The 288358-nt window shown below is 42.5% G+C and overlaps 4 protein-coding genes across 8 annotated transcripts; 1 reads left to right on the forward strand and 3 right to left on the reverse strand.

Moving 5' to 3' along the window:
• Window positions 1-17495: 17495 nt before the first annotated feature.
• Window positions 17496-107441, reverse strand: LOC115194105 (stromal interaction molecule 2-like). 2 transcript variants are annotated; one of them, XM_029753483.1, is made up of 12 exons: window positions 106000-107441; window positions 63505-63635; window positions 48435-48546; window positions 47587-47698; window positions 43999-44114; window positions 33080-33257; window positions 32639-32816; window positions 31104-31265; window positions 28168-28268; window positions 25816-26054; window positions 18836-19019; window positions 17496-18593 (listed from the first exon to the last, which is right to left on the reverse strand). In XM_029753483.1, exons 1-12 carry the CDS (start codon window positions 106130-106132, stop codon window positions 17990-17992), a joined length of 2250 nt encoding a protein of 749 aa, XP_029609343.1. In that variant the 5' UTR covers window positions 106133-107441; the 3' UTR covers window positions 17496-17989. The 2 variants fall into 2 exon arrangements, with proteins under 2 accessions (XP_029609343.1, XP_029609342.1); XM_029753482.1 differs by having other exon boundaries at window positions 18836-19022.
• Window positions 107442-109132: 1691 nt separating this feature from the next.
• tbc1d19 (TBC1 domain family, member 19) lies at window positions 109133-137343 on the reverse strand. The gene is made up of 21 exons (XM_029753484.1): window positions 137088-137343; window positions 136780-136852; window positions 136611-136656; window positions 133840-133915; window positions 133162-133236; window positions 132929-132992; window positions 132153-132199; window positions 131962-132072; window positions 131367-131439; window positions 130868-130906; window positions 127369-127481; window positions 121400-121474; window positions 121144-121206; window positions 113777-113861; window positions 113614-113658; window positions 113473-113505; window positions 112987-113096; window positions 112685-112776; window positions 111777-111892; window positions 111528-111598; window positions 109133-110586 (listed from the first exon to the last, which is right to left on the reverse strand). Exons 1-21 carry the CDS (start codon window positions 137184-137186, stop codon window positions 110512-110514), a joined length of 1581 nt encoding a protein of 526 aa, XP_029609344.1. The 5' UTR covers window positions 137187-137343; the 3' UTR covers window positions 109133-110511.
• A 500-nt stretch (window positions 137344-137843) lies between these two features.
• On the forward strand, window positions 137844-147367 carry LOC115194107 (cholecystokinin receptor type A). Its single transcript, XM_029753485.1, has 5 exons — window positions 137844-138670; window positions 142113-142364; window positions 145407-145668; window positions 146016-146140; window positions 146421-147367. Exons 1-5 carry the CDS (start codon window positions 138544-138546, stop codon window positions 147044-147046), a joined length of 1392 nt encoding a protein of 463 aa, XP_029609345.1. The 5' UTR covers window positions 137844-138543; the 3' UTR covers window positions 147047-147367.
• A 4373-nt stretch (window positions 147368-151740) lies between these two features.
• Window positions 151741-238131, reverse strand: LOC115194108 (recombining binding protein suppressor of hairless). 4 transcript variants are annotated; one of them, XM_029753488.1, is made up of 11 exons: window positions 237967-238131; window positions 184750-184788; window positions 165954-166049; window positions 163460-163625; window positions 162862-163036; window positions 161041-161181; window positions 160737-160849; window positions 160353-160493; window positions 159595-159750; window positions 159267-159370; window positions 151741-154441 (listed from the first exon to the last, which is right to left on the reverse strand). In XM_029753488.1, the coding sequence occupies exons 1-11, from the start codon at window positions 237984-237986 to the stop codon at window positions 154111-154113; spliced, it is 1482 nt and encodes a 493-aa protein (XP_029609348.1). In that variant the 5' UTR covers window positions 237987-238131; the 3' UTR covers window positions 151741-154110. The 4 variants fall into 4 exon arrangements, with proteins under 4 accessions (XP_029609348.1, XP_029609347.1, XP_029609346.1 ...); XM_029753487.1 differs by lacking the exons at window positions 184750-184788; window positions 237967-238131 and adding an exon at window positions 168650-168817 and having other exon boundaries at window positions 161041-161178; XM_029753486.1 differs by lacking the exons at window positions 184750-184788; window positions 237967-238131 and adding an exon at window positions 168650-168817.
• Window positions 238132-288358: the final 50227 nt, after the last annotated feature.

A 288358-nucleotide genomic window follows, 5' to 3' on the forward strand; every position in this document is an offset into this window, starting at 1 on the left:
CTCTATTAACTCTCAATCAACAGATAACCCCTCACTCCTTTGGGAAACCTGTAAGGCGTACGCCAGGGGTCTGATTATGTCATACGCAGCCACTAAGAGGCGGAAAAAGCGTGAAAAGCATTAAAACTCCCACTCCTGCCCTATTAAAGGAAATAGCAGTCATTAGATCAACGCTGGACTCCCTCCTAACACAGGACGCTGAAAAGAAAATGAGATTTGTCAAGCAAAAGCTATATGAACATGGCGATAAGCCAGGAAAGTACTTGGCGTACCTAGCTAAAAAGAGAGCTGACTCACAGTCAATTGCGGCTATTACTGATTCTGATGGCAATCATTTATATGAAAATAAATTGATAAATGACTCATTTAAGACATTTTATGCAAATCTTTACGCCTCAGAACTGCCAAATGACGCACCCAAGTTAATGGAGAACTTATTTTCTAAGATTGAGCTCCCTACTATCTCCGAAGAACAGAAGTCTCTCCTTAATGCCCCTATTACTGAGGAAGAGATAATGTCCGCAATTAAGAATCTGCAAAATGGTAAGGCCCCAGGACCGGACGGGTTTTGTAGTGAGTTCTATAAAGAGTTCCATGGCCTGATCCTTGAGCCATTGCGTGATATGTTTAACCACTCATTTTCAAATGACCAGCTCCCCCAAACGCTGCGAGAAGCCAACATATCACTTATTCTCAAAAAGGGAAAATGTCCGGAGTCTTGTTCCTCGTACAGACCAATTTCCCTTCTGAATGTGGATAGAAAATTGCTTTCTAAAATTCTAGCCACAAGATTAGAGGACTCACTGCCACTGATTGTGAAAGGAGACCAAACTGGCTTCATTAAGGGACGTAGGTCATGTAACAATGTCAGACGGCTCCTTAATGTAATTGAAGTCTACCAACAAAGTGCTATAGATGGTCTTGTGCTCTCCCTAGATGCTGAGAAAGCATTTGATCGTGTGGAGTGGTCTTACCTATTCTTTGCTCTAAATAAATTTGGTCTGGGGGACAACTTTATAAAATGGGTGAAAGTTTTATATGATGATCCTCAGGCTGCTGTCCTTACTAATGGACTACGGTCAAATAGCTTCTCTATACACAGAGGTACCAGACAGGGCTGTCCTCTGTCCCCCCTCCTATTTGCACTTGTTATGGAACCACTGGCCGAGGCCATCAGGGTAACACCTGCTATACAGGGGCTGCTCATTGGTGATGTTCACCATAAAATAAGCTTGTATGCTGATGATGTCCTGATATTTATTTCTAATCCCGAGACTTCAATCACATCTCTGATTAACACTATTGAGTTATTCAGCGAATTCTCAGGCTACAAGATTAACCTAACTAAATCAGAGGCTATGCCACTTGGTAACCTTCACTCTGTACCTAACACTTCTCCCCCCTTCCCTTTTAAATGGTCTCCCTCAGGTTTTACGTATCTGGGTATATTTGTAACTCCTAAATTCCAACAAATGTACAAAGCCAATTTTGTTCCCTTGTTTGACACAATAAGACAGGATCTGGAGCGCTGGAACTCGCTTCCGATTTCATGGTTGGGTAGAATATCCCTCTTGAAAATGAACATTTTACCTAGGCTACTTTACCCAATCCAAATGATCCCAGTATTACTCTCCAATAAGGTAATAAAGGATGTAAATGGATGGCTAAGTTCCTTTATATGGAGTAAACGCAAGCCAAGACTTAAGATGGCAATATTGCAGCTGCCAAATTCTATGGGTGGCTTGGATCTACCCAATATCAGGCTCTATCAGTGGTGTGCCCACCTATGTTATATCTCAGACTGGATCACAAACGATGACTCCTCTATTTGGTTAGACATTGAGACTTCTCTTTCAAAATACCCTTTACAGGACCTTTTGTTTCTCACAAGTTTCAAGTCTGTAAAAGATCGCTGTAACAACCCCATTACACTTAACACACTCAAAGTATGGAGGTCAGTTCAACGTTTCCTGGGAAGGTCCAAACTAACCTCTGCTCTTACCCCAATTCTTAACAACCCAGATTTTGTCCCAGGATTGCTGGATGCTGGCTTTAACGTTTGGCTTAATAAGGGCATACGCAGACTAAATGACTTATTTGCGGATAAGATTTTATTGTCATTTGAGCAGATGGTCGAGAAATATCAACTCCCAAAGCAGGACTTTTTCCGTTTCCTACAAGTAAGACACTATATTCTGAAGAGCACCACCTTAATTGGTAACCCTGATATGTCTGTCATTGAAAGAATGCTTTTTTTCCCCACAAAGGAAAATGTCTGTAAGTCTGTTTTATGATGCTTTAAGGTCCTTTTCCGCTGTCGACACACAGAGAGTGAAACAAGTGTGGGAGAAAGAACTGTCTGTTACCATTGACGAAGAGATGTGGGAGGACATTTGGAAATATGCAAAAACAATATCTATATGTAATCGTACTAGAGCAATTCAATTAAGAATAATACACAGATTGCATATATCCCCAAATCGCAGACATGCATTTAGCCCCGCTTCCTCCTCTCCTCAGTGTCTCAAATGTAAAACTGATACAGGCACCCTAACACATTGTTTATGGTCATGTCCCAAAATACAAAGATATTGGTCTGGTGTTCTGCAAGAGATTGAAAAGATCCTAGGGGTCGATCTAGAATTGGACCCAGTTTCTCTACTGTTAGGTCTCCCTAGTAGGCATGTAACTTCTGTGGGTAAGAGGAGGCTTTACAACATCCTCACCTTCGCAGCGAGAAAAAACATACTTTTACAGTGGATTAGTGATAAGGTTCCCTCTATTAAAGATTGGCATAAGATACTATTTGAATAGGTCCCGCTGGAATATCTGACATGTACATTGCACTCTAAGACAGATCAGTTCTACAAAGTATGGGAACCTTACCTAAATTACCTAGAACCTGAAGTATCAGCTATTATGCTGCAAGGATTCTCTTAGAATGGTGATCTATGTATTCCAGAATTACACTGTACGGTCCGTGTGAGGAACTCAACTTCTTGGTTTAAACTGAGCATTTTATTTTATTTATTTATTATGTCTTTATTGTTATTTTTTTTCTGTTTATGTTTGTTTAAAATGTATGTATTGAGGGATGCAATGAGGGGGATGGGGTGAGAGAAGCGGGGAGAGGGAAACGGTGGGTGTGTGTGTACGTGTGTGCATACATACGGATATCTATAAGCGAGTGCTGTTTTTTTTGCCTTGTCTTTGTTGTTGTATCTCTTAATATGGGTGAAAATTGTGAAACTCCAATAAAAAATACTGTTACAAAAAAAAAAAAAAAAACTAGGTTTCCCATTTTAACTTTTTTTTGTAGTTAGTTTTCTTTGATTTATCTCTCCTCATTCATTCTTCTTCTGTGGATTTTAAATGGCGGCTGGCAACCAACTTTAAAGGTGCATTACCACCACCACCTGGACTGGAATGTGGACCTCGTTTATCTTTCAATCACTCACGTGGGTATAAGTTCGTAAAAAACCAATGAGTAGTTTGGAGAGGCAAGACTTGCAGAGCATCAAGCGAACCATACTCGGCCCAAAATATAGAATGCGCCTGGCTACGCAGATGCCCATTGACGCGTGAGCAGTTTGGAGGAAATAATTGAATAACATGTATGTGTATATTTATTTTTGCAACGGGACCGCAAGGCCGGCAGTCTGGTCATCATGTAAATGGGCAGCCAATCCAAAAGGGTGTCCATATTGTAAGCGAAGTGAGGGCAGCCTACATGGGTCCAATGTTTTAACCTGCATTGGGCCCACATCATGCCAATGTGGGCATGTTTGCTGGGAAAAGATGCAAAGTGAGGGCTGCCTTCACCAGATATGGAGCTGCACACACTAGGTCAATGCTTTGGGGGCCAATGTGGAGCCGATGAGCAAAGGCGCATTGGACCAATGTGGGCAGCCTATGTGAGGGACAATATTTTTGCCCACTGTCGTGACGTGACTATTATTAATGCGATGACAGCTATTCATCGAATAATTACATACCACGTTCAATTATTACGCAATTAAAGTAATCATATAACAATTAATGAAGTCAGGGCCTTCCCTGTGGCTCAGTTGGTAGAGCATAGTGTTTGCAATGCCAGCATGGTGTGTGCAATGCCAGGGTTGTGGGTTCGATTCCCACGGGGGGCCAGTACAAAAAAGAAATGCATGAAATGAAAATGAAATGTATGTATTCACTACTGTAAGTCGCTCTGGATAAGAGTGTCTGCTAAATGACTAAAATGTAAATGTAATGAAGTAGTAATCTGGGGCACCACAGGAAAAATTTATTTAATGAGTTACCGTTTCCTGAATTAACTCAAATATCGATCAGAATATATAGCTGTCATCAAATCATTTGCTATATGTTACCTTATCAGTCTCATTCTGAATGTCTCAAAATTCTTGGATATCTGCACGAACCGAAGCATAAAGGATCAATCAGCGATATACAAATTGGCTTAATTATTTATTTACTAACTAACTAATCACACAGAAAGACAAACACACACACATAGTATAGTTATTGGTTATTAACACAATGAAATGTCCCTAGTGGACTAAACCGATATGATGGCTTGTTACACAATGAAAAGGGAGGGTCATGTAAGAAAGAGCGGGAGAAGAAGAGACAAAGGAATTCACCTATTGTACAGACAGTTGAATAATACGCTCATCGTAAATATGGATAGTTATCACCCCAACAACCATTTTATTCGGATTTAGAAATGCAATGTACATATTTACGATTGTACATCTTTGTCGTCTCGCCGTGTTGAAATCACTCGATCAGTCTGTGGAGAGTAGTTCATCAGAAAGTCTGTGGTTGTCCACCAGAGGTCACCATGTCCTTTGTAGTCGTAGATTCTTTGTTTTCGGAGTGTCTGCAAGCGTTCGTAAAAAAATGGATCCTTCAAAATACCACACAGTGGTCCTCGGTTGAGTTTACTAGACTAAAGTACTTAAACAGCTGCAGACTGACTGTTCCTGTGTAGTCTTCTTCTTCTTGAGAGAGAGAGAGAGAGAGAGAGAGAGAGAGAGAGAGAGAGAGAGAGATCCTGATTACACAGATTTACTCAGTTACTAAACACATGTTGGGATGAGAGGGCAGAGGCATTTTATCCAAGTGGCTTTCCCTCCTTGGCAATAGACACACTCCTTAACGTTGGAGGCAGGCTCAGTCCCAAACCCATTGTAAATAGTCTGGAACAGCCAAGGCCGATTAGTGGCGATGTCTACCCACGCAAGACAAAGTCAGCTTTGGCAGAGGAAGACCTGGTGCAAACAGAGCGACACTACTGTATTGTAGTATGTCTCATGACTGGTCTGACTCTATGCCCGAGAGGCACAGTAGGAGACTGAATACTGTAGGGTTGGCTGGGATATTCAAATCAAAGTATCTATTTTGACATTATAAGAACCAGATAATACACTTCTCATGACATCTAGGTGTGGAGTATTGCTGCTGGTGATTGATTGATTAACATCATTGATTGGTCGGAGTGTCCACTCCACTCACCTGGTGTCCCAGGTCTGGTTCAGTCCCTGATTCGAGGTAGAGGATGAACTCTAGAGATGCTGTGATCCTTAAGGGCTTGATTTGAATACTGATGATTTGAGTGTAGCCTCTATCAGCTTTAGGGTTAGCCTCTGTCTTCCTGATTCCTCAACAGCATCATTAGCAAGCTGTGTCCTGAATGGAAGTCGAATGACAGGGCTTTGAATGACACTGCTTTTGAACGACACGTTAATGATTGTGTTTTGAGATGACAGTTAAATGATGGTCTTTGAAATGAGATGAGTGACGGTCTTTCTGAATGACAGCCTTAGGATTGACAGTTAGTTGGCTGATGTTATAATGCGATGCTGGACCACTGGGGTCAACCTTTTCACTTGTAATAATAATGTCTCATCTTCCCCACATATGTACATTTGTAGAAAAGCATTTCTCGTTGAATTGGTGTAGCATCCCAACAAACATGTCCGCATGGGCACAATATGAGCCCAATGTGGTGTCATGACAGTCCTGACAATGGATCAAAGGACCCTCTCTATCTTCCACAGGAGAGGGAGGGGAAGAAGATGGACAGTTTTTATGATTTAACAACAGGTCGTAAATTCCTTGCAGAAACTTTCTCTACACTGCCATGGAGTTTTGAGGGAGAGAACCTCTTAGGAACAAAGACATTCTTCCCGCCAAAAGTGGAGAATGAAACAATATTTCTAATATAAAGAATTTAAGAAATGGGGGGGACTATAAGAATAATCATGTTGAATTCATTAATAATTTGTAATGTAAGTAAGGACAGTAGAACAACAACTGTATCTCTGAATGTGTATATTTCCAAGTTATCAGATTTACATCTAAATGTTGTGGAACTTCGATTAAATACGAAACTATTTGTGAGAAGATGAAACGTGGCTCTTAGCCCACGTGATTACAGACATTATGCCAAACGTAATGGAACCGTCCTTTTGCCGGAGTGTATGAAAGGACTCCTAACGAAATGTACATTAGACCAGAGTATGTGAGACCATCCACATGTTGAAATGGTTGAACTCTCTGCAGACCAGTATACGGACGGTAAGCCAGACGTGTAAAATGGTTAGACTCTACATTAGACCAGCGTGACCGACGGCGTGAGCTGAAAGGTACAAAATGGTTAGTCTCTCTCTCTCTCTCTCTCTCTCTCTCTCTCTCCTCTCTCTCTCTCTCTCTCTCTCTCTCTCTCTCTCTCTCTCTCTCTCTCTCTCTCTCTCTCTCTCTCTCTCTCTCTCTCTCTCTCTCTCTCTCTCTCTCTCTCTTTCTCTCTCTCTTTCTCTCCCCTTCTCTCCCCTTCTCTCCCCTTCTCTCCCTCCCTCGCATGTGAGGAGCAGAGAAAGGTCGCAGTGCATCAGGGTCACAGTGCATTAAACACACTAATAAACCCATTACACTGAGATATATGGTAGCAATAGGCATGGTAAAATTAGATTCCAATGGGAGAGAGCTAGAGACCAGAACACCCACTCTCTCCATCTACACACATACACCTGGTGCTAACATGTGTTCTTTGTCCTGATCTCGTCCACATTCTGATTGTGCCCATATTTGTAGATAGGTGTAAACGATTAAAATACAAAAGTATGTGGACACCCCTTGAAATTAGTGGATTCTGCTATTTCAGCCACATGTATAAAATCAAGCACACAGCCATGCAACCTCCATAGACAAACATTGCCAGTAGAATGGCACATACTGAAGAGCTCAGTGACTTTCAACGTGGCACCATCACAGCACGCAACCTTTCCAACAAGTCAGTTCATCAAATTTCTGCCCTGTTAGAGCTGTCCCTGTCAGCTGTAAGTGCTGTTTTGTGAAGTGGAAATGTCTAAGAACAACAACGGCTCAGCCGCAAAGTGGTAGGCCACACAAGCTCACAGAAGGGGACCGTCAAGTGCTTTAGCACGTAGTGTGTAAAAATCGTCTGTCCTCGCTTCCAACACTCACTACCGAGTTCCAAACTGCCTCTAGAAGCAATGTCAGCACAATAACTGTTCGTTGGGAGCTTTATGAAATGGGTTTCCATGGCCGAGCAGCCGCACGCAAGCCTAAGATCACCATATGCGATGCCAAGCATTGGCTGGAGTGGTGCAAAGCTCGTCGCCATTGGACTCTGGAGCACTGTAAACACGTTCTCTGGAGTCATGAATCACGCTTCACCATCTAGCAGTCCGACGGACGAATATGGGTTTGGTGGATGCCAGGAGAACGCTACCTGCCCGAATGCATAGAGCCCACTGTAAAGTTTGGTGGTGGAGGAATAATGGTCTGGGGCTGTTTTTCATGGTTCGGGCTAGGCCCCTTAGTTCCAGTGAAGGGAAATCTTAACGCTACAGCATACAATGACCTTCTAGACCGGGCCTGGGCAACTCCAGTCCTCTGGGACGTGATTGGTGTCACACTTTTGCCCCAGCCCCAGCTAATACGCCTGACACCAATTTTCAACTATCATGATCTTCAGTTAAAAATTCAATTAGATTAAATCAGGTGTGTTTGCTAGGGATGGGGGAAAAGTGTGACACCAATCAGGCCCTCGAGGACTGGAATTGCACAGGCCTGTTCTAGATGATTCTGTGGAAGAACTTAACTGGCCTTCCCAGAAGAGTGGAGGCTGTTATAGCAGCAAAAGGGGAACCAACTCCATATTAATGGTCATGATTTTGGAATGAGATGTTCGACGAGCAGGTGTCCACATACTTTCGGCCATGTAGTGTGAAAACATTCATACTATATTAAAAGAACGTCTGCCAAATAATTTGCATAGAGCGAGGCACCAGGAAATCTGGTCACAATGGGGACACAGTGGACGGATGAAACACATTTTAACACCATGTGTAGTAGACACAACAAACGTTGAGCAGATAGTGATGGGAACATATTGATCAGATCACGAAACCCACATGTTAGCGCAAGGTGTAAGGAGGCTACACACACACACCAGCAGCAAAGTCTCAGCTATACAGCATACATTTGGGGCGTATAATCATTACCTTCACCCCATTCATTAAAGAATGAATATGCCATCCTCACAGCATAGCAATCCTGTTTCTCCTGTATGTTCATAGCTAAGGTCCTTTTTGGGTTATTACGGCACCATAATGCTCCCAATTAGAGTACCAGGTTCTTCTCACAGCTATACATATCCTAAACAGGTTCTTAACCTATTGCCACCACAAGAAGAGAGGGAAGAATGATAGTAGTGCTATGTGAGCGCACCCCCCCCCCAATTTTGTCCCTGAATTATCTGTCCCAAACAGGTTTTTGAGATTGAACCAAAATCCCCATGTCGTTGCCTACTCGGCCACGCACGCGTAACCGATGCTCGTTAATGTGAGCGATTCAGAGACGCAGTCTGAGGGCAACCGATCTCGTCTTTGAAAATATCGGGACGTCTGTGACTGCACAAACATGTTTGATTTAATCGGCACAAAATCTGCAACGCTCTCGTAGTGTGAGGTGCAACGACAAGTTTTGAGAACGGTGATCAGCTATAGCCAATGAGAGTTCACCAGAGAAGGATCCAGTGAGATGACATTGTTTCGCATCACCCAGATTGTGTGTAGACTCTCGAGCAGGAGCGTTGACTACTACTAGTACGCGTTTGTACCTGCGTTTAAAAAAAAAAGAAAAACGTTATTTAACATTTATTTAACTAGGCAAGTCAGTTAAGAACAAATTCTTATTTACAATGACGGCCTACACCGGCCAAACCCGAACGACGCAGGGCCAATGTGCGCAGCACTACGAGACTCCCAATCACGGTCGGTTGTGATACAGCCTGGATCATTTAACCAAAGCGTCAAATCGTTACAGGTCTGAAGTGCACAAGCAATGTTATTCAATTCAACATGTTGGCTAGACATTTCAACTATGTATGGCAAGCGTGAATGTCTGACTGAAAATGTTTAGGTTGTTTTGAGCCACAGCTTGTAGCTACGTCAAATCTAGTCACATCATTGTTTTCAAAGTGGTATCGACAACCTCACAACCAAGTGAAGCATTAAGTAGTGTGTGACCCTCGTCTGTCACATCATTTAGTGTGTGCACCACTACAGTACGTTGGAAAGACAAACAAAAAAACTACAGGAAAGATGGTCGTTTAATGTGAGAGGCTCAGTGATTTTAGTATTTTGAAAGTCATGTAGTGCTTTACACGCCAGCTAGGATGTAATGGTTCAGCTTTAGCTAATGTTGGCTTGAGAACTGATGTGTAGTTTACAGTCCGTTGTTTACAGGGTGTTTACTTTAAGGGAGCATTTTATAGTGGTAACTACTACATACTAATAATTTGATTATATGCTGGCTTCCTTGGAATTGAACATATTGTTACCATATAATTTTATAAAGGTAATTTTTGTTCAGTGATAAAAAGCTAATCATTTTAGATTAAATTATTGTCCTGTATTGAAAATGTTCACAACTATGCATAGAAGAGGGGTGAATAAGCTCGTATGTCAAAGTGCATTTTGAAGCCTACCTTTGTTCGTTCTGAGGATCTCATACATATAACATATTACTATACATAATTTATCCTATACACTACTGCAACTTAGTAGCCATCTTTGGAACTGCGCCCTGAGAGGGATGAATCAATAGGGTTTGTGTGTTTATGTGTGGAAGGCTGGGATCTGTTGTTGTTGTACAGTGGCAGTCAAACAACACATTCATCACCAACCCAGATGTCACCGGCCCCATTGCTGCTATGTGTGGAATTGATCAACCATCAGTGGAATTTATCACATACACATCATATTGACAAAGCAATCATGCATGCATTTTTCTGTGTATCACTGTTCCTCCACTCTCTCAAGACAAACGGGCGTGTCAAAATGACAAGGATTTTTTTCAGCAGTTCCTACACTCCTTCAAAGAAAAAAGGGAATTCAAATAGAGAATCATAATTGTTTCTTCCCTGTGGGGAGTGAGTCATCAATGCTGGGTAAGCTTTAGTTCTGAACACCGAATGAGTCAAAGACGAGTCCCACCATACATATCCTCAACGCTTTCGTTTTAAAGCATGTGTCTTTGGGTTACAAATACTGGGGGGAAAAGCAAAAGTCACTCACTGAAGACAGCATTGTTATGCTTTATTAATTTGTCTATGGTATACAAATATTCACACACCAAATGTTCAAAGAAATCTGCTAACATCTCGTAAACATTCCTATGTCCTGCTCATCTATAACTATTTTTTTGTGGATGTAGGAATACACTATGATAGCAAATATGTCACTTGTCATATCTCTAGAATTCTGATATTACAAATGCATATCATAAAACAGAACACATTAACTTTACTCTTCAGCTTAGCTTGTCTCCTACTATGTACATTGCTAGTGACCTTTCCCTTTCATAGGGTATAAGTAAACAGTGGAGAAAGAAGTTGAAAGAGATAACAGGTTAGAGTAATGGTAAAATGTCCAGGAATAGCTCAGGGATGTTTACGACAGGTAAGTTAAGAGTATGGGTAAAATCTGCATATTCTTTATCACTCTTCAGTAAAAAACGTAGTCAGTCCTTGTGAACCCCCACCACTAGAAATCACATTTCTATTTAAAAAATGTCTATAAGAACATAATGTAAAAACAAAGTCCAGATACTATATACAGTTGAGATCGGAAGTTTACATACACTTAGGTTGGGGTCATTAACCTCTCTTGGGTAGGGGGCAGTTTTTTGACGTCCGGATGAAAAGCGTGCCTGTAGTAAACTGCCTGCTACTCAGGCCCAGAAGGTAGGATATGCATATTATTAGTAGATTTGGATAGAAAACACTGACGTTTCTAGAACTGTTTGAATGATGTCTGTGAGTATAACAGAACTCATATGGCAGGCAAAAACCTGAGAAAAAATCCAACCAAGAAGTGTGGAAATATGAGGTTTGTAGTTTTTCAAGTGATTCCCTATCCAATATACAGTGTCTGTGGGGTCATTTTACACTTCCTAAGGCTTCCACTAGATGTCAACAGTATTTAGAACGTTGTTACATGCTTCTACTGTAAATGGGAAGAGAATAAGAGGTCTTGGAATCAGATGACTGAGAAAATGACGAGCTCAGTGGCGCGCACTCCCGTGGGAGTTAGCTGTGTTCCTTTTCCTTTTTGAAGACAAAGGAATCGTCCAGTTGGAATATTATGAAAGATTTATGATAAAAACATCCTAAAGATTGATTCTATACATCATTTGACAGGTTTCTACGAACTGTAATATAACTTTTTTGACTTTTCGTCTGAATTTACTGCGCGAGCACAGTGGATTTGGATTACTCAACTGAACGTGCGAACATAATGGAGGTATTTGGACATAAAGGATGGACTTTATCGAAACACATTAACATTTATTGTGGAACTGGGATTCTGGGAGTGCATTCCGATGAAGATCAAAGGTAAGTGAATATTTATAATGCTATTTCTGAGTTTTGTTGACTCCACAAAACGGCAGGTTTGGTTTTGATGTCTGAGCGCTGTACTCAGATTATTGCAAAGTGTGCTTTCGCTGTAAAGCTTTTTTGAAATCTGACACAGCGGTTGCATTAAGGAGAAGTGTATCTATAATTCTTTGAATAACAGTTGTATATTTTATCAACGTTTATGATGAGTATTTCTGTAAATTGATGTGCTCATTCACAGGAAGTTTTGGAGGCAAAACATTTCTGAACATTACACGCCAATGTAAAATGGGGTTTTTGGATATAAATATGAACTTTATCGAGCAAAACATACATGTATTGTGTAACATGAAGTCCTATGAGTGCCATCTGATGAAGATCATCAAAGGTTAGTGATTCATTTTAGCTGTCTTTCTGGTTTTTGTGATGCCTCTCCTTGCTTGGAAAATGGCTGTGTGGTTTTTCTTGTCTAGGTGCTGTCCTAACATAATCTAATGCTATGCTTTCGCCGTAAAGCCTTTTTGAAAACGGACAGTGTGGTTGGATTAACGAGAAGATTATCTTTAAAATGGTGTATAATACTTGTATGTGTGAGAAATTTTAATTATGAGATTTTAGTTGTTTTGCTATTTCACTGGCTGTTGGCGAGGTGGGACGCTACCGTCCCACATACCCCAGAGAAGTTAAAACTCATTTTTCAACCACTCCACAAATTTCTTGTTAACAAACTAGTTTTGGCAAGTCGGTCAGGACATGTACTTTGTGCATGACAAGTAATTTTTCCAACAACTGTTTACAGACAGATTATTTCACTGTATCATAATTCCAGTGAATCAGAGGTTTACAAACACTAAGCTGACTGTGCCTTTAAACAGCTTGGAAAATTCCAGAAAATTATGTCATTGCTTTAGAAGCCTCTGATAGGCTAATTGACATAATTTGAGTCAATGTGTACCTGTGGATGTATTTGGATGTGTACCTGTGGATGTATTTCAAGGCCTACCTTCAAACTCAGTGCCTCTTTGCTTGACATCATGGGAAAAACAAAATAAATTAGCCTCAGAAAGAAATGTGTAGACCTCCACAAGTCTGGTTCATCCTTGGGAGCAATTTCCAAACGCCTGAAGGTACCACGTTCATCTGTACAAACAATGGTACGCAAGTATAAACACCTTGGGACCACGCAGCCGTCATACCGCTCAGGAAGGAGACGTGTTGTCTCCTAGAGATGAACGTACTTTGGTGCGAAAAGTGCAAATCAATCCCAGAACGACAGCAAAGGACCTTGTGAAGATGCTGGAGGAAACAGGTACAAAAGTATCTATATCCACAGTAAAACGAGTCCTATATCGACATACCCCGAAAGGCCGCTCAGCAAGGAAGAAGCCACTGCTCCAAAACCGCCATAACAAAGCCAGACTACGGTTTGCAACTGCACATGGGGACAAAGATAGTACTTTTTGGAGAAATGTCCTCTGGTCTGATGAAACTAAAATAGAACTGGTTTGGCCATAATGACCATTGTAATGTTTGTAGGAAAAAGGGGGAGGCCTGCAAGCTGAAGAACACCCTCCCAACCGTGAAGCAGGAGGGACTGGTGCACTTCACAAAATAGATGGCATCATGAGGGAGGAAAATTATGTGGATATATTGAAGCAACATCAGTCAGGAAGTTAAAGCTTGGTCGCAAATGGGTCTTCCAAAAGGACAATGACCCCAACCATACTTCCAAAGTTGTGGCAAAATGGCATAAGGACAACAAAGTCAAGGTATTGGAGTGGCCATCACAAAGCCCTGACCTCAATCCTATAGAAAATGTGTGGGCAGAACTGAAATAGTGTGTGCGAGCAAGGAGGCCTACAAACCTGACTCAGTTACACTAGCTCTGTAAGGAGGAATTGGCCAAAATTCACCCAACTTATTGTGGGAAGCTTGTGGAAGGCTACCCGAAACGTTTGACCCAAGTTAAACAATTTAAAGGCAATGCTACCAAATACTAATTGAGTGTATGTAAACTTCTGACCCACTGGGAATGTGATGAAAGAAATAAAAGCTGAAATATATAATTCTCTCTACTATTATTCTGACATTTCACATTCTTAAAATAAAAGTGATGATCCTAACTGACCTAAGACAGGGAATTTTTACTAGGATTAAATGTCAGGAATTGTGAAAAACTGAGTTTAAATGTAATTTGCTAAGGTGTATGTAAACTTCCCACTTCAACTGTGTGTGTTTCTCTCTCTGTGTGTGTGTGTGTGTGTGTGTGTGTGTGTGTGTGTGTGTGTGTGTGTACGTACGTACGTACGTACATACGTACGTACATACATACATACATACATACATACATACATACACCTTCTCATTCCATGTTTTTTCTTTATTTTTACTTTGTTCTACACTGTAGAATAATAGTGAAGATTTCAAAACTATGAAATAACACATGGAATCATGCAAACAAAAAAAGTCAAACTATACGTTATTTGAGATTCTTCAAAGTAGCCACCCTTTGCCTTGATGACAGCTTTGCACACTCTTGGCATTCTATCAACCAGCTTCATGAGGTAGTCACCTGGAATGCATTTCAATTAACAGGTGAGCCATTCCACAAACTTAATTTGGGGAATTTCTTTCCTTCTTAATGCATTTGAGCCAATCAGTTGTGACAAGGTAGGGGTGGTATACAGAAGATAGCCCTATTTGGTAAAATACCAATCCCATATTATGGCAAGAATAGCTCAAATAAGAAAAGAGAAATGACAGTCCATCATTACTTCAAGACATGAAGGTCAGTCAATACGAAACATGTCAAGAACTTTTAAAGTTGTTACAAGTGCAGTTGCAAAAACCATCAAGCACTACGATGAAACTGGCTCTCATGAGGACTGCCACAGGTAAGGAAGACACAGAGTTACCTCTGCTGCAGAGGATAAGTTCAATAGTTACCAGCCTCAGAAATACCAGCCCAAATAAATGTTTCACAGAGTTCAAGTAACAGACACATCTCAACATCAACTGTTTAGACAAGACTGTTTGAGTCAGGCCTTTATGGTCAATTTGCTGCAAAGAAACCACTACTAAAGGACACCAATAAGAAGAAGAGACTTGCTTGGGCCAAGAAACACGAGCAATGGACATACGACCGGTGGAAATCTGTCCTTTGGTCTGATGAGTCCAAATGTTTGATTTTTGGTTCCAACCGCTCTGTCTTTGTGAGACGCAGAGTAGGTGAACGGATGATCTCTGCATGTGTGGTTCCCACCGTGAAGCATGGAGGAGGAGGTGTGATGGTGTGGGGGTGCTTTGCTGGTGACACTGATTTTTTTAGAATTTAAGGCACACTTAACCAGCATGGCTACCACACAGCATTCTGCAGTGATACGCCATCCCATCTGGTTTGCGCTTAGTGGGACTATCATTTGTTTTTCAACAGGACAATGACCCAACACACCTCCTGGTTGTGTAAGGGCTAATTGACCAAGAAGGAGAGTGATGGAGTGCTGCATCAGATGACCTGGCCTCCACAATCACCCGACCTCAACCCAATTGAGATGGTTTGGGATGAGGTGGACAACGCAGAATGAAGGAAAAGCAGCCAACAAGTGCTCAGCATATGTGGAAACTCCTTCAAGACTGTTGGAAAAGCATCCTAGGTGACGCTGGTTGATAGAATGCCAAGAGTGTGCAAAGCTGTCATCAAGGCAAAGGGTGGCTTTGAAGAATCTCAAATATAAAATATATTTTGATTTGTTTAACACTTTTTTGGTTACTACATAATTCCATGTGTTATGTCATTGTTTTGATGTCTTCACTATTATTCTACAATGTAGAAAATAGTCAAAATAAAGAAAAACCCTTGAATGAGTAGGTGTGTCAAAACTTTGACTGGTACTGTATACATACACACTACATGACCAAAAGGATGTGAAACCCCTGCTCATCGAACATCTCATTCCCAAATCATGGGCATTAATATGGAGTCGGTCCCCCCTTTGCAGCTATAACAGCCTCCACTCTTCTAGGAAGGCTTTCCACTAGATGTTGGAACATTGCTGCGGGGAGAGCATTAGTGAGGTCGAGCAATGATGTTGGGCGATTAGGCCTGGCTTGCAGTCGGCGTTCCAATACATCCCAAAGTTGTTCGATGGGGTTGAGGTCAGGGCTCTGTACAGGCCAGTCCAGTTCTTCCACATCGACAAACCATTTCTGTATCGACCTCGCTTTTGTGCATGGGGGCATTGTCATGCTGAAACAGGAAAGGGTCTTCCCCAAACTGTTGCCATAAAGTTAGAAGCACAGAATTGTCTAGAACGTCATTGTATGCTGTAGTGTTAAGATTTCCCGTCACTGGAACTAAGGGGCCTAGCCCAAACCATGAAAAACAGCCCCAGACCATTATTCCTTCTCCACCAAACTTGTGTTTCCACTGCTCCAGAGTCCAATGGCAGCAAGCTTAACACCTCTCCAGCCTACTCTTGGCATTGCTCCCAGTTTGGAACTCTGTAGTCAGTGTTGCAAGCGCAAACAGACAATTTTTACGTGTTACGCTCTTCAGCACTCGGCGATCATGTTCTGTGAACTTATGTCGCCTACTCCTTCATGACTGAGCCGTTGTCGCTCCTAGACGTTGCCACTTCACAGCACTTAAAGTTGACTTGGGGCAGCTCTAGCAGGGCAGAAATTTGACCAACTGACTTGTTGGAAAGGTGGCATCCTATGACGATGCCACGTTGAAAGCTCTTCAGTAAGGCCATTCTACTGACAATGTTTGTCTATGGATATTGCATGGCTGTGTGCTCGATTGTATACACCTGTCAGCAATGGATATGGCTGAAATAGCCGAATCCACTGATTTGAAGGGGTATCCACATACTTTTCTATATGTAGTGTGTTTTATATATATATATATATATATATATATATATATATATATATATATATACACACACATATATACACACACACACACCATTAAGAACACCTGCTCTTTCCATGATTGACCAGGTCAATCCAGATGAAAGCTATGATCGCTTATTGATGTCACTTCTTAATAAATCCACTTCAATCAGTGTTGATGAAGGGGAGGAGACAGGTTAAATAAGGATTTCTAAGCCTTGAGACAACCGAGTCATGGATTGTGTATGTGTCCCATTCAGAGGGTGAATAGGTAAGATAAAAGATTTAAGTGCCTTCGAACAGGGTACGGTCGTAGGTGCCAGGCACACCGGTTTGTGTCAAGAACGGCAACACTACAAGGTTTTTCTCGCTCAACAGTTTCCCGTGCGTATCAAGAATGGTCCACCACCCAAAGTACATCCAGATAACTTGACACAACTATGGGAAGCATTGGAGTCAACATGGGCCGACATCCCTGTGGAACACTTTCTACACCTTGTCGAGTCCATGCCCCGACGATTGAGGCTGTTCTGAGGGCAAAAAGGGTGGGTGCTACTCAATATTAGGAAGCTTTTCCTAATGTTTGCTATACTCAGTGTGTGTGTGTGTGTGTGTGTGTGTGTGTGTGTATATATAAATAAAATCCATTGCAAAAAACATTGGAAACACCAAGCGATTTTGGCATCAATAGCCTACCATGTGTTGCATCTCCAATGCCTCTCCCCATACATCATTCTCATCATACATTAATATTTACTCTGCGAGCAGCGGCGGTCCTTTCCCAGAAAACAGGAAAGCAGTAGTGCAACAAACTTTAGTAGTATTTTTTTCTTTCTGAAAATAAGTGTGTCAAGTACAAGCCCCTCAACCCCCAGAAATGTATTGTTTGTTTCTTTAACTGAAAAAGAACCAGAAGACATTGAGTGAGCAGGCTCATGCTTTTCACGGTTGCCTGGGCAATGACAGCTGGCATGACCCTTTACCTTTCTGTGACCTTTGAAGGCTTAACTTTGAGACTATGAGTGAGCAAAAACAATTAATTAAAAGGCATTATTGAGGTGCCCAGACAGAACTACATTCCATCTTTGAAGAAAAAAAAGGAAGAAAAAAAATGACTTCATCTTGATCCTTTTTTGTCCCGTCCCCTCTCGCGCTCTCTGAGTAGTACTACTTTTTCTTCTTGAACAAGCTCTTGATCTTGGACGAGGACTTCTTGGTCTTGTCTCCGTTGTCACAGGAGTCCTGAGAGGAGGTACGCTGTAGCTTCTTCTCCTTGCCCCCTGCCCCCCTGCCCTCATTGTCCAGTGAGGTGAGGGATGGGTTGCGCCCCACCACCACCACCCCTGCCCCCGTCATGCCCGCGGGCAGCTGGCCCATGCTATAGGACTTCTCCAGGATGCCGTTGAATACGGCCTTATTGCCTGCCGTCGGGGTGGTGAAGGACATGCTGTGGGACTCTGGGATGGAGCCACGGGTGAGGTCGGGTGAGCCCTTGTGTTTGTGCGAGTGCGTGTGGGAGTGTGAGTGGTGCTCCAGGGCAGGGGGGGGATTGGCCGAGGAGGAAGTCGAGAGGGACGCAACACCCCCTTGAGGAGGGGGTGAGTCCCGGATGTAAGTCTGAGGCTCCTGCTGGCTCAGCATCATCAGCTCCTCGCGGGAGATCTTGCGGTAGGGGGGCTCTGGGCCTGGCGTGCATGGGTTGGCATAGGACTGTTTCCGTCCCATGGAGGAGTTGAGAGAGTCTGTGTCTGAGGACGTATCCTGAGTGTCCCTGTGACAGAGAGAGACAGAGAAGCAGGCAGAGACGAGAGAGGCAGACAGACAGAGCCAGACAAACACACACAGAGCAGACAAAGCAGACAGAGACAGAGCAGACAGAGACCGAGTGTAAGATAAATAAAAATAATTACAACGCAACTAATATCAGCACACATTCAATATCTTATACTCTAAATAAATTACCCTAAACTGATCCGGTATAAAAGAGGGCAGAGGTGGTGAAAGGTAACATACCCCTTTCTCTCGATGAAGAGGATGTGTTCTTCTTCACCCTCTGGGTGGTAGGAGAGGGGTGGGCTGGCCATAGAGAGCAGGTCAGGGTCGGCAGACATCATTGAAGGCTGCGGGGTGCTGTACAGACTCCGGCGGGACCGACACAGGCTGCTGCTGCGTGTCAGAGGAGGCCGCATTATAGAGGCTGCTGGGAAAATACCAGAGAGAGTAGGGATGTAGGTTACACAGCCAGATGTGGGCATAACCATAGTCATACATACAGTACTCGGACATAACACACACAATTTAAAAACACACATTTTAAATCTATTTTCGCGTTGTTGATGTAAAAATCAGACAAAGTACACTCACATGCTGTACTGACCATCATCACTTTTGTAACGCGTTACGTAATCAATTACTTACTGTATATGAGTAACGGAGTAAAGTAACGCATAACTTTGTCAACTTTTTTTATTACAGTTACTTTGTCAAACAATGATGAATACTTTGCAAATCATATCTCTACCGGTCATGTGTTTCCATGATCCGATCTCAACTTGTTTCTTCATTTAGTTCTCGAGCGAGCAGAGAAAGGCTGTTTGAGGGAAATGTCTATAACCAGGACTGGTCTGACCAAATCAGAATCCATGCTTCAAGATTGTTTTGTCACGCGAACTGGGATATGTTCCGGGTAGCCTCTGAAAATAACATTGAAGTATACACTGACACAGTGACTGAGTTCATCAGGAAGTGTATAGCGAATGTTGTTCCCACTGTGAATATTAAAACATACCCAAATCAGAATCCGTGGATAGATGGACGCATTCGAGCAAAACTGAAAGTGTGAATCACCGCATTTAACCATGCAAGATGACTGGGAATATGGTTGAATACAAACAGTGTAGTTATTCTCTCTGTAAGGCAATCAAACAGGCAAAATGTCAGTACAGAGAAAGTGGAGTCGCAATTCAACGGCTCAGACACGAGACGTATGTGGGAGGGTCTACAGACAATGATGGATTACAAAGGGAAAACTAGCCACATCGTGGACACCGACGTCTTGCTCCCGGACAAGCTAAACACCGTCTTCACCCACTTTGAGGCCCGCTCCCAAGGACTGTTGGCTCTCGTTCTTCGTGGCCGACGTGAGTAAGACATTTAAACACGTTAACCCTCGCAAGGCTGCCGGCCCAGACGTCCTCAGAGCATGCACGGACCAGCTGGCTGGAGTGTTTACGGACATATTCAATATAACCTTATCCCAGTCTGCTGTCCCCACTTGCTTCAAGATGTCCACCATTGTTCCTTTACCCAAGAAAGCAAAGGTTACTGAACTAAATGACTATCGCCCCGTAGCACTCACTTCTGTCATCATGAAGTGCTTTGAGAGGCTAGTTGAGGATCATATCACCTCTACCTTACCTGACACCCTAGACCAACTTCAATTTGCATACCGTCCCAATAGATCCACAGACGACGCAATCGCCATCGCACTGCACACTGCCCTATCCCATCTGGACAAGAGGAATACCTATGTAAGAATGCTGTTCATTGACTACAGCTCAGCCTTCAAAACCATACTACCCTCCAACCCCACCCTGTGCAACTGGGTCCTGGACATTCTGGCGGGCCGCCCCCAGGTGGTAAAGGTAGGAAACAACACCTACACTTTGCTGATCCTCAACACAGGGGCCCCACAAGGGTGCGTGCTCAGCCCCCTCCTGTACTCCCCGTTTACCCATGACTGCGTGGCCATGCATGCCTCCAACTCAATCATCAAGCTTTCAGACGACACAACAGTTGTAGGCCTGATTACCAACAATGACGAGACAGCCTACAGGGAGGAGGTGAGGGCCCTAGTGGAGTGGTGCCAGGAAAATAACCTCTCCCTCAACAAAACGAAGGAGCTGATCATGGATTTCAGGAAACAGCAGAGAGCACGCCCCTATCCACATCGACGGGACCGCAGTGGAGAAGGTGAAAAGCTTGAAGTTCTTCAGCGTAGACGATTTGAAATGGTCCAGCCACACAGATAGTGTGGTGAAGAAGGCGACACAGTGTCTTTTCAACCTCAGAAGGCTGAAGAAACAAACCCTTTACAGATGCACCATTGAGAACATCCTGTTGGGCTGTATCACCTTCTGGCACGGCAACTGCACTGCCCACAACTGCAGGGTGGTACGGTCTGCCCAACGCATCACCGGGGGCACACTGCCTGCCCTCCAGGACACCTACTGCACCCGATGTCACAGGAAGGCCAAAAAGATAATCAAGGACATCAACCACCCGAGCCATGGCCTGTTCACCCCGCTACCATCCAGAAGGCAAGATCAGTACAAGTGCATCAAAGCTGGGACCGAGAGACAGAAAAACAGCTTCTATCTTAAGGCCATCAGACTGTGAAATAGCCATCACTAGCCAGCTACCAACCAGTTACTCAACCCTGCAACTTAGAGGCAGCTGCAATATATACAGTTGAAGTCGGAAGTTTACATACACTTAGGTTGGAGTTATTAAAACTCGTTTTTCAACCACTCCACAAATTTCTTGTTAACAAAACTACAGTTTTGGCAAGTCGGTTAGGACATCTACTTTGTGCATGACACGTAATTTTTCCAACAATTGTTTACACAGATTATTTCACTTATTCACTGTATCACAATTCCAGTGGGTCAGAAGTTTACATACACTAAGTTGACTGTGCCTTTAAACAGCTTGAAAAACTCCAGAAAATGATGTCATGGCTTTAGAAGCTTCTGATAGTGTAATTGACATCATTTGAGTCAATTGGAGGTGTACTCAGTGCCTCTTTGCTTGCCATCATGGGAAAAACAAAAGAAATCAACCAAGACCTCAGAAACTTGTAGACCTCCACAAGTCTGGTTCATCCTTGGGAGCAATTTCCAAATGCCTGAAGATACCACATTCATCTGCACAAACAATAGTGCGCAAGTATAAACACCATGGGACCACGAAGCCGTCATACCGCTCAGGAAGGAGATGCGTTCTGTCTCCTAGAGCTGAACGTACTTTGGTGTGAAAAGTGCAAATCAATCCCAGAACAGCAAAGGACCTTGTGAAGATGCTGGAGGAAACAGGTACAAAAGTATCCACAGTAAAAATGAGTCCTATATCGACATAACCTGAAAGGCCGCTCAGCAAGAAAGAAGTTACTGCTCCAAAACCGCCATATAAAAGCTACGGTTTGCAACTGCACACGGGGACAAAGATCATACTTTTTGGAGAAATGTCCTCTGGTCTGATGAAACAAAAATAGAACTGTTTGGCCATAATGACCATTGTGATGTTTGGAGGAAAAGGGGGAGGCTGGCAAGCCGAAGAACGCCATCCCAACCGTGAAGCACGGGGGTGGCAGCATCATGTTGTGGGGGTGCTTTGATGCAGAAGGGACTGGTGCACTTCACAAAATAGATGGCACCATGAGGAAGCAAAATTATGTGGATATATTGAAGCAACATCTCAAGACATCAGTCAGGAAGTTAAAGCTTGGTCGCAAATGGGTCTTCCAAATGGACAATGACCCCAAGCATACTTCCAAAGTTGTGGCAAAATGGCTTAAGGACAACAAAGTCAAGGTATTGTAGTGGCCATCACAAAGCCCTGACCTCAATCCTATAGAACATTTCTGGGCAGAACTGAAAAAGTGTGTGCAAGCAAGGAGACCTTACAAACCTGACTCAGTTACACCAGCTCTGCAAGGAGGAATGGGCCAAAATTCACCCAACTTATTGTGGGAAGCTTGTGGAAGGCTACCCGAAACGTTTGACCCAAGTTAAACAATTTAAAGGCAATGCTACCAAATACTAATTGAGTGTATGCAAACTTCTTACCCACTTGGAATGTGATGAAAGAAATAAAAGCTGAACTAAATAATTCTCTCTACTATTATTCTGACATTTCACATTCTTAAAATAAAGTGGTATCCTAACTGACCTAAGACAGGGAATGTTTACTAGGATTAAATGTCAGGAATTGTGAAAAACTGAGTTTAAATGTATTTGGCTAAGGTGTATGTAAACTTCCGACTTCAACTGTACATAGACATGGAATCACCGGCTACTTTAATAAATATTTACATACTGCGTTATTCAATTCATATGTATTTACTGTATTCTATTTTACTATATTTCAACCAATGCCACTCTGACATTGCACATCCTAATATTTATATAATTTCTTAACGCCATTCTTTTACTTTAGATGTGTGTGTATTGTTACATATTGTCACCTCCTGACCATAGAAAGATGTTATTGTCTATGGTAGAGTAGGTCAGGGCGTGACAGGTTTTTTTTCTCTATGTGTAAATGGGTTTTGTTTCACCTCTGTGTCACGGTTTGTTGTTTTTGTCTTTCAGTTTATTTATGTAGTGCATAGTTTCACAGTGTAAATAAAAATGTGGAACGACACACACGCTGCACCTTGGTCCTCTCATTCCTACGACAACCGTGACAGAATCACCCACCAACAAAGGACCAAGCAGTGTGAACAGGAATGGACTTGGGAGGAAATTCTGGACGGGAAAGGACCCTGGAGTCAGGCTGGGGAGCATCGCCGTCCGAAAGAAATCGAGGCAGCAAGAGCGGAGCGGCGATACTACGAGGCACTATATCAACCACAAATCAAGTGCGAGAGGCAGCCCCCCATTTTTTTTTGGGGGGGGCACACGGGGAGATTGGCAGAGGCAGGTTGGAGACCTGAGCCAACTCCCCGTGCTTACCGTGGGGAGCGAGGGAAGAAGCAAGCACCGTGTTATGCGGTGATGCGCACTGTGTTGCCAGTGCGCATTCACAGTCCGGTGCGATCTGTGCCCGCGCCCTGCATTTGCCGAGCTAGGTTGAGCATTCAGCCAGGAAGGGCGGTGCCAGCTCAGTGCTCCTGGTCTCCAGTTCGCCTTCTCGGTCCAGGATATCCTGCGCCGGCGCTGCGCACTGTGTCGCCAGTGCGTGTTCACAGCCCAGTTCGTCCTGTGCCAGCTCCTCGCGTTTGCCGGACAAAAGTAAGCATCCAGCCAGGACAGGTTGTGCCAGCTATACGCTTGAGACCTCCGGTGCGCCTCCACGGCCCAGTATATCCTGTGCCTGCCCCACGTACCCGGCCTCCAGTGAGTCTATCCAGCCTGGTACGTCCTGTGCCTGCTCTTCGCACTTGCCCTGAGGTGCGTGTTACCAGTCTGGCGCCACCTATGCCAGCCCCACGCATCAGGCCTCCAGTGCGCCTGCGCAGTCCGGGGTGTCCTGTTCCTACTCCCCTCACTCGCCCTGAGGTGCGTATTACTAGTCTGGCGACACCTATGCCAGCCCCACGCATCAGGCCTCCGGCGGCGGCGGTTCCCTGCAGCCCGGAACCCCCGCCATAGACAAGTTACCCACCCTGCCCTCCCTTTTTTTTGGGGGGGGGGTTGTGGTTGTTTTGGGGGGGTACTGTCACGTACTGACCATAGAAAGATGTTATTTTCGATGGTAGAGTCGGTCAGGGCTGGACAGGTTTTTTTTTCTATTTCTATGTTTAGGTTCTAGTTTTGTATTTCTATGTTGGGGTTTTGCTTGGGATGATCTCCAATTAGAGGCAGCTGGTCCTCGTTGTCTCTAATGGGAGATCATACTTAAGTAGGGGTTTTTCCACCTGGGTTTTGTGGGTGATTAATTTTGAGTTGTGTATGTTTCACCTCTGTGTCACAGTTTGTTGTTTTTGTCTTCCAGTTTATTTATGTATTGCATAGTTTCACAGTGTAAATAAAAATGTGGAACGACACACACGCTGCACCTTGGTCCTCTCATTCCTACGACAACCGTGACACATATTACTGCACTGTTGGAGCTAGGAACACAAGCATTTCGCTACACCCGCAATTGCATCTACTAAATATGTGTATGTGACCAATAAAATTTGATTTGGAGAAATGTCATGATAGCTGCTGTCCATAGAAATGTATAGAGAGCATACCTCTGATCGTTGCTATTGATCACTTCTGTGATAGCAAAGCCCATTGTGGCCTTTCCCATCTAGTTGCAAGTGAGCCCTCTATACATCTCTATGGGTCCGTGTGCCTGCGGTCTATAACCAGAACTGGAGGCTCGAGAAAAGATTTTTAATGCAAAGATAGGAAATCTCGACAGATGTTTGGTTTACAGTATATATGGCTAATGAAGCAGCCCATATATAGCGCAGCTTTTGAAGACTAGCACATACCCCCGGCCCTGTCCGGGGGTATCATCGGATGGGGCCACAGTGTCTTCTGATCCCTCCTGTCTCAGCCTCCAGTATTTATGCTGCAGTAGTTTATGTGCCGGGGGGCTAGGGTCAGTCTGTTTCATCTGGAGTATTCTCTTGTCTTATCCGGTGTCCTGTGTGAATTTAAATATGCTCTCTCTAATTCTCTCTTTCTCTCTTTCTTTCTTTCTCTCGGAGGACCTGAGCCCTAGGACCATGCCTCGGGACTACCTGGCATGATGACTCCTTGCTGTCCCCAGTCCACCTGGCCATGCTGCTGCTCCAGTTTCAACTGTTCTGCCTGCGGCTACGGAACCCTGACCTGTTCACCATGCTGGTCATTTATGAACATTTTAACATCTTGACCATGTTCTGTTATAATATCCACCCGGCACAGCCAGAAGAGGACTGGCCACCCCTCATAGCCTGGTTCCTCTCTAGGTTTCTTCCTGTGTTTTTGGCCTTTCTAGGGGGTTTTTCCTAGCCACCGTGCCTCTTTCACATGCATTGCTTGCTGTTTGGGGTTTTAGGCTGGGTTTCTGTACAGCACTTTGAGATTTCAGCTGATATACGAAGGGCTATATAAATAAATTTGATTTGAAAGTAGCACCACAGATGAAAAGAGAAACTAGTGATGGTATTGCAACTACTAATATAACGTGTTACTTTCTACATAAAGTAAAATGAGTAACACGTGATCATACACTCACACACTTTACAACTCTAACTGGAGTATTTGCATTTCTGTGACAACCTCCATACTTACAGGTGAATTGTGGAATGATTGGAGGCGTGTCCTCGTCGAGGTCGTCCACCCCGCCGGCGATGGGGTAGGGGGGCACGGAGACGCGGGGCATGACCACCCAGCTGTGGTCAGAGTAAAGGGTGGCAGTCAGGCTGGGCAGCCCAGAGTTGTGCACCAGGGGGAAGCCACACAGTTTCTCAATCTGCTGCCAGCGGTGGAGACGCTCCCTCAGGCAGGCCGTCACCTCCGACAGGGACTTCCTGGAACAATTAATCAAATTAAATGTGTTTATAACGCCCGCTTTATATCAGTAGTTATCACAACGTGCAAAAGAAGCAGCACATTGTTAAGGAAAAACTCCCTAGAAGGAAGAAACCTAAAAAGGCACCCAGCTCAGATGGGAGGCCCATCCTCTTCTCGCTGTACCAGGTAAACTGTCTTTTTCCAGACATTACACTTTGGTTTCTGTGCCTATACCACTAATTCATGAACAACTTATTGTAATAGGTACAGTGGGGGGAAAAAGTATTTGATCCCCTGCTGATTTTGTACGTTTGCCCACTTACAAAGAAATGATCAGTCTATAATTTTAATGGTAGGTTTATTTGAACAGTGAGAGACAGAATAACAACAAAGAAATCCAGAAAAACGCATGTCAAAAATGTAAAAATTTTGATGAGGGAAATAAGTATTTGACCCCTCTGCAAAACATGACTTAGTACTCGGTGGCAAAACCCTTGTTGGCAATCACAGAGGTCAGACGTTTCTTGTAGTTGGCCACCAGGTTTGCACACATCTCAGGAGGGATTTTGTCCCACTCCTCTTTGCAGATCTTCTCCAAGTCATTAAGGTTTCGAGGCTGACGTTTGGCAACTCGAACCTTCAGCTCCCTCCAGATTAAGGTCTGGAGACTGGCTAGGCCACTCCAGGACCTTAATGTGCTTCTTCTTGAGCCACTCCTTTGTTGCCTTGGCCGTGTGTTTTGGGTCATTGTCATGCTGGAATACCCATCCACGACCCATTTTCAATGCCCTGGCTGAGGGAAGGAGGTTCTCACCCAAGGTTCTCACCCATGACAGTACATGGCCCCGTCAAATGATGCGGTGAAGTTGTCCTGTCCCCTTAGCAGAAAAACACCCCCAAAGCATAATGTTTTCACCTCCATGTTTGACGGTGGAGATGGTGTTCTTGGGGTCATAGGCAGCATTCCTCCTCCTCCAAACACGGTGAGTTGAGTTGATGCCAAAGAGCTCCATTTTGGTCTCATCTGACCACAACACTTTCACCCAGTTGTCCTCTGAATCATTCAGATGTTCATTGGCAAACTTCAGATGGGCATGTATATGTATTCTTGAGCAGGGGGACCTTGCGTGCGCTGCAGGATTTCAGTCCTTCACGGCGTAGTGTGTTACCAATTGTTTTCTTGGTGACTATGGTCCCAGCTGCCTTGAGATCATTGACAAGATCCTCCTGTGTAGTTCTGGGCTGATTCCTCACCGTTCTCATGATCGTTTCAACCCCACGAGGTGAGATCTTGCATGGAGCCCCAGGCCGAGGGATATTGACAGTTATTTTGTGTTTCTTCCATTTGCGAATAATCGCACCAACTGTTGTCACCTTCTCACCAAGCTGCTTGGCGATGGTCTTGTAGCCCATTCCAGCCTAGTGTAGGTCTACAGTCTTGTCCCTGACATCCTTGGAGAGCTCTTTGGTCTTGGCCATGGTGGAGAGTTTGTAATCTGATTGATTGCTTCTGTGGACAGGTGTCTTTTTTACAGGTAACAAGCTGCGGTTAGGAGCACTCCCTTTAAGAGTGTGCTCCTAATCTCAGCTCGTTACCTGTATAAAAGACACCTGGGAGCCAGAAGTCTTTCTGATTGAGAGGGGTCAAATACTTATTTCCCTCATTAAAATGCAAATCAATTTCTAACATTTTTGACATGCTTTTTTCTGGATATTTTTGTTGTTATTCTGTCTGTTCACTGTTCAAATAAACCTACCATTAAAATTATAGACTGATCCTTTCTTTATCAGTGGGCAAACGTACAAAATCAGCAGGGGATCAAATACTTTTTCCCCCCACTGTATTGACACCCTAGGTAGACTGACATATGTGGGGATCCTGATTTACAAGCATTTTGCTACACCCGCAATAACATCTTCTAAACACGTGTATGTGACCAATAAAATTGTATTTAATTGATTACTCGATCAGTAATCAATAGCTAGTAAATCCCCAAGTCTTTCACATCAATTCAGCTCATGGACAAAGACATATGGATGAGGGTGACAAAAAACAATGTGGGTGAGTGTGCGAATTTGTCTATGCGTGTGTGTCTGTTGTGTGAATGCTTGCGTGCGTGTGTATCCTACTTGGCCTCTAGGATCTTGTGGTCCACTTCATCCAGTGATGAACCGTGGGCGACGTGAAGTGTTCCAAACACAGAACTCCTCTTCTTTTTGATTTTCTCTGCCTGAAACCCATTTGAAAAATTACTATAATATACTATGCTCTAAATACTGTAGTATTACTATATTTATATACTATAGTATGCATTGTAGTGTTCTTGCAGAAGTACACTATAGTATTCACTGTAGTGTTTTTGTAGTATTTACTGTATTGTTTTTGCATAAGCACACTGCAGTATTTACTGTAGTGTTTTTGGATATGACTGTAGTATACTATAGTATGCACTGTATTCACTGTAGTGTTTTTGTGGGCATGTATGTAGTAAAGTTTATTATAGTGTAAATACTGTAGTATTACTATAGTAAAAATGATAGTGTACTGTATACTATAGTAACTATTGCAGTGTTTTTATTACTGTAGTATTTACTATATAGTGTTTTTTGTTTTATTTGACATAGAAGTGTGGGCAAATACTAAGAGAAAATGTTCCATAACCTGTAAGACCGGAGACTGAATGGATAGTTCAGAGCTTCTGCTCTTTTCTATAACCTGTAGGGAATACAATATGTGGTCTATACTTGGCATATCGGTTTCTCACTCATGGGTGCCACAAATTGGGATATGGGGGATGAGAATGGGTGGAGCATATTCAAATTCAATAATGTAGTATGACCATAGTTAAAAAACAGTGTTTTAGCGGATATTACTGTAGTATTTAGTACAGTTTTTTTTGCGGATAATACTGTAGTATTTAATATAGTATAATACAGTGTACTACAAAATTCAATAGTAAGCACTACACATGATCGAGGGATACTAAAGTGTAGTATAGTATTCTACATGATAACCCGGGTAGTTTGGCTCCTGGATGCTGAAAGCCGTGGTATATTGCCCATATACCACACCCCCTCGGCTTTATTGCTTAAGTATATTACAGTTTATTACAGAATACTGTTTATGTGGGAACAAAGACATACACACTATATGACTATTATATTGTAACACCATCATCACTGAATACATAGCATTCAATATTTGCTCTGTATACTACAATAAAACATCAGTGCCTTATCTTTTCAAATATCTGCCCAGTTTAGCTGTTGTTCATGAATAAAGTAAACCGTGAAACATCTCGTCAAGACCACAATCTGTTGGCTGGAGCAATAACAGACTGATATGCAGGCAATCCTACATGCACTGATATACACTACATGGCCAAAGGCATGTGGACAACCCTTCAAATGAGTGGATTTGGCTATTTCAGCCACACCCGTTGCTGACAGGTGTATAAAATTAAGCATGCAGCCATGTAATATCCATAGAAAACCATTGTCAGTAGAATGACCCTTCTGAAGAGCTCAGTGACTTTCAACGTGGCACCGTCATAGGATGCCACCTTACCAACAAGTTTGTCAAATTTCGGCCTTGCTAGAGCTGCCCCAGTCAACTATAAATGCTGTTATTGTGAAGTGGAAACGTCTAGGAGCAACAATGGCTCAGCTGCGAAGTTGTAGGCCACACAAGCTCACAGAACAGGACCGCTGAGTGCTGAAGTGCATAGCGCATAAAAATCATCTGTCCACAGTTGCAACACTCACTACCGAGTTCCAAACTGCCTCTGTAAGCAATGTCAGCACAAGAACTGTTTGTCGGGAAGTTCATGAAATGGCTTTCCATGGACGAGCAGTCGCACACAAGCCTAAGATTACCATGCGCAATGCCAAGCATTGGTTGGAATGGTGTAAAGCTTGCGGTATTGAACTCTGGAGCAGTGAAAACATGTTCTCTGGAGTGATGAATCATGCTTCACAATCTGGCAGTCTGACGGATGAATCTGGGTTTGGCGGATGCCAGGAGAACACTACCTGCCCGAATGCATAGTGCCAACTGTAAAGTTTAGTGGAGGAGAAATAATGGTCTGGGGCGATTTTTCATGGTTCAGGCTAGGCCCTTAGTTCCAGTGAAGGGAAATCGTAATGCTACAGTATTCAATGACATTCTAGACAATTCTGTGCTTCCAACTTTGTGGCAACAGTTTGGGGAAGGCCCTTTCCTGTTTCAGTATGACAATGCCCCCGTGCACAAGGCAAGGTCCATACAGAAATGATTTGTCGAGATCGGTGTGGAAGAACTTGACTGGCCTGCACAGAGCCCTGACCTCAACACCACTGAACACCTTTGGAATGAATTGGAACGCCGACTGCGAGCCAGACCTAATCGCCCAACATCAGTGCCCGACCACACTAATGCTCGTGGCTGAATGGATGCAAGTCCCCGCAGCAGTGCTCCAACATCTAGTGGAAAGCCTTCCCAGAAGTGGCTGTTATAGGCTGTTATAGCAGCAAAGGGGGTACCAACTCCATATTAATGCCTATGATTTTGGAATGAGATATTTGACAAGCAGGTGTTCACATACCTTATACCATGTAGTGTACAATACAGAGTCCTACAGAGACTAGTTGTATCAATAAGTCTTCAAATTGGGCCAAGATGTCAAATGTGACCACATCTACTTTAATGAGAGCAACATATTGCTGTGTCTCAATGTTTGTGCTTCCACAGCTCCACAGTTAATTGACTTCTGGAATTGTCTGATGAGTCATTCTCACTGCAAGTTATAAAAGGCAAAACAAACAATGCAATTAAAAAGTAATTTAGCTGTGTTTTTGTGTGTGTGTGAACTCTGCCTCTATGTGCATATTTTCAGACATTTTCAAATGAAACAGGTGCAAAATGCTTATTTTCCATACTGCACTTCAAAATTTAACTCAACTCACTTACAAATTCACAACCCAATGAACCAACCCGTTACATCCCCAAAATCACCCTAAAACCTGCTCCTACTTAAACTTGACACTGTCTCCTAGGAAGTGATGTCATTTGGTCTCCAGGAAGTTACCTCTTCCTTAGCGACAGTGAGCTGTAGCTCTGCGCTATGTTTCTTGATGTTGTAGTATTGGACCTCCACCTCGTGGGTGAGTTGTAGCCACATCTGTAGGGCCTCTGGGATCGACCACTCTGTCTGCATCTCCTTCTCCGCCCGCTTCAGGGCCATACGCACCTGGAGACAGGAGGGAGGGGACACATTTAGGCGTCGCACACGCATGGGATAATATGAAATCTTGGCATAAAAGTGTATTGTACTGTATTATAAGTAGTCTCTCTCGACAGATGGGTTGCCTCCCACAATGTTGCAATGTTCCGGCTTACACGTTTGTTCAGAAACAATGTTAGTTTGGCATTGAGGAACTATGTCACTGCCCTATCTGCTTGTTGCCCACGTAGCTAGCAAGATGGAGATCACAGATGTTATTTTTAATGAGTGCATTTTGCAAGTGGCTAGTTTGCATCAACTACCTTTGTTAAAAACTCTGTTTCGAATCATGACGTTCTGGCATGTCCGCCTCGTGATTTGTTGATACAGCTATCTGTTTGAAGACGACGCTCCCCGGGAAAAGTATTTTTTATTTTTCAAAGTTACTAAGAGGTTCCGTCATTAATCCCAGACCCTAGTCACTGCTGTTGCCCAGTGTCTGGGTTTCTGAGACTAGTACATAAGGAGATGTTATTATGCGATGCGCAGGGGAACATTGACAAATGCTTCACTGTAGAATATTATGTTATACACAGAGGAATAGTATTATATGTGTGGTATGCATTTGACCTGAATTCTACACGGCATTCATCTTACTGTGAATGGAGACTGCATTGAACTGTATGCTACACAAGGGGGCAGTATTTCACATGACACAGGGAGATGGGATTTGATGCTCAACAACGGGACAGTATTCTTTGTAGAGTAGCAATGGGAGGGAATGTTACCAGTAACGAAATGTACCAGTAAACGACCAGATTTTTTTTTTTACTTTCAAGGATTTTTGGTAATTTTCATAACAAATGACAAAATAAGATGTTATAAATTTGAAAAATAGAACATTATCCTAAATATAACCCATCAACTTGGTGAATACAGTTGGCGTTTAATATGAGGGTTTCAGCATGGAATATACTTTATATTCGTACACGCATTTATTTAATTTACTATGTCAATATGTCTTTGTTGTAAATGTTTTGTGGCCAAACTGGTGGCAGTTGTGAAGAAGTCAATAGTTGGAGGAGTTGCAGAGTTAATTGCAAATGATGTCATTGTTGATTCAAGTGTTTTTTCATGAATTATTCTATTTGCTCTTGAACCATATGGTCTATCCACTAGACACTCATGGAAAATATGGACACAGATATAATGATTAAGAAAAAAAACATTTTATGATGATGAAAATAAAATCAACTCAAAATAATTAATATAATAAATTACCAAAGTTTCCATAAATTACATGTTACTTACCAAAATTGCTGACAATTCCAGTAACTTTGGTAAATTACTGGTAGTTTTGCAACCTAAATTATGTGCAACGCACTCTCCATGGTTCCTACCTGCACCAGCTCCTCCTCAGCATATTTGAGGCGGCTGAGCTCACACTCTGCCCCCTGGCGAAGCTCACGGAGGCGGTACGACTCCTTCTTGGCCCCACTGATCTCATCCCTCATCTTCTGCTCCAGGTTCTGTTTCTCGACCGCCACCGTGCGGTTCTCCTCCTGGGCCTTTTCGAGGCTGGAGGAGGGTGAGAGAAAGAGAGACAGGGTTAGAACCTTTTAGATAACGTGATCACTTTAAGCTAAATTAATTGAACTTAATTCTGCATACCACACACCAAACATACAACATCAGAGCCATTTGAGCCAATAGACAACTAAACCTGTGTATGCCATTTGTAAATAAATCTTTAAAAAAATGGTAAACCATTTGTAAATCAACTATAAACCATCTTTAACAACCTTTTACAAACAATTCATAAACAGCATCAGGCTACATACCGTCCCTGAAGGTCCATGAGGCTCTGCTCAGCACTCTGCAGGCTCTCCAAGTCCTTCATCATCTGACTCATGTGCACCTTGGAAGACTTGTTCTGTATGTAGGCGAACCAGCAGCCCCCCATCCCGATCACTATAGATACCATCAACACAAAGTCCTTCATCCAGTTGTGTTGTGGACCTGAGAGGGAAGGGGGAGAGTAAGTGAGTGAGGAAACACCCTGGGCAATTTACGTCATCCTACGTCATACTTCCAGGGTCATGTCCTGGGTTTCTGAATTAACTTCAAGATTACCATCAAATTCGTGTAAATTGCTAAATGTTTTATTTATTTTTACTAATTATGTATAATATATATCCATGATTCTTGCAGAATATAACTGAGCTTAGTTCAACTGTCATACCCCATCAGAACCCAAAACATAAGCTTGTTTTACTCCAATGTTTGTAAACAATGTTAATGCAAACAGCCTCAAAACATGGATAAAACTGTATTTTTTTATATCATGGATGGTCAGTCCTTGCATCCATAGCCCTGTCTATAAATTTGAGGTTACATTTCTCCAGACCCATCCCTCAGTTAATTTGTTATTTTTTACCCATCCACCACCACCCTTCTTCTGAGGACACAAATAGTTGGTTTTGCAGATATTTTGATATACACACCCCAACTCATTCAAGGGTTTTTCTTTATTTGGACTATTTTCTACATTGTAGAATAATAGTGAAGACATCAAAACTATGAAATAACACATACGGAAACATGTAGTAACCAAAAAATCTAAATATATGTTATTTGTGATTCTTGATAGTAGCCACCCTTTGCCTTGATGACAGCTTTGCACACTCTGGGCTTTCTATCAACCAGCGTCATGAGGTAGTCACCTAGAATGCTTTTCCAACAGCCTTGAAGGAGTTTCCACATATGCTGAGCACTTGTTGGCTGCTTTTCCTTCACTCTGCGCGGTCCAACTCATCCCAAACCATCTCAATTGGGTTGAGGTCGGGTGATTGTGGAGGCCAGGTCATCTGATGCAGCACCCCATCACTCTCCTTCTTGGTCAAATAGCCCTTACACTGCCAGGAAGTGTGATTTGGGTCATTGTCCTGTTGAAAAACAAATGATAGTCCCACTAAGCGTAAACCAGATGGGATGGCGTATTGCTGAAGAATGCTGTGGTAGCCATGTTGGTTAAGTGTGCCTTGAATAAAAATTTAAAAAAAATCACTGACAGTGTCACCAGCAAAGCACACCCACACCATCACACCTCCTCCTCTATGCTTCACAGTGGGAACCACACATGCGGAGATCATCCGTTCACCTACTCTGCGTCTCACAAAGACACGGTGGTTGGGAACAAAAATCTCCAATTTGGATTCATCAGACCAAAGGACAGATTTCCATCGGTCGTATGTCCATTGCTCATATTTCTCAGCCCAAGCAAGTCTCTTCTTCTTATTGGTGTCCTTTAGTAGTGGTTTCTTTGCAGCAATTCAACCATGAAGGCCTGATTCATGCAGTCTCCTCTGAACAGTTGACGTTGAGATGTGTCTGTTACTTGAACTCTGTGAGGCATTTATTTGAGCTGCAATTTCTGAGGCTGGTAACTTATGCTCTACAGCAGAGCTAACTCTGGGTCTTCCTTTCCTGTGACGGTCCTCATGAGTGCCAGTTTCATCATAGAGCTTGATGGTTTTTCCGACTGCACTTGAAGAAACTTTCAAAGTTCCAATTGACTGACCTTCATGTCTTTCGGTAATGATGTACTGCCGTTTCTCTTTGCTTATTTGATCTGTGCTTGCCATAATATGGTCTTGGTCTTTGACCAAATAGGGCTATTTCTGTGTACCACCCCTACCTTGTCACAGCTGAGTGTCTCAAACGCATTAAGGAAAGACATTCCACAAATTAACAAGGCACACCTGTTAATTGAAAAGCTTTCCATATGACTACCTCAATAAGCTGGTTGAGAGAATGCCAAGAGTGTGCAAAGCTGTCATAATGGCAAAGGGTGGCTACTTTCAAGAATCACAAATAACATATACTTTGATTTTTTTAAACACTTTTTTGGTTACTACATGTTTCCATGTGTGTTATTTCATAGTTTATGTCTTCACTATTATTCTACAATGTAGAAAACTGTAAACTACAGAAAACTCAGCAAAAAAAAGAAACGTCCTCTCACTGTCAACTGCGTTTATTTTCAGCAAACATAACGTGTAAATATTTGTATTAACATAACAAGATTCAACAACTAAGACATAAACTGAACAAGTTCCACAGACATGTGACTAACAGAAATGGAATGTGTCCATGAACAAAGGGGGAGGTCAAAATTAAAAGTAACAGTCAGTATCTGGTGTGGCCACCAGCTGCATTAAGTACTGCAGTGCATCACCTCCTCATGGACTGCACCAGATTTGCCAGTTCTTGCTGTGAGATGTTACCCCACACTTCCACCAAGGCACCTGCAAGTTCCCAGACATTTCTGGGGGGAATGGCCCTAGCCCTCACCCTCTGATCCAACAGGTCCCAGATGTGCTCAATGGGTTTGAGATCCGGGCTCTTCGCTGGCCATAGCAGAACACTAACATTCCTGTCTTGCACAGAACGATCTGTATGGCTGGTGGCATTGTCACGCTGGAGGGTCATGTCAGGATGAGGCTGCAGGAAGGGTACCACATGAGGGAGGAGGATGTCTTCCCTGTAACGCACAACACTGAGATTGCCTGCAACGACAACAAGCTCCGTCTGATGATGCTGTGAAACACCGCCCCAGACCATGACGGACCCTCCACCTCTAAATAGATCCCTCTCCTGAGTACAGGCCTCGGTGTAAGGCTCATTCCTTCGACAATAAACGCAAATCCGACCATCACTCCTGGTGAGACTAAACCGTGACTCGTCAGTGAAGAGCACTTTTTGCCAGTCCTGTCTGGTCCAGCGATGGTGGGTTTGTACCCATAGACGACGTTGTTGCCGGTGATGTCTGATGAGGACCTGCCTTACAAAAGGCCTACAAGCCCTCAGCCCAGCCTCTCTCAGCCTATTGCGGACAGTCTGAGCACTGATGGAGGGATTGTGCATTCCTGGTGTGACTCGGACAGTTGTTGTTGCCATCCTGTACCTGTCCCGCAGGAGTGATGTTCGGATGTACCGATCCCGTGCAGGTGTTGTTATACATGGTCTGCCACTGCGAGGACGATCAGCTGTACGTCCTGTCTCCCTGTAGCGCTGTCTTAGGCGTCTCACAGTACGGACATTGCAATCTATTGCCCTGGCCACATCTGCAGTCCTCATGCCTCCTTGTAGCATGCCTAAGGCACATTCACACAGATGAGCAGGGACCCTGGGCATCTTTCTTTCGGTGTTTTTCAGTCAGTAGAAAGGCCACTTTAGTGTCCTAAGTTTTCATAACTGTGACCTTAATTGCCTACCGTCTATAAGCTGTTACTGTCTTAACGACCGTTCCACAGGTGCATGTTCATTAATTGTTTATGCTTCATTGAACAAGCTTGGGAAACAATGTTAAACCCTATACAATGAAGATCTGTGAAGTTATTTGGCTTTTTAAGATTTATCTTTGAAAGACAGGGTCCTGAAAAAGGGACATTTATTTTTTTGCTGAGATTAACATACATACGCACACACACTTGAAGTCGGAAGTTTACATACACCATAGCCAAATACATTTAAACTCAGTTTTACAATTCCTGACATTTAATCCTAGTAAAAATTCTGTCTTAGGTCAGTTAGGATCACCACTTTATTTTAAGAATGAAATGTCAGAATAACAGTAGAGAGAATGATTTATTTCAGCTTTTATTTCTTTCATCACATTCCCAGCGGGTCAGAACTTTACATACACTCAATTAGTAATTGGTAGCAATGCCTTTAAAATGTTTAACTTGGGTCAAATGTTTCAGGTAGCCTTCCACAAGCTCCCACAATAAGTTGGGTGAATTTTGGCCCATTCCTCCTGACAGAGCTGGTGTAACTGAGTCAGGTTTGTAGGCCTCCTTGCTCACACACGCTTTTTCAGTTCTGCCCACACATTTTCTATAGGATTGAGGTCAGGGCTTTGTGAAGGCCACTCCAATACCTTGACTTTGTTGTCTTTAAGCAATTTTGCCACAACTTTGGAAGTATGCTTGGGGTCATTGTCCATATGGAAGACCCATTTGCGACCAAGCTTTAACTTCCTGACTGATGTCTTGAGATGTTGCTTCAATATATCCACATAACTTCCCTTCCTCATGATACCATTTATTTTGTGAAGTGCACCAGTCCCTCCTGCAGCAAAGCACCCCCACAACATGATGCTGCGTCCCCCGTGCCTCACGGTTGGGATGGTGTTCTTTGGCTTGCCAGCCTCCCCCTTTTTCCTCCAAACATAACTATAGTCATTATGGCCAAACAGTTCTATTTTTGTTTCATCAGACCAGAGGACATTTCTCCAAAAAGTACTATCTTTGTCCCCATGCGCAGTTGCAAACCGTAGTCTGGATTTTTATGGCGGTTTTATAGCAGTGGCTTCTTCCTTGCTGAGCGGCCTTTCAGGTTATGTCGATATAGGACTCATTTTACTGTGAAATAGATACTTTTGTACCTGTTTCTTCCAGCATCTTCACAAGGTCCTTTGCTGTAGTTCTGGGATTGATTTGCACTTTTTGCACCAAAGTACGTTCATCTCTAGGTGACAGAGCGCGTCTCCTTCCTGAGTGGTATGGCGGCTGCGTGGTCCCATGGTGCTTATACTTGTGTACTATTGTTTGTACAGATGAACGTGGTACCTTCTAGAGGTCGACCGATTATGATTTTTCAGCGCCGATACCGATACCGATTATTGGAGGGCCAAAACCCGATACCGATTATTCGGCCGATTATTATTCTGATTTTTTTGTTATGTATATATACACACACACACACACACACACACACACACACACACACACACACACACAGCTCTGAAGTGACAACGATACTGAAGAGTCTGCTTAGGAGACAAATACTCTCAACTGTTTGAATAATAAAAATTGAGTTTAAGTTACCTGTGATGAATGCTGAAAACAAAAACTGTAATTTCTATATGCAGGAAATCCTATTTTAATAATGGGCATGATAAGAATTGACTACCAAAGTGCGAGTCATAATTCCCATGACACCTTCTAGCAAAATCTGAAAAGCAGTTCCTTCATTTATTCCATAGGATATTTTTAGATTAACTTAAAATAAGGTCTGTGTTTGGTTTAGGCTTACACCACCTTGACAATTTTATAACTATGTAGATATCCATAGGATATAACTCTGATCAATATAAGCGAAGATCATTTTTTTTATAGAGTGGATTTATGAAAATATGTTGACAAACGTTACCTAGTGAGATTTACACGGGTATCAAAACACCAAGGCGGTTTAAGCACAAAACACAGACCTTATTTGAAGTAGATCAAGACATTCTCTATGGAAGACATGAACGGTAAAATAACGAAGGAACCCCTTTCAAGTTCAGCCGCAAGTTATTACAGGAATTATGACGCGTCGACTATTTCTCTCTAAACCATATACCTTTGACTATTACGAGCCTGCTGCTGCCTACCACCGCTCAGTCAGACTGCTCTATCAAATATCAAATCATAGACTTAACTATAATATAATAAACCTTAGGTCATTAATATGGTCAAATCTGGAAACTATCATCTCGAAAACTTTATTCTTTCAGTGACATACGGAACCGTTACGTATTTTATCTAACGGGTGGCATCCATAAGTCTAAATATTCCTGTTACATCGCACAACCTACAATGTTATTTCATAGTTCAGTAAAATTCTGGCAAATTAGTTCGCAACGAGCCAGATCCTGTATACCCTGATTCTGCGTGCAACGAACGCAAGAGAACTGATACAATTTCACCTGGTTAATATTGCCTGCTAACCTGGATTTCTTTTAGCTAAATATGCAGGTTTAAAAATCTATACTTCTGTGTATTGATTTTAAGAAAGGCATTGATGTTTATGGTTAGGTACAGTCGTGCAACGATTGTGCTTTTTTCCCCAATGCGCTTTTGTTAAATCATCCCCGTTTGGCGAAGTCTGCTGTCTTTGTTAGGAAGAAATAGTCTTCACAGTTCGCAACAAGCCAGGCGGCCCAAACTGCTGCATATACCATGACTCTGTTTGCAAGAGAAGTGACACATTTTCCCTAGTTAAAAGAAATTCATGTTAGCAGGCAATATTAACTAAATATGCAGGTTTAAAAATATATACTTGTGTATTGATTTTAAGAAAGACATTGATGTTTATGGTTAGGTACACGTCGGAGCAAAGACAGTCCTTTTTCGTGAATGCGCACCACATCGATTATATGCAAAGCAGGACAGGCTAGATAAACTAGTAATATCATCAACCATGTGTAGTTAACTAGTGTTTATGATTGATTGATTGTTTTTTATAAGATAAGTTTAATGCTAGCTAGCAACTTACCTTGGCAACGTAAAGCAGGTGGTTAGAGCGTTGGGCTAGTTAACGTAAGGTTGCATCCCCAAGCTGACAAGGTAAAAATCTGTCGTTCTGCCCCTGAACAAGGCAGTTAACCCACCGTTCCTAGGATTTCATTGAAAATAAGAATGTGTTGTTTAACTGACTTGCCTAGTTAAATAAAGGTTTAAAAAAAAAATAGGCAAATCGGTGGCCAAAAATACCGATTACCGATTGTTATGAAAACTTGAAATCGGCCCTAATTAATCGGCCATTCCGATTAATCGGTCGACCTCTAGTACCTTCAGGCATTTGGAAATTGCTCCCAAGGATCAACCAGACTTGTGGAGGTCAATTTGTTTTCTGAGGTCTTGGCTGATTTCTTTGAAGGTAGGCCTTGAAATACCTCCACAGGTACACCTCCAATTGACTCAAATTATATCAATTAGCCTATCAGAAGCTTCTAAAGACATGACATTTTCTGGAAGCTGTTTAAAGGCATTGTCAACTTAGTGTATGTAAACTTCTGACCCACTGGAATTGTGACACAGTGAATTATAAGTGAAATAATCTGTCTGTAAACAATTGTTGGAAAAAGTCCTTGTGTCATGCACAAAGTAGATGTCCAAACCAACGTGCCAAAACTATAGCTGGTTAACAAGAAATGTGTGGAGTGGTTCTAAAACAAGTTAATGACCCCAACCTAAGTGCATGTTAACTTCCGACTTCAACTGTGTGTGTGTGTGTGTATATTATATATATATAAAATACACACACACACACACACACACACACACACACACACACACACACACACACACACACACACACACACACACATACATATATATATATATATATATACACTGCTCAAAAAAATAAAGGGAACACTAAAATAACACATCCTAGATCTGAATGAATGAAATAATCTTATTAAATACTTTTTTCTTTACATAGTTGAATGTGCTGACAACAAAATCACACAAAAATAATCAATGGAAATCCAATTTATCAACACATGGAGGTCTGGATTTGGAGTCACACTCAAAATTAAAGTGGAAAACCACACTACAGGCTGATCCAACTTTGATGTAATGTCCTTAAAACAAGTCAAAATTTGGCTCAGTAGTGTGTGTGGCCTCCACGTGCCTGTATGACCTCCCTACAACGCCTGGGCATGCTCCTGATGAGGTGGCGGATGGTCTCCTGAGGGATCTCCTTCCAGACCTGGACTAAAGCATCTGCCAACTCCTGGACAGTCTGTGGTGCAACGTGGCGTTGGTGGATGGAGCGAGACATGATGTCCCAGATGTGCTCAATTGGATTCAGGTCTGGGGAACGGGCGGGCCAGTCCACAGCATCAATGCCTTCCTCTTGCAGGAACTGCTGACACACTCCAGCCACATGAGGTCTAGCGTTGTCTTGCATTAGGAGGAACCCAGGGCCAACCGCATCAGCATATGGTCTCACAAGGGGTCTGAGGATCTCATCTCGGTACCTAATGGCAGTCAGGCTACCTCTGGCGAGCACATGGAGGGCTGTGCGGCCCCCCAAAGAAATGCCACCCCACACCATGACTGACCCACCGCCAAACCAGTCATGCTGGAGGATGTTGCAGGCAGCAGAACGTTCTCCACGGCGTCTCCAGACTCTGTCACGTCTGTCACGTGCTCAGTGTGAAACTGCTTTCATCTGTGAAGAGCACAGGGCGCCAGTGGCGAATTTGCCAAACTTGGTGTTCTCTGGCAAATGCCAAACGTCCTGCACGGTGTTGGGCTGTAAGCACAACCCCCACCTGTGGACGTCGGGCCCTCATACCACCCTCATGGAGTCTGTTTCTGACCGTTTGAGCAGACACATGCACATTTGTGGCCTGCTGGAGGTCATTTTGCAGGGCTCTGGCAGTGCTTCTCCTGCTCCTCCTTGCACAAAGGCGGAGGTAGCGGTCCTGCTGCTGGGTTGTTGCCCTCCTACGGCCTCCTCCACGTCTCCTGATGTACTGGCCTGTCTCCTGGTAGCACCTCCATGCTCTGGACACTACGCTGACAGACACAGCAAACCTTCTTGCCACAGCTAGCATTGATGTGCCATCCTGGATGAGCTGCACTACCTGAGCCACTTGTGTGGGTTGTAGACTCCGTCTCATGCTACCACTAGAGTGAAAGCACCGCCAGCATTAAAAAATGACCAAAACATCAGCCAGGAAGCATAGGAACTGAGAAGTGGTCTGTGGTCCCCACCTGCAGAACCACTCCTTTATTGGGGGTGTCTTGCTAATTGCCTATAATTTCCACCTGTTGTCTATTCCATTTGCACAACAGCATGTGAAATTTATTGTCAATCAGTGTTGCTTCCTAAGTGGACAGTTTGATTTCACAGAAGTGTGATTGACTTGGAGTTATATTGCGTTGTTTAAGTGTTCCCTTTATTTTTTTGAGCAGTATATTTTACACACACATGAAGGTACCCATAAGCAATCATTTCCGATGAAAAAACAAATGTGAAAATTGGTGGATATAGCGCTTTGGAAATAATTCACTTTTTCATAATTTCCTTGATGTTTGATAAATACTGGCACCAAACAGTCACACATACTTCAGAGCGCGACGTATGTTTGTTGTTGTTGAACGCTGAAACCTGAACTAAAGACCTCGGTTTAAAAGCTGACAGTGTTTTATATACTTTTATTTTGAATCCTGCTGCTCTGTATCCAACGTTGCAGGAGCTGCGTTTACTTTGCTTTGTTCCGGGACAATGTGGACCGTGTTGACTTTCAATGTAGCAACTGCTTGCTTGCGGAGGACTACAGGAGTGAAGTAGCTACTCTTAGCAAGCAAGTAGCTAACCTACTGGGGAACCCACGCCCAACTACTTTTTATTTTTCTTTCACCCCAGTAGCCGGACGCCGCTCTGGTGTGGTGGAAGTTTTGTCGAGATGTTGAGCCCTGTTGAAACCTGACACAGACCAGAAACAGCTTTGCCGTCCTGGATCCAGAGGTTCCGGCGCCTTCATCCGTGGTGGCTTCCCAATCAAGATCGGATCCGGAGGAACCTGTGTCTTCATCCTTGGCTCTGTCTCTCTCTCCGGTGGCTTCTACCTCGGGTTCAGCTCATCGGAGCTCACCAGACCGCGAGGCTGCCTGAAAGACCGGCACATTCAACATCACCAGCTGTCATCATAGGCAGCTCTATGGTGAGAAACATCTCGGTCCCCAAGGCAAAATCCCTGTGCTACCCAGGAGCACAGGACATAACAAGGCTGCTTCCGACTGTTTTACCACAGATGCCGGGAGCTGACACTGTCGTAGTCCATGTGGGGTCAAACGACATCAGGACGGCCAGCTCGGAACATTTGAAAATTGATTTTAAAATAACTGATTTTAGCATAAAAAAGACAACAACAACAAACAAAAAATTCAGGTCCAGTACCATCGTTAGGGCGCGGGTGTGAAAGATTAAGCAGACTGCTGGCATTATACATCTGGCTAAAAGACTACTGTAGCTCTGCTGGAGTCACTTTTATTGACAACTTTGACACCTTCTGGAAACAGAAGATACTCCACAGGAATGACGGAGTCCATCCAAATCCTCTTTGCTCCTGGACTCTGTCAAGGCTGCGTTGAAACAATGACTGGTAAATGATCCAAGACCAGCTCAGTTAAGCATTATGAGTCGTCATAATGCTGCATCAAATGTGCATGATCTTAGGGACAGTGGCAAACACAACGTAAGTCATTTAATTTATGTACCCCTAATTGCACCGAATACATCTGTTTATCCTACAGCTATTGTAAGCAGTAATCATGAGCCTATAAACCAGAGTTGCACTGTTAGCATTGAGGCAGTGTTCAATAGTAGGAAGACCGCTTTATGCAGCTCACCCTGCACTATCAGCTCCAATGTAAATAACACGAGTAAGTCTACCTCTGATAAGCTTCCCAGTAAAGTATTAAAACCAATCAAGCAACCCAGAAAAGTGCTAAAAATAGCCCATATTAACATATGTAGCCTAAGAAACAAGGTCCATGAAGTCAATAACTTGCTTGTAACAGATGACATCATTATTCTGACCATCTGTGAAACTCACTTAGATAATACCTTTGATGATACAGTGGTAGTAATACATGGTTATAACATTATAACATCTCAAGCAGTAAAATTTGGTTTAAAACAACTGATTCAAAAACACCTTATAGAACAGCGGGGACTGTGAAGCATAGACACATGCATACACACACACACTATACATACACGGATTTAGTACTGTATATATGTGGTAGTGGTGGAGTAGGGGCCTGAGGGTACACAGTGTGTTGTGAAATCTGTGAATGTATTGTAATGTTTTAAAATTGTATAAACTGCCTTAATTTTGCTGGACCCCAGGGAGAGTAGCTGCTGCTTTGGCAGCAGCCAATGGGGATCCATAATAAATACAAATACTTACGTAAGGGAGGGCCGAAGAGCACAGCATCTAGTGCTTTTAGATTTAGTTTCTGTTTGTGCCGCTGGTCTAATATCTTTAGCTGACCAGACATAAACGACGGTTCGTTTGCCGCTAATCTGAAATAGAGAGAGAAAGAATGGATTGGTGAGAGTTGGGAATGTTTTCACAATAACTATACTCTTTGTTTGAGAACTTGTTCAACCATGCATACATGGCCAAGTAAGCAAACGTGTGTGTTTCTGTATCTCGTCTCATGTGTTAAATGGGCGTTGGTGTGTCTGTGTGTGAGTGTGTGTCTGAACGTGCCTGTGTACTCGTGCCACCACCACCACCACCATCTTAAACTGGATCAGACAACATGGCAGTCAGCGACACCTGATCCACTGCTGTGACATCGTTTCATGAGTCAGTGCCCACGGGTACAGGTGGGGGGGAACACAACACCCCTGACCCCCCTATACACCCCCACAATCCCCCTCAACTCCCTTCCACCCTCCTCTATCCCCCTCCCACTCTATTCTTTCCATGTACTCATTCTATACATACGTCCCACTAGCAGTAAATCTCAATCCTATAGAGCTTCTAATATAACCGCTCTAACTCTTATTGATGACATCTAAACAGGTGGTTTCAAGTTAAAGTCAATAGGTGACACCTTATATAACAAAATCTCCTGCTGACTTCAGGGTCATGATAAAAACTGGGGTGTAAGTACACTAAATTGCACTAATGTGACTACATGGGTAGGGAGAGTTTGTGTCAGTTGAAGTGGGTATGTTGTGTGTGTGTGTCTGAATGTGCCTGTGTACTCGTGCCACCACCACCACCACCATCTTAAACTGGATCAGACAACATGGCAGCCAGCGACACCTGATCCACTGCTGTGACATCGTTTCATGAGTCAGCACCCGTGGGTAAGGGGGGAAACACAAAACCCCTGACACCCTAGAGATCCCGCCACTCCCTCCCACCCTCCTCTATCCCCCTTCCCACTCTATTCTTTCCATGTACTCATTCCACACATACACTACCATTCAAAAGTTTGGGGTCACTTAGAAATGTCCTTGTTTTTGAAAGAAAAGCAATGTTTTTGTCCATTAAAATACCATCAAATTGATCAGAAAATACAGTGTAGACATTGTTAATGTTGTAAATGAGTATTGTAGCTGGAAAAGCCAGATTTTTTAATGGAATAGCTACATAGGCGTACAGAGACCCATTATCAACAACCCCTGTGTTCCAATGGCACGCGTTGTGTTAGCTAATCCAAGTTTCTCATTTTAAATGGCTAATTGATCATTAGAAACCCCTTTTGCAATTATGTTTGCACAGCTGAAAACTGTTGTCCTGATTAAAGAAGCAATAAAACTGGCCTTCTTTAGACTAGTTGAGTATCTGGAGCATCAGCATTTTGTGGGTTCAATTACAGGCTCAAAATGGCCAGAAACAAAGAACTTTCTTCTGAAACTTGTCAGTCTATTCTTGTTCTGAGAAATGAAGGCTATTCCATGCAAGAAATTGCCAAGAAACTGAAGATCTCGCACATCACTGTGTACTACTCTCTTCACAGAACAGCACAAACTGGCTCTAACCAGAATGGAAAGAGGAGTGGGAGGCCCCGGTGCACAATTGAGCAAGAGGACAAGTACATTAGTGTCTAGTTTGAGAAACAGACGCCTCACAAGTCCTCAACTGGCAGCTACATTAAATAGTACCTGCAAAACACCAGTCTCAACGTCAACAGTGAAGAGGCGACTCCGGGATGCTGGCCTTCTAGGCAGAGTTGCAAAGAAAAAGCCCTATCTCAGACTGGCCAATAAAACTAAAAGAGTAATATGGGCGACAAAACACAGACACTGGACAGAGGAAGATTGGAAAAAAAGTTATGGACAGTCAAATCTAAGTTTGAGGTGTTCGGATCACAAAGAAGAACATTCGTGAGAAACAGATTTTTTTTTTTAAAGCTGGAGGAGTGCTTGACGCCATCTGTCAAGCATGGTGGGGGCAATGTGATGGTCTGGACGTTATTTGGTGGCGGTAAAGTGGGAGATTTGTACAGGGTAAAAGGGATCTTGAAGAAGGAAGGCTATCACTCCATTTTGCAACACCATGTCATCCCCTGTGGACGGTGCTTAATTGGAGCTAATTTCCTCCTACAACAGGACAATGACCCAAAGCACAGCTCCAAACTATGCAATAACTATTTAGGGAAGAAGCAGTCAGCTGGTATTCTGTCTATAATGAAGGGGCCAGCACAGTCACCGTATCTCAACCATATTGAGCTGTTGTGGGAGCAGCTTGAACGTATGGCACGTAAGAAGTGCCCATCAAGACAATCCAACTTGTGGGAGGTGCTTCAGGAAGCATGGGGTGAAATCTCTTCAGATTACCTCAACAAATTGACAACTAGAATACCAAAAGGTCTGCAAGGCTGTAATTGCTGCAAATGGAGGATTTTTTGACGAAAGCAAAGTTTGAAGGACACAATTATTTTTTCTATTATAAATAATTATTTATAACCTTGTCAACGTCTTGACTATATTTCCTTTTGCAACTAATTTCATGTATGTTTTCATGGAAAACAAGGACATTTCTAAGTGACCCCAAACTTTTGAACGGTAGTGTATGTCCGGCTATCAGTGAATCACAATCCTACAGAGTTTCTAATATAACCGCTCTAACTCTTATTGATGACATCTAAACAGGTGGTTTCAAGTTAGTCAATAGGTGACACCTTGATATAACATAATTGCCTGCGGATTTCGGGGTCATGATAAAAACTGGGGTGTAAGTACACCAAATTGCACTAATGTGACTACATGGGTAGGGAGATTTTGTGTCAGTCGAAGTGGGTACGTGTGTGTGTGCGTGTGTTTGAGCGTGCCTTTGTGCGTATGTGTGTGTCTGTCACGTTTGGTAGTTTCTTTCCCATTCCACCTGCACTACCTCACATATCCAGCAGTGCGCAGCATTGGTCTGAGTAGCATTGTGCACGCAATTTTTTTTGTGGTTCTAATCATAGAATTCCTTTTAATTTAGTATGATCTCCATGGGCCTAGTAAACATAGTAAATATTTGTCATATAACTTTTATCATGTATTACCTTTTCATGTGACATAAACACAACCAGTCGATGTTTTCAAAAATCACTTTGAAAATCACTTTGAAAAGGCGCTCCTGTTGGCTACCCACTCACATTTGTACACTCACAAAATAACAGTACACCCACAATTTGATTAACGTAAAGAGACATCTGTTAAACGCTAAAAGTGTTAGGCCCACTACTGTACACGTTTCACGTTTTATTATTATGTAAGGGATACACATGGTATACATCGGCCAACTAAATGCTTACCTGCAGGTTCCTTCTCGACAACGCAACAACAATAAGAAATAAGAAAATATAAGAATATGAACATAAAGTAAATGGCTCAATAGAATAGGTAGCCTGAATTGATGCGTCCACTGCTGTACCCATGCGTCTCAATCTGGGCCACTTGTCTCTGCCTTGGTAAAATGTTAGTGTTGTCCTCGACCCACAACTCAATTTGGAGGGTATACTGAGATGTAGTGTGATAATGTACTCACCGAGGCAGAGTGTTTCCGTTGAACCGGAAGTCTCTGAAGTTCCTCTCATACTGAGGCAGCTCCACCGACTCCTTAAGCCACTGGACTATGTCATCCGTCGTCCAGTTGTGAACTACAGAGAAAGCGAGAGCGAGATGAATTTCCTGACAAAATGTCAAAAATATAAAACAACTCGAGAGAGTGTCATTTCCCCAAATTTGAAACCCTTATTCAAAGTTTCAGAGACCTCTCTGATGAGAATAGGCTACCCGTCCTGTTGGGGGAGGACGCAGAGAGCTGTCGGTTGGCAAGGCACTATATTTCTGCCTTCCATACCAACCTGCACACGTGCTCTATGCCATTGTTATTGTTCAATGTATGGTTATTTTGACCCTTGGTTATTGTTGTTACTGTTGTCCCTTTGACAATATTAATTATTATTTTAATTACAGTACCAGTCAAAGTTTGGACACATACTCATCCAGGGTTTTTCTTTATTTTAACTATTTTCTACATTGTAGAATAATACTGAAGATTTGTTTTTAATCTGCAATGTAGAAATTAGTAAAAATAAAGAAAAACCATTGAATGAGTAGCTGTGTCCAAACTTTTGATTGGCACTGTATGTTGATATTGTAAATCTCAAGTACGCTTTGGCAATATGTACATTGTTAAGTCATGCCAATAAAGCAAATTGAATTGAGAGACAGGGAGAAAATGTTAGTTACACAATGTCCTTCCATTTACCATTTCTCTACCCTACCTCCCTCCAGTATCCTAATCCCTACAGTACTTCCCTCCATTTCTTGCTCTCTCCCTTCCCCCTTCCTCTTTCTCACCCTCCCTCCATCCTTCCATCTATCTCCTACCTTCAGAGGTTTTCCATCCCTTCCACAGCTCCTCTACAGTGATGTGTTGGTCTTCTCTGTGCAGGTTACTGTGTTTGTTGGTTTGCTGTTGCTTCATATCTTCTCTAATAAACTGCAAGAAGAAAACACATTTCGGTATTATTACTGGTTATCCCATGCATTATATATAGCATTGTATCGTTATAGACTTCAATCAAATTGAAGCAGTTAACATTAACTAAATACAGGATGGAAGTTATGACGTTGCAGAGAACCCTGAACAACACCCGACATGACTTTCACTGTGATGTGAGATCTAGTCATTGTCTTTCTATGGTCAGGCTACAGGTGTTGTTGTGACAATGATGTTTGAGAAGTCTGGACCCAGAGATCCAGTCTCAGCCCCAGGGGCGCCGCCAGAGATTTTAGGCCCCATGAAAAGATATCACATTGGGCCCCACCAACACAGGCCACACCAACCCTGCGCAATTGCTGTAACCACACACCTCTAGAACCCAATCGACCCATTCAAAGCTTTAAATAACTCTACCTTTGCAGGCTTGCAACTCTCTTGTAGTCCAATATTTACTGTACGATAGTGAGCTGTGTGTGTGTGTGAGCTGTGATAATAGAACATTTACATTTTAGTCATTTAGCAGACGCTCTTATCCAGAGCGATTTACAGTAGTGAATGCATACATTTCATACATTTTATTTTTCCGTACTGGTCCCCTGTGAGAATCGAACCCACAACCCTGGCATTGCAAACACCATGCTCTACCAACTGAGCCACACGGGACCAGAACACTGTGCAGACATGCATGCAACATTCTGCATACAGTGGAATTCACTATTTGATGCAAGACTGATACCCTCTATAAGAAATGTGCTAAAGGCCATCTTTTACAGTCTAAATGTAATTTTAATGGTCAAATTCTTGAATGGAAATTTCTCTTATTCATTAATGTTAACTTAAAATAAATATAATTTAAATATACATTAACCTCTTCAATTAAAATAAAGTAACATTATCATCTGTAGAATGATATAACAAACAAAATAATAAAATCAGTAGCAGATTTTTGGACTAAGTATACATTCAACTAGAAAATAAGCAGCTGGAAAAGTGGAAATGGAAAACAAAATGGAAATGAAAAGGCCCGATGGTGGCACTAGAGGAAAGGTCAAGAGGTCACCAAATCAATAGGTTTCTTCCACTTGGGGTCTTGATTGTGCACAACAAATGTTATGGTCAATCCAGCCATTACTTTGAGATATGTCTTGTTCTCAGCCTGTGGTCATCATGTGTGTAGTGATCCAATATCCATAGCCATGCCATTTAACAGTTATCACTGGCAATTGCTCAGCCTTACTCACCAAGAGCCCAGCGCCGAGCCTTCTTGCTAGAAAGTCACTGATCAAGTCTTTGAAGTCCAGCTTTCCAGCTAACTGACTTTCAATGGACAGCATGGCAAGACTGCAAAGCCTGTCCTGGGACATAGTGGACCTTTTTTTTTTATATATCAGTTTTAGCTTACTGGAAGCTCTCTCGCCACCAGCAACTGCCACAGGCAGTGTGCAAAATATACGTAAAGCAACGCACACTTCTCCAAAAATGCTTTGCAGCTGCATCTTAGAATTTGCATTCAGAAAACCAAGAGGGGACAAGTTAGGGGGGAAAGTGGTAGCATATACAGTGTTCAGGTGTCTTACTTCATTTTGAAACTCAGGTGTAAGATCTTTGGAATACTTCATGATCAGTGATCGCCACACAGAAGGGACTTTATCCCCATCTGCCGAACTTTCAGAACAGCAGAAAATGATTCTACAATTTTTGCAGTGGTGTGGAACCTAGTGTCCAAGTCACTTATGATGTTGTCCATAGCAGGAAAACACCATTGCTGCACTGTCCTGAGCTGTCTCCTCTTGAGAGTTCTCATCATGGGATCTCTTCCTTTTCCTCTGGCAGCTGTGTTCCTTGCTAAATTGAGGTGCAACATCCTGTTGCCTCAGACAGGAGAGACTCCCATCCATCTCTAAGAACCTGCATATCTCTTCCTTTAAGGGTCTGAAATTGGCTGCCTCTGTGTCAAGTGAGATTTTTCCTGACTGGAGAATCACATTCCTGTCCTCAATGCATTGCAGTACCTGCAATTATGCCAACTGACATGTCATTCAACACAATGCTGCTCACCTCCTTCTTCAGTTGGGATTAAGGCTGATTCAGGGTTATGGGGATAGGGCTCCTGAGCCTGAAGCTGCATCTGTTGGGCCTGGCACCAGGCAGGGGCAGGGACAACTGATTTAGTATGAATAGCTTGCTAAAAGTTTGCCTGCATTGATTAAATGTCGGCTAAAAGAGAAGCGAAATGTAAACACTCAATTTTCTGTGAAGATATTAAGTAACTAATGTTAGGGGAGCAAAAGTAGCCTATTTCACTATGGACTAGGCTAACAGGTTAATTTCCACCACTCACGGACCCCGCCCACCTTCCTTTGTGAAAAATTGGGAACATACTGTCACCCTTTCTTTTCTCTCTCCTGTCATTCTTTTCTTTCTTTCCGTTTTTGGAAGCCAGATTTTTCTTTAGGAAGCTGAGACATGATGCTCCACCGGCACTCCTCACTCACATTTCACTGCTAGCAAGTACCGTTCGCGCCTGGTTAGGGGGCAGGACCGAACCATTTCATTGAAATAGAGGGGGGGCAATACAGAGGCTCTCTGGATGTTCACTTTTTGCCAAAAACAAGACAAATAAACCGTTAGTTTTATTAGTACATTGTAAATAAAATATTAATGGTTATAGGTTAATCCTTTAATATTTAAAAAAAATTACCTAACATTCAAATACTTTCTTAGGGCCGCTGTCAGTCACAGGCCCTTAGAATCGTCCTACCCCCCCCCCCCCATACATACAGTACGGAGCCCCTGCTCAGCCCACAGGGCAAGCTCCACAACACACATCCATTCACTATTTTCTTCCTTTTTAGGGGTTTTGTACATACACAGGGAGAGAGAGAAGGGGAGACAGAAGGGGAGAGTCAGAGAGAGTCAGAGAGAGAGAGAGAGAGAGAGAGAGAGAGAGATGGAGCAGAGAAGCAGAGAGAGAGATGGAGCAGAGGCAGAGAGATATGGTTTGAATGACTTTAAGACAGGTATATTGCTGCAAGAGACAGCTGATCTAAAATCAGTTCACAGAGAGACCGGTCTGGTATGAACGATTAGAGACAGGCCTGCTACAAGTGATCAAAGCATAGTCATAGTAGCAACTATGAAACTAATTTAATGCAGTAAGGCAGTGGGGAATTGCATATAGTGATAATCACCACCAACACAACATTTGACACACACATATAAAATAAACAGAAATGTGGACATACGTCTTTGCATTGGCCAGTTATAGGCCAATCAACCATAAAAAAAAGGCTAGAGATAGGCTAAATAATGTGGTTATAAACCATAAATGTTATCTTGGAAGAATAGCTCAATGTGGTTCTCTGTGTGGGTTATGTGGGTTGGACTGTCTATGTAATTAATTGCTGTTATATCTTGTGGTCTTGCTGTGTGTTGAGATAAGTTACTGGAAGGCAATATTTAATGTGCTAAGAAAGAAAGAACATATTCATGTTTCCACAGAGGGTTCTACATGGAATCCAAAGGGGTTCTACAAACTTTGGTTCCTACTCTGTTATATCCTGCCTGTTTGGCCCTGTCCGGGGGTATCATCGGATGGGGCCACAGTGTCTTCTGATCCCTCCTGTCTCAGCCTCCAGTATTTATGCTGCAGTAGTTTATGTGTCGGGGGGCTAGGGTCAGTCTGTTACATCTGGAGTATTCTCTTGTCTTATCCGGTGTCCTGTGTGAATGTAAATATGCTCTCTCTAATTCTCTCTTTCTCTCTTTCTTTCTTTCTCTCGGAGGACCTGAGCCCTAGGACCATGCCTCAGGACTACCTGGCATGATGACTCCTTGCTGTCCCCAGTCCACCTGGCCATGCTGCTGCTCCAGTTTCAACTGTTCTGCCTGCGGCTACGGAACCCTGACCTGTTCACCGGACGTGCTTGTTGCACCCTCGACAATTACTATGATTATTATTATTTGACCATGCTGGTCATTTACGAACATTTTAACATCTTGACCATGTTCTGTTATAATATCCACCCGGCACAGCCAGAAGAGGACTGGCCACCCCTCATAGCCTGGTTCCTCTCTAGGTTTCTTCCTAGGTTTTTGGCCTTTCTCAGGAGTTTTTCCTAGGGAGTTTTTCCCAGCCACCGTGCTTCTTTCACATGCATTGCTTGCTGTTTGGGGTTTTAGGCTGGGTTTCTGTACAGCACTTTGAGATTTCAGCTGATGTACGAAGGGCTATATAAATAAATTTTGATTTGATTTGATTTACTCTGTCACAACCATCTCCTCCATTACTTTTTCGTTCGTTGTCATGCCAAACAAAACTGCATTCCAAATGCCCACTGTATTCCAACCATAGAAATATAATGATCATTCTAATTTTATGATTCCAACAGTTTACCCAAGTTTTGATATATAATCATAAGTAAAATCACAATATTTGGTACAAAAAAATATATATATATAAATCACAATTAGATTTTTTGCCCATAATACAAACATTTTTTATCCCCAATTTCGATCTTGTCTCATCACTGCAACTCCCCAACGGGCTCGGGAGGCAAAGGTCGAGTCATGCATCCTCTGAAACATTACCGCCAAACCACGCTCTTAACACCCGTCCGGAAGCCAGCCGCAAGTGCCCAACCCGCCACAAGGAGTCGCTAGAGTGTGATGAGCCAAGTAAACCCCCCAGGCCAAACCCTCCCCTAACCCGGACGATGCTGGGTGTGCCGTCCTATGGGACTCCCGAATATGGGCGGTTGTGATACAGCCTGGGATCGAACCCAGGTCTGTGGTGACGCCTTTAGCACTCTGATGCAGTGTCTCATTTTCTAACCTTGTTAACCACAGGCTGTTGGTTAAGAAGTGCCTGGTGCATGCACAAGACTATTCATATACAAACATTAAAAATGTTGCAAACAAACACATTGACAAAGTTCATAATTCAACGTTTGTTTGCTAAATCATGTAACACACAGAGAATCTGACTGCCTATAGGTAGTTATCACAGTAGGAAGTCGTTCCTTCTCTTGCTAGAACAAAATACATAGATGCTGTGTACCGACCTGGTACCGACAAACCTGCTGTTTCTACTAGTAGAATCACAATGCTCGGCAGTGGCCGACAACATGACTTTCACCCAATCAGAGAGCACGAACCTCCACGTGGGGGAGTGACAAGAAAAAGGAAAACAAATAGGGCACATCTTTCCAGTCTAATACACCATTTACATTAGAATTGTTCTAACTAAAACAAAGCTGCATAATGAAATAAAGATTATAGAGCAAATCTTTTACGTCTAGCTAAGGAGTTTGTGCTTGAAGGATTTTTTTTCAGTAGTTTTGAAAATGTGCACTAGCTTATTAGTTAGCTAGCTAGCAAATGTTGGGATGAGAACAAGCATTGCCAAAACAAAGCTACTGTCAACTTCTGGTTTGGAGTATTTTAACAAGGCTGACAACTTCAAGGTCTTTGCTGTGTGAACACAAAATAGAGACTGCCAACACTGTGTTCAGAAGTGATAAGTACTGTCGGCAGGCAAACGTTTGACAATCCTATCGGTGTGTCTGAGCTATAACAAACAATATTATTGACCCAGTTCACTTGAAGTGTTTTTCCTCGCAAACACATTGATAAATGTCATAAGTGGTCACTTATTTGTTAACGAACACATTGACCAATTGCACAACTTCCATTTGTTTGCTATTGATGTTATACAATTGGCTTTTTTTTTTTAAATAGGTAATTTGGTAGCTAAGTCACCTGACATATGACCAGGAAATTATCATCTCACATGGACAGAAAGGTAAATACACACACACAAAGAGCTTGTTTTCAGAGGTAGATTCCAGATTGGTCAAATGAGTCTTCCCATGAGCCTCTCCTGCCCTTTCTAACAACTCACTGTAACTCACTACTGATACAGTATCTACTGAATCTTGTTATACAACGGTCTCTATCCATTTCTCGCTCCATCCATCACACGCTCTTTCTCTCTATCCATCCATCTCTCCTCATCTCTTTCCCACATACTCCATCTGTTTTATGATCGCAGACCCCCCCTTTCTGTCTCTCTCTGCCTTGCTCTGTTTTTGACTCAGTCCATGTTGTTCAGTCTGTCAGTCACCATGACAGAAGACAACCAATTGTCATAAACTCAATCATGTCTTTAAATTGAAAAGTTTGCCAATATCTTAATATTGCTCTTGACCAAGTCATTCAGAATTATGACTGAAACCCACTTTTTACACTATAACACCTTAGAGTACTAAATGGGTTTTGAAATAATATATTCATTCATTAAGATATGATTGAAAAAAATTGGGCAAAAAATTAAGAAAATATACACACACACACACACACACACACACACACACACAATTCAAAGGTTTGAACACAGCTACTCATTCAAGGGTTTTTCTTTTTTTAAATTCTACATTGTAGAATGATAGTGAAGACATCAAGACTATGAACTTACACATACAAATCATGTAATAACAAAAAAAAAGGTGTTAAATCCAAATATATTTTAAATGTGAGATTCTTCAAAGGAGCCACCTTTTACCTTAATGACAGCTTTGCACACTCTGGCATTCTCACAACCAGCTTCATGAGGAAGTCACCTGGAATGCATTTCAATTAACAGATGTGCCTTGTTTAAAGTTCATTTGTGGAATTTCTTTCCTTCTTAATGCGTTTCAGCCAATCAGTTGGGTTATGACAAGGTAGGGGTGGAATAGCCCTATTTGGTAAAAGACCAAGTCTATATTATGGCTAGAACAGATCAAATAAGCAAAGAGAAACGACAGTCCATCATTACTTTAAGACATGAAGGTCAGTCAATCGAGAACTTTGAACGTTTCTTCAAGTGCAGTCGCAAAAACCATCAAGCACTATGATGAAACTGGCTCACATGAGGACCGCCACAGGAAAGTAAGCCCCAGAGTTACCTCTGCTGCAGAGGATAAGTTCATTAGAGTTACCAGCCTCAGAAATTGCAGCCCAAATAAATGCCTCACAAAGTTCAAGTAACAGACACATCTCATCTACTGTTCAGAGACTGCGTGAATCAGGCCTTCATGGTCAAATTTCTGCAAAGAAACCACTACTAAAAGGACACCAATAAGAAGAAGAGACTTGCTTGGGCCAAGAAACACGAGCAATGGACATACGACCGGTGGAAATCTGTCCTTTGGTCTGATGAGTCCAAATTTGAGATTTTTGGTTCCAACCACCGTGTTTTCGTGAGACACAGATTAGGTGAACGGCTGATCTCTGCATGTGTGGTTTCCACCGTGAAACATGGAGAAGGAGGTGTGATGGTGCTTTCCTGGTGACACTGTCAGTGATTTTTTGGGGGAATTTAAGGCACACTTAACCAGCATGGCTACCACAGCATTCTGCAGTGATACACTATCCCATCTGGTTTGCGCTTAGTGGGACTATCATTTGTTTTTCAACAGGCTGTGTAAGGGCTATTTGACCAAGAGGGAGGGTGATGGGGTGCTTCATCAGATGACCTGGCCTCCGCAATCACCTGACCTCAACCCAATTGAGATGGTTTGGGATGAGTTTGACCACGCAGAGTGAAGGAAAAGCACCCAACAAGTGCTTGGCATATGTGGGAACTCCTTCAAGACTGTTGGAAAAGCTTTCCAGGTGACTACCTCATGAAGCTGGTTAAGAGAATGCCAAGAGTGTGCAAAGCTGTCAGCAAGGCAAAGGGTGGCTGCTTTGAAGAATCTAAAATAGATTGATTTGTATAACACTTTTTTGGTTACTACATGTTTCCATATGTGTTATTTCATAGTTTTGATGTCTTCACTATTATTCCACAATGTAGAAAATAGTAAAAATAAAGAAAAACCCATGAATGAGTAGGTGTGTCAAAACTTTTGACTGGTACTAAAATATATTTATATTGAGATTGAGAGGGGGTGAAATACTTATTTCCCTCATTAAAATGCTAATCAATTTATAAAATTTTTGACATGCGTTTTTCTGGATTTTTTGTTGTTGTTATTCTGTCTCTCACTGTTCAAATAAACCTACCATTAAAATTATAGACTGATCATTTCTTTGTCAGTGGGCAAACGTACAAAATCAGCAGGGGATCAAATACTTTTTTCCCTCACTGTGTGTATATATATATATATATATATATATATATATATATATATATATATATGGTTTGCTTGAAGGGTCACTGACTATCTGTGTCTTGTGTTCAATTACTTGTGGTCAGACATCTCCAGATAATGAGAGACATTTCTTCAAAGGGATATGGCCTTACACACACAAACACCAGCACGCATTGCATACACATGCCAGCGCACACACAGAGATCTGCAGTGGTCTCAAAGAAGACATCGCCTGGACTTTCGGATCTGATTCCAACTGATGGGGGTAAAATGTTTGGACTGTCTTTGGGTCAGGGAGCGCTTCTCTCACTTCACCAGTAGCCTATCTACTGGGACACTTAAATACTGTCAATCTTCTAGAACCTTTCAAGGCACGCACACACGCATGCACACCGCCCCTTTCCAGTGTGACGTGAATTCTGTTCTTGCTATTTCAAAGATATGGAACCTGATCTTGTAAAGTGTCTCTTTAGTAGACGGAAGAGCCTCAGCCAATGAGTGCAGCGCAGCTGCCGTCCCTGGCGACCGACCGACCTCACCTCTGCAACAGGCCTCAGCATACTACTAAACACCTCCGCCTCCCCTCCTTCTCTCCATATTCTAATCCACCATATGCAAAGGGAGTTGTGGGTGAGAAGGTGTAAACCCCACTGAAGAACTGAAGACATGACGTGGTAATCCAAGCCCATATATATGATGTTCATTAAAACTGTATTTTTTGCTTTATATTGTCATGTTATACTCTATTCTTAAGACCTTGTCTGTTTATTAAGTTTTACACACACAGACACCATAGCTTAGCAACTCTGTTCTTATTGTAGGTGAAATGGGTGAGTTACTTTCCAAAACACCTTGAAGGCAAAGATGAGGGGGGGCTTTTTAGACCCTGTCTGAGGGTGTGTTGAAGAACTGGGTGAGGCAGGGGGGGAGCGAGTGGGGTGGGGGCAGGTTGTTAGCGGTGTGTGTGTTTTTCGGAGGTCTGAATGTCTAGCCACGGATCCACTAGTTGTGATCAATGCTACAAGTCAGCTTCTCGCCAAGCTGTCCTTCCTTCAATAAATTATGCCCCACTGTGTGTGCATTTGTGTGCTTGCGCATGTGTGTGTTTGTGTCTGAGAGTGCGCGCAAAATGACAAAAATAATCCAAGTCAATAAAATTGTGAATCTACCTGAATACAACTTTGCTGACTGAGGCCCAACTCTTCCTCAGTCAAACAGGCAGTTGTAGACAGTAGCCCTACTGGAGGGGGGGGGGGTATTCAGCGGTGGGAAAATTGTTTGTGTGTATAAAGAAGTAGAGAGAAAATGCTGTCACATTGTGGTGTTGGGAGGTGAGAGGGTTTTGGGGGTTTTAAGGTTTCCTGGGCCAGATGTGGGTTACAGGGGGTGAGGACGTCCCCAAACTGACCTCCTTTCCCCAACCCTCATCTCACCTGCCACCATCCTCACCCCCGTCACTGTCACCCCTGTTACCTCACCACTGCCAGGAAGAGGGATGGAGGTTACAGTCATGACAGTAACCAATGAGTCATAAAGAGGTTTAACTCTGAGGTCACACATGGACTATTCTCGTAACACTTAATTAAAAACAGACTCAATTTAATCAAAAACATAAACTTGTTCCATTAAAAAAATGGAACACTTTCCTGACAAACCCCCAAATGGCATTAAATAATGATTAAGGCATTTAATCATTTAATTTCTTCAATAATGAAAGAAGCAAACAAATTTTGCTAAACAAGTTCTGGGAAAGGTCTATATAATTGCATGGACTTTCAAAGACTGTTATGCTCTTGATACAGCATGATAGAAGAGAAAAGAGCAGGGACAGTCATGTGGGCTTGAGCGTGTAAATCCAATATGCATGCAACAATGTCCCAGGGAAGAGTCACATACTCCAGGGTCAAGTTTCTCCTGGGTTCTGATCTAGGATCAGCTACAACAGTCCTCTTAAGGGCTTCAAATCTGATCTAAGGACAGCTCAAGGCTTGGCAAAATGGGCAACGCTTTGCCTTCTTGCACTCCAGAAGAGAAAAGCTCCTAAATCATTCTGGTGACCCCCGCCGCCAAAAACAACGCAGGGTTTTTTGTAGCTTCTCTTTGCCCTTTTTTATTTATTTATTTTATTTCACCTTTATTTAACCAGGTAGGCAAGTTGAGAACAAGTTCTCATTTACAATTGCGACCTGGCCAAGATACAGCAAAGCAGTTTGAAACATACAACAACACAGGGTTACACATGGAGTAAAACAAACCTACAGTCAATAATATAGTAGAAAAATAAGTCTATAAACAAAGTGAGCAAATGAGGTGAGATAAGGGAGGTAAAGGCAAAAAAGGCCATGGTGGCGAAGTAAATACAATATAGCAAGTAAAACACTGGAATGGTAGATTTGCAGTGGAAGAAAGTGCAAAGTAGAAATAGAAATAATGGGGTGCAAAAGAGCAAAATAAATAAATAAATACAGTAGGGGAAGAGGTAGTTGTTTGGGCTAAATTATAGATGGGCTATGTGCAGGTGCAGTAATCTGTGAGCTGCTCTGACAGCTAGTGCTTAAAGCTAGTGAGGGAGATAAATGTTTCCAGTTTTAGAGATTTCTGTAGTTCCTTCCAGTCATTAGCAGCAGAGAACTGGAAGGAGAGGCGGCTGAAGGAGGAATTGGCTTTGGGGGTGACCAGAGAAATATACCTGCTGGAGCGCGTGCTGCTATGGTGACCAGTGAACTGAGATAAGGGGGAACTTTACCTAGCAGGGTCTTGTAGATGACCTGAAGCCAGTGGGTTTGGCAACGAGTATGAAGCAAGGGCCAGCCAACAAGAGCGTACAGGTCGCAGTGGTGGGTAGCATATGGGGCTTTGGTGACAAAATGGATGGCACTGTGATAGACTGCATCCAATTGATTGAGTAGGGTGTTGGAGGCTATTTTGTAAATGACGTCGCCGAAGTCGAGGATCGGTAGGATGGTCAGTTTTACGAGGGTGTTAGGCAGCATGAGTGAAAGATGCTTTGTTGCGAAACAGGAAGCCAATTCTAGATTTAACTTTGGATTGGAGATGTTTGATGTGAGTCTAGAAGGAGAGTTTACAGTCTAACCAGACACCTAGGTATGTGTAGTTGTCCACATATTCTAAGTCAGAATCGTAGTGATGCTGGACGGGCGGGCAGGTGCAGCCAGCGATCGGTTGAAGAGCATGCATTTAGTTTTACTTGTATTTAAGAGCAGTTGGAGGCCACAGAAGGAGAGTTGTATGGCATTGAAGCTCGTCTGGAGGGTAGTTAACACAGTGTCCAAAGAAGGGCCAGAAGTATACAGAATGGTGTCGTCTGCGTAGAGGTGGATCAGAGACTCACCAGCAGCAAGAGCGACATCATTGATGTATACAGAGAAAAGAGTCGGCCCAAGAATTGAACCCTGTGGCACCCCCATAGAGACTGCCAGAGGCCTGGACAACAGGCCCTCCGATTTGACACACTGAACTCTATCAGAGAAGTAGTTGGTGAACCAGGCGAGGCAATCATTTGAGAAACCAAGGCTATTGAGTCTGCCGATGAGGATGTGGTGATTGACAGAGTCGAAAGCCTTGGCCAGGTCAATGAATACGACTGCATAGTATTGTTTTTTTATCAATGGTGGTTAAGATATCATTTAGGACCTTGAGTGTGGCTGAGGTGTACCCATGACCAGCTCTGAAACCAGATTGCATAGCGGAGAAGGTGCGGTGGGATTCGAAATGGTCGGTAATCTGTTTGTTGACTTGGCTTTCAAAGACTTTAGAAAGGCAGGGTAGGATAGATATAGGTCTGTAGCAGTTTGGGTCAAGAGTGTCCCCCCCTTTGAAGAGGGGGGTGACCGCAGCTGCTTTCCAATCTTTGGGAATCTCAGACGATACGAAAGAGAGGTTGAACAGGCTAGTAATAGGGGTTGCAACAATTTTGGCAGATAATTTTAGAAAGAAAGGGTCCAGATTGTCTAGCCCGGCTGATTTGTAGGGGTCCAGATTTTGCAGCTCTCTCAGAACATCAGCTGACTGGATTTGGGAGAAGGAGAAATGGGGAAGGCTTGGGCGAGTTGCTGTGGGGGGTGCAGTGCTGTTGACCGGGGTAGGGGTAGCCAGGTGGAAAGCATGGCCAGCCGTAGAAAAATGCTAACTGAAATTCTAAATTATAGTGGATTTATCGGTGGTGACAGAGTTTACAACCCTCAGTGCAGTGGGCAGCTGGGAGGAGGTGCTCTTATTCTCCAAGGACTTTACAGTGTCCCAGAACATTTTTTGAGTTTGTTGCAGGAAGTACATTTCTGCTTGAAAAAGCTAGCCTTTGCTTTTCTAACTGCCTGTGTATATTGGTTTCTAACTTCCCTGAAAAGTTGCATATCACGGGGGCTGTTCGATGCTAATGCAGAACGCCACAGGATGTTTTTGTGTTGGTTAACCTGTTGGGGCTAGGGGGCAGTATTTGCACAGCCGGATAAAAAACGTACCCGATTTAAACTGGTTACTACTCTTGCCGAGAAACGAGAATATGCATATAATTAGTAGATTTGGATAGAAGGGCTATATCTGTTCCTGGTTCTAAATTTCTTGAATGGGGCATGCTTATTTAAGATGGTGAGGAAGGCATTTAAAAAAAATAACCAGGCATCCTCTACTGAAGGGATGAGGTCAATATCCTTCCAGGATACCCGGGCCAGGTCGATTAGAAAGACCTGCTCGCTGAAGTGTTTTAGGGAGCGTTTGACAGTGATGAGTGGAGGTCGTTTGAATGCAGGCAATGAGATCTTGGTTGAAAACAGCAGAGGTGTATTTAGAGGGCAAGTTGGTTAGGATGATATCTATGAGGGTGCCCGTGTTTACGGCTTTGGGGTGGTACCTGGTAGGTTCATTGATAATTTGTGTGAGATTGAGGGCATCAAGCTTAGATTGTAGGGTGGCCGGGGTGTTAAGCATGTTCCAGTTTGGGTCACCTTGCAGCACGAGCTCTGAAGATAGATGGGGGGCAATCACTTCACATATGGTGTCCAGAGCACAGCTGGGGGCAGAGGGTGGTCTATAGCAGGCGGCAACGGTAAGAGACTTGTTTTTAGAGAGGTGGATTTTTAAAAGTAGAAGTTCAAATTGTTTGGGTACAGACCTGGATAGTAGGACAGAACTCTGCAGGCTATCTCTGCAGTAGATTGCAACACCGCCCCCTTTGGCCGTTCTATCTTGTCTGAAAATGTTGTAGTTAGGGATGAAGATTTCAGAGTTTTTGGTGGACTTCCTAAGCCAGGATTCAGACACGGCTAGGACATCCGGGTTGGCAGAGTGTGCTAAAGCAGTGAATAAAACAAACTTAGGGAGGAGGCTTCTAATGTTAACATGCATGAAACCAAGGCTATTACGGTTACAGAAGTCATGAAAAGAGAGCGCCTGAGGAATAGGACTGGAGATAGGCACTGCAGGGCCTGGATTCACCTCTACATCACCAGAGGAGCTGAGGAGGAGTAGGATAAGGGTACTGCTAAAAGCTATGAGAATTGGTCGTCTAGGACTTCAGAGAGTAAAGAGAGTAAAAGGAGCAGGTTTCTGGGGGTGATAAAATAGCTTCAAGGTATAATGTACAGACAAAGGTATGGTAGGATGCGAATACAGTGGAGGTAAACCTAGGCATTGAGTGATGATGAGAGAGATATTGTCTCTTGAAACATCATTGAAACCAGGTGATGTCATCGCATGTGTGGGTGGTGGAACTGAGAGGTTGGATAAGGTATAATGAGCAGGGCTAGAGTCTCTACAGTGAAATAAGCCAATAAGCCCTTATAAAGTCGAAGGTCAGAACCTTGCTTCGTCATCCCCCGTCACACACATGCATGGACACAAACACAAATGTGTACACACACACACAATAAATGTATGTGTACATATACACGCAAGCACACATAAATGTATGTACGTACACGCATACTCTGATTCTCTCTCACACACACACACACCTCCTCGGATGGGGCCAGCTCCAACACCTCTGCTCTTCGGGGCCTTAAAAGGGTCCATAAATGGCCGCCCCCCTGCTCTTCTGAGACGCCCCCCCCCCCCCCCCCCCGGGCCAAGGTATAACAGTTTCTCACACCACTGCAGCTCTACGAGTTAAAAATTACTCCTGGCACACACACAGACACACACACAGAGAGAATCTGACCAAAGCCCTTAGTGTTTTTATATTAAAGGCCCATCTGATGAAACTATCACCATTTAAAAGTCGGAATATTCACATGATAATCTGTCGCCAATTGGATGGAAACCTAGCTAGTAAGGTACTTAATTGTAACCAATAAATTATTTTATACTGATTTAAAATGGCTACATCGGGCATTTAAACTAAATTGATTATGAGAGGGCACAGGTCAGAGCAGGTCAGGTCTTACTGTCAAACACACTGAGAAAGGCCTACCATATTCTCATTCTCTTTTTCTTATTCTCTTTCCCTCCCTTCTCTTCTCTCCACTATCTAGCTTCCTAAGCTGATTATTGACTTGCAAACATTTTACCATGAGTTTATGGGGTTGCTTATGAGGCTAAGGCCCAGTGCAATTCAACCCAAAAGCCACAAAGCATTCCACCTTAAGAATGCAGAAACAGAAATAACATTGTAACAGAAATGACCAGGTAACAGTGATGACCAGGTAACAGTGATGACCAGATAACAGTGATGACTTGAAAAATGAACAAGTTACACACATGATTTGGTGACACAAACAACTTGGTAACAAAAATGACCAGGTAACAGACATGACCAGATCATTACGCATACATAGACTAATGCTGTATTAGTATTACTCACCTCTACACTCTCGTTGACCTCAATCCCGCCGTCATTGTCATCGTCCAGCTGTTTGTGGATGACCCGGAGGGCCTCCAGGCTGAAACGGTCTGCATCGCCCATGCATGGCGGCATCACCGTCAGACAGGGGTCTGAAGGAAGAGAGAGAGAGTTCAAAGGTCAAATATTAAAGGTCACTCAAGTTAAAGGTCGCTGGCGTGGAGCCGTGTGTATTAATCACATTTATAAACATCCATTTGGCAAGACATTGACAGATGTACACTGTAAATGATAAATTATGTGAACAAAACATGACATGCTCTTTCCATGACAGACTGACCAGGTGAATCCAGGTGAAATCTATAATCCCTTAATGATGTCACCATTTTACTGTCTGGTATGCCATTGCTATTCCACTCACGTGCCAAGATGCCACACTGTTTTCATTTCTGCGCCAGAGAATCCCCCAGCAAATGAGTCTATCAGAACCGTGTTTCCCTTTCAAAAGGACAGTGTGAGGCTAGGTCCGTGCCAATCTGTCTGTGCAAGCGACACACACACTCTAATGGAACACACATACTCAAGAAAGCATGCCTACGCATAGGCTATAAACACACAAAAACGTGCACACACACACACTATGCAAGACTGAGTATAGTCGTGGCCAAAAGTTTTGAGAATGACACAAATATTACATTTACACAAAGTTTGCTGCTTCAGTGTCTTTAGATATTTTTGTCGGATGTTACTATGGAATACTGAAGTATAATTACAAGCATAAGTGTCAAAGGCTTTTATTGACAATTACATGAAGTTGTTGCAATGAGTCAATATTTGCAGTGTTGACCCTTCTTTTTCAAGACCTCTGCAATCCGCCCTGGTAGGCTGTCAATTAACTTCTGGGCCACATCCTGACTGATGGCAGCCCATTCTTGCATAATCAATTCTTGGAGTTTGTCAGAATGTGGGTTTTTGTTTGTCCACCAGCCTCTTGAGGATTGACCACAAGTTCTCAATGGGATTAAAGTCTGGGGAGTTTCCTGACCATGGACCCAAAATATCAATGTTTTGTGCCCCGAGCCACTTAGTTATCACTTTTGCCTTATGGCAAGGTGCCCCAACATGCTGGAAAAGGCATTGTTCGTCACCAAACTGTTCCTGGGTGGTTGGGAGAAGTTGCTCTCGGAGGATGTGTTGGTACCATTCTTTATTCATGGCTGTGTTCTTAGGCAAAATTGTGAGTGAGCCCACTCCCTTGGCTGAGAAGCAACCCCACACATGAATGGTCTCAGGATGCTTTACTGTTGGCATGACACAGGACTGATGGTAGCGCTCACCTTGTCTTCTCCAGCATTCCAATCCCTGTACCTTTTGCAGAATATCAGTCTGTCCCAGATGTTTTTCCTGGAGAGAAGTGGCTTCTTTGCTGCCCTTCTTGACACCAGGCCATCATACAAAAGTCTTCGCCTCACTGTACACCTGCCTGCTGCCATTCCTGAGCAAGCTCTGTACTAGTGGTGCCCCAATCCCGCAGCTGAATCAACTTTAGGAGACGGTCCTGGCGCTTGCTGGACTTTCTTGGGCCTTCTTCACAACAATTAAACCGCTCTCCTTGAAGTTCTTGATGATCCGATAAATGGTTGATTTAGGTGCAATCTTACTGGCAGCAATATCCTTGCCTGTGAAGCCCTTTTTGTGCAAAGCAATGATGACGGCACGTGTTTCCTTGCAGGTAACCATGTTTGACAGAGGGAGAACAATGATTCCAAGCACCACCCTCCTTTTGAAGCTTCCAGTCTGTTATTCAAACTCAATCAGCATGACAGAGTGATCTCCAGCCTTGTCCTCGTCAACACTCACACCTGTGTTAACGAGAGAATCACTGACATGATGTCAGCTGGTCCTTTTGTGGCAAAGCTGAAATGCAGTGGAAATGTTTTTTGGGGGATTCAGTTCATTTGCATGGCAAAGAGGTACTTTGCAATTAATTGCAATTCATCTGATCACTCTTCATAACATTCTGGAGTATATACAAATTGCCATCATACAAACTGAGGCAGCAGACTTTGTGAAAATTAATATTTATGTCATTCTCAAAACTTTTGGCCACGACTGTAGACATGCACGGCTGAAAACATACATACAGTTGACAATGTAGTGTACACATGGACTCTACTCTATGTTCACAGCCCCTACACTCAGGAGAGAGTGACAAACCAGCTGGGATATAGAATGAGACAATCTTTCTTAGAACCACATTCCACTCTACACAATGAGTAAGGCATTAGCTTTTGAACAATAAACACACACACACACACACACACACACACACACACACACACACACACACACACACACACACACACACACACACACACAGATCAAGGTTTGAAACAGTGCCCAACTGACCAAACCACTATGGTAAGCATCAAACAAGCATGATGGATTATGTTAATAAAACACTGAATCAACACAACAATTAGGTCCATCCATCTATCCAGCCAAGACGTCAAACAATATCTACCAGTCACTCTCAGTCAAATCATTAGTAACAGACTGGCTTGCGTAGGGGTTTTCTGTTTTTGATGTAGGATCTTGTTACTGAAACTAGACACCTTAGTTAGCTATAGTGTTGGTGCTTGGCAATGTGGCAGCTAATGGAGAATTTTAATTGGACCACAGCCCAGGCTGAGTCCACTGGGGAGAAAGTCCACAATACTTGGCAAAACTATTATTGGCAAGAGTGTGTGATTAGACAGAAACTTTTTAACTGGAAAAGAGACTTGATTGGAAAAAACTTCTGTTGAGTGTTCCATACCGTATACACTGTATGTCATGAACACACTAGGATACATAAGTAATACTTTCAGTAAATCATTGACATTATCATCAAAATAATGTATCTAAAATCACAGAATTAACCAAATGCAACTTTCCATGCAACTTGTCATGCAGACAAAAACATTTAAGACTAAGCCTAACTAAATTGTGTTTTTACAAAGGTTATACAAACTATTTGCTTAGCAGGCGTCCTCCCTCGCAGCAATTTACATATTTCCACATTTACATACCATCTATGTGATAGTGTGACAACAACCATTGCTCTGGTCTCAAATCCAACTCCCTCACCACTAGGTAAAAGCGTGAAAACATTTGATCAGTGTTATTTCCTGATTGTTGCTGGTTGAAAATACAATTTACACAGGACTTTCTAATCAACAGGTTTGCATGGTTTCAGTTTGCCTGGTGACATCACCAAGCGGTAAATTGGTTAATAGACCAATAACAAAGAGAGTTCCAAACCTCTCTGCCAAAAAGCTCTAGTTTTCAGTTTTCCCATCCCCACTCAGACCACTCCCAGATAGTCCTAGAAAAATTATTGCTTGAGAAATATTTTTTTGGGGGGGCTAAAAAGCTATTTTGGCCCATTTTAATGGAAAACTATTACAGCAACTAAGTTTCCACCTACAGTTTTTATGTGAGTAAAGTCATACAATACAAAACAAAAATCACAACAGCGGTTTGGTACAATTTTATAAATGCCGACAGATTGTTTTTCGACATGTTGGGATCTTTTTGTGTCATAAAATGTATTATGCGAGAAATCCAGTGGAAACGCCTTAATGGTCAAATATTGATATAATAACCATCCTATCGAAGTAAACTTGGAGTCACGCGATGATATGGTGTGTGTGGTCCTCCCACTACGACGTGGGAAATAATGCAGTTTATTAGGCTACAGATGAAATAACTTATGATGAACTTCACAGGGTGGTGAAAGAGCACATTGATCTTGATGCTCCTTTCCAATAAATATCGAGGGTCTTATTCTGGTGACATGACGATTGATGCTTGACTGCCGTTTGACAAATACAATTATTCTCACTCTTAATAATCTCATTATGTAGAGTAGCCTACCAACACAGCCTAGCCGCACTCTATCAACAAACTGTTGGCTAGAGCCCATGCCAAAACCAGATTAGGCACATTTGCTATTTAACGCAACAGTTTTTGTGACAAAACTATCCGTACAGTTGAAAATGCGATGGAAACACATTGAAATGTATATTATCATTGAACTTTTGATTTTTAATTCTGTACGTGACAACATATGCGAAAAAGTACATTTTGTGTGCTCTACGTCATCACGCACTGGTGGGAATATTCGCATGAAAATCTGTCGCCAATTGGATGGAAACCGAGCTAGTAAAGTACTTCATCGTAACAAAAAAATGGGTGCATCAGGCCATTAAACTATTGATTACGAGAGGGCACAGGGCAGAGCAGGTCAGGTCTTACTGTCAAACACACTGAGAAAGGCCTACCATATTCTCATTCTCTCGCTCTTTTTTTCTCCCCACTAGCTTCCTAAAATGATTAATGGCTTGCAAATGTTTTACCATGAGTTTATGGGGTTGTTTATGAGGTTAAGGACCAGTTCAATTCAACCCAAAAGCCACAAAGCATTCCCACCTTAAGAATGTTTCTGATAGTATTCCTTCGTGTAGGCAGAAATAACTTGATAACGGAAATGACCAGGTAACAGAAATGACTTGGTAACAGAAATGACTTGGTAACAGACTTTATGTAGTGTTGTCTCTCTTGTCATGATGTGTGTTTTGTCCTATATTTTTATTTTATTTTTCTATTTTTAATCCAAGCCCCTGTCCCCGCAGGAGGCATTTTTCCTTTTGGTAGGTAGTCATTGTAAATAAGAATTTGTTCTTCTTTACAACAGGTTTTTAGAAATGTTTGAAAATGTATTACAAATAAAAAACAGAAATACCTTATTTACTTGCCTAGTTAAATAACGGTTAAATAAAAATTAAATAAAAAACAGAAATTACTTGTGATGACTTGAAAAATGACCAAGTAACACACATGACTTGGGTGACTGACACAAACAACTTGGTAAAAGGGCTGGGAATTGCCAGGAACCTTACAATACATTATTATCTTAGGGGCCGATATGTTATGTATTGCGAGTCTCACAGTTATCACGATTCTAAAGTGCCTTCGGAATGTATTCAGACCCCTTGAAGTTTATCACATTTTACATCCTTATTCTAAAATGGATGTATAAATATCCTTAGCAATCTAAACACAGTACCCCACAAAGAGAAAACAGGTTTAGAAATTTTTGCAAATGTATTACAAAAAAATATATATAATAATATTTACATAAGTGTTCAGACCCCCCAGTTTCCATTGATCATCCTTGAGGTGTTTCTACAACTTGATTGGAGTCTACCTGTGGTAAATTCAATTGATTGGACATGATTTGGAAAGGCACACACCTGTCTACAGTTGACAGTGCATGTCAGTGCAAAGACCAAGCCATGAGGTCAAAGGAATTGTCCGTAAAGCTCTGAGACAGAGCTAGGCACAGCTCTGCGGAAAGGTCAAAAAATTTCTGCATCATTACCCAAGAACACAGTGGCCTCCATCAATCTTAAATGGAAGAAGTTTGGAACCATCAAGACTCTTCTTAGAGCGGGCCACACAGCCAAACTGAGCAATCTGGGGAGAAGGGCCTTGGTCAGGGAGATGACCAAGAACCTGATGGTCACGCTGACAGAGCTCTAGAGTTCCTCTGTGGAGATGGAGGAAACGTCCAGATGGACAACCATCTCTACAGCACTCCACCAATCAGGCCTTTATGGTAGAGAGGCCAGAAGGAAGCCACTTCTCAGTAAAAGGCACATGACAGCCCGCTTGGAGCTTGCCAAAAGGCACCTAAAGACTCTCAGACCATGAGAAACAAGATTCTCTGGTGTGATGAAACCAAGATTGAACTCTTTGGCCTGAATGCCAAGTGTCACATCTGGAGGAAACCTGGCACCATCCCTACGGTGAAACATGGTGGTGGCGGCATCATGCTGTGGGGATGTTTTTCAGCGACTGGGAGACTAGTCAGGATCGAGGAAAAGATGAACAGAGCAAAGTACAGAGAGGTTCTTGATGAAAGCCTTCTCCAGAGCGCTCAGGACCTCAGACAGGGGTGAAGGTTCACCTTCCAATAAGACAACAACCCTAAGCACACAGCAAAGACAACGCAGAAGTGGCTTCGGGACTAGTCTCTGAATGTCCTTGAGTGGCCCAGCCAGAGCCCGGACTTGAACCCAATCGAACATCTCTGGAGAGACCTGAAAATAGCTGTGCAGCGACGCTCCCCATCCAACCTGACAGAGCTTGAGAGGATCTGCAAAGAAGAATGGGAGAAACTCTCCAAATACAGGTTTCCTAAGCTTGTAGCGTCATACCCAAGACGACGCGAGGCTGTAATCGCTGCCAAAGGTGCTTCAACAAAGTACTGAGTAAAGGGTCTGAATACTTAAATGTGATATCAGTTTATGTTTAATCAATTTGCAAACATTTCTAAAAACCTGTTTTTGATTTGTCATTCTTTCCCCCATCACTACTTACCACTTCTCCTCACAGCACTTCCATTTCTACAAAGATATGCCATGTTGTCACCCAGAGGGAAGTTATCACTGTACAAAGTATTACAAAGCCCCCCGTAGGATTTTTTATACTACTATTTTGTTTTAGTTGAGCAACATTTTTGAAAAGTGTTCTGAATAGAACAATGGAACCTTCAGACTCTGACATCTCTCTGGGTTGGCCACCTGCTGTGATTTCAGAAAAACAAAACACAAAATCCCATTACCTTCCTCTCAGTTGTCATATTCTCAGCTTGTGTGTCTTGCATCATTCTCAATGTGTGTGTGACTGTTGTACTGCTACAATGGGGACATGTGACAGGAAATGAAGTGACCCATGGTGACACTGCGTTCAGGGAACACACACTAAATAGAAACACCCGTCAGAATACGACCCAAAAGGGGGTAAAATTAGAGCACTGTGAGCTAAAAATAGACCCTGGAAACCAGTTGTCAGGATGTGGCTTACCTTGTAAAACCTCAACAATGGCAGAGGTCTCCCGCTCACTCTCTCTCACACACACACACTCTCTCACGCACGCACACACACAACCATGAAGGCACCAGCTTGTTTCAAAGTAAACCATCAACAAAACGTATCCCACGTTCATTTCTATTCCTCTGAAGTCCTGTCACTTTGTTACTACAAAAGCAGTTCTGCTGTGAATATGAAACTATGCAAAACACCTGCACTAAAATCTGCACTTCTGAAAAGAATCTTCTGCATATGAAAACATTTGAATGTATTAAGTCCTTCAGACAAAAACCAGACAAGTCTCGTTCTGGGGTGCTGGTTGGGAAAGGTGTTAAACGCGGAGTAAAATAAGATGGTCTGTTAGTGGGTTTATGAGGACATGTTGTTTATGAGGAAAACTTCCTGTGTGTAGAGGTCGCCTGTTGGCACGCAGTCTCTGACTTCACAGGAAAATCAATAAGTTCTCGCAACACCCAAATCATTCTGGGTGATTGGGCGACAGGATGAATGGAAAGAAAGAAAGAGGTTTCTTTAGAGAGTGAATGGAACTCTCGTTGATGTCAGGTGATGTGTGTGTTGGTTGCTTGCAAAGTTGACCTTCCTTTGTTGTCACTGGTGTTGTTGTGTAGTTTGGCAACTGATTCAGTATGATTGCTATGCCTATGTATAACAAACATTTATTAGAGTTATTAAAATGACATTCTAATTTCCTTTCCTTTTTATATACTGTATGTTCAATTCCGTGGGAAGGTCAATCTCAGCATGTAGAAGTTAGTCATTTCCAAATTAAACCACGTTCATAATTATACTTTGCAAGCAACCAACACACACCTCACCTGACATCAACGAGAGACTTGAGTAGGAAATTTCATGCATTTTACCCATTACAGAGTAAGGAGGCCAAGTCTCAATCATATTTTATGGCTTTTAGACAGGGTTCACAGAGCTTGTTCTTCCACTCACAGCTATCCCCCAGTGTTAGTTATGAAGATGAAATGTTAAAGCAATACAGACCAAATTGAAGTGTCTTGAGTTTTGTTTGTATGTTCTACGATCTTGTAAAGATAGGGGGTTGACTGGGACAGACAATGTAACATCCATAACATTTTGAGGAAACGTTTCTGTAAAACATGAACCTCATCTTGAAACATTCTCTGTAAAGCCAACTTTCAACAAGATTGTATATGGTCCATAACTGGTTTCTCTATTTCCATAATCAGTATCCTTTTTCGGCATTATAATAAATGTATTCAATTTCGAAAGCGGTTTTCATAAGAATCACAAAGTGCTTAAAAGCTAAAAACAAGTAAGCAATCCATTATCATGAGTAGCCTAGCTATAGTTGGCTAGGTCAACCAATACAGGCCAAGTCTGAGTGCCTGCATCCTCCAAATATGGAGAAGGACAGTTCATCATGGCTTGATCAGAGAAAGCTGGTCAGGGAGATGATTGATGAAGAGTCCAGTAACAATCTTGTAGAGGGCTACTCTGTAAACCAGAGTCATGTAACTACTGGACTTCTCCTCCTTTACCATATTTGGCACCCTGCTCTGGGCGCCAGAAAGCTCACCACACACAGTTCAGAATAGTAGCCAGTCGTCCTTACTACAAGCTCTCTGCCTAAGCACTGCATTCCTCTCCTGCATCTCCCATTCCTCCCAAGCTTCAGGTGAATCTTCAATTTATGTTTTCAAAAGATCAGGAACCAGCAGCCAGTACAGTGTCCAGATGCATCATTCAAACAGCTAGCCAAGCCAAGATACAGTAGCTAGCCAAGCCAAAAAAAGAGTTGACCTGCCAACAAAAAAACAATCAAAAACCACCTTATAACACAATTAAAAACACTTAAAAATAACAAAACATTTACATGTTTAAAGGAGCACTCAGCTTAGACTGCTACTGGAGCACCATGACAACTATATCAATGTCTGTAACGTCCATAACGGTTGTGGATGTTACAGATATTGATTTATCATATCTTAGCTTCAAAATCTTGTGCATTCACCATATTTTGTGTGCTTGTTCTGAGAAGTATTCATCAGAATTTTCTGAAGCAATTGTTGATATCTTGAAAATGATGTGTTCCAGCTAAGATTCTCTTCGAAAATATATGCTGAAATGCATTTCTCATACACGGCAGTACAGATTTGTAGATATAAGATGAGAAGGGTGTTAATCAACAATCTGTGAATAGTCATGGAGTTTTTTTTCTCCAAATGAAAGCCCCCCAAAATATACCAACTTCATTCAGTCTCTAGAAAAGTGGATTGGCAGTATTTGCACATGTATACTGTCTCATTTGCATATTTTGTAACAATATTTCCGAAATATTGTAATACAAAAACATCTTATACTCATATCTACATTCAACTGGTAAAGGTTCATTTGTTTATACACTACATGGCCAAAAGTATGTGGCCACCCCTTTAAATTTGTGGATTAGGTTATTTCAGCCATACCCGTTGCTGACAGGTTTATAAAATCGAACACACAAGCACGCAATCTCCATAGACAAACATTGGCAGTAGAATGGCCTTTACTGAAGAGCTCAGTGACTTTCAACGTGGCACTTTCATAGGATGCCACCTTTCCAACAAGTCAGTTCATCAAATTTGTGCCCTGCTAGTGCTACCCCAGTCAACTGTAAGTGCTGTTATTGTGAAGTGGAAACATGGTAAGTTCCAAACTGCCTCTGGAAGCAACGTCAGCACAAGAACTGTTCGTCTGGAGCTTAATGAAATTGGTTTCCAAAGCCGAGCAGCCGGACACAAGCCTAAGATCACCATGCGCAATGCCAAGCGTCGGCTGGAGTGGTGCCAAGCGTCGGCTGGAGTGGTGTAAAGCTTGCAGCCATTGGACTCTGGAGCAGTGGAAACACGTTCTCTGGAGTGACGAATCAGGCTTCAACATCTGGCGATCTGACGGACGAATCTGGTTTTGGTGGATGCCAGGAGAGCGCTACCTGCCTGAATGCATAGTGTCAACTGTAAAGTTTGGTGGAAGAGGAATAATGGTCTGGGGCTGTTTTTCATGGTTCGGGCTACGCCCCTTAGTTTCAGTGAAGGGAAATCTTAACGCTACAGCATACACTGTATGTAACCTAACAAAATGTGGAAAAAGTCAAGGGGTCCTAATACTTTCCGAATGCACTGTATGTGTATATACAAGATATCTTTAAGACTTGGATGTCTATTTCAGATTGTAACGTCCATAACGGAGGGTGCAACATCCATAACAGTTGCTTTTCATCTCTAAAGTAATAATGAAAATTCCAATCTTTTCAAAATGAAAATGTTTGTGTTCAGCCAAGCCTTTCCTTCTAAATAGCAATCCATGTTTTGACTTCGAAGCAGTGAAAGAGAGGCAGGCGAAACAGCACCCTGACGAGATTAGGTCGACGAGCAACTACTGGCGAACGTGCGATCACTGAAGAACAAACTGGATGAGCTCCGATCGAGACTATCCTATCAACAGGACATGAAAAAAATGTAATATCTGATGTTTTTCAGAGTCATGTTTGAATGAGGACATGGATATACATCTTGCTGGTTTTTCTATACATTGTCAAGACTGGACAGCAGACTCGGGTAAGACCGAGGGAGGAGGGGTGTATCTCTTTATTAACAACACTTGATGCGCGATCTCTAATGTTATAAGGAAGTCTCAAGTTTTTGAGTTAGAATACCTCATGATAAGCTGCAGACCATACTATTTACCCACAGAGTTTTCATTTCTATTTTTCGTAGCTGTCCATTTACCAACACAAACCGATGCTGGCGCTAAGACCGCACTCATAGGTCCAAAAGCAAACAAGAAAATGTACATTCAAAAAGGTGGCGTTTCTCGTGGCCGGTGATTTTAATGCAGGGACACTAAAATCAATTTTACCTAATCTTTTTACACCAAATACAACCATACACATACGAACAACAATTTACAGACATACACAAACAACGGCTATTGTACATCTCCTCTGCCCAGACCCCCATGCTCACACCTACATCCCTAGTGCCTGCATTATTGTTTGCCACATGGCCTTAAAACTGTAGCAATTATGCTATTTCAATATATAAATAATAAATCATTAGATTTTTCCATTATGTTAATGATGGTGGAGTAACTGATTTCCAAGCTTTTAATATGTTTTTTCAAGATGAGAAGAAAATCATCCAGCCCATTGGGTATCTCCCTACACACCCATATGCCATGTTTATAAATATGCAGACAGACCGATTATGCAGACAGACCGTACATCGTTTTACCTAATTTTTAACAGCATGTCACCTGCGCAACTAGACATGACAAAACTCTAAACCACCTTTATGCCACACACAAAAATGCAAACAAGGCCCTCCCTCACCCTCCCTTTGGCAAATCAGACCATAACCCTATCCTCCTGCTTCCTGATTACATGCAAAAACTCAAAACAGGAAGTACCAGTGACATGCTCGATACAGAAGTGGTCGATGAAGCGGATGCTAAACTACACGATTGTTTTGCTAGCACAGATTGGAAAATGGCCCGGGATTCATCCAATAACATTGTGTTGTATACCACATCAGTCACTGGCTTCATTAATAAGTGCATTGATGACGTCATCCCCACAGTGACCATATGTAGATACACCAACCAGAAGCCATGGATTACAGGCAACTTCTGCACAGATCTAAAGACCACCGCTGCCACATTCAAGGAGTGGAACACTAATCCGGACGCTTATAAGAAATCTCGCTACAACCTCAGACAAGCCATCAAACAGGCAAAGCGTCAATATAGGTCTAAGATCGAATCCTACTATGCTGGAATCTGATGCTCAACGGATGTGTCAGGGCTTGCAAACAGATTGCAAACAGAAATCCAGCCGCGAGGTGCCCAGCGCCCTACCAGACGAGCTAAATGCCTTCTATGCAAGCAACATTGAACCATGCAGGAGCAGCTGCTGTTCCAGATGACTGTGTGATTTTGCTCTCCGTAGCCAATGTGAGCTTTAAACAGGTTAACATTCGCAAGGCCAGAAGGTATACCAGGACGCCCACTCAGTGCATGCGCTGACCAGCTAGCAAGTGTCTTCACTGACATTTTCAAACTATCCCTGACCTTGTCTGTAATACCAACTTGTTTCATGCAGACCAACATAGTCCCCGTGCCCAAGAACGCCAAGGTAAACAGGTTAACATTGCCTAATTGACTATCGCCCGTAACCATAGTCATTGGACTGGACCCACTCCACTTTGCATACTGCACCAACAGATCCACAGATGACACAATTTCTATTGCACTCCACACTGCCCTAACCCACCTGGACAAAAGGAATACCTATTTAAGAATGCTGTTCATTGACTACAGCTCAGCATTCAACACCATAGTCCCCTCCAAGCTCATCACCAAGCTCAGGACCCTGGGACTGAAGACCTCCCTCTGCAACTGGATCCTCAACTTCCTGACGGGCCGCCTCCAGGTGGTGAGGGTAGGCTACAACACATCCACCACGCTGACCATCAACACGGGGCCCCTTAGGTGTGTATGCTTAGTCCTCTCCTGTACTCCCTGTTAACCCACGACTGCATGGCCGCGCACGACTCCAACCCCATCATCAAGTTTGCTGACAACACAACATTGTAGGACTGATCACCGATGATGATGAAGCAGCCTAGAGGGAGGAGGTCAGAGACCTGGCAGTGTGGTGCCAAGACAACAACCTCTCCCTCAATGTCAATGTCAGCAAAACAAAGGAGCTGATTGTGGACTACAGGAAAAGGAGGGGCGAGCACGCCCCCATCCTCATCGTTGGGGCTGGAGTGGAATGGGTCGAGAGCTTCAAGTTCTTCTGTGTCCACATCACTAAGGAATTAACATGGTCCACACACACCCACACAATTGTGAAGAGGGCACGACAGCGCCTCTTCCCCTTCAGGAGACTGAAAAGATTTGGCATGGGCCCTCAGATCCTCAAATATTTCTACAGCTGCACCATTGAAAGCATCTTGACTGGCTGCATCACCACTTGGTATGGCAACTGCAAGGCACCCGACAACAAAACGCTACAGAGGGTGTTGAGTACGGTCCAGTACGTCACTGGGACTGAGCTCCCTGCCATCAAAGACCTCTAAACCAGGCAGTGTCAGAGGCCCAAAATGTTTTCAAAAACGCCAACTACACAAGCCACAGACTGTTCACTCTACTACCATACAGCAAGTCTGGAACCAACAGGACCCTGAACAGCTTTACCCCAAGCCATGAGAGTGCTAAACAAGGCTGCTAAATAGCTAATCAAATGGCTACCCGGCATACCTGCACTGAGAGTTGTTTTAACTAATTCTCTTGCGCTGACTCTACCCACACACTCACATATACAGTACTTACACTGACACCCCAACACACACATACTCACACTAGACGCCCACACACACATACCATACGCACACATGCATACTTACGCCACACACACTTTCACACTAACCACATACACTGCTGCTACTGCTCCACATTCACTGCTGCTACACCTCAGTCTATTATCTATCCTGTTGCCGAGTCACTTTGCCATTACCTATACGTACATAGCTACCTCAATTACCTTATAGCCCTGCACATAAACTCAGTACTGGTATTCCCCGTATATAGCCATGTTATTTGTACTCGTTATTCACTGTGCATTTATTCCTCATGTCACCATTTCTATTTATCTTTAACTTTGTATTGTTAGAAAAGGACCCGTAAATAAGCATTCCACTTTTAGTCATGTTTACAGAACATAAGACATAACATTTTATTTTATTTTGTAATTGACTGGCGAGCTAATAGAGAAGACCCTGTAATTCTGCCTCAGCGTAGAAGTTGCCCTTAGGCAAAGATCTTGGACCAGCTTCCACTCCTCCAGTCCTCATTTAACCATTGTTGGATAAAATGTAAAACTGTAGGACAGTGGCTAGAGGGCATATTGATCCTGTAATTATCAGCTGTACAGATGGAGCCTATAGCCTAGTGGGAGAGAAAGTGACCGGTCAGAGAATCCTGTGAGTGATGAGCTGTTTTCCCATGGGTCCCCACTGACCGCCCAGTCAGCTCCTGAGAGAAGCCATGTGGCAGCACAACAAAGCCCAGGGAGAGAGCTCCCCTGCGATGCCTCCGGAGTTGTCTCAGAATACATGAGCAGACCCAGTGTAAGGCTATACTATCTGTCAGACTAAGAGAAAGGGGGGGGGGAGAGACAACACAGAGTAAAGATGGCATGATATAAAGACTTTAGCATGAGACTGACGGGGGCTAGCCTCTGATGATTTGAAACTGTGGTGAGAGTGTGGTGATACGCACGCACACATAAATCACTCAGACATACATCCACATGAGATCTCACACATGCACCCACTTATTAACACAAGCATGCATGCACACACAGACACCGGAGGGACTGCATTGGGTGCCTATGGGCAGGGTAACTGGATCTGCGTGTGGTTATGGGTTTCGGTGGCTGGTGTGGATTAAGTGGTGGGGAGAAGTGGGGCGAGAGGGGATAAGGGAGAAATGCTGTTAAACAGCATATGGTGAAACAGACAAATATTACCTCACATTCAATATAAGACAGACTTTCTACTCTCCAGGAGACACACACACATCTCATTTACCCTCGAGAAAAGACATGCCACGCTGTTCTAAAACGCCCATATATAACAGACACATAGGCCGACTGTATTTGATACCAAAAGAAAGTTAACCTCTCACACCAAATCTTCCTCCAATGTACCATGGCCAAACATTTCACTATTCCCCAAAGAAACTCCACTAGCTTAATTTATTGGGTAGCATCATTGCAATGCCAACATTACATTCATACTTCACTCTCATCTGTAAACACATTCATATACATCACTACATTACATTATCATATCCTAATCCCTTAACTCAATCCTGGATCATCTGTTTGCTCAGGGTTAGCAATCCCTGGAGAGTTGGAGCCCTGGGTCTAAACCAAATAGATGATCAGGTTAACAACAGATGTCAAGGGAACAATAGCATGTGTGCGTATGGATACAAGGGGCGTGACGTCAACGTGCGACAAACTAGTTCCCTGTCAACCGTAACCATATGGCAGTGTCATAACTCAACTGGACAGGCCAGCCACTCTTAAAGACGAGTAAGTAAAGATTCTCAAGAGGTCTACTATTTCAGTTCATCAGCACAGCTATTAAGATTCAAATATCATTAGCCAGCTAGTCGCTAGCCACCATTAAGTACTCCATACCCTGGCCATGACCATGCGTCCAATACATTACTGGAGTAATTCCACAGATTCCCAACTAGGCAACAAGTCACAATAGTAATCCCCCAGACTCTCAGCAACCCGCCACCAGCGGAGCTTCTTCCCAGCCTATACCGTTGTCCCGAAAACCTTGATCTCCTCCAGAGCGCTACGCTGGAGATTCTGGAACCTGCCAGTCGTTTCTCTCCCAGTGCTCCCTCATCTTCGAGCTGCAGCCTTCTTCATTCCCCTCGGACTGCTCAAAGATAGCGTACCTGATAACGCTGATGTCCGGGAGGGCACTCGCCTGGGCTACGGCAGTGCGGGAACAAAAGTCCACCGTTTGCCTCAGTCTAGAGGAGTTTGTGGCGGAGGTACGAAAAGTGTTTGATTCTTCGTTGTCCGGGAGAGAGGCTGCTCATAAGCTGCTCCAACTACGTCAAGACTCCCGTAGTGTGGCAGACTACGCAGTAGATTTTCACACATTAGCGGCTGAGGGTGCCTGGAACCCGAAAGCCCTGTTCGACGCGTTCCTTCACGGATTATCGGAGGTGATTAAATACGAGCTCACAGCCCAGGAGCTGCCCATGGACCTCGACTCCCTCGCCTCCGGGGAATCCCGGAAATCCCCAAAGTCTACATTTCCGAGAGAATCCGGTGTCACCCGAGTTCTCTCAGAAATCACAGAGGGCTGTCGACTTGCCTCCTCCGGAGCTCATGCAACTGGGCAGGGCTAGATTGTCTCCTGCTGAGCGCTTATGCAGACTGAACACCAAGAGCTGTCTGTATTGTGGAGCTACGGGACATTTCTTATCTACCTGTCCATTAAAATACCAGGCTCGTCAGTAGGTGCGAGTCCACTGGTGAGCCGAATGGGGAGTTTACCAATCTCTCAATTCTCGTAACCCACTATGCTACCCTGTTGTGGGGAGACCAGTCTAAATCCATCTGGGTGCTCTTTGACTGGGGCCGACGAAAGATTTATGGACACTACTGTGGTGGCTAATTTCTGCATTACCAAATGAGGAGAGTTAAACTTCACATACCAGTCAGAGTAATACTTATAACTACATCTTTAATAATTAAAAGCTTTTTCAAAAGCACTTTGACTTTCAATGATGCGCTATCTCTAATGAACCATTGAAAAGTGATTACACAAAAGTACAACGATCTTTTATAGCCAAGATACACCCCTCTCAACGTACATGACGAACCACAGATACATAGAATGGGTCACAAGGTTAAGTTTTGTATGAAAGATATCTATAAAACATAGCAGACAGCAACTGCTGTGTCAACAATTTTCATTGTATAGACCAGTGTCTGGTCCTCCTACTCCAAACTGGAACCGTCTCTCCCTGGTACGGTATAGAACAGAAACACCATCTCATCCAATGGCATAAATCAATTGACAACTCTAGATACTCCCATCTCAAGTAAGCCCCCTCTTGACTCCACTCCTGGACAAGCTCACTGAGGGGAGTGAGCCTCTAGGTCATACACTATCCCAAGATAAGTGCAACATCAGAGGGGACATACAATGGTCCAGACACTGCCATACACCTTCCCCCAATGCCAAAGGAGGGAGTGACTTGCGCACAGACATTGTGGAGACAAGTAATTGGTTCCCCATTAATCACGCCATCCCTTCACATGGTTTAACAGATACATTCACATATGACAATGTTCCATCCTGTCCTCTTCCCTTTCTGATATTCTGCATAGCACCAGGGATATGTGAAAGACAAGTCTGACCTCTCCCCTCTCTGGGCCCCAAGTGACTGAGCCCCAGCTAAGGGAAAAGTGCAACTGAAAGACACCAGAGTCCAAAGGGATACATTCTAATGACAAGTATCTCACATAAGCATATTATGCAAATAAAACATCTTAATTATCTATGTTACCCAACTAATTCTGATTCATCCGCCACACTACCATGGTGTCAGAGCTGGGTATCTCCACTAAACCCCTTTCCATCCCAATGGACGTCAGAGCGACTCTATTGGCAGAGTCACCCACAATACAGTTCCTATCAACCTGCGAGTGTCAGGCAACCACAGTGAGTCTATGCAGTTTCTACTCCTGGAGTTTCCTCATGTACCCATGGTTTTGGGGTTTTCATGGCTCCAGAGGCACAACCCCCTAATTGACTGGGCTATGGGTTGGAGTCTGTTTTGCCATGCACATTGTCTGAAGTCAGTGCAGCATGCCCCCGGACATCTCCCTGCGGGCTTGGGTAAAGCCTAAGATCTCTCTGCCATTCCCGCGCAGTACCAGGATTTATGGGAGGTTTTCAACTCTGCCTCTTCATCGGTCCTACAACTGTGCTATCGACCTTCACCCGGGCACTGCACCGCCTCGGGGTTGATTTTAATTCCTTGTCTGGTCACCAAAGCGATGGAAGGGTACATTGAGGACTCTCTTGCTGCAGGTATTACGCGTCCATCTGCTTCCCGCGCTGGCACAGGGTTCTTCTTTGTGGAGAAGAAGGCAAGACCTTGCGTCCGTGTATTGACTACCGGGGTCTTAATGACATTACAGTAAAAACCGTTACCACTCATCTCCTCGGCTTTCGAGCCTCTCCAGGGGGAGGTCATCTTATCCAAGTTGGACCTTCGGAATGCCTACTATCTGGTTCGGATACGGGAAGGAGACGAGTGGAAGACAGACTTTAACACGGCTAGCAGGCACTACGAGTACCTGGTGATGCCGACGCTCCTGCAGTGTTCCAGGCCCTGTTCAATGATGTGCTCTGTGACATGTTGAACCGATTTGTAATTGTCTACCTTGACGACATCCTCATTTATTCCCGGTCAGCTCAAGAGCATGTCCTCCAGCATCTCCTGGAGAACCAGCTTTTTGTGAAGGCAGAGAAATGTGAATTCCATCGCTCCACAATCTCCTTCCTAGGATACGTAATCCCTGCAGGAAATATTCAGATGGATCCTGACAAGGTAAGAACAGTGTTGGATTGGCCTCAACCCACATCCAGAGTGCAGCTGCAATGTTTCCTGGGGTTCGCTAATTTCTACCGTCATTTTGTCCAGGGTTACAGCACCCTTGCTTCCCCCCTCTCTGCACTCAGCTCGCCCAAGGTTCCGTTCATATGGTCTCCAGCAGCTGCCCGGGCATTCAGACTTCAAGCAGCGATTCACTACAGCTCCCATCTTAATCCATCCAGAACCATCCCGTAATTTCGTGGTGGAGGTCGACGCCTTGGATGTCGGAGTGGGGGCTTTCCTGTCCCAATGTTCTGCCTAGGACCAGAAGCTGCATCCCTGGGCCTTCCTTTCCCATTGTCTTAACCCCATTGAGAGGCACTATGATGTGGAAAACCGAGAATTACTCATAGTTAAGATGGTGCTGGAGGTGTGCAGGCACTGGTTAGAAGGGGCAGAACATCCATTCTTGGTGTGGATGGACCATAAGAACCTGGAATATCTCCACACCACCAAGTGTCTCAACTCTAGGCAGGTAAGATGGGCCCTGTTATTCACTCATTTCCATTTCACTATCTCCTACTGCCCAGGGTCCAAGAATGTGAAGCCTGACGCACTCTCACGCCTGTACAGCCCCGCTACTACACCATTGGACCCTGAGATCATCCTCCCTACTTCCTGTCTAGTGGCTGCTATCATCTGGGTAATAGAGAGTCAGGTCTGCAAAGCACAGTGTTCCCAGGCCGACCCCGGGGAGGGGGCCCAGCTAACCGGATGTTAGTCCTGGACACTGCCCATGCTCCGGTCCTGGAATGGGCACATTCTCCGATACTCACCTGTCATCCTGGCTCCCGTCGGACCTTGGCTTTCGTCGTACAATGTTTTTGGTGGCACCCAATGGTTCCTGACATCTCCGCATTCGTTGCAGCCTGCACTGTGTGTGCGCAGAACAAGACTCCGTGGCATGCTCCGGCTGGTCTCCAACCACTCCCTGTTCCTCACCGCCCCTGGTCCAATATATCCTTGGACTTTGTCAAGGGCCTCCTTCCATCAGATGGAAACACCACCATCCTTACGGTGGTGGATAGGTTTTCCAAAGCCGCCCATTTTATCCCCCTTCCTAAGTTGCCCTCAGAGAAGGAGACGTCTTCCAGATCCATGGACTTCCGGTCGACATGGTCTCCGATCGTGGTCCTCAGTTCTCATCCCGGTTCTGGAAGGCGTTCTGCACCCTCATTGGGCCGTCGGCTAGCCTGTCCTCTGGTTTTCATCCCCAGTCTAATTGCCAGGTGGAGCGAGCCAAGAGAGACAACTCTTGCCTCATCTCCACCAATCCCACAACCTGGAGCCAGCAACTCGTGTGGGTGGAATATGCCCGCAACACCCTTCCCTGTTCTGCTACTGGTCTCTCGCCTTTTGAGTGTTCCCTGGGATATCAGCCCCCACTCTTCCCAGAGCAAGAGGTCAGCATACCTTCTGCCCAGATGTTTCTACGTCGCTGTCCCGCTACCTGGAAGAGAGCCCGGGCCACTCTTCTCAAGACCACCTCCAGGTATCGACGACAGGCTGACCGCCGCTGAACCCCTGCTCCCCGCTACAGTCTTGGGCAGAGGGTATGGCTTTCCACTCGGGAGTCCCGCAAACTTTCCCCCCGTTTTATCAGCCTTCTGTTGCCCCGCACCCGCCGTATACATCCACTTTCCATGTATCTAGAATTAAACCCCTGTCTCACAGCTCTTTGTATCCTGTTTCCAGCCTGTCCTGACCCTGATCCTGCCTGCCGTCCTGTACCTGCCTGACTCTGATTTGGATTACGACTGTTTGCCTGCCTTGACCTACCATTTGCCTGCCCCTTGTACTTTAATAAACTCTGAGACTCGTACTATCCGCCTCCTGTGTCTGCATCTGGGTCTTAGCCTGAGCCATGATACACAACCCCCATTGCTTTCCCAGACAGGGTTCAACACTTCTTCTAAATACACGCGTTTGTCCTGTAAAACACAAGACCTGCCTGGCTCACACACACACGCTCTGTTGACTTCGGCATTTAAATAACTTTTAGGTGACCTCAGGCCTCAGAAATAAACTGGGATATCCTGTCCTGGGGTTAACCTAAAAGTTTACTAGGCTGCGAGTGAGTCTTCATGTTTAGGTACAAGAGCGGGAGCTGGGGGAATCCCTCCTATTTGGATTCCAGTGCGTTACTTATGTAATACAGAACACTATGTAATATAGTAGTCTCTTTACCCCAATCCCACCCCCACCGCCTATCAAACGCCCACCACCAAACACAACCCCAGTCCATCACAGAACCATCATAAAGGGCGCCCCTAATCCTCTGCTTAGATGGGCAAAAACAAAGAAGAGAGAGAGAGGGGGAATTAAGCAAATCGCAACGAGGCAGCACACAAAGCCTACTGATCCAAAAACTTCCAGAAAAGGAGACTCTCATCACAGCCTGGAGTCCCAGGAATGCTTAGATCAACGCCGGAACAGGAGATGTGATGTGTGCAGCCAGTCGGCCGGACAGCAGAGAGAACAAGAGAAAGAGGGGGGAAAGAGGAAAAGAGAAGAGGGACTCTTCTAATTAGCTACACCTACTTCCTCCTCGCTCCCTGGTTAAAAGCTCAGAGGTCATCTCTATGACTGGAGTTACAGGTGAACCTGTGAACCTAGAGATTAGTAAGGAAGAAAGAGAGAGAGAGATAGAGAGAGGGCTGGTGAAGAGAGGATTAAAAGATGTACAAAAGGAGAGTGCCTTTCCCTTCAAAGGAAATGAAAAATGACCATGAGTACGTAAAAAAAAAATGACCACGAGTACATAATAATGTACTAGCCTATATGTAGTCGAAAAGCCCAAACATACATACAAACACCACAATGACATTGAAATAGTTTCTAGTGGCACCTCAAATTATATTTCATTGAACAGGCACACAGAGAGACAAATAGGGTCTATTGTCTCGCATGTCCAATTATGGTACACAGAGTACACACAGAGAGAGTACACAGTGAATACACTCTAAGCACTGGGCTTAACAATTTCCTCATGTGTGTCATGGCCTAAGGGAGTAGGAACTTTGTGAAGCAGCATAGGGGGTCATGACTCCTCTCCCTATGAACTCATGAGAAAGAATACTATGGCAGGGGGGGCTATAATGCTAGCCTGGTTCCATATCCGTTTGTGTTGCCTTGCTAACTTCTATGATCATTGTCAAGCCATTGTCATATAGGAATTAGCAAGACAGCACATCAGACATGGAACCAGGCTACTGTAATGGTCCTCTTCTGTAGCCCCTCAAACAATGGTACCCATGAGCCCACAGTAATGGCATCCCAGCTACTACATTTGGTTCCTTGGAAGTTGTGGGAACGTTAGTTTTTGGTTTCCCATTGCTTCTCGGAACGACGTCATACGTTTCCCGTCCATTAAAACAGTTTTAAATGAAATGAACATTTTGCCTGTTCTGGGAACATACATTTTTAGGTTGCAGGGAGGTTCTGAGAATGTTTTACTATGGTTCCCTGACATTTTTTCTGGGAGGTTTTATTAACGTTCTGAGAATGGAAATTAGATTACTTAAAGGTAATTAAATAATGTTCTGAGAACATGTTTAAGACTTTTAATAACACTGCTAGATTAGTTTGGGTTAACTGTTTTGAACTCCAAGCACAGATAGGACACATGGAAATTAATTTGCTTAAACATGGCATTAATCATGCAAACAATTGTTTTTTTATTGTGGCACAGCGTCAGTGAGATTAAAACTTATGCTCTTCTGTTCTCTATCCATGGAATTAGTCCACTGCGCCACAAGGAGCTTGTATGCCATGTTTGATGCTGAGAATGTTATGTATATGTTTTTAAATAGCATTCTTAGAAAGTTCTCTGAATGTTACTCAAGTTTTCTTGTGGTTTATATGGAACGTTTTCGGAACAATTTGAGAACATGACTAAATAGAACCACGAGGAAGCATTATGCTTAAGTACTGAAATTCCCACAGAAGAACATTGTTCAGAGAACATTAAGAAACAATTGTGAGAACATGACTTTAAATAGAACCATGAGGAAACCTGTAGGAAACGTTATGCTGAAGTACTGAAATTCCCACAGAAGAATGTTGTTTCTTAACGTTCTCTGAACTATAGTGAACAAAAATATAAACGCAACATGTAAAGAGTTGGTCCCATGTTTCATGAGCTGAAATAAAAGATCCCAGAAATGTTAAATATGCACAAAAAGCTTGTTTCTCTCAAATTTTGTGCTCAAATTTGTTTACATCCCTGTTGCCATTTCTCATTTGCCAAGATAATCCATCCACATGACAGGTGTGGCATATCAAGAAAGAGATTAAACAGGATGATCATTACACAGGTGCACCTTGTGCTGGGGACAATAAAAGTGTGCCGTTTTGTCACAGAACACAATGCCAAAGATGTCTCAAGTTGAGGGAGCGTGCAATTGGCATGCTAACCGCAGGAATGTCCACCATAACTGTTGCCAGAAAATGTAATGTTAATTTCTCTACCATAAGCCACCTCCAACGTCTTTTTAGAGAATTTGGCAGTACGTCCAACCGGACTCACAACCTCAGACCATGCGTAACCACACCAGCTCAGGATCTCCACATCCGACTTCTTTACCTGCGGGATCATCTGAGACAAGCCACCCGGACAGCTGATGAAACTGAGGAGTATTTCTGTCTGTGGGGAAAAACTCATTCCGATGGGTGGGCTATGCCTTCCTAGGCCCACCTATGGCTGCGCCCCTGCCCAGTCATGTGAAATCCATAGATTAGGGCCTAATTTAATTTATTTGAATTGACTGATTTCTTTATATGAACTGTAACTCTGTAAAATCTTTGAAATCGTTACATGTTGCTTTTATATTTTTGTTCAGTGTATTTGACAACATTGCTAATGTCAACCAGTTGGAGAATGTTCCTAGAACATTATCAACATTTAAATGAAATTTAACCATGTTTGAACTTTTAGGAAACATTCTGTTAAAGTAATGTTCAGGTGTGTTCATTGCTTGTTTGGTACAAGGCTTTTTCTACTGTACATCAATCTATAATTGCTTCTGTATCATTTGAAAAGCTTCATAGACAAAATTTGAGGACTCGTCTTTAAGCATGTGATATATGAAGACCTACATCTCTCTCATCCATTCGATACCCAGGCCAAGGACAAACATGAAACAGACGCCTCCATTGCCACAGACGAAATCTGAGAGACATGAAACACTGGTTATTAGCGTCCCCACACTTCTGAAGGTTACCAGGCCTATCTCTAAATAACTGGAACAGACAGTGGTGAGGGGACCGAGTGAAGGGCAGCAGCTACCATAATTGAAACGTAGACCTCACAAATGAGGTACCGACGGAAAAAACTAAACCGTAACGTACATAGGCCTACGCGACCCCATTGCCTTTTGAACGAGTCGAGAGAGGAAGAGAAAGCAAAAGAAAGGTCATCATTTTTGGTGCTACGGGTTCGCCTTTGATGTGTACCGTGATCATGGGGATGGCTAAGTGGCTCTTGAGAACACACCTGTTTGCCTGGACACACACCACTGTTAGCAGTGCTGAAATGGATTACCACTCTCGGCCCCACGGCCGCCCCTTTCACCCACAATGCTCAGTTCTGAAACGGGATTGAGTGACCTTTCAATTGCCTTGGAACCGGTCACTCTGCTCCTCCCCCTTCCTAGGTGAAAATACAACTGCAGCTAAGAAGAAGTTGTCAAAAGACAAGTAGCATCTACAGTTAGTTAGACAGTACACTTAGAAAAAAGCGTTCCAAAAGGGTTCTTTGGCTGTCCCCATAGGAGAACCATTTGAAGAACCCTTTTTGGTTCCAGGTAGAACCATTCTGGGTTCCATGTAGAACCCTCCATGGAAAGGGTTCTACATGGAACCCAGAAGGGTTTTACCTTGTACCAAAAGGATTCTTAAAAGAGTTCTCCTATGGGGACAGCCAAAGAACCCTTTTAGGTTCTAGATATAACTTTTGTTTTTAAGAGTGTATGACTAGGGCTGTGACGGTCATGACATTTTGTCAGCCGTTAACTGTTATTACCATACACGCGTTTAGCTTATCTGCGCTTCCACGCATACAAGCCGCCTTTGGAACATCTACATTTGAAAAAGTAATACGTCTATTTAATATACACCATCACAATTAATATATTATGAAGAAAATGTATTTCAGAAGAACTGAATAGCATATTCCAATGGCCTTATGTTACTGATCTGGCTATGCCATGCCCATAGCCTAGGCTGTTGTACGCTAGTTCATTTAGCAGACAAGATTTGCTTATAATTCCGTGGCATTATTTTATATTATGTGATAGTAAGACGAATACAATTGAACATAGCTAAATAAAATATAAATGATATTTCTCCAAAACGATTACCGAGCGAGGGCGCATGTGTTGTGAGGTAAAAAAAAGGTGAGAATTTGAAACAGGTCCTATAGCCTACACTTTATATAAAGTTAATTGGTAACTGTAGCTGTGATACAAACCTTAAGAATATCTTAAACCATATAGCCTATGGCTGTATGATGCGAATAATTATAATTTGATAGTTGCAAAAAGGCACACACTCTGTTTCTTGTGCAGGCTGCACACACTTCATCAGTCTCTTTCACAATTTGAAAAGCAATTGATGATATTTTCACTCAGACTATTCTCAATTTAATCTGGTCTTCACATATTGCGTACTAATACGTGTGAAATTACATTTGATTTAGAATGGGCCACAAAAAAAGACATCCGTTGTCTATATATATGCACTTGAATAGCGAATGGAGGAAGCACTTCCCACAGTTACGTTTTTAATATGACAGGTAGGCTACTCCGGTTGTAAAGCAGATTAATGTGCTTAATTGTAGGAGTTGAAAAATAAGTATATTAGCACTAGAAAGCTGGGATCCTCTTTTTAAAGTGGCCAGTCGAAATTATGTTTTCGCCCCCGTGATTGCACAATGACTGGGTTTATAAGAACACACATTTCACTAGGCTCATAGGCTATATCAGGACTCTCCAACCCTGTTCCAGGGGGCCTGATTATTAATGATTTGAAAAAGTCACCAAAAAAATTCAATGCGCTCTGTTTCTTGCCTTAGTAGACTTCACACACTGGGCATTAGTCTCTCATTTCAGTTGAATGCATTCAGTTGTGCAACTGACTAGGTATCCCCTCTCCCTTCATTTACAAGTGATACTATTCTCACCCATCACACTATTCTCAATTTAAATCTGGTCTTTGCTTAAACTAAATAGTGTGTCAAATTAGTTTTGATTTAGAATGGGCCATTATCATGCACCTGTCGGAACAGAGGCAGAGGCAAAAAAAGACATCTGTATGCACTTGAATAGCAAATGTAGAACGCAGAGTTCATTTTTATGCCAGCCACGTAGGCTACTCCAGTTGTGAAGCAAAGCAATGTACTTAATATTAGGAGAGTGGAGAAACAAATATGGCCTAGCAATAGAAAGCTGGGATCCTCCTCTTTTAAATAGAAATGCTGCGCAATGACTGGGTTTATAAGAACACTTATTTCATTCCACACATCAACCAGCTGTTTGAGGAGCTGGCTCTCGCTGCGCGACAGGTGATAGCCTATTGCGCTCAAACTCAATGCCAAGGCTCTCCAACCCTATTCCTGGAGAGATACCCTCCTAAAAGGTTATCGCTGCAACCTCAGATGTTACTAACCTGATTCAGTTTATCAACCAGCTTAGCTTCACATCCAAAATGCATCCAAATGGCTGCCGCTGTTTTTGGCTTTGAGTTTGAAACAAGATCCATGACAATCATGGAATGTTAAGAAATATATATTATGCATATCAGGTCCGGCTGGGAAAGCACTGGATCCATTTCAGAACGGGACCTTAAACTCCCATCATTTATCCTCATCATTCAGATTATTCAAATACAAATCATTAAGTGTTTGATTTGATTTTTTATTTAATTTTCATTGAAGTGTGATTAAAGGGACAATAAAGCACTGAGTACCAGGCCACTAGCAAGTTTGGTAGACCACCCAGCACCATTCATTAACAGAGTGCTGTTTTGGAGTGCCTAGCAGTGGTGTAAAGTACTTAAGTAAAAATACTTTAAAGTACTACTTATGTAGTTTTTTGGGGTATCTGTACTTCACCATTTACATTATTGTCAACTTTTACTTCACTACATTCCTAAAGCAAATAATGTACTTTTTACTCCATACATTTTCCCTGACACCCAAAAGTACTCGTTACATGTTGAATGGCTAGCAGGACAGGAAAATTGTCAAATTCATGCACTTATCAAGAGAACATCCCTGGTCATCCCTATTGCCTCTGATCTGGCAAACTAACTAAACACAAATGTTTTGTTTGTAAATTATGTCTGAGTGTTGGAGTGTGCCCTTGGCTATCTGTAAAAAAAATTTAAAACAAGAAAATTGTGCCGTCTGGTTTGCTAAATATAAGGAATTTGAAATTACTTGTACTTTTATTTTTAATACTTAAGTATATATTAGCAATTACATTTACTTTTGATACTTAAGTATATTTAAAACCAAATACCTTTAGACTTTTACTCAAGTAGTATTTTACTGGGTGACTTTCACTTGAGTCGTGTTCTATTAAGGTATCTTTACTTTCACTCAAGTATGACATTTGGGTACTTTTTCCACAACTCGTGCCTAGTTACAGTGACATAACGGTCACATGGAATTTGATTGTGGCAGTGACTCAATGTTACAACCCTAAGTATGTTACATGCTCTTGATAGACAGCTACTGCACTACTTCCAACAGATAATTACTATTGCTGCATTGTAAAGTGGATTTCTTATGTGGTGAACCAGTGACACAAAGGAATCAGAGCACACAGCAGTTTTAAAGCACGGTTTCCAAACCGTGGGCCTTGAGTGAACAACTTATTTTTCACACTCCTCTCATCATTGAGTAAGTGAGACAGCAGTCCTTAGAAAACATATATAAACCTTAACGTGTAGCACATGCAACTGTATGACAGTGACAAACACCACAAAACATCCCTCCACTCAAAATCTCTTTCTCCCCGTGTATGCTCAGTCGTGAAAAGTGAGTGAGTGTGTATGTGCATAGCTGAGCTATGCAAGCTACAGTGGAGACGGGGCAGAGAGCATGCCTAAGAAATCCACACTGTCCCCATACCCCGCCTCCCCTCGCTCCCCTAGCCGCCGACTACACCACATCATGTGCCCCTCTGCCAAGGGAAAGTCCCTGATATTAGAGGGCACCGCTATCCCCATCCAAAAATCCGCTCAATCCGCTATCCCCATCCAAACACCCTAAACAGGCATGGCCTAGCCCAGATACCCAGCACCTCTGTTCTTCCGATCCGACGCTCCATCCAGACATCCACAGCCGTCGTCATTTGACTAATTTGCATAGGGATCTGGTGGAAGTCAAAACATGTTGCCCTTGTAGGGTTGAAGTGAGTTCACTTTGTGAATATCATTGACGGCCATTGTAGGGTTATAGAGTGTTGTCTCTTTTCAGACCCACTATACAGTGCATTCAGAAAGTATTCAGATCTCTTGACTTTTTCCACACTTTGTTATGTTACAGCCTTGTTCTAAAATGGATTACATTGATGAGAAAAAAAAAACTATCTACACACAATACCCCACAATGACAAAGCAAAAACTCATCCGTTCACCTACTCTGCATCTCACAAAGACACGGAGGTTGGAACCAAAAATCTCAAATTTGGACTCATTAGACCAAAGGCCAGATTTCCATCGGTCTAATGACCATTGCTCGTGTTTCTTGGTCCTAGCAAGTCTCTTCTTATTATTGGTGTCCTTTAGTAGTGCTTTCTTTGCAGCAATTTGACCATGAAGGCCTGATTCACGCAGTCTGGTAACTCAAATGAACTTATCCTCTGCAGCAGAGGTAACTCTGGGTCTTCCTTTCCTGTGGCGGTCCTCATGAGAGACAGTTTTATCATAGCGCTTGATGGTTTTTGCGACTGCACTTGAAGAAACTTTCAAAGTTCTTGACATTCTCTGGATTGACTGGCCTTGATTTGTAAAGATGTAAAGATGGACTATCATTTCTCTTCGCTTATTTGAGCTGTTCTTGCCATAATATGGACTTGGTCTTTTACCAAATAGGGCTATCTTCTGTATACCACCCCTACCCTACCCTACCGTGTCACAAAACTGATCAAATGCATTTAGAAGGAAAGAAATTCCACAAATTAACTTTTAACAAGGCACACCTGTTAATTGAAATCCATTCCAGGTGACTACTTCATGAAGCTGGTTGAGAAAATGCCAAGTGTCCAAAGCTGCCATCAAGGCAAAGGGTGGCTAGTTTGAAGAATCTAAAATATATTTGGATTTATTTAACACTTTTTTGGTTACTACATGATTCCATATGTGCTATTTCATAGTTTTGATGTCTTCACTATTATTCTACAATGTAGAAAATCGTAAAAATAAAATAAAAACCCTTGAATGAGTAGGTGTCCAAACTTTTGACTGGTACTGTATACTGAGTATGTCCACATAACCGTCAGACCATTTTATTGGTAAACTAGACGGTAATGTAAAAGTTATGGTTTTTGTGATCCAATATGTAATATAGTACACTTATCATAATTTGGTTGTCATCCAGAGAGGTTAGAAAAGCTATCTAGATCCTCTACGAGGCTGTGAAGGGATCCAAATTATGGATTTAAAAGAAAAAATGAATCATCAGCATACAATGACACCTTTGCTTTTAAGCCCCGAATTTCTAATCCCTTAATATTATTGTTGGATCTGATTTTAACAGCTAACATTTTGATGGCAATAATAAATAGACATGCCGATAGTGGAGAAACTTGTTTTACTCCCCTTGACAGTTTTAAACTTTCTGTACTATTTTACACATAGGGTTACTATACATAACTTTAACCAAAATTCTACAAAATTGAAATATTCCAGGCATTTATATTTAAACTCCAGTCATACTTTATCAAAGGCCTTTTCAAAATCAGCTATGAATACCAGGCTTGGTTTCCCAGATTTTTCCATAGTGTTCTATTGTTTCCAGTCTTATATTATCTTCAATGTATCGTCCATGTAAAAAACCTGTCTGATTAGGATTAATAATATCCAACAATACCTTTTAAATTCTATGCACTAAGCATTTTGTAAGAGGCCTCTAATTTTTAAACGGACTGGATCTTTAAATTTACCACTTGGATCATGTTTCAGTAATAATGAAATCAGACCTTCTTGTTGAATGTCTGATAATCTACCATTTATATAGGAGTGGTTAAAACATGCCATAACGGTCCTCTGAGTATATCACATAGTCTGATTCATCCTTGGGAGCAATTTCCAAACACCTGAAGGTACCACGTTCATCTGTACAAACAATAGTACGCAAGTATAAAACCCATGGGACCACGCAGCCGTCATACCGCTCAGGAAGGAGACGCTTTCTGTCTCCTAGAGATGAACGTACTTTGGTGTGAAAAGTGCAAATCAATCCCAGAACAACAGCAAAGGACCTTGTGAAGATGCTAGAGGAAACAGGTACAAAAGGTATCTATATCCACAGTAAAATGAGTCCTATAATCGACATAATCTGAAAGGCCACTCAACAAGAAAGAAGCCACTGCTCCAAAACCACCATAAAAAAAGCTAGACTATAGTTTGCAACTGCACATGGGGACAAAGATCGTACTTTTTGTAGAAATGTCCTCTGGTCTGATGAAACAAAAATAGAACTGTTTGGCCATGATGACCATCGTTATGTTTGGAGGAAAAAGAGGGAGGCTTACAAGCCAAAGAACACCATCCCTACCATGAAGCACGGGGGTGGCAGCATCATGTTCATCGTGCTTTGCTGCAGGATGAACTGGTGCACTTCACAAAATAGATGGCATCACGAGAAAGCAAAATTATGTGGATATATTGAAAAACATCAAGACATCAGTCAGTTAGTTAATGTTTGGTCGCAAATGGGTCTTCCAAATGGACAATGACTCCAAGCATACTTCCAAAGTTGTGGCAAAATGGCATAAGGACAACAAAGTCAATGTATTGGAGTGGCCATCACAAAGCCCTGACCTCAATCCCATAGAAAATGTGTGGGCAGAACTGAAAAAGTGTGTGCGAGCAAGGAGACCTACAAACCTGACTCAGTTTCACCAGCTCTGTCAGGAGGAATGGGCCACAATTCCCCCAACTTATTGTGGGAAGCTTGTGGAAGGCTACCCAAAATGTTTCACCCAAGGTAAAGAATTTAAAGGCAATGCTACCAAATACTAATTGAGTGTATGTAAACTTCTGACCCACTAGGAATGTGATGAGAGAAATAAAAGCTGAAATAAATAATTCTCTCTACTATTATTCTGACATTTCACATTCTTAAAATAAAGTGGTGATCCTAACTGGCCTAAGACATTTTTACTAGGATTAAATGTCAGGAATTGTGAAAAACTGAGTTTAAATGTATTTGGCTAAGGTGTACGTAAACTTCCGACTTCAACTGTATGTTATGTCGGAAAAAGTCAGTTATAAATTCTTCTGTCCTAGTTAAAAACAAGTTATCATCCAATGGGTTGGATTACATTTCCAATATCCTCGCCAACATGTAAATTCTGTAAGAGTAATATATATGCCAATTATGTGATGATCCGACAGCCTTCTGTCCCCTATCAACACTTTTTAAACTTTTAGTGCCAGAGAGAATGACATAAGAAAGTAATCAAGACGACTAGCTTGATTGAGCCTCCGCCATGTATATGTCCTTAGGTCAGGCTATTTAAGCCTCCATATATCCACTAGTTCCAATGTATCCATGACATTCGTGATTTCCTTAAGTGCTTGAGGGTGATAGTTTGTAGTGTGATTTCCTTTACGGTCCATAGAGTTATTTAAAACCGCATTATAATCTCCCACCATAATAATAGTCTTGTATTGCTTGTAGGGTTGATAAATTATGATATATATTTTCAAAGATATGTCTTAACATATGCATGACCTGTGCCACACCATCTACAAAAAAATATGCCAGCATGTATGAGTGTGTGTATAAGAAGTATAAGGAATGTGCGTGTGTTAGTGTGTTTACATACCCGCATCACAAAAGGAAGGAAGGAAGGAAGGAAGGAAGGAAGGAAGGAAAGGAAGGAAGGAAGGAAGGAAGGAAGGAAGGAAGGAAGGAAGGAAGGAAGGAAGGAAGGAAGGAAGGAAGGAAGGAAGGAAGGAAGGAAGGAGTTGAGCAGACACCAGCTCAGGGATCAACACCTTGTGGAGTGCCGGAAAGGAACAACAAAAGCCCTGTGGGTCGACCTGTCTGCCGGCCAGCTGATGCCAGTTTCCTCTGCTTTGACTGGTGCTTGTAGGCCACTCACAGCAGGAAGTTAAGTACAGTAGAGTACAGCTGGTGACCTACAGTGCATTCGGAAACTATTTAGACCCCTTGATCTTTTCTACATTTTGTTATGTTACAGCCTTATTCTAAAATTAAATATTTTTTTTCTCAATCTAAACACAAATATACCATAATGGCAAAGCAAAAACTCAGGTCTTTGTTGATGCACCTTTTCTCAGTGATTACAGTCTCGAATCTTCTTGGGTATGACACTACAAGCTTGGCACACCTGTATTTGGGGAGTTTCTCCCATCCTTCTCTGCAAATCCTCTCAAGCTCTGTCAGGTTGGATGGGGAGCGTCTCTCCAGAGATGTTCAAATCGGATTCAAGTCTGGGCTCTGGCTGGGCCACTCAAGGATATTCAGAGACTTGTCCCGAAGCCACTCCTGCATTGTCTTGGTGGTACGCTCAGGGTTGTTGTCCAGTTGGAAGGTGAACCTTCGCCCCAGTAAGACATCCTGTGCGCTCTGGAGCAGGTTTTCGTCAAGGATCTCTCTGTACTTTGCTCTTTTAATCTTTCCCTCGTTCCTGACTAGTCTCCCAGTCCACGCCGCTGAAAAACAACCTCACAACATGATGCTGCCACCACCATGCTTGACTGTAGAGCCTGATTGGTGGAGTACTGCAGAGATGGTTGCCCTTCTGGAAGGTTATCCCATCTCCACAGAGGAACTCTGGAGCTCTGTCAGAGTGACCATCGGGTTCTTGGTCACCTCCCTGACCAAGGCCCTTCTCCCCGATTTCCCTGTTTGGCCGGGCGGCTAGCTCTTGGAAGAATCTTGGTAGTTCCAAACATCTTCCATTTAAGAATGTGGTCTTGGAGACCTTCAATGATGCAGACATGTTTTGGTACCCTTCCCCGGATCTGTGCCTCGACACAATCCTGTCTCGACGCTCTGCAGACAATTCCTTCGACCTCATGGCTTGGTTTTTGCTCTGACATGCACTGTCAACTGTAGGACCTTATATAGACAGCTGTGTGCCTTTCCAAATCATGTCCAAACAATTGAATTTACCACAGTTGGACTCCAATTGTAGAAACATCTCAAGGATGATCACTGGAAACCGGATGCACCAGAGCTCAATTTCGAGTCTCATAGCAAAGGGTCTGAATACTTATGTAAAAGATATTTCAGTTTTTTTATTTTGAGTAAACTTGCTGATAGAGACTTCATGGTAAAGGAAACCCAGACACACAGAGCCAGCCACTGGGTGACTGTTGGGAAGTGAGAGATGATCACAGTGAATTTACATGTGACTTCTATTATGGGTGCTGACTTGAAGTATAGAGGATGTCCTCTATTCATGGATTCACTGTTATTCATTGCAGTGATCAATTACATACTATATCTGAAAGCCAACATCCTTAATCAGGTCATATGAAGATACTCAATGGTTAATATTTACATGTTTAAGTATATGTTAATTAAATGTTTATGCACAAACTTATGTCTCATCTAAAGCTGTCCTGATGGCAGCGTGTTGAGTGATTAGAAGCAGAGGGGGCCAAAGTAAGCCATTAAAGTCCAATTATCTCTCCAGACAGCAAGAACGGTTGAAAGCCGAGTCGGTGCCGTGACGCCAGAGCCCAGCTATGAGGAACACTCGGAGTCTGTGTCCGTGTCACCATTGGGTCACCCATGCATCCCGACCCGGATTCCGCCGACATCACGGAGTTCCGACGCGCTTAGTAACGGACCACGGAAAGGAAAACACCAGGCGGCTCTCTTATTGGAAAAAATTACTGAGGTCTTTATAAATACACCCTGGTTCCATTCGGCCTGGACTCTGGCCCTAATAGGGGTGGCTCACAACCCCGCAGCCCCTGATCAAGATCGGAAGCAGCTGTCTAGGGTAAGCAGAGCAGACAGTCTGATGGAGTGACGTGAAACTCCAGGCCTATGTTACCGTCTCAATGAATGGACTCTCGAGTCAGGGAGAGGGTGGGGGTAACTTACAGTATATGTAATTTAGTCATTTAGCAGATAACCTAATCCTGAGTGACTTGCAATAATTGCATTCAGTATGGAAATTTAGACAAGGGGTTGTTCAAGACACTAGTTTGAGAGGGTATCTCTGAGTTAACGTTTCAAAGGTATTGCGTTGATGGCAGTAGATGGAAGCAGAGTTCGATTTGATACCATTGTGTGGTGGAACAGAATGTTTTAATTCTGTTTCAAGTGTTAGTTTCTTCCGGATGGATCACTTAAAAATGGCATATTCCTCTCTTTAGAGACTGATTGGGTTTGTTTATTTTAACACTAAAGGAGCTAAATACACAGAAAGCCACAGAATTGTGAGGCAGTCAATGTTCGCACCGTCATGCTGTCACTTGGAACCCTAAACTGAACCTGGGAACTCACTCTGTAGCCCAGTCATTGCTGCAGCAGATAATGCCTGGTTTAAGTGTAGTGTCTCCATTTTGGTAGAAAAGAAAAAGGGAAGCTAAAGAAACGTCAAAGAAAATAAGCATCCTGAAAATGCAAATGCTGAGTTCCAACGCCTTTTGGTGCACTTCAGAGTTAGAGTCAACAAGCCCTAGGGGACAGGCAAATGTTTACCTTCCTTTTCAAACAAATCACCTTATTAATGCGGCCACTCTGTTCAGAAAGATAACCATATCAACACTGAGGTGGCCACCGTGCACTAAGTGGGTTTTCTCCAAACTCACAGGCTTTTAGTTGGCTTTTACTAACAATTTTGAGGGACAAACACTAAAAATAGCCTTAAAACTATTTCAGCCTCTTCTAAATGTTGCAAATTTCCATCTTTGAGTAACCCACTCATAAAACCTGTTATAGTAAAGACAGGGGTTTCAAAGAGTCCAATGAAAGCTTATGTAAAAGAAGATGATGATGGTACAGTCTCTCTCTTGAGGACTGTCATATTCCCAACGCATCATTTCAGAACTCTGTGTTCCTTTCTGGGAGACAGAAGGAAGGGCTTTGTTTGTTGAAACGCTAAACAAGCTAAATACACAGTGGCATTTAAAAGTGAGGAAGTCCACGTACACATTGTCACTCAAGCAAGCCCCAGCCATCAACCAACCAGAGAAACTCACTTACACCCCCCTCTACCCAAACATAAGGAGACGTATTGTACTCTATATGTTCATTAGCATGTTTTAAAAGGTCAAACATTGATATTGTTCAGCATCTTTGGTAAGTCCCGTAGTTTCACCAGCATAAACTTCAAACATTTGCAGACTTGTACTGAGATTCAAGCTTTCACATTCGAAAAGTATTCAGACCGCTTTCCCTTTATCCAAATTTTGTTACATTACAGCCTTATTCCAAAAAAAATATCCTCATCAATCTACACACAATACCTCATAATGACAAAGCGAAAACTGTTTTTTAGAATATTTTGCAAATGTATAACATAAAAGAAAATACTGAAATATCACATTCACAAAAGTATTCAGACCCTTTGCTACGGGACTTGAAATTGAGCTCATGTGCATCCTGTTTCCATTGATCATCCTTGAGATGTTTCCTCAACTTGATTGGAGTCCACCTGTGGTAAATTCAAATGATTGTACATGATTTGGAAAGGCACACACCTGTCTATATAAGGTCCCACAGTTGACAGTGCATGTCAGAGCAAAAACAGAAAAAAAGTCAAAAGAATTGTCTGTAGAGCTCCGACACAGGATTGTGTAGAGGAACAAATATAGGGAAGATTACCAAAACATTTCTGCAGCATTGAAGGTCCCCAAGAACACAATCCATTTTAGAATAAGGCTGTAACGTAACAAAATGTGGAAATAGTGACGGGGTCTGAATACTTTCCGAATGTACTGCATAATAAGTTGTTTCAGCTACATAAGTTCAGCAGGTGTGAGCCATCCACCAACTGTCCGAAATGAAGCACTTCTCATCCCAGAAAGGCTTTTTTTAAATCACTAACCACAAACAACCATAACCACACTGGTCAACCATAAAACGACCAAGTGGTAAGACATCTCAGTCAGTCCACCATGTATACAATCTCATGAGCTCGCCCCATGACATTTCATCTAACCACACATGGTGTGGCGGTCTGTGCAATCATTAGTTAAAGAACTGCTCTAACCATAAGCACATCCTTCTTCAATTCTCATTCTCATCTTAGTTTCCTTGAACTGCAAAACATAATTTGTTTCTGACACAGTGATGAAGGCCCATGTCTGTGAGGTCAGAGGTAATGATCCCTACTAATGCAACCAAGGTGACTGGGCCAAACAGGACTTTGAGGATACAGTTAAAGTCGGAGGTTTACATACACTTAGGTTGGAGTCATTAAAACTTGTTTTTTAACCACTCCACAAATTGCTACAAACTGTACTTCTGGCAAGTCGGTTAGGACAATTGTTTACAGACAGATTATTTCACTAAATCACAATTCCAGTGGGTCAGAAGTTTACATACACTAAGAAGACTGTGCCTTTAAACAGCTTGGAAAATTCCAGAAAATGATGTCATGGCTTTAGAAGCTTCTGATAGGCTAATTGACATCATTTGAGTCAATTGGAGGTGTACCTGTGGATGTATTTCAAGGCCTACCTTCAAACTCAGTGCCTCTTTGCTTGACATCATGGGAAAATCAAATGAAATCAGTCAAGACCTCAGAAAAAAAATTATAGACCTCCACAAGTCTGGTTCATCCTTGGGAGAAATTTCCAAACGCCTGAAGGTACCATGTTCATCTCTACAAACAATAGTACGCAAGTATAAACACCATGGGACCACGCAGCTGTCATCTCAGGAAGGAGACGAGTTGTGTCTCCTAGAGATGAATGTACTTTGGTGTGAAAAGTGCAAATCAATCCCAGAACAACAGCAAAGAACCTTGTAAAGATGCTGGAGGAAACAGGTATAAATTATCTATTTCCACAGTAAAACGAGTCCTATATCGACATATCCTGAAAGGCCGCTCAGCAAGGAAGAAGCCACTGCTCCAAAACCGCCATAAAAAAATTCAGACTACGGTTTGCAACTGCACATGGGGACCAAGATTGTACTTTTTGGAGAAATGTCCTCTGGTCTGATGAAACAAAAATAGAACTGTTTGGTCATAATGACCAACGTTATGTTTGGAGGAAAAAGGGGGAGGCTTGCAAGCTGAAGAACACCATCCCAACTGTGAAGCACAGGGGTGGAAGCATCATGTTGTGGGGGTGCTTTGCTGCAGGAGGGACCGGTGCACTTCACAAAAATAGATGGCATCGTGAGGAATCAAAATTATGTGGATATATTGAAGCAACATCTCAAGACATCAGTCAGGAAGTTAAAGCGTGGTCGCAAATGGGTCTTCCAAATGGACAATGACCCCACGCATACTTCCAAAGTTGTGGCAAAATGGTTTAAGGACAACATAGTCAAGGTATTGGAATGGTCATCACAAAGCCCTGACCTCAATCCCATAGAAAATGTGTGGGCAGAACTGAAAAAGTGTGTGCGAGCCAGGCCTACAAACCTGACTCAGTTACACCAGCTACGTCAGGAGGAATGGGCCAAAATTCACCCAAGTTATTGTGGGAAGCTTGTGGAAGGCTACCCGAAACGCTTGACCCTAGTTAAACAATTTAAAGGCAATGCTACCAAATACTAATTGACTGTATGTAAACTTCTGACCCACTGGGAATGTGATGAAAGAAATAAAAGCTGAAATAAATCATTCTCTACTATTATTCTGACATTTCACATTCTTAAAATAAAGTGGTGATCCTAACTGACCTAAGACTGGGAATTTTTACTAAGATTAAATGTCAGTAATTGTGAAAAACCATATATGTAAACTTCCTACTTCAACGGTATGTAGGTCCTATGTGACCATTTCCCTCCGGCCCACACACATGCCAATGCCTAAAGGAAAAATCCATACATAAGTAAACGTGTACATACTTAGACACACACACACACACACACACACACATTACACTCATTAACCTAGAGCTCACAGTCATTGCCTGAAGATGTATACATAACCACATTTTCACTCAATACACATACACTCACAACGACTAACAAACACACAGCACAAATACAGTACCCCAGTTATGCATACTCGCACACAATAACGTGACAGAAATATAACCAGTCACACACACACACACACACACTGACTTGATTTTTTAGAGGACAGCAGTGCAAAAAGGCCAGGTGATCTTCTCAAATGGGCCAGATAGAAAATTGAGGCTATTATCTCAAAGCTACGAACCGGCTCCCTTTACACACCCACACAGACTAGCCCTACAAAAGTACAAGGTCCACTGGGAGGAAAACCCAACAGAGTCCCAACTCCCATGCAATCAGTCATCACGCTCCACTGTTGATGTTGTGGAAAAGTCAAGGATGCTTTCACGTTATTGATCAATTTATCTCTCACTTTATTTTTAAGGCCCCGGTTTTGTCATTTTAAAATGGACAGGCATGCTGTAAATGTATATGCGCTGTCTAAATTAAGTATTTATTGCTTTCACAAATAGCTTCAGAAGTTAAAGATAGATGTATTGAAAACTTTCAGACTGGGTGTCAAGGCTTATCTTGCATGTGCAAGAAAAAACAAACAAAATGTATCATGCATTTCATGGCCTAGTTTTATGACAATTCTTATCCAGTAATATTTCAACCGTGACAAGTGTACGTTCTGCAGAAATGAGCCTCTTTCATCTCATATGTCATCACTGATCCTTATCAACTAACAGGAACTAATGGAAGTTCCCTAAAGTAAGGTTAGTCTATGGAGGCCTTATCTATTTGCTCTGGATGAGAATGACTGACTCCTGAGAAGAAGCAGGCTTCTAATGACAACTGTTGAACCCAAACCTGATAACCATAATTCATCTAACTGGGTCTATTTCAGTGGAGGCTCATCAGAGGAAGGGGAGGACAATACTCCTCAGTGAATGTCAGAAAAATATAAATCGTAAATCTTTTTTTTTTAAGTTATCCTTTTTAGATAAAGCTATACCAGATATATTCACGTCACCAAAACACACTGTTTTGCAATGGTTTACGCCCCCCCCCCCCCCCCTTACATAGACTTACACAGTAATGATGATGACTTCCGGAGGACATCTTCCAACCTACAGTATCACCTCTTGCAGCATGAACTGACATGTTGTCCACCCAATCATTGAACCAGAGAATGAATCTAGTACTGAAAGCTACAGCTAGCTAGCATTGCAGTGCATAAAATGTGGTGAGTAGTTGACTCGAAGAGAGAGAAAGACAATAGTTGAAAGCTAGTTTTATTTTGTTTAATTGATTTGTTTCACTTTTACTTTGCTAGTGAATGCAGCTAGTTTAGCCTACTGAAACACTTGGCTCAAACAGATGTTATGTTAGCTAACTGGCTATGGCTATCCAACACTGAAACTCTTCCAAGTCAAGGTAAGCGTTTGGTGTTATTAATTTATTGTCACCAGGGCCCGCCAGTGTAACTGCTAAACTGTAGTGGGTTTACTAATGCATTAGTTGTAGTAGCTATGTTGATTATGACGTTAGCTAATATGGTGACAAAAATGTAGGCTGTGTGCTGCGTTTAGCAGTTTTGATATGAAGGTTTGGCAAGGAAACATTGTTTTGTCAAGTCAGACAGCTGATGTGTTGTGCACTGAAGTCCACAAGCTAAGGGAAAAGCTGAGAGGAGGAGAGCGCGTAGACGAGAGAAGGAATTATACAACAAGCAAAATGTTTATGCTGTTTGTATGTGACTGCTATGAAAGTGAACTGTGTTTGCGTATGATCCGTGGTGTATTCATTCTGCCGATTCTGTTGAAATACCTTTCTTAAATGGAAGCAAAAGAAACGGTGATAAACATACCTGCATTTGTCCAATATAAACTCTCATTTGCAACTGTTGGACTAATGATTACTCCCTAGATCAACTAGATGCAGGCAAGAAGAGTGTGCAAGGCGGTATTGAATGTGTCACTGTCTGTCACCTTGATTACTCTTAATTTCTCTCTCAACCTGTGCACCTACATTGTAAAATGTCATTCCTAGACTAGGTTGTAGCAACCTCATGATGGGTATAGAGAAAATTAGAGTCTCATGCATTAGCTTAAACCTATCAATGTTACATTGAGCTGGGTGAATGGAAAATGAATGACAGTCATCCAATATGCTGTAATAGAAATAAGGCCATGATCATAAAAAATAATCATCCTCCATTATCTTATAATCTCTTAAGGGGCCTCCCGGGTGGTGCAGTGGTCTAAGACACTGCATCGCAGTGCTAGCTGTGCCACCAGATTCTGGGTTCAAGCCCAGGCCGCAGACGGCCACGACCGCGAGGCTCATGGGGTGACACACAATTGGCCCAGTGTCGTCTGGGTTAGGGAGAGTTTGGCTGGCAGGGATATCCTTGTCTCATCGCGCACTAGCAACTCCTGTGGCGGACCGGGCACAGTGCACGCTGACCAGGTCGTTAGGTGTACGGTGTTTCCTCTGACACATTGGTGCGGCTGGCTTCTGGGTTGGATGTGCGCTGTGTCAAGAAGCAGTGCGGCTTGGTTGTGTTTCGATGGCTCTTGACCTTCGCCTCTCCCGAGTCCGTACGGGAGTTGCAGCGATGAGACAAGACAGTAGAAAATGGGGTACAAATATATTTTTTTAACTCTTACATTTTCACCTAAAATGACACCCAAATCATACACCCAAATGACACCCATGCCTGTAGCAAGGATATGCATATTCTTGAAAGGAAACACTTAGAAGTTTGTGGAAATGTGAAATTAATGTAGGAGAATATAACACACACATTTGTTTTTTTGTTTTTTCTACCATCATCTTTGAAATGCAAGAGAAAGGCCATAATGTATTATGCCAGCCCAGGTGGAATTTAGATTTTGGCCACTAGATGGCATCAGTGTATGTTTTAGACTAATCCAATGAACCATTGCACTGCTGTTCAAAATGTATTCAAAACTGCCCAAATGTGCCTAACTTGTTTATTAATAACTTTTCATGTTCAAAACTGTGCACTCTCCTCAAACAATAGCATGGTATTCTTTCACTGTAAAAGCTACTGTAAATTGGACAGTGCAGTTAGATTAACAAGAATTTAAGCTTTCTGACAATATCAGATATGTCTATGTCCTGGGAAATGTTCTTGTTACTTACAACCTCATGCGAATCGCATTAGCCTACGTTAGCTCAACCGTCCCGCAGGGGACCCACCAATCCTGAAGAAGTTTTAAACGTCAACAAGCTCCACTGGTCGATTTCTGTGTTGTAGGTTGTCAACCATTATGGATGATTCCCCTGCTTATACCAACCTCCAATATTTCACAGGGGCCTGAACACTGATTTTTTGGGAGCTCGTGCACTTGACCGCCTTCATACTATTCAGTGGAGAAGAGCACTTGGAGCACTTGATGTCTTTATTCTGACATGGCTCCAAATGTGTGAAAAGCCATGAAGCTACTGTAGCTTGCCTCATTCCAGACCTCACTTATGGTGACCCCACTTATCTGTGCTCTTAGTTACCCAATAATCATGTTCTTCTTTCATATAAAGCCATTACTACTTAATCTGACTTGCCACTCATATCAGCATGTGTGTGAAAGTGACTGCCTTGCCACTCATATCAGGAGTTCTGTGAAAGTGACTGTTTAGGAGTCGTTATATTAACCCTGGCATGGGGATTATGGGGTCCACCCCAGTAGCAAGGCCTTTTGTTCAGCTGGCTGCTTGTTCCTCACTTATCCCATAGGCTCCTGTCCCGTGAGGGCATGAACCAGACCAACATAATCAGAGATGACAGCGGCACAATACTGTTAAACACCATCCTGATCTGATATTAGATTAACAGCTGTTGAATTTGGAGCCGTGAGGAGGAAGTGGTGGTTCGCCAAACTACACTCAGCTCGGGTGATGGGTAACCTTGACTGAGACCTGTGCCAGTAGCCTGTTCCTAAAGCGTCTTAGGAGTGCTGATCTAGGATCAGTTTTGCCAGTTAGATCATAATGAAGGTGTTTATACAACGAGTGTACAGAACATTAGGAACACTTTCCTAATATTTAGTTGCACCCTCTTTTGCCCTCAGAACAGCCTCAATTCTTCAGGGCATGGACTCTACAAGGTGTCGAAAGCATTCCATAATGCTGGCCCATGTTGACTCCAACGCTTTCCACAGTTGTGCCAAGTTGGCTGGATGTCCTTTAGGTGGTGGACCATTCTTGATACACAAGGGAAACTGTTGAGCGTAAAAAAAACAGCAGCGTTGCAGTTCTTGACACAAACCAGTGCACCTGGCAGCTAGTACCATACCCCGTTCAAAAGGAACTTAAATATTTTTGTCTTGCCCATTCACCCTCTGAATAGCACTCATACACAATCCATGTCTCAATTGTCTCATGGCTTAAATTCATCTTTAAGCCGTCTCTTCCCCTTCATTTACACTGATTGAAGTGGATTTGACAAGTGACCTCAATAAGGGATCATAGCTTTCACCTGGTCAGTGTTCCTAATGTTTTGTACACGCAGTGCACAGGGGTGGCCTGATCTTAGGTCAGCACTATATACTTGATAGCACCATTGCCAATGATTTAGTTCAGCCATGCTCAGTTGTTTCGGAATTAAGGTGATTTATAAGAGATTAAGCTGTACTGTGCCTCACTCTGGCCAGCCCGTGTGAACAAACACATGGACATATAGTCTACAGTGGCTAGGTAGCCTACTCCCATTTTACATTAGTCAGTCAAAAATAGTTGCTTCAGGCCGCATACCCTCACATACTCTAAAATCATCGGACCCTGGAGGTGTGAAGTTTAAGGTTACACACAAGCAAAATTACAGTAAAGGATGCGCTCCATCGGTTGGTCGGTCGTTCCCTATGAAGAAATCGTGCATTCCTGCCGTGCCGGCATTACTTGGCAATGCAAAAAAAGGTGACTGGCGACTCCCGGGGAAGTCAGTTTTCCAGAAGGACTGTGCGTGGCATTCCTCTGAGAATGCGAAGCGGTAAACATGCGTGAATATTAGGCAACAGTGTGTCTTGGATTATCACGCTTACCTGTAGTGGCTACAATTGCGGCATCAGACGCACGATTCAACATATCGTTTGAGTAGCTGCTTTCCAATCCCAGTACCGCAGAGATGACGAGTCCACGTAGCAATAAAATCACTGCTTGGTATAAGTAACTCATCGTGAGGGAAGCCACTAATTGTTTTCCGTGTAAAGGGATGATAAATCAAACGATGGCTATGCCAAAATGGAAAGCTTTCTCCAAGGATTCAGCCGGGTGCCAAGACTACGTGGAGAATTACGTTTTGGGCAGAAATATTCGAATGTGTCGAGTCACAAGAATGGAACGTCAGACACAACAGTTGTTAGATAAAATGCACCCAACTTAAAAAAACAGCAGTGTTTAGATATACTCATATGATGTGGTCTATAACAGCAAAATAGTCTATAGGATCTGTTGGTGTAACAAAGAAATGCTCCACTATTGGCATCTATAATGAAATCTAGGCCTGTCTACAAAAATAATGATCTAGCCTAATTCAATTGTTCAGAACTTCAAATGAAGATATAGGACCTCAAAACTCCATCCGAAAATGACACCATTGTGTGACATGCCACGAAGTAACGTTAGACGTCAATAGATTCACCTCATGTGTTCCTTAAGGAACAATATATCAGATTTATAAAAACGATTTAAAAGGTAGCTAGCTCTGAGGCAAACCGGTAGTCTACTTTGTTAAAGTCAACTTCAAAAGAAAAAAAGTGCAAATGGATAGTATGGAATCTTCTGTCTGGTAAAAAAAAACACACAACCAAATAAATAGGCTATAGCTTGCTGCCAAGAAAAAAACGGTATCCAACGCGGTTTAAAATGCAATGTATCCCGATCCTCATGATTGAATTAAGACAAAATAGTCTCTGTACTCCCACATACAGTATGCACACATCGGGCTTGCTTTCAGCATATTGAGCACGCAGTCAGAGGTCCGCCCCCTCATATGAATGTAGCAAATCCACTCCGCAAAAAAAGGAAATCAGCAGCTTCTCTCAATCGCCCTTCAGTTCCTCCACCGCGTCCACAACGTTCACCTACTTTTAACTTAGATTAAAAGTTCATGTCAGGTATTCATGTCTTCGTTTGACAACATCTGTTTGTCTGCTTCCCCTGGCGTCTGCATTGCATACCGGCTGATGCAGACACTAAAACTATGGAGCGGAAGTCAGTATGCAAATCACTTGACATCAGCCACTGCACATTTATCATCTCCCTGATGTTTTGGGGACATTTACGCTGGGTTGATGAATTGTAACAATTTATCTTCTGTTTCTCGGGAGTGGGTCTGTAGCGGATACAATACGTTTTGTTGTAGTTGAACACTGTGGAAGTCCACGCCGCAGAAACTGGCATTTGGTTTAAACATTTGGGTTTCCCCAGGGGCCTGTCGCTTTGCTGAACTGCATCCAAAAAGCAGAGGAATTCTCCTCAAACATTTCGGGGGAGTTTGCACGTCACGTTGACGCGGATGCTCAGATCGGTTGATTGTTTTCCACTTCCCTTTATGTATTGCTCCCCAGAGTCCCCATGGCTTGACAACTACCGAATCATCCAACGTTTCCTCTTTGCTGAGCACTGCCATTGGCCAGATTGTCCCAACATGGCAGAGTGTGATTGGTTGCTCGAGGCACCCCTTTGTCATTTTTGAACATGTGTGTCGCGGGGAAAAGTGTCCCAAGCCTTTATTGATAAGGCAAGTGGCATACATTTGCAGGCTAGGCTATATGCAACAGGATATTTAGATTTAGTCAGATGACAGAATATTTCAAACAGCATATTGGCCACCTCTGCTAACCAGAGCCTCATATGGCTCTGACCCTCAGTTTCTGGGTTATTTCCAATACATCTGCATTCATGGTTTTAAGAAATCTGGTAATCAAATCAAATCAAATGTATTTATATAGCCCTTCTTACATCAGCTGATATCTCAAAGTGCTGTACAGAAACCCAGCCTAAAACCCCAAACAGCAAGTAATGCAGGTGTAGAAGCACGGTGGCTAGGAAAAACTCCCTAGAAAGGCCAAAACCTAGGAAGAAACCTAGAGAGGAACCAGGCTATGAGGGGTGGCCAGTCCTCTTCTGGCTGTGCCGGGACCCAGGCTACAGTATGCTATTATGGTATCTCAATGTGTCCCCATTTAGGCTATACATTTTAATAGACTAATAGTATTGACTCATGCATATGCTTCTATAAATTGAAGTAATGGCAAATGACAAACTAGATGTTCATGTTATAGCCTCAAACACATAAATATATGCTTTCTTGGATGCTTCTTTGACATTGAAATTAATACATTTGGTCCACTATTCCAGTAACTGTATCATTACTATCAACTGGACCACGTTTACAAATGTTATATTAATACCTAAGACTGCCACCTAGTGAGACGGGCAACCTGATAGTGCCATCTACATGAAATCTTTCAACAACGGCCAGTGCCAGAGTGATGACGGATGGGATGGCAGTCATGGGCTGATGGTGGCACATTGCTCCTGTAGAGCATCGTTTCAACAACAAGGGACCCAACAGTGGTGGCTAGTCCAGACCAGGGAGAACAAAGGGTGGCTGATAAGAAGTCACTGGCCCCCGGGGGAGCATTGAGCAGGAAAGGCTCCGGGAGTCCGGGTAAACAGGTGGCAGTTGTACCAGGCATGACGAAGCCGCAGGGACTAGCATGAGAGGGAAAGAAGGAGGGCAGCAAAAAGAGGAACAGCATAATTTGATACGAGCACACAGAATGGATAGGGGGAAGGCAGCCAAAGCAAAGGCAGAGCAGATGCTAGGGTGGGCTGGGGGGCAGATAATGTTTAGGTGCTCAGTGCTGCTACCTGTCAATTACTGATTCTGCCTACTGACTCCTCAGGCTCATTGCTCTGGTGAGCTGCCAAAGTACAGTACGCCACATCCAAATATTTACCCTATCCAAAAAGAAATGTAATTTAATTATGTTGGACGATGCAAAATGCATGACCAAATGTCTACTGCTGTTGCAGAATGGATGTAGGCTGTCAAACAGACATCTAGGGGCCATATGTTACATACATATGTTACTTCTTAGCGAAGGGCTAAGGAATAATGAGTCTGTTAATGAGTCTGAATACAATACTACAGAGGTAAAGTCAAAATTGATCTAGGTTTCATTACTTTATTTTAATTTAATGAGCATTGAAAAACAAAACTATGCTATGATTGATTGATGTCCCCTGAACTCAGAGACATTGACCGCATTGGGTAGTGTAAAATGTAAGAAAATCCTGAAATTAAACTGTAAATAAAAAATATGTAATCTGGGCACATACATTTGACAATGGGCACAAAATGGAACAGAATTGGGTCAGGGATCAAATAATAGGGCGAGACAAACACAAATATAGCATGTGAATTCAATAATTAATGAAATCCATAAAAAAAAAAGTATAATAATTACATAAAAGAACAATTCAAACAAAGGTTCTTCAATGATCATTTTCACAATTAAAAACAACAATAAAAACAATTCTGAATACTGTGTTGTAATGGCATATCTTATACACAAGTCATATCTTATGATAATATCTTGCATATTAAAAATTAACATTAGAATATTAGTTTAAGCCTTATTAATTATGACTTGGATAATGAATTAACTGAGATCATTTTCTTGAGGAACCCGACACAGAGCAGCTTCTGATCAGCTTCTAATACAGGATTATTATTGCAAGGAGCGCTTCATGAAAATATAAAATGTTAAGACCCCACTAAACACTTATCAGCGTTTCCTTAACACATCAATGGTCACACTGTAGATAGCTACAACTACTTCCCACTGGGCACAGACGTAATTTCAATGCCTAGTTTTGATTTACATTTGGTTGAGTTGTCAACTAACATGAAATCAACAAAAATGTCATTGGATTTAGGTTAAAAAATGGGTGAAAAAAATACAAGATTCCCTTAGGTTGATGACTTTTTGCTAATTCAATCAGTTTACCACTTTGATTCAATGTCATCACAATGAATTGTTTTGTTAAAATGACGTGGAAACAACCAGATTTTGCCCAGTGGGTTCCCTCTCTCACACTGCCAATTACAACCCAATGCAATACTGTTCCATGCAATCCAGCTTCCAATAGACTCATCAAGCTGGTCCCAAGCATTGGCATATACATATCATCTTACTTAGAGGGCATAGCTTAAGGAAGTAAGATTTGCTTAGCTTATCTGAGGGCTATACTTACATACTGTATAATATATCTAATAATATGATACATGGTGATAACTATTTCTGTAGCGTGCATGCAGAGGGACATGCAGCTTTGACACAGTGAAAGGAATATGGTGGGATGGATATACAAGGTTTCAGGGGTCTTTTTTTGCCTTTTCATATTCCATATACGGTGTGGTTGGCATCTCTGACTCTGACAGACGATCACTGGCGTTGGCATGGGAACAGCTTGACAGCACAGGCAATTGTTCCCGTCTCCTCCGGTGCGCGCACACCTCTCACACACACACACGCAGGTCCTCAGATGACAGTGGCGAATAGGAAGATCTGAATGAGGGGCATGACCTTCAGAGTTGAAAGGTCGGCGAGGACGGCCTGTGGTAAGGGAGGTCGTCAAAGAGAACACACGTTCATTACCAACAGCAGACACACTCCCTGACCAACAGCAGACTCACACCAACCAACCAGTGGATGTAATAAAGTTCCACATAATGACGTTTTTCCAGAAACTCTTTTTAGTGACTCTTTTTTTTAAACACTATTGAGCTGCAGATTCCCCTTGTAGGCTTCATATACGGTATATGCCATTCCCCCAGCCTGGCCTTTTGGGATTACATTTCGGGCCCTATCATGTTTACAGAAAGGGTCTAATATTTCAGGCCCTCGGCACAGGCTCTAAAAATAAGGAGCCATGTTATGATACCTTCTCCAGTGGACCAGGTGGTAAATAAGCAAGCAAATACTGTGGCCCAGCATCTTAGCATCTGGTCAACCTGACGCCCGTGCGTCACACTCTGGATTAACTCCCTAGGAGGGGGGAGGCAAGAGATGGCTAGGGGTGGTTTACTATGGCTGTCAGTCAAATGCTCTGGGGAGACAGTATAAAAGCTTTCTTAAGTGGGTACATGGACATGAGGCTGAGACTCATGTCAAAGGCATTTGGAATGATTGCATTAAGAGAGAAAATGTATGGCATGCAATGTGAAGTTCATGGTGCAATGCTCAACCTATGTGTCCTTTGTATGTTTTCGTGTAATCTGTACTTTTCCAGATTCCTTGACATTTAACAACACACACAGACAGACAGACACACAGACACCCTGTGTACACCACAATAATGGACCCTTGCACATTCCGGTGTGAGCGTTTCGGGGGAAGTGGGGGTTAGTGGGGGGTAGGAGGGGCAGCAGGGTGTTGGGGGGCAGAGGGCTTGAAATGAGAGTAAGGGGCTATTTCAGTAACCACGGGCCAGAGTTGAAGCCAGTGTGTGTGGGAGAAGGACGCCTGCCTGTGGCCTCAGTGAAAGGCGCACTCACCTCAGCTGAGGTCAGTGATGTCACTTCCATCAGGTTCTCAGCCCGGAAGGCAAAGACAGCCGCTGCCAGGACTAGTGGGAGAGAGAATACCCACTATACAGTTTAGCATCAATGCAGCCTTAACACCATAACACACCTCTAAATACTAGTGAACTAGTTAATACTAGAATGCACGGTCACAAAGTTGATTGTATTATTAACAATATTTTTTTTACATTGAGGAGTAGTTTCACGTGAGTGCTGCTGTACCTGCTACAATCTCCAGTGAGTCGTAACCCAGGATTCGGTCCCAGAGAAGAAGGAGCTGGTCAGTAGAAAGGTACCCAGAAAACGCTCTCACCATCCACTTAAAGGCAATACGCAAGCTGAGGGTATGTTCAATAGTGTCACATCATTCTTTCATGTATCATCATTGGAGCCCAAATGTACAACATAAATGTCCCTTTTTATACCTATTCAATGCCACAAAGTAACGTATTTGCAATATTTTTCCACTAGATGGAGGTATATGCTTGAACTATTGCCACACATACTGAAGGGTGTGTGTGTGTGTGTGTGTGTGTGTGTGTGTGTGTGTGTGTGTGTGTGTGTGTGTGTGTGTGTATATATATATATATATATATATATATATATTACTATCCTTTTGGGTATTGTAAATTCCCAAAAGTCCCCTCAAGGATAAAACAAGGAAAATTCTCCCTCGTGGGGACATTTCCCACATACCCAGGAGGATAACGAACATTTGAAGCTTAGGAGTTAGGGAAAATAGGATTTTGAATGGAAATCAATTTCATGTCCCCACAACGATAGGAAAATATATGGTGTGTGTGTGGACATGTTTAACTATTCTTGTGGGGACCAAAAGTCTATTTCTAGGGGGTTTAGGGTTAAGGTTAGAATTAGTGTTAGAATTACATTAAGGGTTAGTGTTAGTAGCTAGGGTTAGGAGGTAGGGTTAGGTTAAGGTTAGGTTTTTGGGTAAGGGTAAGAGCATGGGTTAGGGTTAGGTTTAGGCTTAGGGGTTAAGGGAAAATAGGACTTTGAATGGGACTCAATTGTGTGTCCCCACAAGGTTAGCTGTACAAGACTGTGTGTGTGTGTGTGTGTGTGTGTGTGTGTGTGTGTGTGTGTGTGTGTGTGTGTGTGTGTATACTCACGGCTGAGCGCCTATCTCCCGTAGATGGTAGAATAGCTGGGGGAGATGGGTCTGTAGCAGCCTCTCAAACTGTAGGCACAGAGACACTATACCCTATGGAATAACATACGTAATGTGAATACACACACATACAGTACACACAAACACATTGTACACACACACTCATATCAATACAACATACTTTTATGAACACAAACACACATGAAAATACATAGCTATACATAGAAACACAAATATGAGCAGAGAACAGACAGAAAACACACTCTCTCCCCTCTCCCTCTCCGTATTCTGTGTTAAACTTACAGAGGTGGAGGAAGAGACGGAGTGCAGCCTGAAGAAGTAACGTACGTACATCTCCCTAAACACACTGTACAGCTTGGAGGGCTCGTTGTACAGGAAGCACAGAGGGGCCACTGGAGGACACAGTAACACCTCAGAATTAGATTTTTTATTTTTTTATTTTTTATTTAACTAGGCAAGTCAGTTAAGAACAAATTCTTACTTACAATGATGGCCTACCCTAGCCAAACCCTAACCCGGAAGACACTAGGCCAATTGTGTAACGCCCTATGGGACTCCCAATTACGGGACTCCCAATTACGGCCGAGATACAGCCTGGAATCGAACCAGGGTCTGTAGTGACGCCTCTAGCACTGAGATGCAGTGCTTTAGACCGTTGCGCCACTCGGGAGCCCATACAATGGGTGTCCAGATTTTCTTTTAAAGGGTCTATTTCATGATCACAATTTTAGCTGGTACTATGATTTAGAAGGTAGAAACCGTACTTACCATACATTGAAAAACCATGGAATGGGATGACACCTATACGGAGGAGAAATTAAGAATAGTCAATCAACGATTGAGCACAAGCATAAAGGGCTACTTATATGTGTGTTAGTAAGTGAATTTGGGGTTAAGGACTATTCTCACCATTTGGAGGATACACCACAGCAAACTCCTCAACTCCCACCTTGCCTGCAGGTAACCAACCATGACATCAACACCTTGTATGAGATTTCCCTTAAAGAATACTTGTGATGAATGTCAATTAGATTAGATAATATGCGTCCTATTCAAGGTTAGAATGGCTCACCTTGAATGTAGGATTTGGGAGGAGTGGCACTGTTGTAGCTGAAGTGCTCCAAGACCGCAGTGTCTCGAGAGAAACATAGCAGGACCTAGGACAACACACACACACAACTTTTACTTATGCTTCGCTGACAATAGACCATCTATTAATACACATTAATATATGATTTGGTCAGTGGCAAATTAATCTGTGCATGAGTTGCTTCAATTACGCTCAATTGCACTCCACACTGCCCTTACCCACCTGGACAAAAGGAACTCCTATGTGAGAATGCTGTTCATTGACTACAGCTCAGCGTTCAACAGCATAGTACCCCCAAAGCTCATCACTAAACTAAGGACCCAGGAACTAAACACCTCCCTCTGCAACTTGATCCTAGACTTCCTGAGGGCCGCCCCAGGTGGTAAGGGTAGGCAACAACATATCTGCCACGCTGATCCTCAACACAGGAGCCCCTCAGGGGTGCATGCTTAGTCCCCTCCTGTACTCCCTGTTCACCCACGACTGCATGGCCAAGCACGACTCCAACACCATCATTGAGTTTGCTGACGACACAACAGTGGTAGGCCTGATCACCGACAACAATGAGACAGCCTATAGGGAGGTCAGAGACCTGGCAGTGTGGTGCCAGGACAACAACCTCTCCCTCAATGTGAGCAAGACAAAGGAGCTGATCGTGGAATATAGGAAAAGGAGGGCCGAACAGGCCCCCATTAACATCAACGGGGCTGAAGAGGAGCGGGTCGAGAGTTTCAAGTTCCTTGGTCCCAATTACAGTGAGGGAACAAAGTATTTGATCCCCTGCTGATTTTGTACGTTCACCCACTGACAAAAAAATTATCAGTCTATAATTTTAATGGTAGGTTTATTTGAACAGTGAGAGACAGAATAACAACAAAAAAATCCAGAAAAACACATGTCAAAGATGTTATAAAATGATTTGAATGTGAGAGATACCCCACCCATGACTGTTTTTGTTAGTGATAGACGTGTGTTGCATGCAATAACTCCTAGTCTTGAAGCCTTCACCAAGTGACTGCCAAGTGCATATGTTTGAATTAAAAGTAAATCCATTATGACCTTATATTATATATTTGATAAGGACTTTAGTTATACTCCACATTGTGGTCTGAAAATCTTGTCTGATGGGCCACATCAGACCTGCAAATCACAATAAGCTGGTTTGTGAAGTGATTAGTAATTCCTATCAGAGCTAGAGGGAGGAAATACAACAATTTTAATATTTTATCACCCAAAACCTACATTCAGAATGACTGCTATGGTGAAGGACTTGACAAGACTACCTAAACCATCTAAACTGGAACAACCATCTCAGTAATGGGTGCAAGAAATCCAACCCAACTACTGCGCTACACGTGCAACACAGCATTCCTAACCTAGCCCACAATGTCTGAATCTAAGGAAAATAACAAAAAGGCCATATGCAAAGTTTGTACTGCTATTATTTCCCGAAGAGGGGAGAAAGTGAAATATTTTAATACCACAAACCCAATTACTCATTTGAAAGTGCATCACCCCTAGAAGGCCAGCATCCTGGAGTCGCCTCTTCACTGATGAGTCTGGGGTTTTGCCGGTACTATTTAATGAAGCTGCCAATTGAGAACTTGTGAGGTGTCTGTTAGACACTCTAGACACTAGACACTCTAATGTACTTGTCCTCTTGCTCAGTTGTGCACCGGGGCCTCCCACTCCTCTTTCTATTCTGGTTAGAGCCAGTTTGCGCTGTTCTGTGAAGGGAGTAGTACACAGCGTTGTACGAGATCTTCAGTTTCTTGGCAATTTCTCGCATGGAATAGCCTTCATTTTTCAGAACAAGAATAGACTGACGAGTTTCAGAAGAAAGTACTTTTATTCTGGCCATTTTGAGCCTGGAATCAAACCCACAAATTCTGATGCTCCAGATACTCAACTGGTCTAAAGAAGGCCAGTATTATTGCTTCTTTAATCAGGACAACAGTTTTCAGCTGTGCTAACGTCATTGCAAATTGCAAATTGATCACTTTTCTAATGATCAATTAGCCTTTTAAAATGATAAACTTGGATTAGCTAGCACAACGTGCCATTGGAACACTGGAGTGCTGGTTCCTGATAATGGGCCTCTGTACGCCTATGTAGATATTCAATTACAAATCAGTCGTTTCCAGCTACAATAGTCATTTACAACATTAACAATATCTACACTGTATTTCTGATCAACTTGATGTTATTTTAATGGACCAAAAAATGTGATTTTCTTTCAAAAACAAGGACATTTGTAAGTGATCCCAAACTTTTGAACGGTAGTGTGTTTTATATATATATATATCTATATATATACACACACACATACAGTACCAGTCAAAAGTTTAGACACACCAACTCATTCAGGCGTAGAATAATAGTGAAGACATCAAAACTATGAAATAACACATGGAATTCTGTAGTAACCAAAAACATTTTTAACAAATCAAAATATATTTTATATTTCAGATTCTTCAAATAGCCACCCTTTGCCTTGATGACAGCTTTACACACTCTTGGCATTCTCTCAACCAGCTTCATGAGGAAGTGTCACCTGGAATGCATTTCAATTAACAGGTGTGCCTTGTTAAAACTTCATTTGTGGAATTTCTTTCCTTCTTAATGCGTTGAGCCAATCAGTTGTGTTGTGACAAGGTAGGGGTGGTATACAGAAGATAGCCGTATTTGGTAAAATACCAAGTCCATATTAAGGCAAGAACAGCTCATATAAGCAAAGAGAAATGACAGCCCATCATTACTTTAAGACATGAAGGTCAGTCAAAGTTTCTTCAAGTGCAGTCTCAAAAACCATCAACCACTATAATGAAACTGGCTCTCATGAGGACCGCCACAGGAAAGGAAGACCCAGAGTTACCTCTGCTGCAGAGGATAAGTTCATTAGAGTTACCAGCCTCAGAAATTGCAGCCCAAATAAATGCTTCACACATCTCAACATCAACTGTTCAGATGTGATTGCGTGAATCAGGCCTTCATGGTTGAATTGCTGCAAAGAAACCACTACCAAAGGACAGCAATGAGAAGAAGAGACTTGCTTGGGCCAAGAAAGACAAGCAATGGACATACGACCGGTGGAAATCTGTCTTTTGGTCTGATGAATCAAAATGTGAGAATTTTGGTTCCAACTGTCGTGTCTTTGTGAGATGCAGAGTTGGTGAACGGATGATCTCCACATGTGTGGTTACCACCGTGAAGCATGGATGTGGTGGTGTGATGGTGCTTTGCTGGTGACACCGTCTGTGATTTATTTCGAATTCAAGGCACACTTAACCAGCATGGCTACCACAGCATTCTGCAGCGATACGTCATCCCATATGGTTTGCACTTAGTCCCACTATCATTTGTTTTTCAACAGGACAATGACTCAACACACCTTCAGGCTGTGTAAGGGCTATTTGACCAAGAAGGAGAGTGATGGATGGCTGCATCAGATGACCTGGCCTCCACAAATCACCCGACCTCAACCAACTTGAGATGGTTTGGGTTGAGTTGGATTTGTTTAACACTTTTTTGGTTACTACATGATTCCATATGTGTTATTTCATAGTTTTGATGTCTTCACTATTATGCTACAATGTAGAAAAAATGTTAAATAAAGAAAAACCCTTGAATGAGTTGGTGTGTGCAAACTTTTGACTGCTATGTTATATATATCATTCATGCAATTTCAAGGTTATTTGAGTTGATTTGTGTACCACCAAATTAGCTTGAGAGGATTTTACTGCAACACTGCATCCAAGTTGCTTGACATAGATGTTTCAAAGAGCTGTCAGTCAAGGCAAGCTCATGAATATAATTTCCCCGCCCAATCAGCCTGTCTTTTCAAACTTCATTGTAGTTAGCCATGAGAGAAAAAGTATTTTCAGAATGACTGTTTTCAGAATGACTGAATGTGCAAGGGGTGTGTTGACTTTCACTAGCAACTGTGTCTGCACATACAATATGTAACGTACTAGGCAATTTTTGGGGACCACTTTTGGCTTGTGAGCACAATATTCAGAACTAGGGGCTAAAAAGTATTCAGAATTACCAGAGAATCTCTTTACAATGGAACTGAGCCCAGTCTCTGATGCACTGTCTCTTTTTTATATTTGCGATTTTAGATTAGTCTCTCTCAACCTAAACCTGAGCCGTATATTGAGAGAATTCTACGACTGCATAGCGAGTTCAGGAACAGTCAATTTTGATGATTTATCAGTGCCGAGCGGATAAGCAACTACAGACCAGTATCCCTTCTTTCTTTTCTCTCCAAAACTCTTGAACGTGCCGTCCTTGGCCAGCTCTCCTGCTATCTCTCTCAGAACGACCTTCTTGATCCTAATCAGTCAGGTTTCAAGACTGGGCATTCAACTGAGACTGCTCTTCTCTGTGTCACGGAGGCTCTCCGCACTGCTAAAGTTAACTCTCTCTCCTCTGCTCTCATCCTTCTAGACCTATCTGCTGCCTTTGATACTGTGAACCATCAGATCCTCCTCTCCACCCTCTCCGAGCTGGGCATCTCCGGCGCGGCCCACGCTTGGATTGCGTCCTACCTGACAGGTCGCTCCTACCAGGTGGCGTGGCGAGAAGCTGTCTCCGCACCACGTGCTCTCACCACTGGTGTCCCCCAGGGCTCTGTTCTAGGCCCTCTCCTATTCTCGCTATACACCAAGTCACTTGGCTCTGTCATATCCTCACACGGTCTCTCCTATCATTGCTATGCAGACGACACACAATTAATCTTCTCCTTTCCCCCTTCTGACAACCAGGTGGCGAATCGCATCTCTGCATGTCTGGCAGACATATCAGTGTGGATGACGGATCACCACCTCAAGCTGAACCTCGGCAAGACGGAGCTGCTCTTCCTCCCGGGGAAGGACTGCCCGTTCCATGATCTCGCCATCACGGTTGACAACTCCCTTGTGTCCTCCTCCCAGAGTGCTAAGAACCTTGGCGTGATCCTGGACAACACCCTGTCGTTCTCCACTAACATCAAGGCGGTGACCCGATCCTGTAGGTTCATGCTCTACAACATTCGCAGAGTACGACCCTGCCTCACACAGGAAGCGGCGCAGGTCCTAATCCAGGCACTTGTCATCTCCCGTCTGGATTACTGCAACTCGCTGTTGGCTGGGCTCCCTGCCTGTGCCATCAAACCCCTACAACTCATCCAGAACGCCGCAGCCGTCTGGTGTTCAACCTTCCCAAGTTCTCTCACGTCACCCCGCTCCTCCGCTCTCTCCACTGGCTTCCAGTTGAAGCTCGCATCCGCTACAAGACCATGGTGCTTGCCTACGGAGCTGTGAGGGGAACGGCACCTCCGTACCTTCAGGCTCTGATCAGGCCCTACACCCAAACAAGGGCACTGCGTTCATCCACCTCTGGCCTGCTCGCCTCCCTACCTCTGAGGAAGCACAGTTCCCGCTCAGCCCAGTCAAAACTGTTCGCCGCTCTGGCACCCCAATGGTGGAACAATCTCCCTCACGATGCCAGGACAGCGGAGTCAATCACCACCTTCCGGAGACACCTGAAACCCCACCTCTTTAAGGAATACCTGGGATAGGATAAAGTAATCCTTCTAACCCCCCCCCCTTTAAAGGATTTAGATGCACTATTGTAAAGTGTTTGTTCTACTGGATATTATAGGTGAATGCACCAATTTGTAAGTCGCTCTGGATAAGAGCGTCTGCTAAATGACTTAAATGTAAATGTTAAATGTAAGCCACCATAGAGATGATAACCTGTCGTGCCACCGCCGTTCACTAAACCGCTCCCAGCATTCAGCGAAATAGTTACCATCTTTCACTTAAACACGTAAGTAAACAAATAAACCGACAAAGCCAGACTGGAGACATTCATCTGTCACTATAGTGTTGTCTGATGCAAGTATTGGTGGACATATGAAATGCGGTGAAATCAGGTTCTTTGAATGAGCACTTGCTCCAAGTGTTTTGGTTGATAGGGGTATTCAAAACCATGATAGGGGAGCCTCTATATTATATACACTCTTAGAAAAAAAAGGTGCTAAGTAGAACCATACAGGGTTCTTCAGTTTGTCCTCATAGGAGAACCCTTTTTAGTGCTGGGTAGAACCCTTAGCAGAGGGTTCTATATAGAACCCTCTATGTAGGGTTCTTCAAAGAACTCCCTGTATATGGTTCTACCTAGAACCCTCTATGAAGGGTTCTACCAATAACCATTTTATCATCTAAAGGTTCTTCCAAGAACCCTCTATGAACGGGTAGAACCCACCAGCCTTATTAGCCTTTAAAATTGTATTATTTATGACAATACATTACATATATTATGCCTGTCTTTGAGGGCCTAGTTATACACTAACACAGGAGTTAGGAATCTCATATCAGGCCTACAAGTCACATTATGCTTGCTTGCAAAGTGATATGTAATTCCTATTGGAGTCCAGCCAGAGTTAGAATATCCAACAAGTGGAATTGTTAATCACCCATAACCTGCATTCAGAATAACTGCCAGGGTAGGGAAGATTGAATACTGAGACTACCTCAATCATCTAAACTGGAACAACCATCTCAGTAACGGGTACAATAAATCCAATTACTAACAGAATGGGTTAGTTTGGAAAACTGAATGTTATTTATCTTTGTGTAGCATAACATTTATCAACCAATCAATGTACATGCAAAAACACAGATATTAAAGTAAAACAAACAATTCGGAAAATCTCCCTGCAATAGAGCATGCTGAGAAATATTATGTATGGTTCTATGTAGAACCGTTCTTGCCTTCCAAAGAATCCTTCTTGCCTCCCAAAGAATCAGTAAAGAACCCTTTCTTCCAAAAATGGTTCTTAGGATGTTAAAGGTTATAGGTAGAACACTTTGACTTACAAAGAACCCTTGTCTTCCAAATAGGGTTCTTCTGATCAAAACGGTTCTTGGTAGAACCCTATCCCTCTGCAAATAACCGTTGTGGAACCCTTTTTTTTTTAAAGAGTGTATAATTGTGTGTGTAACTATATCTGTTAGAATGGAATATTGTGAATGTAGGAGTGAGAGTAGTTTAGTCTAGTGGTATTCTATAGTCTGAGGTCAGTGTTATTTTTACCACCATTATCTCCCCTCTGTGTACACGCTCTAACCTAACACAACCTACATAGATAACACTCAGTCTTCTGTATATATGTATGCATTCATATCTAGTGTTAAAAGGACATTCTAATAGAACGGAAGGATACTGCTGAGTAGGTGCTTGAGAGAGAGAGAGAGAGAGAGAGAGAGAGAGAGAGAGAGAGAGAGAGAGTGAAAAAAGAGAGAGTGAAAGAGAGATAGAGATGGAAAGAGAGAAATGGATGAGGGAAAATGAGTCACACTCACCTGATACAGGAAATCTTCAAACACAAAGTAGTAGTCATCATTACTCGCAGTCAGTTTCACATCCTGGAGAAAACAAAGTAAGGATAATTGACAGCAAAACAAAGATATAAGAAATAAATACCTGACATCACTACTAATTTGTAAAGAACATAACAGATGAGAAAATAAATAAAACCAAGGTTCTCAACAACCATACGTGTTTGCATGTGCTGTGTTGTTAGTGTTTCCCTGCTTGTATTGGCACACCAAAGCCTACCTTGTAGATGAGGTTGTCCACCAGCAGGTCATGGTGTATGACCCCTGCCTTCAGCTGCTCATAATGCATCACATCCTGTCCAACAAAACATCACAGTCAGTCAATTACAAATCACATCAAACTAAAAGATACAACCTCCACAGTATGTACAAATAATATGGGACAATCATTTATTCAAATTATTGACCATTCAATCCAATACAGAAAGTGGGTCTAAACTAAAGAAACTAAAGACAGCAGCATTCATTCTGTTTGCCCTCCCTCTACTACAATAATCTATTTGAATTGAAGTACTACTACTACTATCTGATGTCCTTAAACCACCTTGTGTATTTTGTCAAATTTATGTGCTCATTAACATTGACATGACCATGACTTAGTCAGACGAAGAGGCAAGATTAATGTTATGGGAAGTATTTCAACACTTACACACTTCACACCACATAGTTAACATCAGAATGTCTCCGGTCTGATAAAAGCTATCATAAAAAAACAAAGTTACAGAAGACAGGGAGGAAAAGAGGAATAAAACCTAAACTCTGACAGACTTCAAGCACTTTGGCAATCAGAGACTGGTGGGAGAAAAAGAGAGATGAAGTTCAAGTTGCTTGTCCATGTCAAGAGGTAGGGCTTCCCAGACATATTCAAAACACCCAAGATGGATATCGTCAATTTGAGACATTAAAATTCCCTTTAAAACATTAAAGGGGCAATCTACGATTGCTCCATACAGTGCCTTCGGAAAGTATTTAAACCCCTTGACTTTTTCCACATTTTGTTACGTTACAGCCTTATTCTAAAATGTATTAAAATATTTTTCCCTCAGCAATCTACACACAATACCCCATAATGACGAAGTGAAAACAGTTTAGAAATTTTTTCAAATGTATTAAAAATAAAAAACAGAAATATCTGAATACTTATGTAAATAAGGTATTTTGCTATGAGACTCGGAATTCAGCTCCGGTGCTCCTGTTTCCATTGATCATCCTTCAGATGTTTCTACAACTTGAATGGAGTCCACCTGTTGTAAATTCCATTGATTGGACATGATTTGGAAAAGCACACACAAACGTGTCTTTATAAGGTCCCACAGTTGACTGTGCATGTCGGAGCAAAAACCAAGCCGAGGTCGAAGGAATTGTCCGTTGAGCACCGAGGCAGGATTGTGTCGACGCACAGATCTGGGGAAGGGTACCACTCTGACAGAGCTCTAGAGTACCTCTGTGGAGATGGGAGAACCTTCCAGAAGGACAACCATCTCTGCAGCACTTCACCAATCAGGCCATTATGGCAGAATGGCCAGAAGGAGGCCACTCCTTAGTAAAAAGCACATGACAGTCCGCTTGCAGTTTGCCAAAAGGCACCTAAAGACTCTCAAACCATGAGAAAAAAGATTATCTGGTCTGATGTAACCAATATTGAACTCTTTGGCCTGAATGCCAAGCGTCACCTCTAGAAGAAACCTGGCACCATCTCTTCGGTGAAGCATGGTGGTGGCAGCATCATGCTGTTGGGATGTTTTTCAGCAGCAGGTACTGGGAGACTAGTCAGGATCGAGGGAAAGATGAACGGAGCAAAGTACAGATAGACCATAGTACCCTCCAAACTCGTCATTAAGCTCGAAACCCTGGGTCTCGACCCCGCCCTGTGCAATTGGGTCCTGGACTTCCTGACGGGCCGCCCCCAGGTGGTGAGGGTAGGTAACAGCATCTCTACCTCTCTGATCCTCAACAATGGGGGCCTCACAAGGGTGCGTTCTCAACCCTCTCCTGTACTCCCTTGCTCACCCATGCACGCCTCCAACTCAATCATCAAGTTTGCAGACGACACTACAGTGGTAGGCTTGATTACCAACAACAACGAGACGGCCTACAAGGAGGAGGTGAGGGCCCTTGGAGTGTGGTGTCAGGAAAATAACCTCACACTCAATGTCAACAAAACAAAGGAGATGATCGTGGACTTCAGGAAACAGCAGAGGGAGCAGCCCCCTATCCACATCGAAGAGACAGTAGTGGAGAGGGTGGAAAGTTGTATGTTCCTCGGCGTACACATCACAGACAAACTGAAATGGTCCACCCACACAGACAGCGTTGTGAAGAAGGCGCAGCAGCGCCTCTTCAACCTCAGGAGGCTGAAGAAATTTGTCTTGTCACTCAAAACACTCACAAACTTTTACAGATGCACAATCGAGAGCATCCTGTCGGGCTGTATTACCGCCTGGTATGGCAACTGCTCCGCCCACAACTGTAAGGCTCTCCAGAGGGTAGTGAGGTCTGCACAACGCATCACCGGGGGCAAACTACCTGCCCTCCAGGACACCTACACCACCCGATGTCACAGGAAGGCCAAAAAGATCATGAAAGACTACAACCACCCGAGCCACTGCCTGTTCACCCCGCTATCATCCAAAAGTCGAGGTCAGTACAGGTGCATCAAAGCGGGGACCGAGAGACTGAAAAACAGCTTCTTTCTCAAGGCCATCAGACTGTTAAACAGCCATCACTAACATTGAGTGGCTGCTGCAATCATACTGACTCAACTCTAGCCACTTTAATAATGGAAAAATTTATGTAATAAATGTATCACTAGCCACTTTAAACAATGCCACTTTATATAATGTTTACATACCCTACATTACTCATCTCATATGTATATACTGTACTCTATACCATCTACTGCATCTTGCCTATGCCATTCGGCCATTACTCATTCATATATTTGTATGTACATATTCTTATTCATTCCTTTACACTTGTGTGTATAAGGTAGTTGTTGTGAAATTGTTAGCTTAGATTACTTGTTAGATATTACTGCATGGTCGGAACTAGAAGCACAAGCATTTCGCTACACTCACATTAACATCTGCTAACCATGTGTATGTGACAAATAACATTTGATTTGATTTGAGATCCTTGATGAAAACCTGCTACAGAGCGCTCAAGACCTCAGATTGGGGCGAAGGTTCACCTTTCAACAGGACAACGACCCTAAGCACACAGCCAAGACAACGCATTCTCTGAATGTCCTTGAGTTACCCAGCCAGAGCCCGGACTTGAACCCGGTCGAACATCTCTGGAGAGACCTGAAAATAGCTGTGCAGCGACGCTCCCCATCCAACCTGACAGAGCTTGAGAGGATCTGCAGAGAAGAATGGGAGAAACTCCCCAAATACAGGTGTGCCAAGCTTGTAGCGTCAGACCCAAGAAGACTCAATGCTGTAATCGCTGCATTAACAAAGTACTGAGTAAAGGGTCTGAATACTTATGGAAATGTGATATTTCAGTTTTTTTTGTATTTGATGAATTAGCAAACATTTCTAAAAACCTGTTTGTGCTTTGTCATTATGGGGTATTGTGTGTAGATTGATGAGGAAAAAATACACTTTAATCCATTTTAGAATACGGCTGTAACGTAACAAAATGTGGAAAAAGTCAAGGGGTCTGAATACTTTCCGAAGACACTGCAAATGTTTTGACTTTTAACTTAATGACATATACTCATTGATTCTTGAAGAATATAACTTATAAAAGCCTCATTTGCTTAGTTCAACTGTCGTAGCCCACCAGAACCTAAAATATAAGATTGTTTTATTGCAATGTTTGTAAACAATGTAATTGCAAACAAACACTGTATAGCCTCAAAACATTGAAAAAACTCTCATTTTGATATTATGGATGGTAGGTACTTGCATCAATAGCTCTCCTTATCAACTGTATGTATGCACTATCTGTGTTGCTCTTGCCAACCCCCATTGTCCCACCTCTGAGAAGCAGAGGTTCTGTTGTGATCATGTAGGTCTGATATCTGATTTGTTAACTTTACAGTAATGCGATTAGTCACCAACTCAGATTTTGAATCCAAACAACTCAGATGATATAAAAGATTAGATTCATTGTCTCTCTCTTTTGTTCCTGAACTGCTGTGGTGAGAATATCTCTCTCTCAATTCAATCCAAAGTGCTGTATTGGCATGGAAAACATGTGTTTACATTTCCAAAGCAAGTGAAATAGTCTTAACTATAGTCTCTTGCACATTGATATTTATCTTATGGAGTCGGATATTTCCTTTAATAGGATAACTGCTTAGTCTTATTGTGGGTCACTTGTGAGGTAGTTATAATATCATATGTATCAAATATTACCCCAGTAACAAGTGATCACGGTAGGATGTCATACATTTTATAGAACTAGAAGACGACACAGGACGTATAAGGGAAACCCAAATCCATTTATTGTTTGAATAAATCAGACCCTTTTATTTGAAAACAGCCTCAAGCAGTGTTTGTGTTTACTGAGGTTCTCAATCACAAACATCAATAAGATTCAAATGAATATGTAACTTAAACTTGTCATTCACATTAACTTTCCTCTCTGTCCTTTGGATGACAAGGCAAGTACTGTATCTCCACAACAATACTTTCAGATTGACGTTTCAACCCTTGAGATTTCAACTTAACTGCTTTGCCATGCTTGACTTACAGTACCTTAAGGGCATTGTGTACACAACTGCTTCTGTGCCACAGGGCAGCTGTACGTGGCTGTACATAAGGAACCTATGCCATACATAGTGGCTCTATCCATTGCCCCGGGGGAAGCCCTGTCTCCTTGGCGAGGCCCTTAAAGGCATCCGTCCATCTATTAGCCTGTCTGCGCTGGAGAACCCTTACCCTTATTAACATGAGGGATTGTGGGATGCGGGCTACGTCATAGGCGAGTTGATGGGTGGTGGGTGACGGTGGTTATCTGGGACATAGTGGGCGTGTTGTTTAAAAGGATGGTGGTGATTGGTTAATACAACCTACAGGTCATCCTTGAAGATGTTTAGGTTATACTGCAGTAACATAAATCTCTGTGCATTGACACAATATCCTGAGTGTCCTGATATGTCATACAATACCACCATGTCATACACGCTAGAGCTAGTGGCACACAGATTACGGATAGTGGACAGTCCTCTCTCCTGTCCTGAACGTAACTCTGTTTGTCCTACTGTCGAACCTGGTTAAGGTAATGCTCTACAGACCTCCGCTGGATCCCTGTAACTCTCCTAGGGGGATCAATCTTCCCACGATAAGGGCATTGTTTAATCGGCCCGCGACGAGGCGGGGGTCCGTTCCTTGGGTTATACAAATGCGGAGGGGCACGGCCATTTGCCACACAGGGAGCAGGCCCTCTTGTTTGAGCTAACTTTGCTAAATCGCACCAGTTTGATTACGTTGGCGGTCACAGTGCCCTGGGACGAGTTACGGCAGGATGGCGTAAACACGGGCACCACTAATTTATAGCCCGAGGATCGCCTCCAGCTGCATGAACCTGTACTAAAACTAGGCATTCAGTCTATAAAATACGTATACGTATCTACATGTACAATAAGTGAATTCCTTTAGGACAATGTCTAATGCCAATGGAAAGATGTTTTTTTGCTAGATTTGACGGTTCAACCAACTGTAATGCTTGCTAAATCTAATCGCATGCAACCTCCTTTACTGGAGAACTGATTTGAAGCTACGCAAGTGGTAACATCCATAAATACTCATAAATATAAATTAGGATAAACATACGTGCCCCCACATTAACATACAGCCAATGTATGGAGAAGAAACAACACAGGTAAATATGACCGGAGTTTCCTTTCTATCAAAAAGACCCTCCTAAACAGTTCCTCTTCCAGTGTGAATGATGGAGATAGGTCATGTCAACCATTAACACTGGAGAGGGTTCAGAGAGTGAAAGAGAAGGTTCAGGAAGAGGTGAGCAACTTCAAGCCCTAGAGAAAAATGGGTCTTGGGAATCGCAACAGCTGTGTGTGCCTGGCAGTTTCATAACAAACACAGGCAGACGGAGAGAAAACCCAGAGTAGCAGGTACAACACCATGGTCTTTAACATTAACATAATGATACATTAATCTACAAAAGATTGGTTACCAGTTAACCAGGCAGCATAGTGTATGTCTGTGTGTGCATTACCTCAGGCTCATTGGTGGAGTTGAGGATGAGGGCCCAGAGGTCAGCTCGTAGGCCAGTGGGACATCCCTGTCTACTGTACTGCTGGGCTGCTGCACTGTCCTGCTCATTTACCACTGGAACAACACACACAGAGGACACACTCATAACACAACAATACTATAGCAGTGGTTACATTATAGCACAACTGAGAGAGATCTACTTCGTATACATTTAAATACTTTAATTTGAATTCACAATGAAAATAAATATTTCACACACCACTGACTCACACCGCTGTAAACATACCAGGACCATAGCAAAATGTCTCACTGTCATTATAGCAGCACGAGTTTCCCCTTCTGTTGAACACACAACTAAAGCAAACTCTGACTTCAACCGATCAGACCAGACCTATCTGAATCTGAACCTTCCATCTTGCTCCTTCCACTACGACAGGTCCCAAACGCACATGGCCCTTGACTCCACTTACTCCAGGTGTCGGAGAGCCAATAACACACTCCAACATAAACATTCTGCCCTCTTGTTCCTCTTTAATCGGCATTTAGAGTGCTATCCTCACTTGGTCTACCGTCCCCTTGGCCATCGGGGTGTTAAAACACATTCCTACCCATGTAGAACACACTGAGGGCACTAAGGAGACGTACACAAAATTAGTCCTTGTATTATTGTGTCCCCCGGCCATGCCTGGACTCTGATTCAGCCCTATACCCTATAAGAGGCGCCCCCGCTAATGTTTACATTAGGCTCAGCATACAGGGACAGGGTAGAGTGCAAAAGTGTAAGGGAGACTAGGCCACTTGAGAGGGTGAAGGAGAGGATTAGTTATGGCAGGAGCTACCTTTAGGGGTTTCCCATGGGAGGGGGGTGAGAGGTGTGTGTGGTCTTGTTCTTCTATCCTCGTGGAGACCTGAAATCTTCAAAAGTCCCCAAAGGGTAGTATAACAAGGAAAATTATATTTAAATCTTGAGTTAAGTTTAGGGTTAAGGTAGGGGTTAGGGAAAGTAAGATTTTGAATGGAAATCCATTTTAGGTCTCCACGAGAATAGAACAACAAGTGTGTGTGTGTGTGTGTGTGTGTGTTAGGGCTGGGCGGTAAACCGTATTTGACTATATACTGGTATTGATGCACGGGCAGTATAACGGTATTTCAATGTTTGGCTTTTTAAATGTGATACACCACTCCGTTTTTATAGTTTACTCCGCTACTTGAGTCGTCTCTCCCCACCCCTCTCTTGTCACTTAAGGAGCGCAGTTGTTGACCGTTCACTCTTGACTTCAATCTTCATGGTCAATGCAGCAGATACAATATGTTGATGACAACGATTACGATATCCACTTTGCTTCTTAATATAAAGCCACAAGCATTCTATAATTACAATATTAGTTTGTGTATCTTACTGTCTGCAAACAGCAAGTTTGTCTTTTCTTACCAAGATGTGGCTGAAATAAATTGTGTTAGCCGCTAATGCTAATCGCTAGTTCGCTGGCTAGCTAATAATTTTTTTTTATAAATGAAACCTTTATTTAGGCAAGTCAGTTAAGAACAAATATTTATTTTACAATGACGGCCTACCCTCCCCTAACCCTGATAATGCCGAGCCAATTGTGCACTGCCCTATGGGATTCCTGATCATGGCCAGTTGTGATACATCCCAGGATCGAACCAGGGTCTGTAGTGACGCCTCTAGCACTGAGATGCAGTGCCTTAGACCGCTGCGCCACTCGGGAGTCAATAAATAAATGTACTGAGTCAGAACAAATACAGCCTGATAGCAGTGCTGGTGTTGGCCTAAATAAGCAAGTTGTTTGTGCAAGAGTTTCTTCTAAATCAGAGCGGAATATGCAAAGCACTAATAAGTTAGCCTCATAAAGTAAGAGAAAACATTTAATGTAGCCAAAGAGTATAGGGTCCCACTCCCCTGAGAAACACTGACCAAAACTTTGGTTTCTACCCTGTCACAACAACGCCTCCATAGATATTGTGGGGCGGCAGGTAGCCTAGTGGTTAGAGCGTTGGACTAGTAACTGAAAGGTTGCAAGATCGAATCCCCGAGCTGACAAGGTAAAAATCTGTCGTTCAGCCCCTAAACAGCCCACTGTTCCTAGGCCGTCATTGAAAATAAGAATTCTTCTTAACTGACTTGCCTAGTTAAATACATATAAAATATTCTAATTCTGGCTTTTTCATTCGTTGTCATGTCAAACAACACTGTATTCAAAGTGTCCACTATTACATTCTAACTATAGAATAATATTGTTATTATTATTTTTCCATGCTGAAGAAAAATATAAATGCAGCTTGCAACAATTTCTAATATTTTACTGAGTTACAATTCATATGAGGAAATCGGTCAATTCAAATTAATTAATTAGGCCCTGATCTATGTATTTCACCTGACTGGGAATACAGATACGCATCTGTTGGTCACAGATACCTTAAAAGAAATGGGCCTCACAACGGGCCTCTGGATCTCGTCACAGTATATCTGTGCATTAGAATTGCCATTGATAAAATGCAATAGTGTTCATTGTCCGTAGCTTATGCCTGCCCATACAATAACCCCACCGTCACCCAGGGGCACTCTGTTCACAACGTTGACATCAGCAAACCACTCGCCCACATGACGCCATACACGTGGTCTGCGGTTGTGAGGCTGGTTGGACTTTCTGCCAAATTCTCTAAAACGATGTTGGAGGCAGCTTATGGTAGAGAAATTAACTTTGAATTATCTGGCAACACCTCCGGTGGACATTCCTGCAGTCAGCCTGCCAATTGCAAGCTCCCTCAAAACATCTGTGGCATTGTGTTGTGTGACAAAACTGTACATTTTAGAGTGTCCCCAGTACAAGGTGCACCTGTGTAATGATCATGCTGTATAATCAGCTTCTTGATATGCCACACCTGTCAGGGGATTATCTTGGCAAATGAGAAATGCTCACTAACAGGGATGTAAACAAATTTGTGAACAAGAGAAATATGCTTTCTGTGCATATGGAACATTTCTGGGACCTTTTATTTCAGCTCATGTTGCGTTTATATTTATATTTTTGATGAGTGTAAATTGCAAGTCATATGGTAATTGCCCGTATCGTGCAGCCCTATGTGGCAGTGTAGAAATTAACTCAAATTCTATCACCTTTTGGTTGACGTTTGATTGAACAGTATAAAACAATCAGAATGAAGAAAGACCCATTGAAATCACTTAAAATGTACAGTATGTTTTGCCGCCCTACGGTCATTCACAACTCATAAAGCCAATTTAGAACTTTTATATTATTCCAAAACATAAAATTGAAAAATATTGTGATATATTTGGGCCATATCACCCAGCCCTAGTGTGTGTGTGCGCATGAGTACATGCAGTACCAAATGTCCCACTTTAATGTCAGGAAGACATTTTCCAGGGAGGACCAACTGGCTACGATACAAAAAGAGAGATACACACTATTAAATAAATAGGATCCCAAATGAACCAGCCATCTATCTATCTATCTTACCTTTCTTCCCGATGCGAATATGCTCGCTTTCAAACAAATCTGCCCGGCGATATGAAAAAGAGGGACAACAAAAATATATCAGTTGTCAGCCTGAAGTGGATCCGTTTCCAAAACGGACTACTGTATCAGTTGGATTTACAAACAAAAGTCTATGAATACAATGATATTTAAATCCTTCTTAGACACACAGATATTGCTTGAGAGATGCCAGATGGCCGAATGGCATGAGAAACATTTACACAAACTGATAAGATATCAACTGAAATGTTCTTTATTTATCCCGATTTATTTCTATATTTGCTAGGTAAACATGTTTTTCTCTGATGATTTTGAATGATTTTCTGTAGACCTAGAAGTTCTTCCAACTTGATATGGAATATGAATTATCGCTAAATGATCCATCATTCACCATTTCAAAGCTTTGTTTATAGGCCGGAAAGTATGAGTATTTTCATCAGGACACAGAACGCAAGCTCAGTGCATGTTAATTGAGTTTTACCTGGAGGTACGTGTGTATGGTCGTCAATACCCAGCTGCCCCGTGGTCAGGCTCAACTCTGAATAGGCCTCTCTCTGAGGGGACAAAACATACAAATCGAAGTAAACGCCATTGAATCGTCAATAAACACAAATCATCTGGGATTTACTATGAGTAGGTCTTTCAAGTGAGATACTGTAAATAATACTACTCCATGTATTACATGCACTGTATGAATACACACACGCAGACAAACAGTTCCTGTTCTCCTAAAGAGCTGTCAAACTCATTCCATGGGGGGCCAAGTATCTGACAGTTTTTGGGTTTACCGTTCGATTAAGACATAGACAACCAGGGGAGGGGAGTTCCTTACTAATGAGTGACCTTATTTCATCCATCAAGGGAGGAGCGAAAACCCGCAGACACACTGCCCTCCGTGGAATGAGTTTGACACGTGCCCTAAAGTATAAATGTATAACACAGATGGTTCAGAATGACACACACAGATGGTTCAGATCAAGTGTTTCTCCTACCACCTGTGGAACGACACACAGACACAGACAGACACACACGCACACCACAGACAAACACAGACACACACACAGTATTCCCCCTACCATCTGAGGTATGTCTCTGTCGTGGAGGGGCACCTGGATGAGGCCCCAGTGACTCTTTGCGCTGGCCTCCTCACTGCTGTCATGGTTTGGGTTCCGTAGGCTGATCAGCACCTGGGAATTATGGGAAATGGAGTAACTTGGAATATTAAGTCGCCGATCAGAACATATTGATTGAGATGAAGTCAATTTACCTCCAGAAAGTCTTTGGGAGCATAGACAGGCCTGAAACGACTTAGATCTGTACAAAAGGACAAAGACAGAGGAGCATTAAAGTTTTTGTTGCTAATAAAAATATTGTAGTTATAACATAGATATAACAATGTAATTACAACATAGCACAGATGCTGGGTGGATAGTTGCATCATCAAGCTAACTTTGGTGACCATTGAATGGGTCATTAAAGTTAACCTGATAATGCAACCATCCATAGTATGTGTTGGCAAAATAAACATTAATTTTGGTCATCTCCAATGGAGAAAAATGGTATAACGTCTTCGCTGGAAAGAGAATTCCCAGCAAAGTCAGGCAGTTAGAAGTTTTCATCTTCAGTCTAAGTCAAGTGCATGGTCAGTCAATAAAGAGAGCATGTTAAGGTTGGAAGGGGAGTTCCACACGCTATCGGAGCGAGGCAAGGCCCAGGGGTCTGGTTATCCTCTGGATTCACAAGGCCTGCTGTTTATGCCAAGGCCCGGCACACACTCGTAAATGTTACCATACCGCCTTCTCAGTTAGCATTGTTAGACAGAGTAATGTGCACACGCAGAGTTAATTAAGGTAATGCACCTACGCAAGAGGTATATAAGTATAAATGACACACACACACACACACACACACACACACACACACACACACACACACAGCCTTAATTACAATGGCATGGGTTACATCCTCCTGCAATGTTAAAATAACCCCAGTTAATCCACACTCATAAACGGTATCATCAACATGGAGTTTGAAGGTAAAGACCTGGTTCGTCTGTCCCCATCTCGTTCCACTTGTTGGTCAACTCCTTCTGTTCCACAGCTGGCCTCTACAAAACAGAAAATTAAGAATGGTCAATAAAGTAGTTTGTCAATAGACTGAAGACATTAACACAAATATATACTGACACACAGGGCCCTCTGTGAATATTCTTGAATACCTCATCTTAGGTTGAGTACCCTTTTACATGCTGTCATAAACTACTTTACACGGTTTACCTTACGAGCCAAGGGTACACCCAGCTCTGTGCACATGCTGTTCAGGCTTTTGAGGATACGCTTCTCCCAGTTTACCTGTAGGGGAAGACACACACAAGCATAGACACACACACACACACACACACACACACACGCACACACACACACACACACACACACACACAGTTAACTTAACGACATTACAAAGACAACGCTGAGCAGAGTTTTTCCTGGAGCTTAGGTGGTGGGCGTGGCAGGGGTGTGGTCAGAGGAGTGGTGGGCCCATCAGAATTTTTGAGAACATTTTATAGGTCCCCATCTTGGCGATGTAGATATACTTGTGCATTTCAAAGCCAATTTTCCTGCAAATTTACAAATGTTTCCATGGAGCTGAGAGAATTCTTTGGAATATTAAAGCTAATTTCCTGCAATTCTACACATTTTGCCATGCAGTTTTAAGGCAAATTTCCTGCAATTCAATGCACTTTTACACTGTTAGGCGGCCCACCCAAGAATTTTTATGGATTTAAATTTTAAAATCCCTTCACTAAAACATATCTGCTTAACTTAAGCATATCTTCTACAGTAAGTCACCAGACAAATCTGAGAGACAGAACCACAAAAGAGATGATGAAATGAGGAGTGATGAAGAAAGGAAGAGAAGGAGAAATGGATGGAGAGAGGAAGCAACAGACCCACCTGGGCCTTGCGCATGTATGCCAGAGGCTCCTTGGCGTGCTCTGGGGGAGCAGCAGGGTGGCTGGGGAGCGGCTGACTAGAGAGAGAAAGAGTGAGTAGGAGAGTGATAGAAAGGGCGAAAGAGAGAGAGAGAGAGAGCGAGAGAGAGAGAGAGAGAGAGAGAGGGGAAAAGAGAGAAAGTGAAAACGAATAAGACTAATTTCTTCAAATAAATGCATGACAACCAACCCGTAAAGGCAGTAGGATCCTCTACTATAAGCAATATATTGAAGATTTTATTTTTTATTTATGCAATCAAACTGGGGGAAAAAGAACAAATCGACCAAGACCAACTGAAGGTTCTCTCTCCAGTTGAAGGAGAAGGTCTGGGTTCCTCTACCAGATCCACCTCCTGCCTCCTGCCTCCTGACTTTGTCCACTTATCATTCAGCCTAAACAAATGACTCTGGCCGTCTGGAGAACAAAAACAGGATCGAGCCAATTTCAGACGGCCCTTGTGTTATATAGTGGCTTGCGAAAGTATTCACCCCCCTTGGAATTTTTTCAATTTTGTTGCCTTACAACCTGGAATTAAAATAGATTTTGGGGGGATTGTATCACTTGATTTACACAACATGCCTACCACTTTGAAAATGCTAAATATTTTTGATTGTGAAAAAAACAAGAAACAAGACAAAACTGAAAACTTCAGCGTGCATAACTATTCACCACCCCCCCAAAGTCAATACCTTGTAGAGCCACCTTTTGCAGCAATTACAGCTGCAAGTCTCTTAGGGTATGTCTCTATAAGCTTGGTACATCTAGCCATTGGGATTTTTGCCCATTCTTCAAGGCAAAACTGCTCCAGCTCCTTCAAGTTGGATGGGTTCTGCTGGTGAACAGCAATCTTTAAGTCATACCACAGATTCTCAATTGGATTGAGGTCTGGGCTTTGACTAGGCCATTCCAAGACATTTAAATGTTTCCCCTTAAATCACTCAAGTGTTGCTTTAGAAGTATGCTTAGGGTCATTGTCCTGCTGGAAGGTGAACCTCTGTCCCAGTCTCAAATCTCTGGAAGACAAACAGGTTTCCCTCAAGAATTGCCCTGTATTTAGCACCATCCATCATTCCTTCAATTCTGACCAGTTTCCCAGTCCCTGCCGATGAAAAAAATGGGGTTCTCGGGTTGATGAGAGGTGTTGGGTTTGCACCAGACAGAGCGTTTTCCTTGATGGCCAAAAAGCTGAATTTTAGTTTCACCTGACCAGAGTACCTTCTTCCATATGTTTGGATAGTCTCCCACATGCCTTTTGGCAAACACCAAACATGTTCACTTATTTTAATCTTTAAGAAATTGCTTTTTTGTGGCGACTCTTCTATAAAGCCCAGCTCTGTGGCGTGTACGGCTTAAAGTGGTCCTATGGACAGATACTCCAAACTCTGCTGTGGAGCTTTGCAGCTCCTTCAAGGTTATCTTTGGTCTCTTTGTTGCCTCTGATTAATGCCCTCCTTGCCTGGTCTGTGAGTTTTGGTGGGCGGCCCTCTCTTGACAGGTTTGTTGTGGTGCCATATTCTTTCCATTTTTTAATAATGGATTTAAATGGTGCTCTGTGGGTTGTTTTGGATATTTTTTTAACCCAACCCTGATCTGTACTTCTCCACAACTTTGTCCCTGATCTGTTTGGAGAGCCCCTTGGTCTTCATGGTGCCACTTGCTTAGTGGTGCTGCAGACTCTGGGGCCTTTCAGAACAGGTGTATATATACTGAGATCATGTGACAGATCATGTGACACTTAAATAAAGTCCACCTGGGTGCAATCTAACTAATTATGTGACTTCTGAAGGTGATTGGTTGCACCAGATCTTATTTAGGGGCTTCATAGCAAAGGGGGTGAATACATATGCACGCACAAGTTTTCCGTTTATTTTTTGAAACATGTTATTTTTTTCATTTCACTTCACCAATTTGGACTATTTTGTGTAAGTCCATTACATGAAATCCAAATAAAAATCCATTGAAATTATAGGTTGTAATGCAACAAAATAGGAAAAAAACACCATGGGGATGAATACTTTTGCAAGGCACTGTAAAACAATCATCTTTATCTAAACACGTCACCTAAACGGGGACATACACGGATGATTCATGTTCAAGAGAGGAAGGCATAATTCAACTCTTTATGTTGTAGTGCGAAACTGGACGTCCTCAAGTTCAGGCAGTTGTTTCATGAGTTTGTTTTCATCTCACGGCAGTAAGATACCAAGTGACTTAAGGTGACTCGGGCTACATTTGGTCAAACTGAATAACAACTCACGATTTGATCATACAAACAGAGAAGCTGAAAAAGTGTTGTCTGTTTAAAAATAAATGTTAGCAATGTAAGGAACATGCATCTGTCTGTCCATATCTGATACAAATACAGGAGGTCTAGACAGACAAACAAAACAGAAGAATAAAAGCATGAGACCTCCTGGCATTGGATGATGGTTTGCGCGTTGGTGCCAGTTTTGGGATCTGGTCTGGAGTGTGGTTCTTGGCCAAGACTAAAGCCCAAAATCACTTTTAATGGAGTCTGTTTTAAACGAGCATTGGCTGAACATTTCAGGTGATTCACTCTCATAAATGTTATATAAACAGTTAGAACCACACTTCAGTAAGGGAACATACCATTAACCCTCCCTCTCTCTCTGCCTGGTCTCTCTCAATCTCTCTATCTGTGTGCCCATGTACATGTTATACATTTGATATGCTTATACATAACACATTTTGTTTATTGAAAAAACACTTACACGTGCAACTCTCTGTATACTGCATTCTGTAGCTTTCTCTCCCAACCTGCAACACAAAATAAAGGTATTAATTTGCAACATGACATGCATGATATTCAATGTATGTCCAGTCCATGACAGCTAGCTTGCTATTACCCACAAAAGTATTTGTTTTGCATCACGCGCTTACCTGATGCTTTGAGAAAATTACGAACGTCCTCTTTTAGAGATTCTAATTGTATCTCGGGTCTATGCAAACACTCCTAAATAGAATAGGAAAATAGTTAAGCACATTCTCTATGTAGCTAGATATTTTGGCATGTCAAGCAGTTAGTTACTGGTTGTAAAATCAATAGTATAGCTAGATAAGGCAAATATTTGTATAGCTTTGGCAGCTGTAAAGTCTCACAGCAGCAGACAGGGAGGACAACATTCGTTGTTGCACACGCCTTTCGGTCAATGCTTTCGGTTCTGCAGAGCAGCTAGCTAGCTACTCACTTTGGCCTGTCTCTCTATTTGAGAGTGTAAATGAGTTGCTTTCAGTCGCTGGACAATTTGCGCAATTGTCAGTGATAACTCCGTTCCCTCATCCATCATTTTCAATGCTCGTTTTGGTTTATCTACACTACGATAAGGCAATTAGACTTTTAGAATCCATTTGGTATACGGTGTTGCAGCCTTTGGCCTCTGCAGTGGTTACTTAGCAACTACGGACTATGGATGTAGAGGAAACAAAAACTACGCAAGATTAGTTCCTAGCCCAGCCATTGCGTCTGAATATAAATATTATAAAATGTCTAGATTGTTTATTTTGTTGCTTTATGGTTATGTATTGCATTACCAGTGTGTTGATTGTGAATAGCATGCAAGCTCTCTCTAAGTTGATGAAAAATCCCTAATATAGGCTGTTCTTTGCATAAACGAAGATATTGTTTGGATTCAAATTGTCTAGATTATCTATGTATTTGTAGTGCTGTATCCAACAACAGCTTATCATCAATCGCATTACATAGCCTATACAAGTCAGAAAGGTAGAGTCATTTGAGTAAGCCAGGCCTGTAATAAGAATGACTTGCTATGACTTTGCTATGACTCTGTCACCCGCATTCAAAGATAAGAAAACAGTTTAAAAGTTTGTTGGTGCCTATATAGGCTACCATGGCTGAGGGTTTAGTTTGGGAGGGGCATTTTTGGAATATCTTAGGCCTATGTTTGGAGTAGGCAAAAGCACAAACAGATCTGGGACCAGGCTAGCATCTTAGGTCTATCTAGTCAAAGTGATACAATTACTGAGAGCAGAAGATAGGTTTTTAACCAAAACATGCATGTGGAGTTAAGTCATGTTGTGATGGAGCTGGATCACCATCATCAGGTGAGCCTCTGTCCAGTACCATAATGACAGCCTATTATCTCTCACATGTGAGCAATCAATCACATCTCATGGATTTGTTTTGTTCATAACAAATCTACAACTAATTTACTTTTGGTGAAAACATTGACGTGGTATTCTTGAAATATGTCACTTAAATAGTCTACTTATACAACAGACTAAAACAAAATCACAAAAATCATTTTACATTGTTGCGGCTGCTGTTTCACTTGCATGACCATGGGCTCAAGAGGCGGGCTCTCTTAGACCGGAGTTCTCTATCCACCCATCCATACTGTTATATTTCTCATATCCAACATTGAAGTGCTGGAGCACAACAAAATGTGCATGCAGCAGACGCTTGAAGTCAATAATGTTTTCTCACTCACGTCAATTTCGTTGAAAGCTGGATAATATTTTTTTACCAAACAAATGGGGTCATGCAAACTTCTGGAGAATATGAACATGACATTTGGGAAGTGATTTGCAGACATAATATCAAGTTGTACGGAATGGGTTCTTTTGCATAACCTCATCTCAGTTTATGCATCAGACAAAATAACATAGAAAAATAGAAAAGCTAAAATGGAGACATTTACATTGCATGACATGCTCAAAAATTCCACTAATCTTTATAAGATATTATGTGACTTTGGAATCAAGAATGTCTCGGAGTGCGACGATGAAAACCAGACGCGGCCGGAACCGAAAGGTAACCAATCCAAATGATAATCATACATTTGGGGAAATTAAATTGATAAAAAGTAATTGTCTAATTCTAGATATATTTTAAATCAAAATACATACGTTTTTAGTGGAGATATTGATGCAAAGTGTTGTTAAAAATGTAGCCTGTTTTATTTTAAAGTCATAAAACTGTTTTATTTTAAAGTCATAACACTCCCCCGTCTGTTACACAAACCTGCGAAAATGCATTTTGTCCCAAGTCATCCATATTTCTAAATGTTAGTAATGTTTTTTTTATTATTATGCGCAACTGCGCATTGAGAGCGACCCTTTGGACACCCCAAACGATGCATTTACGCGCGGTTGAAGTAGCATGCGTTCTTTCGGCTCCTCTGCTTGGATGGAGTGAATATCATTATTTCATTTTTGACATTAATTAACACATGATTACAAATTAGTATCAGGTCAACATGTAGTTGTCTGATAGGCTACAGTAGGTCTTAGTGTTACATTGACTGAACTTATCTCTGAATTCTCATTGAAATTAGGCGGAGCTGATAGGCTATACTATGAATCCAATATTTTGTTAATTAATTCAAGCCCCAAATTTGCACACACTCTTCCCCTGAGTAATGCAGCCAACCAGAACTGACTCCAACTGAATTACAGATTAATTGCCTTTAGCCTACTAATGGTAGCCCTAAAATAACCCAGGATTAGTAAGGAACAAGCATCTATATTTAAAGTGTTTCTCAATTGCGTAAACGCTATTTTGGGATCTGTGTTGAAACGTAGCCTATCTATATATAGGCCTGTAGAACAGCAATGACCAAATGCTAATAGCCTACATTTACAGAACTTCTGATAATCTTCTTGTCTTTGTACCTGACTTGCATATCTTAGACCACCTTCTGCAGAACCTGAAATACAAATGTCATCAGTGAATTTTAAAAAAAACTCACTGTTAAGCCTGTGTTTAGTTCACAGAATATTAACACATTGTTTTCATCAGAAGAGAATGTGTTCAATTGTGTTCACTGTTTCCAGCAATCAGTAAATGCTACTGCACAAAGTTCTTAAAATCACCCTATCAGTATCATACCATGTACAATATAGGGAAAGATCTAGGCAGTGGGACTGTCTAATCATTTTATTTCACAATATTGCAGATATGCAGAGAATGAAGTTGGGTTACTTCTAAGAAACTTTGGTATACTTCGAAGTCACCATCTCCGACACTGTGACCTTCCATTGTAGAGCTTTGCTTTAGTGTGGATTGAGGCCTATATATTCATATCAGTTGTGTTTTTCCTCCATTGTATTCACCTTGCCTTATTTCTATTGTGTATTGTGTTTCTGTGTGCCAATGAAAAGTCAACAAAACTATGAGCAAACGAGCCCACGTATTGAATACGTGCAATTGTGATTGGACAGATTAATGAATCATGCACAATGTGCTTATTTTTTATGTAATTTATTTTATCAGTAATATTTGATTTAATGTGTATGAAATTGTTTGGTGAAATGTGCATAAAAGGAGGGTAATTGCCCATAACTCTGCACCTTTGGATAGTTGTACTTCCAATTTTGATCAACATGATTTATTGACAGCAAAGAAAACGTATTGATCTACTGGGATTTTTGAAAGACAGACTAATTTTCTGTTTTGTCTGCTTGGACTCGAGAGATAAGTATGATTGCATTAATCTATTTGCAGGCACTTGTGTTCTTTTGATGAATGTATTTGCAATTTTGACAGTATACTATAGTTTTGATGATTGCATTTATGTTTTGAGAAGGCATTTACTTTGTTGCAAAAGGCCAGAGTTCTGTGTCTTGTGGACTCTGTTTTGAAAATCAGCAACATTGTTCCAGAAAATGCTTGTACATGATTGAGAAAAAATGTACAGTTGAAGTCAGAAGTTGACACACACTTAGGTTGGAGTCATTAAAACTTGTTTTTCAACCACTCCACATTTTTGTTGTTAAAACAAACTATTGTTTTGGCAAGTCGTTTAGGACATCTACTTTGTGCATGACACAAGTAATTTTTTCCAACAATTGTTTACAGACAGATTATTTCACTTAATCACAATTCCAGTGGGTCAGAAGTTTACATACACTAAATTGACTGTGTCTTCAAACAGCTTGGAACATTCCAGAAAATGATGTCATGGCTTTAGAAGCTTCTGATTGACATCATTTGAGTCAAATTGGAGGTGTACCTGTGGATGTATTTCAAGGCCCACCTCAGTGCCTCTTTGCTTGACATTGTGGGAAAATCAAAAGAAATCAGCCAAGACCACAGAAAGAAAAATTGTAGACCTCCACAAGTCTGGTTGATCCTTGGGAGCAATTTTCAAAACACCTGAAGGTACCACGTTCATCTTGGAGGAAAAAGGGGGAGGCCTGCAAGCCGAAGAACACCATCCCAACCATGAAGCACGGGGGTGGCAGCATCATGTTGTGGGGGTGCTTTGCTGCGAGAGGGACTGGTGCACTTCACAAAATCGATGGCATCATGAGGGAGGAAAATTATGTGGATATATTGCAGCAACATCTCAAGACATCAGTCAGGAAGTTAAAGCTTGGTCGCAAATGGGTCTTCCAAATGGACAATGACCCCAAGCATGCTTCCAAAGTTGTGGCAAAATGGCTTAAGGACAACAAAGTCAAGGCATTGGAGTGGCCCTCACAAAGCCCTGACCTCAATCCTATAGAAAATTTGTGGGCAGAACGAAAAATCATGTGCGAGCAAGGAGGCCTACAAACCTGACTCAGTTACACCAGCTTTGTCAGGAGGAATGGGCCAAAATTCACCCAACTTATTGTGGGAAGCTTGTAGAAGGCTACCCAAAATGTTTGACCCAAGTTAAACAATTTAAAGGCAATGCTACCAAATACTAATTGAGTGTATGTGAACTTCTGACCCACTGGGAATGTGATGAAAGAAATAAAAGCTGAAATAAATCATAATCTGTACTATTATTTTGATATTTCACATTCTTAAAATAAAGTGGTGATCCTAACTGACCTAAGACAGGGAATTTTTACTAGGATTAAATGTCAGGAATTGTGAAAAATTGTGTTTAAATGTATTTGGCTAAGGTGTATGTAAACTTCTGACTTCAACTGTATATAAGAATATTTTACAATCGAATTAGGATACACTTAAATTAATTTCACAACAAGGGCCATGTCATTGAAAACAGCTAGACCTAACGAATTGATTATTTGAAGGTAATGATGGTGATGATGATCTTAATAATACTGATGATGATGATGATGTTTATGATAATAATTGTCTGATAATATTGATGAAGTTGATAAAGAAGATGTTGATAATAACGATAACATTGACGATGACAATGAAAACAATGATGAAGCTGATGATCATGCTGATGATGACGATGATGATAATGACAATTATAACAATGATGCTGACCGTCTTTCTCTCCCCTCTATAGATTTGAACCAGACAGTGCGTATCTTCCTCTACTGCCTCATCTTCCTGGTCAGCGTGCTGGGTAACAGCCTGATCATCGCCGTGCTGGTGAAGAACCGCCACATGCGCACAGTCACCAACCTGTTCCTGCTTTCCCTGGCCGCTAGCGACCTGATGCTCTGCCTCTTCTGCATGCCCTTCACCCTCATCCCCAACCTCATGAGGGACTTTGTGTTCGGCTCGGGCATCTGCAAGGTGGCCATGTACTTCATGGGTGAGTCCAGTGGATGTACTGTACACAGGTCCTGACCTGGGCCCGTATTCACAAAGCGTCTCTAAGTAGGAGTGCTGACCTAGGAACAGTTTTACCTTTTAGATCATAATGAATAAGATTCTATGGGTAGATCCTAGATTAACACTCCTACTCTGAGATGCTTTGTGGATATGGGCCCAGGTCTCCATGACCATGTAGTGGGCTTGTCTGTTAGGGATTTCTGTGTTATTGCAATAGGATGTGTTTACATACTCTTGTCATCTTCTGTGCTGCATAGTTAATCTTGGTCTTATCTTGTTATTGTCTACTACACTGCTGTCACTCATTTCAAGGGGTCAAGTAAGGGGAGTGAGTACAGTAGGTACTGTCCACATAGGCACATAGGAAGATTCCTTTCAGCTTCAGCCATTCACTCACCGACCTACCATGAACACATTGGAGTGGGCTGTAGGCTAATAATGGAAAATCAACAAAGAAGCAGATGCCAGAATCCATTGAGCCAATACCACCTCCATTTAGGCTCTGACCTGGTGCCTGGTGTGAAGAGACACCAAATAAAGTAATTTGATGGCTATAGCCGTGGCTGCGTTCCCTTGTCGCCTTCCCGCCGCCCGGGCTGTAAACGTACTGGCCCCGTCTCCTGATTTAAGGAGCCATTTATTCTGAGCAGAAAGGTCCAGGCCACAAGGCAATAAGAGGAAAAAAAATAACATGGTAGAAGAGTGATGTTTGTTTTTGACAAGTGTCTCAATAACTTTAGACTCTCAGGCATAGAAATATCAATAAAGCTGTATAGTTGAGGACCCATTCTCTAGAGGCATTTAAAGTCAAGGCTGTACCTTTCTCATGGTTCATAACTTGTTAAAAACATTCCATTGAACTTTTTTATGTCTGGATGTTGTATGAATATATAGTTCGCAGATACAGAATAGCTCTATGCATAGCTGTATTTCAAGTGCTCTTGTAGTTCCAATCTTTTTCAACAATATTTCCTGCCTGGATATTGTATGGATAAATCCTAGGTATATGCATTTGTATCAGCTGGATTTATTTTTTATTATTGCCTTCGGGAACATTTTCTACCTGTGGTATTTGTTAGTAGTTAGATAGTTCACAGCCTGCCTCTGTCCTGATCTGTTTGTTCCTGGATTCGTGTGCGGTGAGATCACGGAATAACTCATCTGTCACAGAGTGTAACGTGAAATACACCGGTACGTCCACAGTAATGTGCATTTATTTAGATGTGCCGTTGTTACTATTACTCTGTAAGTTTGTTAACTTCCACTGGTTAATCTTAAGAGTCTATTGATCCACCAATCAATCTAAGTAAAAATTTGTAAAAATCCCTAAGATTTTTTTTTTGCATGGGCTGCGTCTCAAACCATCAAATCCGCTTGTCGGCCTTCCACGTCTGCGGTGGAAGGTGGCCGAGCTACACCGGTATTTGTCTGACCATTAGACATCCCGAAAATCGATTTTCTCATGAAAACGTCTGAACGGTTTCGCCTAAAAACTATTATGACCCCTCTATGAAAAGGGGAGACTCACGAACACGATGGTGCTCTCGATTTTGCAAGTGCCACGGGACTCGTCTGAAGGTAACCCATACAAAGTAATTGAAGTATGGAGGTAGTATGTGGCAAAAACAACAAGGGGTTAAATATGTGCCCAAAAAACATAAATATTTCCTGAGCTTTCTTATATATTCTAGATATAGGACAGACACTTCAAAATCTTATTCCTTATGACAGATTTTTTTTACTGTATTTTTTGCCATTTATGAATGTGTTATCCAATGCGTTTCTATGGGCTATAGTAGTAAAGGCCAAATTCAATGTTTTATCAAATATTTGTTTTATATATATTCTTTTTACCTAAAGGGGTCCTAAAATTCTAAATCAAATTACTAAATTATCCATGGCATGACCATCTTAAAACAATTTCATATGTTAGCCTAGTGCTCTGTCTTTACACGCTCGTAAAGTAATTCACAATTCATTCAGGATTATCCATAATTTAGGCAGCATCCACATTAATGTAGAAATGTTTAGAAACATATTCTAATCTTATTTACAATAAAAGAGACTCCAAAATGGCACAGTACATTGTTTACCATTAATTTCTATTGGGCACAAAATAATCTGAAACACAACCAAAACGAAGAGCTAATGCATCGAACAAATTTCAAATTTGTAGTCACAATGGGACCAAATACTTCACTTTTTACTACACATAAGTGAATTTGTCCCAATACCTTTCCTCCCCTAAAATAGGGAGGACTATGTACAAAAAGTGCTGTCATTTCTAAATGGTTCATCCGATATGGATGAAAATACCCTAAAATTAAAGCCGGCAGTTTGCACTTAACCTCATAGTCATTGTTTGATTTAAAATCCAAACTTTGGAGTATAGAGACAAAAGAAGAAAAAAAGCTTGCTCGTCCCAATAATTATGGAGGATACTGTATATACCCTGATACTTGAAGAATATAATTTATAAATTCCTCATTAGCTTAGTTCAACTGTCAGATTCCAACATAACCCAAAATATAAGCTTGTTTTATTCCATTGTTTGTAAACAATGTAATTGTAAACAAATAATGTATGGCCTTAAAACACAGTTAACATTTTTCTGTCGCTATCATGGATGGTCATCCATAACTCTGTCTATGAATTTGAGATTGGTGACATTTCTCCAGCCCTATTCCTCAGCGGTTTACCGAAACAGCGGCAGGGTAACTGCTTTGCTGTTGTTTGAACTACAGATTATCCCTTGAATTGTGACCTTAACCTGGTTTGGCAAGCCTCCAAATCACAATCACATTAGGCTACATTGAGATTCTACATATCTACGACACTTCTATATTAATAACTAACATTTTACATACATATTTACTACACTGTACACTAAAATATTTAGCCGTACAAAATCATTGCAGTACAACATGCTAATGTAGGCTACATGCTTGTTTGTTATCAATCTATTAATCAGAATCTATACTCATGTGGTATCAAGGACCGTTATTCGTTGTCATCCCTCCAGGTATCTCGGTGAGTGTCTCTACCTTCAACCTGGTGGCCATTTCTCTGGAGCGCTACAGTGCAATCTGCAACCCTTTGACCTCCCGTACCTGGCAAACCAAGTCTCACGCCGCCAAGGTCATCTCTGCCACCTGGGTGGTGAGCTTCCTGCTCATGCTGCCCTACCCCATCTCCAGCACTCTGGTGCCCTTCACCCGGGTCAACAACAGCACGGGCAACATGTGCCGCCTAGTCTGGCCCAGTGATGTCATCCAGCAGTCCTGGTGAGAGGAGAGATACTTTAGAGATTAGATACTTTTTTCGTCTGCCCACTTTAAGGTGGGCAGACGAGTGCCATCACAAAGAGAGGTTTCAGCTGTTAGGTGATTTTCACTGTAAATCATGGAGAAGTCAGCTCAAAAGATTAAATTAAATTCATGTCTATTACTTTTTGGGGGTTAAAGTCAGTGATTTGTTGATCTGTTAGACATATACTTAGCAATGATGAGGTAGGTCATTGTTGAGATCAGAAAGCTGTTCACTGTAAGGTCAAATCACTTTGATACACTGAATGCGAACTTCCCTGCCTTTGACCAATCTGGTGACCCCATGGACCTGTTGTTCCTCCCAGGTATGTGTCTCTGCTGCTGCTCCTCTTCCTGGTCCCTGGGATCGTGATGATGACAGCCTACGGGCTCATCTCCCTTGAGCTCTACAGGGGCATTAAGTTTGAGATGACCAAGAAGTCCAGCAGAGGTACGTTTACCTCAACTGACCTCTTGAAAATGTGCAGCTCTGGCCATCATGTTATCTACATTTTGTGGCAACCTTATTGGCAATTTTTTACAATTGGCTAATCTTTGGTAAATCCAATTTGTACAGAGATATTAAACATAGACATGAATAATGTCCATCACAGAGATGATTTCCTTATCGTTATTATATCCACCTTTATCATTTGTAATTGTTATTTAGGGAAATACCATTTTCGTTCATGTTCATTTTTATTCATATCTGCTGTTATGATCCATCACAGACAGACAGTGCAGCACGGGCAGCATCAAACCCGGCGACAACGACGGCTGCTACCTCCAGCCCGCCAAGAGGAAGGGCGAGCTTGCCCACCTCCAGAGCCCTCTGTCGACCCACAGCCCTAACGTGACCATCAAAATCAGAGACAGCATGGGCAGCGCTAAGTCCACGCTGAGCCGTGTGTGCAGCAACAGCTCCACCTGTAACCTGATGGCTAAGAAGCGCGTGATCCGCATGCTCCTGGTCATCGTCTGTCTTTTCTTCCTCTGCTGGACACCCGTGTTTGCCGTTAATGCCTGGAGGGCCTTCGACCGCCGCTCTGCCGACAAGCTCCTCTCGGGGGCGCCGATATCCTTCATCCATCTGTTGTCGTACACCTCGGCTTGTGTCAACCCAATTATATACTGTTTCATGAATAACCGTTTCCGCCAAGGGATTCTGTCCACCTTCACCTGCTGTAGCTGCCCCAAGGGCGGTGGGGTCGGGAGGGGGGCTGGGAGTAGGATGGGGACGGGGAGAGGGGGAGGAAGAGGAGGGATGAGGAGCGGAGAGGAGAACGGGCACACGCCATTGAGTGGTAATAGCACGCGCTTCACATACAGTAGTATCCGTGGCTCCGCTCAGGCTTAGCTTCCTTTGCCATCGTCGACCAATCAGAAGTAGGTAGTGGTCATGAAGGCGGGGTGGCCTGTCCAAAGTGCGCCCTCCACCCACTGTACAGTGAGATTTTGCCTGTGAGAGTGGACATGTACACTGAATATACAAACCATTAAGAACACCTGCTCTTTCCATGACATAGATTGACCAGGTGAATCCAGGTGAAAGCTATGATCCCTTATTCAATGTCACCTGTTAAATCCACTTCAATCAGTGAAGAAGTGGACAAGGCAGGTTAAAGAATCATTTTTAAGCCTTGAGACATGGATTGTGGCTGTATCCAGGCTGTATCACATCCGGCCGTGATTCGAAATCCATAGGGCGGCGCACAATTGGCCAAGCGTCGTCCAGGTTTGGACGGGTTAGGCCGTCATTGTAAATAAGAATTTGTTCTTAACTGACTTGCCTAGTTAAATAAAGGTTACATTCCTTTGAACGGGGTATGGTAGTTTCATGCTCAACAGTTTCCCTTGTGTATCAAGACTGGTCCACCACCAAAAGGACATCCAGCCAACTTCACACAACTGTGGGAAGCATCGCAGTTAACATGCGCCAGCATCCCTGGGGAACGCTTTCGACACCTTGTAGAGTCCATGCCCCGACGAATTGAGGCTGTTCTGAAGGAAAAAGGGGGTGCAACTCAATATTAGGAAGGTTATCCTCATGTTTTTTTTTTACACCCCGTGTATGTATTGCGAGAACCCCAGTGAAAGAGTTGATGATAATATTGGAGCCATTGCAAAGACAGGATAATCTAACCATAGCATGTTGACTTCATGAAACTGAGAAATCAGCCAGAGTTTTTAACAAGGAGATGATACGACTTTAAAAGAACTAACGGTAAACAAACTATAAAGACTGAGGAACGGTGGCACCTGATTAAAACTCTGACGTATACAGTACAAGAATATGGCTAGGTAATGTCTACGGCAAAGAGGTTTACATTCAGTACTGTCCCTCCACACCTTCACCCCCCCAATGTGTACAATCGTCACAGTCCCCCTTTACAGAACCTCTCCATCTCCCCCATGTGCATTCAAAGCAGAATGCCCCTTGGATGTACTTCATAGCCTCTTGTGTGTGTTCTGCTCCTCTCTGCATAAAATTCTCTTTGGATACATTCTTGTCGGGGACTTGAAAGCTTCAAACCACAGCCCAATGATGACACCACGTTCCCCAAGACATTTAGAACATCCCATACCTTTGTGACCTCCTTTTACAGGCAGTGAGACAAATGTAAATACTTACTGACTTAATCTTTGCCATTCCAGGCAGTTGCGCATTATTTTGTGTCCTAGCCTTGTAGCATAGTGTCACACTCGAAAACAAGCAATTAGCGTACAAAACAGTCGGGTTTTCTCGTTCTTGACCCAGTCAGCGTGTGTTTTCATCGTTGTACCACATGTGGTACTGTGGGTGACATGACTCGTTGCCTTATCGAGGTGTGGGACTGTGCACCTGTCTGTCCCGCTACTTCAAAGAGATGTTTCCCGGCACAACCTGTCAATCACACCACACCTGGTCTCTGTTGACTTGGGTTGTAAAATATACTGCAGCGCAAATATAACAAACTGTTGTTTTTATCTTGTTGTTTCTTGTAGCATTAGGTCAATTTTAATTGTATAGTTTTATCATTGCTATCTAACTTGCATTGGAATACATAACCCGAAAAAGGAAATTGAATATTAAAAGTATAGTAGTGTTAATTTCTCCGAATGTATTTTTCCAAACGGTCAAGGAATGTGTACTGTATGGACGCAGACCTCTGCTCCACTACCTGCTGGTGTCTGGCGGGGCCCTTTCAAATCCCTGAGTAAGAAGGTGCAGAAGTCTGCCAATGGATTCCATTTGCTTACATTGGAAGGGCCAGTGGTTCTTGGAGACGAAGCTCATGAGAAGCATAAACAAACACTCACCTCTGAACTGGTTCAGAGGCACAGGTTGTACAAACAAATGCAGAGTGGTGTTACTTCACAGACTGACTATTTGCTGTGCTTAAAGGGGCAATCTGCAGTTGCTACATCCAGTTTTAAACATTTAAATTAATGATATACCCATTGATTCTTGAAGAATATAACTTTTAGATGCCTCATTAGTTTAGTTCAACTCTCGTACGCCATCAGAACCCAAAATAGAAACTTTTTTGCTCCTTTGTTTGTAAACAATGCAACTGTAAAAAATAAAAAAACACTATGGCCTCAAAGCATGGTTCAAACTATAATACCATGGACGGTCAGTCCTTGTATCCATCCATGGCTCTGTCCATGAGTTTGAGAGTGGTTACATTTCTCAATCCCCATCCCTGAGATGTCTGCTTTGTTACTGTTCAAACTGCCCGTTTAAGTCAGCCCTTTATCAGGATATTACCATGGTTTTTTTTTGCATACTTGAGGTCCTCCAACATAAATACATATAGTTAACGACACATTTAATTTCACACATAATTCTGTCACTTTTTATTTCTTGATTTTTTTTATGCCAATATTGCAAGTAATTTTTTTTATGACATATGGATTTGAGCATGAACTGCAGTATGTACAAAAAAAAAACAAAAAAAAAAACTGTCCCCTTGTTTTCACGTTATTGCTAAAATGTTACAAACTGCACAGGTTTCTACTATCAGCAACCCTTTAAGCACTGAGTATACTACCACACTGACGGACTGACACTCTGCTTAACATTACTAGAACATTACACTGAGAGAGAGAGAGAGAGAGAGAGAGAGAGAGAGAGAGAGAGAGAGAGAGAGAGAGAGAGAGAGAGAGAGAGAGAGAGAGAGAGAGAGAGAGAGAGAGAGAGAGAGAGAGAGAGAGAGAGAGAGAGAGAGAGAGAGAGAGAGAGAGAGAGAGAGAGAGAGAGAGAGAGAGAGAGAGAGAGAGAGAGAGAGAGGAGACAGTAAGACGGGGACAGAGTGTGTGTGAAAGGACGTGTGAGGGGAAAAAGAAAGGAAAGGTAAGAAATCGGACTGCAGCAAAGCCAAGCGTACAAAGCTAAGAGTGTAAAGGGATGAGAGGGAAAGTCAAAATGTACGTACACAGACAGAGGAGAGACAGAAAGAAAGAGAGAAGCATAAAGCACTTCATAGTGCAGCCAGCCAATAGTCTTGGGGAGTATGTAAGGCTGAGTGCAACAGAGAAAAGGCTCCTCCAACACGCCTTTTCATTTATTTAAAGCTGCATCTCGCTCTGTCCTGTTTCGTTTAGCAGTGCATGAGAAATCTACGTTGTAAAAAGACATTTGGCATATTAGAGGATACATACATACATACATACATAGTTCAGAGCTCATTACAACAACAAAAAAACAACAGCTGCTTTTGGAAGAACAAAACAAACAATATGACTGACAGAAAAATGAAAACCGGTATGTATACAGTATTTTCAAAAAGCATCACACAAGTTGGAGAATATTTTGTATTTTGCTGGGTGAGCTTTTGTTACCATGTTACTAAAGTTTGCTCAGATAATAAAAAGCCATGTAACAACATTCCACCCCTGTAGGGGGGAGAGCTGCCTTCCCCTTGTTGAGTGAAACCTGAGGAAGGGGAGCACTGATGCTCTTCTTGACCATATGGTTGCTCTCTGGACCCACCCTCTCCTCCTGCTCCAATCCTCCATGCCTCCACTGTTCTATAGAGTACATGTAAACAGTTCAACCAGTGTCATGTTCATTAGGGCACACCGTCGCAAAACGTTTTGCAACGTTTTATTCCATTTCCTGCCTACTGAACATGACCCAGCAAAGATAATCAAAGAGATATGAGAACACACACTACCCTTCCACTGTTTAAGAAATGCAGCGCAATGCCACTCCTTCCAAACTCACTCTGGCATCAGTGATAAACGTAAGGAGCAGGCAGGGTGGAGCCCAGAGAGACAACAGAAAGTGTAAAAACAGAAATATAACAACACAAGCAGAATGACATAGGCAACTGACTGAAGGACGCCTTAGGCATTAGAGAGGCGTTCCCAAACTCACTTTGATATCTAAGATATAGCTCACCTCTACCAGCTGAAACGGGCATAATGAAAACACTGCGCAAACCCAAACATATTTGGTGACCACCTTATTGACATATCACAATAGAGTAAAGGGTTAAGAAAGGCCAGTAGCATTTCTCTTTGTTGTGTAAAAAAAGTCCATATTAAGGTGATTAGTGACAAAGCTCATGTTGGTTTGATGCTACAAACTATTCAATTTAGGTTGATACACCCATGCTTTAATTAATAAAAAAAGTAAAACTGTTGCTGGACCGACCTTTTGTAAATCAACAACCCAGGCCAAACTAGGCAGCAAGGGCAATAATGCACTTATTTCTTTGACATAAAATAAGACAAGGGGGGAAACTTTATACCAATAATTTAAAATAATATCAATATTACACTGTTTACATTAACATCAATGGCTGGAAAAATAGAGGGGGGGAAAAAATCTAAATGGGGAGGGGGGAAAAAGCATCCCATAAGTTTGCATTTTTGGGGGGAAATAGAACACTTTTTTTGTTCCCTATTATTAAAGGGATATGACTGTTAAATGGGTACATGAATGACATAGGCCAGAAATACTTTTTAATTAATAAGCAGACATTCAAGTTAAAGCATCATAGTTCTTCCCGGAAGTGTATACAGTTCCACTGTAATACTATGATCAAAGTATTGCCTTTTTTATTTTTGTTGATCCACATATTATTTCCTACAATGAGAGAGAAACAATCACTTGTTTTATATTTGGATCAAGACGGAAGACGGCACGGGACCCAAACAAAGTCCATCTTTACAAGAGCATTGATTGTTTGGAACATGAACGGTGCACACATCCACGCAGGTATGCACGCACCCACCCAACCACCCACCGACGCTTTGAAATGGAGCGAGTCTCACTCACTGATCCATTGTTAGAATACACAGAGGAGCCAAACACACACACACTCTCCCACACACTCACAACCCCCTCACCACACACACACACACACACACACACACACATACACACACACACACGCTGGTGAACTAGTGGTCAGGCAGACAAACCCCAAGAGACACGACGACATGACCTGTACAATATTGCTGTACGTTTTTCCAAATACACATATTCAATAACACAGACACACATCTAGAAGGCCTTATTACTTCTAACAGGAGACTTGATCACCATAAATACAGCCGGTGAGTGTGGCTACTTTCAGAAAGCGAGTTTTACAATGTACATGTAATTGTTGTGTAAGGTCAAAAACCACAGGACGTTAGTTAAAAGGCTTTTAGGAGGCCAAACAGAGGAGCTCAAAGCACTCACAAGACAATGTATCCATGCCAAAATGGAGAAAGCAGGGCACTGTGATAATAAAGTACATATTTTATGTAAGTGTTGTACTTGTACACTGAACAGAGTTAATATTATTCTTTAAAAGGCCCACAAATCTTCCAGAAGGCTGACAATGTGGTTTTGGAGCAGTGGTGCATGGATTGCATTATGGGTAATGTAATCCAATGAAACAACTTAACGAGTGGTGTTAAGACAGACTGTTTTTTGCAACACACAGGTTCTTGCAAGTTACGTTAATGGAAAGGGCAGGTCGTTGGAAGGGTAACGGTTCTCTTTGACATTTAAGTTAGCGGTAAGGCCACATCAAATTGGAAGTGTCTGGTCTTTTCTGTTTTCTCAAAACAATGGAAGTTTTAAATACCAAGAGGACTATACACAGGAAGACACCAAGGCCTGGTGAGACAGTATACGGACTGACAGATTTCAAGACGTCGTCAGATACTTCTGTGGCGACCAATACATCGGCATGATCTCAACATGGGATATATGACACGATTTCTTCTGACTGTGTGCACAGTAATAATATACAGTTCTAAGGCTACCTTTTCAATTTGATGACTAGAATCATAAAATGTATGTGGAAATGACAAACTATTTTGTAATTGGTAGTGGAAGTCTAGTTTTTGAAGTTTTAAATAAATGGAAGAATTCTGCAGACTTCGCTATGGCTCCTTGTGTGATGTACAGATGTAATTTCCAACGGAAACGTAGCTAGAAGCACACAGAGAGTATTGCAGACAAGGCAGAGGCATTGCTTAAAGCTTTTCTTTTTAAAGACTTCATAAAAACCAATGAGAATCCAAAATTAGGCCTGCTGAGGTTACTTCCTAACACAAACCGAACCTTCGGTTAGGTAAACAAAACAAAAAGAAATCCCCAGACTTAGTCTTTTTTTTTTTAAGAGCAAAGTATCAAAAATTGAACGTTCCGTCCAAAAGACCGGGGGGAATAAGCAGGCGTTTGACGGAGATAAGGAGTAAGGGTAGCTATAATACACAAGCCAGGTCGGGATTTGGCCCCCCCAAAAAAGGCCAAAGCTAGGAGGGTGAGAATAGAAACTATTTGGTAACAAAAGTGTACTATATATTTCATACAAAAAAGGTATGGAGAAAATGTACCTTTACTAAAGCTTATACAAGATCCTTGGTCCATAAAAACTATGTTATCATCATCACGTTTTTATATGTGTCCCTCTATACCCACTCCTCGCTCTCCCTCCAACAACGATACATCTCGCCCCCTTTACAGAAACATACACAAACTAACGCAACATATAAAAACAAAGGAGGAAAAAAATGATCAGAGGGAGAGGAAAAAAAGCACAAAAACTATCCTTTTATGTTAACATTTTATACATGTGGTGGATGCATCGCTGTTGTGGTATCGATTTTCTCACGGCCGTCAAAGGCGCTGGTGCTCTGAGCCAATAGGAACCTATTCCACAGCTCCAACACCAGAGACGAGATGGTAGCGGCAAGGAGTCCCACACAGTTTCGCTTATTTTCGTTGGTTGACAACTTTTGACATCGTTCTTTCCTTCGAATTCCTCCTCTTCCTCCCTTTTGTCCGACCAATTTCCTATTTCAGCTTCTTTTTTTGTATCCAAAATCAATATGCAGCACTTTTAGAGAGTCAGTTTACTTTGTAGTCTTTTCTTACCATGTGGTACGTTTTGCTCTCAAGGCATATTGTGTGTATAAGTGTATGTGTGTGTGTTAGGACACCACAGTGGCGGCCGTGGAAGAGGACGTGACTCCTGCGTTGGAGCCGTTGGGGCCGTAGGTGTTGTTAGCGTCGCTGTTGTTAGCGATGTTGCTGCTAGCCGTGAGCAGGCGGTCGCTGCCCGCCCGCAGGATGGCTCCGGCAGCGTTGCAGTGCGGCCGCGGCCCGGGCTCCGGCGTGTAGGTGAAGGTGAGTGTGGTGGAGTAGATGATCCCGTCGTTTCGCACCAGCGTGACGGGTACCTGCACCGGCTGCCGCACCCAGCGCCAGCCCTCGCGGAAGGCAGAGATGTCGGGCACCACGCACAGCATGCTCTCCGCACACCTGCAGGCGGAGGTAGAGAGAGAAAGAGTCAGAGAGGGTTTCAGCTCTCTAGATTTAATTATATTTGGGTTGACTCCCTCACTCTGTGATGACCTCAGTGTAGACCAAAGGCAAAAAAAAGATAGGTAATGCAACGACCCCATGTCAGTTGACAATTAACATGTCGGTTGAGTATTATCTTTCATGGTCCTTCAGGAAGGATTATATCAAAACGATTTAAGTATACCAATGGTTAACATGCTTCCATCAAGCACTATGGGAGGCCCATATATTCCCTCATACCTTACACAGTGTCTGTGCTGTGCCTCAGATCTTGTACAAAAACAGCCCTGTAAAACATCCCACGATACACACATCTCACACAATTGGGTCAAATGGGGACCGTGGCGTTCTCAGTGTACATTGGGACCACTTACACACCATCCTGCAGCCGACAACCACCTCAACATTTCACTCACAGCATCTCCCAGTAGCGTATTACAACCAGGATGAATGGCACACTGATAGTCATACAGAACCCCTATTGTTTATCACATGGTAACCATAGAGCTCTTTCATCTGTTCTAAAGACTCTTCCTTCATGGGAGCAGCCATAAACACTGGGTCGCCAATTCATCTATAAAATTCTACATGAAAAGGAAAAAGTACCTTCGGGGTACTTTGAAACTGCCCATATCTGAGCCTAAATTAAATTCTGTTTTGTTCAGTTAGTATAAATTGGCTCAGAACATTGTTTTGACTTGGATCAAAGCACACCAATGTAAGATGGCATTATTATGTAAACTGGCCAATTACTTTGTAAGCTGTCCCCTGGTTTGTCGAAGTGGTAGTCTTTTACAGTTTATAATGGCTAATTAGGTCAGACTGAATTGGGACATCCTCGTTCCCTTTTCAGAAACATATATCTCATGGATAAAGCTCATTAAACATTTGTAACAGTTTCAGTTCAAACCAAATCAAATTGTATTGGTCACATGGTTAGCAGATGTTAATGCAAGAGTAGCGAAATGCTTGTGCTTCTGGTTCCGACAGTGCAGTAATATCTAACAAGTGATCTAACAATTCCCCAACAACTACCTAATACACACAAATCTAAAAAGGGGTGAATGAGAATATGTACATATAAATATATGGATGAGCGATTGCAGAGGGGCATAGGCAAGGTGCAATAGATGGTATAAAATACAGTATATACATATGATATGAGTAATGTCAGATATGTAAATTTCCCACCCAATCTACCTACCTCATCCCCATACTGTTTTTATTTTAATTAACTTTTCTGCTCTTTTGCACACCAGTATTTCTATTTGCACATCATCATATGCTCATTTATCACTCCAGTGTTAACCTGCTAAATTGTAATTATTCGCTCCTATGGCCTATTTATTGCCTACCTCCTCATGCGATTTGCACACACTGTTTATAGACTTTTTTTTCTCTACTGTGTCATTGACTTGTTTATTGTGTTATTGGCTTGTTAATTGTTGACTCCGTGTGTAACTCTGTGTTGTTGTCTGTGTCACACTGCTTTGATTTATCTTGGCCAGGTCGCATTTGTAAATGAGAACTTGTTCTCAACTAGCCTACCTGGTTAAATAAAAGGTGAAAAAAAAATATAATAATAATAATAATAATAAAGATACGTAAACATTATTCAAATGGCATTATATAAAGTGGCATTGTTTAGTGACTGGTGATCCATTTGTTAATGTTGCCAGTGATTGGGTCTCCATGTAGGCAGCAGCCTCTCTGAGTTTGTGATTGCTGTTTAGCAGTCTGATGGCCTTGAAATAGAAGCTGTTCTTCAGACTCTCGGTCCCAGCTTTGATGCACCTGTACTGACCTCGCCTTCTGGATGTTAGCAGGGAAAACAGGCAGTGCTCGGATGGTTGTTGTCTTTGATGATCTTTTTTGCCTTCCTGTGACATCGGGTGCTATAGGTGTCATGGAAGACAGGTAGTTTGGCCCCGGTGATGCGTTGTCCAGACCGCACCACCCTCTGGAGAGCCTTGCGGTTAAGGGCGGAGCAATTGCCGTACCAGGCGGTGATACAGCCTAACAAGATGCTCTCGATTGTGGATCTGTAAAAGTTAGTCAGGGTTTTGGGTGACAAGACAAATTTCTTCAGCCTCCTGAGGTTGAAGAGGTGCTGTTGCGCATTCTTCACCACAATGTCTGTGTGGGTGGACCATTTCAGTTTGTCGTTGATGTGTACGCCGAGGAACTTAAATTAAAACATTTCCTCCACTGCTGTCCCTTCGATGTGGATAGGGAGGTGCGATAGTCCACGATCATCTCCTTTGTTTTGTTGACGTTGAGTGAGAGGTTGTTTTCCTGACACCACACTCCCGAGTGCCCTCACCTCCTCCCTGTAGGCTGTCTCGTCGTTGTTGGTAATCAAGCCAACTACTGTTGTGTCATCTGCAAACTTGATGATTGATTTGGAGGCGTGCATGGCCACGCAGTCATGGGTGAACAGGGAGTACAGGAGGGGGCTGAGCACACACCCTTGTGGGGCCCCAGTGTTGAGGGTCAGCGAGGTGGAGATGTTGTTTCCTACCTTCGTGGTGAAGGTGGTGAGGGCGGCCCGTCAGAAAGTCCAGAACCAAATTGCACAGGGCGGGGTTGAGGCCCAGGGCCTCCAGTTTGATGATGAGCTTGGAGAGCACTATGGTGTTGAATGCTGAGCTGTACTCAATGAACAGCATTCTTACATAGGTATTCCTCTTGTCCAGATGGGTTACTGCAGTGTGCAGTGTGATGGCGATTGCATCGTCTGTGGACCTGTTAGGGAGGTATGCAAACTGAAGTGGGTCTAGGGTAACAGGTAAGGTGGAGGTGATATGATCCTTGACTAGTCTCTCAAAGCACCATGATGACAGAAGTGAGTGCTACGGGGCGATAGTCATTCAGTTCAGTTATCTTTGCCTTCTTGGGTACAGGAACAATGGTGGCCATCTTGAAGCATGTGGGGACAGCAGGTTGGGATAGGGAGTGATTGATTATGTCCGTAAACACATCAGCCAGCTGGTATGCGCATGCTCTGAGGACGCGGCTAGGGATGTCGTCTGGGCCAGCAGCCTTGAGAGGGTTAACACATTTAAATGTTTTACTCACGTCGGCCACAGAGAAGGAGAGGGCGCAGTTCTTGTTAGCGGGTCGCGACAGTGGCACTGTATTATCCTCAAAGGGTGCAAAGAAGGTGTTTAGCTTATCTGGAAGCAAGACGTCAGTGTCCGTGACGTGGCTGGTTTTCTTTTTGTAGTCTGATTTCCTGTAGACCCTGCCACATATGTCTCGTGTTTGAGCCGTTGAATTGCAACTCCATTTTGAACCTGTACTGGCATTTTGCTTGTTTGATTACCTTACGGAGGGATTAACTACACTGTTCATATTCCGCCACCTCCCCAGACACCTTTCCATGGTAAAATGCTGCGGTTTGCGCTTTCAGTTTTGCACGAATGCCTCCACACAACCACGGTTCCTGGTTAGGTTAGGTTTTAATAGTCACAGTCGGTACATCGCCAATGCATTTCCTTATAAATTCACTCACCAAGTCAGCGTATAGGTCGATGTTATTCTCTTTGGCTGCCCGGAAAATATCCCAGTCCGCGTGATCAAAACAATCTTGAAGCGTGGATTCCGATTGGTCAGACCAGTGTTGAATGGTTCTAGTCACTGGTACATCCTGTTTGAGTTTCTACCTATAAGACGGTAGGTGCAAGATGGTGTCGTGGTTGGATTTGCCGAAGGGAGGGCGGGGGAGGGCTTTGTATGCATCGCGGAAGTTAGAGTAGCAGTGGTCGAGTGTATTACCCCCACGCGTAGTGCAATCAATATGCTGATAGAATTTAGGTAGCCTTGTTCTCAAATTTGCTTTGTTAAGATCCCCAGCTAATATAAATGCAGCCTCAGGATATATGGTTTCCAGTTTACATTGAGTCCAGTGAAGTTCTTTGAGGACTATCTTGGTGTCTGCTTGAGGGGGAATGTACACCGCTGTGAAGTTAACTGACGAGAATTCTCTTGGAAGGTAATATGGCCGGCATTTGATTGTGAGGAATTCTAGGTCGGGTGAGCAGAAGGACTTGAGTTCCTGTATATTGTTATGATTACACCAAGAGTCGTTAATCATGAAGCATACCCCCCCCGCCCTTCCTCTTCCCAGAGAGCTGTTTGTCTCTGTCGGCACGATGCATGGAGAAGCCCGGTGGCTGAACCGATTCCGACAACATATCCCGAGAGAGCCCTGTTTCCATGAAACAGAGAATGTTACAATCTCTGATGTCTCTCTGGAAGGCAACCCTTGCTTGAATTTCGTCTACCTTGTTGTCAAGAGACTGGACATTGGCGAGTAGTATACTCGGGAGCGGTGGGTGATGTGCACGTCTACGGAGCCTGACCAGGAGGCCGCTCCGTCTGCCCCTTCTGCGGCGCTATTGTTTTGGGTTGGCTTCTGGGATTAGATCCATTGTCCTGGGTGGTGGTCCAAACAGAGGATCCGCTTCGGGAAAGTCGTATTCCTGGTCGTAATGTTGGTAAGTTGACGTCGCTCTTATATCCAATAGTTCTTCCTGGCTGTATGTAATAAGACTTAAGATTTCCTGGGGTAACAATGTAAGAAATAATACATTAAAAGGCATCTCTGTCGGTGCCATCTTTAGCATCTTCAGTTGGACTTAATTTTAATCCACAAGTGTTTCTGAAATCCCTGGAAAAGAATTGGCTGGAAAAGCTGGACTTTTGGAGAAAGTTACCGGAATTTTACAACCCTAGTATTGAGATAGCGCAAACTGAAAGGAGCAGGGAGGTGTGTCGGTACCTGTACATGGTCTCTGCCTCGACGTCTCCAAACCAGACCCTCAGGTTTGGAGTGAAGTTCTGTCCCGTCAGCTCCAGCATGGCCACATCCCCACCACCGTTTAGCTTCACAAACACACAAATACAACAAGTCTAAATGTTTATGTCTTGTTGGCGGAGGAAAAGATGGAATGGCGTAAAGGGTCTAAAGGACGTGTGTGTACAAATATTTTTGGAGCACTGCGAGAGGAACAAATAGTTGTTTATGATAGGAATGGAGTGCGTGTGTGTGCATCCGTGTGTGTGTGTCTGTCTGTCTGTCTATATGTGTGTGTGTGTCCCTTTCTAACCTGTAAACTCTCGACCACAGGCACGGGGGTGACAGGCGAGTGGACGGGGCCCATGCCCTCGTAGAAGGTGTACTCAGCCTTGTCCGTGCTGATGATTGTCCAGGACGCTCCGTCGTTGATCATCTCTTTGTTTGGTTCCTTTGGGCATGGAGTGGCCTGGGGGGAGGCAGACACACACACATACACGTCAAAGGGAGCCAGTAGCGGTTGCTCGTCAGATGTAGATATAGATAGGTAAATTAATATAGATGTGGTTGTTATGACCGTCGCTGTATCCTGGTTAAGTTGTTGTTTCTATGGTGATCTCTGATGTAGAGTTAGATCGAGAGAGAACACCTAAGCGAGGGACCTATTACGTGTCACCTTAACATTATATTAACTCAGTTAGAGGATGAGGATCACTCCAAATCGGTCATCTCCCTGAGATGGAATCACAAGGCAATAAAAATCTCTTAGAAAAACAAAGGCTGTGACCTATTCGAGCAAAGGGGACCAGCACAGAGCACCGACAAGCTTTGTCCTCCATTTTGAGGTGGGATCTGATTAACAATGTTCAATTTGAAGATTGCAAATCGGTCATTATCGTAGAAATTAACTAAATGGTCACTATCCAGGAAGACGTTTCCTAAAAAGGTAATTCTGATTGGTAACAGCAAGTGGTGTGGTCAAAATTATGGCAAATGGCAGTGTGTAGTTTGAGTAGAAGGTTGCGACTAAATTGAGTTGGAAGTTGCATTGGGAGGAAGTGTCTCACTCACTTGAAACTGGATGATCCTCTCTTGGGAAAGGCACAGGTACATGCGCTCTGTGTCCTTCAGGTAGAAGGCACACTTGTGGAGCTGGGAGACGGGGTCGTCTGCATCCAGCAGGGCCGTCTGCTTGTCCACTTTACGGATGATCTGACCCACACAGAGAGGATGGTGTTTAGTTGTCGGAGCAGCAGCGTACAAATCACGTCAAGACATTAACTGGCAACTTTAATTAATGTGCGTGTGTGTGTGTGTCAGTAATAACGACAGAGAGATCATTTGACATGCATAAAGACAAAATATATCAAATACAACAACAACAAAAAAGAGTTATGTGAGAAGAATTGAAAGAGGTGAGGGGTGAGAAACAAAAGTAAAAGTGGTGGGTAGTACCAGTCGTGGCAGGGCCATCCCGGTGACAGAGCAGACCAGTTTGACCGTCTGTCCGTAGTGGATATAGCCATCTCTCACAGTGAACTCCTCTCCTTCGGACTCCTCGTCATCCACTGGGAAACACAACACATGAGAAATGGTCACACAACAATTAATTCAGGCTACAGTAAATGTATGTGTGGTTAGTGTGTATATGAGAAAGCGTATAGGATTGATTAAGAATTGAGTGTGTGTGCGAGAAATGTGAGTATACATGTACGAGCGTGTGTTGGTGCGCATGCTTGCGTGTGTGTATGAGACTCACACAGGTGGATGTAGAAGGCACCCCATTGCTGGGAGCTGGCATGAAAGTTTCCCCCCTCCACATGTAGGTAGCGTGTGCTGACCGTCTGGGACCGCAACCGGTTGAACAGGGCCACCTTGGTCCCCGATGCAATACACACTGCAGTAGGAGAGACACACAGAGAGAGAGATAAAGAGACCACACTAAAACGTAACAACCCCCAAAACGTCCCCATCACCGCAAGATGAGATTAAGAAGTGTGATTAGAGGGTAGAGAACGGAACGCAAAACAAACACAGGTATTTGACAATATTGAACATTGGGTCATTTTCATGCCTCGGTTGTCATCCGGTTTTTTGTTGTTGATGTAGCGCCCTCTGAAGAGCAATAACGGCATTGTGAAGGGTAGAGATCAGCATTGGTTAGAGTACTTCAAAAGATGCCTCCTTCCTTCCTCCCTTCCTTGACGTAATCACTCATGAACAATGATAAGATAGGTGAAATTGAGGGTTCCAATATACATCTTTCACTAAGAAAGTCATGTTCGATTAATGGTAACCTCAATGAGGGGAGGAGGGAAGGATGCCTTTTCAAAGCATTTGAGCAGGGCCTTACGAGTGATATTGACATGTAGATTGTGTTTGTATAGCAGATCTGCGTATTTGATTATTTGTTATTTAAATACGTATTACCGGCATATGAGTATTTTTAAATAATGTTTCCCGAATTTTATTTGAAAGTATTTTCTAATAATTTCCTATATATAGCCTATTATTTGAAACTACACTGAACAGAAATATAAACGCAACATGTAAAGTGTTGGTCCCATGTTTCATGAGATAAAAAAAATAAATCCCAGAAATGTTTCACACTCTGAAGAAGATTATTTCGCTCAAATTTTGTGCACAAATTTGTTTAATGTCCCTGTTCGTGAGCATTTCTCCTTTGCAAAGATAATCCATCCATCTGACAGGTATGGCATATCAATTAGCTGATTAAACAGCATGATCATTACACAACACAATCCCACAGATGTCTCAAGTTTTGAGGGAGCGTGCAATTGGCAAGCTAACTGCAGGAATGTCCACCAGAGCTGATGTCAGAGAATTTAAATGTTAATTTCTCTACCATAAACTGTCTCCAACATCATTTTAGAGAATTTGGCAGTACATCCAACCGGCCTCACAACCGCAGACCACGTGTAACCATGCCAGCCCAGGACCTCCACATCCGGCTTCTTCACCTTTGGGATCGTCTGAGTGGTGGTGGGGGGGTGCTGAGGAGTATTTATATCTGTAATAAAGCACTTTTGTGGGGAGAAAATAATTCAGATTGGCCTGGCCTGCCTCCCCAGTGGATGGGCCTTGCTGCCAAGTGGGTGGGCCTATGCCCTCCCAGGCCCACCCATGGCTGTACCCCTGCCCAGTCATGTGAAATCCATAGATTAGGGCCTAATTTATTTATTTCAGTGGACTAAATTCCTTACATGAACTGTAACTCAGTAAAATCTTTGAAATTGTTGCGTTTATATTTTTGTTCAGTATATTTTCAAATACTTATTTCTAAACGCACTATTTCAAATTCCAAACAGACCTGGGTTCAAATGCATGGGAGTATTTCAATATGTGTATTTGATAATACACTTGTCTGTGTATTTGATTATTTTCAAATAAATGCCAATACTTTCCAAGCGTATTTCCAAATACGTTCCAATATACATGTGTTTCCAAAGAAACGTCTTTGAAAGTCATTTAAATACTCTAAATAGTATTTGAACCCAGGTCTGGTTCGTAAAGTGTAGTGTGTGTGTGCGCGTCCGCCTGTGTGTTGTGTGTGACTCACGATCTGCGTTCTTCAGGGACTGCTTCTTTTTGGAGGGCTTGGAGATTACTTTGATTCTCTTGCTGAGGAAGACGCCGATGTCTGTGCTGTTGCCGTAAAACATCTTGACGGACAGCATGAAGTGCTTTCTCTTGTCGGAGTCTGATATGTACAAGGTTTTGGCTGTGCAATAGTTCTGAGGTGGAGGGATGGAGAGGGAGTAGAAAGATGGGCTTATTTAGGAATGGCAGGTACCGGTTAGTATTTGCTTTGGTGTGTGTGTGTGTGTGTGTGTGTGTGTGTGTGTGTGTGTGTGTGTGTGTGTGTGTGTGTGTGTGTGTGTGTGTGTGTGTGTGTGTGTGTGTGTGTGTGTGTGTGTGAGATTAAGCAACGGTTGTCAGATAGTGTGAGGCACTGTTTTGAACGTGTGTCTATATGAGTGTGTGTGTGTGACAGAGATATTATTTGTCATTATTATGAAATAATTATAGACAGAAGGTGAGAAACAAAGAGTAACAATGTAGTGTGTGTGAGCATGTGAACAAGAGAGTGAGGTGAGGGTTGAGAGGAAGAAAGTGAGAGAGTAAAAGTGAAGGAAAGAAATGTGTGTGTACCCTACCTTTCCCTCTAGATTGAGTTGCTGCATCTCTTGGTCAGAGTTTCCTATCCCTATGAAGGCACAGGGCTGAGACTCCTGTTCCGAGCAGCCGTCTCTCTCCATTTGCTCCTTCTTTTTCTTCCAGCCAGAGCCCATCAGGTACACACACGGGGGAGGACAGAAGAACCTGCACGCACACACACACACAATGCCATCAGTATAACTGAACTACACACCAAATTATTAATATGATGACTTTACGCAGACATAACGGAAAAGAACAGCCTAGACATTTGTTCATGTTTCACTTTCTGCCACTAGATGGCACTGTGGTATCGAAATACAGTGGCAGTCATTGCACTGGGAATGAAGTGTCAGTCGATTTCTTTGCGTGACAGACAACTTGGCAAAACATCTACTTAAATCCTGTAAAACTTTGTTTAATTTAAGGGGGGGGGGGAATGAAATGTTATTACAATAACCCATTTGGCGAGCTGTAATCTGACAAGAACTTGCATTTTAGCCAGTACCTCAGCCTATCAGCGAGACAGGTCAGGAGAACAATGGAGATGCCAAAAACAACACATTTACTAGTTTGCTATTGAATTGAATTAATTTTGGGTAACAGACATATACAACAAAATGTACAATGTGGACCCAGTGGATATCACTTGAAAGTATTAATTACAACGCTTGTTTTCAAAGTGATCCTCGATGGCATCTTATAAGTCATGTCACTTTAGAAAGAAATTATAAATTCACCAAATTTTTTTAAGAAATCCCCCACACCTAGTTTAGATGACTCTTCAACCAAACCAAAGTGCTTTATTTGTAGTAGCTGGTGAGGAAAAGAGGAAAGTCGGTCAGCCTATGTTGCTCTCGATATGACTTTGTCAAATGAGACTGTGTGTCTAGTCTGATGAGGTGAGTGACACATAACACGAGTCTGTGTGAGAGTGATGTCTACTTTCACCTCCTACAATAGAGAAGAGATAAAGAGATGGAGCTTTCTGAGGAAAACCCCTGTGAATACAAAAGAGCACGCAAATACACACACGCAACTCCTTCATGCTCAGAGCTCCTTTGTGTATCAACACACACAGACTGTAAACACACACACACACACACACACACACACACACACACACACACACACACACACACACACACACACACACACAGCTATGCCATGTATTGGACAGGTCTTCCTTATACAGAGGGACACACACACCCAGCGAGCTGACCCAAACATACGTTGGTCTGTTTAGAATCAAACCCTAACTCACAAGTGTGTGTGTGACTATATGATTGTGTAACAGTGATTATCTATGCAACACCAGCATACACTCCTCATGTTGGAAGTTGGACCTGTTCCAGTGAGCGAACCATAGGGACTAAACACAGACTAAACAGATGCATTACAGTAGAGTTAAACTGTAGAGACTACGTAAATGACTCCAATAGTTAATGAATAAGTGGTAGACGAGGGGAATGGGGCCTGTATAAAATGTTCTGTATATTAGGCTTTGTGACTGATTATGAAAACTAGAATGACTGGATATCTAATGTATCCCTGGGTGCATTGCTACAACGGGTCAGACCACAAAATGGGCCTCTCTCACATCTCGACCCCGGGGCCCCAGTCGGTGTAACTTTAACCAGAGAGAAGCACGGAGAGTGGAGGAATTCCTCTATTTAACACACACACACACACACACACACACACACACACACACACACACACACACACACACACACACACACACACACACACACACACACACACACACACACACACACACACACACACACACACACACACACCTGCTCCTCCTCTCTCGTGCTCCAAACCTCGGAGGTGTCACAGTGTTGGCTGAGAGCTCCTGATTTACTAAGAGATCGTCCTGTTGTAATGGCAGCCAGGGCTCAAACCCTTTCAGTCTGTCTAACTCCATATATCTATTTATTTACTTCACCCAGGATGACCATATTAAGTACAGCTGAATTACTCTCTACACACACACACACCACCATTCTAACCCAACCTACAACGACTAGGCAAAATCTTACCCACTTCTCCCAATTCATTACCCTTTACTTACCTCAGTGTGCTCCGCAACCCTTTAACCCTACGTGTCTGGGGGCATGAATGTGCCCTACCTGCCTAACCTTACCATCTACACTTTAACCTCCTATTCCCTACACCCCTAACCCCTGTGTCTCTATGGCCTTCACCTGAATGTGCCCTGCAGAGAACTTAACTGCTCACTTCCCCGTCTGACCCGCGGTGGGAAATGGAAAGCCGGAGAGGCCAAAACACCAACGTCACACACAGACACATTGGAATGTGGCTTTTCTTTTTTCTCTACTGCCTTTTAGTCCATTCTATTAACCCACAAACTAAATTGAAACCGGGAACTCTTCAACATGCCTTTCTAGGTATGGAATGTGTGAGGTATGTTGGAAATCGGGAGAGTATGGAAAGCGGTGCGTAGGCTAAGTGGTGGTCGGTTACCTTTTTTCATTGCCATAAGATTTCTGTGCAACTTTCGCATGCAGGATCAGGACAGTTTGGTCTCCTCGCTCCTTCAGGTAATTCCGCATCGCTTCCCTGAGAGGAGAAGCGAGAGAAAGAGAGGGGAGGAGAGAGAAAGAGAGGGATGGAAAGAAAGAAGGAGAGAGGAGAGAGAAAGAGGTTTGTTATTCATCCATTCACATAAAAAGTTATAGATGACAGAAGCGACAAAGATTAAATAGATGAGACTAAAAAACTAGAACATGTGAAAACTTGGGGTCACTAAAACTAACACCTGAAACAGAGAGGTAGGAACATGAGATGAGGAGGAAAAGCATACAAGTTCCACTTTGATTAGCCAATTCTCTGGTGTGCTGAAGAATATGTTGCTTACACACACACACACACACACACACACACACACACACACACACACACACACACACACACACACAGTTTGGGCAAAAAGCTATGTTCTCTCCAGCTGGGCTGAGTTGGGGGCGGGAGGGGGGAGGCACAGAGGGATAGTGCTTAATGAGGGGGAAGGAGAGGAGAGAGAGAAAGAAAGAGAGAGGAGAGGGAAAAAGAAAAAACACCAAAGCCCTGAGCTCACCACCAAAGAATCCACATCTTGTGTCAAAATGTTGCAAGGTCCGTGCTCCAATTACTTTTGTCAACTAAGCAAAAACATTCTCATGCCGGCCCCCCACACACACACAAAAAAAGAAAAAGTTCAATATTTTTGGAATGTTAACTCCTTACATTAACCCCGCAATCGCAATAATCCACCCTGTGTGTGAGAGCTTGCTCAACATAGCGGCAACATTTTGTGACAAGAGTGGGTGTGTGTATTAGCTGAGAAGCACACAGCTAAAAGAACGACCCCATTTGCACAGATGTCAGTGACACCTGACATGCCCGGGTGCTCCGTGGGCCCAGGGACACAGAGAGGGACACACACACAAACACACCGCTGAAGACTCTTACCCAGAGCAATTTACAGTTAGTGCATTCATCTAAAGATAGCTAGGTGGGTCAACCACATATCACAGTAAGTACATTCTTCCCCAATAAAGTCAGTGCTAGTAAGGAGGGAAGAAAGTCCATAGCGAGTATTAAATTGCCCTGCCCCTTAATCCTGGTTGATGTGTCAACAATCATCTGCAAGTTATGAGCAGTCAGCAGTTCACACACCAAGTAGGCTACTGGGAAAACAGGCAGCACTTAAAGTAGATGGCCCTCGCTAACAAAAAGACAGTACCAGACAACAACAGATTAGGTCAAAAAATATACTTATCACTACTGGAGATATCAGGAGTCCTCTAGCTACAGAATGAAGCCTTTGTTATGGAAAGCAAAGGGCCCCATTGAGACACGAGAGAGGGAGGGGGCGAAGGAGGGATGGAGAGGAATGGAGGGATGGAGAGAGGGAAGGAGGGGGTGGAACCACAGGTTACTTCACTTCACGAACCCGTAGTGGAAAGGGCTAGGCCAGAGAGAGGGATAGAAAGGAGAGAAAGAGGTTCAGAGAGAGAACATAGTCCAAACCAAAGCTAAGTCTAAATCCAGCAGTATTTGATTCAAATGATTTTCCTTTCTTTTAATGAGTTCAAAATAGATACTACTCAGCAGCGCCTATAATCATCTGATGCTATGGTGATCCCCTTCACTGATATTTCTAGACTGGGCATTGGGCGTGCCCTCACACACATACACACACTTCCTGACCCCTGGCTCACTCTGGAGCCCACAGCCCTGACTGATTACAGAGGAACACGCTCGCTCAGTGCCCCACATGATGATGTCATGCATACAGTAGGGATGTAACGATTCACTGATACGCACCGGTCCCTGTTTAGGATGCGAATGCGTCGGTCCGTGGGACCCCAAACCAATCCAAATGTAGCATGCATGATCGGTTATTAAAATCGATTAAAACATTACAAATCGCCGGTTCACTCAAATGTTTTGTACATATTACTTTCAATCTACCTTCCGAAAATACTTAAATATTTTGTGACAACTGATGCGTCCTCTCCTTCAGTGTCGAACTAAGCATGTAACTGTGTTTCACTGATCAACAAGTCATTTTGCATGCTTAACAACCATAGGCAATATCAGCAGCCTAGTCAAACAGTGCACTGTGCATTGCTTCGCATGCTGACCACTGAGATGTAGGCCGTGTTCAGCTTCAGCATGACAATGTTTGAATTTATTTGTTTATTACCGGAATAAAGTAGCCTAAGCAACTGCCTGAGACAGGACTCATCTGGCTATACCTACCTGCTGATCAGGGCTTAGGCTACATTAGATTTACATCAGGTTCACAATCAGCACACAATTAGTGTATATGGTCATTTTAAGACATACAGGGAAAAGTTGATAATTTCATAATGAGGACAACAATCACTTTTTCTACCCACACTGCACTTTGAAGCAGAGGAAATAAAACTTCCCAACGGTCTAAATTAGGGATGCACCGATACATTTTTGGCTGATACCGATATCCGGTATTTTCCTTGCCAAAAAACCCGATACCGATATTAAACATTTTAGCGGCCTTTTAAGCATTCTAGTAAAGTTAAATAGTTGAAACACACACACACCAAAAAGTTATTTTGTTGGCATATATGTATGTCCCCATTACCAGTAAAACAGTAAAGTAAAATCAAAACCTATTTCTTTCACTTACTTACTGTGCTGTTTCGTTGTTCATTTGTTCAGTCATTTCATTCTCAACCAGGATTTCATCATACATGTCAAGCAGTGAAGCTTTAGCTGTTTGTCCGTGGCCTCTCATCCTCGGTGCGCACTGTCACTATGTCCGTTTCCATCTTGTCCAGCTGTGTCAAACATTTCACGTAAACCCTGTTTCTTGTCTGCATCAAAGTAGCGGTCCTTGTAAACCATAATCAAAACCTATTTCTTTCACTTACTGTGATGTTTCGCTGCCACCGAATCGCTTGTTCACAGCCTCTAGCAGAGTACTTCTGCAAGTTTTAACCCCACGGTCTGTGTCGGCAGTTTTGTTGAGCAGGCGTTTCAATGCCATGACACAAGGTATCACTTCTGCTGCAGACGCAGTTGATGAGCGTATTTCTCAAGTCAGTTGTTAGAATGGAGCTAGGAGTGTGTTCATGTGTCCAAATTTCAAACATGTTCTCAAATGCCATTGAAATGGCAGCAGCGGTATGAGAACCAGCATGAAAAATGGCTTTCCTCAGTACGAAATCCTCGTCGACCCACTGTGCTGTCAGACTTAGCATGCTCATGGGGCTGACATTGCTGGTCCAAATGTCAGTTGTGAAGCTAATAGCAGTGATGCCCATAGCAAGTAGCTCATGGAGGTGCGTTTCAACAATACTGTGTAACTCCGGTAGGGCAACATCTGAAAAATAGCACCTACTGGTGTGCACCGGGGCTTGAGGTGCTCGACCAGTCGGTGAAAGCCAACATCATCCACGACAAAGAACAGTTGATTGTCAAAGGCAATGAATTCCATTATCTTGCCGTTAATGGATTTCGCCTTTGAGTTGTCTCGCTGAAATGTTCTTACTCTTTCAAATGACTGCTCGACTTGAACTTGTTGGAAGTGAGAGCTTAGTTTTTCTCTGCTTTTGTTCTAAGTAGTCGCTGAATGTCTGGGGGTGATGCACTTTCAAATTAGTAAATAGGTTTGTGGTATTAAAAGATTTCACTTTCTCCCCACCTCAGGAAATAATAGCAGCACAAACGTTGCATATGGCCTTTTTGTTATCTTCCTTTGAAACTTCAAAATAGACCCACACAGCAGACATTGTGGGCTAGGTTAGGAATGCTGTGTTGCATGTGTAATATGTGCAGTATTTTTCGTGGCGTCATTATGTCATCTACCTACGTTATATAGGTATGCACATCAGCTTTGACATCAGTTTTGCACATCACCGTTAAATTAGACATCGGGCCGATTCCGATATGCTTACAGATATATCGTGCATCCCTAGTCTAAACCATTTGATTTTGAGATGGGGAAAGTGGTGCTATATATTCACTGGCTATGTCATAGCAATTTTTTAAAGATAAATATTGATCATTACTAGCTCAAACACATTGAATCTGTACAAATTAATTAGTGTACAAATTAATTAGTGTACAAATTAATTAGTGGGTGATTTCAAATCAAACGTGGGGGGGGACAAAAAGCAAACATTGCCCCTCTTATCTGATAGTGGGGTGGTAGATACCAGTTTCCCTTATGGCTTAGGACAGATGCCTACATACACCACCCACTCAAGTCAGCTCAGACAAATCCAGCTCAGAGAGGGCCAGCTCATGAGCATACTTAAATGTAGAGGTCAGTTTCGCACTTCTCCACCTAATGGTTCCGGTTTGGATATGTGGAGGGTAGGCTGATCCTGGATCTGTGCCTAAGCGACCAATTCTAGGAGAATAGAAGTATAAAGACTTGAGCAGCCATATCGGTGAAGCCAGTTTTGGTGTTTGTTTTGCTTGTTGGTCGGATGTGTTTGTACCTAGTACCTGGACTTGCCGGGGCAAGGAGGAAATGAATGTTCCAGATTTCACCTTAAAGATTTGACTTTTGAGGAAGTGTGTGGGTTAAATTGGACTTTTCAGGAGGTGTGTGGGTCATGGAGTATGTTGTTGCCACCTCACCAATATGGCTGCTGCCCTGTGGAACTCATGTGACCCAGAGAGAGAGAAAGAGAGAAGAAAAAGGGAAAGATAGAGAGATTGCTGCAGCATGTAAGCTGACAGTAAACCACTAACACATCCCTGCATCCAAACGTTAAAAAACAGGCTTTTTTCTAACACACTGAGACAGAGAGAGAGAGAGAGAGAGAGAGAGAGAGACAGAGAGACAGAGAGACAGAGAGAGAGAGAGAGAGAGAAAGTTAAAGCAAGAAAAAGCCCTGGGTTATTCCAAAAACAGATCTTCACAGAGAGATCCTTATTCATTTCGAAGTCTCTTTGCTTGGGAGTAGCATTGGTCAAAAACCAATATACTGTTTGAATGCATTTCAATCCTGGTTACAAATGGCTGGTCCTATAGATAGAAAGCTGTCCCATGTTTAAAAATGTTCTTGGTTCAGAAGTGGTCCAAGTTCGCAGTAGCCGTCCTGGATGAGGAGTGATGGTTGAGATGTGGTTGCCGTCGTAGAGCGTTCAGTACTCTGTGTGTGGGGTAGGCCATAAGGGGGGCACCATTCATCTCTCACACTCCTGAAGGGGGCCAGACGGCACAGGGCCAAGTTCACCCAGCGTTCACACACACACACACACACAATGTTCTCCCTCTCTCACACACACACTTTCAGTATATTTCCCTGCTCCCCTTTATTGGAGAACTGTTGAGTAGTTAATTACCCATCAGCCTCTCTGTCTGTCTGGGCCATGTTTCCTGAGAAGAGCAGCTAACAGTTGTAAGGAGAAATGAGAGTATCCTGAATACAGAGTGGCCACACTGGCCAGGGTACAGCTCCCACTAAACTTCCTATACACACACTCACAAGGTCACACACAAACATGCTATAAAAAAAACTGATGGACACACACAGAGGAAGAACGAGAGGGGTGGGGGGACTACATGACCTGAGTCATCTGATTTGAGAGAGGAAGTGACAGATATGTGCTTTTCACCACCACCGCCCCCCAGTGAGACACACAGTACACACAGGCTACTCTATAAAACAAACGCAAAAACACACACGCGACGAGAGATGACCAAGACACGCAGCACAACAACACACAAACAAAAGTGACATGCAACAAGACGTGAGGGCACGCAACAACACTAGATAGCACGTCAAAAGGAGAACTGAATAGGAAAATATTGGACAGCAAAACTAGACACGCAATGAAAACAAGGCATGGTGTTTAAACAATCCAACAGTCACAGACTCGTCAAGCAACAGTGAGGAGCTATATGACAGGAAAAGCAACAAGCAATAGGGATATTACTTTGTGTACCACTGATGGAGAGAGAGGGAGCTATACAGATAACACAAAGGGCAAAGTGGGGGTCAGTAATGGTGTGTGTGTGTTAGGTTAAGCCGGGCTACAGCTGCAGCAGGGCAAAGCAGAGCAGACAGGCATCTGTCCAGTACATCTGTCACAGCGTTGTCACCCAGACCCCCTGTGGACCTGCAGCTAGGGGAGGGAGGCACACACACACACACAGCTCAATTTAGAGTATTAGACCCCCATTAGTGCGCACCCCTTTGGATCACAAAGGGGACATTACACGCGTTCTCAACCCAGGAGCTTGGGTTAAATTAAAACATCAACAGTCTCTCACTTCAGTCTACATATCCTCTCCTATTGATTTTAAGACACTATGTGCTGAGAATAGGCTGTTAAAGAAATTTAATTTCCCCCCCGATGTGAACTTCATTTGTGATGATGTCAGGCACATTCGAGTCCATTAAAATCACAACAATAAATAAATGTTTTGAAATCCCCCGAGCAGACTAGGTGAAAAATCTGTTGATGTACCCTTGATCAAGGCACTAAACCCTAATTGCCCCTGTATAAGAGTGTGTGCTAAATGACTAAAATGCCAAATATAATAAATGATCCCTACATTCATATAGCCTACTTGTAAGTCTAAGATGGATTCATATCATACAACATATATCACAGCTTCAGATTTTCAGAATGAGCCTAACTGTCTGAGACATTTCCCCAAAACATAAGAGACCGGGTCTCTTCTCCAAAGCAACTAAACCAGGCAGCTTTTCCAGCTGTGTACTGCCTTTGTATTTTCCATCTGAACAGCTGGACAGCCTGGCTGACAGTGGGGCCCTAAAGGACCCAAAATGTAGCTGTCCTTAGCAGCTCATGGAGGACCCGGGCTTTTAGCTGTCCCCGTCACTGCCAAACTAAAATCAACAGGGCCACACTCTGTCGTAACCGCAACAAAGCCTCGGCCACACACACACACACACACACACACACACACACACACACACACACACGCTCTGAAATAACCAGTGTCTTTCTGCGTGTTCCCGGTAGTCAGTAACGAGTGTTTCGTGCATGTCATTTTTATCTGGGCACTCATAAGGCCTGGACAAATGGAGAGGCCAATGAAATCCAGGGGACTGGCAGCACATGAATGGAGAGGGAAAGAGATCAAAAAGGAAGAGGCTGGGGCCCTCTCCAATATGACGCTTGTGTGTTCCAGTGAATGCGCAACCCCTCATTTCCCCCTTGGAGCGGCACGCGTAAACACACACACATAAAAAAAACACTCACGTGCTCTTCAGGGAGCTCCGAAAGCTCAGCAATAGAGACAGTCAGGAATGGGAAGGTGCACACACACACACACACACACACCTCCCTAAAACCATGGGCTGGAGAGGGCGGTCATGGTCAGGTAATCCTCCACTCTCTCTGCAGGCTGGCTGACCAACAGAGCAAAAGGACCATTGGACTAAACCCCTGCTGTGACCGCAGTATCCTGTCCTCAACCCCATTTTATTTTCATACACACTAACTAGCCTGACCGCTACAGACGTCCAAGAGAGGGATGGAAAACAGCTCACTTTAACAACATCCCATCCCTAATCATAACCATGCATGACAAGCCCTGTTGAACTGTGAGCAGTCTATGCAGTCAATAAAACAATTACACTGAAATGTGTCTGATATCTTCTTTTAAACATGAAATCTATGATTTCATTCAAGACTTGTTACTTTTATCTCAGTGAAGAAATGATAAGCTTAGATGGTTCTCATTACTATTATGATAGTTAGTATCATAGGGGCAATTCCACAGCAACGGCATTACGCTGAGACTCTGATTTTTTTACTTTAAAATGTATGCCAAACAAATACCATTTGTTTTTCAAAGTTTAACAAATCAACTCTATGCAAAAGAATGACTTTGAAAATTTCACAAAAACACATTTACTGGAAGAACTGTGAAGATGCAAAGTTTTGGAAACAGAATTAGAGTAAAATATTTTTTTCTAAAAATTATGCAACCACGTTTTCCAAAAACTTTGGGTGTCAAATTCGGTGTCAGCTATGACATGACACCTTGAGTTTGAAAAAAATCTATTTTGGTTATTGTATTGAACCAACATAATTACATCATGGGTACCTGATATGTAATTTTCTTCATGGTGATGTATCCTCAGAGTAAGTAGAACCGAAAGCTCAAGTCACTTGTCCCGTCCCGCCCCCCCATAGATAATCAGACCAACATTTTGGCTATACTCTGCCTATTAGCTTCTTTGCATATTCAAGCCTGTCTTGAAATACAAGTTCTCCTGGGGGATGGTTGGCCACCCTTAGTAGACTTTAAAATAGTGCAACATTACAATTACAACCAAATACTTTCTTTAAAAAATAATTCCATAATTCAATGAATCAGGGATCAAATGGCTAAAGTAGGCTACTTCAAAGGAAGGTAACTAACAACATGTTTATCTATAATTTATTGACAGCATGTGAGTTATTTATCAATTAGACTAACCTAAGAATATTTTTTACGTTGTCAGAATTACATGACCATTGTTGAATTGAGGGGAATCCCAGCTCTCCAACATTGTCAGATATATTTCTCAACTCCCAATTTTGAGCAAATCGAGAAGCGGTTCTACAACAGGAGTATTCAGACCCTTTGACTTTTTATACATTTTGTTGTATTACAGATAGTGATGCACCGATATAACATTTTTGGCCGATACCGATATCCGATACTTTCCTTGCCAAAAGAAAACCCGATACCGATATTTTACAACTTTAGCGGCCTTTTAAGTATTCTAGTACAGTTAAATAGTTAAACGCAGCAGTCAAAGGCACTGAATTTCAATGCAAGAGGCATCACTACAGTCCCTGGCTCGAATCCAGGCTGTATCACATCCGGCAATGGGTGGCGCACAATTGGCCCAGCGTCGTCCGGGGAAGGCCGTCATTGTAAATAAAAATGTGTTCTTAACTGACTAGCCTAGTAAAATAAAGGTTACTCACACACACACAAAAGTTATTTTGTTGGCATTTACGTATGTCCCATTACCAGTAAAACATAATCAAAACCTATTTCTTTCACTTACTTGTTGTGCGGTTTCGTTGTTCAGACGTTTCATTCTCAACCAGTATTTCTATGGAATGCCGTTTGGGTCTTGGCATGTCAAAAAAGATACACGTCAAATTACACAATTTACGTGTAAAATAAAACTATTTGACGTGTCAAATAAGCTTGTTGATCAATCAGGACCTGAATATGACTGCACATCACATAATAATTGTACACATTCATACATTTTTTATGTAGTTATTACACATTGATTACACTATCACTCGTATTTCATATGTCACAACGATTCATCGATACGTATGCTATGATGCCGGTAAAGTTGTCATGCGCACCTACAGTGCTGGTCTTAAAAAAAGCTAGTTAGCTAATGGATGCAATCAATGTTCTTCCCCCAAAACATAGCAAAACGACATAATCCGTTTCAGTAGCTAGCAAACTATATAGCTTGGTGTCATCATCTAAAATAACCCTAATTTATAAGACAGGTCTTATTTGATTAATGGTGGTCAGACCCATCTATGTGAAGCTAGCCACAATAAGGATTAGCCACAATAGTGGACTTGGTGGTTAGCCTTCAAAATAAAAGTATATCAGTGACAGTGATGCAAACGCATACAAATAGGAGAATTATGCCATAATCATGCTAAACAAGGTTGGAATGTTATATAAAAATCAACAAAAGACAATTTGTTAATTTGACAAATCTGTTGAAATCACACTGGATGTATTATACTTTAGAATTGCATTGGGGGCATCCTTATTTCACTGTACAGACTTACCTATGGATTGTGGATCAATGACATGGGGTACCGATCTACTCAGTGACACCCAGAGAACATTAGCATTGTAGCTCTTATTGCGGGACTCTGAAACAACTGTGAATTGAGTCACATTTATTGTCAACCAATGCGTATTGAACACTATTCCCGAGAAAAAACAATACTGCGTGGATGTTTGAGTCTGATAACTCTGAGGAAGATGTTTGGAAAAAATATCAAGGGTGATTGAGTAGACTGTTACCCCATTTCATTGATCCCCAATCCTTAGGTAAAGCTAAACACTGCTATATGAATGTCAGTACACACAATAGACTGACTGGGGAGGTGATTTCACGCAGTCACAGTCCCGCGATAAAGAGCTACAACGCTAATATTTGTGTAAACTCTTCACAAATGTGTTCTGTGGGTGTCACCAAGTAGACTGATACCCCATTTCATTGCTTCACATTCCAACCTTGTTAAACATTATCTAGTCTAAATATGGCATGATTCCAACAATTGTAACCTTCTGCATCACTTTCAAATAGGTACTTTTATTGTGAAGGAACACCGCAAATTCCACTATTGTGCCGAATCCTTTTTGTGGCTAGCTTCACAACACATAACCCAGCCTTACTAGCCAGATGAAGCTAGCTGGCGGCTTATAACGTTAGCTTTGGGCAACAGGGTTAAGTAGCTGGCTAGCTATTTTTTTTTTCTTTCATGAACTGAAGTTCAATTTCAATATGCGAACAACAAGTGGCTACCTAGCTAATACTTACTCACACCCCATAATGTCAAAGTGGAAGTACGTTTTTTCGAAATCTTTACAAATTAATTAAAAATCAAAAGCTGAAATGTCTTGAGTCAATAAGTATTCAACCCCTTGGTTATGTATGGCAAGGTTAAATACGTTCAGGAGTAAAAATTTGCTTAACAAGTCACATAATAAGTTGCATGGAATCACTGTGTGCAATAATAGTGTTTAACATGATTTTTGAATGACAACCTCATCTCTGTACCCCACACATAGAATTATCTGTAAGGTCCCTGAGCCGAGAAGTGAATTTCAAACACAGATTCAACCACAAAGACCACAGATGTTTTCTAATGCCTCGCAAAGAAGGGCACCTATTCGTCAATAGGTAAACATTTAAAAAGCAGACATTAAATATCCCTTTGAGCATGGTGAAGTTATTGATCACACTTTGGATGGTCTATCAATACACCTAACGCAGTTGCCAGAGTGGAAGGAAACCACTCAGGGATTTAACCATGAGGTCAATGGTGACTTTAAAACTGTTAAAGTTGTTTGGCTGTGATAGGAGAAAACTGACGTTGGAACAAAAACATTGTAGTTACTCCACAATAGTAACCTAATTGACAGAGTGAAAAGAAGGAAGCCTATACGGAACAAAGAAAATCTAAAACATGCATCCTGTTTGCAACAAGGCACTAAAGTAACACTGCAAAACATGTGGCGAAGCAATTACATTTTTGTCCTGAATACAAAGTGTTATGTTTGTGGCAAATTACTCTCTATATTTTTAAGCATAGTGGTGGCTGCATCATGTTATGGTTATGTTTGTAATTGTTAAGGACTATTTTTCAGGATAAAAAAATAAAACAGAATGGAGCTAAGCATAAGCAAAAACATCCCACTAGACACTTGGACATGAATTCACCTTTCAGCAGGACAATAACCTAAAACACAAAGCAAAATATACACAGGAGTTGCTTTCCAAGAAGACGGTGAATGTTCCTGAGTGGCCGAGTTACAGTTTTGACTTAAATCTACGGCAAGACCTGAAAATGATTGTCTAGCAATAATCAACAAACAATTTGACAAATGGGCAATTGTTGTACAATCCAGGTGTGAAAGCTTTTAGACTTACCCAGAAAAACTCACAGCTGTAAAACATGCTTCTACAAAGTACTGACTCAGGGGTGTGAATACTTATGTAAATTTGACATTTCTCCATTTTATTTCCAATGAATGTGTAAAAATGTCCAAAAACATGTTTTGTCATTGTGCGTAGATGGGTGAGATTTTTTTTAATCTTTTTTTATCCATTTTGAATTCAGGCTGTAACACCATAAAATGTGGAATACTGTAAGTCAAAGGGTATGAAAACTTTCTGAAGGCACTGTACCAACCTCAATTACCTTGTACCCCTGCACATCGACTCAGTACGGGTTCCCCCTTGTGTATAGCCAAGTTGTTACTCAATGTGCATCTGTTATTACTTTTATGCATTTTACTTTCTTTCTTTCTGCATTGTTGGGAAGAGCCCGTAAGGAAACTTCTCACTGTTAGTCACACATGTTGTTTCTGAAGCACATGACGAATAAAATGTGATTTGATTTAGAGCCGAGTCTACAGCATTTGACACACATTTTAACGGACCTCATGGAGAGGCTTCTTTGGAGTTTCCAGAACACCCCTTGCCTGGTTCCACTCTTTTATATATATATATATATAAAAAGTTGTCTGTTATATTAGAATGAACAATATGCATCTTCCAGTGATCTATTTATAGGACAGTCATGTCAGTCAAAGTGAAAACTGACAGGGAAACACTGCTGGTTTGACATTCTGCTGTCTGTCCCGCCTAACCGGTACCTGGGTGTGTTGTTTACATGGAGGGAGAAAGCATGCTGCTACTTCGTTTATGTGAGTCAATTTGCACATCCCATATATCTGGCACACTGATTTATTTTCTTTTGCATGTTTCATATGAAGCCACAAAGTGCTGGCGCATAGGATTACTGTGATTTGATTGATGAACAGCAAGCTGAACTAGTTTATAAATGGTGTCAAACTGACTGAATAAAGTCAATCTCATATATCCTTGCCATTCATAAATCATAAAACATAGTTGCATGCCCATGGTATCGCATCAGGACAAGTAAACTAAAGATCTTGTTTGTATTTCCAATAAAAAGTCCGTTAGGACTTGGCAGACAGTGACGTTAAAGTGAGTGACTCATCAGTAGCCTACTGAATCGGATCAGTAGGAGACCTGTTCATTTGGCTAACTAATGTGCATACTGGTAGGCTTATTGGCAATTACTGCAGATAAAATATGAAAACATTCAATGAAGATGGTGAATCATCCTCACTGCAGGAACAATATGTTGGCTAGTGGAGCAAATGCCTCTCTCTGGTCCAAAATATGACAAAAGAAAACAGATTGAATTGTTCTAAAAAGCTAATGATACTTACACTACATGAACAAAAGTATGTGGACACCTGCTCGTCAAACATCTTATTCCAAAATCATGGGCATTAGAAAGGAGTTGGTCCATCGTTTGCTGTTATAACTTCCATTCTTCTGGGAAGGCTTTCCACTAGATGATGGAACATTGCTGCCGGGACTTGCTTCCATTCAGCCACAAGAGCATTAGTGAGGTCGGGCAATGATGTTGGGCAAGTAGGCCTGGTTCGCAATCGGTGTTCCAATTCATCCCAAAATGGTTCGATGGGGTTGAGGTCAGGCCTCTGTGCAGGCCAGACAAGTTCTTCCACACTGATCTCGACAAACCATTTCTGTATGGACCTTGCTTTGTAAAGGGCCTTCCCCAAACTGTAGCCACAATGTTGGATGCACAGAATCGTCTAGAATTTCATTGATGCTGTAGCGTTATGATCTCCCTTCACTTGATCTAAGAGACCTAGCCCAAACCATTAAAAACAGCCCCAGACCATTATTCCTCCTCCTCCAAACTTCACAGTTGGCACTATGCACTTGGGAGGGTAGCGTTCTCCTGGCATCCACCAAACCAGGCTTTGTCCGTTGGACTGCCAGATGGTGAAGCATGATTCATTACTCCAGAGAACACATATCCACTGCTCCAGAGTCCAATGGTGGCGAGCTTTACACCACTTCAGCTGACGCTTGGCATTGCGCATTGGTGATCTTAGACTTGTGTGCGGCTGCTCGGCCATGAAAACCCATTTCACAAAGCTCCCGACTAACAGTTATTGTGCTGAAGTTGTTTCCAGAGGCAGTTTGGAACTCGGTAGTGAGTTTTGCAATGAAGGACAGATGATGTTTACGCGCTACGTGCTTCAGTACTCAGCGGTTCCGTTCTGTGAACTTGCGTGGCCTACCCCTTCGTAGTTGAGCCATTGTTGTCCTAGACGTTTCCACTTCACAATAACAGCACTGACCAGGGCAGTTCTAGAAGGACAGAAATTTGACGAACTGACTTGTTGGAAAGGTGGCATGCTATGACGATGTCATGTTGAAAGTCACTGATCTCTTCAGTAAGGTCATTCTACTGCCAATGTTTGTCTACGGAGATTGCATGGCTGTGTGCTCAACTTTATACACCTGATAGCAACGGCTGTAGCTGAAATAGCCAAATTCACTAATTTGAATGGGTGTCCACTACTTTTGCATATATAGTGTATGAGGTATTTTCAAAGATATGGATACAGGTCTACTGATTTAATTAAAAACAATGGAGTAGTCAACTGCTGCTTTCTGTGTAGCAAAGCCCATGATTAACACCAGCATCACTCTTCAATCATACCTGTATTGCAGATAGTTGAGAAAACGCCTCTAAAAAGGAAGCTTGAAGCCTGTGCAAGTCAGCAGACTCTTACAAGATTCTTTAAGAATCGTTCTCTCTCTTTTCTTAACAAGTATGGACACAGAACTTAATTGAGCATCTGTTCTGTTTATTTTGACATTTTTTCATTTGAAAAATTCCCACACAATTTGTTTGATTTTCAATATATTTTTCAAGATAAATTAAGTAAATTCCCCAAAATGTTTTATATAATAAAATACATAATTTTAATAACAAACATAATTGTGGGAATTCAAATCTTGCAGTAAAATACTTTAATTTTAGTAGAAGACAGGTTAAATGTTAAAAGGTGTAATGTTCTTTTACTTAGAAAACAGTCCTGATCATATAGGCCTACAAAATATATTTAAAAAAAATATTTTTAAAAAACCACACTGAATTAATACACTGCTCAAAAAAATAAAGGGAACCCTTAAACAACAAATCTTAGATCTGAATGAAAGAAATAATCTTATTAAATACTTTTTTCTTTACATAGTTGAATGTGCTGACAACAAAATCCCACAAAAATAATCAATGGAAATCCAATTTATCAACCCATGGAGGTCTGGATTTGGAGTCACACTCAAAATTAAAGTGAAAAACCACACTACAGGCTGATCCAACTTTGATGTAATGTCCTTAAAACAAGTCAAAATGAGGCTCAGTAGTCTGTGTGGCCTCCACGTGCCTGTATGACCTCCCTACAACGCCTGGGCATGCTCCTGATGAGGTGGCGGATGGTCTCCTGAGGGATCTCCTCCCAGACCTGGACTAAAGCATCCGCCAACTCCTAGACAGTCTGTGGTGCAACGTGACGTTGGTGGATGGAGCGAGACATGATGTCCCAGATGTGCTCAATTGGATTCAGGTCTGGGGAACGGGCGGGCCAGTCCATAGCATCAATGTCTACCTCTTGCAGGAACTACTGACACTCCAGCCACATGAGGTCTAGCATTGTCTTGCATTAGGAGGAACCCAGGGCCAACCGCACCAGCATATGGTCTCACAAGGGGTCTGAGGATCTCATCTCGGTACCTAATGGCAGTCAGGCTACCTCTGGCGAGCACATGGAGGGCTGTGCGGCCCCCCAAAGAAATGCCACCCCACACCATGACTGACCCACTGCCAAACCGGTCATGCTGGAGGATGTTGCAGGCAGCAGAACGTTCTCCACGGCGTCTCCAGACCCTGTCACGTGCTCAGTGTGAACCTGCTTTCATCTGTGAAGAGCACAGGGCGCCAGTGGCGAATTTGCCACTCTTGGTGTTCTCTGGCAAATGCCAAACGTCCTGCACGGTGTTGGGCTGTAAGCACAACCCCCACCTGTGGACGTCGGGCCCTCATACCACCCTCATGGAGTCTGTTTCTGACCGTTTGAGCAGACACATGCACATTTGTGGCCTGCTGGAGGTCATTTTGCAGGGCTCTGGCAGTGCTTCTCCTGCTTGTGTCATGCACAAATAGATGTCCTAAACGACTTGCCAAAACTATAGTTTGTTAACAAGAAATTTGTGGAGTGGTTGAAAAACAAGTTTTAATGACTCCAACCTAAGTGTATGTAAACTTCCGACTTCAACTGTACCTTACTGACCTCCTCACAATCCCTCGCGCCAGGCTCCGCTCCGCTACATGGGAGACCAGGCTTTTAGCAGTGCAGCTCCCCAACACTGGAACTCCATGTCAGAACCTCACAATCCATACACATATTCAAGTCCACACTAAAACCACAGGCTAACCCAAATTCTGTCGTCTTAGCTTTTATCCTGTCTAGTTCACTTCCCTGGTTAGTTTGTTTAGTGTTCTCCATGGTTAGTCTCGTGTTTAGTGTACTTTTATATAGTAACTTCATATGTGCTTTTATTGCTTTTTATCCTGCTGATCTTCTTGTGTAGGCAAAGTGACTTTGGGTGTCGTGAAGAGTGTAAAATGCATTGTTTCTATTATCATAGAGTTCAGTACAATAGAGTACAGTAAAGTCTACTTTACTTTACAATGCAATCATTATTTTTTACTATATTGTACTTTACAGTGTTTTAGGGAAATAAATAATTTCCCTATTTGAATAGTATCACACATTTGTCAGCTATCAAGATAATTTAAATACGTGTTTATTTATTTTTTACTTATGTTTTTAACCTGAGCACTGCTGCGTGAGGGAGAGGCTGGCGCTCTATTGCTGCCGCTGCGGAGGGGGCGGTGTTGGGAGCAAGCAGACTACGTGAGAGACAGAGATGCCAAGGCAACTAGGCTACAGCCAAAAGTAGCTAACTTGTAGTAGCCACAATGATTGTTTACATGCACACTAATAATTAGATTTGATATATAACGTATTATGGCAGAAGGCTGAGTATAGCATTAGTCATGTAAACATCTTACTCTGCTTATCTTAATTGGTGTAAGGTCAGTTTTGAATTATGCATATGCCAATTAAAACACCTGGTTTTCTGAATAATCATTCAAATTATTAGGACATGTAAACAGCTTAGTCGGCGTTCCAGTGGTGTATTTGATCTGCGCATGTGCCAGCACCGGTTAGCATAAGCTTCCCTCTTATGTGCAAGTGAAGTGAGTTCCGAAAAACTGAAAGTATCCATCCTATAGTTTTCACATACAAACTTAATATATATGTCTCAACTCAGAATCAAATAGTCTTCGCAAAAATAACATGGTAGCCTGATTTCAGATGTGTCCATGTAAACAGGATTATTTGGGATATCATTCTTCTTGCATAGAGTGTAAACGTTTGAAACAAACTATTATATTAACTTCACTATCCAGAATAATCGCATTATTGTGTGCATGCAACATGTTTCTGTTCCTGTTTCTCACCCAACCCCATTCAAATAAAACAACCCCCTACCTCTGTTGGTTGCTTGTTGTATCCTACTCGTTCTCATATTGCTAACTTTTAATTTGGTAAATTTTATTCCATCTTGCGTTTACTACACATTGAGCCTCTTTGCCGCTTTTATTGACCAACATAAAGAACAAGCTACACACGTGATGGCTACTTATTTTGAGGCGCACCGTGCACGTCATGAAAATTACATTAAAAAGTTGGTTGTTTTATTAAAATAATTTGAAATGTCATGGTATATCTTTATAGGTAACAATGTCACATGGATATTTTAAATTAATTTAGAAAAAGCCTTTTCATTGTTAAAATAGGCATATCTTTTTATTTGAATACTAATGTCCGTTCGGATATTTGAATAACACATCCCTACTGTGCTTCACTGTACTGTACTGTTCTGTCCAAACTTGTGAAACATAGACGTTTATTATTGGTTCAGATTTGGTCCGGTCACCAATCGTGAACGTCTATGCTTTGACCAATTCAAGGCCGGTCCGGACCAAAGATCTACATCTGTGGATGTTGAAATCTAGGCTAGGGCGGACTGCCCAAATTTCAAATACTTTTCAACGTCCATGGATGTCCGGTGTCAGTCGGTGCTCAGTGGGCGAGGATGCTGATTACAGTAAATGGAAAGAGAGTGGGCTAATGGGTAGCTGTCAGTAAGAGCCGGGAGAGGTAATATTAACTGGAGAGAGAGAGAGGATGTCCAGACTGTTTACACTCTCTCACTTTGACCACTAGACAAGAGAAATAATAAAACAGTATGCCAGTAGAAGGGAGGACAGTAGCAGGTGACCTAACTGTGGTTTGTGACTACTATGATTTTCCATTTGTAGCCAATTCAATTACAGTAATTCTGTCACAGATTTTTTTCTGTATTTCTGTTACCAATTTGGTAACAGAATGACGAGTTTGAATCACTTAATAATTCCTAAGCATAAATGTATATCAGTAAAAACACTAATTGGTAGGTCTACCTTTACTTGTAACTTTGGTGAACTTTCATTATCCTGTCTCTTCATGAGGGAGAGAAATTAGAAAATATCTTAAAGATACGTTGGTTTTTGGTAACAGAATTACAAGGCAACGTTGGTTTTTGGTAACAGAATTACAAGGCAATGTTTTTTTTTAACTCGCAGAAGACAAATTTATCTAAAACTAAATATAAGTGTTGATATTAGTTGGCAAGGGTCTTTACTTCAAAATTATTGTGTTTTGATGCATTTCTAATACCTTAAGACTTTTTCTTGGTAGATGTTTTCTAAGACCCCTTTCCCATCTGTTTGATCGGAAATCAAAGCCATCACTTTTGCCTAATTTTTAAGATGGAAAATGGTTGAGAAATGTATAACCTTATATAACCTTTATGTCATTTGACACCCAATTCGATATGCTCCTATGAACTTCATGTTTGTGCTCAAGGGTCCTTTTACATGGAAATGATCCATAGCTCATAGGCCAAGCTCATAGTAATTTATCTGAAGATTTATCTGAAGACGGGAAATGGAGGTGGGGAGTGTGTGTGAAGTGTGTGTATGAGTATGTGTGCTCACTCACCTTGTTAAGCGCTGTGGTTGAGGGCGCTCCTCAAACTTCCTGCAAGCAGAGAAACGAGAGAACAAAGTAAGCCAGTTATCAACCTCTAAACACACACAGCGTAAACATTCGCACACAAACACACACCAGCCAAGTACTGTCTCATGATATTGAGTAGTTTCACGATGCCACGTCGGGGAGAAAAAATAAATAAATCAGTGGCCTAGTGTCCTGTTCATCCGGTTCCCCGGACGCTTGTTCCTGTTTTCTGTGCTACCCAAAAACCTGTCACTGAAATTCACACTTCTACTCAATACAACACATTGAATTTTACTTCACACTGTTCAGTGTATACTGTAATAGAACACTACAGAGGAGTATTTTGGTTATCATTATTGTTTTTATCTGATTGGGTGGGCCTGGTAGTGCCTGGCTCCCAAGTTGGTGTGCCTGTGTCCACCCAGGCCCACCCCTGGAACAACGTTGTTTGTTATCAAACTAATATATATCCAGGATTACCTTTAAAATGGCCCTCAACATGGTTTGTAAAATGATATAAAAAGGCATCTCTGGTAATATGGGTCATATTTTCTTAACTGTTTAGGCTAGAGACAAGACACTTTCTTTGCTGTAAAGCAGGCATGTCTATTTTCCCTCTCTGACACTCAGAGGCTGTATGACAGTGAACTTGAAAAGTCTTCTCAAACTGGCCTGTGCTCTTGGTTATAACAGGCGATGCTCCAATGTAACAAATGTACAAATCTAACAACAGAAGACTCATCAGGGTCTGCATCCCCCGCATGCCATCATTGATAAATTCTATATTTTTTAAACTGATGTAGGAATAGTTGCGCATGAAGAGCGGACGGAAAGAAGCAGGTGAGTGAGGCCTGGTAAGGGATGCGGCTGGCTGATTACAGCTGCCACACGTGATATGCGCATGAACGTGAAGTGGATTTTAAAGGACCTGCAAATACAAGAGACTAATGGCTGTTGCTTAAATTCAACTGAATTTATAAACCAAACTGCCCTTTATTTGGTATGAGCCAGCAGGATCTTTACATCAGTAGGACTGAAAATGTTGGTAGTATCATATGAAACGGTAATACGGTATTCTAAAATGTTGGTATCATAAGTATCATGAATTTTTGGTACCATGATATTACCGTGGAACTGGTATACCGTGCAACACTACACAGTCTACACACAAACAAAGAGACACATGTCTCAGGTAGGAGATGAGAAAGAACACCTGGTTACACACACACAAGAGAGGCTGAGTGTTTGAGGCAGCTGCTGTCCTAGTGGCCTTGGCAGTGAGACCATGTGACACAGTGTCCAAACACGGGCAGGTGGCGAGGAGGGACGCCTTATCACCAGAGAGCGAGAGCGAGAGAGAGAGAGAGCGCGTCACTAAATCAGGCGTTTCAACTCATTCACAGTTCACACCAAGGCCTATTCACACAACTCCCCATCCACCACGTAGCCTAGCTACAAACAAAACATGTTCTTTGTCATGAAAACAGTCTCCTCATGCCAGCACATGGGCCTAGTCATATCTGAAAACATGAGACGCAAAACATTTGACGTAAGTCATCTCTGAAAACCACCTTTTATGAGTGACGACACAGCTATAGTCATACCGGAAAAAGAGACCTATTTCCTTTACAACAATGACATAATGGAAAACACAACATCACATTCCCACCAAGACCCCTTTTTCTTGTCAAGCTACTGGGCGTCACAGGGGGAAAACTTGAGGTAAAAATAAGTGTTAGTGGTGTGATGCTCTAACCTGCACCCCAAGGACAACTTGTTCCCCTTAACACACCCCACAGACAGACAGACAGGCAACCTTGAAGCATGGAGAAGCGCGTGCACAAACGTACACACACAGAGAGAGAGAGAAAGGCCCAGGGGGAGTTGTGATGGGAGCAGCGAGGAGGCTAAAATAGAAAAATCAATGCCTACAGAGCTCCCCCTTCCATCTCTCTCCTCCGCATACTGTAAGACCCTGCTCTGGGACTGGTCTTAGCACACTGGCTGCTTGAGAAACACACTCACGCTGTGTGTGTGTGTGTGTGTGTGTGTGTGTGTGTGTGTGTGTGTGTGTGTGTGAGAGAGAGCGTGTGTGTGTGTGTGTGTGTGTGTGTGTTGGGCTTCCTGAGGTGTGAGAGGATGTCACAGTCATGCTTTGGGTGGAGTATTTGATTTGACATACACACAGCTTTCACCTCAAATACAATATTTTCTCACACACACACACACACACACACTCACACTCACACACACACACACACACACACACACACACACACACACACACACACACACACACACACACACACACACACACACAGTGAGAGGTATCAATTTTGGTACTTGGTTGTTTGATATCATAGGCTCTGTGTTATGCAAGGCACAACCTTAGCACATCAGCGTACCAACGTCAGTTTCTGACTGTTACATGCATACAGAGAGAGTAAAACCACTTTTTTTTAAGAGAGAGGGGAGAGAGAAATAGGGAGTAATGAGTGAAAACAAGACAGAAAAAGTAAAGAAAGCTGGAGGGAGGAAGGTAGAGGGGGAAAGGGATCCAGTCAAAGTAGCTAAAGAAAGAGGCGGATAAACGGAGGGAGTGACAAGAGAAAGAGAGATGGAGAAAGAGAGGGGGGGATTGTGTAAGTGGAATAATTATAGAGGAGGCAGATCAATAAGGTTCCCACAGTGAAACGCTGATGCCTCACTGGGTAATGGATTCCAGGCAGGCAGCGCTCTTCTCTTCCCCCCCTCAATCCTCTCCTTCTTTCCTTTCTCCTCCCCTCAGTCCTGGGATCACACTGTCTTACCATCCGAAAGAGAAGAGAGGTAAGAGAGGAGGGGGGAACACATTCTATACAGACTATATACACTGAGTGTACAAAACATGCTTTTTTCCATGACAGACTGGCCAGGTGAAAGCTATGATCCCTTATTGATGTCACCTGTTAAATCAGTGTAGAAGGAAGGAGACAGGTTAACCTCTTGGCGTTCCCCTAGGATAGGGGGCGCTACAGCGATTTTTGAAAAAAATGTGTGCCCATTTTAAACGGCCTCCTACTCAAACTCAGAAGCTAGGATATGCATATAATTAATACTTATGGATAGAAAGCACCCTAAAGTTTCTAAAACTGTTTGAATGGTGTCTGTGAGTATAACAGAACTCATATGGCAGTCAAAACCCCGAGACCGATCGTAACAGGATGTGGAATTCTGAATTGTGGACTCAACTTCACATCTTTGCCTGTAATTCACACAGTGAGCAATGGTTCATTGAGCACTTCCTATTGTTTCCACTAGATGTCCCCAGTCTTTACAAAGTGGTTTGAGTCTCCTACTGTTAAAACTGAATGAATGAGACGCTGTTGAAATTGGTCACATGAGGAGGGCCATCACCATTATGACGCCGGCGGCCCTGGCTACCCTCCCCTTTCGAAACGTTTTGAAACACAATGCAATCGTCCCCCTCGAATCTTATTGGCTCTCTTGTTGAAAAAGGCCCTGAAGATTTATGTTATACAACGTTTGAACGAACCTAAATGGGAAAAAAATGCATTTTCTCGAAATAGCTGTCCCGCGGCCGACGGAGCATTTGGATCAGCCTTCAGACGCGCTAACAAGAACAAGCTCTTGGAACATAAAGGAGTAATTTTTTCGAACGAAAATACATTTGTTGTGGACCTGGGATTCCTGGAAGTGCTTTCTGATGAAGACAACCAAAGGTAAGGGATTATTGACAATAGTATACAAGACTAGATGTGATATGCGATTGTTCCAAGATGGCGCAGACCTATATTTACTAGGTAATTTTCTGAGTATCGCATCCCCTTTTATCGCAAAGTGTGATTACCCAGTAAAGTTATTTTTAAATCTGGCATTACAGGTGCTTTCAAGAGATATTCATCTATAAATCTTAGAATGACAATATTACATTTTAAAAATGTTTTCGAATAGTAATTTAGTAAATTGTAGCACTGTTTCACCGGATGCATTTGAGGGAAAATAGTTAGTCAACGTTACGTGCCGATGTAAAATGCTGTTTTTATATATAAATATGAACTTTATCGAACAAAAGAATGCATGCATTGTGTAACATGATGTCCTCGGTGTGTCATCTGATGAAGTTTGTAAAAGGTTAGTGCTGCATTTAGCTGTTTTTTTGGTTATTTGTGATGCATGTGGTTGGTCGGAAAATGGCTATGTGGCTACTTTTACGATATACTCCTCTAACATAATCTAATGTTTTGCTTTTGCTGTAAAGCCTTTTTGAAATCGGACAACGTGGTTCGATTCAGGAGAGGTGTATCTATAAAACGATATAATTTGAAAAAAAAATTTGAAAAAAAAAAATATATTAAATTTTGTTATGCTAATGGCGATAGGATTTTTCGCTGGAAGTCCGTCCGGAGGCCGCACAGGGGTTAAAGAAGGATTTTTAAGCCTTGAGACAACTGAGACATTGATTGTACATGTGTGTCATTCAGAGAGTGAATGGGCAAGAGAAAAGATTTAAGTGTCTTTGAACGATGTAAGGTAGTAGGTGCCAGGCGCACCGGTTTGAGTCTGTCAAAAACTGCAACGCTGCTGGGTTTTTCACACTCAACAGTTTCCCTTCTGCATCAAGAATGGTCCACCTCCCAAAGAACATCCAGCCAACTTGACACAACTGTGGGAAGCATTGGAGTCAACATGAGCCAGCATCCCTGTGGAACACTTTCAACACCTTGTAAAGTCCATGCCCCTACGAATTAAGACTGTTCTGAGGGCAAAAGGTGGTGCAACTCAATATTAGGAAGTTGTTCCCAATGTTTTGTACACTCAATGTATAAAAGGGAGGAGATATTTGCAAGAGAGATATTTGAAAGAAGAGAGAAGAAAGGAGGTAGATAGACAGAACACAAGCGGGAGAGGGATAGAAAAGGAGAAAGAACCTGGCAAAGACCTGCTGCTGGCTTGGTCAATAACATGGTCAAAACACTAAGGCCAGACTGTGCAACAATCCTCACCACAAAAACACTACATATCACCATATACCATCATGCTCAGGCCAGCTACTGGTGTTAGCACTGTAGATATCACACACACACACACACACACACACTTTCCAACAAGGGTAAGTCAATATCAGGCAATGAGATTATATAACTTCATAATAAAGCTCTAGGATATTTTTAGAGTATGAATCAATTATCAACTTCTGAAGTACAACATTGATTTGAAAAACACAAAAAGGGAAACACAGTCAAAAACGCACAGAAAAAGTGAATATCAAACGTGGTAGAGATTTCAGATTTGTTTAAGAGGCATCACTACAGACCCTGGTTCGATCCCGGGCTGTATCACAACCGGCCGTGATCGGGAGTCCCAAAGGGTGGCGCACAATTGTCCCAGCATCGTCCAGGTTAGGGGATGGTTTGGCCGGGGTAGGTCATGATTGTAAAATAAGAATTTGTTCTTAACTGACTTGCCTAGTTAAATAAAGGTTAAATAAAACATAAAAGTTATGTCTGAGGAGTGGAGTGGCAAAAGAGATATCTACTTTTCAATTCACATTACATCCTTGCCTTACTTTTCGTTGTAGCTGGCAACGCGACATTATTGATCTGCAGCTAAAATTGACTGTAAATATCACAGTAGCCACAAAGCAGTAAGTACAAACGATTTAACAATCCAAGCAACCTTTCTTCTAAAACATGTTACAATATTGAATAATGCAACCAAATCATATTAAACGCTTGAGTAATGCAACAATCCACCAGCATTGCAGACAATTAAAGGATTCATTTTTTCTTCTGTACACATTAAATTAGCTGACAATACACAGCTAACTCCTACTTACTAGCTAGCTAGCAAGCAAAGAACATGCTTCATGATCAAGTACTGTTAACATATCAATAATGAATGTTTACACCTCCCATATGAATATAAAAGTACAGTAACATTACCATACAGTGTCATTCATATTATAAAATAGGCTACAGAGCTAGCTAAACAAAATAAACGTGCTGGCTCTAGCGGAATGCTGACGTTTAGCTAAACCATAGCTAGATAGGAGCTCATACGCTTACACTAGCTACCATATTAAAGTGACCTTCTAATAAACCAGGATTAATATTTATCAATATAATGGAAGTCATAATACGAGGTAAAAGCAAATTGTGACTGAAAACTTTGATAATTCCCTGGAAAGGTGCTTCTTGCCTGGACCTCAGTGGTTCAGTGCTGTCAAGCTAAAAATATATATACACTTGAGATTTAAAGCTACGGTGACAATTTCAAAATGTAACAGGCTGTTACTACAATTTTAGGCAAAAATTCAATAAAACAAGTCGAAAAAAATAAGCAAAATGTATGTACATTACAAAAACATTGCTATGCTATTAAAACATTTACTGTAAGAGTGTTGGCTCAACGAGACATTCTGTTTACACTGCCCTGCTTAGATGGGGTCAACTGTCGGGCGAGTGTCATGTGCGACCTCCGGAGGTAGGGGTCGAGACGTGACAAAGGTCCCCTTTTGGCGCCGACAAAGATGGTCGCCTCGCTTAGAGTCCTTAGGAAATATGCAGTATTTTCTTTTTTATGTATTATTTCTTGGCGACGTCAACTTGCCAACATAACGACGAGGAATACGACTATCCCGAAGCGGATCCTTTGTTCGGACCACCACCCAGGACATTGGATCTAATCCCAAAAGCAGATCCAGGAGTTAGACGGAGCGGCCTCCTGGTCAGACTTCGTAGGCGTGCACACCACCCACCTTTTCCGAGTATACTACTCGCCAATGTCCAGTCTCCAGACAACAAGGTGGGCAAAATTAGGGCAAGGGTTGCCTTCCAGAGAGACATCAGAGATTGTAACATTCTCTGTTTCACGGAAACATGGCTCTCTCGGGATATGTTGTCAGAGTTGGTACAGCCACCAGGTTTCTTCATGAGTTGCGCTAACAGAAACAAACATCTATCTGGTAAGAAGAAGGGTGGGGGTGTATGCTTCATGATTAACGACTCATGTTGTAATCCTTACAGCATACAGGAACTCAAGTCCTTCTGCTCACCCGAACTAGAATTCCTCACTATCAAATGCCGACTTCAAGATTATTTTGATCACACACACTGGTATATGTTCCGGGAAGCCTCAGAGAATAACATAAGATTTATACGCTGACTCGATGAGTGAGTTTATAAGGAAGTGCATTGGAGATGTTGTACCCACTGTGCCTTTAAAACCTACTCTAACCAGAAGCCATGGATAGTTGGGGGCATTCGCATAAAACTGAAAGCGCGAACCACCGCATTCAATCATGGAAAGATGTCTGGAAATATAGCCGAATATAAACAGTGTAGTTATTCCCTCCGCAAGGCAATCAAACAAGCAAAGTGTTGGTATAGGGACAAAGTGGAGTCGTAATTCAATGGCTCAGACATGTGGCAGGGTCTACAGGCAATTACGGAAAACAAAAAGAAAACCAGCCACGTCACGGACACCGACGTCTTGCTTCCAGAGAAACTAAACACCTTCTTTGCACCCTTTGAGGATAATACAGTGCCACAGACGCGGCCCGCTACCAAGGACTGCGGGCCCCCCCTCTCCCTCTCCGTGGCCGACGTGAGTAGTCACTTTAAATAATGGCACTTTAATCATGTTTACATACCTTACATTACTCATCTCATATACTGTATTTTATACCATCTATTGCATCTTGCCTATGCTGCTCGGCCATCGCTCATCCATATATTTATATGTACATATTCCTATTCCATCCCTTTACATTTGTATATATAAAGTAGTTGTTGTGGAACTGTTAGATTACTTGTTAGATATTACTGAACTGTCGAAACAAGAAGCACAAGCATTTTGCTACACTCGCATTAACATCTGCTAACCATGTGTATGTGACCAATAAAATTTGATTTGAAGTTCGCAAGTGATTTGAAGTTCGCATTGCAGAATATGTGTAGCCGAGGGTACTATTAGAGATGGTGTCTTTGGCCGTCACACTTGAGTGCTAAGTGTTAAAACTGACTTCCACTAACGTCATGTCACACATCTATGTGCTGACTCCAAAGTGCAAACACACACACATAACAATACAGGTGCACATATGCACACACCAGAACTGGGCAGAAAATAGTTGCATTTTGTACATTTTTTTTAAAAGACCAACTTATTAAATCCTTGAGGTAGTCTAATATAGTTTATATCGAGTTAACTAAAAGGCAACTATTTTCTTTTCTATCCAAATACAGGCCTAAGAAAGTATTTTAAATACCTCTCAGAAAACCAAAGAATATTTGAATATGCAAGAAATTTGAAAACAAATAAATATTTATTTGATAGCTGCGAAATATTTGATGAACAACCAAAAACTACAAAAAAAAAGTTAGTTGATTTAGTCTAAATAAACTATATAAACACAAACGTAGGTGGACAGCCCTTCAAATTAGTGGATTTCGCCATTTCAGCCACACCTGCTGCTGACAGGTGTATAAAGTCGAGCACACAGCCATGCAATCTGCAAAGACAAACAATGGCCTTACTGAAGAGCTGTAACTTCCAACGTGGCACTGTCATATTTGAGCTGCCGCGGACAACTGTAAGTGCTGTTATTGTGAAGTGGAAATGTTTAGGAGCAACAACGGCTCAACTGCGAAGTGGTAGGCCACACAAGCTCACAGAAGAGTACCGCTGAGTGTTGAAGGACAGACGAACTCACAGAACGGGGTCGTTTGTCCTTGATTGCGACTCTCACTACTAGGGTTGCACATTTTGGGGAATATTTTCCGCGGGAATATATGCAAATTAATATTAATACCATTTAAATGTACATGTTTTTGGATATATTTACCATAACACATGGAGACAGAAACAGAAACCTTATCATAAATAGACATAATTGCAAATGATTAAATCCGTCCAATAGACATTTAAAAAATAAAAATAAAAAAAATTACGAATTGAACTTTAATTTAAATGAGTTGACTCTTCACATGGGATGGTTTCACTGAACAACAAAAGAAAGGGAATAAACTAAAGCTTTGGTTGTCTCCCTCTCAGGCTTCCATGTCTTCTCCCTGGACCTCCTCAATGTCCACCTCTTGAACATCAGACTCTAAGGCCTCATCTTCACTGTGACTTTCCAGCCTTGTTGAGAATGGCTCGTTGTCAGGCTCAAAAATCCCAAAACTTTCCCGGATGGCACCAATTTTTCAACCCTTGTATTGGTCAGCCTGTTGTGTGTGTTCCCAAACAAGGACTAGTTGCGCTCTGAGGCGGCTGATATTGGTGGGATTTGGAGGATGATGGAGGCAACAGGGGAAAGAGCCTCAGATCCACAAAGTCCCTTCCAGCAGGTGGCTGATGAAATATGTTGGCATGACTGCCATATTGCATGTTCATCCCAAAGCCCTTGCTTGGAAGTGTACTTCGCCAGACTGCCAAGAACCTTGCCCTCATCCGAGCCAAGGTGGCAAGACACGGTAGTGATGACACCATAAACCTTGTTGATCTCTGCACCAGACAGGATGCTCTTGCCAGCATATTTGGGGTCCAAAAAGGATGCTGCGGCGTGTATGGGCTTAAGGCAGAAGTTTTCACGCTTTTTGATGCATTTCAGAACTGCAGTTTCCTCTGCTTGGGCAGTACGGATTTCTTCTCTTACATCTGCAAGCAGAGACTGAACATCAGACAGGATGGCATAGTCTCCCTCAATCCGTGCAATGGCTACTGCTATAGGTTTCAGGATGCTTACCACTCTCACCCAAAATACATCATCCAGGAGGATCATCTTGATGGGGCTGTCCATTTCGGCATACTGTGATATGGCCATTTCTTGGAGAGAATCCTTCCCCTCCAGAAGATTGTCAAACATGATGACAACACCACCCCAATGTGTGTTGCTGGGCAGCTTCAATGTGGTGCTCTTATTCTTGTCACTTTGCTTGGCGAGGTAGATTGCTGCTATAACTTGATGACCCTTCACATACCTAACCATTTCCTTGGCTCTCTTGTAGAGTATATCCATTGTTTTCAGTGCCATGATGTCCTTGAGGAGCAGATGTAATGCATGAGCAGCACAGCCAATGGGTGTGATGTGAGGGTAGGACTCATCCACTTAAGACAAAGCAGCATTCATGTTCGCAGCATTGTCTGTCACCAGTGCAAATACCTTCTGTGGTCCAAGGTCATTGATGACTGCCTTCAGCCCATTTGCAATGTAGAGACCGGTGTGGCTGTTGTCCTTGTGTCTGTGCTCTTGTAGAAAACTGGTTGGGGGGTGGAGATGTAGTTAATTATTCCTTGCCCACGAACATTCGACCACACACCAGAGATGATGGCAATACAGTCTGCTTTCTCTATGATTTGCTTGACCTTCACTTGAACTCTGTTGAACTCTGCATCCAGCAAATTAGTAGATAAAGCATGTCTGGTTGGAGGGGTGTATGCTGGGCGAAGAACATTCAGAAATCTCTTCCAATACACATTGCCTGTGAGCATCAGAGGTGAACCAGTTGCATACACAGCTCGAGCAAGACATTCATCAGCATTTCTCTGACTACGTTCCTCCAATGAGTCAACAAAACTTCTGATTCCAGTAGGACCATGAGCTGTTGCTATCGATAAGGTGTCTGATTCATAATTTTCACCTCGAATAGAAGTAGAGGGACTTTTGTCAGAGGTTGCTTGTTGTGAGCACTGAGGGAACTTTATGCACTTGGCCAGATGATTCTGCATCTTTGTTGCATTCTTCACATATGATTTGGCAGAGTATTTGCAAATGTACACAGCGTTTCCTTCCACATTAGCTGCAGGGAAATGTCTCCACACATCAGATAGTGCCCGTGGCATTTTCCTGTAAAGATTCTTTTTTTTTTTAAATAACTAATACAATTCCATGTACAGATAAAGAGTTAAGCAGTTAGATTAAACAACTCCTTTGTTAGATAAATGTTTTAAAATGAAACATGTATGGAAACAGGTGAATTAACACTCCTCAGTTAGCAGGCTCAAGCAAGCTAAAACCAAAATGGTAACAAAAACTAACTAGCAGAAATTGTTTTTTCAAGTTAGAAATTATTTAAACATTTTGCTGTAGGCTACTATTTATTATTTAACAAAAACTCATGTATGTCATAAAATATACTGCTCAAAAAAATAAAGGGAACACTTAAACAACACAATGTAACTCCAAGTCAATCACACTTCTGTGAAATCAAACTGTCCACTTAGGAAGCAACACTGATTGACAATACATTTCACATGCTGTTGTGCAAATGCAATAGACAACAGGTGGAAATTATAGGCAATTAGCAAGACACCCCCAATAAAGAAGTGGTTCTGCAGGTGGTAACCACAGACCACTTCTCAGTTCCTATGCTTCCTGGCTGATGTTTTGGTCACTTTTGAATGCTGGCGGTGCTTTCACTCTAGTGGTAGCATGAGACGGAGTCTACAACCCACACAAGTGGCTCAGGTAGTGCAGCTCATCCAGGATGGCACATCAATGCAAGCTGTGGCAAGAAGGTTTGCTGTCTGTCAGCGTAGTGTCCAGAGCATGGAGGCGCTACCAGGAGACAGGCCAGTATATCAGGAGACGTGGAGGAGGCCGTAGGAGGGCAACAACCCAGCAGCAGGACCGCTACCTTCACCTTTGTGCAAGGAGGAGCACTGCCAGAGCCCTGCAAAATGACCTCCAGCAGGCCACAAATGTGCATGTGTCTGCTCAAACGGTCAGAAACAGACTCCATAAGGCTGGTATGAGGGCCCGACGTCCACAGGTGGGGGTTGTGCTTACAGCCCAACACCGTGCAGGACGTTTGGCATTTGACAGAGAACACCAAGATTGGCAAATTCGCCACTGGTGCCCTGTGCTCTTCACAGATGAAAGCAGGTTCACACTGAGCACGTGACAGACGTGACAGAGTCTGGAGATGCCGTGGAGAACGTTCTGCTGCCTGCAACATCCTCCAGCATGACCGGTTTGGCGGTGGGTCAGTCATGGTGTGGGGTGGCATTTCTTTGGGGGGCCGCACAGCCCTCCATGTGCTCGCCAGAGGTAGCCTGACTGCCATTAGGTACCGAGATGAGATCCTCAGACCCCTTGTGAGACCATATGCTGGTGCGGTTGGCCCTGGGTTCCTCCTTAATGCAAGACAATGCTAGACCTCATGTGGCTGGAGTGTGTCAGCAGTTCCTGCAAGAGGAAGGCATTGATGCTATGGACTGGCCCGCCCGTTCCCCAGACCTGAATCCAATTGAGCACATCTGGGACATCATGTCTCGCTCCATCCACCAACGCCACGTTGCACCACAGACTGTCCAGGAGTTGGCGGATGCTTTAGTCCAGGTCTGGGAGGAGATCCCTCAGGAGACCATCCGCCACTTCATCAGGAGCATGCCCGGGCGTTGTAGGGAGGTCATTCAGGCACGTGGAGGCCACACACACTACTGAGCCTCATTTGACTTGTTTTAAGGACATTACATCAAAGTTGGATCAGCCAGTAGTGTGGTTTTCAACTTTAATTTTGAGTGTGACTCCAAATCTAGGCCTCCATGGGTTGATAAATTGGATTTCCATTGATTATTTTTGTGTGATTTTGTTGTCAGCACATTCAACTATGTAAAGATAAAAGTATTTAATAAGATTATTTCATTCATTCAGATCTAGGATGTGTTATTTTAGTGTTCCCTTTATTTTTTTGAGCAGTGTATATTCACCCCACCCAGTATTGTAATCAAAACTTAGCAGAAAACATGTAGTCCTTGGCTCAGACAGTGTAGTAGTGTGTGCTCAATAGCATCTCATTAGTGTGCAACATCTTGAGAATCAGCTGTACAAGTGATGGAAGAGTGCACTGCACATGTGATGGAAGAACGCACTGTGCATGCAAAGGGTTGCAATTCCATTGAATTGGGGCAGTTTAACCAAAATATGCCACAAGATCTAGAATTGCCTTGTGTATCCCACAAAACAGGTTCACTGTTATAAGATAACCTTTTTGGTGAATTTAAGCAAAATTCCCCAAATTCCGGGGCTTAACTTCCCATGGAAAATTTCCAGAAAAATTCTTGAAATTTATCGTAAAGTTTCCAACCCTTTGCAATCCTACTCACTACTGAGTTCCAAACTGCCACTGGAAGCAATGTCAGCAAGAGAACTGTTCGTCGGGAACTTTATGAAATGGGTTTTCATGGCCGAGCAGCCGCACCCAAGCCTAAAATTACCATGCAATGTCAAGCGTCGGCTAGAGTGGTGTAAAGCTCGCTGCCACTGGACTCTGGAGCAGTGGAAACGCGTTCTCTGGAGTGATGAATCACGCTTCACCATATAGCAGTCCGATGGACAAAGCTGGGTTTGGCGGATGCAATCGTAACGCAACAGCAAATAATGACATTCTGGACGACTCTGTGCTTCCAACTTTGTGGCAACAGTTTGGGGAAGGCCCTTTCCTGTTTCAGCATGACAATGCCCCCTTGCACAAAGTGAGGTCCATACTGAAATGGTTTGTCGAGATTGGTGTGGAAGAACTTGACTGGCCTGCACAGAGCCCCGACCTCAACTCCATCCAACAACTTTGGGATGAATTGGAACGCCGACTGCAAGCCAGGCCTAATTGCCCAACATCAGTGCCAGACCTCACTATGCTTGTGGCTAAATGGAAGCAAGTCCCTGCTGCAATGTTCCAACATCTAGTGGAAATCCTTTGCAGAAGAGTGGGGACCAACTCCATATTAATGGCCATGATTTTGGAATGAGATGTTCGACGAGCAGGTGTCCACATACTTTTGGTCATGCAGTGTAAATGATCACAAGCACATGGTCTGAGAGGTCTCTTAGATATTAATCTTAATATAGCCTACAGCAGGGTTATTCAACTTTTACCCTACGAGGTCCAGAGCCTGCTGGTTTCCTGTTCTAGATGATACTTAATTGCACCCACCTGGTGTCTCAGGTCAAAATCAGTCGGTGATTAGAGGGAACAATGGAAGAAAAAAAAGCAGTGGAACTGGCTTCAAGGTCTAGAGTTGAGTTCGAGGGGCCTATAGCCTAAAATGAAATACATGAGGGACATGGAATCACCTCAACATTGGAGTAGAGCACGTTTGTAGCTTCAAAATTACTTACAAATATATTTTCATAATGAGACAAGGTAATACAGTAACTGTAATAAAACTGTAATTACTTTTAGAGCAACATTTTATCATGTTGTTACATAATACTGAGCTGAGTTTTTGTAACTACTGTACACGAGGAACAGTAACTGTTCCTTATTCCACTTATCTAATAACTCCATTGTTATGCAATTATAAAGCCATTTCCAAAGTCCTATGTTGCTACACATGTATAAGAACTTGTTGCCAAATGTTAACATATTCAAAAAGGCACTCGCACATCTGAGCCATCTTTGTTGCAGGGGCAATGAAATAACATGAAAGAAAAGAGAAACCCGCACACTGCTCTTGCTAGTATCACTATTCTTTACTAAGCTTTACATATCTGCCTCAAGGCCTTCATCAGAGGTGGCTACGTAAAGCTTAATAAAGAACAGTGAATTAGCAAATGCAGCGTGCGGGTTTCTATTTTCTTTCACCATGCACCTTTGACACAGATAGCTCAGATGTGTGAGTGCATTCCTAATGAAGCTGGTTGAGAGAATGCCAAGAGCGTGCAACGATATCATCAAGGCAAAGGGTGGCTACTTAGAAGAATCTCAAATATAACATATTTTGATTTGTTTAACACTTTTTTGGTTACGACATGATTCCATATGTGTTATTTCATAGTTTTGATGTCTTCACTATTATTCTACAATGTAGAAAATAGTACAAATAAAGAAAAACCCTCAAATCAGTAGGTGTGTCCAAACTTTTGACTGGTTCTGTATATTTCTTATTCTTACTAGAGAATACAATAAAGTATCATTTTTAAAAACATTTAAATAGAATTTGTTTATCTGGAAGCGTTCAGAAAATTTGGCCATACCTGAGTTGGCTTCATTAATTAGTGAATCAAAACGCTTGTGTGATAACATCAAATTGGCATCATCAGCAAAGACAATGGGAAGTACGGTAGCATACACAGCAGCAAGGTCATTGATAAAGTTTACGAATAACAAAGGTTAAATTATCGAACCCTGTGGATATCCACCAGATATCTTGGCCCTGGTAGATGCACAGCCGTTTGCATAAAGAAATTATTCTCTATGATAAACATAACTATATAACCAATTATATGTATAATTATGAAAACTGTGATAATGCAATTTAGAAAGCAATATTTCATGATAAACTGTGTTAAACGCTTTGGATAAATCTAAAAAGATGCCAGGAGCGTATTAATTGTTGTTAAGGGCTGTAATGATTTTATCCACAAGTTGCAAAAGAGCCATATCTGTGAAGTAGTTTTTACGAAAACCATATTGGTCATCATATAGAATACAGTGATGATTTAAAATGTTCCAACATTCTTTTATAGACCATTTTTTCTAGGATTTTAGAAAAACATGGTAGTACAGATATTGGGCAATAATTTGTAAAATATCTTGGATCCACAGATTTACCAGTTTGCATAGATTTGGTTGAGATATACATTAGAGGCTCAGTAATCAAGGAAGACACTGATTTCACCAAGGAGGCAACTGAAGCAGAGAAGGGAAGTGTCACTTTGTGTAATCCAAGGGATTTCCATTAGTTTTCTAAATTTTCTTTGACAGAGGGGAACCCACATTCACAAAAATGTTATTAAATTCACATTAAATAATATCAGGATCACTATAGGTCTTATTTCCAACAATAAATTGCAATGGAATAGTTGTACATGCCTTTTCTAATTCAACAGTTGATTAATGATTTTCCAAGTTGACTTTATATTATTTAAGGATTCTTGGAATTTGTTGGTAAAAGATATTTGGTTGGATATGTGCTCTATTCATTCTATTTACATTTACATTTTACATTTAAGTCATTTAGCAGACGCTCTTATCCAGAGCGACTTACAAATATTTCTATCTTCAACATGTAGTTCCAGATACAGCCCTGCCATTAGTTGAAGGCAGCCAATCCAATAGTTTTTGAAAAGTAGTCACTTCCTGTATTCAAATAGATTTGAAAAGTAGCCATTTTTGGGATCTGTATTCAAATAGTTGTAGTCACCTCCAAAGTAACTATTTGTTCCCCTAGGAAAAGAGTTGCTTCCACAAAACATAGTTAAAACTATAGTTATCCCAGGTCTGGCACACACAGACACACACACAGTTCGACAACATTTGTTGTATTTTTTGTCTCAATCTTCACATATGCCTAGTGAATCTCAGCAAACACAAGCCAAGGAAGTGAGAGAATAGAACAAGGAAGGGGTCCAAACCCAATTTAGGCCAGGTATCATTCCCTCCCTCTTCTGACAGTCGTTTGGGCCAGTGGTATTAATTCTCTTTCAAAGGGTACCCCATTTTTTCCGCTATAATTTCTTGGAATTTCTAGTGACCCCACACCCAAAATCTAATGGCACAACCTTAAATTAAAAAAGATATATATATTAGATTTTTACATCAACAAATAACATTGAATTCATTGCATTATTATTTTGAAAAGAGATGAAAAGAAACCAATAACTACATTTAATCAAGAAATTTTTATTTTTCAAATCATCTTACTCAAAAACGTTTGTATAATACAATAATCTGTACTTTTCATTTTTTTGTATATAACAAAATTTGTTTTGGCGACCCCAATGCAGTTCCCCGTGACCCCATTAGGGGTCCTGAACCAGACTTTGAATACCACTGCGTTAAGGGGTCCACATGCTTCCCGGCAGAAACAGTTCGGAAGAGTTTGTGCATATATTATGACGACATTTTGTTGTTTAGTTTGAGGGTTTTTTCGGCTGTTCGGGCACATAACTTTTTTTCCTGGAGGCAAGCCAAAGTCGGTAGCCCCTTTGTAGGTGAAGGGTCAACAGTAGAGGATGCTGCTCTATGTACGTAGACATGGAATCACTGGTCGCTTTAATAATGGAACACTGGTCACTTTAATAATGTTTACATACCGTTTTACTCATTTCATATGTTCATACTGTATTCTAGGCAATGCCACTCCGACATTGCTCGTCCTAATATGTCTATATTTCTTAATTCCATTATTTTAGATGTGTGATACTACTGTTGGAGCTAGGAACACAAGCATTTCGCTACACCCGTAATAACATCTGCTAAATATGTGTACGCACCAATAAAATCATATTTGATTTGAGTAGGGATTCTTCAATAAAGTCTGTCATTCAACGAGAGACGTCTCGTTTTCATGCACATTTTTCCATTGAGAAATACTGCACCAAACATCTTACCTAGATGTAAAATTGAGCGACTCAGACGTCCTCGTCAAAATTAATGAGATTTTTTGAGTTACTTAAATTAATTGAGGAAGTTTATACTGGCTACGGCGTCTCAAAATGGACAAACAATACTATTGCCGCTTTTTCATGCTTTCAAAGCAAAGGTCTTTTAAGGTAGTATGCGAGCACACTCGTTCAGTTCGCCAAGCTAGGCGCCAGCCGAACTGAAGCATGCTGACGCCTTTAGGCTAATTCATCCCTCATTGGCAAAGACAGCAACATCTGTCTGTCCTTCCTTCAGCCAGCTGTTACCACAGCTACAAAGTCATAAACCACCTATTTCTACAATTTATTTTCTTAAAATCTGATTTTAACCATAACTACACTGCTAACCTTATGCCCAACCCTAACCTTAAAATAAGACTCAAATGTTTTTTCATAAATTTCAAATTTCTAGCCAATTTTGACTTTGTGGCTTTGGTAACTAGTGGAAACCATTCACTAGCTACTACATGTCCAAACAGACATAAAATGTAACTTATTTTTTCTGTCTGGATGAGGGCAGCAAAATTGGCTAATCCCGGATGGTGGACGCTGAATGGAGGGAGGAAGAGAGAGGGAAGACAGGAAAAGAGGGAACAAATATGTTTGGTCCGTTGGTGACATTTCCCCCTCTTCCTCTATTGGCCTCCTCTCTGAAGAGGAATCTCTGTCGGAACTGGGGTTTAATCTGTTTCTCGCTCCCCCTCGGTCGCTAGCCGTCTCTCACTTCCTTCCTCCCTCCTACTCTTCCTCCTCCTCTGCAGTATCACTACAACTGGTTCAGTCTGCAGTACATTCTGCTTTTGGGAGTTAATTTACACAGATAATGCCCAGCTAGACAGTGTTGATGTTCTTTAGTCTAGACAACACCTAGAGTTAAGACAGAGAAATACAACACTGAAGTGTTACAATGTATACAGCTAGAGGCAATGCATTGACCCAGCCATATAACGTACATGGTCTTTGCTGGGGATGCAGCAATCAATGTAACTTCTCATAGAAGAACCAAATGATTCTGACTGTGTGCATGTATGTGTACGTGTCAGCAAGGGAAAAAAATAAAACAACGATATAGTTACATATCGCAATATTATTTAGAACAATATTATATCGATACTTTGACTCCAAGTATTGATAAAAAATAATATATATATATATATATATATATTGTTCTCCATCTTTTTAAATAGTGAGCCAACATGTTTTATGACTGATAAAAACTCATTTTCTCATGCTCTAGCAGCTCTCTGCAGCAGACATATAGTGAGCAATATGTTTGGAACATCAAATCGCAATACATTTCCAGTATCAAATTGCAATATATATAGAATTCTGATATCGTATCAGCACTTAAGTATCACGATACTATTGTAATGTGAGGTCCCTGGCAATTCTAAGCCCTAGTGAGTGTGTTAAAGCTCAGACACACTGGCATGTAGGACTGGGCAGTATACCGTATTTAACTATATACCGGTATTGATGCACGGACCGGTTTCAGTTTTTACTTTACCTTCTATAACGGTATTTCAATGTCAGTTTTTAAAGTTTGCTCTGTTTGCTTCTTGAGTCATCTTTCTCCCTCTCCTGCATGCTGCTAACCACACCAAGCCCTCCCCGTGTCACTCAAGGAGAGAGCAGTTGCTCGTCCAGAGTAACGAGCACTTTCTTGACCTTCACTCCGCATGGTCAGATGGATGCAACAATGCTGGTAACATACTGCTTTCCACAAGTGTTCTATAATTACACTTTTCATTTATGTATCTTACTGTCTGCTAGTTTGTCTTTTCTTAGCAAGGCGTTGCTAAAATAATTTGCGTTTGCCGCTAATGTTATTCGTTAGTTAGCTTGCTAAATGTACTAAGAGGCTGAGCAAATGTAGCTAGTTAGCTAATTCCACCTGTACCAGTGCTGGTGTAGGCCTAGGTAAGCATGTTTGTGCAACGGTATCTTATCAGAGAGGAATTGGCGAAGCATGAATATATTGGCTAGCTAGCTAGAAAAAATATAATGCAATATCTAATTAGGGTCACCTGGAAACACTGAGGAAAACTGGGGTTCCTACCCTGTCAATAACTCCTCTTCGGCTTATTCATTTGTTGACAAGTCAAACAACAATGTATTCAAGGTGCTATAAACTATATTCTGACCATAAAATCATTATATTTCCATGATTCCAGCAGTTCAATTAACTAGGCCTAGATTTTTTTGTCCATATCATGCGGAAATTAGGGATGCACCGATATGACATTTTTGGCCGAAACCGATATTTTAATTGCCAAGAAAACCAGATGCCGATAACGATATTAAACATTTTTGCAGGCCTTAAGCATTCTAGTACAGGTAAATAGTTGAACAGAGAACAAAAATGTATTTTGCTTGCATTTACATATGTTCCCATTACCAGTAAACCATAATCAAAACCTATTTCTTTCACTTACTGTGATGTTTCGCTGTTAATTCGTTCAATCATTTCATTCTCAACCAGGATTTCATCATACATGTCAAGCAGTGAAGTTTCACCTCTGTCTGTCCGTGGCCTCTTCTGTTGTGGATCCTCCTCCTCGGTGCGCATTGTCACTGTGTCCGTTTCCATCTTGTCCAGCTGTGTGAAACATTTAATGTAAACCCTGTTTCTTGTCTGCATCGAAGTAGCGGTCCTTGTACCTAGCATCGAGCATGGTGGCGACACAGTAAAGAGGCTCAGAGAGAATGCCACCGAATCGCTGGTTCACAGCCTCTAGCAAAGTACTTCTGCAAGTTAACACCACGGTCTGTGTCGGCAGTTTTGTTGAGCAGGTGTTTCAATGCCATGACACAAGGTATCACTTCTGCTGCAGACGCAGTTGATGAGCGTATTTCTCAAGTCAGCTGTTCGAATGGAGCTAGGAGTGTGTTCATGTGTCCAAATTTCAAACATGTTCTCAAATGCCATTGAAATGGCAGCAGCGGTATGAGAACCAGCACATTCTTGAGCATGCAATACGGCTTTCCTCAGTACGAAATCCTCGTCGACCCACTGTGCTGTCAGACTTAGCATGCTCATGGGGCTGACATCACTGATCCAAATGTCAGTTGTGAAGCTAATAACAGTGATGCCCATAGCAAGTAGCTCATGGATGTGCGTTTCAACAATACTGTGTAACTCCGGTAGGGCAATATCTGAAAAATAGCGCTTATTTGGTGTGTACCGGGGCTCGAGGTGCTCGACCAGTCGGCGAAAGCAAACATCATCCAAGATAGAAAATGGCTGATTATGTTGGCATTAATGGATTTCGCCTTTGAGATGTCTCGCTGAAATGTTCTTACTCTTTTAAATGACTGCTCGACTTGAACTTGTTGGAAGTGTGAGCTTGGTTTTTCTCTGCTTTTGTTCTAAGTAGTTGCTGAATGTCTGGGGGTGATGCACTTTCAAATGAGAAATTTGTTTTCTGGTATTGAAAGATTTCACTCCCCCCTCAGGAAATAATAGCAGCACAAACGTTTCATCTGGCCTTTTTGTTATCTTCCTTCAAAACTTCAAAATAGATCCACACAGCAGACATTGTATGGTAGGTTAGGAATGCTGCTTTGCACGTGTTGCACAGTACTTTTTGTGCCGTCATTATGTTATTTACCTACGCTATATAGGTATGCACGTCAGCTTTGACATCAGTTTTGCACATCGGCGTTAAGCTAGACATCGGGGCGATGACGATGTTGGCATTTTTAGCTAATATCGGCCGATTTCGATATGCTTACCGATATATTGTGCATCCCTAGCGGAAATTATAATACAAGTGCAGGAATGGATGAACATAATTTGAGTTTGGAGTTGGATTGAACAGTATAAATGGAGAAAGCTCCATTGAAATCACTTACGTAATTTACAGTTGAAGTCGGAAGTTTACATACACCTTAGCCAAATACATTTAAACTCAGTTTTTCACAATTCCTGACATTTAATCCTAGTAAAAATACAGTGTCTTAGGTCAGTTAGGATCACCACTTTATTTTAAGAATGTGAAATGTCAGAATAGTACAGAGAATTATTTATTTCAGCTTTTAATTCTTTCATCACATTCCCAGTGGGTCAGAAGTTCACATACACTCAATTAGTGTTTGGAAGCATTGCCTTTAAATTGTTTAACTTGGGTCAAACGTTCCGGGTAGCCTTCCACAAGCTTCCCGCAATAAGTTGGGTGAATTTTGACCCATTCCTCATGACAGAGCTGGTGTAACTGAGTCAGGTTTGTAAGGCTCCTTGCTCGCACACGCTTTTCAGTTCTGCCCACACATTTTCTATAGGATTGATTTCAAGGCTTTGTGATGGACACTCCAATACCTTTACGTTGTTGTGGCAAAATGGCTTAAGGACAACTTTGGAAGTATGCTTGGGGTCATTGTCCATTTGGAAGACCCATTTGCGACCAAGCTTTAACTTCCTGACTGATGTCTTGAGATGTTACTTCAATATATCCACATCATTTTCCTCCCTCATGATACCATTTATTTTGTGAAGTGCACCAGTCCCTCCTGCAGCTAAGCACCCCCACAACATGATGCTGCCAGCCCGTGCTTCACGGTTGGGATGGTGTTCTTCGGCTTGCAAGCCTCTCCCTTTTCCTCCAAACATAACGATGGTCATTATGGCCAAACAGTTCCATTTTTGTTTCTTCTTCCTTGCTGAGCGGCCTTTCAGGTTATAACGATATAGGACAAGTTTTACTGAGGATATAAATACTTTTGTACCTGTTTCCTCCAACATCTTCACAAGGTCCTTTGCTGTTGTTCTGGGATTGATTTGCACTTTTCGCACCAAAGTACGTTCATCTCTAGGAGACAACACGTCTCCTTCCTGAGCGGTATGACGGCTGTGTGGTCCCATGATGGTTATACTTGCGTACAATTGTTTGTACAGATGAACGTGTACCTTCAGGCGTTTGGAAATTGCTCCCAAGGATGAACCAGACTTGTGGAGGTCTACAATTTCTGAGGTCTTGGCTGATTTCTTTTGATTTTCCCATGTCGTCAAGCACAAAGGCACTGAGTTTGAAGGTAGGCCTTGAAATACATCCACAGGTACACCTCCAATAGGCTAATTGACATCATTTGTGTCCATCAGAAGCTTCTAAAGCCATGACATCATTTACTGGAATTTTCCAAGCTGTTTAACCTCTCTAGGGTATGTGGGACGAAATCATCCCACCTAGTCAACAGCCAGTGGAATCGAGTGGCGCGATATTAAAATACCTTAGAAATGCTATTACTTCAATTTCTCAAACATATGACTATTTTACACCATTTTAAAGACAAGACTCTCGTTAATCTAATCACATTGTCCGATTTCAAAAAGGCTTTACAACAAAAGCAAAACATTAGATTATGTCAGGAGAGTACCCAGCCAGAAATAATCACACACCCATTTTTCAAGCAGGCATATAATGTCACAAAAACCAAAACCACAGCTAAATACAGCACTAACCTTTGATGATCTTCATCAGATGACACTCCTAGGACATTATGTTATACAATACATGCATGTTTTGTTCAATCAAGTTCATATTTATATCAAAAACCAGCTTTTTACATTAGCATGTGACGTTCAGAACTAGCAAACATACCAAAAACTTCCGGTGAATTTACTAAATTACTCACGATAAACGTTCACAAAAAACATAACAATTATTTTAAGAATAATAGATACAGAACTCCTTTACGCAATCGCGGTGTCAGATTTTAAAATAGCTTTTCGGCAAAAGCACATTGTGCAATATTCTGAGTAGATAGCTCACCATCACGGGCTAGCTAATTTGACACCCACCAAGTTTGGCGTTCACTAAACTCAGAATTACTATAAGAAAAATTGGATTACCTTTGCTGTTCTTCATCAGAATGCACTCCCAGGACTTCTACTTCATCCACAAATATTGTTTTGGTTCAAAATAATCTATAGTTATGTTCAAATATCCTCTGTTTTGTTCTTGCGTTCAAGACACTATCCGAACGGTGACGCGCAGACGCGTATCGTGACAAAAAATTCCAAAATATTCCATTACCGTACTTCGAAGCATGTCAAACGCTGTTTAAAATCCATTTTTATGCGATTTTTCTCGTAAAATAGCGATAATATTCCGACCGGGAGACGTCTTTTTCGTTCAAAGACTGAAAATGGAAAATGGCCTCTTCACGTGCACGCGCGCCCCCGTCTCATTGTTCTCAGATCGACCACTATCCAAATGCGCTACTGTTTTTCAGCCAGGGGCTGCAAAGTCATCATTCAACGTTCTGGCGCCTTCTGAGAGCCTATGGGAGCCTTAGAAAGTGTCACGTTACAGCAGAGATCCTCCGTTTTCGATAAAGAGAGTATAGAAGGCCAAGAAATGGTCAGAGAGGGCACTTCCTGTACAGAATCTTCTCAGGTTTTGGCCTGCCATATGGGTTCTGTTATACTCACAGACACCATTCAAACAGTTTTAGAAACTTTAGGGTGTTTTCTATCCAAATTATATGTGTTACGTGTTACGTTTTTCTTGTTCCCCATTTTCCCCTGTTAGTGTGTTTGTCCTGAGCAGTACAGGTGTACCAAGTTGCGGCTAACGATGGTGGGCGTGGCTGTAGCTGATTACAGAGAGGATATCTGTTTGCCGTGTGAGAAGAGAGAGGGGGGGGGGAGAGAGAGGGGGGGGGGAGAGAGAGGACACTTGTTTTTTGTTTGATTATTTGTGTTAATTTCTTTGTTTGTGTTTCAGCCTGTCCTCCTGAGGCGCTCCACCCTACCTAGGTCCTGGAGAAGGGAAAAGGTAGATCTGCCCATGGGTGTACATTCTCACGTAGATAACCCATTGTTTTATACACTAGGTTAGCCGGGCGGGTGTCACCCTTGTATTTTTCTTGGAACCAGGTAGGACAGTGGGTTAGGGTTTAGAATGTGTTAGGAAGGTTTAGGTGTGTGGAAGAGGAGGGATCTTTTGTTTATTTTCATTACTTGGACCCCGATCCCAAACATTCCCTTCTCTTACCTTCCCTTGTTGTTTTTGTTTCTTACTGATTATTTATGGGTGTGTTATATTGTTTATTTTAAATAATTTACTAAACATCCCCTGAGGGTTAAAATTGAGTTCTGGTTGTGGTCTGATTTATTTATCGCCCATTGCACCCCACATTTCTTCCCATTTCATCCGTGTTACCTGGTGTGTTTAGGCCCAGGCATTTACGTCTCCTCCTCAGACGAGCTACACCCGAGGGGAGAACGTAAGATATGCATATTCTAGTTTCTGGGCAGTAGTAATAACCAGATTAAATCGGGTATGTTTTTTATCCGGATGTGAAAATACTGCCCCCTACCCTAGAGAGGTTAAAAAGGCACAGTCAACTTAGTGTGCGTAAACATCTGACCCACTGGAATTGTGATACAGTGAATTAAAGTGAAATAATCTGTCTGTAAACAATTGTTGTAAAAATTACTTGTGTCATGCACAAAGTAGATGTCCTAACCGACTTGCCAAAATTGTAGTTTGTTAATAACAAGAAATTTGTGGATTGGTTGAAAAACGAGATTTAATGACTCCAACCTAAGTGTATGTAAACTTCCGAATTCAACTGTATCTGTTGACACCCTAGGGTCATGAATACTCAGAAAGCATATTTAGAACTTTTATTATTCAAAAACATAAAATACTGTCAAATATCGTCATTCCGCCAAAAATGTGAAAAAATATATATTTTGTCCATGCCGCCCAGCCCTACAGGTATGATTGTCAAGCATTTGCTTGTCGACAGTACTTAGCGTAGCACCCTGTATTAAATCGGCATGTTCAACAGCGTTTAAGAAATATATTACCTTCAACAGTATTATCTTGTGATCGAGCCATCAATGTTTTATGATTATTGGTGTTGTAAAAATGTTAGCTAATGGGTTAGCAATTAGTAGTATTTCCACTGAAATGTCAAACATGCTATCAGCTTTTTGATAAGCGGTTTAGCAAAAACATACAGGCCAAATTATCAGCATACGGTCCTCCAGTTACTGGCAACCTTCCTATTATGTTCAAAAAAGAGACACCAACCTTGTATCCAAAGTGTTTACTAGATAGTAGGTTAGCCTTCCAGTATAAAAAAAAATGAATTGCCTGTCAACTTTTCATTGCGTAGCCCGGTGCGCCCTCCTGTAGACTCTTAAAAATGATTCTTCACCAACATCTTCAGTGTCGTAACCAAATAATGTCTCATTATTTGTTTTACAGATTATTCTTTTGTTTTTGAGAAAGTAGATAATTGTTTAATACTAACTAGGGGTCGACCGATTGTGATTTTTCAACGCCGATACCGATTATTGGAGGACCAAAAAAGGCCGAGGCCGATTAATCGGCCGGTTTATTTATTTATTTGTAGTAATGACAATTACAACAATACTGAATGAACACTTATTTTAACTTAATATAATACATCAATAAAATCTATTTAGCCTCAAATAATGAAACATGTTCAATTTGATTTAAATAATGCAAAAACAAAGTGTTGGAGAAGAAAGTAAAAGTGCAATATGTGCCATGTAAAAAAGCTAACGTTTAAGTTCCTTGCTCAGAACATGAGAACATATGAAAGCTGGTGGTTCCTTTTAACATGAGTCTTCAATATTCCCAGGTAAGATGTTTTAGGTTGTAGTTATTATAGGAATTATAGGACTATTTCTCTCTATATGATTTGTATTTCATATACCTTTGACTATTGGATGTTCTTATAGGCACTTTAGTATTGCCAGTGTAACAGTATAGCTTCCGTCCCTCTCCTCGCTCCTACCTGGGCTCGAACCAGGAACACATCGACAACAGCCACCCTCGAAGCAGCGTTACCCATGTAGAGGAAGGGAAAAAACTACTCCAAGTCTCAGAGCGAGTGACATTTGAAACGCTATTAGCGCGCACCCGGCAAACTAGCTAGCCATTTCACATGGGTTACACCAGCCTAATCTTGGGAGTTGATAGGCTTAAAGTCATAAACAGCGCAATGCATTGCGAAGGGCTGCTGGCAAAACGCACAAAAGTGCTATTTTGAATGAATGCTTACGAGCCTGCTGCTGCCTACCATCGCTCAGTCAGACTGCTCTATCAAATCATAGACTTAATTATAACATAATAACACACAGAAACACGAGTCTTGGGTCATTAATATGGTCGAATCCGGAAACTATCATCTCGAAAACAAAACGTTATTCCTGTTACATTGCACAACCTTCAGTGTTATGTCATAATTACGTACAATTCTGACAAATTACCCAAAGTGTTGCATATACCCTGATTCTGCGTGCAATGAACGCAAAATGACACAATTTCACCTGGTTAATATTGCCTGCTAACCTGGATTTAATTTAGCTAAATATGCAGGTTTAAAAAGATAAACTTCTGTGTATTAATTTTAAGAAAGGCATTGATGTTTATGGTTAGGTACAGTCGTGCAACGATGTGCTTTTTTTCGCAAATGCGCATTTGTTAAATCATCCCCGTTTGGCGAAGTCTGCTGTCTTTGATAGGAAGAAATAGTCTTCACAGTTCGCATCGAGCCAGGCGGCCCAAACTGCTGCATATACCCTAACTCTGTTTGCAAGAGAAGTGGCACATTTTCCCTAGTTAAAAGAAATTTATGTTAGCAGGCAATATTAACTAAATATGCAGGTTTAAAAAGATATACTTGTGTATTGATTTTAAGAAAGGCATTGATGTTTATGGTTGGAGCAACATGTACCTAAGCGATTATATGCAACGCAGGACAGGCTAGATAAACTAGTAATATCATCAACCATGTGTAGTTAACTAGTGATTATGATTGATTGATTGTTTTTTATAAGATAAGTTTAATGCTAGCTAGCAACTTAGCTTCTTACTGCATTCGCGTAACCTCGTGGAGTGCAAGTGGTTAGAGCGTTGGACTAGTTAACCGTAACGTTGCAAGATTGAATCCCTGAGCTAACAAGGTAAAAATCTGTCTTTCTGCCCCTGAACAAGGCAGTTAACCCACCGTTCCTAGGCCGTCATTGAAAAGTAAGAATGTGTTCTTAACTGACTTGCCTAGTTAAATAAAGGGCTAAAAAATTACAAAAAAAATAAAAATTTTAAATTTAAAAAAAAAAAAAAAAAAAATCGGCCAAATCGGCATCCAAAAATACTGATTTCCGATTGTTATGAAAACTTGAAAGTGGCACTAATTAAATCGGCCATTCCGATTAAATCGGTCGACCTCTAATACTAACATAAATGAGTATGAATAATTTAAGTAAAAAATGTGATATTAAATGATGTGGTTTGTTGCTCAGTTGAATTTTACAATATACAACGTGTCCCACAAAATGTGTATATGTATAACTTTTTTGAAAACTCTACAAACCTAACTTAAATAAACCGCAATGAAAATTGGTGGCTAGCTAGCTAGAAGGGTGTCTTTAGTTGCAAAACGTACTGTTATTTTTTCCGGCCATTTAAATGTTGAGCTCGAAGTGATTTAATCCTCCAAACGCTAGAATGTCTGATCAATGTTTTATGATTATTGTGGCGTAAAAATGTTAGCTAATGAGGGGGTGTCCAATGTTGGGGGGAAATTAGCTAGCACCTCTGAACAGATTGTCAGCAGTCAATATCTTTTGTTTTCACACAGCAAAGACCTTAAAGTCATCAGCCCCTCAGCCTTGTTAAAATACTCCAAACCGGAAGGTGGCAGTAGTGTTGCTTGGCAATGCATGTCCGTGTGTGTTGCTTGGCGTTAGTTTATGGTCTAGATTCCAATATTAGCTGCGCTAATGTTGCCATTTTGTAGAAAGCCATTGTTTATAACTAGCCAGATGGCCACAGCTAGATAACTACCTAGCAAGATGAAAAAAAAAACTATTCAATCCACTCTCCGTAATCCCATACTGCCAGTGCCAGCCCATAGTCAAATGTTAGCTAGATAATTTTATCATATTCGCTAGCTAGTACAACATAGCTAAGGACACTGCACTAACTCGGATGCTAACACAGGCAGTTTCATCGAAACGCATCCATTGTGATTTCAATATAATATCAATAATAGCTACATTGGTTAGCTAGCTTTGAGTGGTGTGTGTGTATTGCATCTGTGCATTTAGCTAGTTACCATCCCATAGCCTACACTGCATATTAAGTGTGGCTGGATCATGACATTTTGCTGTGGGTGTATAAAGAAAATGCCCTCTTTATTTCTTTGTGTTGTCACTCCTGATGGCTCCCCTATGTGGGGGTTCATGTTCTCTGACTGGTTCAAAATCAAGTTGTTGGCCACTGACAAGCATTGCGATTCTACAAGTAGAAATATCAGGTTCGTCACTACCGGGTCGGCACACAGCAGGTACCGTTTTGCTTCATATATCCGTAAATGTAATGGCATTGAGTGGACCACCAATAGACTCAGCCCATTGTGGTCACTAGGCCTATAATGCTGCCATTTTAACACTACTACCCAAGTCAAACAGTAGTTCCATATAAAAATATTTAGGCCTATAAGAGGAAATCCTGACTTTCTCCTTCAAGGGGAAGTGAGAGTGAAGTCACCGCCGTTTTGCCGGCCAAAATTCCACCTGGACCTAGTAAGGACATTAATGAATATTGCTTTCTACTGTACTAGGAAGTGTATGGGTGATCTTTTCTGTCCGCCAAGCAGCCCTAGCAGCGTGTAAGGTTGCCGGACGAGGAAGATGACAGTCATTTATGTAAAGGAGGTCAATAAGTCACTAGCGTCACTGTGTGATGACTGGTCTGGCTGTACTTCCCCCAACTCTAAGAGTGCATGACAGGCTGAATGAAAAAACACATATGAATAAACACTGGCAGCCAGGCACGCAGCTGAAAAACCATACATGCACACAAAATAAAACATTTTATTTTCTCAAAAACCACTCGCAGGCACGCACATGAAATGCACACACACAAGGTCAACGCTGGGTTTGGTATGAGAACTTCCTCATGCTTTTAGGGGTTGAATAGGGGGCACACAGACACTGAAAAGACAAGTTAAGGTCCTCATTAAAAACAGACACCACACACACATACACAGCCATCAGACACAGTAGGAGAAAGTTGAGAGAAGTGTACACACACTGTATGGAATCCTGCTTAAGGCCTCTTCAGAGCAACACTTTGCCCAGATGATTGAACATCAAGTGTGAGTCTCATCTACAGCAGGTATCTAGCTGAGACAGGGATAGGCTATTTTCTGTGACTGGTAGAATGGTGGGGTGCCCATAAGAGTAAAAATGTAATTCGACAACATTGCTTTATATCAGTGAGAATGAAGTCTCTACTCTATCCAAGTCCTAACAAGCTCTGATGACAGTATCCGCCAATCTCTTAGGGATTTTTAAAATATTTTTTTTTATAAAAAATATTTAAAAAAACACTCCCTCTCAGTCACTTCCAGCACATGTACAAGCCAAATGTATTACTTCTGCTGGTATTGTACTGTATAACATCAGATCAGATAACAGTTTACAGAGCAACTGTGTTGGCCTAGTCTACATCCCAAGGACTCGGTCTAAGACTGAAAACTCCCGATCAAAGGTCGTCCTAATTGTGTAGCCGTCTCATCGTTAAAAACAGCCCGAGCCCTGGCCTCTCACCTCTGACCTCGTCCCCGTGTCTCAGCGACCCTGACCTCCTCTCCTCCACACCCCCTTCTCCTCAACACTCACACACCCCCAGACCTACCCCCAAACCGTCAGGGCGCGTGGGATTGTGGTAGGCTCTGTACCTCTGGTAATAGACAAGGGCTTCATATAGACCAGCCAGGCCCCCCAGGGTCAGAGGTGAAGTCTGTCAGCCAGCCAGGGGTCGTGACGGCTGGGGGGGGCGTTGTCTACCAATTTAATTACCAATTTCATTTGTTGCACAGAAAAGCCTCCCATAGCAACATGAAGGCTTCCAACTGTTTGCTACATTTGGTGGCATCGGTAGGATCACATAAGTGTTCAATTGAAACCCACTGAAGCCAAATGTCTCCACTAGGAGGCCTGCCTTGTCACACTAATAACTAGGGGAAACTTTAGGCACTGTGTTTGAAAGGTGATATGACATATAATGTATTGGTGGTAGATGAGAGAGGTGACAGTGGCTGAGTCCGAAATGGCACCCTATTCACTCAAAGGGCCCTGCTCAAAAGTAGCGCATAAGGGTGCCTTTTTAGACGCAACCAGCGTTTATGTATAGAGCAGCAGTAACTGAAAACCACACAGGCTGGCAAGGCAGACAGACAGATGGAGATGAGTTAGTGTGAACCCAGCCTGCCATTCATACCAGGGCGTGTTTGACAGCTCTGACAGACGGCTCTAACAGCCAAACTAAAAAAACACAACAGTTAGGGGTTCAAGAGAGACCAAAATACACACTAAGATGCAAATTAAGATACATTTTGCTGCCGACTAACCTACCCTCATTAGCCGGTCAACAAACGGTTACATTTTTTCCAAACAGTAAAATGACAAGACCAAAAGAAAATACTATGCATGCATACAAGGAACAAACATTTTTCATTAAAAGCTTAATGAACAACAATAGCAAGCCTATTGTACAGTCAAAAGGCTATAGCCTATTATTGAACATGCAACTGCTGTCATGAAGCAGCTAATCAAACATTTGCCAAAATGCAATTCACGGGAAAACACCGTTCAGTGCACCTAATGCGACTGGTTCCATATGTGACAGAGATGAAAATATCTGTTAGAAAGAGAGGGAATCTAATAGCAACAACTGGGATGGGCTGCTAATATGACTAGGATTGTGCCTTTGGCTTCTGGACAACGAAAGAAAATTGATATGAAAACAAATAGAACAGGAGAGAAATGCTGGTTAATGGCATGAGAAAGTCGTTATAAAAAAATACAATTCCTCCGCATTTGTATGGTTGGATTTTGGCTAGGCTACTTTGAAGACATTCCTCATTATCTGAAGTAAAGTAAAATTGTCAGGTTTCAAACAATTATACTGCCTCAAGCTGACATTGGAAAGTGGTGGGTGATGCGCTAATAACCTGCCTACCATTAACTATAGCCTATGCTACCGAATGGGAGGCGTGCTTTAATTACGAGTTGAGATCGAGAGAAAAAAAAAATTACATATTTTTAAATTGTCAAAACAATTAACACGCGATTGCATTTAGAATTGTTATTTTTTTGCGAAATGACTGGGCTTATAAAAGCACATTTCACTCCAGTACCAGATTTTTGAGAAGCTGCTCTCACGCTGCCTAACAGGTGATAGGCCATTCCACTCCACAAACTAGGCTCTGTAAATTGTGCGCGTGTGATAAAGAAGATACATGACAACTAACATGTGAATTGAATTCCAATAAATTATAAACATTTGCCTATAGACCAATAAGTATGACAGGTCAAAAGTATTTTTGCCGGCTAACCGATTAACATCCCTAGGGCTATCCCCTTCAAAAAAAAAAAAACTTGGACCAATCGATTGATTGTATTTTCACCTACATAGTCACACTCTGTGTTTTAATAAAATCTACTATATGTACTGCTCGTCTGACGCTTTAAGCACGCTGTTTGATTAAATAATTATGACATACAAATGACTCAAGAGGGAGCCAGAGATCAAGATAATCTAATCAGAAGAAAAAACCTGTTACCAACCCTCCTCCTCCTGCTGCGGCTGGTCTTCGCAGGTTCTACCATTATGCTCCTGAAGTTGCCGGTAATAGGTTACACTAGGGGTCGACAAACCTTTTCCATTTGGAATGCCAATTTATCTTACAATTTCTACCGATCTGCGTGCCAGTTATGATATTCATGTGCACATTTTCATGGAACAGTTTAATTTCATTTATAATAGTCTTTGTATCTCGAAAACGCTGTCATCTGGTTAATCTAATTCTAAATGAAAATTATACAAATCTTAAAGGAACTTATATTGCCATGTAAGTAGAAAATAGCCTACATAAAGCCAACAAATAAAACACATTGCAGCCTGCAGGCAGAAAATATCCTGATAAAAATAAGTATCCTATAAATCACATTGGCTATGCATGGCATGTCCGCAACGAACTTGAAACATTGTATCAACCAACTATCACCTATGTCTGGCCCGAAGCTCGCGCTAGCAAACTTGCAACCATGTAAAATACTCTGGGACCTGAGTAGGAGTGTGCCGAGTAGTCGGACAAAACGAGTATGGTAACAGGTATGAGCAATTTTCTGGATCCGATTATGATCAGAGTATTTTTTGTAATTATCCGTGATCGGAAAATATGACATTTCCAGGTGCCAGCACGCATCTTTCTCATGTCAGTCAGTCATATGAGAGCTTCTACGTGGTCTAAATAACTCAACTGGTTGTCTGTAAAGAGAAGGGCGGGCTGTAAGTTGATCCTGCTGCTCTGATTGGATAGAGTTAAGCTGCATTTCCCCATCCAGTCGCTTCATAATTTCACCACATCAGTTTTCCGTCGCATGTTTTCGGTCTAAACATTAAGATTGCTGCTGCCTGCTACTATGATAAATCACATGGTGAGGATGTTTGCTATCAAGCTATCAATGTGCATAATACATGTATCTAACAAAAGGGGTAAGAGTAGAAAAATTAAAATGTAAACGCTGATGCCATTCTGAGTGACAGCAAACTTGGCTGCCCGCTGCAAGTTGAGGACACACACACACACACACACACACACACACACACACACACACACACACACACACACACACACACACACACACACACACACACACACACACACACCTCCGTGCACTGCTCCTAATGTGCAGCTTTTTTGCAGTGAGAATATGCAAGGAAGTATTTTGCCAACATCTACTTAAGCATATTAAAACAACTTTTTTTCTGATCGTGAGTATCATCTGATCTGACTATCAACTGTTAATTTACAGATACGATTACGAGCTTGGGACAGAGAAAGCTGTAGGCTATTTGTACAAGAGACAGCCTATCGACCAGTCGACTAAATGGGGTCAGTCCTGTCCCTAATACACACCCCTAGATCACGCCCCCCCCCCCCCAACCACACACCATCCGCACATTAAACACACACACACACGTCTGCTTACACGCTCTGTTCCCCAAAGGCACTCTCCCGCTTAGACGAACAATACCAAATCCACAGAGGACTTTGAATCAGAGTCTGACATGGTAATACATATGCTCAGGGTCAAGAGTCAAAGTGTGACCTCTGAGGTCAACTTAAGTGTGCGTGTCAGGGGGAACAGCTTGTGTATAGCTGAAATTGAAGATAGAAGATGACTGATCATCATACAATGATATGCATGACTTTGACAGCTGGCTGAAAGATACATCTTGCTCTACTGAATATGCACACACACAATGACGTTTGACAAAGCAGAGAGATGAATGTAGTGTAGGGCAGAGGGGTTAACCTGGGCCCCAGTGCAGAGCAGAGACGTCCAATTCTTATTTTTCCATGAACTCACTGTGTCACTGTGTTACACAACAGGGTGGGACACCTTGCTCTCTCCGGGGCCCCTCTGTGTGTTTGTGTGGGTGTGGGTGGGTGAGGCCTGGAGGGGTGGTACAGGGGAGAACCACAGAGGAGGATTAGAGAAGGTGTCTGATTTCAATGCCTGAGGGCTGATAGGAGATATCACAGATCTTTCTCACTCTGTCCCTCTCGACACACAACCCTGTAATTACCCTACCGCTCACTCATAGCACTCACTCAAACCTTTGTGTAGGCCAGGGTGGTAGGGGAAATCTACAGCTAGACCTATTATGGACTCTTGTGAGAGACGGCTTAGGGACTTCTTGGAAACTAGGTTTTCCTAAAGGATGGTTGTAACGTGGTTATTTTATCATTTTAAGATGTATAATGCACTTAATTGTAAAGTCGCTCTGGATAACAATGCTTCTTGTGTGAGTGGTTCATCATGTCATGCATAAGAGAGGGAGAGATGGAAAATCTTTGAGTGCTAGTAATTTGTCTAATTGAGCAAGTGTATGAGTAAGCATGAGTAACCAGAAGTATGTGTGTGCAGCTTGTGTGCAGCTTGTGTGCGTGTGTTGCCCACGAAGGCAGCGGGAGGGAGAGAGCAGAGATTTAGAAGAAGCTGACCGCAATGGCTACATATACCCCCTGCAGCCTATTGAGAAATACCAGCTTCCTGATATCACACCGAACTCAAACACGAGTGTGCGCGCACACACACACACACACACACACACACACACACACACACACACACACACACACACACACACACACACACACACACCCCTATCCCAAAATCAACAACTTGATGCAAGTGTGTCGTCTGGGCTCGGGGTAATATATGAACTCATCTAACACACATTTAATAATTGAGAAAACTGTGTGTGTGAAGTTAAACTGAAACCCATTTCCTCAGGCTGCCATGGGCACACAGCTCTAGGGCAGCCCCTCTCTCTCAGTGCTTGGCTTGGCATCAGCATGGGCATGTACCACCCAGCACGCCAACCATCACCTCACAGCCCGAGGAGCAAGCTCAGGGCAGACTCAAACACAAACATTCCCAAAATCTTTCCTGTTAGCCACAATCCCTAAGGAAATCTGGATTAAACACTACCGCAGGGGAGAGAGAGATTGAGGAAAGGAGGATAAGGAGAGAGATAAAAGGACAGGCAAAGAAAAATAAATGTTGGTGCGCTTTGTGAGGAATCCCCTAAAGCACTATACAAAATACAATTGTATTTCTTGTTAAATACAAATATGTTACTTGGATGATTGATTGATTGGTAGAAAGAGAGAGAAAGGGAGATTACTATTGTGCAGACAAGCCTGAAAATCAATCTTGTGCCCAAATGCACATTAGCCTGGGGATGAGGTTAGCACAAAAGAAGGGGGAACTTTTGCACTTTCCTTAAAAGAGGCAGGGTAGGAGAGTTGAACTTGGTCCTCACTGTCTGACCGGGCCCAGATGGCTGGTGGCTGCCCCTCTAGGTATAACAGGCAGGGTTAGGCAGAGAGGTGTGTGTGGTTCTGGTTGGGCTCAGTTGGGTACAAAGAGGAGAGGCACTGCGAGCACGCACACACACACACACACACACACACACGCACACACACACACGGTCGGCTCTGGCTGGGTCCAGACAGCACCAGATCAGTCTTTGACATGGGAGAGTTTAATGACAGAGAGAGGAAACCTGAGAAAAAAAAGTCTCCATCACTCGCTCTCCCCCTCTCTCTTTACTTCTCTCTATTTCGTTCCCTCTCTTCCACTCTGACCGCTTCAAACATCAAGCAGGGCCGTCACTGCTCCATGTGGAGCTCTCTAGAGACCTTTAACTGTTGGCCTCATGCCTGAATAATCAGCCAAAACACACACAGACATGCACACACACTGTCACTGAAAGCTCACTGACGTACACACAATCACACAGAGACACACACACACGCACTCTGGCGAGCGCGCACACACACCCTAAAACCAAGAAGCCAGTTAAAATCCATGCGGTTAAAAAAAAAGCATCAGTTCAAAGCAGCACAGTCTACAGAGCAGCTTTGAAAAGAGCCATCTCCCCAAACAGAAAGTACAGAAGAGCATTCCTCCACCACCAGTGAAGTGGTGTGTAAACTGCCTTCAGAAAGTATTTATACCGCTCGACTTATTCCACACTTTGTTGTGTTACATCCTGAATTCAAAATTGATTAAAAAGGAGGTTCTCTCTCAGCCATACTCACACACAATACCCCATAATAACAAAGTGAAAACATGTTTCTTGACATTTTTGCAAACGTAATATTGTTCAATACACGCTAGAATCACCTTTAGCAGCGATTACAGTCTTTCTGGGTAAGTCTCAAAGAGCTTTGCATTGTACAACAAGTTCTATCAAATTGGTTGATCATTGCTAGACAATCATTTTCAAGTCTTGCAATCGATTTTCAAGCAGATTTAAGTAAAAACTGTAATTCGTCCACTCAGGAACATTCACTATCTTCTTGGAAAGCAACTCATCTCCCAGTGTCTGTTGGAAAGCAGACTGAACCAGGTTTTCCTCTAGGATTTTGTCTGTGCTTAACTCCATTCTGTTTCTTTTTCTAACCTGAAAACTCCCCAGTCCTTAACGATTACAAGCATACCCATTACATGATGCAGCTACCACTATGCTTGAAAATATGGAGCGTGGTACTCAGTAACACTTTGTATTCAGAACAAAAACTATATTTCTTGGTGTATTGATACACCATCCAAAGTGTATTTAATAACTTAGCCATGTTCAAAGAGATAGTCAATGTCTGCTTTTTATTTTTACCCATATACCAATAGGTGCCCATCTTTGCGAGGCATTGGAAAATCTTGCTGGTCTTTGTGGTTGAATCTGTTTGAAATTCACTGCTCGACTGAGGGACTTCAGGGATTTCAATGAAATCCTTGGGCAGGCCACCTAAGCGTTTTTTGGGGTCGCTTAAGGCCAAAACTGTATTTATTTATTTATGAAGAAAATAATAATATATATATTTTTTTAATTAAAAATAATAATAATAATATTGGGATGGAAAAACGCTTCCAGATTAAACAAGACTAAAACAAGATATAAAGGATGTAGAAAAGATAATGGACCTATATTTCTGTATAATATAATCTTCGAGAACTAACAAATCACAAAAACAAAAGCTAGACAGTCAGGGAGAACTGAAAATTCCAAAAACAATGAATTTATCAGTATATATTTTGTTAGTATGTTTGAGTAAAATAAGATTAGCCATGGCAAAATGCATAAAATTGCAGGAAATTAACTTTAGAGGGGCAATCAAGAGTTGCTACATAATTTTAGGGACTTATAAATTAATGATATGTACCAATTGATTCTTTAAGAATATAACTTAGAAATGCCTCATGAGCTTAGTTCAACTGTTCAACCCCATCAGAAACCAAATATAACTTTGTTTTACTCCAAACGCTTGTAAACAAAGAAAAATGTAAACAAACACCATATACTATAACCTCAAAACATGGTTAAAACTATAATGTTTATATCATGGATGTCAGTCCTTGCATCCATATCTCTATCTATGAATTTGAGAGTGGTTACATTTCTCCAGCCCAGCCTTTTACCAAACCAGAGATGCTTTGTTATTGTTTCCACTGCTGATTGCTGCTTTAAAAACTGCTAGACTTTCTCGTGGCTTCATGACTACATTTGAGAAATTCTCTCTAAAATTCAGCCGCGTCTACTTCCTGATCTAAGCCCTTTTCTTTTTATATAACCCCAGTTGTCCAGCAGCGAAAGGAACAATCCTAATCATATTAGTAACCCATGTATCTTTTGATCTCCAAATGGACTATTCTAATGGACATTTTCATTTCTGTCACATGAAACCACTCCCATGTACAGTGTGCTTTTGACAACAGTTTTTTCCCGCTAATTGCATTATGGATGGGACATTTGTGCATAGCCCATTGTCGTGTGCGCATTTTTGCACTTATAAATGTGAAGAAATAATAGTTTTTCAACATTTTAAGCTAAACATTCTTATCCCAATGCTTTTTAAAGGTTATTTTGATGTAGCCCTACTGGTTATATGAATTTGAGATCCATCTTCCCACAACTGTCACAGAGTCTGTTTGGAATAGGCTATTTATTTCTCGCACAGAACGACAAGCTGACCAATATAACTTTTCTACTATGGGGGAAAGTTGACTGACACGGTCTAATAATTTTGCTGTTCATTACTCGTCTTGTTGGCTGAGGAAAAGTATATGTGGACAGTTATTTTACCATCTTCAAAGTGCGCATCAGAATTCATTAAGAAGGACGCACGCCATTGCATCCTAGAGTTGCATGTTCTGTTAACATGAATTACCATAATCTAAATGTGATTTCTGTCATTCTGAGCACCCTGGGTGGAAGCCCTAATCAGGTTTCGCACCCAATGCACATGGGTCCGGTAAATTTCTCAAACGTCCGGTAAATTAAAACGCTGCCGTCCAACGACACATTTTCTTAACGGAAACCCTGTTGTGTACATGTCTGAATCTCTGCATGTGTGTTTGTTTCTCTGGAAGTGGAGACACTCTCAGTCACGCTTGAGCTGCAAACACAGCCTCATCACGCTGCGATGCTCTCTACTCTACTGGGGTCTCATCTCTGGATCACATCGCTTTGATTCGCCCCTTTTTATATTCTTTCTTTTTCTAAAATGCATCATCCTTGCAGACAACCTCCCAGACATAGTGGGCTGGAGTCTGATGTCTGAGAGTATAAAGTAGGAAAGTTTAGACAATCTATTCAGAGTGAAGTGGCAAGCTCTCTGAGGAGGATTCACTGATAATATTTTTATCCTGAACTGCGGCAGTTTTTTCTGCCTCCAAGTAAGTGTTCATGGGTGGACTATGGGGGCTCTTCGTTAGGAAAATGGAGGAGAGGATTTTTCCCATATGTTTTCTGTCCCATATGTCGGCCTCTGGTCTGAGTCAGTGCTGTGGCCGGTGTATTTGTGTTAAGGCCATGTGTGACTCATCCTCATGAGTGGACTCCTCACAGGGTTTACATTCTACCACTTCAACTAGCTCTAGTAGCTGTGCACTAACCTAAACAATACTAGGGCCTACTAGCTAGTATGATGAGAACCACAGAATACTAGGGCCTACCAGCTAGTATGATGAGAACCACATAATACTAGGGCCTACTAGCTAGTATGATGAGAACCACAGAATACTAGGGCCTACTAGCTAGTATGATGAGAACCACAATACTAGGGCCTACTAGCTAGTATGACGAGAACCACAGAACCCTAGGAGCTACTAGCTAGTATGACGAAAACCACAGAACCCTAGGAGCTACTAGCTGGTATGATGAGAACCACAGAACCCTAGGGCCTACTAGCTAGTATGATGAGAACCACAGAATACTAGGGCCTATTAGCTAGTATGATGAGAACCACAGAATACTAGGAACTACAAGCTAGTATGATGAGAACCACAGAATACATGGAAGTTCTCCTTGTGAAATGTATACAAATGTAGGTTACTGGGCTGCAATAAATAGAGTAGCAGAGTACGCATGTCATTTCTCAAAGAGAGACTATTTCTCTCTCTCTCCATCTCACTCACCCTGTCCATCATTGTCTACCGCCTTCACTTGAGTCCCTTCCCTTTCTGGGACCTACGTGCAATGACAAACTCAAACCGCGCACACACACACAACTAAATTGGGCCTCTTTAACAGTTTGGGGTGTGTGACAAAAGTGCTCTGCTCAGTGATAGCTGTCAGGAAGAGAGAAAGAGAGTGGGGCCATCCGTAGAGCAAATAGTTGATGTTCTGCTTTTCCCTGCAATCTCAATGACCTTCTCTCTATCGCCATTCCCCTCTCTTTCTCTCTCCATCTCTCCCCTTCTCTGATGACTCAACGACAAAGGAGAGAGAAGGGGGGAATAAAGGGAAAAAGGGGTCAGAGTGTATAGAACAACACTCCAACCCCAATCAACCCCTCTAGGATCCTGGCTGTGACTGTTTTAGATTGTGGTACTGATGTGAATCATCATAATTAAAATCAGCTATGGTCCTACGCAAAATATAGTCAAGTATTCAGTGAACCAATTGAAAGCTAAGCTAACCAGCAAAGAGCAACCCATTAATAACCTCAACTAACCACTGCTGATCGTGGACTTCAGGAGACAGCAGAGGGAGCACGCCCCCATCCACATCGGCGTACACATCCCTGCCAATCTGAATTAGTCCACCCACTCAGACATTGTGGTGAAGAACGCGCAACAGCGTCTCTTCAACCTCAGGAGAGCCTCACAAGTTTTTACAGATGCACCATTGAACTTAGTCACTGTCACTAGCCGGCTACCATCCGGTTACTCAACCTTGCACCTTAGAGACTGCTGCCCGATGTACATAGACATGGAATCACGAGTCACTTTAATAATGGAACACTGGTCACTTTAATAATGTTTACAGTGGGCGGCAGGTAGCCTAGTGGTTAGAGCATTGGGCCATTAACCAGAAGGTTACCGGGCGCCGAAGACGTGGATGTCGATTAAGGCAGCCCCCCAGCACCTCTCTGATTCAGAGGGGTTGGGTTAAATGCAGAAGACACAGTTCAGTTGAAAACATTTAGTTTTCCATACGGTTTTACTCATTTCATATGTATACACTGTATTCTAGTCAATACCACTCCGACATTGCTCATCCTAATGTTTATATATTTCTTAATTCCATTCTTTTACTTTGAGAGGTGTGTGTCTTGTTAGATATTACTGCACTTTTGGAGAAGGAACACAAACATTTCGCTACACCCGCAATAACATCTGCGAAATATGTGTACAGTACAAGTCAAAGGTTTGGACACACCTACTCATTCAAGGGTCTTTATTTTTTACTATTGTCTACATTGTAAACTATGAAATAACACATATGGAGTCATGTAGTAACCAAAAAAGTGTTAAACAAATCAAAATATATTGTAGATTCCTCAAAGTAGCCACCCTTTGCCTTGATTGACAGCTTTGCACACTCTTGGCATTCTCTCAACCAGCATCACCTGGAATGCTTTTCCAACAGTCTTGAAGGAGTTCCCACATATGCTTGGCTGCTTTTCCTTCACTCTGTGGTCCAACTGATCCCAACCCATTTCAATTGGGTTGAGGTCGCGTGATTGTGGAGGCCAGGTCATCTGATGCAGCACTCCATCACTCTCCTTGGTCAAATAGCCCTTACACTGCCTGGAGATGTATTGGGTCATTGTCCTGTTGAAAAACAATTGAGTCCCACTAAGCTCAAACCAGAAGGGATGGTGTATCACTGCAGAATGCTGTGGTAGCCACGCTGGTTAAGTGTGCCTTGAATTCTAAATAAATCACAGACCGTGTCATCAGCAAAACAACCCCAAACCATCACACCTCCTCCTCCATGCTTCACAGTGGGAACCACATATGCGGTGATCATCCGTTCACCTACTCAGCGTCTCACAAAGACACGTCGGATGGAAACAGAAATCTCAAATTTTGACTCATCAGACCAAAGGCCAGATTTCCACCGGTCTAATGTCCATTGCTCGTGTTTTTTGGCCCAAGCAAGTCTCTTCTTCTTATTGGTGTCCTTTGGTAGTGGTTTCTTTGCAGCAATTTGACCACGAAGGCCTGATTTACGCATTCTCCACTGAACAGTTGATGTTGAGATGTGTCTGTTACTTGAACTCTGTGAAGCATTTATTTGGGCTGCAATTTCTGAGGCTGGTAACTCATATATAATATATATATATATATATTCATTTATTTTTTTTTACCCCTTTTTCTCCCCAATTTCATGGTATCCAATTGGTAGTTACAGTCTTGCCTCATCGCTGCAACTCCCGTAAAGACTCGGGAGAGGCGAAAGTCGAGAGCCGTGCGTCTTCCGAAACACAACCCAGCCAAGTCACACTGCTTCTTGACACAATGACCGCTTAACCCAGAAGCCAAAGTCTCTTTGCTTATTTGAGCTGTTCTTGCCATAATATGGACTTGGTATTCTACCAAATAGGGCCATCTTCTGTATACCACCCCTACCTTGTCACGTCACAACACAACTGATTGGCTCAAACACAATAAGAAGGAAAGAAATTCCACAAATTAACTTTTAAGGCACACCTATTAATTTAAATTAATTCCATGGCACTACCTCATGAAGCTGGTTGAGGGAATGCCAAGAGTGTGCAAAGCTATCATCAAAAACCCTAGAATGAGTAGAACCAGAAGTCCCCACAGGAATATTAAACAAACAAACAAACATTTTACCAACTGGGGACATTTTATTAGTCCCCACGAGGTCAAATGCTATTTCTAGGGGGTTTAGGGTTAAGGTTAGAATTACATTAAGGGTTAGGGTTAGGAGATAGGGTTAGTTTTAGGGTTAGGCGTTAGGGAAAATAGGATTTTGAATGGCACTGAATTCTGTTCCCCCACAAGGTTAGCTGTACAAGACTGTGTGTGTCTGTGTGACAGAAACAGAAGTACAAGAGAGAGAAGTCAGAAATGAGAAACCTTAGCAACCTTTAGCCCACATGTGTGTTCATCTGCAGGCTGCTGTGTGTGTGTTAGCGATGCGGCGCCTGGCACTGAGTTTGTCACCTCCGGCCCACTGTCTGGTTTCATTGTTGTTATTGTCATGGTAGGAGGAAAAATAATAAGGTTTCGTTCCTGCTACCCAGTTCCCCTTTATCAAGTCTCTGTCTTTCCTCTTTAGTCTGGACTGATGTGGTGTTTTTAACTGGAAAATAAGGTGAGGGACCCTGCTTTCTAAAATCAACTCTGTATGTTGCTGGTGCCATCTCTGACTCCAAGGGGCTTCAACTCCACTTCTCTTTCTGTCTCTCTCTGCCTCTCCTTCCCTCCCTCTTAATGCAAAGGGGGGCAGCCTCTCGCTCTCTCTCTGTCCCTGGATGCTATCATCACTTGCCTGGGCACAGTGGCAGTGGAGCCCTTGGGGCAACACAATGTGTGTGAGTCTGTCTGTCTGTCTGTGCGTGCGTCTGGCCCTTGCCACTCTCCATGATGCCACAGTCTAATATTAGCTTCTCTGACAGAAAAGGGTGACAGGGGGAGCAGTGAATGTGAAAACCAGGACTGGTGAAAGAGAATCGTTAACTAGGTGGCTGTAGTAGGAGGTTCTCAATCTCCTCCTAGCCACGGTTGTGTTGCAGACATCAAAATTGTCTTGCTAATTTTGTGGCGGTACTAGCATCATATCATGGTTTTTATAATGATGGCATGGTGTAGGCTATACCAATGTGTCTCTGATATGGTTCATCTGTCACTGGGAGGTGGTTTCTTGCCAATTGCCACTCCTTGTTCCTCAGATGGGCGAGCATGGCAGTTGGGGATGATGACGGTGATGGGACTTTCCCCCTTTTTAGTGACCAGAGTCAGGAAACCCGTTTAACGTCCCATCCGAAAGACGTCACCCTACACAGGGAAATATCCCCATTCACTGCCCTGGGGCATTTAAACAAATAATAATTAGACCAGAGGAAAGAGTGCCTCCTACTGGCCCTCCAAAACCAATTCCAGCAGCATGTCTCCCATCCAGGGACCGACCAAGACCAACCCTGCTTAGCTTCAGAGGCAAGCCAGCAGTGGGATGCAGGCTGGTATGCTGCTGGCATACAACACTCCTATCCCAACCAACCCTCATGTGAACTCTAACACCTAGGAAAGGAAACAGACTCCCAAAAAGGCTAAAGATGCCTTCCCTTCAGATTCAAAAACACCAGTCCGAGAAGACGCAGACTTTTGACAAACTGAAGAGTCTGGTGGGTAGTAAACTATCAATCACAATCTAAAATCCATTGAGGTCCAAAAAGAACACATACAAACAAAAACAAGAAGCCCTTTTTCCGGGGCCAAAAGCATCAGACAACAAAGCATTTCTTTCTAAACAGACACTCTCCTGCTAGGCTCTCTTGGTAGCTACAAGCAATTATTCATGTCTAATAAACCAGCACAGGGCAGAACTCTTTTCCCCCTATCAAAATAATATTTGTCCAAAAAACAAATCCACTTTTCTCACCCCGGGGAGTCCTGCCCCCACTCTTTTCACAAGAAACACACTGGAGCAAGGAGCAAGAAAACACACCAAACAGTCAATACCATTCAAGCTGAATTCAAAACTGTTTTTCTCTCTCTGTGTGCTGTAAAAGATTGCAAAACATGGCATGACTCTGGGGTGGTTGGAGAGGAGGTTAAATTAAACCAAACATGCAACAAACAGGGGATCACTACGTGTTTTCTGAATGAAACATCCTGAAACGTGACGGTGGGTCGGAAAACGCTGACGCCAGTAGAAGCACGTCTGGTTCCCTTGGCAATGCTGTAATTGCTATCAACAGCAACGGGACGAGGAGGGGAGGGTGGAGGAGTGAGGAAACTCGCCAGGCTAAGAGGAGAGAGAGAGGGGGCACTGCAAAACAGTACTTTCTGTGCTCTCCCTTTCCCTCTCTTGTAGAGTAGATTATCAATGCAAGGGATTTGTCTACCATTGAACTCCTTGGTAGGCCATTTTTGGGGTTGTGAAAGCGCGTTCAGTGTAAACTTAAAACGACTAAAAAACAGATATAAAGAAAAGATAATTGACCTACAGTTGAAGCCGGGAGTTTACATACACCTTAGCAAACTGCATTTAAACTCAGTTTTTCACAATTCCTGACATTTATTCCTAGTAAAAATTCCCTGTCTTACTTAGGTCAGTTAGGATCACCACTTTATTTTAAGAATGTGAAATGTCAGAACAATAGTAGAGGATGATTTATTTCTTTCATCACATTCCCAGTGGGTCAGAAGTTTACATACACTCAATTAGCATTTGGTAGCATTGCCTTTAAATTGTTTAACTTGGGTCAAACATTTCAGGTCGCCTTCTACAAGCTTCCCACAATAAGTTGGGTGAATTTTGGCCCATTCCTCCTGACAGAGCCGTTGTAACCGAGTCAGATTTGTAGGCCTCCTTCCTTTCACACGCTTTTTCAGTTCTGCCCACAAATTTTCTATAGGATTGATTTCAGGGCTTTGCGATTGCCACTCCAATACCTTGACTTTGTTGTCCTTAAGCCATTTTGCCACAACTTTGGAAGTATGCTTGGGGTCATTGTCCATTTGGAAGACCCATTTGTGACCAAGCTTTAACTTCTTGACTGATGTCTTGAGATGTTTCTTCAATATATCCACATAAATTTCCCTCCTCATGATGCCATCTATTTTGTGAAGTGCACCAGTCCCTCCTGCAGCAAAGCACCCCCACAACATGATGCACAGTTGGGATGGTGTTCTTTGGCTTGCAAGCATCCCCCTTTTTCCTCCAAACGTAACGATGGTCATTATGGCCAAAGTTATATTTTTGTTTCATCAGACCAGAGGACATTTCTCCAAAAAGTACGACCTTTGTCCTCATGTGCAGTTGCAAACCGTAGTCTGGCTTTTTTTTATGGTGGTTTTGGAGCAGTGGCTTCTTCCTTGCTGAGCTGCCTTTCAGATTATGTCGATATAGGACTCGTTTTACTGTGGATATAGATACTTTTGTACCGGTTTCCTCCAGCATCTTCACAAGGTCCTTTGCTGTTGTTCTGGGATTGATTTGCACTTTTCACACCAAAGTACGGTCAACTCTAGGAGACAGAACGCGTCTCCTTCCTGAGCGGTATGACGGCTGCGTGGTCCTATGGTGTTTATACTTGCGTACTATTGTTTGTACAGATGAACGTGGTACATTCAGGCATTTGGAAATTGCTCCCAAGGATGAACCAGACTTGTGGAGGTCTACAATTTATTTTCTGAGGTCTAGCTGATTTATTTTGATTTTCCCATGATGTCAAGCAAAGAGGCACTGAGTTTGAAGGTAGGCCTTGAAATACATCCACAGGTACACCTCCAATTGATTCAAATGATGTCAATTATCCTATCAGAAGCTTCTAAAGCCATGACATCATTGTCTGGAATTTTCCAAGCTATTTAAAGGCACAGTCAACTTAATTTATGTAAACTTCTGACCCACTGGAATTGTGATACAGATTATTTCACTAATAATTCACTGTATGTAAACAATTGTTGGAAAATTACTTGTGTCATGCACAAAGTAGATGTACTATTCGACTTGCAAAAATTATTGTTTGTTAACAAGAAATTTGTGGAGTGCTTGAAAAACGAGTTTTAATGACTCCAACCTAAGTGTATGTAAACTTCCGACTTCAAGTGTATATATTTTTTTTATAATATAATCTTTGAGAACTAACAAATCACCCCAAAAAAAGCTAGACAGTTGGTTCATACTTGCGAACCTAAGCAGCCATTTATATTTAAAAACCGGTTCTCCGGCACAAAATGCATATCAGCCAATTACGTGTATTTCACTGACTGGTTGCTCTCTGTGCAAATGCCTAGTCCACATAATTGTCACAGATTGTGGCAAGGGTTCGAATCTCAAAAGTCCCCCCTTTGAAATATGAAATTACATGTATTGTGTTAGTGTGTTGAAAAGGGACGCCTACAGCCAACATCTTGAAAATGAAATTAATAAGGAGTTAACACTTTCTTCAGCCTTGCAAACAAAACTCACTGCTATTGCCTATTAATCATATTGCATAGGCTATATTACATAGACGTGTACACAAACATAGGCCTACAGAGTTAGATTTATTATTTCCACTGTTCACCGATGACTTGGATGTCGATTAAGGCAGCCCCCACACCTCTCTGTTTCAGAGGGGTTGGGTTAAATGCAGAAGACACATTTCATTGAATGCATTCAGTTGTACAACTGATAAGGTATCCCCTTTTCCCTTTATTTTACTTGAGGAGGATGAGCATTAAAGTGTAGAGTAGGATTGTAGTTTGCACTCTCGTTATCATCCTACAGATGACAGTACTGCAGTTATTTTTAAGAAGTTTAATTGCGAGTATGGAGGACTGGAATCGACAGTCTTATTGTGGGAAGACACTTGGCTGTCACAGAGCCCCACAGTGGGTGTCATAATACCCATAAAACCTAGCGGTCAAACAGGGAAATGGTTCCAATCATTTTTCCACCATTAATTTCTCCCATAGGGGATTTTAGAAACACTTAAAATAAGGGCTGTGTTTCGTGTAGGCTTACCCTGGCATGAGGTTTGGATTAACCATTAAAAATGAATTTCCCTTTTTGACCGCTAGGTTTTATGGATATTAATGACTCATACTGTGGTACTCTATTAGTATATTCTAATGTAGGCCTACACTTACATGCAGGCTTACAACATTTAATAGGCTACGCATTATTATAATCATCCACTTCGTGACATGCGTTTTGAATCAAGTATCAAGGACAGGCAATGAACAGTTTTTTCCTCAACAAAAAAGCTTGATGCGAGGGGGGCTCGAAACCCACGGTTAAAGTGCACCATCAATTTCGAGTCAACCGCTTCAGCAGTGTGTGCCACCTTGAAGCGATGACAGCCTACATGACTGCTGTTTGACAAATCCATAAGGCGCTTTTTGTTGTTATGACGTACAATAAACTAGACGTTTTTTAATATTTTTTCTAAAAAAGCATATGGATGTGAAACATGAAAATGTTATCTAACATTAGAAATGCCAATGGTTGGTGGATATATAGTCTAAGATCTTTGATAGGCTGTGGAAGAATGTGCCAGAATATAATCAGTGCCACCTGTTGAGGTTAGAATAGGGCTAACGTATGCCATGTTATCTGATGGGACAAACTATAATTTAGTGTTCTGTCACGTGGAAGTTGGCTGACACGCATTTTGTGCCGGAGAACCTGTTTAAATATAAATGGTTGCTTATGTTCGCAAGATGGGCCCAATGAATTTAGCAGTATTGATTTTGTTATTACGTTTGAGCAAAAGAGCACAACATTAGCGATGGGGGAAAAAATACATAGAATTGCAGGAAATGTACTTTAAAACGGAAAAATGTTCTCTCAACTCCATGGCAGAATATGTAGAATCACAGGAAATGGCAAAATGTGTAGAATTGCAGGAATTTTGATTTAAAACTTTACTTAAATATTCAAAAAAAAGTCTCTACACAACCCAGATGAGGGGCCTCTTAAAATGTCTCTAAAATTCAGCCGTGGTGACGGGCCGACCGTGCCCATTACCACGCTCACCACCTAAGCCCTTTTTCTGATCCAGAAGAAAACCTGAATGCCAAGGCCAACAACAACACAGGGAACTTGGGCTTCGATGTGATAGTGTTTTCAAAACCACACTGGCTTATTTGCATCGAGAATTATTCGGTCTCATCCTTCTTGAAACAATAACAACACGTTTTAGCCATAGAGATAAAGTGAAAGGTTATTTGGAAAACATTCCAAGCTCATGAAGCAAATAATGCGTTCTCACTTGGGTTTAGAGATGGACTCTGGTATAAAGAATCCAATCATTGCCTGGTGACGGTGAGGGAATAACAGAACTCTGGCCCTCAGGCTTTTGGGAATTAGGAAATGCACCGCCCACTAGAAAAGTTTATTAAAATACACGACCAATAAAGAAAACCCCTTGTTATGTAAAATTGTGATATTCCGTGGCTTTCCTCTTCCACTAGCATGTGGTGGAGGACCAAGTCTGGGGAGTGCCAAGCCAAATTACAAAGAAAATTTGCCTTTTCATCCCCTGTGGCTCAGAAAGAGCGAGGTTTTGAGCGGGTGAGAGGTTGAGACAGTCAGATAAAAAAAAAATAGGTAGCGTAGTCATAACGCCATCCAACAAGTTGAGTCCAACCTGGCTGGTCCATGGTGGCAAATAGGCTTCAGGGGACGTCGCACTGAAATTAAGTCACAGTCCCTTTTCAAATCAACCTATCAACTTTGACAAGATAAAACCTACAAGTGAAGCAAACTGCACGTTCTTCATTGGCTTCCATATTCAATAATCTTCCCCCGACTTTGAAGATGTTTTACTGTGTCTGAATGTGGGGCACGTCTCTTCAGTAACACCATAGCTCTCAGGTCCTGAGGTGACACACAGACCTGGGTTTTACGAGCTTGTATCTCCTCCCTCATTAACCTATCCGTCAATGCCTCGGCTCAGGTACAGGAGGAGGTGAGGCGGGGAGTGTGTGTGTGTCGGGGGGAATGAAATCGGCAGACCCTTTTAACTCTACCCCAGCCCTCTGCCACCAAAAAGGTCACTGCTTCCACATCTGCTCCTCTCTCTCTCATAATGGGGGAAGGGGGAAGAGAAGAGGACCCTGGGGACCGCTTCCCCTCTACACACAGAAAACACACACACTCTAGGGCTGTGATGGAAAAGAATATTGTGGTATCATGGCAAAATTGAAAATTCGAAGCAGACCAAACTCTTCGGTCCTTTAAAAACCTGCTGTATGTAAAATATTGTGTGCTATAGCTTGGGAAATAAATGCATGTGACTCTGGATTGGATGATAACATAATAGTGCTGAGCGAAACTGCACTGTCCTTTAGGGGTTCGTAAGTAAGCATTTCACTGTAAGGTCTACACCTGTTGTATTCAGCGCATGTGACTAATAAAATGTGATTTGAATAGTGCCTTTTGAGGTCGGTTTGGTTTCGGGTGGATATTTTTTTTAAATAAAGCAGTTTTTTCGATTTAGATACTTTTTTTTATACATTAAATGCACTATGCATTATGTAGGTTGAACGCTGTAACACAGAATAAAATAATTAAAGTCTAATGATGGTAGTGTGTGCCCATTACAGCTTATCACTTATTAACCACATTTTTATTAAAGTAATGTGAATAAATTATGTTTTATTTGATGAGTATTATTATTTCATTCGGAGCCACCCGCTCATCTCTATAGAGCTGCTGCCTATGTTCTCTGACAAAATCACAATTTTAGTAGTTCATCAAAAGTAATTAAAAAAAAGGCATACTTTTACAACTGCTGAATATCAACCATCAATCACTTAGCTCATGTATTTTCAGGCTTGTGAAGCAACTGCTTTCTATCCCTCTCGATCATGCATTCTCTCATCTCTCAGTCTCCGTGTTTGCGCCGCACAAGTTTAAACAGGCGCAAAATGGATTATGGTCATTGTAGTTAATTAACACGTTTTCTGCACCTGTTGGAAACAACTCCCTACTACATCACACAGTTCAGGCTTGATCTGATTTATCTCTACCGAAACTGCACTCACAGAAGAAAAAAAACGAACAAAATGCACTTCAAATAATTGAACTGATGTCGGTCAATTAGTTGTTTAAAAAGCAAAAAATAACCAACATTTCGGTTAATCATGCAGCACTAAAAACATGTTGGTTTCCAACATTAAGGCTGTTTTCCTAAAGAAGTTAAATGCGCTTCATGTTTTGTTTCCTCATTAGTATGGCGATACTAATGAGTATCGCAATACTGGTATCGTCCTGGCCCTGACACACTCCTGTTTCCAGGGAACTCACACACACCTAATGACTAAAATATAAATGTACATGCATTTGGAAGACACTCTTATCCAGAGCAACTTACAGGCACAATTATGGTTAAGTGCTCAAGGGTGCACACACACACACACACACACACACACACACACACACACACACACACTCAGTGGCTCACACACCTATGTCCCTCACAGGCAGGCTTAATGGTGTAATTACACGGGCAAAAAGAGGCCCGGCTCTGTCTCGACTGAGTCGTCCCGCTGTACACCTTTGGGTAAAAGTGGGAGGGCATAACATTTTTTTTTAAGTTATATCCAATAGCTTTACCCAGGGGCCATGTACAGGCAGTATTGTGTTGAAATAAGTGATTCATGCTTTTATCATCCCAGGTGATGCCCAGATTGTCTCCCCGTGAACAGTAGTTTTCTTTCAGCTAGGGCTGCTAGGCTCACTGGTATCAGGCACACTTTCTGAGGGGGAAAGAAAGATTATACAGCAACACTATCTTATTCCTGTTTTTCTAACATTCAGAGAGCTGTGTTGAGGAGATATGGTAGGCTGCAGGTTGGCTAGTCTTATCACTGCTCTGTGACAAAGCTCAAATATGAATTCCTGCTGTTGTTTTTTTTATTTATTATTTTAGACAAAACTATGGTCCTTTTCCTTGTTTTTTCTTGGGGGTTTTTTGCCCTGAAGAGACATCCATTGACTAAATGCTCCACTATTTCTCTTACAAAAAGAAGAAATCACGTAAAATGCCACATGACACTATTTAGGCTAAACTAAGCTGAAAGGGCAAGAAAGAGCTCAGACACAGAACCATCTTAAAATACTTAAGCCAGAGACAGACGGTCAATCTTATCAAGCATTTTCAGCAAACCTCTAGAATGTGCTCATTTTTACACATTTAAAATTGCTCACAAACTCAAACAGATACTACTTGAATTTGTCCTATAAGAACAGATTTTTCTTTCCCGTTGCAAAACGTTATGCTACGGTGTGCCCTACTACTGAGATCAGAGTACTGCCCTCTCATCTCTGCACCAGTGCGCCCTGCCTCAACCACAACTCCCTGCCAACTCTCAGAGGGGGCCATGGCTGTCAGACCTGACCCTGAGTGGGGTTGTGGGGGCACTGGGCTGTGGACAGGCCGGCTGGGATGTGGGCTCCCTCTCTCCGTCTCTTTATCTCTCTTCCTCCCTAGCCTCCAGCCATTGACACGGTCGTGACCGGCCACATGCTAATAAAGATCCCTTATGGCACTCTAATTCTGTTAAACCTCTAGTCTCACCCCCCCTCCTCCCTCTATCCCTGCAGAAGAAAAAGCACACAGCTCGGGTAGATATCATCTGGACAGGTGGCCAGCCACCCAGACCCGACCCACCTGCCCTCTCTCTCCAAACAGAAATCAGCTCAGGTCTGCTGGAAAGCCCCAAATGAGCACACACATTACCAACCCTCGACCCCCCCTCCCCTCCCCTCCCCTCCCTCCACACACACTTCTCCAAAAAGCCCAGCTAATGTCTGTCCCCCACTGAGCTATCTGTGGGGACTACTGACTCCAGATTACCCCAAAAAATACCCATTGAAATTATAGGACTGTTTTGGGAATTGGAGCGATATCCATAGACCGGATAGATAATGCAGATGCTATGCTGCTACTAGTTTACAATACTACTTACTGCATCACAAGAGCCTTGAAAACTTGGAAAATGTAGCTATAGAATAATAGACATTAGGCAAGCTATGATGAAGTTACTACTTCCCAGGCAATTCTAAAGTCTAGTGACAGATACATTAAATGGGCTTCATTTAGCCTATATTTTTCTTCTTCAAATAATTACCACAAGTCTCTTATCTCCCTATTGCACAATTAGCTACAATCAAAGAAATTGGGCTAAGCCCATGGAACTGACGAATATTTAGGAAGATAGAAAGTCTGAGGATAATTTAGCTCGTTGCCTCCAGCAGAAAAATAAAGGGTATTTAAACAGATTAGTTTGCTGCCTTTTTTAGGATTGCCTTTCATTAATGTGAGTATCTTCAACCTAGTGAATTATCAACAGTTATCAACAGCTAAACCATCTCTATTCATAAAGCAGCTTACCAACCTTGGACAGAGGCATCTCATTTCACGTATATTTCGTATTTCAGTGGCTCGCGCTGGCTATCTGACGTTAATAGACAGATAAAGAGAGAGCAAAAATGACATGTATACAAATCCTCACAGCGTCATAATTTTTTTATAACTTTGAGTTCGTTTTTAAGAGGGTTATAGTAGCTAGAATTAGATAAATTATGTCCTTAGTATAATTTGTCTGCACCGCGGACGGAGAAGCTCGGGGCTGTTTTGTAAACACCACTTTATATATGAGTACATTTACGCATGGCAAAACATTGCTTACAGTACTCAGACGTCTGCAAGTGTATTAACCAACAATCGATAGAGAAATATCTAGTCAGTTAACGTTAGCCAGCTAACACCACAGAGACGAGAGTCGAACGATGCCTTGCTTGACAAAGGCAAAGGCAAAGCCACAACGTGTTTCAGACTGTGGAACTGTAGATTACATTGCAACATGGTTATAAGGTGAATACATACATAATCGTGGGATATATAGTTGAATAATATTACCTAAACATAGACAAAAACGACCGTTTATTTTTTCCCAACCCACACTGATTGTACTCGTGTCGTTGTCTGGTGTTGAAAAAGGACCTCTGAAAGCTAGCAGTAGCGAGCTAGCTCGACCCCCAGAACATTGCACGGCGGTGCAGCAACAGTCAGTACAGTGAAGTAGTCAAAGGAAAACACACACACAATACATTTAGACAAAGAAAATGCTTTCCCAGACTGAAAACAAATGGCCACAAACATCCACATTTGCTCGGCTACCTATGCTCGAACAGAAGCGACCAATTATCTTTCAAAAACTTAAATTCACTTTAACTCCAATAGCTACAACCACCAGCCCTGAATCTCAGACTTACCCTGTCACAACAGGCGCCATCTTCCACAAACTCTCACCAAAACTCCAACACTCGCGATATCCTTTCTCCCCAGACCAACAATCCGCCGAGACAACAGAAGCAGACTGGCGATGGAGGGACTAGGGAGAAGGAGAGAAACGGGGCGGGAGAGGAGTACAGAAAGGAGGGGGAGGCGGCAGGTTGCTAGAGAGAGAGAGAAAAGGGCAGACGCCACAACAACAGGCGTGGGAAACTTTAGACATCACGCGATACCAGGAAAACTCTCACCATAGACAAGCGTGGAGGGAGCATCGTCCTATCGCGAGATGTGCGTGGAGTGGAGTTGCTTATTTTATGGGCTGAAATAGTATTCCCACGTGTTTACGGGGTGATAAATTACAGCACTGATCTGAACATAGTTTGGCACGGAATTCTGCACAATGTTGTGAGGAAGCCTGCATTTTCCCAGGCCCACACAAGATTATCTCGAATGTATTGAGTCTCTGTGTCTCTTGGACGTCTGAAACATTCATTTCAACCAGCTGAAAGATTTCAGATAAAACTGACTGTGCAGAGTCTGGCTGTGCATAGATTCCTTTCTCTAAAGCAAGGTTAGGTAAGGTACTATATGCCACTAAAATAGGCCCTAAAGATCAGATGTCATAGTTAAATGACAGTGTAATCAGTGGCGATTTTAGCATGTAAATCTTGGTGGGGGAAAAAAAAGGTGGGGAATGCCAGCAAAGCCACTACACAACACTAAACAATACATTAATTGTACTATAACGGTGACAAACGCTGCTCACAAACTGTTAGGGCCTACAAAAAGCTGTCCCAAACAGTAGTCCCAATGCCAAACCACTGCTTTCAGCAGAGCCTTGTCTGGCATCGAAACAGTACATTCAACCTCATTTACTGCCTTAAAAAAAACAGAGCTGATATTGCTGACTTGCTTAAACAAATGTGGTTTCTACTGACAATTGAGATGTACAAACTATGGCATAAGGGGACAACAAGCAGGTAAGAGGCAATCCGTAATTTCGATTAAGACATTAATGAGCAAGCGACGATACAGTTGAAGTCGGAAGTTTACATACACCTTAGCCAAATACATTTAAACTCAGTTTCACAATTACTGATATTTAATCCCAGTAAAAATTCCCTGTCTTAGGTCAGTTAGGATCACCACTTTATTTTAAGAATGTGAAATGTCAGAATAATAGTAGAGAGAATTATTTATTTCAGCTTGTATTTCTTTCATCACATTCCCAGTGGGTCAGAAGTTTACATACACTCAATTAGTATTTGGTAGCATTGCCTTTAAATTGTTTAACTTGGGTCAAACGTTTCAGGTGGCCCATTCCTCCTGACAGAGCTGGCGTAACTGAGTCAGGTTTGTAGGCCTCCTTGCTCACACACGCTTTTTAATTTCTGCCCACAAATGTTCTATGGGATTGAGGTCAGGGCTTTGTGATGGCCACTCCAATACCTTGACTTTCTGGTCCTTAAGCCATTTTGCTACAACTTTGAAAGTATGCATTGTCCATTTGCAAGACCCATTTGCGACCAACTTTAACTTCCTAACTGATGTCTTGAGATGTTGCTTCAATATATCCACATAATTGTCCTCCCTCGTGATGCCATCTATTTTGTGAAGTGCACCAGTCCCTCCTGCAGCAAAGCACCCCCACAACATGATGCTGCCACCCCCGTGCTTCACGGTTGGGATGGTGTTCTTCAGCTTGCAAGCATCCCCCTTTTTCCACCAAACATAACGATGGTCATTATGGCCAAACAGTTCTATTTTTGTTTCATCAGACCAGAGGACATTTCTCTAAAAAAGTACGACCTTTGTCCCCATGTGCAGTTGCAAACCGTAGTCTGTCATTTTTTATGGCGGTTTTGGAGCAGTGGCTTCTTCCTTGCTGAGCGGCCTTTCAGGTTATATTGATTTCGGACTCGTTTTACTGTGGATATAGATACTTTTGTACCTGTATCCTCCAGCATCTTCACAAGGTCCTTTGCTGTTGTTCTGGGATTGATTTGCACTATTTGCACCAAAGTACGTCCATCTCGAGGAGACAGAACGTGTCTCCTTCCTGAGCGGTATGATGGCTGCGTGGTCCCATGGTGTTTATACTTGTGTACTATTGTTTGTACAGAGGAACGTGGTACCTTCAGGCATTTTTTTCTGAGGTCTTGGCTGATTTCTTTTGATTTTCCCATGATGTAAAGCAAAGAGGCACTGAGTTTGAAGGTAGGCCTTGAAATACATCCACAGGTACACCTCCAATGGACTCAAATGATGTCAATTAGCCTATCAGAAGCTTCTAAAGCCATGACATAATTTTCTGGACTTTTCCATACTGCTTAAAGGCACAGTCAACTTAGTGTATGTAAACTTCTGACCCACTGGAATTGTGATACAGTGAATAATAAGTTAAATAATCTGTCTGTAAACAATTGTTGGACAAATTACTTGTGTCATGCACAAAGTAGATGTCCTAACCGACTTGCCAAAATAATAGTTTGTTAACAAGAAATTTGTGGAGTGGTTGAAAAACAAGTTTTAATGACTACAACCTAAGTGTATGTAAACTTCCGACTTCAACTGAAAATAACTATTTGTTCAACACTTTTGAAATGTACAGCAACAGAATTCAGAACATGGGCCGTTCTTACAGTGTACTCCCTGTACAACAAGTCAAAACCGTAGGAAAAATAAAGGGGGAATATAAACAGACAATTAAAGCTCTTACAATATTCGATGATGAAATTTCTCTAAAACAGGTTATAGGCTACATGTGCACCACCAAGTTAGAACAGTAGGCGAAATTATGAGGTGAAAATAGACCAAATTATAAGGGTGAGGCACATTGAACGCCGTTAGGGTCTTTGTGTGTCAAAAAAGATACACTTCATATAACACTATTTGACGCGTTAAATAAGCTTTTAATTTGACACCTCAAGTAACACAATTCTATTATAGAATGTTGTGTGTGCTGAATTTGCACGTGCAAGCCAAGCGCCACCACTACTATTAGTAGCACTGTCAAAGCTGTACAAATACCGCGTTGGTGAAAATAGACCAAATTATTAGGGTGTGGCACATGGGCTACTAACAATTTACTACACAACATACACTTAGTATTACTTTCTTAGCTACAGTATACATATCTCCCTTGCATATGACATAATTTATGCAGCAGCATACAATACATTTTTGGACTCTCCTTGTGAAAGTGGTCCTTTGTGGGCAAATTTTGTCATCAAACTTTGTCATCAAAGTCTGGCATTCTCTGGATTTATGGTGGGAAATCAGGGAAAAAAAGACTCATCCACTCCATTGAATAGCAGGCTAATGTTAGTGGTTGCTTTGCAATGCTTGCAGTTAGCCACTGATTCCTACCAAATGACTCATTGTGGAATTTGCGATTTCCAACTTGTTGTGTAATCTTTATGTCCAATGACCGATGAGCACCGATACGTTTTATCTATAATTTCTTTTCATTATTTCTCTTCATGTAAATCAATCAAATGTATTTATAAAGCCATTCTTACATCAGCTGATGTCACAAAGTGCTGTACAGAAACCCAGCCTAAAACCCCAAACAGCAAGCAATGCAGGTGTAGAAGCACGGTGCCTAGGAAAGACTCCCTAGAAAGGCCAGAACCTAGGAAGAAACCTAGCGAGGAACCAGGCTATGAGGGGTGGCCTGTCCTCTTCTGGCTGTGCCGGGTGGAGATTATAACAGAAAATGGCCAAGATGTTCAATTGTTCATAGATGACCAGCAGGGTCAAATAATAATAATCACAGTGGTTGTCTAGGGTGCAACAGGTCAGCACCTCAGGAGTAAATGTCAGTTGGCTTTTCATAGCCAATCATTCAGAGTATCTCTACCGCTCCTGCTGTCTCTAGAGAGTTGAAAACAGCAGGTCTGGACAGGTAGCGAGTCCGGTGAACAGGTCAGGGTTCCATAGCCGCAGGCAGAACAATTGAAACTGGAGCAGCAGCACGGCCAGGTGGACTGGGGACAGTAAGGAGTCATCAGGCCAGGTGGTCCTGAGGCATGGTCCTAGGGCTCAGGTCCTGTGAGAGAGAGAAAGAAAGAGAGAAAAAGAGAGAGAGAATTAGAGAGAGCATACTTAAATTCACACAGAACACCGGATAAGACAGGAGAAATACTCCAGATATAACAGACTGACCCTAGCCCCCAACACATAAACTACTGCAGCATAAATACAGAAGGCTGAGACAGAAGGGATCGGGAGACACTGTGGCCCCATCCAACGATACTCCCGGACAGGGCCAAACAGGCAGGATATAACCCCACCCACTTTGCAAAAGCACAGCCCCCACACCACTAGAGGGATATCTTCAACCACCAACTTACCATCCTGAGACAAGGCCGAGTATATCCCACAAAGATCTCCGCCACGCCACGGCACACGGTTGCCGCTTGCTATAGACCACCTTCTGCCCCCAGCTGTGCCCTGGACACCATATGTGAATTGATTGCCCCCCATCTATCTTCAGAGCTTGTGCTGTTAGGTGACCTAAACTGGGACATGCTTAACACCCCGGCCATCATACAATCTAAGCTTGATGCCCTCAATCTCACACAAATTATCAATGAACCTACCAGGTACAACCCCAAATCCGTAAACACGGGCACCCTCATAGATATCATCCTAACCAACTTGCCCTCCAAGTACACCTCTTCTGTCTTCAACCAGGATCTCAGCGATCACTGCCTCATTGCCTGTGTCCGTAATGGGTCTGCGGTCAAACGACTACCCCTCATCACTGTCAAATGCTCCCTAAAACACTTCAGCGAGCAGACCTTTCTAATCGACCTGGCACGGGTATCCTGGAAGGATATTGACCTCATTCCGTCAGTAGAGGATGCCTGGTTATTCTTTAAAAGTGCTCTCCTCGCCATCTTAAATAAGCAGGTCCCATTCAAAAAATGTAGAACCAGGAACAGATATAGCCCTTGGTTCACTCCAGAGCTGACTGCCCTTGACCACCACAAAAACATCCTGTCATTATTATTATTTGACCCTGCTGGTCATCTATGAACAATTGAACATCTTGGCCATGTTCTGTTATAATCTCCACCCGGCACTGCATTAGCATCAAATAGCTCGATATGCAACTTTTCAGGGAAGTTGGGAACCAATATACACAGGCAATTAGGAAAACAAAGGCTAGCTTTTTCAAACAGAAATTTGCATCTTGTAGCACAAACTCCAAAAAGTTCTGGGACACTGTAAAGTCCATGGAGAAAAAGAGCAATTCCTCCCAGCTGCCCACTGCACTGAGGTTAGGAAACACTGTCACCACCGATAAATCCACAATAATTGAGAATTTGAATAAGTATTTTTCTACGGCTGGCCATGCTTTCCACCTGGCCACCCCTACCCCGGTCAACAGCCCTGCACCCCCCACAGCAACTTGCCCAAGCCTCCCCCATTTCTCCTTCACCCAAATCCAGATAGCTGATGTTCTGAAAGAGCTGCAAAATCTGGACCCTACAAATCAGCCGGGCTAGACAATCTGGACCCTCTCTTCCTAAAATTATCAGCCGAAATTGTTGCAACCCCTAATACTAGACTGTTCAACCTCTCTTTCGTATCGTCTGAGATCCCCAAAGATTGGAAAGCTGCTGCGGTCATCCCCCTCTTCAAAGGGGGAGATACTCTTGACCCAAACTGCTACAGACCTATATCTATCCTACCCTGCCTTTCTAAGGTCTTTGAAAGCCAAGTTAACTTACAAATCACCGACCATTTCGAATCCAACCGTACCTTCTCCGCTATGCAATCTGGTTTCCGAGCTGGTCATGGGTGCACCTCAGCCACGCTCAAGGCCCTAAACAATATCATAACTGATATCATAACTCCCCCTCTTCAAAGGGGGAGACACTCTAGACCCAAACTGCTACAGACCTATATCTATCCTACCCTGCCTTGCTAAGGTCTTCGAAAGCCAAGTTAACAAACAAATCACCGACCATTTCGAATCCCACCGTACCTTCTCCGCTATGCAATCTGGTTTCCGAGCTGGTCATGGGTGCACCTCAGCCACGCTCAAGGTCCTAAACAATATCATAACCGCCATCGATAAGAGACAATACTGTGCAGCTGTATAATACTGTGCAGCTGTATTCATCGACCTGGCCAAGGCATTCGACTTTCTCAATCATCACATTCTTATTGGCAGACTCAACAGCCTTGGTTTCTCAAAAGACTGCCTCTCCTGGTTCACCAACTACTTCTCAGACAGAGTTCAGTGTGTCAAATCAGAGGGCCTGTTGTCCGGACCTATGGCAGTCTCTATGGGGGTGTCACAGGGTTCAATTCTCGGGGCGACTCTTTTCTCTGCATACATCAATGATGTCGCTCTTGCTGCTGGTGACTCTCTGATCCACCTCTACGCAGACGACACCATTCTGTATACTTCTGGCCCTTCTTTGGACACTGTGTTAACAAACCTCCAGACGAGTTTCAATTCCATACAACTCTCCTTCCGTGACCTCCAACTGCTCTTAAATGCAAGTAAAACTAAGTGCATGCTCTTCAACTGATTGCTGCCCACACCTGCCCGCCCGTCCAACATCACTACTCTGAAAGGTTCTGACTTATAATATGTGGACAACTACAAATACCTAGGTGCCTGGTTAGACTGTAAACTCTCCTTCCAAACTCACATTAAGCATCTCCAATTCAAAATTAAATCTAGAATCGGCTTCCTATTTCGCAACAAAGCATCCTTCACTCATGCTGCCAAACATACCCTCGTAAAACTGACTATCCTACCGATCCTTGACTTTGGCGATGTCATTTACAAAATAGCCACCAACACACTACTCAGCAAATTGGATGCAGTCTATCACAGTGCCACCCGTTTTGTCACCAAAGCCTCATATACTACCCACCACTGCGACCTGTACGCTCTCGTTGGCTGGCCCTCGCTTCATATTCGTTGCCAAACCCACTGGCTCCAGGACATCTATAAGTCTTTGTTAGGTAAAGCCCCGCCTCATCTCAGCTCACTGGTCACCATAGCAGCACCCACCCATAGCACGCGCTCCAGCAGGTATATTTCACTGGTCACACCCAAAGCCAATTCCTCATTTGGCCACCTTTCCTTCCAGTTCTCTGCTACTAATGACTGGAACGAACTTCAAAAATCACTGAAGCTGGAGACTCATATCTCCCTCACTAACTTTAAGCACCAGCTGTCAGAGCAGCTCACAGATCTTCTGAACATCTATCACTCCAGTGTTTAATTGCTACATTGTAATTATTTCGCCACTATGGCCTATTTATTGCCTTACCGCCCTAATCTTACTTAATTTGCACACACTGTATATAGACTTTTTTCTATTGTATTATTGACTGTATGTTTGTTTATTCCATGTGTAACTCCGTGTTGTTGTTTGTGTCGCATTGCTTTGCTTTATCTTGGCCAGGTCGCAGTTGTAAATGAGAACTTGTTCTCAACTAGCCTACCTGGTTAAATAAAGGTGAAATAAATAAATATAACGTGATTTAACGTTATTTTAGCTGTGGCCAATGACCTTGAGCTTTCTTGGATGGGCACTTGCAATATAACTCTATGGCAGCACCCAAAGGGCTGAAACTTTGGATGTCTACCATGAGTGTCCCCATGAGTGACAGAACACTGAGCCAATCACAGTGCAATGCTCCTATTTTCTGCAGGCTCGCCCTACCAGCACAGAAAGCATTGAGCTAGGCTGAAACACCTGCATTTTGGAGCTGCCTTACACAAGAAAACAATGTGTGTATGCAGCTTTATTAACTAAATTATATATTTTTTTACATTGTTTGTAAACTGATATGTGACACGTATTAATACCAAAATAACAGGCAAAACAGACACGCCCCCCCCAAAAAAAGATTATAATATAAATTCTTTAAATTAAAAAAAAAATGCTCTGCAACCACCTGCCCTGAATGACGGGTCACTACTGAGTGTAATAGATCAGTTATTAAGGTAAAGATTCACCCGTTATTGTTTTTGTGCATCTCTGATCGATGTTCTATTGATTCTGGTGGTCATTTCATGTTTCCATGTGTATCTGAGCTATTGCCATTCAAGCAGGCAGAGATCCGGCCGGTACGACGTAGCATTGCGAAAAAGCCGCTCTCACTACACTGGAAGTTAATAGGTTGCGAAAACGTCTATCACACATGTCAGATTTCAATACTGGCCAATGTCATAACGCCAGAGGTTGCCTTCTCTGGAATTAGCCATTCATCATATTTTTGCAATGTTCCTACCTCGAGAAATGTGTAATTTAACAGAGGGTCTAGCACATTTCTCCTATTTGTCTACCTCTTCAGTCCAGGGTGCATTGTATGGTGCTGTTGCGAATGTCAGAATCCACTCTGCGAGGCACATAGATCAGCAGGTTGAACATGGTGAGATTGTAGACTACTAAATTGATAGTGCAGTTTGTTTAGGCGATTTTACAGCTAACTACCTACTTCACATGCTGATATTGGTTTTGCTATTATTGTGTGTAGCTACGTTTGCTAGTTAGCTAGCTAGCCATCCAGCCCATAAAAGAGCATTCCGTTGTGGGTTTTGTTGGTGACTTGAGCTGCAACAGTTTTCCACAACGATTTTCACATATTGCTACCAACCTTATTATAACGACAAAAAAATATGGTTCTCACATATTAGTGTTATTTAACACAGGAATTTATAGGAATTTGTGATATTGGGTACCAACCACTTATTTGAGTGTCCAGAATTTACATTTACTATGTTACATCTAGTCTATGAGACCAGGCTGCCCCAATACAGTAGATCGTTGTCTGGCTTAAATAGCACAAGAGAGGAGGCTATTATCTATCAAACTCTGAAATGAGATGGGCTCTCTCTCTCTCTCTCTCTCTCTCTCTCTCTCTCTCTCTCTCTCTCTCTCTCTCTCTCGCTGTCTCTCTCTCGCTCTCTCTCTCTCTCTTTCTTGGCATGGGAGGCATAATGTATGTTTACATTGCCTAAAGCAACAAATGTGAAATAAACAATCATAAATAAACAGTAAAAATGTCTCACAAAAGTTGCAAAAGAATATAGACATTTCAAATGTTATGTTATGGCTATGTACAGTGTTTTAACAATGTGCAAATAGTTGAAGTACAAAAGAGAAAATAAATAAACATAAATAAGGGTTGTATTTACAGAGGTGTTTCACTGGTTGCCCTTTTTTTGTGGCAACAGGTCACAAATATTGCTGCTGTGATGGCACACTGTGAGATTTCACCTAATAGATGTGGGAGTTTATCAAAATTGGATTTGTTTTCCAATTCTTTGTGGGTCTGTGTAATCTGAGGGAATATGTGTCTCTAATATGGTCATACATTTGGCAGGAGGTTAGCTCAGTTTCCACCTCATTTTGTTTTCTCATTATTTGGTTAGCTCTAATTGTGTTGCTGTCCTGGGCCTCTGGGTCTCTCTCTCTCTCTCTCTCTCTCTCTCTCTCTCTCTCTCTCTCTCTCTCTCTCTCTCTCTCTCTCTCTCTCTCTCTCGCTGACATGTAGGAGTGGGTTTTTGTCATGTTTGTGAGTATCTCTAAAGCACTAAAAAGAGGTTGTTACAGAGTTTCCCAAAAATGTCAGCACATTCCTACATATCTAAGGGGGCAGCAGGCCATAAACACCTTCATGCAGGTCTCTACACCAGTTGTGCTTTTTTTTAATGTCTTTGGGCTTTTTGTCCTCTCCCCTGTTAGGTCTTTTTGTACTTAAACCCAACTTCAAAGACTGTAGGATGCTTAATAGGTGGGGCTGACAACAGCCTCACCCCTGTGTGTGTTGCTTTTATTGTTTTCACATGGAATTTGTTTTAGGTTAACATTTTGTGTCTGTATACAGCACAGGAGGTTGGTGGCACCTTAATTGGGGAGAACGGGCTCGTGGTAATGACTGGAGCGGAATAGTGGAATGGTACCAAATACATCAAACACATGGTTTTCATGTGTTTGATGCCATTCCATTTACTCCGTTCTAGTCATTATCATGAGCCGTCCTCCCCTCAGCAGCCTTAACTGGTATACAGATACTGTGTTTTTGTTTTACTCAAATACTATCTGACAACATCATTGGTGTCAGACACCTAGATACGCTGACTAAATAACTCTGGCGTAGGCTACGATTTATCTCAACCGGCTCACAGCGGGAATGTGATCCCACAACCTTACTGCAACTTCGCTTCAGAATCCATATACCTACTTCTTCTCTATAGTGCACCAGATGCTATCTATCCTAGCGCACACCATATGAATCCACACGTTCATATCCTTCAGCAGCATAAATCATTTTTATTGGCCCTTCGCAGGTCTGCTAGAGAGAGGGGGGGGGAGAGAGAGAGATAGTGAGAGAGGAAGAGAGAACGAAAGGGGAGTCAGGGAAAGAGGGCAAGAGAGAGTGAGAAAGAGGGGGGTGTCAGAGAGATAGGGAGTGAAAGGAAACGAGAAAGAGAGAGCAAGAAAGACAAGGGAGTCAGAGTGTGAGAGTGTGAGGAAAATAGAGAGAGATAAAGAGAGAGAATTGAGGCAGCTGAGATTTAGCATGAGAGTGTGACTGGCTCAACGCCCACACTATGAAGACACAGAGACGAGGACCAGCCCCCCATCAGTTTTTCCGTTCTTTCTTTATTTTAATGATCAGCCGAGGACCTCCAGCTAGTCCAGCATTGAATATAGGAAGCGTAATGTTTCCCAGAATGTTTTACAGCTGAACACAGTAAAAAATAATACACAAGTGCAAGTACGTTACGAGGGAGAAAAAAAAGAAAGAGAGGGAGAGAGAGAGAGAAAGAAAGCGATGGAATCAAGCTATTGCTATCGATGCTTGTTGATTGATATGTTAACTTTTGTTTAACAAGTTGACCTCTAACCTCTCACTGTATTCATATTTTTATGAATACTTTCAGACATGATTTAATGTTTCCTTTTAGGGCCTACCTTGTAATCCTTATGTCTCCGTCCGTTGCATTTTGGCATCCACATCATCATTCCGAGTGCTTTGGAGAATTCATCTGTGTGAGCTCACAATCAAAGCAATGTGGTTAAAATTCAAATGAAACGCTAACAAAGCAAATCACCATATTTGATTTTAATCAAGCGACGTCAATCATTTAGCAGAATTTCTCTTTCTTCACAATCTCTCTCTGTCTTTCCTCGCCCCTCTTTCTCTCTCTCTCTCTCTCTCTCTCTCTCTCTCTCTCTCTCTCTCTCTCTCTCTCTCGTCAGGTATAAAATTATAATTTTGAATGGACAGGGACAGGGACCGTATCTAGAGCTTAATAAAGGGAATGTAAGCCACCAATTCAAGCAATTAGGACTAAGCCATGAGCGCCTCATCAGGAAATCCTCTCACTTGACTGCCTGAGCGTCTACTGCCAAGAGACAGATTGGTGTATGTTCGCCAACCTCCATCTTGCTCCTGACTTTGTCTGACTTTGTCACGTTGTGATCACAACAAGATGGGCTGTGACATGTGATTATGAACTACTGCATAATGGGTTTGTCAGCTCATATCATTTTGATATGTTTATACACTGCTCAAAAAAATAAAGGGAACACTTAAACAACACAATGTAACTCCAAGTCAATCACACTTCTGTGAAATCAAACTGTCCACTTAGGAAGCAACACTGATTGACAATACATTTCACATGCTGTTGTGCAAATGGAATAGACAACAGGTGGAAATTATAGGCAATTAGCAAGACACCCCCAATAAAGGAGTGGTTCTGCAGGTGGGGACCACAGACCACTTCTCAGTTCCTATGCTTCGTGGCTGATGTTTTGGTCACTTTTGAATGCTGGCGGTGCTTTCACTCTAGTGGTAGCATGAGACGGAGTCTACAACCCACACAAGTGGCTCAGGTAGTGCAGCTCATCCAGGATGGCACATCAATGCGAGCTGTGGCAAGAAGGTTTGCTGTGTCTGTCAGCGTAGTGTCCAGAGCATGGAGGCGCTACCAGGAGACAGGCCAGTACATCAGGAGACGTGGAGGAGGCCGTAGGAGGGCAACAACCCAGCAGCAGGACCGCTACCTCTGCCTTTGTGCAAGGAGGAGCAGGAGAAGCACTGCCAGAGCCCTGCAAAATGACCTCCAGCAGGCCACAAATGTGCATGTGTCTGCTCAAACGGTCAGAAACAGACTCCATGAGGGTGGTATGAGGGCCCGACGTCCACAAGTGGGGGTTGTGCTTACAGCCCAACACCGTGCAGGACGTTTGGCATTTGCCAGAGAACACCAAGATTGGCAAATTCGCCACTGGCGCCCTGTGCTCTTCACAGATGAAAGCAGGTTCACACTGAGCACGTGACAGACATGACAGAGTCTGGAGACGCCATGGAGAACGTTCTGCTGCCTGCAACATCCTCCAGCATGACCGGTTTGGCATGGGTCAGTCATGGTGTGGGGTGGCATTTCTTTGGGGGGCCGCACAGCCCTCCATGTGCTCGCCAGAGGTAGCCTGACTGCCATTAGGTACCGAGATGAGATCCTCAGACCCCTTGTGAGACCATATGCTGGTGTGGTTGGCCCTGGGTTCCTCCTAATGCAAGACAATGCTAGACCTCATGTGGCTGGAGTGTGTCAGCAGTTCCTGCAAGAGGAAGGCATTGATGCTATGGACTGGCCCGCCCGTTCCCCAGACCTGAATCCAATTGAGCACATCTGGGACATCATGTCTCGCTCCATCCACCAACGCCACGTTGCACCACAGACTGTCCAGGAGTTGGTGGATGCGTTCGTCCAGGTCTGGGAGGAGATCCCTCAGGAGACCATCCGCCACCTCATCAGGAGCATGCCCAGGCGTTGTAGGGATGTCATACAGGCACGTGGAGGCCACACACACTACTGAGCCTCATTTTGACTTGTTTTAAGGACATTACATCAAAGTTGGATCAGCCTGTAGTGTGGTTTTCCACTTTAATTTTGAGCGTGACTCCAAATCCAGACCTCCATGGGTTGATAAATTGCATTTCCATTGATTATTTTTGTGTGATTTTGTTGTCAACACATTCAACTATGTAAAGAAAAAAGTATTTAATTAGATTATTTCTTTCATTCAGATCTAGGATGTGTTGTTTAAGTGTTCCCTTTATTTTTTTGAGCAGTATATATTTGTCACTCAAAGACAGGACTGGATAGTTTGAAGGGAGCACTGAGGAGAATGTGAGACTTTTAGCAGAGTGGAATCATCTCTAAATAATTTGTATTTGGATTGCCAAGCTGAAATAGTCACATTAATGAGAAGGGGTTAATTATGTTTTGTTCTAAGACATGATGAATCATTATGAGAGAGTATTTTATCTGTGGTTGGAGCTTTGGGAGACTGAATGTGAGGAAAGAAACAAGACGATCAAACAAGTAGAAGTGGACTAGGCTATTCAGCAAATTTTTGGAGTGCATCTCGGCTAACATCTCAGGGATTTGTGTGGAATATGTTGTGTTGAAACTTCCTGAAATAGCTGGACAGACAGTCAGATAGAGAATTATACAGAGAAAGAGAGAAGGAGGGGAAGATTTCTGACTTTCAGACAGACTTTCAGATGGACACAAACAGGCATAAAAAAATACATTTGCCCTCTAACCTAGCATGTGCTTCTCTCCTTCTCTCCTCTTTCAAGCCGCGGCATCGATAAGATCACAATCAGTAATAGCAGATCCTCTTCATGAATCAAAGCCACAGTGCATCACAAGACAAGGGTCACACATTATTTTGCATGGCTGTTGGGTGGGTGCGAGGTTGAGTTCCAGCCATGAGGACCATGAGTGATAAGGAGACTTTGCGGCCCTTCATGGCAGCCTGTCCGGGGATGCCTAGGAAGGGGCACAAGCCAGAGAGCATGACAAATGGAGGGGATGTGGACGGGACATGGAGTCCAGGGGGACAGGCTGGCGCTGGGCTTCAAAAGATTGCTGGCCCCCCTTTTCTCTTTTGCCCTCCACTCAATGCTCCCTCATCACATGACTGTCTGTGAGTGGTCCCAAAGCCTGTTCTGTTATGGTGCCAAAAGGACGGTGCGATAAGTTCGTACATGCTGTTTAGTGCCAAGGGAATTCTGATTGTATGTGCCTGTTAACAAAGCAGATTTTTACGAGCCTTTTTTTTTTTACAAGCTTTTGATAAAGAGATAAAGTAAAACATTGGTAATGTTGGTAATTTTGCCATTTTTGTCTCTTGACAAATCTTGACTGTTCATATTCAGTTTACACCATATATTATCTATACAATCATGACGTGTTGTACGTAAAAGTAAGTTACTTGATATGGTCACATACATAATGTTAAAGTGAAACCAGAAATGCCTTTCTATGTCTCGGTCACAATGTGAGAATTTATTGCCTTTATTATGGCTTTAATGAGGTTTTATTATTGGTTTAGACAATCTAAAACTTGATAAGAAATCAAGCTTTTGATGGAGTAGATATAAGATCATTCTGGCATGTGTTTTATAAGCAATTGCTTAGTTAAGTAACAAACAAAATCACATGGACCATAAATATATATTTTTTTATTCTTACCCACATCGGAAATGATAAATACACTATTAACAAAATATCAAAAATCTGTAATTTCTCCAGGTCCTAGATATTGAACCTGCGACCACAATTATTTTCTAATCACCCCAGTGGAGCAGTGAAGTTGTACATGGCAGATTGTAATCTAATTTCATATGAAGGAAACAGTTGAGTAAAAAGTATATGAGTGTGGTCTGGTCTCTCTGGCTCTGTGTGCTGTGACTGCCACAGTACCTTTTAGAGTTCAGTCTTTGCCTTGGGCCGCTGCTTCGTCTGATTAAAAAAACAGTTCAGTTGTTCACGTGTTCTGAAATACAGTATCTTTCATGCATTATATTATGAAAACAAGAGACTTACTCTTGGAATATGTTAAATCCTTTAAAAAGACTATGAATGATTTTTTTGTTGCCTAAACTAAAACCTGTTGTATTTTGCAATTACAGTGAAGGAACTTTAATTGATTTTGGCTCACATTTCTAAATACAAGAATGAGGCTACTGTATACCATGAACTGGTTTTCTGGCATATCCATATTACACCAGTAAATGGCAAGGCTATGATGTTTGAGAACTTTCTATATTCCATAAAGAGGATGTCCAATCTTCTAAGACCAGACTCCGGAGCAGGCCACCAAAATAGTTATAAGAAAATGATGATGCGTTTCATAATATCAGCCATTCACACGTAAAGCAGATGCGCATTTGGCATAGATCACATTTTTTGCCAGAGACCGCATCAAGTTTGTTTTCCCCCTCCGGGACAAATTGACCTCTCCCTTCCAAATGAAATTTTTTTCATTTTTTTGTTCTCTAAGACTGAATGACATTGAAGGGGAAAATGAGAGGATGCAACCCTGGCTGCATCCAAAATATCCCCCTATTCCATATATAGTGCACTACTTTTGATGGGCCCTGGTAAAAAAAAGGTTCACTTTATAGGGAATACGGTGCCATTACCCACTGGGCACACACTGGTTGAAGCAACATTGTTTCCACATCATTTCAATGAAATTACGTTGAACCAATGTGGCATAGACGTTGAATTGACATCTGTGCCCGGTGGATTGGTATGCAGCCCCTGTCTTTCTTTAGCCTACCATAAACAACAACAGATATTTAGAAGAACTACTTAATCACAGTGAGATAACAATGCAAGTTGGTTTTCACAGTGATCGTGGCATATGTGAAATTATTCAATGAAACATTTATTAGACCAATGACACAGCAATTCCGAACAGGGGAATATCATGAATTACAATCTGAGAGGTTCCCCTCCTGCCGCCACAGTTTGTATGAGAAGTCCATATCAAAGATAACTTCAGGAACAATAAGAGCCAAACCTAAGGGTGGATTCTTTGATCAGTTTGTACTCAAAAGAAGGTGGTGTGACTCAAATGTTCTCTTTTAGACATTTTTTTATTGCTTTTTCAACGTATGTAGTGTACAGACTGTGAATGCTTTGAAGGCATCTGCAATAAGCATTGTGAGCTGTCCATTCGCCTTACTGTAGTTTCCCTTAACTAGCTAATAACGTCAGACAAGTTTGGTAGAAAGTCAGACAAGTTTGGTCCGCTGGTATGATATAAAATATACAAAATGGAATTTGGAACACTATGTTGATTTGTGTTAGCAACTACATTCATGCTATGGCAATGGTGACTCAGTAAGTGATGTGAATGGGCAATATCCTTATTGGACAGTCTGTTACTGCAGATATACTTTTACTGTAAGTGACAGTCATTTTCCTGTCTTCAGGGTACTTGGAAACCATGAGTCAATACATACTTCCACATTGTGTTTGGGTAAATCTTTAATGAGATCTTTTGACCCTTTGTGATGCATATGCCAAAATCAAGATTTATTTGAGTCCTTTTTGATTATAGGCAGCCTTATTTCTCCAAACCTCAACACAAATGATTTTGTTTGTTGTCAGGATGTGGTGGAAATATTATCTATCGAATCTTGAGATGCAGTATTGTGTTCAATGAGGACACGGTCCAATGTTTTGGGAGGTTTTCATTGTAGCGAGGGCTTGTACAGGATCCTTGCTCAAATCTAAACCAGACACGAGATCAAGGAGGAAAAGGCAAAAAATGTCATAACAATGAAGGTTTCCAACAAAAGTAAATCTCTCCACTTTGTGTAAATTCTCATGGGATATTCATATCCAGTAAACTAAGCTCAACAACTGGTTTAGTTTGGGTTAGTGCCGTTATTCTACAATAAGCTACTGAGACAAAGTTGGTTCAGTCACTTAGCTTGAGCCCTGTAGCATTTAGTCCACAGGATGTAGCTTGGTACATGGTATAAACAAAGTGTCAGACACTATAGAAACAACTAAACACATTTATGTTAAGAATTAACATGAGAAAAAAAAAAGATTTGGGAGCAGTCCCACAAATTACAAAATCCCAATGCAACCCATGGACAAAGCCAACACTTTGAAACTCGTAAAACCTTGTAAGAAAAAAGCTACAATTGTTTGGTTGAACCAAAATAAAGCAAAAGTCTTTCTGTGGTGTTTCAGGTCTCCAGTATGTCAATGATGGGGGGGGGGGGATTGAATATTTTCCTTCCTTGTTGCAAATGCTAAATGCTATTGTTGTGGAGATAAAGTTTGGATGGGTAGCTTTACTTTGTCAACTGAAGCATTTTTTATGGGTGAGGGGGACAAAGTCTTAGCCATATGAACTTTTGTCAAACCCTGACCCTTGATTCCTTACGCCTACATCTCTGCTATACATGCACACACACACACACGCACACACACACGCACGCACGCACGCACGCACGCACACACACACACACACACACACACACACACACACACACACACACACACACACACACACACACACACACACACACACACACACACACACACACACACAAACACACACAGTATGAGCCTGCCAAGTGAGCTGCACTAAGGCCCTGACCCCCTGGTTCTCCATCTCTCTGGCGGACAACCGGGGCCCCCAGAGAGACAGGAAGTGGCCTGGTGATTAGGAGAGGGGGCCTGTCGCGGGGGTCCGACATCCCTCTGACCTCCTGTCCCATTCCTGCCAGCCACCCCGCGGATTCTGGAGAGGCCCCGGAAATGTTTGTTGGAGGATCCACGCCCGGGACTAGATAGCAGGGACTGTTATTTGATGAGCTGTAGGAGCTACAGTAGGGGGAGGGAATGTAAAGTAGTGAAGAGTGTTTGTTAAAGGGTAGAGAGATATAGGGGAATGAGTGGGTGAGGAGGGAGGAAGAGAGAGAAGGAGAGAGGAGTGAGTGAGCGAATGAGTGAGATAGAGGGCTAGATAGCTAGAGAGCTAGTGAGGAAACGGAATAGAAAGTCATTCAGCGGGAGAGCTTTTGAAACACAGGTGCCTTATTTGTCTGCCGATAAAGACCCTTCTGAATGAGCAAACCTGTGAATGAGTGTCTATTTGAGCTTTTGAGAGCAAGATAAATGAGTATGGGTGGGAATGAATGAATGGATGAGAGAGAGAGCGAAGGAGTGTTTGTAAAAAGAGTGAAGTTGCCAATGAAGGAGTACTCCATGGGGTGGCTCACGGAGACTGTAGTTCCAGCTGTTGGGTAGAGTGGGGAGGAGGGAGGAGGAGGACAAGAGAAAAGGAGAAGGACAAGGCAGAGGGAGGAGGAGCAGAAGGGAGGGAGAGGGAGGAGAGTAAAGATTGAAAGGGAAGGAGACGAAGAGGAATAGAAGAGACAGCAGAATGAGGCAGAGAGGTGGGGAATAGAGGGGGCGATAGAGAGGGAGAGAGAGAGAGAGCAGAGGGAGGGGGAGTGGAAGTGTAGGGGTAGTGAGGGACTTGAGGGGACAGAGAGAGAGGAGGCGGCAGAGAGAAAAGGGGGGGGGGCAGTTTGGTTTTTAGGCAGCCCGTCTCAGACAATGTGACATGGCACACGCTATTAATTCTGGCTCAGCAGAGCCCCTGCCCAGCCATCTGCTCAGGGTCACGGCGTTTGTTGGGGTCGGCGTCGCACTCCCCCCTCCCTCCCCTTGTCTCCCCCCTTTTTAACCCCCGCCTGGCAGACACCCGGCCGGACCCCAAGCCCAATCTCCATAAACAATGCAGGCAACCTGCTCCTGTGGCGAGGCCTGGGCCCACACAGAACAATGGTCTGTCAGGTGACAAGGGCCTCTCGGAGTTAATATACATTACAAAATACGTTTTTTTTTACGTCAGGCTCGCTCGCATGGTTGAATTTGAGCTTGGTGTTGGTTTGTCTGTTCATTCGTTCGGATGTTTGTTTTGTTTCGTCCGCCCCCCCCCCCCCCCCCTTCCTCTAACCGTGGCAGGGTGGTGCTGTTTGAGAGCTTTTTTTGTGAAAAGAAAAAAAAGGAAGAAAAGGAAGGAGGGAGGGAGCAGACAGAGAGGGATGCCTCTCTTTTACATTAGTTTCGCTCTCTTTCTCATTAAATTACGGTACATTTTCACCCATTTCAAAACAATTCATTTATGGCGAAAGATTTAAATATATTCTTCTTCCATGGACTTCTAAGACAGTTGGCAAACCAATATTAATTAATAGTGAAAAGATTTAAATATTTGATCTTGAAAACAAATAAGGCTCTTTTAAGTAAGGAGTTGTGTGAGAGCAGCTTACAGCTAAAGATTTGGGATCTTTAATCGTAGTTTGGCGGGGAGGGACCCAAGGTTGGGATTAAAGCCTTGGCTAAAACAAAGAGAAGATCAGACGTCCTTAGGAGAGCTTTCTACAATATATATACAAAAGTATGTGGACACACCTTCAAATTTGTGGATTTGGCTATTTCAGCCACACCCGTTGCTGACAGGTGTATACAATCGAGCACAGAGCCATGCAATCTCCATTGGCAGTAGAATGGCATATTGAAGAGATAGGGACTTTCAATGTGGCACCGTCATAGGATGCCACTTTTTCAAGAAGTCAGTTGGTCAAATTTCTGCCCTGCTAGAGCAGCCCCGGTCAACTGTACGTGCCTTATTGTGAAATGGAAACGTCTAGGAGCAACAATGGCTCAGGCGCGAAGTGGTAGGCCACACAAGTGCACAGAACGGGACGGCCGAGTGACGAAGCACGTAACGTGTAATAAATCTTCTGTCCTTGGTTGCAACACTCACTATCAAGTTCCAAACTGCCTCTGAAAGCAACGTTAGCACAAGAACTGTTCTTCTGGAGCTTCATGAAATGGGTTTCCATAGTTGAGTAGCCGCACACAAGCTTAAGATCACCATGCGCAATGCCAAGTGTCGGCTGGAGTGGTGTAAAGCTCACCGGCATTGGACTCTGGAGCAGTGGAAATGTGTTCTCTGGAGTGATGAATCACACTTCATCATCTGGCATTCCGACGGATGAATCTGGCTGTTTTTCTTGGTTCGGACTTGGCCCCTTAGTTCCAGTGAAGGGAAATCTTAATGCTAAAGCATACAATGACATTCTAGACAATTCTGTGCTTCCAACTTTGTGGCAAGACAATTCCCCCATGCACAAAGCAAGTTCCATACAGAAATGGTTTGTTGAGATCAGTGTGGAAGAACTTGACCGGCCTGCACAGAGCACTGACCTCAACCCCATCGAACACCTTTGGGATGAATTGGAACACCGAATGCGAGCCATCAGAGCTCGACCTCACTAACACTCTTGTGGCTGAATGGAAGCAAGTTCCCGGAGCAATGTTTCAACAAAGAAAATTCTCCATCTTTGTTTTATTGAAATAATAATAATAGAGATTAGCGACAAAGAGTGAGCACTCCAAATGTTATGTCTAATGTCAGATATTTCATCAATGTTTTGAATTGTTTATTTGTTTATTTAATGGGACGTGCTGATAGGCTGGGGTTTAAGCCCTTTTTAAATCCCTATAATCTGCTCTTCATCACGTCTGGAGGGCAAAACAAACAAATCGGACCCCCCTCTGTCCCGTAGTCACGAACCAGTCCCTAGACGGAGATCTCCAAAATCTTCCAGACCGCCATTAGAACATTATTGACGTGAGCAATGAGCATCTCTCTCCCTGTGTAAAGACCACCATTAATATACTGTACACATATACATTACAGATTCCATTCAGTCTCTTTTCTGGAGCTTCGCGTTCCACCTGATTCAATGAATGATGACAAAATAAAGTAACAATGGTCCCAGCCTCTTAAATCCAGCTCACGTCTAACAGCCGAGATGAGACGGTTTTAGTCTCTAGTAATCAATGGAGAGTGATTTTGTTGAGAGTGATTTTGAGCGTGATTTTGACACTAACTATTATTATATTGATAAATACTTAAAAATATATATATAAACGCAACATGCAACAATTTCAACAATTTTACTGAATTACAGTTCATATAAGGAAATGAGTCAATTTAAATAAATTCATTAGGCCCTAATCTATGGATTTCACATGACTGGGCAGGGGAGCAGCCATGGGTGGGCATAGGGGGGAACCAGGTCCAGCCAATCAGAATTAGTTTTTCCCCACAAAAGGGCTTTATTACAGACGGAAATACTCCTCAATTTTATCAGCTGTCGGGTGGCTGGTCTCAGACGATCCCGCAGGTGAAGAAGCCAGATGTGGAGGTCCTGGGCTGGTTGGACGTACTGCCAAAATCTCTAAAACTATGTTGGAGCAGGCTTATGGTGGAGAAATTAACATTCATTCCTCTAGCAACAGCTCTGGGTGACATTTCTGCAGTCAGCATGCCAATTGCATGCTCCTTCAAAACTTGAGACATCTGTGCACATTTTTATTTGGACTTTTATTGTCCCAGCACAAGGTGCACCATGCTGTTTAATCTGCTTCTTGATATGCCATACCTGTCAGGTGGATGGATTATTTTGGCAAAGGAGAAATGTTCACTAACAGGTATGTAAACAAATTTGTGCAGGGGGTGTTTGTTTTGTGTGTTTTGGGGTTTTGATGTATGTTCTATATTTTATATTTCTATGTTCATTCTATGTTCCCTATCCTTGTTTTGTATTTCTGTGTTTTGGCCTGGTATGGCTCTCAATCAGGGACAGCTGTACTTCGTTGTTGCTGATTGGGAGCCATACTTAGGTAGCCCTTTTTCCACCTGTCTTTTGTGGGAAGTTGATTTTGCATAGTTGTGAGTAGCCTGCAATACTGTTCGTTCGGTTTGTTTATTGTTTTGCTGGTTCACGTTTATATGATGAACCCAACCCACGCTGCGCTTTGGTCCCCTTCTTCTAACGACGAACGTTACAGTATCCTAGTACAACGTATAGTGTATTGATACAGAGGCAACTCCGAGTGTCTGGTTTGGGTTTGAGGAAAAACTACACCTCTGCCATAACTGCCTGTCCTCTCTAGTACAAATCTCTCAGTCTTCTCCTCTTTATCAATTTAAAGAAAAACGATTACCTTTAAAGAAAAAAAATATTCCAGTCTCCTCTCTTTCCCTCATTTAATTCGGTTTCATTTTTGGACCGTTTTCTTCCTTCTCTGCGGGTTAGCGTCTGACTCTTGAGTGTGATTGGGTGAGATGAGTGATGGGCCAATGGACCTCATTGGTCCAAACCACAGTGACTTCATGGCATCCAAGTGTCAGGGAACAGCCTATGCCTTCTGACGGTAGTTAACAAGTTCATCCACATCATTTGTGGAATGGATTTGTGTGACAAGCTCCTTTCTTCTCTCTGCTGGCTATCTCTGTGATTTTGGGGAAGTTGGTCAAGATATAATGAGTGGAAAGGAAAGGTTGGGAGAGAGATACGGGACTCAAGTTTGACGAAAGAGAGAGGGGGGAGAGGAAGAGAAATGTGCCTTACAAGAGGGAGGGGGAGAGAGAGGGGAGAGGAGAGGAAAGGGGGCAAAGGCCAGTTAACCATAACATGGGCAAAAATGACATGACCATCCAAAATGTCCCAGAACACTGATAGAACACTGACTTTCTCCATTCTCCTTCTATTTTAGCTTGGTTCCACTGAATTAAGTTTAAAGCCCAGTTCCTGAGCTGGCTCCTGTTTAGCCTTACTGGGTAGCAGAGTGGAAACCCTTTTGTTTAATCAGGTTACTCTATAGCAAACATCCCAAATTGCATCATACACACATTCATTTGTAAACTGTGGAGCAGACCCATGGCTGCCTGACCCCATTGTGTTGTGTATGTGTCATACAGACAGGAGAAGACATGCATGCAGACTCACACTTACAGACACACGCATGCACACATGATCGCACACACACGCATGCGTGCACACCCACACACACAAGCAGCCGCGCACGCACATGTGCACACACACACGTGAACACACACACACACACACACACACACACACACTGGGGCAGTCAATCTGGACTCGAGGCCAAACTGCCAGGCAGGCAGGAAAGTGCAGGAAGCCACAGGAGGAGTATCTGGGCATACTGCCAGTCACCCAGAGCCCCAACCACCACACAGCCCCGGGCAATGCCTTCACCGTACTGCTGCTGCCCACTGCCCACTGACCACCGAGTGGGCACACCAGGCCACCACTGCCTTGATAAACCTGAATATTGACAGGGAGAGGGGGAGGGAGAGACAGAGACAGATCAGTGAGTGGTGTCCGAGAGAAGGTTAAGAGAAAAGGAGGATAGAGAGACAGGAGAGAACTGAAATTGCCAAAGAAACACAGAGGGAGAGGGAGAAGGGAGATTGACAATAGGAAGAGAGTGATGAAGAAAGAGATAAACAGACACAGAGGATACTGAAAAGGGGAGAGAAACGAAAGCACAGAGAGAGAGAGAGAGAGAGAGAAAGAGAGAGCGCGGGGGTCGGGGGGTAAGAATTTAAATGAATGTTTGGCAAAGAGCTGTGTGTACCTTCAACATGGTAATTGGCATTTCCTCAACAGCACAAGTGTAAAGTGTGGCTTTTGTTATCGTGTAGCTCTGGCTTCAGTTACCCCCTTGGCCTATCCTTTCTATGCTACGGTCAGGAAAAAGGAGGGGGTGAGAGAGATGGAAAGGGGGGTGGAAGAGAGGGTGAAAGAGAGAGGTAGCAATAGACACTTTTCAACCAAAAGAAAGAGAGAGACAGGGACACAAAGGGAAAGGGGGATACCTAGTCAGTTGTCCAACTGAATGTATTCAACTGAAATGTGTCTCCGCATTAAACCCAACCCCTCTGAATCAGAGAGGTGCTGGGGGGCTGCCTTAATCGACATCCACGTCTTCGGCGCCCGGGTACACAGAGAAAGAGAGAAACACATACACAGACAGAGAGAAAGCAAGAGAGAGGCAGAGAGAGAGAAAGAGAGAGAGAAAGGGAGAGCAGGAGTGAAAGAGAATGTGTGAGCCTGTTTCAGAGAGAGGTATAGGGTTTTCCAGAGCTTGTTTTCCTGACTTATCCGTTCTTGTAAGTCCTGCGTCAACTCCCTCCTCTCCCTTTCTCTCTCCTTCCTGTCTCTCTCTCCCTCTGTTCCCATCTTCCCCCCTCTTTCTCTGTCAGGATCCATCACCGCCCCTCCACAGATCACACTAACGTATCATAGGAGATAAAGAGTTTAGAAAACAGAGCCCCGTTTTCCTCTGGCTATTCCCAAAACAGCATTCGGGTTACACTGCGACGGTCCAGAGAGCCATTCCTCAGCGCTTCGACGAGTTTACTTGGGCGAAGGTTCTCTCCTCAAAAACGCTCCGCCATTACGCCAGCGCTTTTAATCTCTGTTATTCTAGCTCCACTCTCGATTCAGCACAGTTTCATCCAAATATTATTGGAGGCAACAATAATAAGTGTTGCAATAAATATGTGGATTACATTTATAAATGCATACCAAGTCCCCATTTCTCACTAGATCAGGTGACGGGGTATCTTAAATAGAATGGGCATGACAATATAATCATGTAGTAGGACATGTTAACCTATACACACATATGGATTATGTGTACGTGCATGTAAAATATGCATCGATTGTCATGCCCTGACCTGAGAGAGACGGTTTATTTCTCCGTTTTGTTAGGTCAGGGTGTGGGGTGGGCAGTCTATGTGTTATATTTCTATGTTGTCCTTTTCTTTGATTGGCCGAGTATGGTTCCTAATCAGAGGCAGCTGTCTATTGTTGTCTCTGATTGGGAATCATACTTAGGCAGCCCTTTTCCCTCCTTCAGTGTGGGATCTTGTTTTTGTACAGCTTAGTTAGCCTGCAGAACGTGACGGTCGTTTTCCGTTGTTTATTGTTTTGTTTTAGTGTTCTGAGTTTCAATAAAGAAATATGAGCAGTTACCACGCTGCACCTTGGTCTACTCCTTTTGACGACCGTCACAGAAGATCCCACCACCAAGAGACCAAGCATCGTGGTCCGGAGAAATGGACCTGGGAAGACACCCAGGAGGAAATGGCATCCTGGTCTATTGAGGAGATGAGGAGTATATCCAGGGCTTTGGAGGAATTAGGGGCAGGAGAGAAGTGCCTCCCATGGGAACAGGTGGAGGCAGCAAGAGCACGGCAATGAGGGAAGCACGAGAGGCAGCCCCCCCCAAAAAAAAATTGGGGGGGCACACGGGGAGATTGGCAGAGTCAGGTTGGAGACCTGAGCCAACTCCTCGTGCTTACCGTGGGGAGCGAGTGACTGAGCAAGCACCGTGTTATGCGGTGATGTGCACTGTGTCGCCAGTGCGCATTCACAGGCCGGTGCGCTCTGTGCCTGCCCCACGTAGCAGGCCTTCAGTGAGTATATCCAGCCTGGTATGCCCTGTGCCTGCTCCTCGCACTTGCCCTGAGGTGCGTGTCACCAGTCTGGCGCCACCTGTGCCAGCCCCACACATCAGGTCTCTAGTGCGCCTGCCTAGTCCGGTGTGTCCTGTTCCTGCTCCTCGCACTCGCCCTGAGGTGCGTGTCACCAGTCTGGCGCCACCTGTGCCAGCCCCACGCATCAGGCCTCCAGTGCGCCTTCCCAGTCCAGAGCTTCCGGCAACAGTTCCCAGTCCAGAGCTTCCGGCGACGTCCCCCAGTCCGGAGCCTCCAGCGACGTTCCCTAGTCCGGTGAGACCTGTTCCGGCTCCACTTAAGAAGCCTCCAGTGATGATCCATGGTCCGAAGCCTCCAGTGACGATCCATGGCACGAAGCCTCCAGTGATAATCCATGGCCCGGAGCCTCCAGTGATGATCCATGGCACAAGGCCTCCAGTGGTGATCCATGGCGCGGAGCCTGCAGTGATGATCCATGGCATGGAGCCTCCTGAGACGGCCCCCAGTCCGGAGCCTCCTGAGACGGCCCCCAGTCCGGAACTTCCTGAGACGGCCCCCAGTCCGGAACCTCCTGAGACGGCCCAGTCCGGAACCTCCTGAGACGGCCCGCAGCCCGGAGCCTCCAGCGGCGGCCCACAGCACAGAGCCTCCGGCGATGATCTACGGTCCGGTTCCTCCTCCGACGATTCACGGTCCGGTGGCACAAAAGCAGAGGGATCAGTGGGCGGAGCAGGGGCTATGCCCCGAACCGGAGCCGCCACCATGGGTAGATGCCCACCTGGACCCTCCCCTATAGGTTCAGGTTTGCGGCCGGGAGTCCGCACCTTTGGGGAGGGGGGGGGGTACTGTCATGCCCTGACCTGAGAGAGATGGTTTATTTATCCATTTTGTTAGGTCAGGGTGTGGGGTGTGCAGTCTATGTGTTATATTTCTATGTTGTCCTTTTCTTTGATTGGCCGAGTATAGTTCCTAATCAGAGGCAGCTATCTATCGTTGTCTCTGATTGGGAATCATACTTAGGCAGCCCTTTTTCCCTCCTTCAGTGTGGGATCTTGTTTTTGTACAGCATAGTTAGCCTGCAGAACGTGATGTTCAGTTTCCATTGTTTTGTTTTAGTGTTCTGAGTTTCAGTAAAGAAATTATGAGCACTTACCACGCACCTTGGTCTACTCCTTTTGACGACCGTCACATCGATACTATATATTGGTTATGCAAACTTTATTTACGAGATAGAAATAGTGAATTATCCACTGTAGATCAACAGAAGGTGTGTGACATTGCATAGAATCTTACGCTTTTTTTGTCAAAAGTTCTTTCTTTTTTTAAACAGTCATTCCGCAATACACCACAGCATTTACCATGTTATTCAAACATACATTCCAGATGTATGGAGAGGGCAAGACAACATTATGCATACAGAAGGACTCCAGAAGCCACAAACACAAGGTCCTTTTCCTTCTAACCCTCTCCTCTCTTCCAATGAAAATCACCCTATCTTGTACCTCAGCCTCTGTCCAAATGATTCATTATGCATCCATCCATCTAAAAACATTCAAACAAAGGGTAAATGGGATTTATAACAGTGCATGGTTTTCCAACCACACAATCATTCATACCCACACGCGTATCCACGCACACGTGCACGTGCACATGCACACACACACACACTGCTTCTGTTCGCTGCAGATTGCCATCCCTCCATTTCTTTATGATATCTTCTATCAATGTGTGCGCACGCACGCACACACACAGCCCCAGCGAGCCCAAAGGCAATACCTAGCCCTGCCACCACAGGCAGGCGGCCGTGTTCCAAACCAAACCAGCAATGACATCATACCTCGCTCTCCTTCCTGCTATCCCCCCACGCCATCATTCCCCAAACAATGGGCCCTATCCAACATCCACCGTTAACCCCCCTGTCACCCTGTAATTACAGGGCAATCTCAGCCATGCCAGGGGGCAGAGAGAAGCACAGAGCTCTACTTCTGGTCTGGTCCCGTGCCCGTCTGGGATTCCACACAGAAACATGTGGTTAGTGTTTCTTTCTCTGAATGGAGCAGCAGGGGAGGAGGGCAGGAGGGAGAGAAAGAGAGAGCGAGACCACAGACCACTAAGGTTCAGAGCCTCGAAGGAAGACGGCTTGAAAGCTCAGGTGGGATATTTCATTTCCATTCAGTGAGGAAATGTCCTTTTCTGTTATAGGACCAGTATAGTATACTGTATATGGTATGGCTTCACGCTTTGTGAATGCTTCCATAGAAAGGTATAATGACGCTTAGAGAATGAAGTTAGCAATGCCCACTCTTATTGAAACTTCATACAGTAAATCATGGCTTAGAAGTCTGTTGCTCTACCGACTGAGCTACCCTGGCTCTTCGACATAATTAGTTATAAAAGCCTGATCAAACAATGCTGCTAGATGACGTCCGAAGCTGTTTTAAAACAGTTGCTGAATGTAAACGTGTCATTTTGCTGGGTCAGATCCTTCTGGTCTGGAAAGCCTACTAAACCCACTGCTGTGGCTGCTGTCAGAGTTAGATCCTTCACCGCTCACTGTGGCCGCTCGACCAGTATGCATAATAAGAAGAAGGATTCCTCATCGGGCCAGGGAGGCCAAGAGCGGACAGCCTGTGTTCCGTCAACAGTTCCAAAATTCCATTACTTTCCCAGAATCCTTGCTTCAAGCCAAGTCATATATTCTGTTGTCATCCACAGGGCTCTAATGAAAACCCACGGGAAACAGAAAAAGTGTGTGTGTATGCATTTGCACGTGTGTGTCTGTGTGTGCGCGTCCGAGTGTCTGCATGTGTCAGTGCGTGTGTATATGTGCATGTGTGTGTGGTGCAGGCATGGTGGCTTCGACAGAAATAGACACGTACATGATTCACCGTGATTCACCGTCAATATTAAACATCCGCTTAACATCCGCTCGTTTCATTATATTCTGTCAGTGGTATGTAAGAAAGCATAGTTTGAGTTATTAAATTAGCCAATAATCTGTGCTCACCACTAATAATAGGATACGTTGTTGGACATAGAACCTTGAAAAGAAAGAGACCGATGCACCATGAATCACTGACAACTGGTTCAGTCCAATTTCAACAAAGTCTTCTGTAACATATCATCCAAAAGTACCATTGATGGAGATCATTTGCCCCCATTTATCCCCTGTTGCATTAACTAATGTGTTGTCAAATCCATGTACAACATTATTGTGGCTTTAGTGTGGAACTGTTGAAATACAGCTTTTTAAGGGTTGTCTGGAGGCTTTCCTGTTTATTTTTATATTTAGTTCCTGTGACCTCGGAAAAAACACCCTTGCCAGGAAATATGAATAAAAATCAGCTGAATGCATATAAAGCTACTTTTAAAGAGCTTTCCACAGTGTGTAATGTGGGCTATCGCTTTGATACGTTGTGGAATTATTTTCACAAATGAAAGTGTCATGTCTTAATGCGCCTAGTAAATCACAACTCTTTTTCTTTCCTTTTTTTGCGAGCATCCAAGAATGTTCAGGAATGGCATGACTGCCTACAGCTCTGGCCCATGGTACTGAGGGGCCCAAGTCAACAGTCCCCCATGCTGCTAAATGTATGATGGATATAAAGGTTCTAATGGAACTGTATTAAAATGGAACAGTGCAAAGCAGTTTGATTGACAGCCAAGCTGCGCACAGCCTGATACATCAGTACTGTAACGGTGTGTATATAGGACAAGAGACTGGACTACTTCAATCTGCTATGTTCTGACAGAATATATTAATGCAGAAAACTACAGATTAAGTAGTTTGTAAAGCAGTAATATTCTGTGGAGATGTGGAAAAGAGTTAGGTAAATACACATAACCTGCAAACAAAGCTTCAATAGGTTGTGTTGAATTTCACCGAGACCAAATTATATACATTTGACACATTTCAAGACGCTGGGCAACATTCAAGACCCTTAAACTCCCACTTCACCTCCCTCTTCACCTCCCTCATTCACCAGCTGCGTGGAGAGCCTAGGAACCTAGCACGCTACCTTCCTCCCACTTAAGCCTAGACAATTTAGCCTTAAACGTGCCATCAACTTCCTTCAAGAACCCCTCTGAGTTTCTCTGAGCTTAACCCATAGAATTCCATAGAATTGCGAAGGTCATACAGTACATAAGGCGAGAACCTGTTTTACACGATTAAGGGGTTGCTGAGTCTTGCCGCTCTCGCTGCACCTCAAATTTGTCTGTTTTTGCAATCAGGCTGAAAGAGAGAAAGGGTTCTTGTGTGTGCAGGGTTGTTGTTATTGTGCGGAGGACACACTTAGCATGCTAATGGGACAGACTGGTCAGCACTGAAGAGGTCAGCTGTTGGGACTTGGAGAAAGTGAAAAGGCACCTTTTATTGTGCTCAGACACAGAGAAACGTACACACTCACACAGGTGCACACACACACACACACACACACACACACACACACACACACACACACACACACGTGCTGCACACGTTGTGGAGATAAATGGATGGGTAGCTTTACTTTGAAGCATTTTTTATGAGTGAGGGGGACAATGTCTTAGCCAAATGAACTTACGCCTACATCTCTGCTATACACGCACACACACACACACACACACACACACACACACACACACACACACACACACACACACACACACACACACGTGCTGCACACGCACACCAGACGTACACACTACACCATGTTTCCACAGACCTCAGTACCTTTGTACACGTGTCTAATCATTTCAAAAAGACCTCAAAACACACACAAACAAAACCAATAAGAAAAGGGAGAAACCATGAATACGTCATTCACATTTCATATAGTCTGCCCATGCACACTGCTTCAATTAAAGCTTTGCTGAAATAAACAGAATACAGATCTCCACAATCATTGCAGCAATACCTCCACAACTGAGCAGTGGAGAGCTGGAACCCAACACTGACCATAATTATGTATTGCAGTTCGGCGCCAAACATTTTTGAACATTGTTCAACACAACCACACACACAACGACCATGATGGCCTTCCAGTAAGTCCAACATTATTGTTTAGTTTTGAGTTTCTGTTGTCATCCACAGGGCTCTGATGAAAACCCACGAGAAACAGAAAACGTGTGTGTGTGTGTGTGTGTGTGTGTGTGTGTGTGTGTGTGTGTGTGTGTGTGTGTGTGTGTGTGTGTGTGTGTGTGTGTGTGTGTGTGTGTGTGTGTGTGTGTGTAAGTATGGGTGTGTGTGTGTGGTGTTTTTGCGTGCGTGTTCGTGTTCCTGTGTGTGTGTTACTGTGTGTTCCAAGATCCCTTTCTCTCTCTCTTTCTCTCTGGGCAATGAGATGGAGTAACGTTAGCTAGCTGTTAGCTCACCCCAGACCACACTGTCTGTCACTTGGCCTGTAAGACTGCCTGCTGGGATGTGCTTTTTCCAGACATTGCTAAATACTTACGTTATCTGTTTCCACAGAGTTTAGGCCTGGTAACCCAAGAATGTGTCCCAGTGCTACAGTACATTGTTTTTGAGGGCAAGAAGTAGCTGGAGAACAGGAATTCAGCTGTAGACCATGGTTAATTGATAGTGTGTGTGTTTTTGTGCGCACGAGTGCGTATGTGCCTGTGTTCTGTGACACATAAACATGTCACCACAATTGTCCTCACAATAACGGAAACATGGATACATGTGTCCCTTTTTAATCCTAAAGATCTCACACAGTGACAACAAAGCGTCCACAGACAGTAGAGCTGTAAAAGTCATCCCAATTTGATTTAAAAACTTCACACTCAATACAGCGAACATGGCTCAAAGCTCACTCTGGCTTTCATTATCGACTTTTGGAACTATTTACAGTTGTTGTTTGTTTCTTCTAAATTCCCTTGTGTCCACTAATTTAGCTACCTCAGTTCATTTCCATGCATGACATAGTCCCCATTAGAAACTAAGTAGTATATTATATTCCGTTCCTCCCCCTCCTAAACCTAAAATCACTCCTGCTGTTACTGAATCCCTCCAGCTTGTCTGTCTGTCAACCCTGGTTCCCATAGCAATTAGAGGTGAACACTTACCGGTGCACGGTAAGTGAAACGCGGGCCTAACAACAACTCAAATTTAATTGTCACCGCCGCGTTCAGAAAAGAAATCAATCGGTATGGATTGATTTGTGTGATGGATTGATTGCTTGGTGATAAAACTGTTGCAGAGAGACAATGTGTGGCTGTCGTAGGTTATGGTGGGGTTGTGACCTCTATTCAGAGTGCTGTATGTTGAAGGGTGCCCATCTACATAGTCCACTGAATGGGACAGAGACCATATAAAGAAGACAGGACGCCATATGACACATTAGGAGGATGATATAGGCCAGTACATGATGTATAGGCTTATTCTACAACTGTCAGATGTAGGTGGCCTAAAAGTGAGAGACGTTTGACATTTAAAATACTTCTGTAATGAGAAGCTATTATTTAGGTACACTACAAGTAATAGCCTACAATACCTGTTGCATTAGGACTGGGAATTGCTAGGGACCTCATGATATGATGTCACCTCATGATATGATATCACAATACTTAGGTGCCGATAAGATATGCATTCTGATTTAAACGATTCAATACTGTGATTTTACTGTGATTCCATTGTCCAAACATATTGGTGCAGGTACAGCCAACTAGGGCAAAGATAATATACCGATATTGTCAAAACGTTACAAAAATAATATCTCAACATGTAACTGTATCGATTCTTTCCCCCATCACTATGTCTAGCCTACAAAGCCTAGGACGCGGTATTATGTGTCTTTCTGTTTGGTGTACGCCGGGGGAGTGATGGGTCCCCACAAGAATGTGGTTCTCTTCCTCTCGCTGCACTCTCCGATTTCCCCACGGTCGCCTTATTTCACTCACACGCTCAAGGAGCTGTCGTTTGAGGAATCTGGAAAACACCAGCAGGGAATGAGAAGAATTTCTGCTTTTCATTTTTCCCTTTCTTTTCTTTTTTCTTCCTTTCTCTCCGCTCTTTACTTTGGAAGTGGCTGCAATCACTGGGCTCTCAAGTTATTTTTTTCTGAAAGGTGACCAACAATAACAACATCTCATAAACAATGGGGTTTGTTGATTGGGGGGTTGACAGGGAGGGTGAGTGTTATTGGCCTTGGCACTGGGTTTTGTTGGCATCAGGCGCAAACTGAAAATTGTAGACATACTGTAGGCTACATTTTAGTGTGGACTGGACTGCCTATAACTTAGAAATGTAGGGAGGTAATCAAATCCCATACGTTTTCTAGACTCCCTTTCTTTCTCTCTCATTTTATTTAAAAAATATTCTGCAGGGACTGTTATCCCTCTTGGATTCTAATTGGAAAGTTACGGTCAGTGAAACGTCACAAGTTCACATAGGCCATGATGCTTTTGTGCATGAGATCTGAAATATTTCCCAATAATCTCATTCTCACACAACTTCCAGTCATGAAGCAACATTGGCCAATTCTACAAACTGGGCCTTCTACTATGGCATGGTGGAGTGTGTGGGAGTTTGATGTGGGCTGAGGTTTGAGATCTGCAGGTGTTCAAGTGTGGGTGCATTCCTGTTGTCGTAGTTACAGTGCTTTCTTCTCACTGCACTTTTGTCTAGTTTGTGCTTGGCCCAAGTTTCACTTCATAATTCGTTTTTTAGTTAGTTCAACCTTTTTAGGTATGGGGGCAGTATTTTCACTTTCGGATGAAAAGCGTGCCCAGAGTAAACTGCCTAATACTCGGGCCCAGAGTCAAATATTTGCATATTATTAGTATATTTGGATAGAAAACACTCTGAAGTTTCTAAAACTGTTTGAATGATGTCTGTGAGTATAACAGAACTCATATGGCAGGAAAAAACCTGAGAAAAATCCAACCAGGAGGTGGGAAATCTGATGCTTGTAGTCTTTTCAAGTCATTGCCTATCTAACACACAGTGACTTAGGGTTAATTTTGCACTTCCTAAGGCTTCCACTAGATGTCAACAGTCTTTAGAACCTTGTTTCTGGCTTTTGCAGTGAACAGAGAGCAAACAAGAAGGCCTTGAAGTTGGTGACTCAGAAAATGACATGAGTTCAGTGGCGCGCATTCACATGATGAGGTAGCTGTGTTCCATAACATTTTTCAAGACATTGGAATCGTCTGGTTGGAATATTATTGAAGTTTTATGCTAAAAAGGCCCTAAAGATTGATGCTATACAACGTTTGACATGTTTCTACGAACGTAAATTGAACTTTTTTTGACTTTTTGTCGTGAAATTTTCCGCGCGCTTCCTACATTTGGAGTATCTTACTGAACGCGCAAACAACAAGGAGGCATTTGGACATAAATTATGGACTTTATCGAAGAAAACAACATTTATTGTGGACCTGGGGTTCCTTAGAGTGCATTCTGATGAAGATCATCAAAGGTAAGTGAATATTTATAATGCTATTTATGATTTTAGATGACTTCAAAATGGCGGGTATCTGTATTGCTGGTTTGGTTTCCTGAGCGCTGTACTCAGATTATTGCAAAGTGTGCTTTCCCCGTGAAGCTTTTATAAAAATCTGTCACAGCGGTTGCATTAAGGAGATATTTATCTATAATTCTTTGAATAACAGTTTAATATTTTATCATCGTTTATGATGAGAATTTTTGTAAATTGTTGTGCTCATTCACCGGAAGTTTTGTAGGCAAAATATTTTCTGAACATCACGCGCCAATGTAAAATAGTTTTTTTGGATATAAATATGAACTTTATCGAACAAAACATACATGTATTGTGTAACATTGAGTCCTAGGAGTGTCATCTGATGAAGATCGTCAAAGGTTAGTGCTTAATTTTAGCTGTATTTCTGGTATTTGTGATGCCTCTCCTGCTTGGAAAATGGCTGTGTGGTTTTTCTTGTTGACGCTCTGTCCTAACATAATCTAACTTTATGCTTTCGCCGTAAAGCCTTTTTGAAATCGGACAATGTGGTTGGATTAAGGAGAAGTGTATCTTTAAAATGGTGTAAAATAGTTGTATGTTTGAGAAATTTGAATTATGAGATTTTGTTGTTTTGAATTTGCCGCCCTGATATTTCAATGGCTGTTGATGGTGTGTACCGCGGGTGGGACGCTAGCGTCCCACATAGCCCATAGAAGTTTTAAGCCAGTGTCCCTGTCCCTAAGACATAGTGCAGGTGACGTGAACATGTATCAATACAAATGTATTGAAAATGATAAACTGAGTGGTTTGAGCACTGAATGCTGATTGGCTGACAGCCATGGTATATCAGACCATATATGACAAAACATTTATTTTCACTGCTCTAATGGTAGCCATTTTATAAAAGCAATAAGGCACCTCAGAGGATTGTGGTATATTGCCAATATACCACGGCTAAGGGCTGTATCCAGGCACTTCGCGTTACGTCATGCATAAGAACAGCTGTGGTATATTAGCCATATACCACACCTCCTCATGCCTTATTGCTTAAATATGCCCCAAAGAATAAAACACAAATTGGTTTTCTTTGAAAACAATACACCTAGGTAGATTATAGGCCTACTGAGCACATGACAACCTCTGTCACTGTCTGAGCAAAGAGGGACACCTTGTGGACATAATTTGTATCACATTCAATGCACTACAAGACAAGTACCTTGTAGCAATTTCAAGTGGACCATTGGTCTAAGTTCTTTCAACATTATTCATTGAATAAAGTAAGCATCCATCCACCCAATCACACAGGCACACATGTAGCATTCACTCACACAAACACACTGCAACTGGGATTCAGCATCTTCAATGGACAGTTTTCATCAGCCTCAGTGTCTTCTTTTCCATAGCTGGGTCAGTTGTTTGTGGTCATCACGTAGGCTTGTAGGGATCAGACCATACTTTCACAGATGAAAATAAATGAAAAGTATATATATGTAGCTCAGTTAGTAAGGTTACTGGAGACCTCATGCTGCTTCATGGGTGCTGAGAGGGGATCCAATTAATAAGTTTTAGCTTTTCAATAGTAAGGCATCGTAACCTTCCATTTGAGCTGGCTTTTAAGTCTACTTATCCACTGGTTGCATGTCTTCTTGGTTGACTCCTGCTCGGTTTGCTCTCTGTACTTGCTCTGCAGACAGGTGAGGAAGAGTTTTTCAATAGCGTAGACACACTATGACAGCTAAGCAGGATTCAACCCTGTGTATACAACCTACCACGTGTGCATAAAAACATCTGACCTCTTGGCAGACACTGTAGTATGCTTGTAATTGCATAGCATTGGATGATACAGTAGCCTGTCTTTCATACAGTATTAATACAAGTACCATGTTGACCAGACCGGCTCTGCACGTGCATCTGCCTACGCCATCGTGTGCATGTTGATTTTGTCTATCCCCCAGAGGCGTTCATGACACGCAGGTTAAAATACCAAAATCAACTGTGAACCAACTATATTATATTAATTTGGGGACAGGTCGAAACACACATGAAACATTCATGGACATTTAGCTAGCTTGCTGTTGCTAGCTGATTTGCAAGTGGTGGAAAAAGTACCCAATTGTCATACTTGAGTAAGATACCTTAATAGAAAATTACTCAAGTAAAAGTGAAAGTCATCCAGAAAAATACTACTTGAGTAAAAGTCTAAAGTATTTGGTTTTAAATATATATACGTAAGTATCAAAACTAAATGTAAATGCTAAAGTATACTTAAGTATCAAAAGTAAAAGTATAATTCATTTCAAATCACTTATATTACGCAAACCAGACGGCACCATTTACATTTTTTTTTAAACGAATAGCCAGGGGCATACTCTAACACTCAATAATAATAATTTCAATAATCAACAATAATTTACAAACAAAGCATTTGTGTTTAATGAGTCTGTCAGGATGTTCTCTTGATAAGTGCGTGAATTGGGCCATCTTCCTGTCCTGCTAAGCATTCAAAATGTAACTAGTACTTTTAGGTGTCAGGGAAAATGTATGGAGTAAAAAGTACATTATATTCTTTAGGAATGTAGTGAAGTAAAAATAAAAGTTGTCAAAAATATAAATAGTATATTAAAGTACAGATACCCCCAAAAACTACTTAAGTAGTATTTTAAAGTATTTTTACTTAAGTACTTTACACCACTGCTAATTTGTCCTTGAAAATATCCTGAAATGCATATGGTTCTTTTTTTTTGCTGGATCTTTTTATAATTTTGACCCATGTTGAGTGAGTCATACAAAATCGTGTGTTCTTTAGTCCGACAATTAATTCACAGATAAAACGGGGAAACTTAGTTAGTTTTTAGTTTGTTTTCTTTGAAAAATCTCTCCTTGTTCATCTTGCTTCTTCTTCTTATTCGATATAATGGCGGTCCGAAACAAACTTTAAAGGTGCATGCCGCCACCTACTGTTCTGGAGTGTGTGGGCAATCACGGTTTACAACATTAGCTCCACATTTCTAAATCCTCCTACCTAACTCAGTACTTCTGAGAAAAAAAGAGCCCTACTAACTTCTAATAGACCCTCCCCCATCCCCAAAATCCCTTCAAAACCCCCCCAACACATGCTCCACTGTTTCATCAACCATACACTCCCGACACAAACCATTCAGATGCTTGCCAACCATGTAATGACGAGTTCAATATACAATGTCCTGAGCGCAATCAAGCAAACACCACTTCTTACTTCCAAATCTGACCTTTGAATAATTGCTCTACCGACCTTTCTTTGGAGGGCATATAGATTCTGGCCCTTGGGCTCAGAGTCCAATCTATTCTGCTACACATCTATCAAAATGGCTCTGTTCTTTATATCTCGTTTTAAAGCTCTTTTGGCTATTGGGAAACAAATTAATTCCCTTCCACACCCGAATGGGTTGGGACCCAGCAGAATCTCACTACTACACCCAGTCTCTCAATTCTCCATAATAACATTAATGCTTCCAATAGTAAGTCACTCGTATTAGATTTGCCAGATGATAAACTATTCAATACAGACAGGGAATCTGAGCATACTGTAATTCTGACAGGTTGAAAGTCCTCCACCCACTGGAGGGCAACTACTATCGCCAACATTTCAACTGTCATGCTTGCTCCTGCTCCCCCTCTCTGGCGCTTGAGGGCGGCCCATCATTACGCACACCTGTCACCATCATTACGCGCATCAGTGCTTCATTGGACTCACCTGGACTCCATCACTTATTGATTCTGTCTATTCCTCAGCTTATCTGTCTATTCCTCAGTTTCATCCCCGTGTCAGCAGTCATGTCGTTTTGTTTCCCCTGTCCAGACGCTGTCCTTGTTTTGTTTCATGTCCGTTATTAATTAAATATTCACACCCTGTACTTGCTTCTCGTCTCCCAGCGTCTGTCCTCACAGAATGCTGACACCACAATATTGGAAGCATCAGGGAGTTTTTGTTTTTTGTTGGTGACATTGGGTCCGGGTGCCGCTGCCGAAGGAACCAGGGGTGCCTCAGCTGGCTCGTCAGGCTTCCATTGCTTAGCTGGCTCGAGAGGTTTTCTTGCCTTGGTTGGCTTGGCAAGCTCCCATCCCACGTCATACCTCAGCCAGCTCGTCGGGCTCGCACGCCTCAGCTGGCTCGTCGGGCTCCCACGCCTCAGCACCCTCTCTGGAGCTTGAGGGCGCCAAGCGGCCCGTTATTACGCACTCCTGTCACCATCGTTACGCACATCAGCGCTTCATTGGACTCACCTGGACTCCATCACTTATTGATTGCCTCCCCTATATCTGTCTATTCCTCAGCGTGTCTATTATGTAGCAAGATAAAAACACAGAGCCTAACGTTAGCTAGATAGCTATAGCTGCTAGGAGGATGTCATGTCATTGAAGGAGATGGTGAGTGACTGGCTTTTCTGCCTCACCATTTTTCGGTGGCTACACAGCTAGAGATGCACATGTCATTTGGTTTGCTCGCAAGAACTTGAACGACTCCCTTACGAAAAAACATTGCAGTCAGAGTGCTGTATAACTGAAGTATAACTGTAGTTAGAGTGCAGTATAACTGCAGTATGCAGTTATTTTACTGCAGTAATTTTGCAGTGTGACTGCAGATACAGTGCAGTATAACTGCAGTACACTGCAGTTATTCTGCTATTAGTGCATCCAAAATACAACAGTCGATTGCAGGTACTGCACTTCAAATCAAATCAAATTTTATTTGTCACATACACATCGTTAGCAGATGTCAATGCGAGTGTAGCGAAATGCTTGTGCTTCTAGTTTCGACAATGCAGTAATATCCAACGAGTAATCTAACCTAACAATTACACAACAATTACCTAATACACACAAGTGTAAAGGAATGAATAAGAATATGTACATAAAAAAAATATGAATGAGTGATGGTATAGAACGGCATAGGCAAGATGCAGTGGATGGTATAGAGTACAGTATATACATATGAGATGAGTAATGTAGGATATGTAAACATATAAAAGTGGCATTGTTTAAAGTGGCTAGTGATACAAGATGCAGTGGATGGTATAGAGTACAGAATATACATATGAGATGAGTAATGTAGGATATGTAAACATATAAAAGTGGCATTGTTTAAAGTGGCTAGTGATATATTACATCAAGATGGCAAGATGCAGTAGATGGTATAGAGTACAGTATATACATATGAGATGAGTAATGTAGGGTATGTAAACATTATGAAGAGGCATTGTTTAAAGTGGCTAGTGATACATTTATTACATCAATTTTTCATTATTAAAGTGGCTGGAGTTGAGTCAGTATGTTGGCAGCAGCCACTCAATGTTAGTGATGGCTGTTTAACAGTCTGATGGCCTTGAGATAGAAGCTGTTTTTCAGTCTCTCGGTCCCTGCTTTGATGCACCTGTACTGACCTCGCCTTCTGGATGATAGTGGGGTGAACAGGCAGTGGCTCGGGTGGTTGTTGTCCTTGATGATCTTTTTGGCCTTCCTGTGACATCGGGTGGTGTAGGTGTCCTGGAGGGCAGGTAGTTTGCCCCCGGTGATGCGTTGTGCAGACCTCACTACCCTCTGGAGAGCCTTACGGTTATGGGCTGGGGGCGTGTTGCCATACCAGGCGGTGATACAGCCCGACAGGATGCTCTCAATTGTGCATCTGTAAAGGTTTGTGAGTGTTTTTGGTGACGAATTTCTTCAGCCTCCTGAGGTTGAAGAGGCGCTGCTGCGCCTTCTTCACCACGCTGTCTGTGTGGGTGGACCATTTCAGTTTGTCCGTGATGTGTACGCCGAGGAACTTAAAACTTTCTACCCTCTCCACTACTGTCCCATCGATGTGGATAGGGGGGTGCTCCCTCTGCTGTTTCCTGAAGTCCACGATCATCTCCTTTGTTTTGTTGACATTGAGTGTGAGGTTATTTTTCTGACACCACACTCCGAGGGCCCTCACCTTCTCCCTGTAGGCCGTCTCGTTGTTGTTGGTAATCAAGCCTACCACTGTAGTGTCGTCTGCAAACTTCATGATTGAGTTGGAGGCGTGCATGGCCACGCAGTCGTGGGTGAACAGGGAGTACAGGAGAGGGCTGAGAACGCACCCTTGTGGGGCCCCAGTGTTGAGGATCAGCTGGGTGGAGATGTTGTTACCTACCCTTTTTTGTGAGGGCTGTTATCCAGTTAGCATATCTCTTGTGTTCGCAAATTCACTCTGGTTATCTGCTCCAATTTCAGAGCACTTTCGTCTGAGTGTGCCAGAGCGCAGAATAACTGATGAATTTACAAATGCGCAACACCCGCAATATAAGACCAGTGTCAGTAAACATAGGCAAAAAAAAACATAGTTAGTCACGAATGCTCTAGATAACATGTAAACAGCCTAACCAGCTCTGCTACGGAGAGTAAAATGGTCAGTGAGGTTCTCTCTTTTGTGTCTGGAAGTACATTATATCCCAGACAACACACATGCAGTGCCTTCAGAAAGTATTCAGACCACTTGACTTTTTCCATATATTGTTACGTTACAGCCGTATTCTAAAATGGATTCAAAAATAAAATACATCCTCATAAATATACACACAATACCCCACAGTGACAAACCAAAAACAGGTTTTTAGAAATTTCTGAAAATGTATAATTAAAATAAAACAGAAATAACTTATTTACATAAGAATTCAGACCCTTTGCGATGAGACTCAAAATTGAGCTCAGGTGCATCCTGTTTCCATTGATCATGATGTTTCTACAACTTGATTGGAGTCTCTCAGCACATTTCAAATCTGCAGGCTAAAGTTAAATCTAGACTTTCCTCTATCGTAATTGTTCTTCTTTCACCCCAGCTGCCAAACTAACCCTGATTCAGATGACCATCCTGCCCATGCTAGACTACGGAGATGTAATTTACAGATCGGCAGGTAAGGGTGCTCTCGAGCGGCTAGATGTTCTTTACCATTCGGCCATCAGATTTGCCACCAATGCTCCTTATAGGACACATCACTGCACTCTATACTCTTCTGTAAACTAGTCATCTCTGTATACCCGTCGCAAGACCCACTGGTTGAGGCTTATTTATAAAACTCTCGTAGGCCTCACTCCTCCCTATCTGAGATACCTACTGCAGCCCTCATCCTCCACATACAACACCCATTCGGCCAGTCACATTCTGTTAAAGGTCCCCAAAGCACACACATCCCTGGGTCGCTCGTCTTTTCAGGTCGCTACAGCTAGCGACTGGAAAGAGCTGCAACAAACACTCAAACTGGACAGTTTTATCTAAATTTCTTCATGCAAAGACTCAATCATGGACACTCTTACTGACCGTTGTGGCTGCTTTGCGTGATGTATTGTTGCCTCTACCTTCTTGCACTTTGTGCTGTTGTCTGTGCCAAATATTGTTTGTACCATGTTTTGTGCTGCTACCATGTTGTGCTGCTGCCATGTTGTGTTGCTACCATGTTGTTGTCATTTTGTGTTGCTACCATGCTGTGTTGTCATGTGTTGCTGCCATGTTATGTTGTCTCACTCTTTATGTAGTGTTGTGTTGTCTCTCTTGTCGTGATGTGTGTTTTGTCCAATATTTTTATTGAATTTTTAAATATTTTTAATCCCAGCCCCCGTCCCCGCAGGAGGCCTTTTGCCTTTTGATAGACCGTCATTGTAAATAAGAATTTGTTCTTAACTGTCTTGCCCAGTTAAATAAAGGTTAAATAAAATCAAATTATTGATTGGGCATGATTTGGAAAGGCACACATCTGTCTATATAAGGTCCCACAGTTGACAAAACCAAGCCATGAGGTTGAAGGAATTGTCCGTAGAGCGCCGAGACAGGATTGTGTCAACATACTTATGTAAAATTTCAGTTTTTTTTATTTTTTATAAATTAGCAAAAACCTGTTTTTGCTTCGTCATTATGGGGTAGTGTGTAGATTGATGAGGGGTTAAAACTATTTAATCAATGTTAGAACAAGGCTGTAACCTAACAAAATTTTGAAAAAGTCAAGGGATCTTAATACTTTCCGAAGGCACTATATATCTCATCGACGTTGATACATCCAGCCGATGTAGTACGGAGAGCGTTTGCACATTGGCAAGATGTCGCCGAGACGTCAGCATTAGATCTCATTTGCCTTTCAGCCGCTGTTTGGATGATGCATTTCAAAGCTGCATGCTGCCTAGCCGCTCTACAGATAACATAAAAAATACCTGTATTTGAGGTCGGATCCAACAGCAAATAGTGTTTCACGACACAATTTGAATTACCCTTACCAAATCAGTGTTAACATATCTATAAGAAAGATTATTAGCTAAACTTTATTGGCAATAATAAAAAACAATATGCTTTAGTCATTTAGAAGCTTATAGTAGTGGGTACATACATTTTCATACTTTTTTTCCCCTACTGGTCCTATAAGCGATTCTGGGTAAAATTAAGATTCAAGTTCATGTCAACTTTCTTAGGCTATTGCTATACCATCAAGTTCATAAAATAACTCATAAAAGAACAGCACAGGGAAGAGAAAAACAAGGAACAGAGAAACAGAAACATCACATTTAACAAAAATATGACTTATGCAGAGGGTATGCAGTTAGTTCGATAAAGATGGAATTAAGGTTTTATTACAGGCTAAGAGCAGTGAATACGTGATGAATATATTTACAAAAAAAGGGACAAGTACAGTAATCAGAAAATGCACTTTAATTTATTTATTTAAGCCTATAGGCTTAATACATATTTTCTGATAAAAGCCAACCATGACCCGAAAATGTTTGACTGTCCATGGATAGGCTATGCTTAAAAGATGTGAAACATACCCCTGCGGGTGAGGAATGATTATGCGTCGAGAGAAGGCAGCATTGTGACACTCGTCCCCAAATGTTGATTCCTGGCCGACTATAGACGATGTAGAACTGTGGAAATTAGAATGTAGGCATTCTAAATAAATCTGCAAAACGTCTTGCCAAGAAACGGGTATAGATTGATAGCTACTTTGTCAGTTTGCAACAAATAATAAAATAGAAAAGCAAATCTGAATGCGATGCTCACAAGTTCTGTTCACAAAATGATCAGCTTGCTTAGCTAGCTACAAATACTGTAGCCAGATAGATGGGTAATGGCACATATTAAATGTGTTAAACTGGGGAAAAAGTGTTAGAAGTGGTTTTATATACCTCCTCCATTGTCCATACAGTCACACAAACACAGACCAACGGATTGGGATAACCTGGTTTGATTATCTCTTGTTCTATCTAGGTGTAGTGGCTCACCTGTCTGTTATTGTAAAGTGTGTGCATGTGTGTGTGTGCCCGGGCTGTGTTCAGTAGAGAACAACATTGTCGAAAGTTCAGATAGAATTGAATTGTCTAGATATTATCTTATGCGTCTCTCTGCCAAGTAGGTCTAGAAATGTATCATATCATCTCTATTCATTACATAAGGCCTACTACTATCTTCAATGTGTACATTGTTATCCATCTTAACTCAACCCTGCTAATGCTGTCCTCTATTGATGTTCTTTATTGAAGCTGGGTTGTGTTCATTAGAGCACACACTATAACAAAACGTATTACCAAAAACAAACAAAAAAGCGAAACAAGCATTTGATACAAGCATAAGTTGAGATAGTATTCTACCTCCTGTTTCACTGTGTTTTCTTACGTGTTGTGCCTTCGGAACATTACCCTGTTGTCACGCTCTGACCTAGGAGAGCTGTGTTTTCTCTGTTTAGTTAGGTCAGGGTGTGATAGGTGGGTGGGCATTCTATTTTTTGTGTTCTATGTTTTGGTCGGGTATGGTTTCCAATCAGAGGCAGCTGTCATTCGTTGTCTCTGATTGGAAGCCATACTTAGGCAGCCTGTTTCTCCCTGTGTTTTCGTGGGATCTTGTTTTTGTGCAGTTGTGTTTATGCAGCCCCAGAACGTCACGTTTGTTTCAGGTTCACCTGTTTCTTGTTTTGTTCGGGTTCACTAATAAAATATGTGGAACTACTGGCACGCTGCGCCTTGGCTGATTTATGACAGGAAATTTGAAGATAGCACTCGTGAGACCTGTCCTTTATTGACTTCCCTCTCTGTCTGTCTCTGTAGTGGCCTGTTGTTGTTATTGTTGTATTAACGATGTTGTCTTCTGTTCTTATTTTCCCCAGTGACCTGGCTTCGTTGGGCCGGGCTGTGATGTTCTCTGGGTGCTGGTCTTGGTGGAGATGCAGAGGAAGCCTGCAATGGAGGAGTGGCTGTGGGTGTTGAGGTGGTGCCCGTGCCAGCCCATGCCAGAGAGGGCCGAGTAGATGGCAGCTGAGCCGTTCTGCTCTGCCCTCCCTACATACACCGGTAGGAGGCAGCCACAGCAATGGCAACGGACCCAGGAACAGGTAAAGAATGAGTGAGGGGCGACGACACACAGAGAGATGCACACACTGACGTGGTACAGTACGGCACTACAACAAGCAGGCTTAATATCCCCTCCCCAAACATAAACTTTACTTATTTACAAAAGGCTCATTCCATGGGAAATGTTGTCAGTCTGCAACTACCATAAGATGTTCGTATCTTCTTCCTTCCCATCCTGACTGTGATTTACATACATTGAGCAGACACTCTTATCCAGAGCGACTTACAGGTGCAATTAGGGTTAAGTACCTTGCTCAAGGGCACATTGGCAGATATTTCACCTCGTCGGCTCGGGGATTCGAACCAGCAACCATTCGATTACTGGCTCAACTCTCTAATTGGTGATGTAATATACCTGCCTTTTAAGTCTCTCCCATCTTCTCTAACATAGTAGAGGTTAGGTTAGTCAGATAAATCATTGATGTGACTGATGGGGAGTAGCAATAATTTCCCCTGAGGGGCAAGTTATGGCAGCACAGAGAGGAGGAGAGATATCTTCCATTGGTTTGATCTTGCCACAACATGCTCTTCCACACACCCTCTCTCTATCTCTGTCACACACACACACACACACACACACACACACACACACACACACACACACACACACACACACCTCACCGCTGCAGACCGTAGCCTGACTCCCAGTCTGTTTGTCCCATCATGCCAACTTCTTGTCACTCATGGGGATGCCAAATGTTTGGAGTTGGCAAGAGCACAAATCTATGACCATGCTACAGACACCTAGGCTTATTCTTGTACCCAACTCACACTGCACCACAAACATACACACTAACCCTACTACCTGTTATATACCCCTCCTTCTAGGAGCAGTAACTGTGTGAGTCTCTCGGCCCTCATCACGGCGGAACCTGTCCGTCACTCCCGGATCCCTGACCTCCCATTGGACATACCTGCACCTAGTCACAAACACACACACACACACAGCCACCTGCTTGCTGCCTCTACCTCTCTGGTGAACACACACACACACACACACACACACACACACACACACACACACACACACACACACACACACACAGTCTTGTACAGCTAACCTTGTGTGGACACAATTCAGTCCCATTCAAAATCCTATTTTCCCTAACCCTAACCTTAACCCCAACCTTAACCCGAAAACGTAACCCTAACCCTACACCTAACCCCAGATCCGAACTATGAGTCTCTCGGCCCTCATCACACCGGAACCTGTCCGTCACTCCCGGATCCCTGACATCCCATTGGACAGAAGCCTTCTGTTTGAGTTCCTGCTCTTCCTCTACCTGCTGGTGGCACTGTTCATTCAGTACATCAACATCTAAAGGACTGTGTGGTGGTACCCTTACAGTCATCCTGCCTCCTCCAGGTCTCTTGTGGGTTGTAGTACAGAAACACACACATACACAGCACATTAATATCTACAGGACCTTGTGGTGGTAACCCTATTGTCATCCAGTGGCCTCAACGTCTCTGGTTATATAGACGCACACAGTTGTGTACACACCTGCACGCAGTCACAAACACACACACACAGCCACCTGCTTGCTGCCTCTACTTCTCTGGTGAGCAAAAGCACACACACACACACCATCTTGTAGAACTAACCTTGTGGAGACACACAATTCAGTCCCATTCAAAATCCTATTTTCCCTAACCCATATCCCCAACTCTTAACCCCAACCTTAACCCAAAAACCTAACCTTAACCCAGATCCTAACCCCTAACATTAACTCTAAAACCTAATTCTGTAATGAACATGATAGGAGACAAAGAGCTGGTTTCAAGCGCAGAGCACAGCAGGTGTTTATTGGAAGGGACCATAGGAGGAGGCAGGTAGCTGTGTCCAGGGGCAGGCAGAAGGTAATACACGATAGGTCCAAAAATGGCAAAAGGCGTCATGAGGGAGGCAGGCAGAAACTCGTACACAGGAGGAGTCAAGGACGAGAAAAAACAGAGCTCCGAAAGAAGTGTGTCTCAAAATAAACAATACCTCCCAGTGATGGGGTGCAAGGAATTTAACTAAATAGTGTGCGATGATGACATGCAGGTGTGTGAACAGGTGATTAGAATTCCGGTGATTGGGATCTGGAGAGTGAGCTGGAAAGTGGGCTGCGCTCCGGATATCTAAGTGTTTAGGAGTGTGAGTTGGACACAGACGTTACAAATTCTAACCCTAATACTAATTCTAACCTTAACCCTAAACCCTCTAGAAATAGCAAAACTAACAAAATGTCCCCAGTTGGTCAAATATCTGTTTGTTTACTTCTGGTCCCCACAAGTATAGTTACACACGTCCACACACACACACACACACACACACGTTCCTTCAGTCTGTTTATGTTGTCTCATCTCCCTGCAGAACTTCCATCTGATAGATTACCACCTCACTGGGATGCTGGCCAGGAGACTGCTGTTGACTGTAGTGTCATGGGTACTGTACCTTCTATCTCTATCACTCTATATCTCCTCTCTCTCAACCTATTGCTAGGGGCCAGGAGACTGGTTACTACATTAGAAATGAAAAAGGTAAAATGATCTATAAGCCATCATTAATACTTTTTCTTTACAGACCTATATTGTCACTATATCTGTCAAATAACAAAATAATTGTCACGCCCTGACCTTAGAGATCCTTATTATTCTCTATGGTTGGTTAGATCAGGGTGTGACACGGGTGGGAAATTCTATGTTTTCTGTTTCTTTGTTTTTGGGCCAGTGTGGTTCCCAATCAGAGGCAGCTGTCTATCATTGTATCTGATTGGGAATCATACTTAGGCAGCCTGTTTTCCACCTGAGTTTGTGGGATCTTATTTTCTGTTTAGTGTCTGTGCCTGACAGAACTGTGCACTTTTGTTTTTTTGTTGAAGTGTTTTTGTGAATGAAAGTATCATGAACACTTACCACGCTGCACCTTGGTCCACTTCTACCACCAGCGAGAGCCGTAACAATAATATTGTACTTGACAGTTTACTGTGGAATTGTAACGGTCATAATGACATTTGACTTTTTTTCAATAGACTGCTAGCATGAGAAATGGAACCTCAGCTGTTTCTGTCTTTCATTTCTCTGCCGGAACTTGGGTTTCTCAGAGAGAGAAGTAAATATAATTAAGAAACATAATGAAGAAACATCATGAACACAGTCTGAATGGTTCTACCGCCATTACAGCTGTAGAACACTGGAACAATTCTGGAATACTGGCGCTAAGGTGGTTGACATTTTTACCATCCATTGGATGCTGGAAGACATCGTCCACAAGCTTGACCCAAGACAACTTGGATGCAAAAAGGGCAAGTCGACAACAGACAGATGTCTTGGTCAGCCTCCCAGACATGATGTAAAATCCACTGATGCAAGTAAGACCATTAGATATGGACTATAATATCAGCAGATTTTGCCAAAGCCTTCAACAAAGTTGACCTTACAGTGGTAACAAAGTGCTAAATTCAGCTAGGAGTCAGAGAGTCCCTTATCCCCTGGGTCTGTAGCTTCATCTCCAAAAGGAAGCAGAGGCTGAGGTACTAAGGCACCCTTTCAAAACAGCAACATCTGACCTGTGGAGTGACTCAAGGTACAATTATTGGACACCTTATCTACCTGGCCCTTATCAACAGCGCACTTCAGAAGTTTGATCACAGGCGGAAGTACATTGATGCTATGAATAATGCAGAGTGCATTAGGGTGGGGTAGGCTCTCCAGCCTTCAACATAGTCTAGAAAATATGTGGGGTGGAAGGTAGCGTAGTGGTTAGAATGTTGGGCCAGTAACCGAAAGGTTGCTAGCTCGATTCCATGAGCTGACAAGGTAAACATCTGTCGTTCTGAACAAGGCAGTTAACCCATTGTTCCTAGGCCTTCATTGTAAATAAGAATTTGTTCTTAACTGACTTGCCTAGTTAAATAAAGGTTAACTAAAATAAATAAAAAGTGGATGGGTGCTCCATGCAGCGCAACCCAAACAAGACCAAAGTCCTGCATGCTTGCTTTACAAACAACACACCCCCTTTGGAATCCCTGTACCTAAATGGACACACTCTGCAAACAACATCTGATATTAAACTGCTGGGATCCAGGATGACCTGAGCCACCTGGTAGGCCACCTGAGGTGTAAAGGGTAACCAGAAACTCTTTGTGGTTCTCTGTGGCTCAGTTGGTAGAACATGCCCATGAGGCATGCAACGCCAGGATCATGGGTTCCATTCCCAAACCTGGCCCAGTCACCATCTACACCACCAACTTTAAGGCCTGTACTAAAATACAGCGCCCCTGCATGGCACTACTATCTCACCTCAATCATGACTGGACAATTGGATTGAATACAGAAGTGAGCATGCTGGAACATCCTTGGGCCATGTATCAGCAACTACACATCAGCACACTCAACCCTCAACCTCTGCCCACTGATTGAGAGAAAAACCCAACACTCTGCCTCCAGTTTGCCCATCTCCTCTAGTCTGACAACAGGAACTTCCTACCACAACCAATCATCACAACCTCTGGTAGAAAAACACACCACTCACACAAACTCAGACCTGTCAGTGTAAAAATTGAACGATCTCAAAGAATTGCTGAGGTAATTGACTCAATTATTGAACGACAACTCATTACAACATCCACAACAATAGTTCCCTAAACGTATGTTGCATGTACAGTGAATATACAAAACATTAAGAACACCAGCTCTTTCCATGACATAGACTGACCAGGTGAATCCAGGTGAAAGCTATGATCCCTTATTGATGTCACTTGTTAAATTCTCTTCAATCAGTGTAAATGAAGGGGTTAGGCATAATGGGACTCATGTCATCAAAAAAGTTATACTTTTGACTCATCTGTCCATAGAACATTCTTCCAGGTGCTTTTTGACCAACTTGAGTCAACTTTTTGGATGAGATGGGTCCCGTTATGTCTGGCAAAAACAAAACACTGCCTTAACCAGTAAGAGCCTCATGCCAACGGTGCAGCTAAAGTGTTAGGGGGCAAATAATTTTTCACACAGGGGGTGGATGTTGCATAACTTTGTTAATTAAATAAATAAAAAGGATCATTTATTTTTTGTTATTTGTAAACTCAGGTTCCCTTTATCTAATAATTAGGTCTTGGTAGAAGATCTGACAACATTCAGTATCAAAAATATGCACAACAAAAGGGGGCAAATACCTTATCATGGCACTGTACATAATTGATCAAGTACATCATGCAACTTAATTACAAAGAAACATTTCAGGTTTTAATGCCGTTATTAATGCTAACACACATTGGGGAATTAGTCTTAATTTATGATGACGTTGCAAGTGCAGATATTGCCTTACCCTCAAAGCCAAGGTCATTTATGACCTGCCCTGCGGGTACTAAGTGGTCATCATCCAACCCTGCCTATAATAAATAGGAATAGTCTACTTACCATACCAGCTCTTATATAAGTAATTATATAGCAAACCAACCTGCAACAGGACATTAGACACTATTCAACCATGTGTGGAGCCAGTGGGTAAGCAGTGGGGTCAAGCCCAACACTTAAAAACGCTCCAGTGTATTAGTCCTAATAGTGTTAGCTGGGACAGAAGCCTGCACACCAAGGGGTCTCCAGGAACAGGGTTGGTGACCAACGCCCTACATGCCGTGACAGGTCAGGAAAGTCTGATAGTGTTGATCTGGGCCTGAACTCAGAGCCCAGGGTCTTGGTCCATTGGCAATAATCCCTGAAAGACAAATAAACCTGCAGCCCATAGAAACTTGTTGTGTAGATCTGGAAGTATTGGATAGGTTTAAGCAATATGCTGGTAGCTCCATCTTGACCTCTAATAGGCCAGGTGGGATTAAGGAAATGCTGTGCTGTGGTCTGCTGTTTTTTATTTTAAATTGGTATGTGTGCATACTGTTAGTTTTTTTTCTAGACAAGCTTACTTGAGCTCTGATTTTGACTCTTCAAGACATTGCTTATCTCTGAAATAATAGTTACAGGTAGCTAGGTATAAGTGCAGGTGAATGTAATATAAAACCACTTTGCCCTGTTAAACACCCTAAATATGCATCACCCATCTAGCTAGCTAGCTAGCGTTAGCTAAACAATCACCAGCTGATTGTTTTGTGAATAGAACTCGTTAGCATCGCATTCAGATTCGCTTTTTGTATGTATGTATGTATGTATGTTGCGTATGTGTCCGTCCGTCCGTCCGTCTGTAACTACCCATTTCTGATGATCCATTGATCTTATCCAGGAACTAGAAAACTGGAACATTTCTGATTTTATTAGTTCCGACTAGCACGTGAACGCGGCAGATGTCGTGGTGGCTGTGTCGCAAGCTACATGCAAAAAAACATAAACAAATTGTTAGGATCAATAAGTGTAGAGCATACTCACATGTCCAT

The sequence above is a fragment of the Salmo trutta genome, chromosome 5, assembly GCF_901001165.1.
Source record: "Salmo trutta chromosome 5, fSalTru1.1, whole genome shotgun sequence".
NCBI classification, from domain to species: Eukaryota; Metazoa; Chordata; class Actinopteri; order Salmoniformes; family Salmonidae; genus Salmo; species Salmo trutta.

What these genes read in the sequence shown, in the direction of transcription:
- LOC115194105 (XM_029753482.1), bottom strand. Translation starts at nt 106,132, where the DNA reads ATGAGTTACTTATACCAAGCAGTGATTTTATTGCTACGTGGACTCGTC. An exon ending in GGGATGGAAAACCTCTGAAG is followed by an intron (nt 47,699 to 48,434) that starts GTAGGAGATAGA and finishes CTTTCTCTGTAG; the next exon opens with TTCACAACTGGACGACGGAT. An exon ending in CACAAGATCCTAGAGGCCAA is followed by an intron (nt 26,055 to 28,167) that starts GTAGGATACACA and finishes TAATTGTTCCAG; the next exon opens with GAAGTCCCTGTCGGAGGTGA.
- tbc1d19 (XM_029753484.1), bottom strand. Translation starts at nt 137,186, where the DNA reads ATGATGGATGAGGGAACGGAGTTATCACTGACAATTGCGCAAATTGTC. An exon ending in TGGACAACCTCATCTACAAG is followed by an intron (nt 121,207 to 121,399) that starts GTAGGCTTTGGT and finishes TGTTTTCTCCAG; the next exon opens with GATGTGAAACTGACTGCGAG. An exon ending in TCCCAAATCCTACATTCAAG is followed by an intron (nt 113,659 to 113,776) that starts GTGAGCCATTCT and finishes GGTTACCTGCAG; the next exon opens with GCAAGGTGGGAGTTGAGGAG.
- LOC115194108 (XM_029753486.1), bottom strand. Translation starts at nt 168,753, where the DNA reads ATGAGAGGCCACGGACAAACAGCTAAAGCTTCACTGCTTGACATGTAT. An exon ending in ATGAACAACGAAACAGCACA is followed by an intron (nt 166,050 to 168,649) that starts GTAAGTAAGTGA and finishes TTCTCCTCTCAG; the next exon opens with GGAAGCGATGCGGAATTACC. An exon ending in GGATGGCCCTGCCACGACTG is followed by an intron (nt 160,494 to 160,736) that starts GTACTACCCACC and finishes TGTGTGGGTCAG; the next exon opens with ATCATCCGTAAAGTGGACAA.
- LOC115194107 (XM_029753485.1), top strand. Translation starts at nt 138,544, where the DNA reads ATGGAGACATTTACATTGCATGACATGCTCAAAAATTCCACTAATCTT. An exon ending in GATGTCATCCAGCAGTCCTG is followed by an intron (nt 145,669 to 146,015) that starts GTGAGAGGAGAG and finishes TGTTCCTCCCAG; the next exon opens with GTATGTGTCTCTGCTGCTGC. An exon ending in GACCAAGAAGTCCAGCAGAG is followed by an intron (nt 146,141 to 146,420) that starts GTACGTTTACCT and finishes GATCCATCACAG; the next exon opens with ACAGACAGTGCAGCACGGGC.